Source organism: Cupressus sempervirens, chromosome 4, assembly GCF_028749045.1.
Source record: "Cupressus sempervirens isolate cs-2001-9-10 chromosome 4, ASM2874904v1, whole genome shotgun sequence".
NCBI classification, from domain to species: Eukaryota; Viridiplantae; Streptophyta; class Pinopsida; order Cupressales; family Cupressaceae; genus Cupressus; species Cupressus sempervirens.
In genome coordinates, this window is record NC_143121.1 from 561,171,226 (window position 1) to 561,459,583 (window position 288,358).

The window sequence follows — 288,358 nt, forward strand, 5'->3', positions numbered from 1 at the left end:
AAAGGTTGCCTATCTTTTAGTTTTTCTTGTGAAGAAGATAAATGAGAGATTACATGCAATAATCCCTAGGTTGTCAATAAACATGCCTTGATTTTGCAACAATGGGCACTAAATATGAACTCTCATGATGAATCTAGGATTCAAGCACCAGTATGGATTATACTAATAGGGTTACCTCTAGAGTTTTGGGTGGAGGATGTGTTTCAAGGTATTGCTAATACTTTTGGTGAATTTCTTTCTAATACTTTTGGTGAATTTCTTTCTATAGACCCAATTACTATGTCTAGAAGAAGATTGATATATGCCAAAATTTGTGTGGAAGTTCTTCAAGGTATGGACATGGTAGAGGTTATTTATCTCAAATCTAAACTAGGAACTTGGAAACAGAAAATAGAGTATGAATCAATCCCCTTTGCCTGCTTTACTTGCAAAAGATCTAGTCATTAGGCAAAAAAATGCCCATCTTTGAATGGAGTTCCCAAAAAATTAAAAAAAAATTGGGTTCATAAAGGATTGATTGATCAAGTTGAAGCTAGGAAAAGTAGTTGTAAGGAAGGGAATACTCAAGAGGTGAGTGGTATTGAGAAGGGAATAGTGGGGGTTAAAGATTCTAAACAGGTGGAATCAAATCAGCTAAAGGAGAATCTTGAAGTGGAGAACCAAGAATGGGTACCTTTGGCACAGGAAAGAGGTGTGAGTAGTCCAAATCAAGGGGATGAAGAAGTCGATGGGGAGATTCATATTAAAGATATTAATGAATACATTTATGAATCTCATGATGAATAGGACTCTATCACTATTAGAAAGGAAACTCAAAGTCTGGTTAGACCTCTTTCTGATGTTACAACCATAGAGAGTAATCAAAAGTGGGGGATGCTAAGGAAATCTCTAAAGCTTTGCAGGGAGAGGATGATGACTCTGGTGCTAACTAGAAGAAAGTGGGGGCTAAAAAAACCACTAAATCAAAAAAGAAAATAGAGGTTTTATCTTTTAAAAGGAATAAAGAGAATGCTCTATTAAAAACTAGGAGTAATAAGAATAGAGAAATCCCCAGCACACCATCTAGAAAAGGCTTTAAAAAAGATGACTTTAAGAGAAATAAGGCTAGGGATTGTTGTTTACCTTCTACACCATCTAGTAGAGATATTAAAGCTAGAGATGTTGGTCTTTCTTCTTCTTCTACAAGAAGACCCTCCAATCTATAGAGAAGAATAGTGGAGACTAATAGGAGTATAGTAGCTGGTAGTTAGAGGACTATCTTAGATTCAAAATCTTTTCATAAGAAATGAAGTTTATATCATGAAATATTAGATGATTAAATAATCCTCACAAGAAAGATATAATGAAAAATATGATTAGGAATAACAAATTGGATATTGTTCTTATTCAAGAAACAAAAATGGCAAAGGATAAAGTTGAAGACCTTTTAGTTTTTTAGGGAGGTAAGATTATTGGGAATGATTCTGATGGAGCCTCAAGTGTTATGTCAATTTACTAGAATGACAAATGTATTAATAGGGAACTTATCTCTCAAAATAGAAATAGTGGAATGACAAATGTATTAATGGGGAACTTATCTCTCGGAATAGAAATATGATGAACATTAGATTTACCAATTTTAAGGATGGCTTTGCTTGGGTACTCACTAATGTTTATGCTCCCAATTCCAAATGGGGCAGAAAGGCACTATGGGAAACTATTACCAATCAGAGAAATAATTTTGAGGGTGAAAATTAGGTTATTACAAGGGACTTTAATACTCCATTGAAAGAAAATGAGAAGATGGGAGGAAGTCAGACTAACTTGGATAACAGATTTTGTTGATAATCATCTCTTGCATGTTTTGGATTTGCATGGGGTTGATTATAATTGGACCAATATAGGATCTATGAAAGACCTCATCTAAGTCAAATTAGATCGGGCCCTTATTAGTAGTGACTAGTTTTTAAAGTATAAATGTTCTCTTTCTGCTCAAGTTCAAGTTGGATCAGATCACTACCCCATTTTCCTTGTCGCTAATTTTTTAAATTTTCAAAAGAATTATCCCTTTAGGTTTGAAAAAATATAAACCCATCATCTGGGACTAGAAAACCTTGTTAAGGAATGGTGGAGCATTCAAGTGGAGGGTATTGCCATTTTAAAAGTTGCAAATAAGTTGAAAAATGTTAAAAGGAACATCAAAATATGGAATAAGGATACTTTTGGAAACATTTTTGACATTAATAGGAAGGTTATTGAGGAACTTAAAGAGATCTAGGATAGTATTCAGGTTGATGGTTATGGGACTATATCTAGGGAAGAGGATGTTAGAAATAGATAATACTGAGAGGCGGGGCGTGAATCAATATCTTCAATCCTTTTATCCACAACTGAATATTATTAGTTACTTTAACATGTGCATAAGAAAATAAACCAATAATATTGAACAATGTAAACAAACATACATAAAGAGAGATCATAACACCATATTTTGTTAACTAGGGAAACCTTGGCCAAGGGAAAACACTGGTAGGGATGGAACCCACTAGATGATTCACTATATAAAGAATCTAGTTAAGGATATTGACCCTGTTAGGAGTCCATAAAGCATGTATAGTGTCTCGAGTCCCTATTAGGAGACTGGGCCTTGTTAGAAACCTCAACCCTATTAAGAGCTACTTCAACCTTATTAGGAGTTGGTGAACCATATAAAAATGTGTGCAAGAAGAGCCCATTGCCCTAACATGAAACTTTACAATAAGTTCTTCAAGAAATAAGTATACATACAATACTAACTTGTTTGTTGTACTTCAAAAATCTTCTGATTGATGATTCTTCACACAAGAGTGACTGTACACATATCAAACTGCATCATATCTTCGCATAACAATGCTTTGCATCATATATCACAATTTCGCATTCACCTGTTACTCTCATTTCACAAGATCATATCAACTTAGCAATCATTGATTACTCATCATTATCATTATATACCTTGTTCACTTAACTTTTCAAATGAAGTTCTTACTTATACAAAACATTTTAGTAAATTATTCCTTAGTCAGCTCATATGACATCGTCAGATTTATCTCAACAAGAAATTATAACTCAAAACAATAAATCAAATTGTTAAACACATTCTGTTGATATACTCTATTCTGCGCTATGTCATTATTGCATTACTAATTCCTTTGTAATTTAAACTTGGTTGACTATACGGACATGTGCACTGGTATACGTGACATCATGCATCTATGTTCAACTATGAAAGAGAATATTTCAAGGCAATTTTTTTTATCATCAAAGTTGTCCTGATCCTATAACACTGTCTGATACTTAGACAATTTTCTTCTACAACTGAATAAAGATAATCTACAAAAAAAATATGTTGCCATAAATGACAACCATAACTTACCTTATCTGATTGCTTAGACATTTTTCCAATAGAGGAAAATGTGAAATTGACTGAGGTGCATGATATTATCACTAAGGAGGAGATGTATCAGAGATAGGGGTCTAGAAATTTCTTTTTGAAGGAAGGGGATTGGAATACTAAGTACTTTTACATGACTACCTTGAAACATAGAATGGCCAATAAAATTTCTAGACTTATTGCTAATGGGGTTCCCACTGAGGATGAGGAGATCATAAAATGGGAAGCCAAGGTTTTTTTCAATAATCTACTGAAAGGTGATCCCAATTTGGATAAGAATAAGAAAAAAATGTTTTTGTATTGCATCCCAAAATGTATTTCATAGGATCAAAATAAATTCCTTATTGTTATTCTATCTAATGATTAAATTACCAAGGTTGTTTTCTCCTTTGATGGAGACAAGGCACCAGGGCCAGATGGGTTCCCTCTCCTTTTTTTCCACAAATATTGGTGTATCATCTAGGATGATGTTTGTAATGGGGTTAAGGATTTTTTTGGATCTAGAAAAAGTCTCAAGGAGCTGAATGGTACTTTCCTTTCTTTGATTTCTCAAAATCTTGGTGTTGATTGTATGGATCAATTTAGACAAATCAATCTTTGTAACTCTTTTTATAAAGTTATATCTGAAGTTCTAACTACCAAAATCTTATCTTTTCTTCCTAATCTGATTTCCAAACAACAAAATGGTTTTGTACATGGCAAGTAGATTTTGGATTCTATTATCTTGGTGCAATAGAATATTCATTCCCTTGCCATGTCCAAGAAAGAGGGGCTCCTTCTTAAACTTGATTTATCTAAAGCTTATGACAGGGTGGATTGGGTTTTTTTACAAAGAGGGTTGGAAGTTTTTGGGTTTAATAAGAGATTTAGGGAGTTAGTCCTTATGTTGGTTTCTTCTACCACCTTTTTTGTTCTAGTTAATGGTTCTCCAAATCCTTTTTTTCTGGGCTTCAAGTGGTTTGAGGCAAGGGGATTCACCTTTACCTATCCTATTCATCCTCATGGCTGAATGCTTAGGCATATTTGTGGAGAAAATGGTGTCTGTTCAGGATTTTTTTGGGCTCAAACCTTCATCTAAAGAACTAACTTGTTCTCATTAGCAATTTGAGGATGATTCTATAGTGATGGGAGAAGCTTTGGTTAGGAATATGGGAAATATCAAGGAAGCTCTTGAGGATTATGGGCAAGCTTCTGGTCAAATTATCAATTGGAATAAAAGTGTAATATATTTCATTAATGTTAATGATAATAGGTAGAATAAAATTAAAATAATTATTGGTTGTGAGATTGGTACTTTACCAGGCTCTTATCTAGGTTTACCCCTTTGTTTGGAACCACCTAAGATATTTTGGAGTTTGTTGAGTGATAAAATCCATTCAAAATTAGTTAGATATAAAGGGTCCCTCCTCAGTTAGGTTGGTAAGGTTATTGTTCTCAAATCCACCTTACAGAATGTATTATTGTACTCTTTGAGTTTTTTTAAGATCCCTAGAAATTTTTCTTTGGCGATTGAAAAAATTTAGAAGCTTTTCCTATGGATGGGTATGGAAAAAAATAAAAGATTGCCTTTGATTGCATGGGATGAGGTTTTCATGCCTTTTAATAAAGGTGGCCTTGGGCTTAGAAGAGTTGCTTCTATGAATGATTCTTTTCTTGCCAAGTTGATATGGAGATGTCATAAAGAGGAAGGAGAATGGAAAGATATTTGGAATGAAAAATATAATAGGGAGAATCAGGATATTGATCCCTTCCTTAACAATGAGACTTTATAAGGGGTTTCAATGATTTGGAAACATGCTCAAAAGAATAAGCAGATTATTAATAAAGGGGTCAAATGGAAGGTGGGGAATGGGAGGATTGTTCTTTTTTGGGATGATATTTGCATTCTTGATCACCCCCTGAGTTCTAATCAAAGATGGAATGGATTTATGGAGCAGTGCAAGAATCTCTTTGGGATTTTTGTTTAAAACTATTGGGAGGAGAATAATTGGGTTAATGTCAATCAAGTGGATAAAAATCTTAATGATCTCAATAAGATTTAGAATGTTGTATTTTTAAGCCAAGAGGAGGATACTCTGATATGGAAATATAATCCTAATGGATTATTTTATGTGTCTTTGGTGTATGCTAATGCTTTTGAAGAACAACAAGAGCATTGTTGGGCCAAAGCTTGGTATAAAGTTATGACTCCTAAAGTTAACATGTTTTTTTGGATTCTTTTGTAGGATAAAATTCTAACTACTAACAATTTGTTGAAGACAGAGTTTAACATTGTCAACAGATGTTAGCTCTATAAGGAAGCTAATGAACTGGTTAATCATTTTACTATTCATTGTTCTTATACTAAAAGATTATGAGAAAAGGTTTGTGGATTGCTAAATATTACTTGGGTTTTCCCCCTAACAATTCAAAAAAAATTCAATGGGTGGAAGTCTCCCTTTACTAATACTTTAGTTATGAGTTTGTGGGATTTTTCACTCTCATTCCTTTATTGGGGCATTTGGAAGGAACAAAATGATAGGGTGTTTAGGGGTAAGGAAACTAATCCAAGTCAATTGTTCTACAAGATAAAGAATATGGTGTCTGAGTGTATCAGATCTTGTGGAAAAGGGCACCAAACTCAAAATGCTTGGGAAGAATTAGTGGTTTAGAATTGGAATTTTAATGGTCTTAGTCTAATGCAAAATTGTCCTAGCCTTAGGGATCTAGCAAGATGGGATTGTCCTTCAAAGGATTTGTATAAGATTAAATTTGATGGGGCCTCAACGGGCAACCCAAGAATTGTAGGTTGTGGTATCATCATTAGGAATATGAATGGGGATAGAGTGGGTGGAATGGCCATTCCTATTGGGGTTTAAACTAACCATGTGGCAAAAGAAAGTGTGTCCCTCTATGGTCTTAACCATGCAAAAAAATTGAATTTGAAGAATATCTGGATCGAGGGGGGTTCCCTGAATATAATTAATTATCTTAATAAAGTTACTAATCCTTTTTGGACTATTAATAATATTATAGGCAAGGCCTTTGATCTTATCAATTCCTTTGAAAATTGTGTTGTCACTTACAACTATAGAGAAACCAATCAAGTTGTTAATTAGGCGGCTAATGTGGCATGCAAGAGTGATGAAAAGCTAATTTGGAATCAAAATGATATTATCCCTATCAAGGGGCTTTTATTGATTAAGCATGACAAAGCTAGAAGAAAACACAATTATCTTATTAATGATGAATATGCCACCAAGGAGTAATAATGATTTGGGTAGGATTGAGAAGCGATGGGTTATTATGAGAAGGACAATGTATTATCATTCAATACCACACGAATTGTGGGTCTTTTTTCCGACTAAAATCCTTGGCTATGATTTTGACTCCAGTCTTCTTTTGTAGAGCATTTTTTGAGAAGTGAGAGCCATCATTTTAGTGTGAAGAAGATGGGAGGAAGGAGAAAGAGAATTGAACCAACAAGTTATAAAGAGTGGAAGAAGAAGAGTGAGATTGGGACATATTGGAGCAAGGGACTTCTATAGGCTATATGGAGAAATTGAAAGGAAATAACTATGCCATTACTCAAAATTTTATCAAAACATGGAAAGACAAGAGTATCCTAGTGGAGAATTAGAGGGTGGAGGTTTCTGAAGATATCATTGTTGAGGTTATAGGGCTTGACATGGAGGGTATTAACTTCTACCAGGATAGGAAGCTTTCAGATCAGGTGGTTGAAGAGTTTGCAGACTCAACCAAGGAATGCAATAGGCTAGTAAAATTGGTAATTCTTACTTTAGCCCTGGCTCTATTTATCTCCCCTAGAAATTTGTTATGTTTGTGGTGATAGAGAATCTCCACTATACTAAGATATATGGTCACCATACTAAGATATATGGTCACCATTTCATGTTGGTTAATTATTTTAGGCATAGAGTTAGGATAATTTTACCATTTTACCTCAAACAATCTTTGGGTAATTCTATTCTAGCCATTCAAAATGATACTGAGGGTGATCACGCTTGTCATGAGGGGTTAATGATTTTAATAATGAACCTTCTAAAATCCAAAAGGGTGGATAGGCCTCAATAGAGTAATAAATCATTGGATTGTGAAACGGAGGGAAGTGAAATTAAAGAGGAATTTGATGAGGATACAGAGGATGAAATGGCTGAGATTGAAATGAAGAAGAGAAAGAAAGATGATCTTGGGAGCTCATCTAGGAAGAAAAAGAAGGAAAAGGAGATGGAATCCAAACAAGATAGTAATTCTAAGGAGGAATGGGAAAAGGGTATTGAGAAGAAAGGAACTCTAAGAAAGGCTATGAGAAACAAGGGGAACAATGTTGAAAGAGATTATGTCCCCTCTAATTATGAACTCTTAATTAAGAGGGTGGAAAGAAAAAGGAAAAAAGTGTTTTCTCAAGATGTGGATGTCAAGAGAGATCTCAAGGAGATGGAGCTAGATAGAAACAAACAGGGGGAGCATGAAGACTTCCTTGGGAGTAATAGAGATGAGGATGATCAAGGGTTTCTAAAGGGAATCGTTGGGAACCCAAGGATAATGATGAAGGATATTGGCACCCTAAAGTAGAAAATGTAAGAAATATCAAGGGATTTGGATTAGATCAACAAGATGGCAGGGGGGAGAGAACACTGGGTCAGTACATAGACAAACTTTTTGAATTTATAGGTAATGTAGAAGAGGTAAAAAAATTGATTAAGCATGTGCCACCACTTGAAGCCAAGAACAAGAATTTAGATTAGCTAGGAAAAGGCCTTCAAAAAAGGATGGATGGGCTGGATAATAGAGTGGGTAACCTAGAAAAAAAATGTTAAGAAATTGGCAGATCACAACTATAAGATATTGAAGACTATAGCTAACAACTTTAACATTCTATTGAACAAGATGGAGCAAAGCAAAAGCCAAGACTCTAATGCCATGAAAGAGGACCAGGGCCTGAGCAAGTGCACAAGGGTTGATTCCAAGAAGAATGAAGGTGAGGAATCTAAAAAGTTGGATGACATGAAAGCATCTACAAAAGGTATGAACATCTTGGTAGACCAAGTAGCAAACCTTCTAAAGACTATGTAGTTGTCCTAGGATTGTCCTTTTGCTTTTCTTTTGTTGTCTTTTCATGCATAGTTGTGTTCTAACCTCTTATTTTTGGCTTGTTTTGTCTATTCTCTTTTGGCTATGAAGCCTTTTGTTGTCTAAGATTCTATGCTCTTGTTTCTCTAATACTTTGTACAAGGTTTTGAGTCCTTTAAAACCTATTTTTACATAATCAAATCATATCACTAACTAGTGCAAGTTGTATACATTTCCATAATATTAACTAGGTTTGGCATATCCTTCAAATGATATTCATTCATTTTCAGTGCTCTTGAAGTACTTAAGACTAAACTTTCTCAATTAGAGATTAATCTTATATGAAGTATATAATATCGAACATTTAGGATTTTTTCCAATAAATATATGTTCCTCTAATGTAGTTGTTCCTTCAGACATCCAATTTACAATAATCATGAAACAATTTATAAAATTTGAGAAATTGTGCTCCAAAGTTGACTCTACTTCATGTACTTGGGTAAGAAAAAATTGTATTGTCAATTTTATTTTTCTCCAACTCTTGCTTTAATAGAGTAATTTGTTAATCCAAGTCTAATTTTGAACTCTTGCTCCCTCTTAATATCATTTGTGTTTGTTTAAGTTTAGTATCACACTCTTGAACTCATTATTTTCACATTATTAGTATTTTGAAGCTAACTTAAAGAACAAATCTCATACCACAAAGGATTTAGACTAGCAGTTGCATGCTTTTGTGCTTGCAACAATAAGTCGATTGGTGTTAGATAATAAAATTATTTTTTAAAATATAACCTTATGTGTACAAATTAGATTATTTAAATTCAATTTATCAAATAAGTAAAAAAAAAAAATTTAAAATCTATCAAAAAATCTCTTATAAAAAATTAATAAGAGAAATACGAAAAAATAGCAATGTCTCTAACAAATATTTATTAACTAAATGAATTATAGAAAGTAAAAAATAATATTTAAAGAAAAAACTAAGCAAATTTTTTAAAATTTAAAAAAATTTAAAAACTAAAACCTAAATCAATTTTAAAAATCAAAAGTTAAATAAATAGAGATCACAAATGAGCTAATGTGGAGATCACAAGTAATTATATTTTAAATAAATAGGAAAAGAAAAACAATACTTAAAAGTGGAGATTTAAAATATAATCTTATGTGAACAAATTAGATTATTAATAATTTTTAATTTAAATAATATAATATATATTAAAATAGTTTAAATAGATTAATAAATATTATTTATTTAAATTCAGTTTATCAAATATGAAAAAAATAATCATTTAAAAGAACTCCATCAAAAAATCTATTAGAGAAATAAGAAAAACAAAAAAAGCAACGTCTCTAACAAAATTTATATTGACTAAATAAATTATAGAAAGAAAAAATATATATATATTTAAAGAAAAAATAATAATATAAAAAATAATTTTAAATAATTTTAAAATTAAAATCTAAATCAATTTTAAAAACCAAAAGTTAAATAAATAGAGATCAAACATGAGCTAATGTGGAGATCATAATTAATTTTATTTATTTTTAAATAGAAAAAGAAAAACAATAGTTAAAAGTGGAGATAACAACTAATAAATATCAAAACAAGAGTTAAAAATAAAGAGATAAAAACTAGTCAGTAAATAATTAACGGAAAGGATTTACAATTTTCTCTCGACAACTTTTAGACCAACTCAAAGATTGTAATTCAATTCATTAAAGATGTAATCCACCCATTTTTATGTTTCTCTTCTACTTTGAATTTCTTTGACAATTTAAACCACTATATTATTACTATTATAATTATTTGTAATCAAAACATTTTAAAACTAAACAATTCTTTGCAATTTTTGTCTAGATGCACAAGTTGAGAAATGAACTATTTATTATAACACAAGCAATCGTCGGTGGAAAAATAAAGTAGCTAAAATCAATATCTTATGAACTATTTTTTATTTAATGAAACCAAAAGCATTCTAGTCTATTTTTTATAGATACAAATTTATATTATTGTTTTTTTAATTGTTTATCTAAAATCTTGTCTTTAATGATGTGATCTTCACTAAGTTTTAATTATATTTTATAGTAAAAATATTTATATAAGTATGATCATGTGACATCAAATTTTTAAAAATAAAAGGCAGACATAATCAAGAGTTAAATTTAATATAACAATTTTTTGACTTCATTTATAATTAGGGTTGATAATTCTCACTTTTTTTTTAAATTTTTTATATTGCAAAGTTTATAGTAACATATGTATTTATTTTGTGTTATAATGTAAGTCAAAACTTAAATTATATAACAACTAATATTGAATTCTCTTGATAAATGAATTATAAAATTGTTACATTTTAAACTTAAATACACTTATATTTGTCATTTTTCCCTTAATACGAAAAAGATTACTTAGTTAATTCTTTTTTTATATGGTATATAAGATTATGCTATAAAAATTGTGATAATTTATGAAAAAAATAATGTAATTTATTCTTAAACTATTAAAAATTAAACAATTAAAATAAAAAATTTAATTTAAAATTATAAAGAATAATTCTGTTACCATATTAGACTATGAATTGAATTATAATGCTTCTAATAGATATGTTAAATGACATGTACTACAATTAAATAATATACACTATCTTTAAATTGTAGTTATAGTTAAGGTCAAGGTTAGAAAATTGTAATTAAGGTTAAGATCAAGATTAGTTTAATATTATAGTCAAGTGTTGACTAAAATTAAGGACTCCTCAAGCTTAAGTACATTTTAAATTTTATTAGAATTAGGTAGGACTTAGAAGTTTACATATATCTCATAATAGTAATGTAACACACATTAACTCTTAACACTAATATATGATGTCAATTTTTATTATAAAACATTGTAGATACAGTTTTCTATAAATTACAATTAATAAATATAATATTTAAACTTTTAATATATAATCTTATAATTTAATTTTGTATTTAAATAAAATTTTAACTTTATTATTTTTTATATTCTTTTTATAAATTATATTTTTTAACTTCATCTTTAAAAATAATAATAATATATATTCCTTCAAAATTAACTTAATATAATAAATATTCAATATAATTTTATCTTAGTATAGTAAATATTAAATATAATTAAAATTGAATAAACATTTAAAATATTTATATTTATATTTAAATTGATCGCATATTTTTTTAAGATGGATTTTCTTATGCACGACAATTTTTATAAATTTTAGACTTCCAAATTGCACAAAAAAATTCAATGGCATTCAAAGCAAAAACTAAAGGTGCAAAATATGTGAAATATTATAACGAATGAAAAAATCAATTAAACACAAGGGCTCGGATAAAATCTAACCTACAGTTGGCTTTGCACCCATACCAAAACCCTAGCAAAAGAAAGGAAAAATAGGTAAGAATTTGCGGTGATCCTCCTTCTTGCAAATACTATCATCCCACAATATTCATTAATGCTATCAAAACAATGAATTCATTCTCTATCTTAGATAAGACAAATAGCCTGATAGAGTTAGTCAGGAAGTGACTAAATGTCCTAAAAACATGGGTCATTCAAGAAGAGAAGTTGGCAAGAGGTACAAAGAAGACAAAGCCTCAGATTCTGTCAAAATCCAAGGAAAATAGCAATGCCCAAGTAATTCTAGAGTCAAAGCAAGGTTTTTTCAGCTCTTGGCCAATCATTTTCTCGACTTTGAATCTTAAGAAACAAATATGTTTCTTTAACCTTAACAAATATGTAGATAAAAATAAAAAGACTCTAATCTCCCAACAGACATGATTCCTTCTCGGAGCTCCTGTATCTACTTAAAAGTCACCCTCCCTTGCCTTCTCCTAAAATCTATATCCCGCCTCATCGCAGGAGTCCTGCCTCAAAACATCCTGCTTTGCCTAAGAAACAACCACCCATGGTTCCTAAACACATCTCACCCAAATCTAAAGAAATGATCATTATTATTAGTAATCAAAATAGAGAAGATAGATGGTAGGAATGCCAAAATGTTGGTATCTTCGCATTCTGGAATGGGCCTAAATTAGAAATGTTCAATCTAATAAACTAATTAGAGGAATTCTGCCAAAATCAAGTAAGTATCTCTCACCATTCTAATAGATTAGTGTATATTCATTGCATTAATGAATATGTTAAAAAAGATTTTCTTTATGTTTTTGATTGTTACTTTAAAGGATTTGTTAAATTCCTTGAGTGGATTCCAAATTGTAAGGAAGAAAGGCTAGATTTTTTGATTCCAACTTGGATAACCCTTTAATCTCTTCCTTCAGAATCAATGTATATAGAAAATATTAGGAAGATAGGTTTTTCTATGGGTGATTTGATTGGTATAGATGCATCTTTTAAATATTGTGATAATGTCAGACTCTTGATAAACTCTAGAGTAAATACCATAGAATTCAAACCTATTAAAGTAATAACAAACATAGCTATCTATAACTTAAATTACCTCAGAACTTAGGGTAAAATTTCAAAAATAATTATATTGAATGATGAGAGGAAAGTCATTTTTAAAAATATTCAACTTACTGCAAATTTTGAAGACACCTTTCCTATGATAAACATTAGACATCATAGAGAGCACCAGAGGAATGCCATTAATGAGAAAAACCTCCTAAAGACAAATTTGGATTCAGTAGGGATAGTAGAACCAGATATTGAAGATGGTACAACAAGAAAATGTTGAAAATACATTGAAAAAGATCATTGTTGAAAGAGATTGTTGAAACCAAATTGAAAGAGGGAGATTTTTGAAGAAGACTATTTATTTCAATCATTATTTTGTCAGTGATGTCAAACTTTCTATTTGTTGGTAAGACAACTGCTTATAAGATTCAAGTACTATCACTTATTTGATTGATTAAGAGGATTTGATCAAAAGCTATAACAATAGCACCTAGAGAAAAGGTTGAGTTATGATTATGTAATGAAGTACAAGGATCAATTAAGACAGTGATGACATGATGTATTGATAATCTACTTAAGGTTACAAAGGCTAGTTAAACTAAGAAAGTTTAGAAGAACAAGTTACACAAATTTTGGCTGCCAAGCTTAACCAAGTGGATAGTAGGTACCGAGCAAAGACAAAGCAAGCCGAGAAAAAAATTAGTTGGAGCTAAGTAAATGATTATTCTAGTGTCTGTCAAGTAGAACAGTGGATGCTAAGTAAAGTTTAGTTGATGTCAAGTACAAGTTAACTTTAGTTCATGCTGAGCAATTTCATAGTGGATGTCGAGCAACACAGTATGTGTCGAGCATCAAAAGATTGATAATGTCGAGCTACTCCATTATTTAAAAGATCATGGATTCAATGAATCTGAGCTGACAAGTTTATTTTCTTGGATTGTATGAACTAGGTGGAAGATAAGGTTGATGAGCTAGTGGCAATGAATTCAAAGTAAAATATTTTTAGGTGAATTCAAAGTGGATTCTAGGAAAAGTTTCTTGAAGAGATATGAGATATGGGGTATATACATTGTATCCTACCTAATTCATCCAAACCCTAAATTGGACGATGGAGAATGTGTAGAAAAATATCTTAATTTCCTATTTATAGGAATGGTTGGTCATAAAGCAAGGTTGTCATGTTTGAAAACCTAAGGGAGACAAGGAGTCAAGGGTTTTGCTTCATCAAGTGACCTAAGAGAAGAGTTTGCAATGGTGTGTTAAGCAAGAAGAGTTAAGGAGATGAATGCTTGAAGGGTGAACAAGCTATCAAAGCTACAAAGTATGAAGGCCAAGTAGAATTGAGGACTGAATAGTGGTCTGTAATTTGTAAATAAAGTTGTAAGTTGTATCAGATCAAAGCCTTACTGTTACTCTCTAGCAATTGTATTAGTCTAGAGTAAACATTTTGGATTAAGGTTGACCTAACAATGATTTTCAAATCCTTTAACCAAATGACATTCCAAGTGAATAGTCTAAAGTCCTCTAACAAGGCTCACTCCTAACATAGTAATTGAAATCCTTTAATTTGGTCATATTTAAGAGTGTGTATTGAAACTTTTAATAAGGTTGGCCTTTCACAGGGAATCACTTCAGAAGAGTGAAAAGAGTAGCATATTACTGGTGGTTTTTCCTAAATTGGGTTTCCATGTAAATCATTGTATCAAGTGTGTTGATAAATTTGTTATGTTTCATGCTTTACATTTCTACAAGTTGATTTGACAATAACCTACAAGTTTTAAGTGATTGCATAATCTTATGGATGCATGCATGAGTATAAATGTTTTATGGGTTCACTAAGATGTCAAAAAATTTATTTATACATCTGAACCTTGCATAATTGATCCAACCCTCCTCCCCCCCCTCCACCCACTAGTTATTGTAAAGTATTCCAACAATTGGTATCAAAGCCATCTACTTAAGATGACTAGTTTAAAGGTACTAGAAGCATAAAGATTAAAATGTTAATAAGAGAAGTACCCAAGCTCAATAGAGATAAATTTCTTGCATGGAAAAGATTGATAACCCACACCTTGGAGGACTTGGAGATCTTGCACAATCTACCATTTATGTGGAGCATGTTGATCCTGTTAGTGCCCCGACTGCTAAGGATATGAAGAAGAAGAAAGAACATAGACAGGAAATGTTGGAGATTGCCTCTACCCTAAGTTATGCCAAATTTGATGATATCAAAGGCCTTGATAGTGCAAAGAAAATGTGGAATGTCCTAACCACTATCTATGGAGGAGATGCAAATTTCCTAAGAGCCAAAGCCAAAAGTATCAATGGTAAGTTTGATGATACGAGAATGGAAGAAGGTGAGAATATTGCTCAATATGTTGAAAGGATAAAAGAAGTTGTCAATGCAATAAGAGGAGCTACTAGTAATATAGATGATGATATTATAGTACAAGTAAAGTTTTAAGGACATTATTGCCTATATATGCTATTAGAGTTTTTGTAATTCAAGAATTGAGATGTATTGTAGGGAATAAGCTATCACTTGAAGGTCTGGTAGGTAGACTCACTACTTTTGAGCTATCTAACTTTGATAATTACAGACCTAAAAAGATTGAATCTACTTTCAAAGCTAAGGTATCATTAAAGGAACCTGATGAGAAGAAGAAGGGAAAAAAAAGTATGTGTCCAGTGATAGTGATACAGATGAGGAGGATGTCAAACAACTTGAAGCACTACTAGCAAGAAGAATCCACAAAGGTAAAGGCAAGTTACCCATTATTTTTTCAATTGTAATGAGGTTGGTCATATTTTTGTTAGATGTCTAGAGAAGAAGAACTATAGAGGTGGTGACAAGTACAAAGGTAGAAGAGATGGCGACAGCAAAGATTACAAAGACAAAGGCAAGAAGTCTTACTACATTGCTAAAGAGGAAGCCAAGGATGAATCTGATAAACATGACGATGAGGTGGTGTATGTTGCAATGAAGGATGAATCTGATGAAGATGAGGCAACTGCACTTGTGATTTGTGTGAACAAGAATGATAGATGGATCATTAACAGTGGATGTTCACATCACATGACTAGAGACAAAAGTAAGTTCATTACCCTGAATTGTTATGATGGAAATAGTGTAAGATTTGGTACTAATACACCGTGTTTGATAAAAGGAAAAGGTTCTATCAAACTCACAGATAAAATTTTATGTGACAATGTTTACTATGTTGAAGGACTTAACTATATTTTGTTGAGTGTGTCACAACTGAATAATTTGAGATGTAAGGTTGAGTTTGAAAACAAGATTGCTAAGATATATGACACATATGGGAAACTAATTGGAAAAGGTGATCAAACTAGAAATAATCTATTCTATCTTGATATAGAGGATGCTACGTGTCTTGTAAAATTTATGTCATGTTAACTTTGATAACATGGTTAGTATTAGTAACATGAAAAAAGTTTAAGGTTTTCCTAACTTGAAGAAGCCTAATAATGTAATGTGCAAACAATGTCAATTAGGCAAAGTGATAAAGTTAAGTTTTAAGAGTAAAACTTATACCTCTAAAGGAATACTAGAGATTGTTCATACTAATTTGTGTGGACCAATTGATGTGCAAAGCTACAAAGGAGATAAGTACATTATGCTATTTTTTGATGATTATTCTAGGATGATGATAGTTATGTTTCTAAAATAGAAATATGATGCTTTCCAAATGTTTAAGTGGTACTTAGCAAGAGTTGAAAAGGAAATAGGTAAAAGTCTGAAGTGTTTGAGATTTGACAAAGGAGGAGAATTCACATCAAATAAGTTTGAGATGTTATGTAATGACAGAAGAATCAAAAGACAGACATCTACCCCTAGAACACCTCCACAAAATTGAATAGCTAAAAGGAGGAATAGATCTATAATGGACTATGCTAGAACACTCATGATGGAGAAGAATGTTGCTTTGAAATATTGGAGAGAAGCTATAAGTATAGCTATCTATACCATGAACTGTGTGCAAATCAAGAAAGGTACTCATTCAACACCTTGTGAACTTTGGTATAGATACTCACCCAAAGTAAAATACTTTAAGGTATTTGGAAGTAAATGTTACATTCTTAAAGACATGAGGAATGGTAAACTTGATACAAATAGTGAAAAAGGTATATTTGTTGGTGTAAATAAGTACTTTACTATTTACACTTATTGAAGTTTACTTAGGTTAATGCATTATTTAATTATTTTTCATTATTTTATTATTTTTATTTGTGAGACACTTAGGAGTTTGCACACCTCTTTAGTTTTCATGTTGACAACATAGAAGTATGCAACTCTATTTGAGCACATGGTGTCTACAACATTGATTTGCATGTCCCACCCCTATAGGCTTATCTTCTCATCACCGCACTTACTTTCGTGCTTAATGGAGGATAATCCATATCTGGTGGACATGTGCTTGGTTGTATGACACATCATGATGCTAACTTCTATGCATTCTAGAAGCTCTCTTGAGGCCTTTATATTTAGGCACTCCTAGTGTACTCTTATGAGTATCAAGTTATTGAATACATTGTTATTCTGATCATACTCTCTCTCTCCTTGGTCTACTGTGTGCTTGTGTTTGAGTTCTTAGTTATTGGGTGAATTTTTCCCTTAAGAAAATTCTTACAATATTCTTAAGATATTTCATAAGAAGTAAAGCCTATAAGTGTTTAAATACTAACACTAACAAAATTATGGAAAATACAAATGCAAACTTTGATGAATATACAGAAGTGTATGAGGTTGAATCTATGAAAGAACCAAAAGAATACAAATCCTTTGTATACTTTTATGAATGTATGCCCACTGAAGAAGATACTACAAATCAAGTTACAAATCAACAACAAGTTTCAGTGACTGCCAAGTCACCACCTATGAATGTTGAGTTGCATTTAGGAACCGAGATACATTCAAATGTTGAGTTACAAAATGAAGTGGATGCACATTCTAATTTTGAGATACCTAACAAAGATATACATAGTGATATTGAAGTTGAAAGACAAAATGAAGAAACTAGAGTTGAACCAAGATTGTCTAAGTATGTCAAAAGACATCATCCTGTTGCTCAAATCATTAAAGATAACGATGCTAGACCAATGACAAGAAATAGATTGAGAAGTGATACATGTTTGTTGAGAATGAAGGAACCAAAATCATTGATAGATACTTTAGAAGATGATGACTGGAGTAAAGTCATGGAAGAAAAGATTGAACAAATTGAGAAGAACAAAACATGGAGTCTAGTTCCTAGACCAAAAGACAAAAATGTGTTTGGTACCAAGTGAGTATTTAGAAACAAGCTAGATAAAAATGGTGAAGTCATAAGGAACAAAGAAAGGTTAGTTTGCAATGGACATGCATAAGAAGAAAGAATTGACTATGCAGAGACATTTTCCCCTATTGCTAGATTGGAAGGAGTAAGAACTCTACTTGCTTATTTTGCATACAAAGGTTTCAAAGTTTATCAAATGGATATTAAATCTACATTTTTTAATGGTATATTAGAGGAAGAAGTTTACATAGAACATCCAAAAGGTTTTTTTGATGTTAACAATGAGAACATGGTATGTAGGCTACACAAGGCTCTATATGGTTTGAAATAAGCACCAAGAGCATGGTATGAGAGACTTCAACTTGTCTTGTGAAGATTGGATTTTAAAGGACTAATAATAACAACAATCTGTACATGACGATAGAAAAAGGAAAAGCTATTTTGTTACCTAAAATTTTTGTTGATGATATTATATTTGGAGGTCAAGATGCTTTATGTAAGGATTTTGTAAATCAAATGAAGCAAGAATTTGAAATGTCTATGTTTAGAGAGATCAATTTTTTTATGGGTTTGCAAGTATATAAGATGAAATATGGTATATACATCACTCAGTCAAAATATGTCAAAGAAATATTGAAATTTTTTGGATTGGAGGATTCCAAACCAATAAGTATACCTATGGTGACAGGACACAAGTTGCCAAAGAATGATGATTCAGCTGAGGTGAATCAAACATTGTACAGGTCTATGATTAGAAAATTACAATATGTAGTACATATTAGACTTGATATTGCATTATCTATAGGGATAGTTGCAAGATTCTTTGCTAATCCCAAGGAGAATCATTTAATGGTTGTGAAGAGAATAATGAGATATCTAAAAGGAATACAAAAATTTGGTTTGTACTATAAGAAGAATGAAAATTTTGAATTGAGAGTCTACAGTGATGTTGATTGGGTTGGAAACATTGACGATAGAAAAAGCACCAGTGGAGGAGCATTTTTCTTGGGAAAGAAACTATGTACTAGCAAGAAACAAAATTGCACTTCACAATCTACTACTGAAATTGGATATGTCGCTCCTACTATAAATTGCACAAACATTTTATGGATCAAACAACTACTCAAAGGTATGAACAAAGAGATCACAGAACCAGTGATACTTTATTGTGATAATACTAGTGTTATCAATATATCAAAGAATCCAGTGATGCACACAAAGAAAAAGAACATTGCAATCAAGTATCATTACTTGAGAGAGTTAGTTCAAGATAAAGAGGTGAAGATGGAATATGTCAAAACAAAGGAACAAATTGTTCATATCTTCACAAAAGCATTACCTAAGGATGCTCATGAGTATCTAAGAGGAAAACTAGGGGTGATACCCCTATCAAAGGCTATCTAAGTAATAAGAGGAGTGCCCTGCATCAAACAAATTGATGTTTATATGATACTTATTGATACAGAGGATCTTACTTTAGGAGCTTTCTAAAGTAATCAAGGAGTTGAAACTCCAAATCAGTCACAAGCAAGGTGATAGAGGGAGAAACTAAAGAAACTGAAAAAGTTTATATTTGTCATGTTAAAGATGACAAATCTTTGGCATTGTTGTCAAAGAGGGAGATAATTTTTTGATCAAGCAAGTATACATGTTGAGGGAGAATTTTACTAATCAAGAGAAAGATTATATCAAAAGATTATTGTTAGAGAGGAAGAGTCTATTGATCCTTAGAGGGAGATAATTGCTAAAGGACATAGTTGTTGATAAGGAGAGCAAAGAAAGAGAAATTCAAACATCTACCTAGTCAAAGGGAGATATAGTAAGAGGAAGTTATAAGAAAGAATTTTGTAACCTAATCAGAAGATGGAAGTTGCTAATAGAAGCAACGATTCAATACAAGGAACTATTTTCGATTTGGTATTGTCTTACTATTTTAACCTAGTTAATTTGGTTGATTTGGTTGATTAGTTTAGTTTTCCATCAATGCCAAAGAGGGAGATTTTTAAAAATAGATTGAAAAGGTCATTGTTGAGAGAGATTGTTGAAACCAGATTGAAAGAGGGAGACTGTTGAAGAAGACTATGTGTTTCAATTATTATTTTTTCATTGATGTCCAACCTACTATTTGCTAGTACAAAAATTTCTTATAAGATTCAAGTACTATCACTTATTTGATTGATGAAGAGGATTTGATCAAAATATGTAACAATAGCACTTAGAGGAAAGGTTGAGTTATGATTATGTAATGAAGTACAAGGATCAGTTAAGATAATGATGACATGATGTATTGATAATCGACTTAAGGTTACAAAGGTTGGTTACACTAAGAAAGTTTAGAAGAACAAGTTACACAGTTTATCTGCCAAGCTTGACCAAGTGGATAGTAGGTGCTAAGAAAAGATAGAGCAAGTCGAGCAAAAAATTAGTTGAAGCTGAGTAAATGCTTATTCTAGTGTATGCCAAGCAGAAAAGTGGATGTCGAGTAAAGTTTAGTTGATGTCAAGTACCACTAAACTTTACTTCGTGTCGAGTAATTTCATAGTGGATGTTGAGCAATGTAGTATGTGTTGAGCATCAAAAGATTGATAATGCTAAGCTGCTACATTATTTAAAAGATCATGGATTTGATGAATCTGAGCTGACAAGTTTGTTTTCTTGGACTTTGTAAACCAAGTGGAAGATAAGGTTGATGAGTTGGTGGCACTTTAAGGTAAACCATTTTTAGGTGAATTCAAAGTGGATTCGAGGAGAAGTTTCTAGAAGAGATATGAGATACGGGGTAGATACATTGTATCCTACCTAATCCATACAAACCCTAAATTTGACAATAGAGAATGAGTGGCAAAATATCTTAATTTCCTATGTATAGGAATGACTGGTCATGAAGCAAGATTATCATGTACAAGAACCTAAGGGAGAGAAGTAGTCAAGGGTTTTTCTTCATCAAGTGACCTAAGAGAAGAGTCTGTAATGGCATGTTAAGAAAGAAGGCTTAAGGAGATGAATTCTTGAAGGGTGAACAAGCTACAAAGTATGAAGGCCAAGCATAATTGAGGACTGAACAATTATCTATAATTTACAAATGAAGTTGTAAGATGTATCAGATCAAATCCTTACTATTACTCTCTAACAATTGTATCAATCTAAGGTAAATCCTTTGGACTAAGGTTGACCTGATGGTCATTTGTAAATCCTTTAACCAAGTGACATTCCAAGTGAATGGTCTAAAATCCTCTAACAAGGCTCACTACTAATAGGGTGATTGAAAACCTTTAATAGGGTCACATTTAATAGTGTGTATTGTAACCTTTAATAGGGTTGGCCTTTCACAAGGCATCACTTCAGAAGAGTGAAAATAGTAGCATGTTACTAGTGGCTTTTCCCAAATTGGGTTTCTACATAAATCATTTTCTGAAGTGTGTTGATGAATCTATTATGTTTCATGCTTTACATTTCTACAAGTTGATTTGATAGTAACCTACAAGTTTTAAGTGATTACGTAATGTTATGGATGCAAAGAGTATAAATATTTGATGGGTTCACTAAGATGTGAAATTTTTTATTTATACATTTGGACCTTGGATAACTAATTCACCCCCCCCCCCCCCCTCTCAATTATTCTAAAGTATTACAACAAAAAAGATAGTCTTCTCGATCAAGCTCTCCCACTAATACTAATAACAACTCACTTCGTATTCCTAAGAAAGATTTAGAAAAAGTGGTAGAGCTAACACATGAGGGTCTATAGAAGACAGAAACTAGGATCTAATAAAATGTTAATTGTAGAGCTTAGTAAAGGAATCAACCCTAATGAAAAAATTACTAGTGAGCATCATAGACCCAAAGATCACTCCAGAATTAAAGAAATTCATATACAAGATATGGATAGCATAATGTTGTAGAGTACAGGGATCAACAATAAAGAGGTTAAAATAAGAACAAAGAAAGTAAAGAAGGGCAAAAGCATCAAATTAATCTATGAAGAAGGTAAATCATTAGGTAAAAAATCAAAGGCCTTGGATAACTCAAGTAGTAGTATTGAAGAATTAGAAATAACTTATTGTTCTCTGATGAAGGCTCTGAATTAGTAAAGCCCATATATACAGAAGGAAAATTGGAGACTCCACAACAAAAAAAAGAACATTTGTGAGAGAATAGAATCCCCAATAAAAAGGAAATAAATAGATTCACAAAGTTTTGGCAAACTCCACCTACTAGTGAAGAGTCCCCCAAGCATGACACTAGTGAGCAAAAGGTAAAGGAAAGTGTCTAGAGCAAGATTACTGGAACTATACCACAGTATTTTCATGACTTTTTGAACAATGATATGATCAAGGATGCAGACTTGGAAAAGGAAATTTGAGATGAGATTGAGAAATAAAACTTGGAACTATTAACTAATGAACTAATCCAAGTATTCAACTTTGAGAATATAGACAAGAGCGATGAATCACAAAAAAAGAGATTATTGGAGAGAGTTTTAAAACTTGGTGGAGATGATTATACTTTTGAAGAATTAAAAAGAGATCTATTAAGCATAGAAGAGGAAGACAAGAATAATAAATACATATAGAATTTTAAGTATAAATCAATGATAGAACAAGGCAATAGGACCAAGGAAGGAAAAGTCAAAAGGATTCTAGATAAAGATAATAAATCTGTAGAGGATCAAATGGCCATTGTAGAACAATTATTGCAAGAGCTGGAAAATGAAGAAAAAAATGAGATAGAAGGAAAACAATCTAAAATCATCTTAAATGCACAGGAGAACATAGAGCAGTTAGGTATTTTAATGAACCAAGAACAGATAAATTTTCCTAGATATGGTAAATTGAAAGCTAAAAGAGGTAGGAAATCTTTTAAGAAACTCATAGAAATGGATGGGTAGGCAAAAGAGCCACAATAGATCAGTCAATTATTTAATCTAGGGAAGGGGAAGATCCTTCTGATGTCAACATAAAGATCTCTACTTGGAATGGTAGGGGTTTAAATGCTCCTTGCAAGAAACTACTACTAATACAAAACCTAAAACAATTTGAATCTAAAATTATTATGTTACAAGAAACTAAATTGAATAAGGAAGGAGTCAAGATAGATAAGAAATTAAGCATCTAGAATGTTAACCTACAAGAATCCAGAGGAGCTTTAGGAGGTTTAGGCATGATATGGAATCCTAGGAAAGTTACCCTTAATATATTAAATTCAAATAATACCTAGATGAGCAGCAAAGTAAAAAGGTTAAAAACTAACATACAGTTCATCTTAGTAAATGTATATGGTCCAATCTACAACATAGATAAAATATCCTATGGGAAGAAATTAGTACATTTATTAATGAATGCAGTAATGAAATCATTCTTTTAGGTGGTGATTTCAATACTATCTTAAACATAGACGAAATTTGGAGGCTTATAGAAAACCACCCAAGCAACTAAGGATTTTAAAAATTGTGTTGAAGGTAATAATCTAACCAATGTTCCTGTGAATAATGGGAAACACACTTGGAACAATAAAAGGAAATATTTCTCCTATATAGCTGAGAAATTGGATAGATTTTTTTATGAAAGGAGAACTCAGTGATTTTAATTTCAACATTCAATCCTCAATTCTACCAATAGCAGGATCAAATAACTACCCTATTCAAATTGTTTTATCTGAACCAAATAAACCTATTAGGAATCCTTTTAGGTACGAAAAAATGTGGATTTTAGAAAGAAAAAAAAACATTATGGAACTTATTAGAGATTGGTGGAAGCAAGGCAATTTTAAAGGTTCTAAAATGTATATCTTTGTTTCCAAAATGAAAATGATCAAAGAAAATATACTTAAATGGAATACAGAACATTTCAATAACATATTTAGAGAAAAATTAGATATTGAGGAAAGATTAAAAGAACTAAATATCAAAGTAATTAAAAAGGGGATGAATAATAATAGCTTTTATTTAGAAAAAGAATTACTTGTTAAGCAAGAAAATATATTGGCAAAAGAAGAAATCTTTTGGAGATAAAAATCAAGAGAAAAATGGTTAGAAGAAGGAGATTGAAGCACTTTTTTTTTTCATAATAGTACACTTCATAACAGAGCAATTAACAAAATAATAAAAGCCAAAGATCCTTTGGGCATAACCACAGAAAATCCTGATAAAATAGCCAAGATTTTCGTGAGTCACTTTCAAAATATTTTAAATAACTTTGATAGCTCGAATATGGTAGCTCAAGAAAAAATGCTTGAAGCTATACCTAAAGTGGTCTTGCTAGAAGAAAATAGAATGTTAAACAAATCCATCACTATAGAAGAAGTTAGATCAGTGTTATTCAACATGAATCCTGAAAAATCTCCAAGACCTAATGAATTCCAAGCTTTCTTCTACCAAAAATGTTGGGATATTATCAGTCTAGATCTCTAGAAAGCCATTGAAGCTTCAAGAAATGGTGTATCATTATTATCTGAAATCAATTTTACTTTTCTTACCCTAATACCTAAAAAAGGGGATCCTAAAAATCTAGGGGACTTCAGACCTATTGCTTTATGTAATACTATATATAAAATCTTGTCTAAGATCTTAGCTAATCGGCTTAAATCAATTCTTTCTATGCTTATATTCAAAGAACAAATAGGTTTTTTCCTAGGTAGATCAATCCTAGATGGATTACTAATTATTTAAGAAATAATTCATTTAGCCAATAAGAATAAAGTGGCAAGCATGTTCATGAAACTGGATTTTTAGAAAGCATATGACATGGTTGATTGGAGGTTTTATGTAAAACCTTAGAAGCCTTTGGATTCTCGCATCAATGGATTAATCTTATCTACTAATGTATTTCTACAACTAAAATTTCAATCCTCATGAGTGGAACACCTAAAGGCTTTTTTGAAACATCAAGAAGTTTAATACAAGGAGATCCTTTATCTCTATTTCTATATATTATTAAGGTAGAAGCCTTTAGGAGAGCAATAACCAAAGCTCATACGGAGGGGAAAATAAATGGTATCACTATAACTAAAAATGTTCCCAATATTACCCACTAGCAATATGTAGATGGCACTATTCTACCAAGAAAAAGTACAATAAAAGAGGCCCTAAATATCAAGTCTATCATCCAACTGTATATGGAAGCATCTGATCAAAAAGTTAATGTAGCCAAATCTGAAATTTATTTTATTAACACCAAACCTAATATTGAAAAATAGATTTGTAACATTATGGGGTATAAAAGAGGCACATTTCCATGCAAATATTTAGGAATAGAGTCAGAGAAAGGAAGTAAATATAAAAAGGAGTGGAACATGATTCTTATAAAATTGGATGCAAGGATAGGAGGTTGGGAAGACAAATGGCCGACAAAAGCTAGGAAAGTCACTAAGATTAGAGCAGTTTTGTCCACACTTCCAACATATCCATTATCCTATCTTCCTCTATCTAAGCACATCAATAAGAAGTTCAAGACAAAGCTTAGAAATTTTCTTTGGAATGACTGATGATTCAAAAAAATTATCTCTCATAAAATGGGATAATATATGTAAGTTGAAGGAGCTAGGAGGCCTAGGGGTAAAAAATTAAAGCTGGCAAAATGAAGCGTTAGGGGCTAAGCTAACTTGGCACCTTTTTGAAGAAAGGGATCATAAATGGGCTAAAATCATGTATAAAAAATACCTCAATGCTAATGATCCCTACTCAATCTTTAGAATGAGGTCCCTTCCAAAAGAATTCAAAAGCTAGAACTTGATAGCTAAAAGTCAAGCCACTATTAGTAAATTTCTCACATGGGATGTGGGTAAGGGTGATGAAGCTTTATTTTGGGAAGATTCGTGGGATGGTTATCCCCCAATAGATAGTATGGGATTCCCAAAGAGTAGTAAAGAGAAATTCATCAAACTTTGGGGGAGCAAGGTTAGTGATTACAAAACAAGAAAAACTATTAATGGAGTCTCTAATTGGGAATAGAAATCCATGGAAAATTTGGATAATGATCTAGCAGTTAAAAAGGCATTTGAAAAGATAATCCAAAAAAAAAAGTAAAGCAAGTAGATAGAAAAGATAATCTTATTTGGGTAGCATAGAAGGATGGCAAGTATAGTGTCAAAAAAGGATATAGAGCTATCACTAATTTCCAAAGATGGGAAGAAGTGAATATTCCACTTAAACTCTATTGGGATTCATCCTATCTACCAAAAGTAGGATTCTTTTTATAGCTAGCATTTCAAAAAAGGATCCTAACTACTGATAGACTCTAAAAGCTAGGTATTGAGGGTCCATAAAGATGTGTATTGTGTAACCAAGATAGTGAAGATTATGATCACATCTTATACAGTTGCACATATTCACAATATTGTTGGGATTGGCTTAAACATATGATGAGCTGGACTGCTCCCATGCCGAAATCCTTAGTGGATTTCCTTAAGGGATGGCCAACAGCGTGTAGTAATGGTATTTATAGTAAATTATGGAATATTTTCCCATCTATCCTTATGTGGGAAGTGTGGAAAGAAAGGAATAGAAGAATTTTCCTCGATCAAGATATGTAGCCAGAAGAGATTATTTAAAAAATTGAGGCTTGTATAGTTGAGACTTTAAATTCTCATCTTAGGAAATCCTAGATAAAGGAAGGATCATTTTCAAGCTAGGATGGATTAATGAAAAAGAAGTGGGTAAATCTAATTAATCCTTCACTTGTATATAAAAAGAAGAATAAAGAGACTAGAAAAAATTGTAGATGGACCCCTCCACCGACTGGTGGGCCAAGTGAAAATTTAATGGAGCCTCAAGAGGTAATCCTAGTTCTACAGGAATTGGATGTATCATTAATAATGAGTCAGGTATGTGGATTGCTAAAAGGGCTAAATCTATAAAACCCACTATTTATAATTTAGCAGAATTAGAAGCCCTACAAGAAGGTCTTCAAATATGCTTAGATATAGATTTACCTAAGATTCTTAGTGAATCAGATTCACAGATTGTCCTAAATGCCATTAGGAAGAGAAAGATGCCTAATTGGGTTTTAAAATTGAAAGAAGTTCTTAATATTCTAGATCATTTTACACATTTTTAGATCCTCCACATTTTTAGGGAAGGCAACAAAAAGACAAATCAGTTAGCAAATAATGGTGTGGATGGTGAAAATATTTTAATATATAATGATCAAATAAGTAGTCCTACATAATGTAAGATAAATAATCAGAATCCAAGTTATTGTTCTAATTATGACTAAATAAATCTTCCAAATGAGGCCTAAGGATAACTCATAAAATAAGAATTAAATAATATAACATCTATAGTATTAGTAAATCCACAGTATTAGTAAATCCACTTAACATTGTATTGGAATTTTGCAATAATTATTATTAGACTTTAGATGCCTTTTAGAATATATATGTATTATACTGATCATGTAGAGAAGATATAAAGAAACAATTAATAGGAAGGCTAGATTCAAGCAATCATGTGTTATTTAGTTAAACTTAGATTTTTATTATCTTCAGTCCAGAAATTCAGGGATTTTATTTATTAACTTTATCACTAACTAAACTAATGTGTGTGTTAAGTGTTAGTTCTGATCAACAGATTAATAAGAGGAAATCATTTCTTTAGAAGTGGATCCTACCTAAGATACTAGATTTGGTCAAAAAAAATTAATTCTCATTTTGATCAAAGAAGTTTGATTGATCAATTTAAGTTTGATTGATCAATTTTATATTGTGTATCTTCTTGTACTCAAAATAAAAGATTGAAATAGTCAACTAGGGTATGCCCCTTTTAATTATGTAATAATATAGGACTATGGTCCCAAGCAAGACTGGAGATTTTCTTCTCCATTCTTTCCTACCAGTGCCGGTTTGAATGGAGTTACTTTAATATATTATTATTAATAATAATATAATCAAGGCCTTGGCCGTTTACCGATAAAAAAATCAAAAAAATTATAAATTTCTAAAAAGAAGCTTTAATCTTGTCATAGAAACTTTCTAATTTTTAACAGACTTTCAACAAATGACAAAGAACATAGAAAGTGTTAGTTGCATATAAGTTCACAGAAATTGTTGCTCTTATTTAAGAAAACATTCACATTTGACCAAAAATATTTCCCTACATTAATTCATCTCCATTAAAACTAGTGCTTCTAAATTGATGGTTAATGCATGCAATGCGGTTAGGGTAGCTCTTACGCTTTATGCTAAAGAAGGCCAAAAGCCCTTTCTAAGCACCAATCCACTTTCTTTTGGGTTGCATTGTTCTTAGTTCACCATTGAATGCAATTTTGAATTTGAAATTATTGTCTTTCTATTTGATTGGAGTAAGTTTTCATTTTTAATTGTTACTTTGTTGTTGGTTGCAATTCAGAATTAGCAATTACTAATAGATGCATTTTAATGGCAGGTTTAAACTGTAAGGACAAAATTAAAAAGATTTGGGTTCTTACAATTTCTTCATATGTCCTCTATCCATAGAAATTTATTCAAAGAGTATTTTGAGCTCCCAGAAGAGTAATGTTACCTGCAGTTCATATATGTTGATTTTTTCATCAAGAGGGACCCTTTGTGCGGATTGTTAATGGACTGCTTTCTCTCACTATCATTATTGTTGATAAATTTATCAAATAAATTTAAATGATTAAACCTTGTTAAATTTTGAGTTCAAGGAAAAAAAAAATTGATTTCTATTGAAATAACACAAACGAATACAATTTGTAATGTAAACTAAATTTTAATAGTATTTGTGACAATGATGCAAATTTATTTCCATGTTTGTTCATTAGGAAAAATTAAATCCCCCACCTTCCATTCTTTTGTATATACTTTAATTAATTATTTAACTATATTGTAAACAAGTTTTGTTTCTCCTTACAACGTAAACAAATTGAAAATGAAACTAAGAAAATGTGTTTGTAGAATTTTCATGCCCATTAAATATGATTCAAATTTTTTTTGAGCTAATAGCTATTAGTTTTTAATTCAAATGCTTTTTGATTACTTATGACATATTTTAAATAAAGGTTGAATGTGTGCTTAAGATTATGGGAATATGTATTCAAAATTAGAAAGCACCTAATTATTAGAAATAAATCTAAGATGAAATTTTTTTTTTCTATCTTAATTGTTTGTATTTCTTTATCACTTTATGCCTATATTTCCAATTCATAGAATAGTAGGGAACTCAATAGCCCCTAGAATTTTATGGGCAACAACCAACCCCCCAAGATTATATAGTAGTTGCGCAATAGCAGATATAACTAGCCAGCTTATAGTTGAATCACTAGCTCTAGAACTTCCACTAGAACTAGCCGCCTAAGATAGATCCCCTCTATACTCTTCTTTATTTTTTAGCCATTACAAATAAATGTTGAATGTGTTTTAAGATTAATTTAGGAAACATTTATATTAAATTAGAAAGAACGTGATTATTAGAAAATTCTAAATAAAATATTTTTAAAAATAAATATATCAAAAAAAAATTTAAGAAATATTAAAAAAGTGAAAGTGATTCAAAAAAAGAAAAGTATATTTTTAAAAAAATTATAATAGAAATAGACCTTTAAAATAAAACTAACTTTTAGAGAAAATCTAGTGGCAAAAGTTTCAATTTTTTTGCAATTGAAAATACAAATAATGTATCATTCATTATTATTAGTAGACTCCTAACCTTTTATCATATTTTTCTTATACTCTCAAAATAATATAATTATTGAACCTTGTGAACTATAGATATTAATTTGTAAAGTTGATATTTTTAGTGACCTTGGTTTTTCACTTATTTATCATATTTTTGTTTTCTAAATAAAAAATTTAATAATTTATTTATATTTATGAAAGTTAGATATCTTGAAATTTCACTGTCCTCTACTTATTTTATCAACAAGAAAGTTAAGATAGACTTTTGTTTATTTCTGATCTTCTCACTTGAACTTGAAAAGACTCGCTAATAGTCAATTTTTTGAAAAATACAACAATAGACCCCTTTCTACAAATCTAAACACTATCGTCTTATCATTGCACATACAAAATCATGCAACTACTAGTTTTCTTTTTTAATATATATATTTTTTTAATTATTGTAACTCTCAAAATGTATCTTGTTAAGCTGATAGGCTTAAACGTGGGAGCTTTGCTCCCAGATTTTACAAATTTTTCATGATAAATTGTTAGCCCCTACTATAAAAATATATTTCTGATTATTTTAATTTGCTCTCATTTTTCTTTATCTTTTAAAATTGGCAAGTTTCTAATTGTGACAACCACTTTATAAGATTCTAATTTAATCTTAGAATATGCATGTTTCTAATTGTGACAGGTTTTCAATTCTCTTAAGATCTTTGTTTATAAAATAAAAATCTATGAGTAGAATTCATTGAAGGTATTTTTTCTCAAACAACTTGAAGAATCATTATTTTTCACTTTTATCCTTGAAATACATTTGTTGTGGTAGTGAATCTTTTATTTTTTTTTGCATTTCCATTTGTCTTTGTATTTCTCTATGTAGACATTTCTTGATATGTATGTCTTCTTTCTCTTCTCATTTTCATCATTAAAATATTCTCTATATAATAAAAAAAAATCCATTAAATTATTTATACGTGCGAAAGCTTGATAAAAATGTGGGCCAAGTGAAGGATTTGCAGTGAAGTGGTGGTTGAAGAAAAGGAGAGGGAATCAAGTATAGTAAGAGTAATGTTTTTCAACATTGTAATCAATTTTAAAATATTTTAAGAAAATTAGGTTAGTGTATATGAAATATGTAAAGGATAAAATTGTACTGGTAATCATAATCAAATGGCGCTTTGGGACTGAAAAAGAATGGTGATTTTGCTTTTGTAACTTTCCAATCTAAACTATACTCTTATTTAAAATGTGTTGCTTTCCTATGAAAGAGTTGCTCGAAATCTCATGGAATATGCATGCAATATCAAGAAAGTAGGAATGCCAAAGTTTAAAGTTCATCAATGTTGAATATTTTTAGTATTTTATATGTTTGATTTAAGTTAAATTGGAATAAAATTGTGAAATTAAATCTTAATTATTTAGTTTTAGCGTAGTCTAGAATAATTTTATCTTAGATTGATGAAAAATATTATAAAAAATTTCTATTTTGAACTTGAAAATGTTTAAATTACTTTTCAAGAAAAAATAACAAAAAGATTTGATAGAGAGCACCAATACAAACAAATAATAGTATAAAATAAAATAAAATGAAAAAATCTCAAGAAAGATGTACATGTAAGAAATATCTCAACAAAGATGTACATGTAAAGAAATATTATATTTTTGTAAAGGCAGACTTCTTTACTAGAAGAAAGCATTGTGAATAATGTATTAGAACAAAGAAATCTTTATAGAAAATAAGAATGAAAATAAGTTTCCTTCTATTTTGTTGCAAAAATACATTCTAATCTTTTACAAAATTGATTCTCTATGAAATGTTTCTATATTTTAATAGGATGAAGATTGTATTTTATCAATTGCATGTCCACATGCAATGGACCCTTATTACTTGTCACTAAAGTGAAGGAGAGCAAGAAATCTATATAAACATTTTTTAAGTTTAATTCAACTAATTTAACAAATATGAATTAATGTAGATTACAAATAATAATTTTTATATCAATAGTTAACAAAATGAAATGTTATAGACATCATGGTGCCCAGTAAGGGAGTGGGAGTCAGAGCAGGAATTGAAGAGATAGAAAATTTGAATTTAGCATCTGGTGGTTATGTCTAGGATGGAGCAGAGAAAGGACCTGGGGCCTACCAAGAGGAGGAAGATCAGAGGAATATTGTTCCCTCAAGGAACAAGGGCCCACGGGAATCATGACAAGCCCTAGGGAAGAAGGATTTGAAATCTAGTTAGACAATGTTGAGCCCACAAAATGCTCGGAAGCTCCCTGACTCGGGTTTGCGAAGTCAATGGTCTTCTCTCTTTGGGATAAAACCTACAGGTAAGTCTTCCTTCTTGGAGATAAAAGATACCTTAGAAAAAGAAAAGGGTATATTCGCTATTGAAATCCCTAATGAACTTGAAAATCATAACATTGCTTCTATAGTGTCATCTCTAGTTGGGAAGTTCATTGACCTTAGGCTAAATATAGACATTGTGACGACCTAAGTGAGAAACAAATGGCACTTGAAGGGGCATGTGGAGATAGCAGCTATGGCTAAGGGCTTCCTCTCCTTTGATTTCTCATGTATGGAGGATCTCACAAGGCTTTTGTGCATTGGATCTTGGTCCTCTAGATGTTCGATGCTAGCCTTGCAAAAATGGACTTCAAAGCTGGATCTCAATGATTCTTTCTTTGTTCAAGTGCTTGTCTGGATCTATTTGCCTAAACTTCTAATGGAATTTTGGTATGAGGATGTTTTAGATGGCATAGATAAATCCTTTTGGGAGCTCTTATCCATAGATCTTGTCACAGTGTTGAGGAGCCAGTGAACTTATGCAAGAATATGCATTGGAGTCAATGAGGGAAGAGATATGTCTAAGGTGGTGTACCTCCACTCTAAGCTAGGCACCCATATTCAAAAGTTGGATTTTGAAAGTGTCCCCTTTTCTTGTTTTCATTCCAAGAAGGAAGGCCATGTGGCTAAGCTTTTCCCTAGGGTCTTGGAGGAAAAAGCTAGGAAACAGAATCAAAACAAAAGCAAGGCCAAGGGAATAACAAAGGACAAAATTGATAGCTCTAAAGAGGGAGAGAAAGTGTGGAAACTAAAAGTAATAACTAACAAGGAATTAGCTCCAGAGCAACAACAAGAGAAAAAAGAGGTTGCTCCTCCTTTGGCAGATGAGGAAGTCCTAGGGGTAGAACCTGCAGGTACCAAAAAATTTTGTGAGGAATCACAAAGACCAATGTTTGAGAAGCAGAGGATGGCAACTGATCCAGATGATCTAGAAAACTTGAAGTAGTCATTCCCTATAGGGGAATTAATCAAAAAGGATCTGTCTAGGAAAGAAGGACCTTACCTAGAAATAAGTAGGGATATATCTAATATCCCTATGACTCAAGCTAGAGGTGAGAGGGGGGAGGAAACTCTCTCAGGTGGTTTAATCCTCAAGGGAGGTTGTAATCTCAGTATGGGGATTGGCTCTCTCAGGAAGATCTCAAGAGTAGTGGAAATGGTTAGATTCTCTTTGCCAGGGCAACCTACTTGTATAGAGGCTCTGTTTACAACTTGTATTCATGAATGCCAGAGGAAATGGAAAAATGTAACAAAGAAAAAGAAGAGTTGGGAGCGGTCCCCAATTTTCCCATCTGTAACAAGAAGTAGAGTGAATGCTAATGTAGGAGAAAAAGCTAAGACTCCTAGAAGAAATAGTAATAGTCAGAATAGGAAAGAGGAGACTAGAAGGAACCTAGCAAATGGGAGCCAAAGGACCATCCAAGAGACCTACCTATCAAAGAAGAAATGAAGGTCATATCCTAGAACATTAGGGGGCTAAATCGAGCCCACAAACAAAAGGTAACAAGAAATATGATAAGGGATCATAAGCTAGATTTCATCCTCATACAAGAAACCAAAATGAGAAAGGAGGTGGTCGAAAAAATCTCTTATAGTAGTAGTTTGGAGGGCTTTGCTATGAACTCAAAAGGGGCTTCAGAAGGTTTTCTTACTCTTTATAGCTCATATCTTTTCAAGTCTCAAGTTTTATACTGTGAAAGTAATATTCTCTCATTCAAGTTGAAAATATTAAAAATAAAGAATCCTGGTTTATTTTGAATGTGTATGATCCTAACACTAAAAATGGTAAGAGGAACTATTGGGTTAAAATTAAGAATGTTTTATCTAGATTTCAAGTGGGAATGTGTATTATCTTGGGGGACTTCAACACCCCTTTAAGGGAGGATGAAAAATAGGGAGGTCTGCCTCCTGATCTAGACAAAAAGCTAGACCTTTCCAACTTTATCATTGATTTGGCTTTTTTGGATGTAGACCTTCAAGGAGGTCTCTTCACTTGGTCTAATCAAAGAGTGGGAAAAGACTGCATTCAGGTTTTTTTGGATAGGGCTCTCATATTGTTAGACTGGATGTCTTCATATAATTGCAATCTTTGTTTAATGGCTAGGACTAGATTGGATCACTCACCCATTTCTCTCACTTTAGACCTTATTGATATCAAACATAACTTCCCCTTTAGATTTGAGAAAATTTGGACCTCCCACCCAGATATTTCTCTCCATATCTTGGAATGGTGGAATATCCATATAGAGGGGTCTACTATGTTCAAGGTGGCTAAGAAACTAAAAAATGTTAAGTTGAACATTAGAAACTGGAAGAAGTCTGATTTTGGTAATATCTTTCACTCCAAAGCTTGGATCTCAAAGGACCTTGGCATCTTTAGGATGCTATTCAAAAGGAGGGGTATAATGAAGAGAGGTTGGAGGTGGAAAATTCTATCCTTTCTAAGGTTCAGAATGTTATTAGTCAAGAGGAGGCCTATTGGAAACAAAGATTGAGGGTTATCTAGTTGAAAGAGAGGGACAAGAATACTAGGTTCTTCCACACCTCTACTTTGAAACACAGAGTTGATAACAAAATTAGCAACATCAAGAAGGGGGAAGTTGTTATGGAAGAAGAAAATGAAATAGTTGCTGAGGCTATTTCCTTCTTCACTAATTTTCTTTTGAAAGACCCAAATCTAGAGGAATAAGATTAGTTGGAAATCTTATCCAATATTCCAGCTCCAATCCAACTTGAGGAGAATGTGGTCATGATTAGGGCTATTCTCTCCCCTCAAGAAGTTGAGCAAGTTGTCTTTTCTCTTGCAGCTAACATGTCCCTAGGTCTGGATGGGTTCCTGTCTTTTTTCTTTCAAATGTTTTGAAATGTGGTTCAACAGGATGTCACTAAAGGAGTACAAGAAGTCTTTTCAAGGAGGTCAATGCCACTTTTCTAGTGTTTATCTCAAAGGTGGAAAGGAAAAAATCTATGGACCAATTCAGACCTATCAGCCTATGTAACTCTTTTTATAAGATTATCTCTAAAGTGTTGGCTTCAAGGATCATCAATGATGCAGTGCAAATCTAGATGTACCCCAAAATTGAGGTGATCTAGAATCTAGCAAACCAACACATAGAGGAAACACAACAAAAAGAAACAGCAATGCAAGATCAAACACCAAACACAACTCTTTATTCATATAATAATTGATTACATGCAATATGCCCAGTTGTAAGGCCTTCTGAGTTAGGGCCAAATACAAACAACAATTACAAAACTAGTTCTACAAGATCTCACAAGATCCAATTACCACACGCCAATTCGAACTAGTCTAGATCCACAACTGGATAAAAACACCAAGAAGAATCCACACTTGTACCTTCAGGTCCACCAAGAAATCCTCTAGTTCCTATGCTGCAACCCTAGCTCTTCAAAATTAAGATCTACACATCATCCCCTTCTCCAAGCTAGAATGAATCATCCTCCTCCTCCTCCTACCAAAAGACTCTACAAGACCCCTTATTTATACCCAACTAATCCACAAGTCAGCCTAGCTCATTACAAACTAAATTAAATCCCTTACATTAAATATACGTTAGCCATAAGTTGGCTACAACACTAAATTAAATACTCATACATAAATTAAATGCCAAAAGTCGGCTCACAGACAACTCGACATCAACAAAATCTAAGACCAAACGAAGTGTCAACAAAACCAAGCTGAGAACCAATAGATTCCCAAGCATTATCGAGCTCCAAAGGCCATGCCAAGTTTTAGAGACCATGCTGATTTCCCAAACCATGTTGAGTTCCCAGACCATGTCAAGATCCAAAGACCATGTTGAGTTCCCAAACCATGTCGAGCTCCAAGACCATGCTGAGTTCCCAGACCATGCCAAGTTCCATAGACCATGTCAAGTTCCCAAACCATGCCGAGCTCACAGACCATGAACCCTCCAAAGCAAATACTGAGCTTCCTCCCATGAACTCCAAAGTAGTCACTAAGAAAACCCAAGATGCTCTTGCATCAGACTTCCCAAGTAAATAGAAGTGTGTCCCACACTTTGATGCCTAAAGAAATATCAACAACCATCTTCATCTTCACTAAAGGCTTCCAGTCCAACAATGACAAGAAAAACAATTTGCACATCATTCACATCTGCATCATTCTGTCAAACACCAAAATCTCAACCATCCAATCAACATACTCACTCCTAGGAATAAACTAAAGCAAATCCACATCCACATCAGCAACTAGTGAATCCACAAAAATAACAACAAACTCCACATCAACAACAATATGTTTATCTCCATCAACACATGCCAAACTCACAACACCAACAAACTCATTGCTCACAATAAGATGCTTTGCAACATACAACTCATCACCAATAACAACTGGATCATCCATGACCAAGTACTCTACAATCTCCATGTCAAGCCCAATTGACTGATAATGAAAACCAATCTCCATCCTAGCATCAACAAGGTTAGGAATATCCTCAACAAAAATCTCCATTTTCTCTATAGATTCTATATCGGACTCCACAAATTGATCAACAAAACCAAAATCTTCCACCTCAACCTTGTTATGTTATCTCCTCTCTTGAACAAGTCTTCTAACTAGTCAAACAACTCTCTTCTGGATCAGTAGACTCTAACTCCATAAATATCTATAAAATTTCTTCCTTATCCCATCCTTAACTCGATTAGCCAAACTAGCTTCAAATTGAGCAGACATCTTAGAAAACCTCCTCTCAACCACATCACAGAGATTCACAATCACCACAGGGTCCAATCCTCTTAGAGTCATCTCCCAAGATCTTCGCAAACCCTCTGCAAAAAATCCTTCCCACACTCCTTGTGACAAACTTGAATTGTTTGCAAGTCATATCACTACCTACCACCTTGCACGAACAATCAAAAATGAAATCACAAGTCCAGGACCACAGATCTACAATCCACAAACTCTCTACGATCATGCCTCAACAAGATTAGTCTTTCATCTTTGCCTCCATTGATCCATCTGCAAGTCCTCCCAAGGTCCCGGTGTAAACTGCCTCAACTTTGGCGATCTGTCAACACACTCAGGAACAACCTTCGCTCATATACCATCTGATGTAGTGCAAATCTAGATTTACCCAAAAATTGAGGTGATCCAAAATTTAGCAAACCAACACACAACAAAAAATAACAATAGTGCAAGATCGAATACTAAACACAACTCTTTATTCATATAATAACTTATTACATGCAATATGCCCAGTTGTAAGCCTTCTAGGTTAGGGCCAAATACAAACTAAAATTACAAAACTAGTTCTACAAGATCCTGCAAGATCCAGTTACCACACACCAATTCTAGCTAGTCCAAATCCACAACTAGATAAGAACACTAACAAGAATCCACACTTGTACTCTTAGGTCCACCAAGCAATCCTTTGGTTCCTATGTTACAGCCCTAGCTCTTCAAAATTTGGATCTATACTTCATCCCCTTCTCCAAGTTGGACTGAATCATCCTCCTCCTCCTCCTACCAAAAGACTCTACAAGAGCCCTTATTTATACCCAACTATGCCACTAGTTGGCCTAGCTCATTACAAACTAAATTAAATCCCTTACATTAAATATAGGTTGAGACACAAGTCGGCTACAAGACTAAATTAAATACCCATACATAAATTAAATGCCAAAATTCGGCTCATAGACAACTCAGCATCAACAGAACCCAAGACCAAATAGAATTAGCAACACCAAGCTGAGTACTAGTAAATTCCCAAGCATTGTCGAGCTCTAAAGACCATATAGAGTTCCAGAGACCATATTGAGTTCTCAGACCATGTCAAGCTCCACAGACCATGTCGAGTTCCCAGACCATGCCGAGCTCCCAAACCATGTTGAGTTCCAAGACCATGCCAAGTTCCAAAAACCATGCCAAGTTCCCAGACCATGCCAAGTTCTAAGACCATGAACCCTCCAAAGCAACTATTGAGCCTCTTCCCATTAACTCCAAAGTAGTCACCAAGAAAACCCAAGATTCTCTTGCATCAATCAAGGTTCTCCCTTCCATTATAGTGCCTCAACAATTTGGTTTTGTCCGGAGGTGATAAATCCTGGATTCTATTATGACTGTCCTTGAAGTTATCCACTCTTTGGAAGAAGGTAAGAGAGAAGGTTTGCTCCTCAAGCTTGAAATGTCTAAGGCTTATGATCGTGTGGACTGGGCCTTTCTCTTCAAAATTCTTAGGGCCTTTAGGTTTAATTCAAGGGTCATCAAACTTATTGGCCAATTGGTGACAACAACCTCCTTGGCTGTGATGGTTAATGGCTCCCACTCGACTTTTTTCAAACCTTCCAGAGGTCTTAGGCAAGGAGATCTAATCTCTCCCATTCTTTTCAATATTTTGGTTGAGTGTCTTGGAAGGATAGTTTCTACAAATAGGATTTCGGGTGCTCTATCTAGAATTAAACCTTCTTCTGCCCCCCTGGTTTTCTCCCACCAACAATTTTTTGATGATATAATGGGAGGGAAATCCATAATTGGTGAAGCCAAGGTGGTGAAAAATATCTTGAGCTCATAATTTAGGGGTTTGAGGCAGCTTATCAACTGGAACAAGGGCTCTATTTTCTTCATGAATACTCCAATTGAGTGTCAGAGGAAGATTGCTACTATTCTAGGCTATAAGATGGGAAGCCTACCTTCTATTTATTTTAGTCTCCCCATGGGTCTAAGACCTCCTGACTCTTTCTAGAATAACATAATAGATAGGTTTAATAAAAAACTAGCAGGCTGGAAAGGAGTCACTCTTAGCCAAGCTGGCAAGATTCAATTGGTCAAATCTACCCTTTAGAATCTTCCAACCTATGTGCTAAGTCTCTTTAGGACTCCAAGAAAGTATGTAGATCTCTTGGAGAGGATCTAGTGGAACTTTCTAAGCACCAGACAAGTTGCTAACAGTAAGGCAAAATGGAGTGTTGAGAATGGAAAGGATACCCTTTTCTAGCAAGAAAATTGGCTGATTCAGGGGCCTCTTATCATCATTCCTAATTTTGAAAGATGGGCCTGCATTTTCATCCAGAGGATTGCAAGATTTGTTACTGATTACAGACAAGGCTAGGGTTGGAGGGATCTTGTTGCCATATCAGAGGACCTAAAACCTCTAATGACTATTATTCACTCAATGGTTGTGAATGACAATCAGGACCAGCTTGTTTGGGAGAACACTTCAGATGGTACCTATTTAGTGGACTTGGGTACCAAGCTATTATGAGGCAAGATTCAAGACTGGACTGGGCTAAGGTCTGGTTCCCTAATCTTATTCCTAAAATCAATATTTTTTTCTAACTTTTACTCCAAAATAGGATACTAACTATAGAAAACTTGAGTAAAAGGGCTCTTCCTATTCCTAATAGATGTGTCCTTTGCAAAAAATAGGTTGAGATGGTGGATCACCTATTTATACATTGCTCCTTCACTAGAGAGGTTTGGTCTTTTTTTAGTCAAGCTTTTGGGTTGAGCTAGTATGCTCCTAACTCGACTATTGAATTCTTCAGGTAATAGGATAATTCTTGGTAGGGATCTGGGCTTCAAACTATAAGTAAATGGGCCTTGCCTCATTTTGGATGGGGTATATGGAAGGAGCACAATAACCATATCTTTAGGGCCGCTAGCCTTCCTGCTAGAATTGTGTCTCGTAAAATTCAAAATGCCCTTATGGAAAACTATATGTTTAGTAAAGGATCTAACCCTTTCACAAGTGATAATGGTAGCAGTATTGATACTCAGACAAGAAGAAAGGAGTGTCACTAGTCTTTACCCTCGTAAGGTTTGCATAAAGCCAACTTTGATGGTGCCGCCAAAGGCAACCCAGGAGCGGTAGATGCGGAGGGGTGATTAAAAATAGTCATGGGTATGGTGTTGCAATGGTTACTTTCCCCCTGGGATAGAAAAAAAATCATTATGTAGAGGCTTGTGCCGCCCTTCAAATAACTAAATTGGCTAAAGAGGTAGGGGTCAAATACCTTTGGTTGGAGGGGAATTCAAATAATATTATTAAATGTCTAAGGGGAGAACACCCTCCATCATGGAGTATTAAGAATATGATGAAGGAAACAAAAAACATTTTTCTTTTCTTTGAAAAGGTCTTTGTCTCACATGTTTATCGTGAGGAAAATGTGGTTGCTGATTGGATGGATAATGAGGTAGTAAGGAGGGACATGTCACACAGATGGCCTAGTGAATTGAGCTGGAGAAAATCTAGGGGAGAACGAGCAACATAAAGTGTAATTATAGTAGTTAATGTTGTCAATCAAACTTGTAAAATGATGAAAGCTTGGCACGAGTCGATTCAGAGGCATCATAATTGGGGGGTTTTCTGGCACATTTTATGGGCGATCTTATGGGCAACTAGTAATTACTATTTCTATTTCTTTACTAAGGTTGGAAGCAAGTACAAGTTTTGTGAGATAAACCAAAGTTCAGCTCACCGTGCTTAGAGAACAACGTCTTTGTTTTTCTTTTTGCAACATAATGGTTGGGGAGAGGCATCGTAGAGAGCTGGAAGGAGAAGTTGAGGAGTGGAAAAGGCGTTCGAAGGTGTGGGAGAAGTTGAGGGAATGCAACATCTCATCCTTCATTGAAAAACTTCATGGCTGGGATTCAAAGATAACTGACCTTATGGTGAAGACATGGAGAGATGGGAAGGTAAAGATTGATGGGGTCGACTTCCAGGTCAATGAAGGGGTTATCGCCAAGGTCATTAACTCCCCCAATCAAGGCATAAAATTCTATAAGGATACGAAAATATCCTTGAATGCGGTGAAAGAATTTGCAAAGGACATGAAGGAGATGAAAGATCTTATGAAGACCGGTTCCTACTATGAGCACGCATTTATTAAAAAAATGTGGAGGTTTGTCTTAAGGGCTATTATTTCCTATATCATGCTCGACACAAGGTTTGAAAGGATTCAAACCCACCATTTCGTTATCCTAAACCATTTCAGGTATGTAACTAAAATTTGCATCCCCTTATACTTGTTTTTCTCTACAAATAAGAGTATTATGGATTATAAGAAGAAAGTGTGCACTAATCTAGCCTTCCATGAGGAATTTTTTATTACTCATATATGAGCATTTTAAAGCTCAAACTTATGGAAGGGTTGTTACCCAAAAGGCAGATTCTTCAGAGGAGACAGAGAGCTCCTACCTCCCGTCGCATATAGAGGATAGTTTTGGTCAGCACTCGGAAGACAAAGTGGAGGTGGCTAAAATCATGAAGGATATGAGTAGGAAGAAGAAAAAGAAGTTAGGGAAAGGAATGTAGAGAAGGATAAAGCAAGAGGAAAACTTGGAGGAGGATTATAATGATAAGGAGGTGGGGATCGACACAGATAAGGAGGGCAATGTGAGAAAGGAGGGCACTAGTATGGCATAAGTAAGCGGGAAGGTGGACAGCTTGGTCAAAAGGAAAAGAGGAGGGGAGAAGGAAGTTGAGAAGGCCCATAGTAAGGGTAAGGAGAGAACTACTAAAGCTCTGGAAGAGAGAAAAGAAGAAGAGGGCTTCGCTAATACTACTATTAATTTGGATGCAAAGGGAAGGAAAACTGCATGGAGGATTTTTCATGTCAGTGCTACAAAAATGGGTCTAGTTAGAGAACATATCCACTGAAGGTTCTAGAGTGAAGGGATGGAAAAATTCAGCTGGAAGAGCTCATTGACCCAGTTTTGGTGGATTCTTAACGACAACGCTTGGGAAATGGGGATGAACCTCCTAAACAATGCCCACAACAGTTTGGTGGACAATTTTCATTTCATTAAATGGATCTTCCATGAAATTGAAGAGTTAAGTTTAGGATGCAAAGGTAGGAAAGGCCGAGGGGGACATGAATGTCAAAATTAGCAAGCTAGATGCAAGGGTTTCTAGGATTGAAAAAAGAGTGGAAAGGATGGAGAGCTCTCTCCATAGCTCGGCTAACCAGAGCCTTAACATAATTAAAGGTCTTAATGATAACATCATTCAGCTGCATGTGATGATGGAGGAAAGCAAAAAGGGGGAGGAGGAAAAGGAAAAAGAGGAAACTAGGGTGACTGATGAGGATGCTTCTTTGAAGGGTGAACATGGAGGAAACTTCGTAGTTAAGCGCGCTTAGTCTGGAGTAGTACTAGGATGGGTGACCTCTCGGGAAGTCCCGGTGCTTCACCCCTATGAGCATCACCTAGATCCAATGAGTGCTAAGTGTTCCATTTATTCTCATGAGAGATGGATTCATATTGAATCACTACTCATGAAACATGGGCCAATGAGTTTGACTCAAAATCACATAGTTAAATCTTGATAGCAATATCACTATAAGTAAATCTACTTCTTGGAAAATTAACATTAACCACCAAAAGTGTGATCATTTTATTTGACTCTCAATAATTGCATCATTTTGCATATATTTTCTAGGAAAATATTACTTTTTCTTTTGATTGTATTTTTTATCATAATTTAATAGCTTGGTAAAATTGTTTAATCTAGCAATCATTTGTATGTTATATTATATGTTACAGCTAATTCATTATGATTCATAACGTAATTGAAGTTGATTTTAAAAAATCTCTTTAATGATTTACAATTTTTAAAAGAATATAAAACTCTCTTTTATTAAATAAAAACTTAAGATATTTAATAAATTATAGTATTGTAATTTTTTATATGCTTATATGAAATATGTATATCTAAGGTAATAATTAGTATTTGAATTCTATAAATATGAAAATTTACTATTTCAATTATGAAGAAATTAGAAAAGTTGATTAATTTAATTAGTGAATGTGAATTAAAGAAATAATATTTAAATTATAAAAATATTTAAAAACTAAATCATAAAAATATTTGTTTAAGAAAATATATTCATAAAGAAGTATGTTAATTAATTGGTACTTAAAAAGCCAACTCAATCCACTTATTTATTATTAATAATGATATTTAATTTTTTTCATTTTAAAATAAAAAAATTATAAAAACTTACAAACATATAATCTAATATTTATAAAACAATACTTTCTAAACTAGAAACGAAGCTTGGAACATATTTATTAATATTATTCAATTAAATAACAAAAACTAACTCTGTGTCATCTGCAATCTTGCCACCCTTTTACATTTTGAATTTTGAATGATGGCAGACCCTAAGCCTCTGGATCCACCACCATGCCCGAACCTACAACTTGTGCTTGCGGTGTGCAGAGACTTGGTCGACCCACTAAATGGTTGTGGGTCCATTGGTGTTGATGGGTTGTCTTGTGTTGACAATTCTACTTTGGAGGGTGGACTGTCATGTGATGACATTGTTGCTTTGGGGGATGGAATGTTTGCTTGTTGTCAACTGGGGGGAGCCCAAAACTCAGATTCTGGTTCTCTGTCAGGGTGGAAGAGTGCGATTGTGGGTACCCCGATGATTAGTCTCAATACAGAGAAGTTCAAGATAACTCGTGGTCAAGACGGCCCAATGATTGCACTTCCTGATAGTATTATGGACAATGTGACTTCTGGCCTCAAACTTTGTGTTGTTGGCAGATTTATTGCTTTCTGTCCTACTATTGAAATGGTACGGAAATGGGTGGATCAAAAGTGGAAGGTCAAAGGCAGTGTAAGTGTTTCTACTATGCCTAGTGGACTATTTTGTTTCAAATTTACAACGGAAGAGGATTTCAATATTGTTCTCTCTGGGACTTGGTATTTTGGGAAGCATTGTCTAGCTTTGACTAGATGGCATCTGGGCTTTAATGCTAGCTTGGAGCTAAACAAACTTGCCCATGTCTGGGTAAGATTACCGGGTCTCCCCCTGGAATTTTGGGATGAAAAGATATTAAGGTGGGTGGGGAATTATTTTGGTCATTTTGTCACTGTTGATAAAGTGACAATGCAAAAATTGAGGCTGGTCTATGCTAGATTATGTGTGAATGTAACGTTGAATAGAACACTACCTACTGTTGTTACATTGAAGACTAAATGGGGTGAGAGAGTTCGGCCCATAGAGTATGAGAATGCAGGTTTGTACTACCAAAGATGTGGGTGATTTGGCCACCTTATAGTGGATTACAAAGCTAAAATACAGAAAGATAAACAGAAGGAGGGCTCACCAGGGATTGTTATTGAAACCTTGGGGGAACCTTATGAAGTGTCCGAGAAGGCAATAAAGACACCCTCTAAGGCTTTCTCTACTATGCTCCCTGCTTAGGAAAATAGTTTGATTCCTGGGGGGGAGGGTTGCTATGGAGGATAAGAAGGACTAGGATGAATACCCTTTCAAAAGAGATCTAGAGGATCTTATGTGCTCACCAAAGGTGAGGTCTTTAGAGGAGGCGTTATTGGAAGAAGGGGAAATTGAGGTATCCCACTCTCTCCTAGGTTCCTCAACAACTCAAAAAGGGGATGGCCAGCAGGATACTTCTTCCAAGGAAATGGGGGTATCCCACTTTCTATCGAGCTCCTCAACAACACAAATTGGGGATTGCCAGCTGATAACGCCTTCCGAGGGATGTGAAAATAGGGAGATGGTTTGCACCCCTTTGAGGATGGTTAAAGCTTCTCAAGCCGAGATAGCTATGAAAGTACTAGCAAGTATTGATAAGATGGATAAGGAGATGAGCCCTTATTCGCCTCAGGATGAAGATAATGGAGAATGGGAAGTGCAGAAGAAGAAGAGGAGGGGGGGGGAAGAAAATCAGATATAGGTGCCTCAAGGACAGTTGGAAGACCATTGAGTAGAGTAACCAGGACAAAGCAAACTGCTAGGGATGTGGCCAGTGGTAAGCAACTTACGCTGGAGATAGTAACAAAAGGTAAAAAATGAAATTCCTTTCCTGGAATATGAGGGGATTAAATAATCCCCAAAAGCAATATGCTCTCAAACAAATTATTTCTCAAGAAAAAATTGACTATGTGCTAATACAAGAAACACAAATGTCTAGTGTAAGTTTTGTTAAAATAGCAAGTTATATCTGGCCAGGGGCTGGGTACTTACATATGGATGCGGATGGAGCCTTGGGGGTTATTGCCACCATGTGGAACCTAAACTCTGTGAAGGGGTATGAGGTCTGGAAGGAAAAAAATTTCATTATCAACTATTTCCAATCTAATAGTCATTGTTGGAGGCTGATCAATATCTATGCCTCTAATAGAAGAATTGGGAGGAAGGAAACATATGATAAGCTGACTAGGATTACTGAAACTATGAAGGAAGAGCAATGGATGTGTATGGGTGATTTCAATACTCCCCTTTACCATTCGAAAAAGCTGGGTGGTAACAAAGAATGTTCGGAGAGCTTGCAAGACCTTAATGAATTCATGAGGAAGTTGGATTTGATGGATGTGGAGTTGTGAGGAAACCCATATACTTGGACTAACAATAGGAAAGGAGAGGATCTTATCTAGGTTAAGCTAGATAGACTATTAGTCTCAGGGAATTGGAGCAGAATGGGTAATTCCTATCTTGAGAACCTCACTAGAACGGTTTCAGACCACTCCCCCATTTTATTCCATTGGGAGGATGGTTTTAAAGGGGGACAGAAACCTTTCAGATATTAAATAATGTGGGAGTCTCACCCAAAATTCAAAGAAAGAATTCAGAATGGTGGAACATAAGGATAGATGGTACTGTGATGTATAGGCTTACTCAGAAACTTGATAATATTCGAAGGAATGTCAGAGCCTGGGCTAAAAGTTCATTTGGTGACTTATTCAAAATTAAAGGTGAACTGGAGGAAAAGCTCAAAAAACTCCAAGGTGTCATTGCAGAAGGGAATAATTCAGAGGAGAATATTCAGGAAGAAGGGAGGTATAGAAAGAAGTGGAAAGAGATCCTTCAAAGGGAGGAAATCTTCTAGAAACAAAGATCTAGAATCCAATGGCTAAAGGAAGGGGATAAAAATACTACTTTTTTTCACAAGTCAACATCCAACCACAAAAGAAGAAACACTATATAAAGATTGAATGATGTAGGGGGAAGGGTTTTGAAAGAGCAAGAGGAGATGGGTAAACATGTGGTAGAACACTTTAGTAAAGCGCTTGAGAAAGACAACTTTACTGGGAACCCAGTTATCAGGAAAAGTTTGATTAATTCAATCCCAAAGATTCTTGGAGAAGAGGAAAATAGTTTGATCCTTGGTAATATCACATAAGAGGAAGTGAAAAGGGTTGTGTTCTCTATGAAAGCCTTTAAGGCCCCGGGATCAAATGGATTCCCTCCAGCTTTTTTTCAACATTTATGGGAGGTGGTTAAATCAGATGTGATTTGGGCCACTAGGGATTTTTTCAGAATGGGTAAACTACTAAGGAGAATAAATAAGACCTTTATTGCCTTAGTTCCAAAAAATTCAAATCCTCTGAACTTGCTTGACTTTAGACCTATAAGTTTATGTAATGCCATTTATAAGATCTCTGCCAAGGTTTTAGTGAATAGATTAAAGCCTTTCTTGGAAAGAATCATTGGAAGTCCCCAGAAGGGATTTGTGCCAGGAAGATAGATGCAGCTATAACCACCCATGAGGTTATCCATTCAATGGAAAAGAATAGGCACCTGGGATGGCATTCAAGTTGGACATTTCCAAAGTGTATGATAAGGTCAATTGGGAGTTCCTTCATGATATGCTAAAAAGAATAGGATTTAGTAATAGGATCATTAACCTGATCATGATGATGGTGGGCTCAGTACAGTATTTTGTCCTGCTAAATGGTTCCCCCTGGGGTAACTTGAATGTAGAGAAAGGCTTAAGACAGGGCAATCAACTTTCTCCTTATCTTTTTATTATGATAGTTGAAGTTTTAGGAAGGTCTTTCTTGAAATTAGTTAATACGGGTTGTGTTAAAGGTGTTAAACCAATTACTAATGCTATAATTGAGGTTATACAACAATTTGTGGATGATACCTTCCTATTTGGGGAATCTTCACTTATGGAGGCAGAAGCTTGGAAGATGATTTTACACAATTATAAAGAAAGCTTAGGGCAGCGAGTGAATTACCATAAGAGTAAGATTTATTTCTTTAACACTGAAGCCTCGCTTCAAAGAAGGATTAGGAAAATCTTGAATTGCCAATCCGCTTGCCTCCTAGACACTTATCTAGGTCTTCCCCTTACTACTAAGGAAGTAACTAATGAATTCTGGAACACGATTGTGGAGAGAATTCAGAGGAAGCTTGCAGGTTGGAAAGGGAAGATATTAAGTAATGTTGGAAAATTACAACTGCTCACTGCTGCTCTTCAGGGAATCCCTATCTACTTCTTATCCATTTTCAAAATCAACCAAAACATGGCAGAGAAAATTGAGAGAATTCAAAGGAATTTCCTGTGGTTAGGGATAGAGGAGAAAAATAAATTGAGTCTAGTCAACTGGGAGGAGGTGTGTAAACCAATATCTAAGGGGGGGTTAGGCGTTAGAAGGCTGAAGGATCTTAATAAAGCTCTCCTCACAAATATTGGTTGGAGACTAGCAGAAGGAAACATGGGATGGGGAAATATCATGAAGGCTAAATATTTGTCTAATACCTCCTTTAGGTGGAACCTATATAATAATGACCTCCCTAGAGGTTCAAAGATTTGGCAAAATATTGTTAGGAATAGAGGTTTGTTGAGAGAAGGATTGAGGTGGATTATGGGGAATGGCTTCAATATCGGATTTTGGGAAGACAGGTGGATCGATGGGAAACCGTTGGCCTTGAGTAAATATAGTGCTTTAATGGAACTTCTCAAAGAGGATATAGGGGGAAAATTTGGGGACTATATTGATCAGGGGAGGAGGTGGAAGAAGCTTCATAAGGAGGGCTACTCACATGAGGATGTTGTTCTCTTAAAGGAACTAGAAGAATTGATAAAAGAACAGAGACTCCCCTTACTGCCTCATGAGGATATTATGGCTTGGAACTTAACCCCAAATGGGAACTTCACTGTAAAATCTACATATACTTTCATGTTCAGTAAGGATCCTAGCCCAATTCTATGGTGTAAGGTATGGATTACTAACCTTATTCCTAAAATCGATTTCTTTTGGTGGATGACACAGCATGGCAAAATTTTAACACTTGACAATTTGAAAAAAAGGGGGTTCTATATAAAAAAATTGTTGCTGTCTGTGTAAGGAAAAGGAAAAAAGTATTTCCCACCTTTTCATAGAATGTTAGTTTGCTTTAGGGATCTAGACTAAGGTTTGGGAAAGATTTGGTGTGGCTTGGGTTATGAAGGATAACTTGGGCCAGTTTGTGGAGTGTTGGGATTGCCCCTTTTACCACCCAAGATTAGTTTTTTTATGGAATATTATTCCACCATATGTTTGCTGGTACATATGGAAAGAAAGAAATAACAGGATATTTAGGGAGGAAAGTAAGATAGTGGAAGTGGTTTTTGGAATAATGAATAAATTGTTAAAGGAAAATTTAAGAGTGGCTAAATGTAAAATGCCAAAGGAGGAGCCAAGTAGACTTGAAGGCCTGGTGGCTAAAAATTGGGGTTGTCAAGAGGATCTCTTCCTTTTTGATAACTTAGCTAGGAGGAGGAGACAATAGGCAAAATGGAGACCTCCCACCATAACACAGTATAAACTGAACTTTGATGGTGCTGCAAAAGGAGGATTTGGAGCGGCTGGAGGTGTGCTGCGGGATAGGAATGGTGATTGTAAGAACCCCAAATAGGCTCTACGCTGATCACTGTTTGTTTCCCTGGGTGTAATGATTGTTTTTGGTTTGTTTTTGAATGTTTTAAGCTATTTTTGGGTTTTGAGTTGATGAAAAGAAAATACAAATATTGAAAACTAATCTTACCTAAAATTATAACTCAAATATGGTTATAATGCTAATCAAATTCATTTATTCGGATGGCTCCTAATGTATGTAAAATACTTATTGCTGGAAGAATACATTAAAAACATCATCATTAATAGTTGAAAAAAAACTGATTTTTTTCTCCAATATGCAACCACGCTGCTGGTTGCTTCCTCCTTGGGCAGCACCTATCAAAAATCGCAATATTAAATCTCTAATTTTTAATTCACTGTAGTGTTGTACTGTTCACAGCACTGTAGCTGCTGTTATAACCCCTTCCAACCTGAAAACAGATTCATCCACTTTTTCCCTACTGAAACACAATATTGACTCCAGAATGAAGTCAACTCATAGGCAAAATTCAAGTGATATTTCACGCCCTCAAATTGCATCAACTCTGAAGATACTGCGTTCTCCACAGTCTGAATTCTTCTCAAACTTGTAGAAACCCTTGTTGCCACAACTTCAAGAAATTTCACAAGGCAAAGTTTTTAAGCAACTCTCATAACTTGGTCTTGAAGGAAGACAAGGTTTGTTTATAAGGACTCCTCAACTCCAGAATGAGTCTCCACACTCAATGTGGGATAAAAGATATAATAATAACATAAAAAATGTTATTACATTAAAACTTAGAAAATCCCTTCTAATTTTTCCATAAGCTTGGACCCACAATTAATTGAAACAATGGCCCCTTTTATGATATCATGACCCTCACTTAAGTTATATATTATAACTTAACAATATAGGCTCAAAACCAATAATGTTTATTTTTAACTAAATAAACATTAATATCTCCATACTCAACATTTTTTAATGTTGTTTGGACTGGGAGCTAACATGATAGAACTGCATATGACCATACCCCTTTTCTAAAAATAGCAGGGGTCTATCTTTATAACTCAAAACTGCTAAAAATAGCCTGACCAAGCCAAACTCAAAGGAAAACTCATCATAAACAAACTCTGGCAACCCAGAAGAGTACTCTGCTCTGGTCCTTGGAGGATCTCCACACCAAGGTGACCCTCTATCCAATCTTATTAGCCTACGAGGGTCTCTGATAGGCTAATCACCAGCTAAAGTGATGTCTCTAGCTAGAAGGGGACATCACAGTGATGTGTTGTTGGTTTATATGGGTAAGGTGGGGAATGGTAGTAATAATGTGGCAGAGGCTATGGCATTATTATGGGGTCTTCAACTCTCTAGGGAAAGACAAATTATGGAGTTAACAATAGAAGGGGACTCCAAATTAGTGATTGATTTGGTTAAGGGGGAGGCTAGATCGGGATGGAAAATTAGAAATATCATCTTGGATATTAAGAAAATCTTGAATGAAATGAAAATGACCCACCTGCAGCACATCTACAGGGAGGGCAATCAAGTGGCAGACGCAGCGGCTGCCATGGGGTTTAATGCAATGGCAATCATGTTTTGGGAGAATTTACCTGATCTCAATGAATATTTAAGGGTGTTGATATCTAAGGAAAAAGGTAGGATAAATTCAAGATGAAGCCTATAAACTTTAAAAGTAAGGCCAAATTTGGCAAGACGACGATTTTAGTCACTAAATTAAACTATTGCATTTTGGAAGTAAAGGTCAGACGTGGTCATACAAACGGCAAGTGGAATGATTACGAATTAAGAAAAGTGTCTTTTCGTAATTATGGAAACCAATTGCGATTTTCAAATTGCTCTCCAAAGGGAAGTACGAAAGATATTATTAATCAGGGTGTCAGAAATCGTCGGGGTGAGAAAATTATGATTTTTCACATCCACGAATCCCATAATAACTCGGTATGGGATTTTGGAGCTCATCAAACACGGGTTTGCACTTTTTATTTTCATCTTTTCAAAAGAGTTAAGAAGGAGAATAGTCGCAAAAAGATCGAAGTCGAAAAAGTTCAAATGCATATTTCTGAAGAAGGGGAGTCAAAAATTGGTGAAATTGAAATGGGGGGGGACCTAAATCGGTTGGAGCCAATGAAAATTGAGAACTTTAAGGACATAATGGCTACCTGGTTTTTACTGAAGGAAGTGGGTTTGTTGCCCTACATGATGTCGATGGTTGGATATGATGAGAATTGCACGCACCAGTTTGTGAATAGCTAGAATGATAGGAAGGTTACCATCAATGATATCACCTTCCAAGTCACAAAGGAAGTAAGTGCCATGGCGACTAGCCTCTCCATGAAGGGCAAAAAATGGAGGAAAGTTACCAAAATTACTGATGAGGCCAGCATGAAGAGCTTTTTCGCGGAGCATGAGAAGTCGATTAGTTACAGAGGTGGGTTTAAAAGAGATAAGTTATCCGCTCCCTAGGATGATATGTGCCTGGTCCTTATGAGGTATCTGACACTGGAGGGCAGGTTTAGTGTATGCTATTACTACCATTTTCCTCTACTGAAGACATGGTTGTTGATGTTAGGGAAAAAAAGAGTAAAGGTTTAAATTTTACCATAATTCATCAAGGCTTAATTTTCTACCTTTATCAATTTCACCTCGCCTTATGTCCCCCCAAAGAGGTGGTTGTGGAAAACCCATGCCATGGTCAGAACTCCCCCTCAAGCTCAAGTACGGGGATGAAAATGCACACCCCCAAGCCATCCCCTAGTAAGGAAACTAAGAAAAAGAAAAAATCTGACATAGCCTTAGAACAAAAGGGAAACAAGAATATTAAAATTGAAAAATTAGTGGAGGTTGTTGGAGAGGATTTGGGGGAGGATAATGGGGGTAAACCTAGAAGGAGTTCTAGTAGGCTTGCCCAATCCTAGGCTAGGTGCAAACAAAATTCCCTTAGATACCCAGTGGAGGAGGTTGAAGAAGATAGCTCTGGCAACAACAGTGATAGAAGGGAGGAGGAAGATATTCCCAACTCCGAGAAGGATGATGGTAATGAGGAGGGGGAGAAAAGTTTTAACTCTGGGAACAATTCGGTGGATGATACTCAAACCTAGTTGTCTGATGGAAAAGCGGGGAAAACTGAGACCGCCCATGTGTCTACCAGCTTCTCTCTCAAACCTAATGCCTTTTGTGAAGAGAACAACAAGAAGGATAATTCCCTCATAACCATTTCATCCCCTGTTAAGGAGAATTTTAAGGTTTCCTCTAACCCACGGGTTTCGCAAGATAAATCACAGGTGCAAAAAATGAAGGAGGTTGCTACAAAGGGAGACGTGGGGCCTAAAGATAGAACCAAGGTGATGGACGAGCGATACATGCTTCTGGAAAGAAGGGTCAAAGCTTTGGAGGAGGGGTTCTTCAACTTCTCCAAATTCAGCCTTAAAGTTACCCATGTTGCAGCAACAACCCTTCAATTGCTAGCACAAGAAAAGGAGGACACGAGCTTGGACATGGAGGACCATAAGTTGCTCTTCAAGTTTCTTGCTGATGACTAGGCCCAGATCCTACTACATGCAAACAGGAAGGGGAAAAAGGAAAACTAAGTTTTTTTATGTTCTTATCAGTTACTGGGATCTTTGGATCCAAAGGCTTTTAATACTTTACTATCAGTATTGGTTTTGTTGGTTATCAACTGTAATTAAGACTTGGGTTGGCTTGGGTACCTTTTTGGACAGTGTGAAAATCTAGTAGTTAGTTTGTCTCCTTTTTGGTTTTAGCTTAGTTGCTGGTCTTTGTTCGTGGTTGCAGTCTTTTGGATCTTTGCTTAGTTAATTTTTTGACTACTAGTGTTTCTGGTTGGTAATGTGCTGGTTACACTAGTACATTTGACTCGAATTTTTGACCAAAACTTTTGACCATCTGATAGTTTGGGGTAATTTTGGTTGAATTATGATGGCTTTAGTTAAAGATGAGCCCGTGTTGGTCAAAGTTTTGACCAACACGGGCTCACACTAAGCAAAAATTGAAAAAACGTTATGTTTGCCACCCTAATCTTATTGTTACGCGACCCACAAGACTCGTGCACTGAACCATTTTCTACCACTGCAATTTGTGGCCAGGAGTACGCGGCAAAAGGGTTTAATAGCGTCACATTAAAAGAGATTTCAGAAAGAAGGCGGAGTGAAAGGATCAAATAACAGCTGGAAATGTTGAAGAGTCTCCTTCCCGGCATTACAAAGGCGAGTTGAAGTTTTCTTTTATAGATTGACATTTCTTGCCTTGTTTTGAATATATTTATATGCACCCTATACAATGTTTGCCTTTTTTTGTACTAGACATTTCTCATTTGCTTGAACCTTGAATCATGGAGTTCTTCCTTCAAGTGATCTTTATGCTCAATACCCTAACAAAGTGGTGAGGGAGTTTTATAGTGGTCATCTACTAAACTGTTTTAGCTAGGGATATGATGAAATTTGCGAGGGCAAAAATACCATAAAACATTAAAGTGACACATCATGCATTTAAATTTTTAAAAATTTTTAAGTTCATAAAGATTTTAGTCAATATTTTATAATGTTTGATTTGTAGATTTTCATTTGAGATATATAGTACCACAAACATAGCCCACTTGTGCCAAGTGTTGCAGTAAAAAACATATAACAAAATCCCAAATGAAGAGAAGAGATATTTCTTCTGATTTGTCTCCTTTCCCTCTCGCTTGTCTAACAATAGCTACAACCAATCATCAGCTAAGAACATATATATAGAACTAGTGATGTCCACCCCCACTGTAGTAGTGAGGCCTTATTTTTCAGCATGAAGCAGGTGAAGATTCCCAGTTATCGAGTGCATAACCCTACCACAAACTTGGCCACATCATCAAATCTTTGTTCAATAATCTCTTGCCTCTCCTGTAGTTTCTTAAAGCTTCTCTAGGGTGAGATAGTTCTCTTCTTGTTTCTGGTTTTCACCTTCAGGAGTCACTTGGGTGTCCTTGACCTAACACTGCTTGTCTTTCTCCTGCTGACATGGAGGCGAAGTGAAGGTCTCTCCCTTTTCTCCCACCCATTTGTAATTATCAAGATTATTTGTAAGTTTTATGAAGACCCACAATAATAGAAAAAATGCACCGACACTTACTTGGAATCCAAGCATTCGACATCGAGTGGAAGATGGACCAGACTTCTTTTGCAAGAAAATGATCAACACTATATAATTAGAGAAAGGGAGAGTCCTTGCATGTTTTCAATAGGTACTCTGTGTCAGGTGCTCTATCTACCATTGTATTAGACATGGAAATCAAGGTGTGCCTTAAAGAAAAAACAAATCTTTTCCCTTCTCAGAAATAGACCAGATTGAACTCTCCATTAATCTCAAGTACTGAGAATAATACTTAATTGTCCGTGAGATATCTATTAGACTGGTGCCTAGACAACAAAATTTTAAAAAGTACTCTCATTCAGCTGGTCCATTAATCAGTGTAATATGTAGTGTGCCAACCACATTTTTCCCAGTTGGAACATGGCAATACAACAACGCACACTTCCCATAATTTCTGTGCACTTATCAATCATTCACAGGTTCGTATCAAAAACGTTATATTCTTGTTTGGCATTCAAGCATTCATTACAGACAGAAAGATAGAGCAGACTTATCTTGCAAAAAGCAATTAAAAATTACATGATAAGCACAGTAACTTTTTTGACCAGAAAGCATTGAGATCAGTTATGAGTTACTTTATAGAGCAAAAAATCATCACACCACCAAGCATTGCAAACCATCAGAAATAAGTTGGATAAGGGAAAGCAGAAATGTACAATCTTTGATAACATCTTAATGGTTTTAGGAAATCAGAAGCAAAAAATATTTTGAGCCATAAGGAAATGCAAATGAATACACAAATTAAATACTTTGGCCCCTATAATTTGATTATAAGATTGCACAAATAAAAGCAATGTATTTTTTTAATATTTGTAAGTAGTGCAACTACTTATGTGCTTCCTTTTAATTTACTTTTTATACATAAAACTAATTACATTTTAAACATTCTGTGATGTTTATCTAATAGAATGTACAATATGTTCAAGCATATATTTTCCTATCTCTTAATAACAAGAAATTAGACTATTAATATGATTGTAACAAATTTGGAACATTATTTGAAGAGGATTATATTCTATGAGAGTTTTGGAAGGATGATATGATGGACTAGGGGAAGAAAGCGATTTATTATTTTATTTAGGATTTTATTATTTGGATGAAAAATCAGAGGATGATTCGAAGTATTGACACAGAAAATACAATACAATTGAAACATTGATGCAAAAAGTTCTCATTCGCAACCCCTGTAATATCCTAGTTATATAATAGGGCTTTAGATAGTTATTAAAAAACATATCTTCTTTTCAAGCTCTCTATTATTCTGATGATGGATTCTCAATTTATGCTAGTGCAATACAAGCATTTGATTTGAAATGTCAATGCAAAAAAATTCTTCTCCCTTAACTCTCTGTTATACTAGAAATGTTTATCTCTGACTCTATATTATACTAATGACAAAATGGGATTTGAAATGTTGATGTAAAGAAATTCTTCTATTCTAACTCTGTATCTTGATGATAGAATCTAACACAACGAATTCCACATTACTTCATTTTATGTTGCATGAAAGTTGGCCCTACATAAGTGCATTTAGAACTTTTCTGTGATACTGTTCAAAATCTGCAATACAGTTACTCCTCTATTTGAGAAGTATTTTCAGAAATCAAAGATGTTGTTGATGTGGTGACTATGATGAGGGTGCAATAATAATGTGTGGAGCTTGACCAAAGACCAATTTTGCATATAATAATATGAACCATCATCTTCTATTATTTAAGCAGCGCCGAAGGCCAAGCTTAGAGGGATTTATGTTGCTTCACTAATGTTAGAGTAGAATGAGAGTTCTAAAGAAGTATTAGCCACAGATCAAGTTGATAGTGCTAACAGATTTACAACAGTTATTCCAGAAAACAAAATTTTGGAAGCTACAGTTAGTTCATATTTAAATCTCCAGATCTCCCCAAGCTCATCAAGCTCATTAAAAATAAGAGTATTTGGATATCGTGTCTGACCACTACAAACCATTATAATTTTGTCGTTGTACATTAAAATTCCCAAGATCTGATGTAGTTTACCTTGCATCCTCGGTAGAACCCAGAGATACTTGATATTGCCATCTCTATTCAAATCACAGACAAAGACATATGTCCCATCTTTAGAAACCCAATAGATTTTCTGGTTTTGCATGAAAATACTTGTAAAAAGCCAATTGGCATATAGTCATAAGACCTTCTTTTCTCGAAGGGAGCATCTCTTATTTCCCTTCTCTTATTCACAGATTTATAAATCAGAACAACAAATTTCTTACTTCTGACAAGGTAAAGATTTCCAATTATAAGGGTTACCTGATAGGTTTTTGTCTTGGGATCACAGTTGAGATGAATAGCCACATCATCATTATAATCTTTTATGCAATATGAAAGTTTGGTTTCTCTGTTCAGTCTTACATCTTCAATATAATGGGACTGCATAGTTAGTGGATTGACCACTTGAAGGTTCCCATTTCTCTTACAGCTATACGCCAAGAGGCCTCCATCTCCAGCTCTTAGACACCACTGCAAGTCACTACATCTCCAGTCTTCATTAAATATCTACTTGTACCTTCGTCTTCTATTGACATCATAGAAAACAAGACCTTTGGAAGATCTAATGGTTTCGTCATAAAGTTCCATCACCAGCCACCTTTGTGCATTGCCCTGCTCCCATAGATTGTGAAAGTAAGCAGATCCAAAAATAGTACGTTGCTATGAAGTAGAAACTATTTGCATTTGGAACAGTGTGGAGAGGAAGTTTGTAAAATATCAAGGTCAAGATTTCCTCTGGAATATGACATGGAAAAAAAAATTCTTCCCTTCCTTCTACTCTTTTGTTTGATCCATCATCACTGCTTGATGAAGCCTCCCCTCTATTTTCTATAGCATTGGCCTCATCTATGAAATTTGTATGCTTACTGGTTCCATCTTCAATGTATGAGCCTTCTTCAAGGGTAAGCCAATTGGCATAAGGTTCAGTTGATCCAAAGTCACCTTCATTTGGTGCAACCATTGCCTTACCTTTGCTGTATGGAGACTTGCTTAAGCCTTCGCCACTCCCCTCATTCTCTTAACTCGAAATGTTATCCAAGCAGATTTTCTTCTTCTTAATATTTTGGATGAACCTTGAATCATCAAGTTCTTCCTTTGAAGCCATCTTTGCACTCAATACCCTAACAAAGTGGTAAATGGACTTTATGAGGCATTTATGTTACACAACAACCCAGCAACCCAATTTTACACAGCAACCCACAACTCCACTGAACCCTACGATTCCAAAGGGTGAAACAGTCCTTGTAGGGGTTGAGAAGCAATAGATTTTCAAGATTTTAAGGTTCTACCCTTTACACAACACATTTGCCACCAAACCCTTGGTTTTGGGGTCACTAATCTAGGGCCTATTCAACAGGACCTCTAACCATATCACCAGAACAAAATAATTGCATAAACACTTCATAACTGATCCCCCCATACGCATTTGATCACCAAACATCTTCAATCTCGAAGTAAATTACTTTTAATATGACTAGTGTCTATATTGGTATGTACGGAATAGTATAGAAATTGTACGGACAACCAAGAAGTGAATAAAATTTCAAAGTTTTCTTGCACATTTGAAGCATATTTTGGTGGTGTAATCTTTCATTCATGTTGGGAAAGTGTTATTAAGAGACTTTGAATCAGATTTAATACATTTATTAACAGGTTAAAATCTTTATTGCTGCTGTCACGCTGAAAGTCACAGTTTTGCCTAGTTTAACATGAAGAAATGAGGGTTCCATCCAATGTGTACTCTTAACTGCTTCTTGGGATGGAATCCATAGCACTAACATGCCCAACTAACCTCTAATATGCAAGAAAAGTGAAGATTTGCAGGTTATTGTGAAAGAAATGCAAAGTTGAGTGTTGGAAGGACTAATTTGGGTACCCAAATGAGTGCTAGGTGTTATGCAACCGTACATCTGGCTTAACAAGGTATACTTTTTATTTGATATTCTTTGAATACATGATGATTGGATGGTGAATCCTAAGTTTTAGATCCTAGAAGTGTGTGCTTGACCTAGATTGGTGATACCCTTGATTTTGAGGGTTTTAAGGCTTGAATTTGGGGGTTTCATATCAAAAGTCCTCGTAGGATGAAATTGATGATGGATTTGTCTAATTAGGCACAAAATATGATGAATCTATGAATTTGGTGGAGTTGGGATAAGTATATTGCATAGTTTCTTTGTAAAACCTCATGTTTTACCCTTGAAAAACAATGACAGTCATGATTTTTGGCATATTTTTCCAAAGGAGTCCATATTAATTTTTGAGTATGCTATAGAACTCCCAAAAGGGTATCTGAAAAGCCTATTTATTTTCTTGGTGTTTTGGAAAGTTTCAGAGAAAAATCAAGAAAACAGGGTTTGCTGATCCAAAGAAGAGAATAGCCTAGTAAAGGGGAAAACTGTTCTTTTTTGTATCTACCGAAGATTTGTGGGTTTGGAAACCTTAGAAACATGTTGGTTGAAGTTGTTTAAGGTGTGTAGAGGTGGAGGAAACACTTGGTGAAGGTAAATCCAAGTTTGGAGTCTTTGGTGGCATTGTGTGCTTTTGGGAACACCATTGAAACATAGGGGTTTGGGTCCATATTGTGTTTGAGTTTGCAAGTTTGTGGGTAGATCCTTCATCCTCTGCACCATGTGACTAGTGTCTATATTGCATTCCTGAAGCAAGATTTTAAAATTGCAAACTTCTGAACCCATCTGCTTGTATTCAATTTGCTTCACTCTTTCCACCTATTGAAAAGGCATCAAAATGACTTAATCATGATTTTTATGATTTAAAACAATTATCCCAATACTCCTAGACCCTAAACACCCATATTTGTATCATTTGGTCATTTTGACCATTTTTACATTATTCTTGACAATTGGGTCCTTTGACACCAATGTTGAGCTTATTATATATTAATGTCTTTAAAGGCTTCATTACATCAGTTTAGGTCCATATGACCTTTGAGCACATATATCATGCCTTCTAGGCCCCTTGTATCTCTAGGGCTCATCAATAGGTCTTGCAGTAGGGTACAATCTAAAAAATATGGTGCAGCTATACAATTTGACAGTGCATTTTGGTTGCAGTGCTAAGAGCACCTAGGAGGAGAATGTATAGTTTAATATTCTCAAAAGGACTTCCCATAGTGGGGCAATGAGGTTGGGTACATGATTAGGGATCAGTAGGACTATTCCACATTGTAAGATGCCACTTGCACTAGTTATTGCATAAAGAACAACCAACCAAACGAAGTCCATAATGAAGAAGAAAGTGTGGGTATGAAAAATTTCCCATTAGAACCAAAAATGCTTTTGTTATGATAGCACTATTTTTTAACAAATATGTGGTTTCTACATAGTTGTTAGTTCAAGTCATTAATTTTTTAGAGAAAAATGATTGACCCAGGATAGCTTCAAACAAATAGGAAAAAGCTTCAAGATGAAATCAAAGTAACACCAAGATTTGTGATGCTCCATGAAGGCCAGAAAGATGCATAAACCTACAGGTGGCTATTTAATTGTTGCTTCTATTATTTCTCTATTGCTCTATTCGATTGCATTGTCAACTCTTCTATTTCTATCTATCTAGTTTCTCTTTTTCTTCCTTCTATAATTGCAGTCCAACATAAATCAGCTTATTTTTATGAAAATCACGAGAAGATTCTCCCTTGATTTGACTCTTCTTTTTAGGCCATCACAAAGTAACTCCTACCAATTAGATCCATCAGAATTGGTGATATAGATCAGTCATTGAGATCTGATAGCTACAATAATTATGATTTGGTTAAGGTGTTGCCGTAGAAATACTTAGGAAGAGAAAACATCATTCATGTTTCACAATTGTCTACTAAAGATCCATAACATTGTTTAGTTCTTTGCCTGGACCTCATCATATTGTAATTTAAGGAACCATTAGTGTGAGCTTTAATCAATGTTGCTTCTCAAAGTTGTATCGTTCTTTGTTGATTTGGAGTTTACCCATGCATGGGTAATTTTCAGAAACGGATGTCTGTCCACTGTTCGATTTATCTAAAGCACACAGTCACTTTATGGTTATTCATGAGGGCAAGCATCATTTTAAGAAGGCCCGCTGCATTGATTGTTGGAGTAAGATGAGAATCTTAGAGAAGCCTGAGAAATAGAGATGTCAAGAAATGAACATACATGAACAGACATGAACATACTTTGCCACACATCATCATACTGTACCTTTTAATCAACTTTGTCATGATACTGTTATTACTGCTAGGCAGACTTAACTGGTAAACAGTAACATCCAACATTGTAGTTTGTAGAAATTATAAGTAATAAAGAAGCTCAAGGTAATTGAAATTGTAACCCAAAGTTTGCAAGAAAAACATGCCATCAGAAAACTAGCAAAAAGACAAGCTAGACGACTAAAATTATTAAGATCAAAAAGACTAGAAGCAACTACAAGCAGGAGATGCAGCAGAGGTACCAAAAGCCTTAGCACTAAATATCCACAGAAATGAAGTGCGACATCAAGATGACTGAACAACAAAAGGAAGTTATGCAGTATTTAATCTCTGTTACTATAAGTCTGTTTAGCTTGCTTCGTGGGTACACAATGGAAGCTTCAACACCTTTGTAAATTGTGGATTTATAGTGATATTTACTATGCATTTTCTTATTCTTATTCTTGTTTTCATGACAAATATTTGACCATGGAGCATTTATAAATATATAAAAAATAGGTATGTCCTGTTACTGTTGCTTTGATAAAGATATTTCAAACTAGAGGTTGAGGAAGTTTCAAACAAGCATATGCTTTTCTAGTCCAGTTGCATCACAAGATAATGATGATGCGCCTGGGCATTGAAATTAGGGGCTGACATTTCCTGGCTTTGCAAAAGCTTTTGGTCCTCATTAATGATGGCAACAAAAGTCTTAGATGGAGAATGAGAATATGAGGTTAGCAAACTTGATTAATGCAGATCCCACATACATGACTCAATTTCGCTGCAACTGAATAATTGTTATCACCAGTTTCTCTTTCAATATAGCTTCCAAGCCAGTGCATTGATATTTTGTTTATAGGTGCAATGGTCTTCACAATGAATTTGTCTTTCTATAATGTTTCTCAATTAGCTCAATATTAAAAACTTAATAGGCAACAAAGAGCATAATGCAATTTTTGATGGGCAACAAGGTAAGAGCATTTATGTTATTATAATTTTCTTTCCTTGAAGTTATCTATGCATTTCTTTAAGCAGTACAAATCTATTATAATTAAATATTTTTCATAAGATTCAAATATGTTATAATTAAGTACTCTCAATGAGACGTTGGTGACAAGTTCAAAATTTTAGAAGAACTGCAGATTTTGGAGGGGACTTCAATGTCCACAGCCATGTTTAGCAATATTTTTGGAGATGAGCTCTTTGAGAACATGAATGAACAAAGAAGCAAGCTCAGGCATATAATAGATTTGTGGAACAAGTTCTAGAAGATCCGTCTGGTCCCTCACCAAATTCTTAGGAGTTGTAAATGGTAACCAGGCCTCTGGTGTAGTTGATATCTCAACCGGATGAACATGGTCTAGAATTGTGAGAATGACATGGAACTTAGTGAAAATCTCTCTAATGGTGGCCACCCGAACAAGCCCACCAACCTTTTATACAATTTAGAAAAACTAACAAATATTACATAGGCGAAGAGAATCCCTAATACCGTTTATGATCAATATGAACTCACTATTGTCCTTGAGATTTTCACATGGGAATATACCCCCAATCAGAGCCGAGCCTGACGATATGTCATAATTTTGCAAGAAGAACATAAGTTGTTCCTCTGTCAAGTAACCGTATTTGAATGCTTTGTAAACATCATCTTTGAACTTGACCGATATTTGAAGAAATTAGTAATATATGACAGGAAAATGGAGACTAGTTGAGAGGGAAAGATGAACTTGTTCTCCCTTAGAGAGGTGATTTCGTCTCCTAGTATAGAGCTCATGCTTCACGTGCAATGAGAACATGCCATATTGAATGTAGTACCTAGAACATGCCACTTTGAATTACGGCCTTGAGTGATGTCTTGCAGTCTTTTGATCTGATCAGGAGAAAATAGATTTCATTGAAGTTTATAAAATAAGCATATGTTTGCATGTTATTCATTGCCAGTCTTTTCATCAGAGTGATGGATGCATCATGTCTTCGCTCTTGCTTGCTGTTGAAATGCATCCTCAACCATGCCTCCTTTTGAATCTATTCTCAAACCAGCAAGTGTCGTCAATGCCACAAACCTATAGACTCGATTCACTATGTTGTTGATCACTCTTCTACCACATTCAAATTTGTTGAGTGATTTGTATTTTGTTTAGTAGATGTATTCCTGTTTTAAGCTGTAGACAACGAATCAGAAATATGCAAGTATTATGTCAGTGCTTAACAATTCAGTTAATTGTCCTAGGGCAAGTTTTCCTAGTTTGCTTGTATTATATCTTATGTACGTTCCAGCCTATTGACTTATTCTTGGTCATTCATGGTTATGATCCATTGGAAGTAAATCCTGAGGATATGGTCTGCTTTGCAATGGAAGAGCCACAGGTCAGTCATAATGATACACTTGAATATTGATGCCGATTTCTTGATTCACTCATTTTGTATTTCACTGGTAGGAGTAAAAGATAATATTGCATTGCTATTTACATTGCTTGTTTAAATTATTTGTCAGTGTACTGGTTTCATTGTTCTCCATTTCTGAGTGCCATGATATGTTCTTTTGATACTTATTTTGTGCAGACAATGGCTTCCTATTTAGTATTTGATGCAATTGCAACATATTACCTTTACATGACATATGTACACCCTTTTATCTTTTCTTTAGCAACAATAATCCCTATGCCCCCTGATGAAGTTTTACACAAAGGCAGTGGAACTCTTTGTGAAATGTTGCTTATGGTTCAAGTGACTAATCTTTCAATGGCTTGAAATCTTTTATAAATTGTTCCAATCTAATTTAGGGTCACTTAAATCTATCAAGGTTTTGGAATATTCACACATTTAGAAAACTGAAATTCAATAATGTATACTTTTAAAGATTTTTTGTAAATGAAATGGCAATTGAAATAATTACATTCCTGGTTGTTCCCTACTATTTTGGTACAACATTGGTTAAATCCAAGCTAGATCTTAGTAAGTGTTATAATGCTTAAATGCTTTCTTCAAGTCTTGGATTATCATTCTAGAAAAATCTGTTTATTTTCTTTAGCGATTTCATCCTTTTTGTTCACAGGTTTTTTGAAAGGTGCTTTGAGGCTTAAACATGATTATTAGTGCTTTGGTGATTATAATATAGGGTTTTGATGATATTATTGTTGGATTTTTATTAATGTATGAACCTTTGCAAGCATTCAAGGCAAACATCATTTGTTCCAACAAGCATCAATCTGAACCAGAAAAGTTTTACAATGGGCATCTACTTGAGAGTGAAACATATATTGGAGGCCATGTTGAATGTCTTGAAAGTGGTGTCTTCCGCTCTGATCTTCCTACAAAATTTTGTCTTGAACCTTCAGCTTATCAGGTGCCTTTCTGGTCAAAATTTCTTCTGAAAGTATATATTTTGCAGGAATTTTTCATTGAGTACTATGTTATCAAATTCTTCATTGGCAAGCCCAAAGTCTGGTCCCATTCTTGCAAAAGTCTGGTCCTTATCATATTCTTGCTAAAGTCTTTCCGAATTCGGTTAAACAAACCCAACACAAATTTTGTAGATAATGCTTTGTCATATAAGACTTAGCTTTGCAATGTGTTTGTAACATCTGGCTCTGAATTTGCTGGTTCTTTGGTGTCTGCTGATTGGTGTAGGTATTGTTAAACGAGCATTGTGGAAGCAAGTACAGTATTTCAGGGAATATACATCTCGAATAACAACCGTTGTTGGGGCAGAGCGTGCTTGGAGTATTGTTGAGGCAGAGCATGCTTCGAGTACTTGAACAGTAGACTTGGTGAGCTGACTGAAAGAGTCAACTCATTGAGGTGACTGGGTGGGAGTGACTTGGCGAGCTGAACTGGAGAGTTGACCTAGGGGATGAGCTTGGTGAGAAAACTTAAAGAGTCAACTTGGTGAGTGCACTTGAATTGTCGGCTTGGTGAGCAGACTTGGGGACTTGGTGGGACATGTGGGCGAGCCGACTTGGTGAGGCGACTTGGTGACATGAATTGGTAGGCTAGATTGGCGAGCCGACCTTAAAGAGTCAACTTTGTGAGTGTACTCGAACAATCAACTTGGTGACATGACTTGGTGGGCTTGGCGAGCCGACCTGGCGTGCATACTTGAACAGTAGACTTGGTGAGCTGACTTAAAGAGTCAACTCGTTGAGGTGACTCGGTGGGGGTGACTTGGTGGGCTGACCTGGAGAGTTGACCTAGGGGGTGGACTTGGTGAGCGAACTTAAAGAGTTGACTTGGTGAGCATACTTGAATTGTCAGCTTGGCGAGTCGACTTAAAGTGGCAACTTGGTGGTGCAAGTTGGTGAGTTGACTTATCGAGGCCACTTGGTGAGGCGACTTCGCGAAGCGACTTGGTGAGCTGACCTACTAAGTGCACTTAAAGACTAACCTTGATGAGGTGCTTTGGTGGGGTGACTTGATGAGAAAACTTAAAGTGCCAACTTGGCGTGCCGACCAAGTGAGTTTACATGGTGAGCGAGCTTAGAGAAGCAACTGTATGGGGCAACTTCGTAAGCACACTGAGTGAGCCCACTTGCTGGGGCGAGGTGGTAAAACCATTGGGTGAGTTGACTTCGTGAGCTGACTTAATGAGTCAACTCGTTGAGGTGACTGGGTGGGGGTGACTTGGTGAGCTGACCTGGAGAGTTGGCCTAGGGGCGGACTTGGTGAGCGAACTTAGAGAGTTGACTTGGTGAGCGTACTTCAATTGTTAGCTTGGCAAGCTGACTTGGCCAAGAGCCGACCTTGCAATCTAACATGGTGAGTGGGCTTAAAGTGGCAACTTGGTGGGGCAAGTTGGTGAGCTGACTTAGCGAGGCTACTTAAAGACGTGACATGGCGAGCTGACTTGGTGAGCAAGCTCGATGAGCGGACCTAAAGATTGACCTTGTTGAGGCACTTTGGTGAGGTGACTTGATGACCGAACTCAAAGAGTCAACTTGGCGAGCATAATAGTGCATTTGAGTTCATTTTTTGACCTTCATTGATCAAATTTTCGACCAAATTTGACCAACCCATTGGTCAAAATTTATCTAGTCGAAATTTTGACCAACTCACTGGTACATGATTTGTCTCAATCATATAACTAATTATATATTTTTCATATTAGTTACTGTCAGTGTTTTTCAGGCATTCTATAAAATAGTTCACATGCCTTGCGTATGATATGACATTTTGCATGTATCCTGCACTCTCTCTCATCCGGCTAATGATGGATTACGTAGAGTGATTTGAAACCATGATGCTAAAAAACACACAATCAAATCCAAAATGAACTTGCACTACAAATGGATTGTGGAAATCTGATATTGGTAAAATTGCATGCATGTCTACCAGGACAATCACAACTTAAACATATATTTGTCCTGGTAGACATGCATGCAAAATTAACAATATCAGATTTCCACAATCCATTTGTAATGCAAGTTCGTTTTGGATTTGATTGTGTGTGTTTTTTAGCATCATGGTTTCAGATCACTCTCCGTAATCCATCATTAGCCGGATGAGAGAGTGCAGGATGCATGCAAAATGTCATATCATATGGAAGACATGTGACTGTTTTATAGAATGCCTAAAAAAAAATTTACACCTATCTGTTGGTAGAAATTTCTACCTTCGTTGGTCGAAATTTTTGACCTTCATTGGTCGAAATTTCTACCTTATTTGGTCAAATTTTTTGACCTTCGTTGGTCGAAATTTCTACCTTCATTGGTCGAAATTTTTGACCTTCAGTGGTCGAAATTTTTGACCTTCATTGGTTGAAATTTTTACCTTAATCCACGAAATTTTTTAACCCTCGTTGGTCGAAATTTCTACCTTGCTTGGTCGAAATTTTTACCTTTTTTGGTCGAAATTTTTTCTTTCATTGGTCGAAATTTCTACCTTTATTGGTCAAAATTTCAACCAATTCCTGCTAGAACTTGCACATGGCTATTGAGATTTTTCAACCAGAAAAATTTCGACCAATGGGTTGGTCGAAGTTGGTCGAAGTTTGGTCGAAAATTGGATCGAAATTTCGACCAATAATGGTCGAAAAATGGTCTCAAATGTACTAGTGTTACCAGCTTTTTTATTGTAATTGGGCCGACCCCCTTGCTTTTGGTCGCTTTTAATTTCAAAAACAAAAAATAACTCAAAACTAATATTAAGTTTTTTAACTCTATTAATCTATTGATTTTTAATATTGCTAAACTTAAGAATCTTGTTTTTAAAATTATTAAAGAAATTGATATTATATTTGTTCCAATCTAAAATCTAAGTATAAAGAATTTTTAGTTTAAATTTTTTCGAGGAATATTTTGAAGAAGTTGTATAAACCAAAGAGATTCAAAACACTAATTTCTATAAGTTAATACTATAACCCCCAAAAATGTCTATCTAATTACGAAGCACTGTAGGTAGACTTTCTTGTTTTTAACTTTTGTATTTTTTTCCCTTGTTGTTCTATGCGTGATTATGCTTCCAAATATAATAAGCGATCCGCCTACGATGTTTGTCAATCCTGAGATGAGATTAGAATGGTGTCTAGCATTCCCACGTGTCACGACATATTTGATTGAGTTTTTAACAGTTAAAAGGGCGCAGTCACGATAAAATTTTCAGCATTATAGCCCCCCAAAAAAAAGCACCGTAACAATCAAAGTTGTTAATGTTACTGCTATAAATGACTGACAAATAATGCAATTCAGTAATGTTAATGTTTTTTAAATTGAAAAAATAGTTTAAACTCCTAACAAAATAAATAGGAACCAATAGAAATTTAAAAATAAATTAATTAAAAAATAAAGTCTTCTCATTTTTAAAAAATTGCAGGGACTAGTTGAGTGATGACACATCATTCTACCTAGCTAATTAGAATGTAGAAAATGATGAGTTGTTCTAGTTAAATAAAAACTTTTTAAAAAAAAATAAAAATAAAAATAATCTTAGATTTTACATAAAGTTATAACAGTGTTTTAATTTTTAATAAATATTTATGCAACTATATTATAAAATTGAAATAAATTTTTTTTCTTTGAAAAGAGAAATGAGTTGTATATATTCTTTTGGAAAAAAAGATATAATACTTATAGTTAGCATGTATCAATTATAAGAGCTATACTTAAATTAAACTTTATATTCACATGATAATAAATATGCATAGATGCAATTCATATTTTTAAACTAATTTTAAATAAATATTTACAATTATATTAAATTTTTGTAGTTAGCATGTCTACAACTACATCTTAAAGTTGAGTAGAATTTTGAAACAAAAGTTAACTATAATTATTAGAACATTAGAAGGAGAAAATTGTCCTAGTTACGAAAAATAAAAATTATTGCATGTTATTAAATTGCCATAAGTTATTGTCCTCGTAAGGGAGTGTTATTAAATTACCATAGGTTAAATTGATATAGATTTTATATACAGGAGAAGTGAAACAAATCAAAGTTATTGAGAGAATTGTGAAGAAAATGGCTATTATGAAATCGATTTTGGTTGGATTGGTTTTTCTACTATCAATTGCAAGAGTTAATGCATCTTGTTTTTCAACAATTTATAGTTTTGGTGATTCACTCACAGATACAGGAAATGCTATCATTTCGAATCCTTTGGTTTATCATCAATTCAACACCCGTCCATATGGAGAGACATATTTTGGAGAACCAACAGGTCGTTGTTCTGATGGACGTCTTGTAATTGATTTTTTAGGTGAGTAGAATTGATAGTATATTTTTATCATTTATAATGATTGATTTTCATCTTTATTTCTAATATTTATATTTATTGAAAGTGATATTTACATTTTTATTAATTTAATGACAATTGAATCTATTTTTTGTGTGTGATTTTATAGCTACTTCATTGGGTCTGCCTTTCGTCCCACCTTTTCTTAAGGTGGGAAGGATGCCATTCTCCTCAAGGTTGTCTGGAGTAAATTTTGCAGTAGCAGGTTGTACTGCATTAGAATCTTTTTTCTTACATAGGAGAGGTGTTATCAGTGCAACACCTATATCTTTAAGTTCTCAAATAAATTGGTTCAGACACTTGAAAGCAATCTCTTGCAGACAAGATTCCGGTATTATATTACTTTTATTTATTTATTTGATTTGAGTTCAATATTTGTTTTATGTATTAAATTTATTTATTCTTTTTAAAAAGTTATAATTGATATTTGTTTAATCTATTTTATCTTGCAGAATGTCAAGATCATTTTTCAAAAGCTCTCTACTTTTTTGGTGAGATAGGAGCCAATGACTACATTGATGCTACTCTACTTTTAAGACCAATGCAAGAAATACAAAGCTTTACTAATCCCATCATTGCTAGGATTCAAGCATCATTAGAGGTAATTGTTCATACACTTTATTGTGAAATTAACTATAATTTTTCATAAGCTTAACTATAATCTATTATAAAGACAAATTATAATTGTAATTTGGAACAAAATAATTTTAAGAGAACATTGTTCAATACTATTAATTTATTAAATTTAATTTATACATAATATAACTTCTTCCCTTTTGAAATAATTATTTTTACATTTAAATAACATGCATATGTAGAAAGAAACAAAGAAAAAGAAGTTTGTAATGCAAATAGAGATAATTGACAAAAGTGTAAATAGAATGTAAGATTTTATTTTTCAAAATATCCATGCATCAATTTTTTTAATTATAATCCTAATACTTAAAATTGATCAAAATTAGAATTTAGATTAATTATTTATCATTATTTTAAAATGGTATGCAATTAAATAGATTAAAAAGGACCCTTTTTAAGATTTATATTGTAAAAAATATATATTATATATTATAAAATTATAAAATATAACTATTTTATTTGTTAATTATAGCATATATTAACAAGAATTATTTTAGCTTTATTGGATTTCTTAGGGCTAATTTTTGTGTGATTTGCATTGATATGATCTCATAATTAGTTTACATTGTTGTTTATTGAAGGATATGTGGACATAATTTTCTCATTCTCCTCCTTACTTATATAAGGTTTCCAAAATTGTGGCCCTTCAACAGTAAAACAAGAGCTATGATACAAGAGCAGGAGTCCCACCTATTGTTAAAAAAAATGAGTTAATGAAAAAAAATTGAATAACACGTCATACTTGTAAATAAAACTTAATAATAATATCACAATCTATACAATAAGTTCTTTAAAACTTTGAATAAAATATTTTAAAAATATGATTTATATATATAGAATAATCTTAATACTTATATTTTGGGGAGTTTTTTTTTTAAAGATAGAATTTATATGAAATATATTTGTTGAAATATAATATTAATCTTTATCTAAAAGGAAAAAAACACTAGCAAAAATATAAAATTAAAATAAGATAACTCAAGAACATTACAAACATAATAATATCATAAATTATATTAATTTTTAAAAGAAAAAAAGAAAAAAATCACTATCAAAAATACCACCGGCCAATTAGAAAAAAGAAAAAGCTTTTAAAAAAATAAAAATAAAAATAATATAACTCAAAAACATTATAAATATAATTTAAAAATGAGGTGAAAACATAAGTCTCACGCGGTCCTAATAAAAATGACTTAGTTTGAAAAAGGATAAGGTAAGGCATGGTAGATTTTTTCGGTTTTACAACTTTTATTTGGAAGGAAACCCAATCGTCCCCGGTCAGGGCAGGTTAAAAAATATGGTGGCAAGGCGTTAACTGCGAGTAAATAGTGGAGGCTTTTACAAATTGTAATAACGAGGTGAATTTGTCAGCTAAAGTAGTGAATTGCTACTGCACTTCGCCTGCAACGATTTGTTTTGTGCAGTGAGAAGGGACGAATATCCTCTGCATGTTGAAATATCATGTCACACTATATTTGTGCCTTAATACAATCCGAGGGTTTTCTAAGGGTTCAAGACTATCAGAATACAAAATAAAGTCTCTGTAAAATTTAAGCTCTGTTGACCGAAAATGTTGAAATCAACGACGACGATGACGCGTTAGTAACCCTTGTAGGAGGTGCTGTAATGTGTGACAATGCAACCGACTAGGCTACCAGAGCTGATTCATTTGGCTGGCACAATGAACCTTGAATTTCGTTGCGGTCAATGAAATTCATATGCAAATTATGTCGTTGCCCAAAAATAGGGGTTTCTAGCAAGAATTTGTACAAATTTTATTAACAGGGGAATGCTAATAGTTTTTTCCAATAGAATAAAAGAATTCTTGAGAAATCTGTTAACAAAACTGCATACATAAAATATATAATTGAAGATAACCTTACAATTGTAGAGGTCGTAGGTTGCAGGTTGCTTCGTGAATTTGTGAACCCAATAATGAATGATGGAAGTGTTAAATAGATATACAAAAAGTGGAGAATAAGGAGCAGCATGGAAGACAACACAGCTGTAAAAGGAATGGGCAGCAGAGAAGTATTTCCGTTACCCTCTAAAATGCCAATTAAAAACTGAGTAAAAATATTGGGACAGGGGAGCTTATGAAAAAATCATGTATATTGGGACAGGGGGCATCTGAAAAAAGCGTGTATAAGACCCCAAAGTTATTATTTTGCAATCATTGCCAGGGTATTTGCCTCTTTGCAAGTCCTAATAATATAAAAAAATATACTCTAAAAGAATTCCAAAATTATAAAATACAAAATATTAAAACTATAAATAACAATAAATAATAAACAAATAAAAATATCCATGTTTAATAATTTAAATGAAGAGTTCATGCAATTTAATACCTAATTAAATAGAAAAATGCTAATTAAACAGAAAAATGGAAACATGCAAATGCATTTTCCTTGTGAAAAAAGTGAACCAGCAAACTATAGTTATCAAATACACAGGGTCTTTGAATGGGGGTGCAAGATTATGAACAGCAAAGCAACCGTTAGCCTATTTTGAAGGAATATTAATGCATTTCTGCATTTAGTTTTTTTCTTATTTGTTATACAAAACTGTGCATTCCTAGGAGCTTCACCTAAACAAGAGCTACAGGGAAGTGCGGGCAAGGCAGGTTGATTTAATAGGAATAATGTATGAGGTTGGGAAGGACAACATTATCAATCACGGAAAACATTTACATACAAAGCAGATTTCAAAATAAAGAGAAGTTAATGCAGTGTGGGGAGCCAGACAACATTTACATACAAAGCAGATTTCAAAATAAAGAGAAGTTAATGCAGTGTGGGGTGCCTGACTAGGAGCAGCCCAGACTCAAGTATCGCCTGAGGGGTTTTTGGAAGAACAGGTTTCACTTCAAATTACTGTTACCACACTTGTGGCACTTCGGAGGCTTTTTTAGAAGAACAATTTACTCATCTAGTTTTAACTTCAGGTGGCACAGAGACTAATAAATCAGTTGTAGAAGATCAGGGAAGTATTGAAAAAACAATGAATTATCTAGGATTTGAATACATTGTTATTTTTCAGTGGTATACTGTTCTGCGCTCCAGGTCAGTAAAAAAAGGAGTAGGTAAGTTATAGAGCATCCAGGAGGAAATGGAAGATCAGTGTATGCTCGATTCTGTTAAAGGCATGCAGCTTAGTTCAAGAGCACCTTGGCCTTGGAGGGATTGAAAGAACATTAGACACTCTATGCTACAGAGCACCCTAAAGAAAGTAGAAGTACAATCTACACTTCGGGCTTTATAGGCACTGGCATCTTAGATTTGCTCTCCTTGGGCTAAAGGAAATAGCAGCTTAGTTGTATAGGGAAACATAGGAAGAAATGAAAGAATAATCTATACTCCATGCTGTAGAGCACCTACTGGAATTAGAAGCACCAGTATCTTGGAGGAAGAGGAATCTACACTCCAGGAAGCCAAAAAATGAGTAAAGCAGTTGTTGATCATCCTAGAGGAATTGGAAGGGCCATAAAAGGAACAATAGCTTAATGGAAGAGCATCCTGGTGAAAAATGTCATTTCCTAGGTTTTGGCCCTAGCCGGTAAACTGAAATCAATGTTACCTTTTTCTTTGAACTTGTACATTTTATCTAAATAGTTTCAGGGGCTACTTGTCTCAAACTAAATTTCTTGTTGTCACTGCTGAAATTTGGTTCCAACTGCATGATTAGAGTCATGTACCCATTCATGTTATTCCTACCCTTTAATGTGCTTGATTTTATATAAATATTGAAGAGGTCATTGTCTGAAGAATTATTTTAGCTTTATTGGATATCTTAGGGTAAACCTAATTTTTGTGCATTTTGCAGTAATATGATCTCATATTTAGTTTAATTGTTGCTTGTTGAATGATATGTAGACATAATTTTCTCCTGCTGATTAAATCAGTGTATCATGTTAATTGCTTGGAAATTTATTTTTCCATTTGTCACAGTTTGATCAAACTACAGTATAATTGAAGGAGCCACACCTCTGTTGCTGCCGACATTAACACGACATCTAATTTCCCTGGTCCTGCAACTCATATCTGCACATTGAAAACTAGTTCTCATAGTACAGAACAAATGTACCTTTACTTAGAATAAAAGAAATTGCATGCAGTCTCATAGCTATCTGATATCTCAGTATACAGTAAGGAAAGGATGTAGAGAAAATATGTTTGCAAAGGAACATGCAGCTTGGAATATTAAAACTCAAAAACCAGCACCCAATTTTCAGCCAACTGTTTCTGTGAGAAAGGTTTCCAAAATTTCTAAAAATTCAGCCAAATTTCAGCCAAAGCTACTTCCTTGGTTTCTTTGTAGAATTTTTTATAGCTCCTTGATAAAAGTGACAAGCTGGACATTTAGATGTCTCTTTTACATTCCATGGTTTTGAGCAGTGTTAGAAGTTATACCCAAAGTATGGAAGAAGAAAAAGACCAACAAGAGTATCACAAATGCTTTTTATCGTGCTTAGAGGAGCAGAAAATATATAGATAAGCTATGTAATCTCTGATTAAGCCCCAACGAAATTTTAGTCTCTGCCATTCTGAAAACAGAGCACCCTCTATTTTTTAAGAGAGCATTCTTACGATTCCTTTTTTATTTTTATGATTGATTTATTAGTTGTTGTTATTGTCTGTCTTTTTCCTTTGCTGTTATAAAGGGATGTTAGTCACAGATTTCACATTTTAGTTGGTTAAAGGAAGGAGTAGATAGAACTGAAACTAAGCAATGTAAGCTTCTATTCAGACCTAACCTAATTTAGTTTGAAAGAGTACAGGCCTTTGTCAGTACTTTGTTTACTACAACCCTTTCTGCCCTTTGAAACAGTCACTTCCTTATTTACATCCCATTTCTTTCTTATTGCATTAATCCTTCCTTGATTCACAGAAAGCCAGCATGTTATATCATACATAATGATTGTCTACTGGTACCCATTTCAAGATCTCTTCTTGGTCACTAAGCCGCTACCTCTATGCTGAGAAGACAGGATGATGTGTTTTCACCCTATATGACAACTGACCTGTCACAGAAGATACACATGGCCAAGAGATACGACACACCAGTAGACACAAAATCCTAGTGGGTCCAACTGAGGAATAAAATATTGGTTACAACCATAACCCCTACCATGAGAAAGCAACTCTTTTGACTCAAACTAAAACTACAATGAAGTTCGTAACCCTACCCTAGACATTTGGGTGTGAAATTAAATGAGTAGTGCCTTTGTTGCAAATCATCTACCATCAAGTGGATTAAGGGTGGAGGAACAAAACCGGAACATGTTTTTACTTCCACTTTAGCTTTTATGGGTATGAAATTCAAAAATAAGGGCATTCCTTACATAATCATCTACCATCTAAAGCGTCATCCACAGTATAAAAAACAGTTTTATAAAGTCAGAAACTCCTGTTAAACAGCACCAGTCTTCTAGCATTGATTCTTCTGTATTTAATTTTGTTTGTATTTTTAAGTGTTAGGCCTCTTATGACAAGTAAATCGTCCTTTTACATACTATTATGTAGCTAATGTTTAAGAATAAGCATTCAACTAGTCAGGTTGAGTACGATCTGTTCATGGCATCTATGATTACCTTAATGCAATTCAGATCAATGAAAGTTCAAAGATGTACACTGTACTACGAAGTGACAAATTTGCCCTTCTAGAACTTCCAGTAATACCGTAGTGATACTACGCACAAAAACAATCAAGGTTTCTATGCCTTAGCTTGGAGATGTCAAACACAAAGCTTTCATGATTCTTGTTAAGAACTGCAAATTGGTTCAGACTGAACCTGCTTGGATAAGTTTCTGTTGGATTGAGGGATGCTTGAACAAAATCCATTAATTAATGTTCCAAGGGCATAAATCTTACTATCAGCCACATGGCTATATAATTGGATATAACAGCCGAAGCAGATCCTACATACCTGAAGCTTGTTTGGTTACTGTTCAAGTGGGACTGTTCAGTTTACAGTTTTCTCTTGCTTCATGTCCAATTGGATTATGAAAAATTAATTGTCATTTTTATTTTCTTTTTTTGTGCTTTTGAGGGTTGCTACTGTGTATGTTCATTAGATGGCTGCTATGTAGCTGTAGTAGTTATGGCTATTGTTTGCTCATAGCCATGTTTATCCCTAGTTTGCTTTTATATATATATATATATATATATATATAATAACAATTTTACAACATAAATCCATTTAGTCATTGCTGCAGCAGCCCAAACCTGATATCAAGTTGCCCTTCCATCAGAGAATTTCCCAAGAAGTAGTGCCCTTAATTAAAACCACAGCTTCAAATAGTCTCTACCAGATTATCCCATCCATATCACAAGGAACTCGTTTATGCAAAATGATTAACACGAGGATGTCGTATCACAAAGACAAATGGGACTTATATTTCAGGGATTTGTTTTGTCAGACTGTGGAAAGATTATTTTACTAGCACATAAAATAGGATCATAAAAAGGAATCATTAGCATGTAGCAGAATTGAATAGTCAATATTTATTCTAGTTTATACACTTGTGTATGCACATATCGGCTATGTATATTAAGTTGAAGCTGAGAAATACCTGTAGATTAATCCTAGTTTGAGCTAAGCATGTCTTTAAATTGGAACTCCAAATCTACTCACCTGAGACTAGTTCCTGCAATCATTTTGCATTTGATATACATGCATGGCACAAAGAGAAAATGAGAATATCATGAAAAACAAAGTAAGACCTGATAAAGCGGCATATTTATTTCAAAAGACTGAAAATCTCATCATAATGTAAGAAATGAATCAGAATGCTGAAGAAAATCTTACATGTTCATAATTTTGGTTGAAAACATCTACCCTTCTATAAAAATACTGAAGACAATCTTGAAATCTATAGGGGGTGTGGGTTGCTTCCCAATCCCCAGCCCATAAAGCTGCAGAACTATCACAAAAAACTAATACTACTAATTGTGTCAATCTAATGCAAGCAATTTAAAAAAACAAGGAAAACAGTTTTCCAATCCTACATGATCTCTATGGGTTACCTTGCAGTCTGCAATCCCCAAAACAAAAGGAAAATGCAATAAAATGAAAAATGTTAAAAATTGCAAAACAGAATGTTGCAATATAATAGAGACTATAAATAACTATCAAAGTTGGAATATGAGCCATAATATTTCTTGCTCGGTTGTTACGAAGTAACTTTGACTAGCTCTTCAACTCCTCAAGGATAAATGTTATCGCTCATATTCTCAAATTTCTTGATCCCTTGAATCTCCTCCATCATTGGAAATTTTCCTCATTGCCTGACTTGAATTGGCAAGCTTGAATCCTCTAATCCTCATCTTCAAACTTGAACTTTTGTTTGAAATTGTAGATTTGATTGAACTTGATTACATTTGTAAAGTTGAATTGGATTATACTTTATCCATAGCTTCAAAATTTCTCAGTGATGTCTTTATGTGGTCAAACTTACTTTGAGTCCTCAAGGTTGAATTCCTCATCATCATCTTGCTATCATTTCCATCTATTCAAGTCTTTTCACCTTGCAAGACAAAGAAAAGCAAGGAATTAAGTTTTGTGGGATAAGTGACAACTTGCAAGAAATGAAAGAAAATAATATTTCATGACAAGAAACTGCATCAACGTCCAATAAGAATGGATCTAATCATGGAGTATTTCTGACTTTGAAGCCACATTTCTCCATTTCTTGTAAGTCCACCCTTGGTAAAATAATCATGTTTGTAATTTGGGATGACATGCTTCAAAAGAATCTAGTTTCTAAAGGATCTTGGCAATATGTTAAACCTTGATTTTCATTATTTCTCACAATCCTTCTTTCAGTTTTGACCTACTACAAGAGAATTATCGAACTTTCTCAGGTTTGCAGCCTTGGCACTCTCTTAATTGGACCTGTCATCCCTTTATGGGACAGTTTGCTGCCTCTAAAAGTGACTTCGCTGCTGGAGACGAGAGATAATTTGTAATTGGTGGAAAAGACACAAATACCCCTCTGCTGATATCAAATTGCTGACAGCCTGTCTTTTTGGATAATAAAATTTAATTGTTTGATTGCTTTTGAGGGCTCTACAGGCCGATATGTCAAAGGAGATCAAATTGTTTTAAATGTTTTGTCTTTCCCATAGTAAAATTGCTATCTAGAAGACTAGCCAATTTTGAGGGAGAAAATTTGAATTTTAAATTTGGGCTGCCCATTTGGTGGGGGAAGATGTTGGGTGCAAATTCCTTAGTCACAGGATTTTCCGCCAAGGCTTAACTAAGCTTTTCGGATTTCTTCCTCAATTTGAATTGTGCGCCTCCTTTCAAAGTCATATTGCACTTCAAACCCTCATAGCTGATCCATTTGGTGTGGTCAAGACCCCATTTAAGTCCGCAGGAATTTCAATTCTAGAGGAATTTTAAGGGCGGAAATCCTCTAATCAAAGGATTTTTGCCATCTTTTGGCTCTCGTCTTTGACACTTAAACGGAAAAACTACTCAATTAGCCTCTCTCAATTGCCATTTTGTCTCATTTCTTTCCTGCAGCCCATTTGATTTTTCATTTGAAACCAATTTGGTCATTATGAAGAGCGCGAAAATTTTCATGTAAGAGGATTCCAGAGACAGAATTCCTCTAGCAATCTAAACTTGCCTCATAGTTACTACTCAGCTCAGGACTTCATTGATTTGAATGTTACTCTTCATCCACCTCTTCATGATCTTCAAATCACAAAATAAAGAATCAAGGCAAGCTGGAGATTCCTCTGATAGAAGAAATTCCATGGTGGAAATCCTCTAATCAAATGAATTCTTCCAGCATTATTGGCGCTCAAAATCCCTCCATTTACCTCCTCAACATCTGCTTCCTAAACTTGTCATTTCAACACTTTGAACTCCAATCTCATCCCCTCACACTAAGGGATTTTAGTCTCTCCCCCCCCCAAAAAAAAAAAATTTGATCTGTAATGGGCCGAACCCTAGATTACTTATTAATTATTATTTGTTGTAATTAATTATTATTATGCGTTTAATTGGAGTAGATTTGAACACCACATAACAGTCTCACAAACTACCCTTGTGTTGTAGGCTCTTTCCTATTAATCTTCCCCAATACTAAGGCCTTGTGGAGGTGGGATTTTTTATAAGGATTACCCAAGAGCAAAATTTTTCTAATCAGAGGATTTCGGCCACCTTATGACATGCTTGCTCTTGGTTGAACTTCTCCATTTCCCTCAAATTTTCAACAATATTCTCCATCCACTCTTCCTCAATGCGATCAAGTTGTGCATCAAGATCACTTCCCTTCATAAAGGCAGAAACTGTAAAGTTTAAGGAGTGACTATGGTTTGCAGAGTCCTCTAATCAGAAGATTCCGTGATGTTACTTTATATGCTTCAAAACCTTCAAACTTCCTCACTTAAAACTTTGACTTCAAACCCAAACTCCCTAATTCCACTTTGCCTCTAACTAGACACTAAAACCACCAAGCCTAGTGCTGAAACGAAAAGAGGGGTCCCCATTCCAATGAGGCAATGGTGTGGAAACTACATAAGACTCACCAATAAGCTTTGAGCAACTCATAGAGCTCATACATTGAAGGCCTTTGCTTAGGCCCAGATAATACACATGGACATGTGACCCTCGAGAATTGTAGAAGCACATAATCATGCCCATCGCCCACTAGAGATTTGTGAACAGATTCCCTAACATGCCCATCGTTTGAAAGATGAGTAATCCAATCCACCAGGTTACCCTTAAAGATTTTGTCTCTAGTTACTACATCTATACATTTTTGCAATTGAAATTAGGAAGAGTCAATGAACAACTTAGGGTTTGAACATAATAACAATTACGTCTGGAGAGATGGGAGCAACAACCGTATGAAACAAAAGAAGGGTTGCCAAGTGGAGAATACACAGGACACTATAGTATCACCATGTCATCCACCAAACAAAGCTACCAACTAGGTATGCAAGATGACAAAATTCTGCTAGAAAGGAGGGTTTAATAATTATTAAAACTGACGGTTCCCTTTTCTTGTCTGCTACACACTGCTAACCCTACAACTTACTGACAATTACATTATTTCCTGTGTGTTCTCTTGTGTTGAGGTCTGTGAATACCTCTGCCCACCATCTGCAGCAGCAATAGGTCGCAAAATATTTTACATAAAAGTTTTGTTTAAAACAATTGCAACTTCTTAACATCACATAAAAGAAAATAGATATATGCATTAGTTTGTTGCAATTTGATTGGGTGAAGGAACAAAGTTTAATAACTGTTTAAACACAATGCCTCTGCTATAGTTCCTCAACAGGATTAAAGTATCTTCTAACCCCATGGGTATTAACAAGTCAAGGTAACTGTATTATTCTTAGAAATATTTTAGTGTACCTGATCTCTTCAATAGTAAGCAACATGTCATTAAAAATATATGCCCTTGGGGGTTCCCTGCATAAAGATACTGTCTTTAGGCCCAACAATATATCCACATGAACACCCCTGTGCCATAGAATAGTAGGGGAGCCACTCCTGGGGCTGGGTCTGCACCATCAGTCACTGCCCTTCGGTTGAGTGTAGGTATAGCCAAAGTTGCCGGAGAAACGCCATAGAATAGTAAGTGTTAAAAAGAAATATAAAAAATCAAAAATAAATATATCTAATATAATCAATATAAGTTAATCATTTTTGTGTAGTGTAAAAATATTTCTATTAAAACAATTTTGTAGAACTCATAGCTTTAAATTGATTTGCATTATTTCATGTTTAGTTGTTTTACATTTTAAAATCAACATTTATAGATTAAATATTAATTAATAACAAATGAAGTTGGATAAGGATAACCTAGCTGGAGTTCCCACAAATATACAAGACACTGAAAACTCATAATAACCCAAGAATGAATGCCACTTGTAGCGAATGAGGAAGAAGAGGAGTGTGATTCTTTAGAGAAGAATTATCAGTTGAAATGGAAACAAGAGGTCTACAAATATAACCAAAAGTTGGAACCTCCCGCTAGCTCTAAATTATATGTTAGCAATCTACTTTCTAGTTGTGATCGCATTGAATTAGCTGGATTAATAAATGAGTGTGAGTGTAGAAATTATAGATCTAATTTATAATTAGAGTACTAAGAGAAATTGAGGATTCACTTTTGTTACAATAAGTAGTCTTAAGGATGTTAACGTAGTCATTGAAAATCTCAATGGAACTTTGGAATAGCTCTACAATATTATAGTCTAAAATGCTCAGGTAGACAAGTACAGAAAATGCGGTGGATAGTCAGGTGAATTGTTTATCAAATACCCCAAAGGGATGTAATCTCATGAAATACCATGAGCATGAGCATGTCAAATTTTCCATGCCCTTAACAAAACATATTATGATTGTAGGGTTTGCACAAAGTTTATTTGTTGGAAAGTCTCTAGAAGCTTCCAAGCAATGTAAATCATATGTGCAAGGCCAAGTTTCATAATCTAGCAGTGTCCTAACTCCTAACCTATGCAAAAATAGAGGCCAAATATCAAGTCATTTGTCTCATCAAAATCAATAGTAATCATCCTCACTTTTCTCATTGAAGGAAGTATGATAAAGGAATCCCAATAAGATAAAATTGATTCTAAGAAAAATAAATTGTCTTGACGTTCCATTCCTTGTTGAACAAATGAAACCACAACATAATAATTTTTAGAAGCTTGGTTAGAATTTGTCGACATGGATAGTCCAAGATCTTTATAGTGTTGCTCGAGTTAATTGTCTTCATCTTATAACATAACAACACAATTTCACTATCCTTGAAGCTATTAAAGTGGAGAAATCAGACATTGTTCTTACTGATGCTCAATGTCAAGGTTTTGTAATTGCAGAAATATGCATATGAGTCTATGACATCTCAAAGTATTTTAAAAGATGCAAAAGTAGAATGTTCTCATGAACAATGATGATTGCAGGATATGCTTTATATGGCTGTCCCAGTGAGGCCATGAAGCTAATATAAGAAATGAAATGCTTTAGGATTAGTCTAGAACATTTTACTTAAGTTTGTGTTTTGTTTTCCTGTACAATGCAGGTCTGCTTCAAGACGGTTACATAATATTTAAAGTTAAGCATTATGGTTACATGTTTGACCTTCTTGACTGAGCTAGTGTTGATGTCAGTTTTGTACCACTGCATAACATATAGCGATTGAATACTTGACATGGAATGTCGAACACTCAATCCCTCTCTTGAAAAGTTAATACTCATGAAGACATGAGAAAATCTCCAATGTTCCTTACACTTGTGGATACTAACTCAATTATATCGATGTGATTTTCTAGTAATCATGTAGGCAGCCTTACATTATTCATTCAAGGATGACTTGGATTTTGGAATGATGGTGATGGTGATGGGTTTGTAAAATATATGAGTGCCAGATAATGTTGATGGTGAGGATGATGGAGGGTGTGTTCAGATGACTTATGTCTTCCTAACTTTCTTAGAATGAAATCCAACTACTCAACTACTTGCTATTTTACTCTTACTCCTATGAATGGGAAGATTAGCAAATGGATGGGGATTGAATCTGATGAAAGCTAACCAGCGGCTCTACCTCTATAGATGCAATGATTCAAGGGAAAAGACTAGTTTACCATGCAAGGCTTCCTAACCAACTGCTAGGATGATAGTGGCCTAGTTTATAGATCCCTATCAAACATCCAGTAATATCACCATGCAATTATCCATCTACTCTTACTCTTACTCTTACTTAGCAACTTTCTCAAAATAAAATCTACTTTAACAGCTTCAAAGGAAATCTAATTCTAACTATTGGAAGTAGAAACCATGCAATAATACCAAGTGTTCTTAATCACCATGCAAGTCACAACAATGATAAAGAAGCAATTTTGGTATTATCTTAGCAACAATTTTCTTCAACCCTTTACAAATGAGAGCAAATGGCCTTATATAGAGGTCCAAAATTACAACCAACGGTAGAGATAAAGAGGCAAAACCAACGATCTAGATTGGATCTTAGAAACCCTAATTAGGGTTGCCACCCCATCGGTCGATGAGAAGACCCCACCTCATCAATAGACCAACGAAAAAAAAGGAAAAGTGGCAACCAATGAGAAGGCACCAAAATGGTAGCCAATCAAAATTAGACACCTATCCTACCCAAGAAAAGGAGAATTTTCCACTTGGGCTTACATCAAATGATCTTCTAATATAGTTCTACCCCTTTCTTTCATCTTTTTAGCCCAAAGTGATGAACTTGGCTAGCTTGTCGTTGAATTCCTTCATGGGAGGGCAAGATGTATGTTTCATCTTAAGCTCAGCTGAATTCATCATGTTGCTCACTGCTTGCAGTGTTTTCTCATGATCCTTCTCATATTCCTTAACGTATCCGATAAAGGCATTGAGGGAGGCAAGGGTGCCCAAATGTCTTTTTCTTGATGGCAACCTTCCCCAACTCATCCAATCTTGATCCACATTTTGTCTTACTGACGTTCTCCTCTTTGATATCCTCAAAATCACGCGCAGCCCCAACATCACTCATCATGGTTGAAATGGAAGTGTCAACACCTAGCCCATGCCGTGTGATCTCGTTCTGTACCTCTTCAAGTATTCCCAATCTAATAGTCAAGGTAACAAACCAAGACTCCCTCGTACTCAATTCTCCTTCCTCTCAACTTGGCTCTTTCCAAATATATCTCTGGTAGCTCAATGAATGCCTGTAGCCTAGGAATCTCAATGAATGCCTGTAGCCTAAGAATGGCTAAGTCCTTGACTGGAAGGAAATCCTTCCATTCACCTTCAAATATTCTGAATTTGTCTCTAATAGCCACTAATGACCTGAATGTCGAGACAAAGGAAGGCAAAAAAATTCGCCCATCTTGGATTGTATCATGGATCCAATCTCTGACTTCACACAGCTGAGCCAATATCTCTTCTATGTTGCACCAGCTATCTTGAGGAAGGGCTTCCTGGTGCAATTGTTGGATAGGCTGACAATCTCTCCAATACTTGTTCTCAGCTTCCAACCTCACAATCTTTTCGTTTTCCTTTCTCAACCTTTCTCTGATTGAAACCATGCCTTCCTGGATCTCCTCACATTCCAGGTCATCTGTGATCCTTCCCAAGTTATGTTTAACTATCTCATATTCCTAAGCTACAATCTCATCCAATGCCTTGTTAACCATTGGTATAGCAATCTTAACTTTTCGATGACCATCATTGTCACTCCTGATTACCTTTGCCACCATTTTTGCAATTTGTTTCTGATTCTCGTTATCAACCTTTTCCATTAATCCTTGGATATCTTCAACTATTCAGGCAGTCACTACCTCGCCTCTTGGCATAAGCATTTTCCTTAACCATAGTGGTGCAGTGCATCTCCCCAAATCTAGATTTGGTTCGATTAGCAAAGCATCGCCTACAACCTTGGGCGCTTGGCTCATTTCCTCAATGTCAATTGGCCTATCCTCTTCTTCACTAGTGACTGCCATGTCATCTACATGTTGATTCTCTGAGAGAGGAGAGTACTCGGTGCTGTCACTGTAGCCACTTGATTCTGAATCAGAGCTCACCTCTACTGCAGCCCTTTGTCCACTTGTATTATCCTCTTGGCTTCTATCCTCAATTATGCTCTCCCTTGATGGTGTTGCATTTTTTTCTTTGCTAGAGGTTCTTGATGTTCTTTACTTTTCTCAACCTCCAAACCTCTCTTTTTTCTCTTAACTGTTCTTTGTTGCTGGCTACTACCTTCACCTTTCTGTCGAACTAATTCTGTTGGACTTCTTTTGGTTTCATCTTCTCATAAGTAAGGTGTACCCTTTGACTTTTTAATTTCTTTAACTTCCCATTGTACCACGACTCGGTGTGCAGATCAATTGTCCTTGTAACTACTTCTAGGCAAGGATCCTGGTGATCATCTCAATCCACTGGATTCAATTCTGTTCCATCCACTGTATCATAATCTTCTCTTAGCACATTTTCATCATCTTCTAGTTGATCGAGAATATCAAGGCCTCTCCATCTAATTGCCCTCATCATGTTCACTAACAATCTTGAGAAAGCTAGCTTTCTCACATGAAAGTCATCCTAGGCATTGGGCCAAAAATCTTCTATAGTGGGAACATATTTAAATGTATTTCCATGAGATGCCTTGATAAGACCATTAGGATCAAATCATTGCCTTGCTCTATGCCATGCCAGATGATACCATTCTAATTCTTTCTCCACAGCTGCAAAGGCAATGGGATTGGGGCAACTATCATTGCCAATTCCAAATGATAAGGTAATCCCTGTCTCACTTTTAAGTTTCATCATTTTGTCATAATGCTCCAGTTGCCTAGCCAATTCCATCAAAACTACCTTGTCGGGTGGGTACTTTGCAAGTCTCTTGGGACATACTGTACTTCCTGCCACTCTAATATAAGTGAATTGCAGAAATTGGATGAACCAACTCCCATACCTCTTAATTTTTACTTCTGCTTCTGATGAGAGCCTCTTAGCAAGTGTCCCTTGTCATATCCTTACCATTTTCATGGCAAAGGCATCACAAAACATCTTATAATCTTTGATGTTGTGCAAATGACGCTGTGAATAGCACTCATGCACCAAACACTGTTTCAGCCCATTGCCAACTACCCCTAAGGCCTTAAGTCTAGGATTTTCATATAATCTTGCAATCAGATAGAAAAGATAGGACCCCATGTAGAATTGCTTCTGATTTTGTACGGTCCTAAGTTGCAATTCTAAATTTTTGCTTATAATCCTAGCTTAATCAAATTTTCTTTTTCTATTTTCAATTTCATCAATAAAATAATACATCCAGTTTTTGAATTGCATACCTTGAGCTAAGCCCATGATCCGGCTAAGATGCACAATGAGATCGCCATACTCTAATTTGAAATCTGACACGGTGAACCTTGATGATCTAGTAACTCCCTTCTTGCCTTTGTGTAGCCAATTTTGCTTTAGGTGAATGAAGAAAGCCTCCTAATTATCCTGAAATGACTTGGCCGCCTGATCCATCATTACCACTGTCATGCCTTTGTACTGGAGGATATTAAATGCTTCTTCGACCACTTGTCTACCAATGATGGCCAACACTCTCTTCCCTTCATCAAAAATGGACTTAGTAACAATATCAAACTGGGATGCACACTCCATTACCAACTTTGGACAAGGCAAGATAGGAGGGAAGGCTACCGCGTGTACAATTCCGCTTTTGCAGATTTTCTTTGCCATGGGGGATTGTCCTTGCTTCAATATGTCCTTTAATTGGATTATGTTCACTGTATTGATATTGATCTCACTTATTCGCCTCACTATCGAGAAAAAGGTGGTTTTAGGCATCATGTCTTCCTTGTCTTTTTTGGTATTCGTTCCTTTTGGGTTCTTGCTTGCACTAACATCTACCATCCTAAACACTTATTTTTGCCCCTTCGTTCTAAATGATATAGATTACACTTATCAATCTCCAACCTTCTTTCTATAGATGCAATCTATCTTATTTTTGCCTCGCCAAGTCCTATCTCTACACTTATCAATCTCCAACCTTCAACGTAGGGATGGGACTATCACTTATTTTTACCTCTTTGTTACCTTAGGATTGACTACACTTATATCTCCCAACTTCAATTTAAGGGTGGTCTAGCTTATTTCTGCCTCGCCAAGTGGCCTATCATGAAATCTACACTTATCTCTCCAAACTTCAACCTATCAATGGGATGATGAAGTGGTGGATGATGAATGCAAGAAGAACATAAGGGAAACGAACCAAGTAAGAACAAGGAATAGAATCCGCCTTTAAACCAATCTTCACCTCTAAAAGTGAGTAGAATTTTACCTTAATTTTGTCTTTACTAATAAACAGTCTTTTTGAATTCAGATCAGATCTCGAAAATTTCAGGCCTCCTTGTAAATAATGATGCCCTAGCAAAAATCAAAACTTTGACCTCCTTGAAATTGCCCACATTTGCCAAAAATAAACCCTTGGATCATGTATCTCCTTTACCAAATAAAATCGCCCAAATCTAGGGCAGAAATTCACAGCCTTTGGAAAGAAAATCAGACTTCAAAAAAATCGCCCAAGTTAGAGAAAAATCAAATCTGCTCCAAAATTGCCTAGGGTAGAAATTTGCTCAAGATGGAAGGAAAAAAAAATGACACCAAGCAAGGAAAAATCTGCCCAAGAAAATCGCCCAACTCTGCAAGCTGCCCTTCTAGAGAAAAATTGCTTAACACATGAGGAAGATGGAATGAGGAGATAGAGAGAGGGGAGCCCCTCTTATACCAAAATTTCCTTGTCCCTCCAAGCTGGCCGACTTGCCCTGGAGGAAAGAAAAATTAAATCAGTCCTTTATTAATGGCCCATATCTAAATGCCATGCTAAAATTACTTAGCTCAAAGTGAAATTAGCCCATTTAATTGCCAGGTGTGATCAAAAATTGCAAAATAAAACAAAGAAAGCCTAGGAGATGCCAAAATTTTCATTTAACAACATTTTGGCATATAAAATATCATTAAAATCGAATTTAACAAGCTAAAATCGATTTTCAATTTTAATTTACCAAATTCTTTTGAACATTTAAAAATCTCGTAAGCAATATTTCAACCAATTTAATGAGATTTTGCAATTTAATCCACTTTCAATTTTGTAATGCAATTTTAATTTTTAACCAAAATAAATCATTTCTCTGGCATTCAAAATTGATTTTCCAATTTTAATTTCACTATCAAAATTTTCTCTTTTCACCAAAAAATTCAAGATTTTCCGAAATAACTAAATCTCACAAATTCATTTTGAAAATGTTCAAGCTTAGACAATTATTTCAAATTTTCAAAAATCCGTCTATGTCCAAAAATTTGCAGATTTTTCCTGCCGAATACTGTTCTCTAACCATCGAAAAATGTTGTTTTTTGAAATTTGTTTAGCCTAAGGATAAAATTACATGTTCTAGAAAATCAAGTTTCGCACCCGGTGAAAAAATAAATCCAACCACATCCCTCCTGGCCCGAAGGCGTCCAAGGTGTAAAAATTTCAAATTGAAAACCTTTGGACAACTTCAAAAAATTTGCTAAGGCAACCGAAAAAATTCCAAAAATCTGCGAAAATTGCCAAGGCTTGCCCCAAAAAGGGGGTCCCCAAAAATTTTGGGGCAATGGTGTGAAAACCTCACAACAGCTAGGCATCGAGAAAGCATAAAATTTTATAAGAAAACTGTCATTGCTACCTGTAAAATATAGAACAATATGGAGCTAGGAGAACAAGTGGAAAAAATATCTTTGAGTTGGATCCTATAAACCCCCCACCTTATATTCTACTCTCAAACATCTATTCTATAGAATTGGAAGGTGGGTTGACCTTGAAGAGGTTTGAAAAATGATGAATTACATAAGCATAAACATGATGCTTGGATTAAGCTAGATTGATGTTTGTTTTTACATGCTTGATTAGAGAGTGAATATACCATAAAAGCCTCAAAGTGTTGAAGATGGTAGCTGCGATAGAGATCTTTATCTCTTGAAATATGAACGTTATTACCGTTATTGTTATGTTCAACTGAAAAGGACACTTATGTTTAAATTGTAATATTAAATGTAATGACGTGTCATTTGACGTGCATTTAAGCATGGAAACTCAAAGAGTTGTTATTATATTTGTAATAAAGAGTCTTGTTTTGAGAATATGGAAAGACCTTTGGTTGGAATGTGAAGAGTCTCTCTTTAAGTTATTTATATCGCATTAAGCGATAGGTATTGTACACTTGAATTTTATTCTCAATAAAATGATCTTTTGTTATGTAGCTGGGTCTTTCCCTTCAGTCTCGAAGGATTTTCCTAGGATATTTCTAGTGTTTGTTGTTTCTGTTTTGGGCTCTTTTCTTGTTGTTGTTGATCATCACTGATTTATGGGCTTATGTTTTAACATGGTATCAGAGCTTGGTTGATAACATCAATAAGGATATTATATGATTTTTTGCATGTGAGATCTTTCTTGTTAGTGGATCTATTTTTAAAGAAGATCATGTTTTTGCCTTCTCTCATGATGATTCTAGAAACAGACAATACTAGTTATCCATCTAAGTGAATTTTGATGGGTTTGTGGCATAAGATTGGCTCATCTAGACAACTTCTCATGCTCTATTATTCCTAGTCTTGATAATATCGTGGCATCTCTCCTTCAACTAGTGGAGTCATGTGTCTCAAAGTAGAGGTTTCTTTATTTTCCAACGACAATCATCCCATTAAAAGGATTCACGGAAACTTGGATGCTGTCATTCTTTCTATGTTCTTTGCATATGGTAATGTGGTAGCGGCGATTGGTTTTAAATTATGACTTGGCATCCATTATTCACCATTTCTTTTCTTCTCGAGCTTCCTTTATTATTTATGCTCATATATTTATTATATACATCAGTTTCGCATCCGAAGGAACATTTCTTTCATCATTGTTGAGTTGTGCAAATATGAGTAACAATTCATATTTGTTATTTGCCAGTAATTTATTGAAGAGTATGTCGGTAACATCTTCACAGAAAGTTTTTTTTTATAGAATGAGTTTACACAAAAAATTATATGTATCTTTTTGAAAGTCGAGGTTGAGTCAGAAGGCCACTCTACTCCAACGATGCTTATCAAGCTTGTGTCGGCATCATTTCTCTTGTTTGGAATTTTATAACGTGGCTCATTGTCTATCTATTGAGGATTGTCATGGTCTCTTTTGCTTGATAGTGGCATATTTATAGTCATTTTTTTGTTACTTCATAACAGCTTCTCCTTCATAACTGACGCCCCTTTATTTTTTTTTCGTGTTAAGACTCTTGGAGGTCTTCGAGTGATCTTTCTCCATGTTTGATTGGGAGTTGTATGGCGTCTCCACAGAAGGGAAATTGGATCATATTCTTGCATGGTCACTGCGTGTCCCTTTAGTTTGGAGTTTCTTTTGGTTCTTTTAGAATGTTTCGTGCATTTGAACCTGAATATAGCCAAGGTGTCATGCTGATAGAAATTATATGGCATGCTCTTCTTTTGATCGTGCTATGCGTGTATGGTCTTTCATTTATTGCTCTCAAGTTTTACCAGCTGAGAAGCATATTGAAAATACTTAAGAGTGGCAATTACTATATATATTCTTTTCCTAGAATTCTTTCCTCTTCATCCATCAGGGCTATTCAAAGAATTAAGTTATTCAATTCTGATATAGAGGATAATTTCACATGTGATAGAGAATCTGGAGAGTTTAAAGGTTCTAGGTGGAATTGGCATCGAACTTGCTAGAGGTATGGCAAAGATCGTCAAAAAATATTTTGGCTATATAGGAACCCGAGAGGTCATTGCTGCCATTGATTGGTATTCTGGCAACGTATTTACCTTTGTCATTCCTCTTTTTATTTATTTTATTTTGACGGGCAAGTAATTTGGTGTGAGCTTTTGGAAGATGAAATGATTCATTCCCTCTTTGGCTTTGTGTTGTTCATCAGAATTCCTCTATGGAGTATAGAGCACTTAGTTTATTTTGTTGTAAGATATTAATTTTGTGTTTGGATTAATACATTTTGGTTTGTATAATCTGTCATATTGTATGAGATTCATTATGTTCTGTTGAATAAACAATATTGCTCTGTATATTCCGGATATGTTTTCTTATCATAACAGTAAAGGAAAGGAAAAGCATCTACAACATTACCATGGTGGAATGATAGAATTGCATGAGGTTGCAAAGATAAGTATTGCATGGAATTGAAGAGATAAGTATTCTTATAATGCTATGAGATTTACATTAGCTGTAGAGGCATTATTCTGAATCTCTTTGTGTATGTATGAAATTAGACCACAAAGAGATAAGTATTTATGATTATATTGCTTGAAAGAGATTGTTTTTAGCATTGATAGTCGATTTTAATAATCTCTTGGTTGTACGATGCAACAAGATAAGGATTATAGTTCCAGAGGGAGATGTTGAGCTTTAGAGGGAGATTTTAGCTTTAGAGGGAGGCTTCATAATTAAGAGGGAGTGCTTAAGAAATCCCCTTCATTCTCATTCATGATTGTGACGCTTGTAGTATCCGTAAAATTTGAGACTTAAATGGAACCAAGTCTTGCTTTTATTTTGCCTATTTCTATTCTTGTGTGAATAAATGAAATTGTAAGATCAGCTATGATAATTCTTTCACTATGTGATAGTGAACATCATGTTGAGAGAGACCATGATGTCATCACATTGAGAGATTCTGTGATGGGAGTTGGATGTCATGTTGAGAGATTCCATGACAGTTCACGTTGAGAGAGTCAGTGAATAAAGACTTAGTTGTGAGTCTTGCAAACCTTTTCATGTTGAGTGATTTCATGAACATGATTAATTGTTATAGGTTTTCATGTTGAGTGATTCCATGAATGAGTAATGTGTTATAGGTTTTCATGTTGAGTGATTCCATGAATATGAGTAATTGTTACAAGGTTTCATGTTGAGTGATTCCATGAATGTGATTGATTGTTACAGGTTTTCATGAATCTTATAGGATATATGGGATGAGATTTTATCATTAACATTTTGGTTGCAGTCCTGTGTGATTGTTCACCTAAAGATCTCTCTGTGGCTAAGAGGGAGTGTTGAAGATGGTAGCTACGATAGAGATCTTTATCTCTAGAAATATAAACGTTATTACCATTATTGTTATGTTCGGCTGAAAAGAATACTTATGTTTAAATTTTAATATTAAATATAATGACATGTGTCATTCGACATGCATTGAGGCATGAAAACTCAAAGAGTTGTTATTATATTTGTAATAAAGAGTCTTGTTTTGGGAATATGGAGAGACCTTCGGCTGGAATGTGAAGAGTCTGTACTTAAGTTATTTATATCGCATTAAGTGATAGGCATTGTACACTTGAATTTTATTCTCAATAAAATGATCTTTTGTTGTGTGGCTGGGTTTTTCCCTTCAATCTCTAAGGGTTTTCCCCAGATATTTCTGGTGTTCTTTGTTTTTGTTTTGGGCTCTTTTCTTGTTGCTGTTGATCATCACTGATTTATGGGCTTAAGTTTTAACACAAAGGGCATTGTCAACAGTGGCAGTAGAATGGTTATTGTTAGAAGAGGCGACAATTTAGCTTTGTAGACACCAACATACATTTGATGAATCAATGGTCATTAGAATTCGAGAATTTGAGAGGGCTTTTACAGGAGAAATTATAAGTTGTGTTTTGGTTGTGCTGAAAAGAGAGAATCCACAGTCCGGGCAAGGTGTGAGAAAGTTTGAAACAAACATTGAGCTCTTGATTTTTCTCACCTTGTTGAACCCATAGAAAGTCGAAGAATTGAATGTAAAAATATTAATATACAATAATATCGATAATAAAACTTCATAAATAAATAAAAAATGAATATAAACAATAAAACAACCATATAACAATAGCTTATTAGTTTATTTTTCAGTTTATTTAAAGGCACCATGCTCAGAATATAGATTTATTTTACTTTTTGTTTTATGCGCTTTAAATATAGCTGCAGGATAGTCACGTAGAAGATACTTTAAAGGATTACTGATATGCAGCATCTCTTCTCATATATTAACATAAAAAAAATAAAAATAAGAATCAACAGGATAGACAGGAAAAGAGTGATTAGGAGGAGGAACAAATCCAAATCATTACTTAATGACACCTATTATGGAGCTTTATATTCCTGTGAAGCTGCAAAATTATTGCAAGCATTCAGAGATGAATCCGCATCATGCATTTTTGTCTCAGATGTACAACCAAGATTGTAAACTAATTCCAATTTACTCTGTAAATGTTGTGGAATACATACATAGAAGTAATATGACATTTTCATTCTGTATAATTTCCATAGACTGGGTTATCTAGCAGTTGAACATAATACTTACTACAAAGCTTCTTGCCATTACAAAATAGTTTTAGACTTGCTAGGAGTTAAAAACACTTTCCACCAAGCAACTTTGTACTCTACTGTTCAATATTCTAAGCGCCAGATTAGTTAAGAATCCAACATAGCGCCTACCAGGCTACCACTAAGCTTTTTGCTGTTCAAACTGTGAATTCTTCCTCATAATAACTAAATTGTCTGATTCTTGTTAGGAACCAATCTTAGCACCTTCCATTCAGCTGCTTCTTTTTTTTAAAGTGGTCAAATGGAACTTGCCAGGAAGTCAACTTTTGCCCCTAACCTGTAAGTTTCAAGTCATTCAAAGTATTGATTTTTCTTCTTAACAAAAAAATGATTTCAGATTTCTAAGTTTCGACCTTTATCTATTTTTTGTTCTCCCCATTTCTTTACCCCTCTCTCTTCCTTTCACTACCCTTATCTCTCCTATTGACAGCATGTAAAATATTAATGTATTCAAAAAATAGATCAATTTTTTTCCTAATTGACCTTTCACACCTCTTCTGTGTATCTATTGTACAGCAAGATGTGATTGCTAATTTAATTTAATTTGAGATTTTTATATGTTAATAATAGAGTTTAGAATATAATATGTACAATTTTGTCTTATGTGATATTACTAATCAAATTCTTTTATTAAACTTGCAGGTTCTTATACAACAAGGAGCTAGAAATATTCTTGTTCAAGGTATTCCACCTTTAGGATGTTCTCCAGCAATCCTAACATTACGCCAATTCGACTCTGAAGACTTTGATGAAAATGGGTGCCTGATATCATACAATCAGATTTCTCAAAAACAAAATTCATTATTGCAACAAACAATTCAACAATTAAACAACCAATATTCAGGAGTCAAGCTTGTATATGCAGACTACTACAACATTGCTTTAAATATTCTCACGAATGCAACCCAAAATGGTAATATGTCATGATTTCTTTCAGTTAACTAAAACATTGCTTGAAATATTCTCACAAATGCTACCAAAATGGTAATGCGTCATGATTTCTTTCACTTTATAAAAAGATACAACATGATATTCATTGATTTCACCAGGCTTTTATATGGTTATACAAATTAATATGAAACTCATGAATTTAAAATGTTTTTAATATAGGTTTTGAAGAAACTTTTGAAACTTGTTGCGGAAGTGGGGGAGGACAATACAATTTTAGCCCTCTCATGATGTGTGGTACCAATCGTCAAGTGAGAGCCTGCCCATATCCATCAAGATTTATCAATTGGGATGGAATACATCTCACTGAAGCCGCTTATAAAATCAGTGCTGATTCTATTTCAAGTTTAGTTCAAGAAATGTGCTCATGAGAAATAGAAAGATTAGAATAGAATACATAATCAGATTATACTTTAGGCATGATATCATTTTGAAATCAATTGACAATTTTGTAAGACTACTAAATATTTTTTTCTGGTCAAATTGGTTTTAATACCACTATATGCATTGAAATATTAATTTAATTAAATATTTTTATATTAGATCTGGATGGAATTAATATATTCTCACTTTTATTAGGAGCACTGCAATTTTGATTACAGGTTCAATTCTTTCTTTTACAACAAGATGCATGATTTTATTGGAATTTTTTCTTTGGTTACATGATTTTAGATTTATGGAATGAACATGTTTGTCTATTTTTATATGTTCTTTTTATTGAATGGAATTTATATGTGCCTTTGTTAAATGTGCACTTAATTTTTGTATTTACAACCAAATCCATGTTTTTATAGATTTATGGCTAGGTTGCATGGGTGCACGTACCCACACCCTTGGGATGCGTACCCACATACCCAAGTACTGGGTACATGTACCCCAAGTATCGGGTACTCAGTGGAGAGCATCATAGCTAACAACCTTGATTAAGATTTCTGAATTGGTTTCTGTTTTTTGTTTGCATATCAGATTATTGTTTATTAAGCTGAATTCAATACGGTATTATAGACTGATTAACAGTAAAGTTTATCACTGTTCAAGTCAGAAGTTTATGATCTTCTTGTTTGTGTTAATAAGTATGCCTTCTCTGTTATGCATCTAAACATTTATCATATATTATCATTGCAAACATATTTTTAAACTGAAACTGAAAACAATACATTATATTTGCAAACTTTATCACTTGTTCTGAAAAACATTGTCATGACTCATATTTTTAGATTTTCTATAAATATTAATTTATATATATATATATTTTAAAGTTTAATGTGCTGTACCCCCAAGTCGTACCCGTACCCGTACCAGTACCCAAGTACACCCGTCCCCTTGCAACCTTGATTTATGGAACTAACATAATTATACTTATATAGATTTATAAAATTAATATATTTATGTTTCATAAACATTAATGTAATATTAAATGTAAGTTTGAATTTTGCTTTTATAACAAAATGCATTAAAATCATGATATGTATTTATTAGCTTGTGCTGTTGCATATAGTTTATGAATGCTTTTACAAAACCAAATGTATAATTTTATTGATTTCATTGAATTATAAATGATTATGACATTTTATAATATAAGAGTTTGGTTTTTACTTCTATTAGTGGATGCGTGATCGTATATGCTTTTATTAGCTTGTGCCATTGCGTGTATTCAGCATATATATGTTTTTATTAAATCAAATAAATGATTTTATTAAATTAAAAATGATTTAGATGTTTTGTAATTTGAATATGTAAATAATATTTATAGCGAACAGGTTTCTTCCTGGTTATGTTGGACAATTTTTTATCTTTTAAAACTTGTTAGGCTATTTGTTAGTGTAGTTGTCACTTTGAACATTGTTCATGATTGGTATTTTGTGGCTCCGTATTTGTATCGAAGGTGGCTGCAGGTGGCTGCAGTGGTACACTACAAATACAGTGAAACAAAACAAGAATACTAAATTGACCAAATTTGCACTCTTGCAAAAACAAAGTTTGCAAAGTGCTTTATGGACCCCAAAGCAGCAATCTAAATTTCTCCTAGCTTCATTGCAAAACTCCAGGTGACAATTATGGAACAAACCTAGCCAAATACTCCAGTGTTACCCTTAGTTTCTGGGATGGGGATGGCAGGGGATGTGGGGACGAGTTTCTGGGACAGGAATTTTTTTGGCCAAGGTTGGGGATGACAAGGTGCGATGACCCTTACTAAGATAACTCTGAATTGCAAGATGCTTACTTCAATTTCTTACTATTGCACTATATCTTTCCAGCTGGAAGTACTTAATGGTGAATATGATGAATATTACTTGTATGATGTGCTGCAAGTAAGATATACTATTGTATCTAATTAAACAATATGTATATATGAGAGCTACTTCCTTCTTTTGATGACTACCAGATAAATGTATGTGTATATATGCTATTATACACACACACACACACCCCTTATGAAGAATGCAAAAATGATCTGCTCCAACAAGATGTTTTCTGATTGTTCTGATAATATGGTCTGATGTTGATCTGAAATGGTTAGGAGATAAACTTTCCAGTCGATTATATAACCCCCATCTCATGCAATTCACTGCCTGAAAGATATAAGGTTGATCTGATGGACTGTGATGACCTTTCTCCACATGGTGCTGGGTGTAGCAAAGTGTTGGTTTGGATGATTCATGGTATTCCTAATATGCTTGGCATTAATACTCTTGCTGTCTATTGTTGTACTTGCTTCTAGTCGTACTTTATTCTTATTTGCTAGAAGTGAATCTTGATTGCTGACTTATGAATTCGACGCTTTCATATTGTTAAAACCATGTGTAGCTATCTTGTATGTCTTGGTTGTTGGTGTATGTGTTTGCTAAGTCAGTGATGAGTCAATCTGAATTCTTTCTTAAATCCCCCTTCTATCGACTTCATCTAAACTCCATCTTATATTTGACACGATGGGAAAGGTTCCATTCTAAGGGACACATCTTATCTAATTATGTCTCTCCATAATCATATTTGCATATAGGTTTATTATCCTATTTGTTTGTTTAGTTCTTAGACGCTGCATAGTTATTTATCAATGTTTCATGGTGATTCGCATGTGCCCTTACTCAAAAATATTCATGCTTCCAAGGATTTTCATAATGTTGTTATAATGGCAGTAACTTCTAACCCATCACTTCCACAAGAAAGTTGGTCTATCTCCCCTGGGTACCTACGTAAGGGTGAAAAATCCATCCAATATGATTTTCATGAATCATGTTTCCCAAGAGATCAGAATTTTGTAATTTAAAAGTAGGCTTCGTGGGATATTGTTCTTCATGTCGTCGGCTATGCACAATCTTAATGAACTTAAATAAACTAATCTCGTCCCTCTATTTGATTGTTACTTCACACTGCTACATGTCACTCCATGCCTAGCTAGCTTCTCTTGGGTCGCCCCTTATTTCAATATAAATATTAGTTAAATTATTATTATTAAGCCATTTAAGACTATTAATATTACTTGTATGGTAAGAATAATTATGAAATATTCTCATTCATTTATTAAAATCTTATTTAATTATTATCTACTTATTTGATATTATAAGCCTATAATATATTAATTAAATATGAAGTCTGGTACATAATAGTTTTAATCAAAAGGCTCTCAAAAGCTAGAGAACAAAACTATGTACTATATAAGAGAAAGCTTGACTAACTAAGAAACCTAAGTGCTAGAACCTTTCAAAAAGGAAATCACCCTGAAACAAAATAGGTCATATAACCATAAGCTAGAGAAACTATTCGACTATCATATTCTTTGCATTTTCATCTTCCAAATCTTCATTTTCTTGGCCATCAACATTATCATCTTGCTGCAAATTCTGACCATGAGGAACACTAGGATAAAGGGGTTTGGATTCAATAGAAGATGATCATGTTTGAGAAGGATGAGAATCACATTTTCTCTAGCACGATTAGAATTCACCAAATCTGGACCCAAGCCTCTACGAAACCAAAGCAATGATGCATGAAGGAAATTGAAACTCTTGGTCTGAAGAGAAAATTGGTGTTGTCATACACAATGGAAAAAGGAGGACCCTCCGTCAAGTGGTGTCGAGAAAATAAGCCGCCCACATGTGCATGACTCTCCCATAAGTCCTAGTTTTGAAAACCAATTTGGAGTGTGCCCTCTAAAACAATTCCTTGCCCAAAAACTTTCCCACAAATACTCATAATAGTTATATTTATTAATATATTAAATATCAATATAATCTTTATATTTTCTTTTTACGGCAAAAGGCTATAAGCCTATAATATACTACTACTAGCAGTCGCATGCTTTTGTACATGGCTACATGCAACGAGTGTGCCAATAGGAGATGAGATTTAAGAGAAAAATACATAATTAACAATAAATAATGTAAATATATGTTTATTTAAAATGAAAATACAAAAACAAAAAAGTTGGAAGATTAAAACATAGATATAAAATTTACAATATTTAGGAAATTTGAATATTGCTTAAGAAACGTGTTCAATAATTTCAATATTTTACAATTAAATTCAATTTATCAAATATGAAAAAAATAATCATTTAAAAAAACTCATCAAAAAATTTATTACGAAAAATTAAAAAGAGAAATACAAAAAAAATGATATGAAAAATATTGACATCTCTAACAGATATTCTATTGACTAAATAACTTATAGAAACTGAAAAAACAATATTTAAAGAAAAAACTAAACTAATATAAAAAAATAATTTAAAGTAATTTAAAAACTAAAACCTAAATCAATTTAAAAAATCAAAAGTTTAAAAAATAGAGATCACAACAATAGTTAAAAGTGGAGATAACAACTAATAAATATCAAAACAAGAGTTAAAAGTGGAGGGAGATAAAAAAAAATGGCTGGGTAAATAATTACCGGGAAGGATTTTCAATTATCTAACAAAACTGACAACTTTCCTAACCAACTTGCAAATTTTCCGTCAAAAATTTAATTTCCGGGAACAAAGTTCCCACAAATAGCCTATCGGCTAAAAATATAAAGTACGGTACAAAATGGTTTTAATCAAAAGGCTCTCAGAAGCCAAAGAACAAAACTATGCATTATATAAGAGAAAGCTTGACTGACTAAGAAACCTAAGTACTAGAACCTTGCAATAAGGAAATCACCTTGAAAATTAATAGGTCATATAACTATATGCTAGAGAAACTATTCGACTATCATATTCTCTGCATTTTCATCTTCCAAATCTTCATTTTCTTGGCCATCAACATTATCATCTTGCACGAATTCTGATCGTGAGGGACACCAAGAGCAAGAGGTTTCGGATTCAATAGCAAATGATCATGTTTGAGAATGATGAAAATCGCATTTTCTCTAGTACGATTAGAATCCACCAAATCTAGACCCAAGGCAATATGAAACCAAAGCAATTAAGCATGAAGGAAATTGAAACTCCTGGTTTGAAGAGCAAATTGATGTTGTCATATATAGTGGAGAAAGGAGGATCCTCTGTCAAGTGGTACCGAGAAAATAAGCCTCCCACATGCCCATGATCCTCCCATAAGTCATAATTTTGAAAATCAATTTGGAGTGTGTCCTCTGAAACAAGTCCTTGCTTGAAAACTTTTGTGCAAATACTTGTAATATCATTCACAAACTACAATAGATCAAATGCATTAGAAAGAAACATTGAAACAATTTAACTATGATAAAGCACACATCTTGCATTAAGTGAAAGAATATCTTCCCCAATTACTCAACACATATTCCTCCTATACTGGTAGCACTCTGTAACAAATATCACCCCCATGTCCTCATCTATCCCAATGGAATTGTTGAGTTTTTGCAATCTGCTACAAATGTAATAGCACTGTCATTGTATTTGGTATATACTTTCCAAATGGCAGCCATCTTCTCTAATATAGGTTGAAGTATGAATAGACATGTTTCTTCATAGGGCATGTCTAGTCATTAGAATGTAATTAATAAAATGACAAATAAATATATCATATATTTAGTATTAATATATATATTATATCTCACACTTGTATATATATAATATATTTGCACTATAGTTTATCCAACTAAAGCTACCAATTATTAACACTCCCTCTTAGCTAGAGTGGATAAAAAAGATTTGTACACAATATGAATAACATATCACCTCAACGTAAATAATGGTTTCTAGAATGTCAACTCATTTGACTTCCTAGTTTATTGAATGCCAACTCATTTGGAAAATGTCACTCATTTGACATCTTATTGATGCTACAAACATCAACACTTCCTCTTAGCTAGAGAAGATAAATGATATAATCATATTACATATCTTGTGATCACATGACACATGATATGAAGTATCATCTAACATATAATACCTAGCCTTACATATCACCTAACATGTGATACGTAGTTTTACATATCACCTAACACGCGATTCCCAATTTTAGATATCATCTCAATATGATATCAGAGATATGGTCTGATCAAGAATATCAAGTCTCATGATATTCACCATAACTCAAAACTATTCAAAGGTAATGTGTACTTACCATAGGAACATTCATAATCTATTGTGATCGGTTTCAACCTTCACACAATGTCTATCACAATCTAGGTCATGGTCTGTTTAAGGAACTGAATCCACCATGCTAGAAATCATCTATCCTGATTTGTTCCAGCTATCACACTATGTCTATCATGATAGAAGATTAAGTTATTGTAAGATTGTCATCTTCCAATAATATCAACAAATACAAGTGATAATCATTTGGAAGTTGTCACTTCCTCATGATTTACACAGGGCCCATAAGGCATTAAATGATTTCAATAGTATAATAATCAATTAATTCAAGTTTACCTCATAAGTGTTTCACCTTCAACAATGAAACTCCCTCTCAATCACTATGATTGATATTGTCACAAGTTGATTGAACGCATCTGCTCCCTCTGAAACTCGAGTTCATCAACATTTTGACCTCTTTGAAGATGCCATACTCTCTCTGAATCTGAATTCAATATGCTTTCGTCCTTGTTTCCAAATGTTTCCTTTCATAAGGTGAGCCCATATAGGAAATATAACGCATGAATCAATTTTCATCCTTCATGAATATTTATCGTTTTGATTCTACGATCCGCTAACTAGATATAAGGTCTGCGTTTCTTAATGTATCTCCAACCCATAAGGTTGTTGACTATAGAGATCTGTTGCAAATGTTTATTCCCCATCGAGTCATGGAATAATATAGGAAGATTGCTACTATCCATTAATTTTATCAAATATGTGTAGGAATGTCTCATTCATATACTTGGCATTACATGTTTGTCCTCCATGTATCACCCATTCAGCTTTTAATTCCAACAATGTTCCGTGGTGTCAGTATTTACAAATAACTTTATTCAAAACTCATTAGTTGCACAAATCCACCTTTATAGTCACAAATGTAAAGAGATACTTAAACTTCCTCTGCATGTCACTATAATGGGGTATGTGTTGATCCACATGTATGCCACTTGGAAATATGCCCTGTATGTGCTTCCCTATGTGGATCTACTTTTCCTTGACTTTCTCAGCATTTTCTCCAAGTTGCATTAGATTTCAATTATTCTCTCTATTATGCCTTGTGTCATTAACCTATGGCTAGCAGTCGTATCAAGATGAATTTCAAAAATGTTAAACTTTCGACCATTGTTGACCAAACTCCCTCCACAAAATCTAGTGGTGTCACTTTGTCAACAACTATCGAGGGAATGGTAATTGGTCCCACTTGGGCAATAACAGTTGCAATTGATCTAACTAGAGCCGCTCCACCTATAATGGGTTATTTAATTTATTTATTTATCAACACATATGGACGCAGTCCATCAACGACTGTAATCCTTGAATTATATGTTGGCTGTATCTCTTAACATACCTTACTAGCACATTCACCTCCTAATCCATGGGGGCATCCTTTCGATGCAAGGTGGATAGATTACAATTTGGTTTCTCTTTTTGACGGAAATATACATCTGGCGGCAAAGTTAGCTATGAACCAACTTCCTTTCAACAACTCACTCCAATCCATTCATCCCCTATAGTTTCTTTAGGCATTCCATTAAGATCACAAACATATCTCTTACCCTTGTAAAGGAAGTTGGGATTAAAATATAGGTTAGAACTATTTCCCATTTAATCACATTAATATGACCTTAGGGGCGATGACCATATCAGTTTTCTTCAATTGTTTCTTGTCTTACCTGATGGCAATAGCCATAGTAATCTTTCCTAGTGGTGAGTCCCTGGCAATATGCTTAACCTTTCTTTTACCATCGCACTTCGTATTTACGATATTTGAAAGCCGTTATCACTACAAGGACTTACCATCGGTGCCTTTTCTATCTCAGTTGAATAATGTGATTGTGATTGAAGACACCTTAACAGAAGGGCTTGAGTATTTTATTTATCTAGCATAGTCACAGTTATCTCCCTTAGGATCTTGAAAGGAGAGGGATATCATTATCACTTGCCCAACCCTGCAAGAGAGGAAGATCGCAATATAATGTTGCTCGCTTTCACAACCAAATTTGAAGCCTCTAAATACAAAGGCAGCAACATTGAATTCATAGGCAAAGATAACACGACATTACCAAAGAGGGAGATCGCAGTGGTGGAGGCAGCAACTTGTTCAAGAGTGCTCAAGACCACGCTCTAATTAAGACTATTTCCCACAATCGATGAAACAATGTTGAAATTCATGGCTACTCTTACCTATGAATGAAGTCATCCTCGTGTTCTCTATTTTAAAAATAGACTCGGGTTGTCCCCTTCATAACAATGATGATGTGACTAATATTCTAGACGCCTGCTTGGAGGTACCCACATGGAGATACTCTGCAAGACAAAATTTATTCTTCTATGTTTCCCTTGACATTATACGTAAAGTCTGAAAGTATCCTCCATTTGTAAGCCACCATCAGATATTTTCTTCTTCTATGTTATCTATATTCATTCCCTCATACACTATTCATCTATCTTTTATTATATATGCAGTTTGGCTCCGATACCATGTTAGGTTTTCCAGATTTGCTGCAAATGTAATAGCACTGCCATTGTATTTGGTATGTACTTTCCAAATGGCAGCCATCTTCTCTAATATAGGTTGAAGTATGAATAGACATGTCTCTTCACAAGACATGTCTAGTCATTAGAATGTAATTAATATAATGACAAATAAATATCTCATATATTTAATATATTAATGTATATATTATATCTCACACATATATATAATTTATATATATAATATATATTTGCACTATAGTTTATCCAACTAAAGCTGCCAATTATTAATAGGAATCAACAGGACTTTCTCTTGCCAAAGGACTAAACACCTTGAAATTTTGAGGATTGTACTCCATGAAGCGCTTCAAACAATTCCAGCAAATCACCCATGTTTCACTATCTAGCACACTTTTGTCAAGCTCAACTACAAAACCACTGCTGCTCATTGTGGCAAAAAATTGGAAATGGAAGTTAAATTGGAAAAGAAAGACCTTGATGACATGGAGGTTATTTTGGGCATAGAGTGGATGGGAACACTTGATGAATACAATCGGAGTTTCAAACGGATGGATTTCACTTTTGTTGTCAATGGAAAGAAGGTTGTTCTCTGCGGAATGGCAAATGAGGGTTCGAAGGAAGTTTTCGTGCATCGGATGGTAGCAATTTTTTGGCATGATCGCGTTACTTGGGCTGCACATTGTTTTGTTTCAGCAGAACCTATAAAAGGGCAATGGACACCTCCCTAGGATGATGATCTCCAAAATATTTTAAGTAAACATGACAAAGTTTTTATAGACATTCCTCCTGGCATACTACCTCATCGAGGATTTGAACACACTATTGAGTTGGAAGCAGGAGCCAAGCCAGTCATAACCACACCCTACTGCCATCCTCAAAAATTCAAAGATGAGATCGAGAAGATGATTCAAGAACTGCTAGAAAAAGGATGGATTCATCTTATCGCCATCCTAAGAAATTCAAAGATGAGATCGAGAAGATGATTCAAGAACTGCTAGAAAAAGGATGGATCCATCCTAGCTCCAACCCCTTTGCGCCATCAGTGGTTTTGGTAAAAAAGGACGAGACAATGCACATGTGTGTGGACTACCATACGTTGAACAAAAAAAAATAAAGAATAGATATCCCATTCCGAGGATAGATGAGTTGTTGGATGAATTGCATGGCGCAGTCTATTTTTCGAAAATAGATCTTTGTTCCGGATACCATCAGATCCGCACGAGGGAGGAAGACATGGAAAAGACGGCTTTTCGTTGTCCCTACAAGCATTATGAGTTCTTGGTCATGCTGATCGGTTTGACAAATGCACTTGCTACATTCCAATCATGCATGAATCACATCTTCAACAAACAATTGCGTAAGTACTTATTGGTATTTTTTGATGATCTTATTTATAGCAAGACATGGAAGGAGCACCTAAAACATCTGGATGAAGTCCTACGGATCATGAAGGAGTAGTCTTTGTTTGCCAAGAAATCCAAGTGTGACAAAAATATTGCACCTATGGCATGTTGTTAGTAGATATGGAGTTCAAGTTCATCAGGAGAAGATTTAGGCTATCCTTGATTGGCCTCCCCCAAAATCACTCACAGATTTGCGAGGGTTTTTCAAACTATGCAATTATTACCGAAGGCTCGTTAAAGGATTCTCTCAACTCAGCGCACCCTTAATAAATCTGACAAGGAAAGGGTCTTTCCAGTGGAATGAAAGGCACAACTCACTTTTGATAAGCTAAAAAAGGCAATGAGTACTTGTCCCATATTTGCATTACCTGATTTCACTCGACCGTTCATTTTGGATTGCGACGCGTCCGAAAAAGTCATTGGTATAGTACCGATGCAAGATAGACACCCCATAGCTTATGAGAGCAGGAAGCTTATGTGGATAGAATGCCTATATTCCATTTACGACAAAGAGATGTTGGCCATCGTACATGTACTAACCAAGTTCCGACAGTATCTAGTAGGTGCCAAGTTTGTCGTCTGCACGGATCACAATAATTTGAGATATTTTCTGGAGCAACGAGATTTGAACGAGAGGCAATAGAAATGGGTAAACAAAGTTCAAGCCTTTGATTTTGACACTAAATATGTAAAAGGAAAGAACAATGTGGCTCAGATGCTTTGTCCAAGAAACCCGCTGTTTGCTTACTAACCCAAATTTCAGCTGACTGGAAAGCACATTTGTTGGTAGAATATTCCAAAAACATATTTGTGTATGAGCTAATGGATGGCAACACCAAGGATGATCGGTACAAAGTGGTGGATGACATCATTTACTATAAGAGTCAGATATTTCTAGTGCCGGAATCCAAATTGAAGTAGAAAATCTTGAAGGAGGTACACGACTCACCCTTGGCAAGACACCAGGGCTTCCTCAAAACGTACATAAGTCTCTAGGAGAGGTTTTCATGTTAAGGACTTAAAGGTGATGTATTGCAGTATGTAAGAGAGTGTGCGGTCTGCCAGCAAAACATATCTAAACATACTCTACCTGTCAGGTTACAACAACCTCTGCCGATTCCAGAACATAAGTGGGAATGTATCTCAATGGATTTCATAATAGGGCTTCCCAAGGTAAACAAAAAGGATTGTATTTTCGTGGTTGACAAATTGACAAAGTACACAAATTTCTTCGCCATCCCCTCAAATTTTCAAGCCGCACAAGTTGTCAATCTGTTTTTTAGAGAAGTCTTTCGTCTGCACAGGTTACCTTGAGACATTGTCAGTGATCAGGATGGGCGATTCATCAGTATCTTCTGGACAGAACTATTCCGATTGGCAAGGACAGAATTGTCACCAAGTACTAGTTACCACCCTCAAACAGATGGACAAAGAAAGATTGTGAACAAGTGGCTTGAAGTTTACCTTCAAAACTATGTTTTGGCACAACAACTGGCATGGGTCAAGTGGATGCACCTAGGAGAATATTGTTACAATACCACATATCACATGTCCATTGGGATGGCACCATTCAAAGCTCTGTACGAGTACGAACCCCTCTCCTTTATCGACACAATGTTGGGAGATAGTCATGCACTAAGGGCAAGGGATTCGCTTCAGGAGGGATAGAACATCCTACGATACCTGAAGGAGAACTTACAATGGGCACAAAATCAACAAAAGATGTACATCTACAAACATCGAATGGAGAGGAGTTTCGAAGTAGGGGACTTGGTTTATCTCAAGCTCCAGCCATATCAACAATCCTCATTGAAAGAAAAGGGAAAAGAAAAATTAAAGCCACGATTTTATGGCCCCTATCGCATAGTTCGTCACATTGGCGAAGTTGTTTATGAGCTAGAACTTCCAAAGGGAAGTCATAGTCATAACGTCTTTCATGTTTCATGCCTGAAGAAGGCCGTGGGGTAGAACGTCACGGTGGCCACAACCCTTCCACCGCTGAATGAAGAAGGAAAACTCATATTGGAACTAGCCGAGATCATCGAAGTACATGAGAAGACCCTACGGAACCACATGGTGAAGGAATATTTGGTGTGGTGGAAACACTTGCCATTGGACGACACAATGTGGGAGGGCGAGCACATTCTCCAGCACCCGGCATTGCATTTTCTTTAGGACAAGCAAAATTTGGGACAAGAGGACTGTAATGTTCTCATTATAAAATAAATCATTAATCAAACTATTGTTAATGGGCGATTGATTTAATATATCTCGGGCCCATTTTTATTTTGTTTCCATAGTTTGTGTCACTATTGGCTATCTTTGTACACCATTGGAAAGTTTTCCCCGATGAGTATTTAAGCATGGCTTTAGGTAGTCATTAGGTATGCAATTTGGATTATTTTCTCTGCACTACGAATTCCTGTTGGAGTTCTCTGTTGTTCGCCATTTCGGAAGTGAAAGACCTTTCCTTATTTGGTTTATCCGGTTTCGATGGGATTTAACCCTCACCCTATTCAGTCGCGTATAACACTTTGCTCGGATCTCACAAATCGGAGCACCATCTTTTCGCATATATTGAAGGATTATTCGTATTCAAGTTTCTAATATTGCATCTGATCTACTTGTGTTTTTGTATGAACGAGTTTGCATTCATTTTTGTGGCTCAAACACCTAACCGTGTGGCATTTGGACATCCCCGTACGGCTCCCTCATTGCTCGTACGACCTTCATTCTTCCACAAATCTTCCACCACACCCCCATACCTCCCTTGCTTCCTCCATCCACTCACTGTATAGCCTACCTGGTCATCACCCTGTACGCCACCTCTCCATCTCCCCTTGACCACCGTACGACCATTTCTGTTCACCATATGGTCCTCCCTAAATGTCGTACGGCCAACATTGCACCCATACAACCAACTTCATAACATCATACAAACATCCCATTGTACCATACGACCCCCGTCTCCTTTGCTAACCGTCCGTACTGCTACCTAGCAGTTCGTATGGCCTTTGCCAAAACCCCTTCTGGTGATTTTGCCAGCTTAGTTGGAAGAAGTTTGTTCCCAGGAAAAATCGTAGGGGACAAGAACATTACAATGTAGCCCCTCGTGCCAGCAGACAATGGACGCAAACCCATTTTCTGTGGAGACGTCACTTTAGGTGTCTCGTATGCGCTTACAGGTTCTTCTCTTAGTGTTCCAATTTAACTGTAAAACTATGTTTAAGATTGGATTTTGAATGCTGGTTATTGTATTGCTGTTGTATAATGCAATAACGTTGTTTTAAAGAGTTTTATGAGTTTACGGATTTCATTATATTGGTTTGTAATGCATTTCCATATGCTTGAATCCTGAATCTTATTTTAAGAAAGAACGGGTTAATATCTATTGGTAAATCTTCTGGCTTCTATTGTGTTTCATAATACATCTACCTATGTTTAAGTTTTGAATATATTGTTGAAAAAGAAATAGAGTAAATATCTGGTTTGGAATATTTCAGTGGTATTAGAGCCAATTTTTCTACTAGCCTGTGAGGTTTTACAAAATATAAAGGGTGAAATTGCTTTGATCAAAGATTTTTAGAAAGGGTTTATCAGAATTTTCCTCAGTCCTTTCTCTTATTAGATGGTGAGATTTCTGGAACAATAGAAGTACAGAATGCTAATAGAGCATTCCCTTATGTTGTAGCTAATGAGGTTGATGATATCATACAAAAGAAAACACCTGTTCTTTTCCAGTTGGTACATTCCAAGGATTTCAATATCAGGGAGCAAGCTTTGATGCTTTTATATCAACTTCTAGCAAAATCAAACTGTTAGTGACCGGTTCTATCATGCTCTATAGTCAACATTGTTGACACCTGCTTTAATGAAGTCGTCAAGATAGAAATGTTGCATGACTTTATGTTTAAAGCTTGAAGAATGATATAAACATAAAGAGAATTGCGACATTTTCAAAGCATTGTTGCAGTTCTTTAGCCTGAAGACGATGATAAAGACTATGAACACTTTGTAGATTTAAAGGAAGAAGTTTCTTAGGAGCTGAATCGGTAGAAGCTCTGGAATCGGTTTGCCACTAACAAGGAGCCATATGGAGTGTCATTATATTATGATCCCCTGAAGATTTCTGGTAAGAGCACGTCTTATGGCATTCAATTGTTTTCCTCACCTATGGCATAGAAATCATTGGCCCAATAATATTTTGGTGATTTTCGGAATTAATCAATCACCAGTAAATTGTTATACCACCAAAAACAATTCAATCCCATCGTGTGTGCAATTAGACTTGCAACGGTAGCTAAGGAAGTTTTTCCATTCAAGTTATAATGGAGGACGATTTAGTTGTCAAACACAAATAGAAGGTTACCACATTCAGAGTCGAGAAGCACACCAGCTGTAACGCGGAAGGAGAATAAGAAATCGTTACCGTGGGGGTCATGAAAGAATATGCTTGCTGTTACAAATTCGCAGAAGCATACTTCAGGTCTGTATACGTGGCATTGAGTTCTCATTTTGTGAGAAGCACAAATAAGGATAAATAGGTGTTTGGGAAAATCACTACTTTTACTATGGTGTTAAAAACAAAACTAAAACCTTGGAATATTCTGGTAGAGGGAGAGACCTAAAATGAAGTGCTATGACTATTGTTCTAAGTCAGAACCAACACTTTAGAAACTATAAAGTCTAGGTCGAATAACACGCAAACACATTGTTCCAGCTATCAATCCTTATAATTGGAAAAAGACAAATAGCCTGTCGTAAGAAAATTACACTATGTTAATATTATTCTTCTATGAGTCAGAATTGCCGCAGGGACTCTGTTATACTCCCCATTGTAAGAGCTTGTGACTAATGGAGTTTTGTTGTATTCTAGTCGGTTCATCTTGGATGACATCCTCAAAACTGTGCACATATCCAAACGACGCCACTACCAATGTATCTATTGGACCTTCATGTGATTTATTTTTTAAACAATCAAATCATCATTCACATTATGACTACTACATCTGACGATTCCCATTAGCACTCAAATTCCTAACGTTACATGAAGAGGTTCGAGTTGCAGTTTGAAAATGGGATGATAATAGGAAATGATGAAGACGTTTTGTATTGCCATTGCACTATTGAATCATGACAAGTCCAAGTATTCCAAGATAAGGAAAGTGGGAACAATTGTGTTTTGATGTAACGTCCCCATTTTGGGACATTAGAAAAGTTAGACATATTTCTATAATATTAAAATTGACTTGGAGATCGTGGACTCATATTATAAAAGGTCAATTTAATATTATAAAGTGGGCTAAAAAGGACAGAGAGATAAGATGAAAGGCCAGGAAGGGAGTCAAAGAGTCACAACTGTGAAGATCAAAGGAGATGAGATTCATTCTTTTGGCATGCTTGATTTATTATTTAGATTTCAGTTTCTCTCTTGGGAGAATAATCGGAAAGCTTCAGACTTTCAGCTAGTGTAAGGATGTAACCCCTCATGCTGGCAAACAATGGACACAAACCCATTGTCCATGGAGATGTCATTTCAAGTGTCTCGTATGCGCTTACAAGTTCTTCTCTAAGTGTTCCAATCTAACTGTAAATTTTGTGTTTAAGATTGGATTTCAAGTACTAGTTATTGTATTGCTGTTGTATAATGCAATAACATTGTTTTAAGGAGTTTTATGATAGTTTTTTGGTTGTATATTGTGGGTCTGTAAAGCATTTTTATATGCTTGAATCATAAGTATCATTTTGAGAAAGAACGACTTAATATCTGTTGGAGTTTTTGTTGGTTTCTATTGTGTTTTGTAATACTTCTGCATATGTTCAATTCTGAATATATTTCAAGAAAAAATTGAGTAAATATCTGGTTTGGGATATTTCAGTGGTATCAGAGCTATTGAACTTGCCATCCTAGTGGGTATATTCAAAGTTTTGAATCAAAGCTTAGTTGCAAATATCCAGATAGAGTAATGGATAATTGATAATTATCAAGGTGTGATTTATTCTAGAGCCCATTTTTAGTAAAGAGCAGCCCTTTAAAACTCTGAGATTATAAATTTTTGTGGTCAAAGGAAATGAAATGAAAACATTAGATAACCCTGACTCCCTGCCGTGAGACTATGGTCGAAAAGCTTACAGATTGCAGAACCCATCTAGAAGAACAGAAGTAAAAGGAGTCCCTGCATCATCTATTATCCACTTTATGTGGTGAATCTTTAATATTATCTTTACCATTATCGAGTCATTTTTGGTAGCCGAATAGCTATTGGGTTCCTTCAATTTGCTTGCAGTAATACATATATTGCCAATGAAATTTCAAGTCTTTTCTAGCACCTTCAGTAGTTTGTAAAATGATTGTCCAATGCCAAAATGTTTGTGGGGCCAGAGTTATTAATCTTGAGAAACCAATTTCATTAGCGGAAGGATAATACCGTGGATTCACGAATATTATGAAATTGCAAGAGCCTTAAAGTCTTCATGGATATTATGATGTTTATGCCACTTGATGGTTACATATCTCAAGGAAACGATAGAAGGGATTTTCATCTTGAAGCGAAAGTCAAGTCTCTGTCATGTTGTTTCAGCTTCACCTAGTAGAGTCTATCAAGGGTGAGACAATTGGTGTTATGTGTTATGTAGGAACTAAGTTGTGGAACCTATTAGTTTTAGTGATCTTTGATAGACAAAACTGTTATAATAGATATGAACAATAATGAATATCCTTACTTTAATCGCTGAAACAGAGATGCAGAATTTGGTCTTCGAATGGTAATCATTGAGTCTTTATCTTTAGTCTACAATGAAGATAGAATATCCTTCAATGAAGATCGCTGAGAATTATCTTGTAGAAGAAATATGCAGATTGTTGGGACATGTAATGCCATGTATTTATTATTGTCTCCAACGATCTGCACTGACATATATATATTTGTGAAGAGCCATGCCTCCATAGAGTCATGACTGTAGGGTCATGCCTCTATAAAAGCATAACTAACCATTAGTTAGTTTATATAAACAACATATTTTCGGCAGCCTTTATGCAATTGGCACCAGACCATAAGGCCCCCGATAATAATAACAGCTTTCACAATGTCTGCCGATAACAATACAAACTGTTATGATAATAATCCAAATGCATATATGTATGTATGTATGTATGTATACATCTGAAGAACAAGATTCACACAAAACATCACAATTGATCATTACTTTTATTGATGCTATAGATCAACACTCCATCTTAGCAAGGGAGAAGTAATACACCTTTTAATAGATTTCAGAATAGAATATCTGAGCACATTATCTGATCTTAACACTCTTAATTAGTGACTAGTCAAATAATTAAAATCACCATGCTATGAACACTATCATAACATATATTATGATCTCTAATTGTCCGAAACAATATCTAAAGTAATCATAATGCATTTGTTATCAATGATCTCTAATTGTCCGAAACAATATTTAGAATTTTCATGATAATAGGCCTATCATTTGCAAGATCGTCACCTTACAAACAATTACCTTCTAAATATATATGACTATGAAAGATCATCACCTTTCATTACATATTTGATGCAACTAAACAATAATAGAAGCATAAATCATATAAATTGAAAATTATAATTCAATATTCAATATTACAATTTAATCATACCAAGTTTTTCTCTGAAGTATTCCGGCTTCACTTTAGCAAGAGGCTTAGTAAAGATATATGTTGTTTGCTCATTAGTACTGATGTACTCCAGTTAAATGACTCTACGATCCACCATATCTCTAATGTAGTGATAAGGAATTTCGATATGCTTGGAACAATTGTGGAAAACTGGATTAGTTGAAAGCTTGATACAACTTTGATTATCGCAATGAATCACAATGGGCTTCAAAAGTCTTTTGAACAAATCAACTAGCAACTTTCGTAGCCATACAGCTTCTCTAGCTCCCAAGGAAGAGGCAATGTATTCTGCTTTGGTAGAACTTAATGCAACTGAAGACTGTTTTCTGCTGAACCAAGAAACCATTCCAGATCCTAGACTGAAGCAACATCTAGAAGTACTCTTTTGTTCAGTAGGGTTGCCTACCCAATCAGAATCAGAATATCCATGAAGGTTGATGTTTACTTGATCATATCTGACTCCCATGCCAATAGTGCCTTTTAGATATCTCAAAATATACTTAGCTGCATACAGATGCATGTTCTTTGGTGCACACATAAATTGACTCAAGGTGTTAGTTGCATAACATATGTCAGGATGAGTATTCACTAAATACATTAAAGATCCAATAATCTACCTGTAGTAAGTAGGATTTGTAGATTTTGATTTGATCATATCAACTTTCAACTTGTGTAGATTGACTTTCATAGGAGTAGAAGCTGGTTTACATTCCATCATTTCAAATTTTATTAAAATATCAACTGTATATTTTCCTTGATTCAGAAAAGTGTAGTTACTCTTTTGCCAGACTTCCAATCCGAGAAAGTAGTGTAGAAGACCTAAATCTTTCATATCAAACTCTGCTGTGAGTTTTTGTTTGCATTTATTTATGAGATGTTCTTCACTTGTTATCAACAAATCATCAACATATAACACAAGAATAATCATATCATCACCATCTATTTTGAAGTATAAGTTAGAATCAACTTCGTTTTTAGAATATACTAACTTCATTAAATAGTTGTCGATCCTTTCATACCATGCTCTGGGAGCCTGTTTGAGACCATATAGTGCTTTCTTTAATTTACAAATGTGAGTTTTGTTGTCATGAGTGTAGAATCCTTCTGGTTGCTCGATATAAACTTCTTCAATTTTACCATTTAGGAATGTTGTTTTGACATCCATTTGATGAACTTTCCATCCTTTGGATGCTGTGATAGCCAAGATGGTTCTAACTGAAGTGTATCCAGCAACTGGAGCAAATGTTTCTTCGTAATAGATGCCTTCTTTCTGTGAGAAACCTCATGCTACAAATCTAGCATTGTACTTTTCAATGCTGTCATCAAATGCATGCTTAATTTTAAGCAACCATTTAGAAGAAACAACTAATTTATTTTTAAGGTCTGGATACAACATCCCATACATCATTTTTTAGTATGGAATTATATTCTTCAACCATTGCTTCTTTCCAAGGTTGACTTGATAGTGCTTCTTTAACATTTGAAGGTTTTGTTTTTATAAGTTCAGTTAATAATGCAACATAGCATGACTGATTTCTAGTTCTTTTACTTTCTTGAATCACTTCATTAGGTTCAACTTGATTTTCTTCTATCATTTTCCTAGCCCAAAGCGGCCTCTTTTTATTGTTAACATTTTTAGAATCTTCAGGATTAGATGTAGTGGTAGAAGATGGTTCAATATCATTCTCCCTCTCAATTTCTGCTGGGTGATTTTCATCTACTTCAGGAATAGGTTCAGTAAAAGATTCATCATTGTTTCTAAAAATATTAAAGGCGATATCTTCTTCAAATTTCACATCTCTACTAATCTCAATTGTTCTTTGACCCGGAACAAAAACCTGTAGCAATTGGTTGTTTCACTATATCCAATGAGTATCCCCTTCTTTCCGGATGGTTCTAGTTTTGTTATTTTCTCTTTAAGAATGTGGATACAAACAGGACATCCAAATATTCTTAGGTGACTTAGATCTGGTTTAATACCCGTAAATACTTCTTCAAGACTGGTGTTCTCTAATACTGAGTGTGGACATCTATTTTGAATGTAGACTGCAGTGTTAGATGCTTTAGCCCAGAAGGAAGTATGAAGATTTTAATCGTGCATCATTGCTCTGACTAATTCAACAATTGATCTATTTTTACGTTCTGCAACTCCACTCTATTGAGGATTATATGGTACAGAAAACTCCCTCTTAATCCCAACAGTAATGCAAAATTTTTTGAAAATTTCGGAGATGTATTCACCTCCATTGTCTGACCTTAGTATTTTTATTTTCTGTGCTGACTGATTTTCAACTAGAGCTTTGAATTTTTTGAATTTTGATAATACTTCAGCTAATTCTTTTTGTTTTAGAAAGTACATCCAAGTTCTTCTAGAGTAGTCATTAATAAAAATTACATAAAAGAGACACCCGTTAAGAGAAGGTACAGACATAGGACCACAAAAGTCAATGTGAATCAGTTCAAGAATGGATTTTGATTTGTGAATACTTTTAGGAAATGATTGCTTTGTGTTTTTGCCTAGGGCACATCCTTTGCAAATGCTTAAGTAATCAGTTTTGAGACTAGGTAAACCTTTTACAATTTTTCCTATAGATGATAATGCACGATAGTGAAGGTGACCTCGCCTCCTATGCCAAATTTCGGTAGAATTTCAGGTTTCATGACTTAGATCTAAGTTTTGATTGTTACAAAGTTTATATAGACTTCCGTCTCTAAATCCAATAGAAATGGCTTTCTTGATATTAGTGTTCTTTGGCCAAGATAGAACTTTGTCCTCTTGAAAAGTGATTCTGAATCCTTGATCAGCATGATCAAAAATAGAGACCAAATTTCTTTTTATTCTAGGAACATATAAAACATTTTTGAGTTGGAGAGTAATTCTTGAATTTGGGTAAATTGAGCAAAAGTCAATACCTTTGATAGGATGAGTGAAGTTATCTCCAACAGTGACTTCTTCTAAGAAGTTTTCAAATTTGTCTCTAAAACCGGCTATGTGCTGAGATGATAGGATGAGTGAAGTTATCTCCAACAGTGACTTCTTCTAAGAAGTTTTCAAATTTGTCTCTTAAACCGGCTATGTGCTGAGATGCTCCACTCTCTATAATCCAAGTGTTGTTGTTTGAGTTTAATTCACTTGAAAGAGCTAAATAAAATGCAGAGTTTTCTTTTTCTTCTTTCTCTACTTCCTCTTCTTTGATTTCTGCTAGGGCTGCTTGAATTCTCTTCCATTCAGGGCAGAAGTTATGAGAGTGACCAATTTTATCACATTTAAAACATCTAACTTTGCACCAATCACGTTTCTTATATGATTTATCAGTTTCCCTTCTATTATGTTTGAATTTTATTCTCTTGTTTGAATTTGCATGAAGAGCTTGAACGTCTCCCTCTTGATTTATACTTAGTCCTCTTGAGACTAATCTTGATTCTTCTTGTGTGCATTCATTTTTTAGTAATTCAAATTTAGAAAGCTCAGGTCAGGAGCTTAGACCTCGTATAAATGTTTTCCAAAATAGAGGAAGTCCTCTTAATGCTATCATGCTGAGTTTGTTGTCATCAACTCAATTTTCCATTGTTGCAAGTTGATCTTTTAATTCAGAAATCCTTAGAAAATAGGATGTAATAGATTCTCCATTTTTCATCTTTATATATAGTAGATCTTGTTTTATTTAACAATCTACTAGTATTGTTGATTTTAAATGTGTCTCTGATAGTAGAGAACATCTCAAATGCAGTCTTGAGACTGGATATGGATGGAAGAATATGATTTTTATAGAATCTATTATAATTTTCATTGCCTTGTTATTGTGTCTTTTCCATGTCATTTTATTTGAATCATTTTCAAGCATGAATTTGTTTGTTTCTATATACTCCTCTAATTCCATTTCTCTTAATATTATCATGACTCAAATTTTCCATGATGAAAAATTTGATGCTCCCTCAAGTCTATCCTCTAGCCTTACATGATTCACCATTTTGATTTAAGGATATAATTTAAATTTTATAAATCTGAGACTTTAGATTTTAATTCTGAGTAATAGAGTTTCTTATCAGAATGGCTCTGATACCATGTTAGTTTTAGTGATCTCTGATAGACAAAACTATTACAACAGATATGAACAATAATGAATATCCTTTCTTGAATAATCTCTAAAACAGAGATGCAGAATTTGTTCTTCGAATAGTAATCACTGAGTCTTTATCTTTAGTCTACAATGAAGATAGAATATCCTTCAATGAAGATCGTTGAGAATTATCCTACAAAGGAAATATGCAAATTGTTGGGACTTGTAATGCCATGTATTGATTATTGTCTCCAACGATCTGCATTGACACGTATATATTTGTGAAGACTCTACTTGGCCTTTGGCCACGTAGGGCCATGCCTCTACGAAAACATAGCTAACCATTAGTTAGTTTATATTAGCAACATATTTTCAGCAGCCTTTATGCAATCGGCCCCAGACCATAAGGCCCCCAATAATAATAACTTTCACAATGTCTGCCGATAACAATACAGATTGTTATGATAATAATCCAAATGCATTATATATATCTACACACACACACACACACACACACACACACACACACATCTGAAGAACAAGAATCACATAAGACATCACAATTGATCATTACTTCTACTAATGCTATACATCAACAAAACCGACTGAGAATGGTTTGGCAGGGATGGTGATCCAATAGTAACCAGCACATCTTACTTCTAGCTACAGCCTACTCCTAACAATCTGCATTATACCAATTAATATCGTCGTATCATCTTATGCAACTGAGTGTTTAGCGGGAGTCTCCAGTGAAGGGAAACAATTATCAAGACGAAGATATCGTGAAGACCACAAGGCAAATTCTAGGCACAAATTTGCTAGGCCAATTCATGCAGGGGCAAGTGATTGAAGTCGAGATGTAGTCCAGACAGAGCTGTAGCAGTCGGGAATGAAGTAGAGATTGTCACGGCACATCCCAGGTTGCGTGGGAGTATTAGTCAGTGTTGTAGATCTTGTGGTTGCTATTAGCAAGCAAAGACGAGATTAGGATATCTCTCCACCGTAGGTTACCACTATGGGAAGTGCTCAGATCACGAGCTCATGAAATATATACTCCAGTCGGATTGAGCGAGTATCTGCAAAGGTTATAAAGTTGGAGAAGAGACTAAGGACCAGTCATTTCTACAGACATCCATTTCACTCCAGTTGCTACAGTCACAAAAAAAATTAAAGACGTTGAGAATCACTTAGAATTTCATAATGTATGCGCTTGATGATTGGAATATCAAATCTCTAATGATTGATTATTATTTCTAATGCTTTGGGGCCAATTTAATTCATAAGAGCTATTTCAAACGATGAGGAAGTTAAGTCTAACATCTTTCATATGCTCAGAAATCTGAAATGTCATTTTAATGACCAAAGCAAGGATTTTGATCACTTTTTGACAGGTGTGGGTTGTTATGAGCGGAGACAGTTATCTCTAATTTTAGTAACGTATTTGTAAGATTGTAACTACTGAGGGACCCGTATTATGTGGTATTGCCCTGGATGATTGAGCATCAAGGAAGCGACAGTTTGTAAGCATCACCATGAACTAACGTGTATGCCATTACATATCAATACATATAGCAAAAGAGATTATCGTGGATTTACCATAAAACTCCATTAATGGTTTGGGTTCAAGACTCGTAACCAATCATATCTCACCATTGCGGGAGATTTAGAAAATAGACCGACATCTGTGGTCCAAAATACCAACCGTCGTTACAAGGAAAAGAAATTCCCTGACAGCTATATACATCGTCCGAGTTTTTGGCCGGAGAAGAGAAACGTTAGAATAAATTCTCAACGGTAGTGGGTTGCCAACTCATACAAAATATTAATTCTATCTAACTTGTTTTTTAGTTTGGGATTACGACTATGAAGTGGACCGACAAGTGATTGCAGAAGCAGGTGGATTCACAAAGTTTCTTACATGGTAGCAATATAAGAATCATCACCTACAGCAGCACGGATACACTCCTCTCAGCAGTACAGGTTTTCTCATCTCCAACTAACAGCGTTACCCATTGTTAAAATTCATTCTAAATGTTATCTATCCATGGATTTCATAATGCCTAAGTTTGCTTATGTATGATTTCCTTAGCATGTAGAAATTCGACTATATTTCAAACACTGAAGAGAATTTTGCATCATTACATTTTCGTAACTCAGTCTTGCCATTTTATGTATATCGACATACCAATGTTGTGAACTCTTGCAAACAATAAATCAAATATGCTGAATAATTAACTGTTAGACTAGCTTATGACCATTAATCAAAGTTGCAGTGATTCATTAATTAACAGCAGTCATGAGTATGCCAACCAAGGATAAAATCCTATCAAAGTTTGATTCTATAAACAATGGAATCCGCTCTTCTATCTCAATGCAAAATCCAAGAGAAAGTGTTTTACTACAAACAAAGAATCAAAATGAGGATGATGCTCGGATGGATTCTATGTGGGCAACAAGTAAGACTGCAAAGTCATTAGCCAAACACGAGCCAAAATTGCAGAGTGCACAGGGATCGCTAGCAAGAGAAAATTTGTCAAATATTTTAATTTCATTGGCAACCACAAACATCACAGATGTATTTACTCACAAAGATGGCAAAAGTTTGCAGCAGAGTGATGTTAGTGATAAAGTAGGGAAGGTAGGAAAAGAAAAGCATCAACTATCAGAATTTCTTGAGCATTCGAGGATAAAGGAATCAGTTTCTTTTCAGCCACTAGTGTCAGATTATTCGAATGAATTTCTCTTGCAAAATGTCTCTGAGTAATTACAAAAGGGATGAAAGGCAAGTCAATAGGCAACCCTTCATGGATTATAGCAATTCTGAGGAAAGAGTTGAATATTCTGGACCATGGGTGCCCCAATCAGCAGATATAAGAACAGAAAAACTAACATTTACAAAGAGTATTAAAAACTTCCTACCAGAGTTCAGACTGACTTACCGTTCAATGATTATATGGATTTTCACCTAGAGCAACAAAATAAGACTGATATGGCAAAAAGAAAGTATTTGGAATTGGTTCAGGATCTCCTTGCAAAAGGCCAGTGCAAAAATGTGTATGAAGAATTTCCAGTAGACCAAAATCATTGAATAGAGGGTTTTGAAAAAGAAGAATAGTCAACTACCATTGATTTGCAGCATTCTCGCAATCACGCAGAAGATGTTACACGGGGTGCAAGTTTCTACATTGGTGATTTGGAGGTTAGCTTTGACAAGCAGGTTGATGAGGTCAGTTGCACACGAGGTAATAGCAGATTGGAATCTTTCTATAATGAACCATATATTTCTAATGCCCATGACATGAATTTTAAGGAACAGTCTGAGATGACATTGCAAGACGATGAACCGCTTCAACTGACAATAATGAAATGCACATCTTAAGGAACTAGCTGAAGGTTAATGAAGACATGATTGTGGCATGTTTGGTACATTATGACAGCACTCACAAGATGGTTGAAGATCTCTACAAGAAGACTCAAAAGAAAGTGGAAGGACTTTGGCCTATTGCTGATTTGCAAGTGGTCAAAACAGCTCTCAAAGCTATGAAATCAGATTATTTATATTTGCTGTTCGACAGGGATTATATTCTTAAGGTTGCTGAAATACATGCTAATTAGTCACATCGAGAAAAGGATGAGATCAAGGAGCTCAACAGGGATCTTAAGTATGCCCGTGAGGCATTGGATGATATTCAATTTTCTCTTCAAGAAGCGGAAAATCAGATCGGGGTAATGAATCTCTCGGGAACATGAGGGTGAAATGAGGTAGGAGTTTTTTCAAGAAGTCATTGATGAACTTGATAGCATTCAAAAAACGTATGACTAGGATAGCTGCCCTAAACGATCAAGTATAAAAACTTCAAATCACATTCAGCTTGTAGACAACCCTTTGTTTGAAGTTGCTTCTGATTGGACTTCTGATAATCCCCTTTTTGTGATAAACAAGGGAACTACTTTTGATTGTCATGAAGAGGATGATTTTGATTTCAGAATATTGGATCCTGATACAATTCCTAGCAATGAAACTTGGTCACAGGATGAGAGTAGTGATTTGACTACTATCGCTTGTCATTAGATTAGTCTGAATATGGTTTCCTATTTCACCCCTTACAGGAGTTGGATGGATTTCCTACATCAGCCCATTGGGTAGACCTTGGTGGACTATTGATGAGAGTTATGTTTCAATCGCAAGGAACCATTTTTCAACTTCATTCTTATTCATAGTACCTATGTACCCAGAGGTTCTCCAGATTGATGACAATAGTATGGTATTTGATGTGACCAGGGTGTTGTTTCCATCTTTTGAGCAGCTTGGTTCTTACATCATCTATTTAAGTCGGGTTGTCACCATCTACTAGGTTATGCATAGTTCATTGATACATTTCTACCTAATCATAATGGCAGGTTATGACAACAGGGTTTGGGACCCAGGTGTTGATCGTATGTACCTATGGCTTGTTGAGGACTTGGTTGTAGTTCTATTCATCTTGAGGATGGATGCAGTGATGATTAGAGTCGTACGGTCTACAAGTGCAATGATATTTCATAGATTTATATGGAATCTAAGGATCCGATTGACGAATGGTTGGCAGAGTGACACCTTACTTCGTAGTATGGCCAGATTGGTTTTCAATTTGGGCTACAAAGCTACCTGTAGATTCATATGGGATCCTAGTACTTATTGCTTGAGGACAAGCAATTTCAAGAAGGGGAGATTTGTAATGTCCCCTTTTTGGGACATTAGAAAAGTTAGACATATTTGTATAATTTAAAAATTGACTTGGAGAGCGTGGACTCAAATCATAAAAGGTCAATTTAATATTATAAAGTGGGCTAAAAAGGACAAAGAGAGATAAGACGAAAGGCCAGGAAGGGAGTCAAAGAGTCACAACAATGAAGATAAAAAGAGATGAGAGTCAAGACTCATTCTTTCGGCATGTTTGATTTATATTCAGATTTCAGTTTCTCTCTTGAGAGAGTAATTAGAAAGCTTCAGCTTTCAACCAGAGTGAGGACGTAGCCCCTCGTGCCGGTAGATAGCGGACGCAAACCCATTGTTCGTGGAGACGTCATTTCAAGTGTCTTGTATGTCCTTACAAGTTCTCCTCTGAGTGTTCCAATCTAACTGTAAATTTTGTGTTTAAGATTGAATTTCAAGTACTGGTTATTGTATTGTTGTTGTATAATGCAATAACATTGTTTTAAGGAGTTTTATGAGAGTTTTTTGGTTTATATTGTGGGTCTGTAATGCATTTTTATATGCTTGAATCCTGAGTATCATTTTGATAAAGAACGACTTAATATCTGTTGGAGTTTTTGCTGGTTTCTATTGTGTTTTGTAATACTTCTACATATGTTTAGTTCTGAACATATTTTGAGAAAAAATCAAGTAAATATCCGGTTTGGGATATTTCATTTGAGTGTATCATAATGCACACAGTCATGTTTTAACTTTGTTGAATACTTACACTTTATATGTGTTGGTATACAGGCAAGAAAAAACATAGGAGAGTGTGAATTTGATTCTTATTAACGTTGAATCTTGGTGCATGATAGTAAAGATATCATAGGATCTAGAGCAACGAGTCAAGCCAAGGGTATCACAGTTAGTAGATGAAGACAGAACTGTTCTATGACACCTAGAGTCAGGCAAGATAGATTATTGAGGAAGCCAACACTGTTCTGAAGGTTTTAAGGATGAAGTTCTAAGTTAGAACTTTTGAAATATTATCGCAAGACATAGCAGTTATTGTCATTAGTGGTGTGTACAAAGATTCTATTGGCAACCCTTCAAATCTGAGATTAAGTAGTGGTGGTGACGAATGTTTCAATCAAGTTTGCGACTAGCATTCAGACTGAGATAGTTGTACAGGAGGTTGTCACAAATTCTAATATCCAGCATGGAGACGTAGACATCTATTAATAATTGTCAAAGATTTATACTGTTGTGTAATAAACAGTGTGTCACAGTGTGACTGTTACTTCAGAATATTCTAGTTTAGTCTATAAATAGGGCAATACTGGATTACTTAAGTTGTGTTTCCAACCTTGTTGCAATTGTTAGTTGCATATATACAGGTACTTCATCATTAAAGCTTGAAAGTGTGTTATAACTATTTGCAATCGAGACTAGAGCCATCTACCAATAGGCTTAGTGTTTGACAAAACTACAACAGGCATTTGGTAACAACAATCAACAAGACTACTCTTTCAAAAAATAATGCATCAGGAAATTTTGGGAAATATGTTGTCCTAACTGAAAGGAAAGAGAAGATTTTATTATCGATTTTCAAGATTTTTGTGTATATACGCCTTGAGCAAAGTCAATTTGAGGAATAATAAATCCTGTTGATATTATCAATCGATAAAGAAATCAAGATAGTTTGACTATTTGAAGAAGGCAGTTATTGGGCAGAATGTAACCGTTTGTCAGACTTACAGTATCATGATAACAACATTCAACAATGGGAAAAGATTTGGATAAAATCAGGCAAGGTACTATGAAGCCACAAGAGCAGTTAGCCCAAAATTCTAAATACGAAATAAGAGTAGAAATACTCGACATTTATAGAGAGTATAAAAAACTCTCTACCCAAATTCAGAATGATTTATCATTCAATGATTACATAGATTTTCATCTAGAGTAGCAAAATAAAATTGATATGGCAAAAAGAATGTATTTGGAATTGGTTTAGGATCTCTTTGCAAAAGACCAGCGCAAAGGTGTGTATGAAGAATTTTTGGTAGACCAAAATCATCGAATAGAGGGTTTTGAAAAAGAAGAACAGTCCACTACCATTGATTTGCAGTCGTCTCGCGATCACGTAGATGTTACACAGGGTGCAAGTTTCTACGTTGGTGATTTGAAGGTTAGCTTTGACAAACAGGTTGATGAGGTCTGTTGCACATGAGGTAATAGCAGATTGGAATCTTTGTATGATGAACCATATATTTCTGATACCCATGACATGAACTTAAAGGAATAATCTACGATGACACTGCAAGACGATGAACCACTTCAGCAAGGCAATGATTAAATACAAACCTTAAAGAATCAGCTAAAGGTTAGTAAAGGCATGGTTGTGGCGTCTTTGGTGCATTATGACAGCACTCACAAGTTGGTTGAGGATCTCTACAAGAAGGCTCCAAAGAAAGTGGAAGGAGATTGGCCTATTGCTGATTTGTAGGTGGTCAAAACAACTCCTTAAACTATGAAATCAGATTATTTATATTTGTTGTCCGACAAGGATTATATTCTTAAGGTGGCTGAAATATATGTTGATCAGTCAAATAGAGAAAAAAATGACATTAAGGAACTCAATAGCGAGCTTAAGTAAGCTCGTGAGGCATTGGATGAAACTCAATTTTCTCTTCGGCAAGCAGAAAATCAGATCGGGGTCACGAATCACTCTCAGGAACATGAGGGTAAAGTGAGGCAGGAGTTTTTTCAAGAAGTCATTGATGAACTTGATAGCATTCAGTAGACGTATGACTTGGATAGCTGCCCCAAACGATCAAGTATCAAAACTTCAGATCACATTCAGCTTGTAGACAAACCTTTGTTTGAAGTTGTTGCTGATTAGACTTTCGATAATCCCCTTTTTGTGATAAACGAGGGAACTCCTTTTGATTGCCATGAAGAGGATGATTTTGATTTCAGGATATTGGATTTTGGTACAGTTCCTAGTAGTGAATCTGGGCCATAGGGTGGGAGTTGTTAGTTGACTATTGTTGCTTGTCATTGGATCAGTCCAAACATAGTTTCCGATTTCACCCCATACAGGAGTTGGATGGATTTCCTACATCAGCCATTGAATAGATCTTGGTGGAGTATTGATGTGAGCAATGTTTCAATCATAGTGATTAGCTTTTCAGTTTCATACTTACTCATAACACCTATGCACTTGGGGGTTCTCAAGATTTATGACAATGGTAAGGGTTTTGATGTACTTGTGGTGTTAGTTTCAGTTTTTGAGCAGCTCGTTTCTCACATCATGTATTTAGGTCGGATTGTCACCATCTACTGGGTTATACATAGCCCCTTGATACATTTCTACCTCAACATAGTAGTTGGTTAGGACAACAGGATTTCGGATCTAAGTGTTGACAGTATGTATCTATGGCTGGTTGAGGATTTTGTTGTAGTTCTACTCAATTTGAGGATGGATGCGATGATGATCAGAGTTGTACAGTTTACAAGTGCAGTGTTTCTTCATAGAGTTATATGGGATCTAGGGATCCAGTTGACGAATAAATTGTAGAGTAACACCTTGTTTCGTAGTGTGGCCGAATTTGTTTTTAGATTGAGCTACAGGGCTACCTACAGATTCATACGAGATACCGGTACTGATTGCTTAAGGGCAAGCAATCCTGAGAAAGGAAGATTTGTAATGTCCCAAAAGTTAAAAGACATTCATACAATACTAAAATTGACTTTGAGAGCGTGGACTCAAATTATAAAAGGTCAATTTAATATTATAAAGTGGGCTAAAAATGACAAGGAGTGATAAGACAAAAAGCCAGGAAGGGAGTCGAAGAGTCACTGCTGTGAGAATAAAAGGAGCAGAGAATCATTCATTTGGAATGCTTGACTATGATTCAGATTTCAATTCTCTCTTGCGAGAATTATTTGGAAAGCTTCAGCTTTCAGCTAGTGTGAGGATATAGCCCCTCATGCCAGTAGACAGTGGACACAAACCCATTGTCCATGGAGATGTCACTTCAGGTGTCTCGTATGCATTTACAGGTTCTTCTCTTAGTGTTCCAATCTAACTGTAAAATTGTTTTTAAGATTGGATTTTGATGTTGGCTATTGTATTGCTGATGTATTATGCAATAACATTGTTTTAAGGAGTTTTATGAGAGTTTATGAGTTTCATTGTGTTGGTTTGTAACGCATTTCCATATGCTTGAAACCTAAATCTTATTTTGAAAAACAACGGGTTAATATCCATTGGTAAATCTACTGGTTTCTATTGTGTTTTGTAATACATTTGCCTGTGTTTAAGTCCTGAATATATTGTTGAAAAAGAAATCAAGGAAATATCCGGTTTGGGATATTTTAGTGGAATAGAAACATCTTAGTTCCTTTTAGCGTTGGAGCAGAGTACCACCAATATAATAATAGACATAGGAATAAAGGATCTGTGAACCACATCCTCTCAAATGTGAAAGAAGGGTTTCCATTGGGTACTTGATTACCCTTAGTGATATTCAAAGGTATTGCAAAATGATTAGATCCAGCAAGAGTAAGAATATCAAATTGGACAAGAAAATTGTGAAGGAACCATGAAGGTGAAATTTTGAACTGATCCAATCTGACAACAATTTGTAAAAAGTCTTTCCTATTATTCGTCCTAGTGAAGTTAATTTTTGTTGGATAAACATCATGTATATTATTATTCAAAATGAAGTCCTTGAAATCATGAATTATCCTTAACGGAGGATTAATACCACCCTTTTTCTCTACTTCTGACAATATTGAATTGAAATCACTTGCTATCACAGTGTGGTCTACCTAAATTTGTTGGATACCTTATGTTAATGTATCCCATAATTGTTTCTTCTCACAAGTAGAAGTAGGACCATATAAATTAATAATAGTAAATTTGAGGTCATAATTTTGAATATGTATTGCTTGCTAATTATCCACCAATTTGTGTGCCTGAATCTTAACTATTTCTAGATTCCAAATAATTGTGAGACCCCCGACACTCCATGAGCTGGTATATGCACTGAATTCCATTTAACCAATTTGGAAATAGTACTTTCAGCAGATTGTAATAAAAGCTTCATTTCCTGTATTAAAACCATGTCTACACGTAAATATTCAATTTGCCCTTTAATATGGACTCTCTTGTTAGAGGCATTTAAGCCTCTAACATTCCATGATACTATCTTCATTGGGCTCAAGAAGAGCAGCATGCTCTTCTTGGTCATATAGATATTGTAAAGTGTCAGCTTTGCCTTTTTTATTTTCCCACCCCCTTTTTTGGAGATGGCCTAGAAGGAGTATATGAAGAAATTGTTTGAAAATTTGATAAGGATTGAGAAAAGTCAAAATCGTGTTCCTGCTCATCCATACTTGGTTGTTCCTCTTGTACTGCATATGGCATGAAAACCTTTGATTCATTTTGTAAACCCAATTCTAAATCCTAGAAAATACTTGTGTCATAAGGGACCGCTGAGAAAAGACCATCTTCCTCATCACAAACATCTTTTGCAAGTTGACCCATCATACCTAATCCCACTTTGATAGATATATTATCTGCTAATTTTGAAAGAAAAGAAAGGGCAACCTAATCAAAGGAATTAGTTGGTACTAGGCAAACGGATCAAGAAGAGTCACCATCTATATCTATTGATCCATAAGGGAATTCCAAAAGAGATTATTCGTGGATTATGACCCATCTAGAGGTAGATTTGTATATGGTAAGGTTTCTTAGTCAGTAGTTGCATGATAGTTGTGACCAAATGACAAGCTTGTCCTTCAAATATGAAAATCAGCTGCGCCAAATCAACTAATTGCCTCCATCCCCTTGGTGCAGAGGTTGAGACTATACCAGTTTGGTAGATTTTCAAGGTGGGAAGAATCTTCAAAGGAAATTTTCTAGCTTTACCCAAATCTGCCTTTGTACTAATCTCATTGAGATGAGATCTTTTATGAGAGGATGCTAACTAAATCTCTAGACCACAATAATGCTCTATTTGAGGATGGATATGATGGCAACAGTGACATGTATTATTTTGTGACTCTATAAGTATAGGTTGACTTCAAGTCCCATTTATGGATTTGATGTCTAGCACAGAGAATAGGGGCTTTAAAGTATCCAATAATAAATAGAATCTCACAAGCTCAGATGGGTTATAGAAGAATTGATTATTGTTCTTTAAACATATCCCCAGACAATCGCCCATCGTACATAATCTAAATCCTTCATAAACCCAAGCCTTAGTTCTATAAATCTTATCTCTGTGCATATCAAATGAGAATAAAACAATAAAAATCCCTTTGACTCATTACGAAAAAAACTTGATTTACACCCTCTCATTCTTCAAAGAACAAATCTTATAGGGTTTTTTAGATTAAAGTATTCTGCCAGAACTTATAGATCAGGGATTTGCGATGAAGATGAAGACTCCATTGAGCAAGCAGGTATGAGGGAAACATGATATCCACAACTCTTGATTGAAGATCACCCACATAGGGTAATATTGCAATTTGAGGAGATTCTCTATGTGGTTCTACTCTAGGGGTGAGTGGAATTGGAGTGACACAAAATTTAGGAACCCATTGTAATTTGAATTAGAGTTTCTTATTTTGCTTCTATTGCTTGGTCTTTGGTACATTCATTTTTCACTTCTGCCATTAAGAATCTTTAACAAGAGATGAAGTTGGGAGTATACATTTATCTTTCGGATTGAGGGGAGCAAGTGGCTAGTGGAGGATTGAGAACAGTGTTTCCCCACTCAAAATTCTTGAATCTAGTATAACGATCCAAGTTCTCAGCATAGTTGTCCTTATTGAACCCTTCCTGTAAAGGATTGTTGACTATTTTCCATTTTTGCATTGGTTGAATGATCACTCTTCCCCTAAAGATGTTTCTAAGGGATAGTTGTGATAGTTGTTCAAGTGTGCACGAGTGGGAGAGATAGTGTTGAGGTTGTTGCATATCATTCAAATTTTTAGATTGCCCAATAACGTGTGAAAGGACTTTTGGCAGGGAAACCCTATTTTTTGTTGATTTTGAGGTTCCCCCATGCTCACTAATTTTGATACAATCCTCAATTCCAACTAAAATGCTACTTACTTTGGAGAGACCTCTTTGTGGAGCAATTGGAGGATGATGATGATTCACTTTTGTAGATCTATAATCTAGCACATCCCTATAAGCCTTATCAAGTAGCCTAATGTGACATGACGAAACCCTATCCTCAAAGAAAATATTGAAAGGAGGTTGTTTATCTTTTACTAAACGTTTGGTCTTAGCGAAACGCTTCACTAGTTGAACAATAGCCTTTCCATGAAAAATATCCGTAGTCAAATTTGATCCATGTAGGCGGTCATGGACAAATTCAGTTGGAAGCAAGTTTTCAAATTCCCTACCTGCCCAAACCCTCCCACCAAACGCGGAGCTCATACCTTGGGTAGAGTCAACATTTAGACCCAAAGAGTCCATTATTTTTATAGGCATCAAAGTGTTTGAAGCTCCAAGATGTATTAATATCATATTATATTATTATTTCAAATATATTAATATATTCATTTATTGTATTATATATTATTATTTATTTATTTGTATTACAAGGTTTTATTCGGGAAGGGACATGACAGTCTGTCCTTCCCCAAGATTGCTTGTCCTCAAGCTATTGATGTGCATGAGTTCCATTGTGTGACCTTGATATATTCATAGCTTAAGTTCACTCTCTTACATGCACATGGACAGTCACTCAGAGATACAAAATACACAAGTGAATGTAAGATGAAATAAAACATTCAAGAAGCGTATATTTGAATGCATGAAGACACAAGGCACACACAAAGTATACACATTAATACATAAAGACAAAATGCCAACATGAAGCAAACACGATTTCAAATCTTTGTTAGATTCCTTTCTATAATTACAATTTAAAATAAGCCAAGGTTAGGGAGATGTTTTGCAAAATTTATTTCATTGCAATATTCTTGACCATACACTCTGCAACCAAGTGAGCATAAGTTAGCACAAGTTAGACTATTATTATTCTTAAACAAATATGATACATAGGGAGTGAGCTCTGATAATTTTGACTAAGACCATCTCATACTAAAGCCAAGAGCAAGGTAATGCCCCCTTGGTTTTAGTAACAACTAATAAATTACATCCACATGAGAGGGTTTAGTTAGTACAATGCTTGTCTCGCTTCCTTATCCAATGCTCATTTCCCTTGTCTAGAAATCAAAAAGGCTCTTGCAAATGTGCCTTAGCCACTTTCTCTTAACTAATAGCACAATAGGGTGCCCTAGCAATTCTCCCTTTATTGCAAAGCAATAGTGCACCTTCATAGTTGTTCTCCCTTAATCATTGTTGTAATAGAGTGCCCTCACAAGTCTCCCTTAATTGCAAACTCCATAGCAAAGGTTTTTAAAATAGGGTGCCCTAGCAGTTCTCCCTTAACTGCAAAGTAGTAGGGTGCCCTCATTGTGGTTCTCCCTCAACTGTTACTACAAAAGGGTGGCCTAGCGGTTCTCCCTCAATTGCAGTCTCAAATTCAATAGAAAAGGTATTTGCAATAGGGTGCCCTAGCAGTCCTCCCTTAATCACAGAGCAATAGGGTGCCCTCATAGCGATTCTCCCTTAACTGTTATTGCAATAGGGTGTCCTAGCGATTCTCCCTTGATTGCAGACATTTTTCCTCTTTAATTAATTCATTTCTCCATTATTTTAATCAAAACTACATTGAAGAGTACATAATTAGGTTAGTTATTATTAAATTACCAATTAAGGCAAATTTTCAAATTGTTGTTACAACTAGGGTTGAACTTCCTTGAAGCTCCATTTGTTTTCTCCTTCATTTACTGATTGAAATTTGTTGAGGTTTCCCTAATCATATTCCATTTGCTTAGGTGGTCTTCCTTATGTTTCTATGTCACATGTTGCTTCTATTCAATTGACTTGACTCATTCCTACACATATGCATTGGTTCCCATGATTCTTTGCATCTGAAACATAACTTCTTCATTCCTAAGTCTTCTCATTGTCTTTGAGCTTCTTCATCTTGGCATATGTGCCCGAGTTCAAAGTTCTCATTACAGTGGAAGCATTTTCTTTTTGGAAATTCTTGTTTATGCTTTTCATCCTTGCCATGGAATTGTTTGGAATGGTTGCTTGAGGGTCTACTATTTGCAAATGAGGTTTCTAAATTTAGAGTTGTTTCAAAGGCATCTTTGAGAGATGGTGGTTTTAGAGCACTCCCCAACCTCTTTAGTGGGTCTTTTAATCCTTCTATGAAAGGATAAGTATGTTAATCTTCATCTATTCTTGTCATTCGTACCAAGATTCTTTAGAACTCATTAATATAACTTTCAACTCTCCCTTGTTGCTTAATAATAAATATGAGTCCACCTTTTAAAATCTTCTTGGGGGTGTCTCCTATTAAATCTTTCAATAAGCCTGTACGCAAATTCCTCATAGGAGGTGACATTTTGATGCCCTCAGGTATAGATTCCATGGTACCATCATTCATGTGCTATGCCTTCTAAGTGGAGCATAGCAAATTAGAGTGCATATTCTTCTATCATTGGACTAAGGGTAAGGTAAGTGTTTAATGTCTGCAACCAATCATACATTGTGATTTTTCCGTATCCACATAGATTTGGGAGGTTTACTTTGTTTACTTTGTGTTTAAGATCCTTGCTTGGGTTAAACCTCGCCCTTTTTTGTGATTCATGTTTTCGGTCTTCACAAAATTTGCTAAATGTTATAAGTTCTCTAATTTTGGATTCTAAACTAACATAGGCTCTAGCAATTTTCCACAACACTATTCATAGGTTGTTCAATTCCTCCCTTCCGCAATGTATTTTTACTAGGTAAAAGGGGGGCTTTGGCACCCTAGTGGAGGAAGATCCCTTATTGTTTTCTAAGTGATTAGAACTTACATTTCTCCCATTAGTAGAATTATTATTTTTACGACTATTGATGGAGTTCCCATATTGTGTAATGCTTTGAAGAGTGCTTGGTTTGTTTGATTTTCTTGTTCCATTAATGTCCTCATTTCATTGGAAAATTGGGCATTCCCCTAATAAGTTTGCATACATGTTCCTTGCAGGATGGCAGGATTGTGCTCTGATACCACTTGTGATGACCCTTACTAAGATAACTCTAAATCATAAGGTAATTACTTACAATTGCACTAGATCTTTCCAAGTGGAGCTACTTAATGATGAATATGATAAATATTACTTTATGATGTGCTGCAAGTAAGATATACTATTGTATCTGATTAAACAATATGAAAATCTGAGAGCTACTTCCTTCTTGTGATGACTAATAGATACATGTGTGTGTGTGTGTGTGTGTGTGTATACACCTTATGAATGAATGCAACAATGATATGCTCTAACAAGAAGTTTTTCTGATAGTTCTGATAATGTGGTCTGATGTTGATTTGAAATGGTCAAAAGATAAACTTTCTAGTTGATTATATAACCTTCGTCTCATGCAATTCACTACCTGGAAGATATAATGCTGATTTGATGGATTGTGCTGACCTTTCTCCACATAGTGTTGGTTTTGATGATTCACAATATTCCTAACATGCTTGACGTTAATAGACTTGCTGTCTATTATTGTAATTGCTTCTAATCATACTTTCTTCTTATTTGCTAGAAGTGAATATTGATTGCTGACTTATGAATTCGATGCCTTCACATTGTTAAAAATGTGCGTATCTAACTTGCATGTCTTGGTTGTTGGCGTATGTGTTCTCTAAGTCGGTAATGAGTCAGTCCTCCTAAATCCTTTCTTACATCCTCCTTCTATCGACTTCATCCAAACTCCATCTTATATTTAGCTCGATGGGAAAGGTTCCATTCTAAGGTACATGTCTTATCTGATTATTTCTCCCTATAATCATATTTGCGTATAGGTTTATGATCATATTTGTTTGTTTAGTTATTAACCACCGCATAGTTATTTATCAATGTTTCATGGCAATTTGCATGTGCCCTTAAACATCTATTTGTGCTTCCAAGGATATTAACATTGCTATAATGCTGGCAACTTCTTAACCGATTGCTTTTGCAATAAAGTTGGTTTATCTCCCCATGGTACATGCATAATGGTGAAACATGTTGTTTTTCTAGGATCCTTTCTGCAAATGTACTAACATTGCCAATGTGATTGATGCTTTTCAAATGCAGATTTGGATCTCATATAAATATGAGAAGAGGAGACATGTCTCTTCAAGAGACATGTTCCTATAGTTAATCATCTTTAGTTAACTATATGTATAAGTTACCTTTAAGCATATATTTAATATTAATATATTAACCATATATGTAATATATTATTATATAATATATAATTTATAACATATATTATATATATTATTCTTATCAATAATATAAGACATAAAACAATGTTCATATAAATCATGAATACAAATACTCAATGTAATGAACATATCACTTTGACTGATGCTATACTTCAACACTCCCTCTTAGCAAGGGAGAAGTGACAAAAAACATTTTATGAGATATTAGTATCAAGAATATCTATACACAACATATTATCCGACTTTAACACTCTAAAATGGTGACTTGTCAAATAACTACAATAACAATGTTATGACCACTGTCATGTTATGATCTCTAATTGTCCGAAACAATATCTAGAGTAATCATAATGCTTTCATTATCAATGACTTCCGGCATATCCGGAACAAAAACTATCATAATAACAAGCCTATCATTTGCAAGATCGTCATCTTACAAAGATTACCTTCTATCTATTCGTTATCATGGTGTTTGACAAAATTTGGCCCAAAGAACCATGATAACAAGTCTACCATTTATAAGATCGTCATCTTATAATGGTTACCTTCTATTTATATATGGAAATGAAAGATCGTCACCTTTCATTACATATCATATGTGAAATAGTAACTACCATGAACCCAGTCAAAGGGTGGTACAAAGGGTTTTTCACCTCATACTTCTCTCCCATAGAGGAGAGCGCATTATAAAGAATTTCTCTTAGAACTTCTCCTCAAAGAGAAAATATCATCCACAAAGGATTGTATCTCAAAATTTCTCCCTCTGAACATCAATCCTAGGAAGTCAAGTCCACTAGTTACTTCCTCAAAAACTCTCTTTACCCAAAGATGCCTATCGAACTAAGCACTCCCTCATGATACATGTAGGAGTAGGCCCATAAACGTCATGCAGTCGTCCACATGTATTTCTAGACTCCCTTTGAGTATCAAACTTCTAAGCTCCTGCATTGCCTTCGAAGAAGTGTCATACTCCCTCTTAATGTAGAAGAATCTCATAATCTTAATCATCAAAGATGTTTTCTTCAAGAGCCTCACTTTATCCATCTTAATCATCAGGGTCTTTGGAACTACTATCATTAGATTTAGTCTACACAATATTTGGTAGCATATGTAAAGTACCAACTTTCTTTTCCTATAAGAATATCCTCAAACATAAAGGAAAAGGTCAAAGCAAATAACCCTTATAGTATGTATAGAATTACAAATAAACGAGTAGATAATGTAAAAGATAGAAGTACTTATCTACCCATGAGGGTCATGGCATATCTCCTTTTCTTAGGATGGTTTATGTGGGAATGAAACATTTCCTATTATTCCCCACCACAATGTAAAATTCTCACTCTTATATCATTGAACACTTTTACATCACATCAAATTTGACGATTTCTTTCTAAGTTCCAACTTAGTCTTTTCATCCATTGAAGCTCCAAACATTCATTAAGCTTAATAGTGGAAGTTAACACAAACTCATCCACAGTACACCAATATCTTGATTGAGTATGATTGTGCCACTTGAATGACTCTACAACTCATAAGTCCAGTTTCATTTATCAAAGAGAGACTTGCAGATAGTTAAAGTCACAACTGTCTTATGATGTACACAAGGGGTAGGCCCATTCACATAGTTGCATGAATTACAATCTCTTGACTATTACAATTTATCGATCACTAAAGATTCTATAACATCATTAGTTTACTCCCTCTGAATCAATATGATCGATATCACTGGTGGTTGACGAAACCATATCCTCTATCAGCTCCCTCTCTTTCAAGTTTGCAGCTGATGAAATGTCAAATGTTTGATTCCCTCTTAATCTCAATCTCCCTCTTCCTGTAATAACATTCTCGGAGAGAAGATCAAGGCAAATAGCTCTTATAAAAATATCTTTATGAGAGAGAGACTACAATAATATTCAAGGATTATAATTTGTTCTACATAATAAGATCATTCCAATAAAAAATTATGGATTAAATATATTTTGAACATACATATATTCAAGCTTCTATATAATATTTTAATCTATATATTAACATATCATTTCCTTAAAAATACCACATAAAAAACTAAGGTAACCAATTTCACTTATATTCATAAAATTAATAATCAACATATTTTTCAATTATCTCATATAATATAACTGTAAATAATTATTACAAATTCATATATATATATATATATAAACATTTAACAATAATAGTCATATTTATAATAGTAATAAAAATAAATACAACCTTTACAATTAATAAACACTTATCTTAACCTTACATACCTCTCCTATTTGTTTCCCTATAATTTCGGGTTTCATCTTTATCACTTTATATCCCGCCTTCTTTTCTTTTCTTTTTCTTTTTTTTCTTTTTTTTTTAACAAATCCGGAGTCAAGGTATGACTATAATATGAAATGAGACTTCCTTAATTAATTTCATTGATTACTCAAAAAAAAACATGTTATCCTCTGCAAATTGATGTCATTTCTTATTGTTAGTAGTCCACCAAATCACTTGGATCAACAAGTTGAAAAAAATTCTTGAAGACGAACTTGGTGTTCTCTGCCAACTTTGTATTCACGCCTGCAAGTGTTGAGTTCTTATCCACTTTGCAACAAACTTCCGCTCTAGTGTGTCGACTGACCTGTCCTTCAAAGGAATGATCGATTGTATCACACCCCCAAAATATTTGTTAATTTCCTCTACACCCGATGGTAATTGACCAAAATTTGTAATCCAAACAGAAAATTTTAATGTCAAGGGAATGATTTAAAAAACTTAATCAATGGAAAATACAACATGAGAAGTGTATGTTATTCTATTTTATCCATTGTCGAAGCCTTTTCTACTTTTCTTGGCCCACGTAAGAATGATATTATGTTGGTGGTAGAATATGTATTACATGTGTTGGACATTTCTATTCTCTCGGTGATTGTCTAATGTGCATCTCGTTCCTTAAATTTCCCAACAAAAGAATCATTTTGATTCAAACATATGCATTCAACCTTCATCTTCAATACAGTTGCAGTTGGATAGTTTTCTTTTTAATCTTTCACTTGGTAGTGGACCCATCAACACCACATGGAAATAACCATTATAATGTATAATGGGTGCCGAATATCTCCTTCAATGTATTCACTACGAATAGTGAGAGTTGGATGGTTTGTGTATCTTGGTTTATGTAATTTGTGAGTCTGTCACTGAATACCGTCCTTGTTTCCTCCCACTTAGCACCTTCTTTCCCTTTATTTGTCTAGCTTGGCATTGACAATTTTTACCAACTATGCAATGAGCATCATGTTCTCTGCCCGATCTATCCCAGTCAAATTTCCAGTTCTCTTTTTCGATTGTTCTCCTTATGTCTGTCTAAAATCTCTTGTTCGACCATCGGAACTAATGCATGTGAACAATAGTCATAGAAGATCATTCAGAATATCATTACTATCAATTTTAAAATCTATAACAATATAACTTGATTGTATTTGTTACGATGGCACAATGACTCTACTCATTGACTTGTAGACGGAAATTGATTCTTCACCGTTGTCAGATTGTCTACAAATCTTCATGAAGTGTAGGCTTCAATTATATTTGGTGATTAAACTCTTCAGAGTTATGTCTACTGATGGTTGATTTCTGAATAGAGTGATAGGGAAGCTGAAGTAGTGTTCGCAAGATAATTCTCCAGACATTCTGAATGAAGAATTGTGAGATCATTGAGTATTCATTCAATCTATGTGAGGACTTGCACATAATCTCTCATTAATACATTAAAATTGGAAACAAGCATTAATTCTGTAAATATGGTTTCTCCAACATATGTCAAATCGTAGTATTTTGTCTTTTGCTTTTACAGTAGACTTATTTGCAGGCTTGCTCTGATACGTGTTATTTTTCTAGGATCGTTTCTGCAAATGTAGTAACGTTGCCAATGTGATTGATGCTTTTCAAATGCAGATTTGGACCTCATATAAATACGAGAAGAGGAGACATGTCTCTTCAAGAGACATGTTCCTCTAGTTAATCATCTTTAGTTAACTTACTTTTAAGCATATATGTAATATTAATATATTAACCATATATGTAATATATAATATATATAATATTACATATATAATATTATATATATATATATATATATTCTTATCAATAATATAAGACATAAAACAATGTTCATATAAATCATGAATACAAATACTCAATGTAATGAGTATATCACTTCGATTGATGCTATACTTCAACAAAACATCCATTGCATATGGTTGTCATGAATCATGTTTCCCACAAAATAATATTTTTGCAATTTACAATAGACTTCATGGGACATTGCTCTTCATGAAGCCGACTGTGCACAATGTTAATTAACTTTCTTAAACTAATCGCGTACCTCTATTCGAATGTTAGTGCATGTTGCTACATGTCATTCAATTAATTCAATATAACTATTAGTTTGTTTTCTAGATAGATAATTGGCTGAAGCCTAGATTATTTATTATTTGTTTATTATTATTGCTAAGATTAATTATTATTATTATGTATTAATCTTGAGTAGATTCGAACCCAAGTCCTCCCCAATGAGAGGCTCACAATTTACCGTTGTGTTGTAGGCTCTTGCCTATAACTATTAGTTGTTATTATGAAGATGTTTAAAATTATATTGTTATTACTTATTTGTATGGTAAGAATAATTATAAAATCTTATTAAATTTTTATGTATTTATTTAATATTATTCTTTTATTTATCCATCAAGATAATATTTATATTATTATTTCAAATAGATTAATATATTCCTTATTGTATTATATATAGGTATATTAAGAATAGATTATCTTATGAGATCATATTTTAGGGAAATGGATTAGCAAAGAAGAGGTTTTTGCAAAGAAACAATAGTAGGGATTCTCAAAACAATGGCTAAGCTTTTCCAATGGCATGCAAGCCAAACCTATGGAAATATATCAGAGCCATGGTGGCCCTATTATAGGAGACAAGATGGAAATAAGGGCTATCAATGGAAGGAGAAAATAGACTAGCACCAAACAAATAACAAGTCTGAGAGAGACAACGAAAAATGGGTATGGAAGCTACTGCAGGCGAAACACCTGAGGCATCGTTTTGTGTCAACAAAATTGGGCGGATTGGTGGACCTTGGAACCCTAGATGAGAAGTTTTGGAGACTAAAGATAGTCCAAGAACAGGTAAAGATGATAAAGGTAAGTCCCTCTCTAATACAGAGTAATGTGGTATCTCTATTGGTTGATGGTAGAGAACGGTTAGATTATGTTAGTTTTTTGCGAAGTCATCCGTTATTTTTGAAATGGGGTGGAGAGTGGCCGAATTTTAGGAAAATAAAAGAGTGGAGTGATAAACAATGGGGAAAGATATGCACTCTGAAAACCCTTGAAAATGGTTTCTATTAGAAGTAGCGAGTGAACTTGATAGAGATTTCATCCTAGACAATGGCCCATATATGCTAGAGGGAAAGGGTTTTTATATGAAGAAATGAGAACTAAATTTTGACACAACAAAGGAAGAAATTAAGGAATTCCCAATTTCGATTGATCTAAGAAATTTTCCATAGGAGTATTGGAACGAGGAGTCCCTTAGATTGATGGGGAATAAGTTGGGCAAAATTGTGAACTAAATGGAAACGATGGATAGGATTTCCTTCCAAATGTTTTCTAGAATATGTGTTTTATGGTAGGCATGCCATCCTCTCTCTGATATGATAGAGTTGAATACGGATGAAGGGATATGGAGACAAGCCCTTTTGATTGAAGAGGATCTTATAGTGTGCACCATAGTTATGGGACTCAGACTCGCCTCTAACTCGGAAAGTCAAAATTGGGCTTGGACTTGGACTCGGCAATCAAATTCAAAAAATTGAAAAACCCATGAAATTCTAAAAATTTTAAGGATTTAAGGATTTTTTTCATGCATCTTTTAGTCAATTAACATCAAATATACAATAATTGAGATGAACAGAAGCTACTTAATACACATAATATAAAGTTATAAACATTTAACATAATAGCTATAAAAGTGAATTTAAAAATGATTTACATAATATAAAGTTATAAACTAGTGTCATTGCAGTGTCAAATGTCTACAATACTCATGGATTTCAATCAAAAGTTCAAAACATACATGAAAATAACACCTAGAGTTTAGAAAACTAAGGCTCATAGTAGCTCATGTCCTCCTACAAGTACGCCTAAGATAAGTCATGCTCGACTCTAGAGCTATCATCTCTCCCTGTGTCTGAGACTGAACCTCAAGGGCATCCTCATCCTCATCCTCATCCTCATCTTCACCCACATAATTCTCATCATCAGACTCAGATCCATCACTCTTAGCCATTGCTACTACCTCTGTCTCCTAATCCACCTGATCAACCCACTCCACGTCTTCATCACTGAAGACAAGATCAGCAATCTCTTTGTTCCACTCTACATGTGAATCAACGCTCTCTAATACAATCGATGATGTATCGAAGCCCTAGATCTATCTATGGCGAGGGTGAAGGTTGTAGGGAACAAAGACAAGATCATACAATTTTTGCACTGCCAACCTATTGCACTTCTTCGATTGTATATGCTCGAATAGACTCCAATTGCATTTGCATCCTGATGCACTAGATGGCTGTCTCAAGATATGAATTGTAATCCTCTATAAATTTGGCACCTTACTACCAAACATCTCCCACCATGCATCTGAAACAAGAAAATTTTAAATCAATTCAATAACTTTGACTTTATCAATTTAACATGGTAATAGAATTAAAAATTAGGATACAGAATCATAGATTTTTACTAGGCATCAGTTTTGTCCTATTTTTCTTGCACAACTCGTGCAAATATGTAATGTCCCCAGATCGGGTCCATTATAAATGATGTATTTAAATCAATTCTAATATTTATAATAGTCTTTTCAATTAACAATGATGTTATTGTTTAGGTTTACGATCAAAGGATACATATGTTATCCATGTTTCCTAGATACCATCAATGGATTCCCTCAAAGTTTACAGGTCCAATCCCATTTTATAACTATTTACAAGATGCTGACCCCTACCCTCTATCAGGAAAAGAGCCACTAGATTGGATTTATAAAGGCTCCTCCTTGATAACAATATATACTTCTTATCATAGTCAAATATAATAGTATAAAAATTTATTATATTTCAATAATAGTTTATAAGATTAAATATATATGTAAGATCTCCATGTTAATCCCACCCAAAACATATATTATAATAATTAATTATGTTTAATCATTTGTAATGATATTAGTCATAGTTATCAATTGTATTTAGTTACCAATTAAATAATAATCATTCCAAGTGTGGATTCTCATACAATGTATTGGTAATGTATCAAGACATGTGACGTGGTCCACTGACTTTATAGTCTTCACATGTTATTGTCCTAAGTATTTCAGCGTTATTTTCGTAGTCTTATATATGTGGTCACCTTTAATCGATAACATGTTCATTGTTCGTATATATCACCCACAGTATATTTTGTTATTATATAGTTCTTTTGCACTCCACACTATTACTGATGTAAGAAAGTCTTCGCATTTAATGTTATAATCATACTCTTTTCCTCCAGTTTTATTGGGAGGTCGGCACATTGTGCGGAGGTCATTTTCTTCGGCAACGTGGTGTTTTACTGCTCTGAACGAAATGTGTTGAGCGCCTTAGTATGTGTATTGAGTTATCCGCCCTTGTTTTTAAGCATATTTCATTTATAATTATTTCCTTCTGCTCCGTTAGTAATCTTGGAGCCAAGTAAAATTATGTCATTGAGAGCTTATTCCCTTATTTTTGTGTCCTAGTAAACACCCGCTGGATGGGTCCACGTGAAATACATTTACAGGGTGGTTATGTATAGACCATATTCAGTCAAGTACCATATGGATTTTTCATCTTTTTATATCTTGTTTTCTCAATGCAAGTTCTCGGTTTCTTTTCCTCTTACAATGTTAGGTTACAAAATTTCTGAGTTGATTTTTTTTGTTTTCTTCTCTTTGTTCAAGTGGTACTTATAAGTACCTATCTTACTTTATTGGTCGCATCTCAACACTTTAGTCTTATGGTGACTGGCCATTAGATTAAGCTTATTCATAGATTATATTTGTTATTTTAATTATATTTATTAACCAATTTTAACTAATGTATTTAATTGAATTAAATATAATCTATAATGTACTTAATAATTATAGATGATAAATATTATAATTGACTAAATAATATAATAATCATCATATTATTTAATCAATTATAGAGTTGACAACTATTTAATATTTAATTCAACTATTATAGGGTGTATTACAAAATAAGTCCCCTTGTTCCTAAACATCTCAATCTCACGGACTACAACTGTTCCAACTCTCGAATCATGTGGCATTCTCTCTACAACATCATCGAGGCCACTCCACACCTCATCATCAACCTTGAAATGTGGGTTGAATTGATATGTTGGATTAAGGAAGTAGGCAGCTGCATTTATAGGCCTATGAAGTAGATTGTGCCATCGCCTATCAATGACATCCCATATAGGCCCATATCTATCACGATTCTTGACAAAAAAAGAGCAAATGGCCTCCTTCACCCTATCCATGCCCTCATAAATGTAGCCCATTGAGAGCTTCTCTCCATCAGCAATTCATAGAACAACAAGCCGCTCTATGAACTACATTCATTATGAAAGTTGAATGAGAAACGATCGGCTTTAAGTTTTGCTTTTAAAAATGAACAATTAATTATAACATAATTTCATAAACAAAAATGTTGAAATGACGAACAAAAGGAAAATTACCTTCACAATCTCAACGACTAGTGTCCAAAAGGAAGCCTCATCAAAAATGTGATCAATTGTATCAGTCAATGTAGTGGTCTTTGCATATGATGATGAGACCCACTCCTCACAAACAAACATGCGTCTCAAACCCCCCTTTGAGTAAAGCAAGGATTACAACGTGAGAAAATTAGTTGCAAATCTAGTGACCCCAAGACAAGAAAACTCCTTTTGATTTGTGTGTTTCCTCATGAGGTTTAGGACCCATGTATTATTATATATGAATTTACATACACTCCTTCCTTTCTCTACAATTGTTCTTATCCAAGGGAGTTTACCACGATCCTCTAAAATGAGGTCAATGCAATGAACAACACAAAGGACCCAAAACAAGTGAGGGTGTCTCTCCATAAGAAGCTTACCTACAACAACATAATTCATTGCATTATCCATAACTATCTGTGCATTATCCATAACTATCTGCACCACACTCTCCTCACCCACGTCCTTTATCACTTCATCCATTACCTCACAAAGATATTCAGCCTTCTTTGTTTTTCCCGAGGCGTCAATTGATTTCAAAACAACCGTGGCACCTGAGGAAAAAGAAACAAATTAGTATAATGATAAATGATCAATCATAAATTCATAATTTAAAACCTTAATCACTTAATCAAGATTCTAAATTTCTAAGTACATGTTCTACTTCTAAATTTCTAATGTCTACAATTACTTGATGAGGAGACAAGAAAGTTGAGGAGTGTTCTACTCCTATTAGTCTAACCATCAGTCATGATGGTGCAGCCCTTCGTCTTCCACACTTCATGATATTCCTGAATTGCAACTTCTACATCAGCCACCCTTTGGGTCAAAATAGGGCCTCCTAGCTAGTCAACATCAAGGGCTTTGAACCCCAAACCAAAAATAGTAACAACATCTATTGCAATTTGCCAATAAGGGGACCTAAAACAGTTTAAATAAAATTTAAACAAATTAGTATATTACTATTAAATTTTAAAACAAATTAAAATAAACAAAATAAGCATATTATTATCTCTTGAAAGCAATAGAAGTAAGACATATAAATTAAATAAATAAGTACCTTGCTGCATTGAATGAAATGTTGTTATAGATCGAGAAGTTTCCATGTGGCAATTTTGCATTATCATGGTTCTCTTTGTTCCAACCCATACTCTCAAGTGATGGTTGTGCACCTATAGTCGTGCGTGGAACAAAGATGGAATCAAGTTTTGACCTTTTCTTATAAATGTGAGGCCCAATGATCACACTCCTAGAAGCAGTAGCAGTAGTAGGTGGAGTAGGAAATAATGGAGAGTGAAAACTAGAAGATCCCTCTTGAGCTAGTTGTTCCATCTCTTCTTGTTGCTTCTTTTTCAATTCATTTTTCTCCAATTTTTTTCCTTTAGAAGAGCTTGCATGTCTCGCATAACATCCCAGGGTACTTTCCATTTTTTAGCATCATTCTACATATATGTGCTAGGTGATACTTCAATCTATTTATGCGTCCCCTGTTATATCTTACAACCCAATGCCAACATGTAACAACTCCTTTTTTTGTGGCCCAGGATGGCATGTTCCCAACCCCTATCCCTTGTTACTACAATTGGATCTGCACCAAGGTTATATGGAGCCCTAGTTCCACTTTCACAAGGCTCACCCCAAGGCATGATATCAATGAAATGTGGTTGCTGCTGCAATGTGACTATTATAAATAGAAAAAAATTAGCATCAAATCAGATTTTTAAACTTTAGGACCTTCTTACTTCTTACTCATCAAGTTTGTCATCAAGATAAATTTGAATAAATCTAAATAGTAGAGACTAAAACAAATGTAAACAAAATGGAAAGTAAAAAAATATAAATGTAAAACAATTTACAAAATGACACAAAGAAATACAATTTGTTATTTACCTCTTCAAATTTGCACAAACAATGGAAATGCAAGTAAGTTTGTAGAAGTCTCCTCCAAATGCTTCCTTTAGTTCCTCTCAATGCTTAAGTGCAAGCTACAAAGTTGCACAAACAATCAACAATCGATATGGGAGAGCCAACCAGTTTATTAATTTCTCTCTCAAAACCCCAATACTTTTCTCTAACTCTTTTCTCTCATTTACAAGCATTAGAATAGGATGGAATGACCTTTTTAGGTCAAAACGATGTTATATAAAGCAAAAAAAAATCCCAAAACCTTTTATTTTATTTTTGCACTTTATGTCTGCTGCCACCGGTGAGAATCCAGAGCTCAAGACTCTTGCGTGTCAAGAGAATCTTTGGACTCAGCAAGTCCATGTGGACTTTGCCAAGTCCAAGGCCAAAGGCAATCTGCCTTGTTTGGTAGACTCTGGCTTGGACTCAGCAAGTCCTACTCTGACTCACAGAGTCCCAAAACTATGGTGTGCACACAATGCCTCAGTGAGGACCATGAATCAAGTAGTTGTGAAAGTGAAGGCAAAAGAAAAGATTTGGTTAAAGATTGATTGAAGGAGCAAGTTTTACATCTGACCAAGGAGAATATAAGATCTAAAGATCAAATTTGCAGAGAAAGATTGGCAGCAACACCAACATGGGAATGCTTTATGTGGAAAATGCTCAACAATTTCAGTCACACTTTTTCGAAGGAAGGTATGACATTTGGTCAGATGCAAGCATGGGAGGTTAAACCTCTTAAGGAAAGGGATTGTATGCTACAACTGCAGGAGATGGATAAGCCAAGCGAGATGCAGAAAGAGGCTAACAAGAATGGATTAGAGCAAGAAATAGATGATTTCTTATTGGGGAAGGAACCAAGGGAACAAGGAATGGAAGAGAAGGATGAGCATAACTAGGTAAATCGACAACGGAAGGCGGGGGAGGATTTCTCAAGCCCCTTAGTTGAAGTTGTTGAATACATAATTGAAAACAAGGATGATAAGAAATGGTCTAACAGGATGGAAAAGCCAAATGATGAGAAAGAAGCTATGGAAAGGATAGTCTTTGACAAAAGGAGACACCTTACAGGGTGAGTGCATAGCTGATACAGGGAGAGTAGAGGATATTAAAATATCACCAATTAGAAATTTGGAAAATTCCTTTGAAAATGTAGAGACTAGTGGGAACTTGGTTGAAACGAATTTAGACTATAAAATAGAGGAAGATTTAGAAGATGACTTTTTGGGACTAGCTGATGAAGTTGTAATATGTGATAAACGATTTTGGGATAGACAAAAGAAAAGAAAAGAAAGGTGAAAGTAGGTGAAAAGAAGCAGGGAATAAAGTTTAACCAAGCTCTACTACTACAAGATGGGAGTGTTGTAGGGCAAAGAAAATTGCGATCACGAAAAGGCTATGCCTTTTCATAAGGACAATGAAGTTGCTTTTATAGAATGTCACAGGCTGCAATGGCCTTGTGTGCACTTACAGGAAACAAAAACTAAAACTCAAGATTTTAGGTGGATGGAAAAAGTTTTTAGTAGACAAAAATGCCTAATGTTGGAAGCCCAAGGAGCATCCAGTGGCCTTGAGATTCTTTGGAAAAAGGAAACTTTAAATGTGATTTTGATTCAGCAGGTAGGCAATTGGCATGGGTAAAGGTTCAATCAAAACAACTAGGAGTGAGTTCTAACTTTATCAATGTGTATGGCCCAACTAATAGCAAATTAAAGAGGGAACTTTGGCTGGAAATTACTGGACTGCTAAATGTAATGGATGGGGAGATTTTTGTTTTAGGAGATTTTAATGTAATACTAAACGCTCAAGAAAAGGCGGAAGGTAAAGGATGGATGAGAAAAGTCAGTAGGATCTCAATAACTTTGTGATGGAGAATGGACTAGTTGATATTCCCTTCAAAAAGGTGAATTTACATGGACAAATAGGAGAGCAAGCTTCCTAAATATTGCTGAAAAATTGGACCATTTTCTTCTTGTTGGTGATTGGGTGGATAATTATTACATGTGTATGAGAGATCTTGCCAATTCATGGTTCGGATCATAGTTCAAAAAATTAGTCATTTATTGAAAAAATTGTGATATATCATACATCACAACCCATGTCGATTTAAACGCCCTTGATGCCGAAATTCTACTAAAACTTGTGGCGATATCTGCCAAAAAATCGCCAAAACCGCGCAATGAAGAAGGGAATAAATCATGGGCCTAACATACCATTTGGGCATTTAGGTATTGACTGGTGACGAGTTTCTGTTGTTTTGAGTATTGACGAGTGACAGGTTTGTTTTATTTACTACGAACCCGACATGACTACAAATAGATTGTAGTGCTCAATCAAGTGTCGACTCTTATTTGCTCTTTCAGTGTCGGCTTCTTCTCGCAGCTCGATCCAGGTTATCCAAGTTTTGTTTTGTTTTATTTATCTTCTCTTTATGCATCGGCTTTGTTTGCTCGACCCAAGCTTTAAACTTTAAGTTTACACAATATAATGATCCATGTTTTGTAATTTTTTATGAGTATGTTAGGCTTTTTTTTGCAAACCATTGTTTATATTTTTTAACCGTTAATAAAAATACAGATTTGTAAATATAAAAATTATAGTTATACAGTAGTGTTATTGTATTATACAATGGTTTTATTTTTTAATATATAACTATACAGTATTATACGATTAGACAATATTATATAATTATATATAATGATTTTATTTTACACTAGTATTGTATAGTAACCAGTTACACAGTTACCAATAATTTTATCTATTTTATAATTTTTTTTATCTATTTACTCGTAACTATATAACTATAAAAAATTATAAATAAAGTTTGATATATAATATATTATATATTATATAATTATTAATATAATATTTACAGACTTTACATTTCATGAATATATATTAGATATCTATTATGAACTATCAATGAATATAGATTCAATTCATTCATTTTTATAAATTTATGACTGTACTAAATTGTTACTTATTCTGAGCATTCTAATTATAAAATTGTTGTTTTTTTGCTAAGTTCTCAAAGCCCAACTCTACCTATTTCTTCACAAGATCACTAGTGGCATAGAGGACTCTTTATGGAAATATGGAATCCAAAGAGCAAACAAAGGACAAGTCCAATGTATCTTTTTCCATAAGCATATGGCTTCAGGCGTAAGCCAATTGAAATACCATCTTGCAAAGATTTCATGCAATGATATTACATCGTGTGATAAATGTTTGAAAGAGGCTACAAAAGAGATGTTGACAAGCCTTCAAAAATTTGCACAAAATAAGGCAGCAAAAAAGAGGACATTTGAAGCCGTGGTAGCCCCAATGGGAACTTTTAGTTCTACAGGATCACAAAGAGGTGGAGAGGCTTCTTATGTTGGGCTTTGGATAAGGAGATCGAGAAGTAGGGGTGGGCCTTTATCAGACTTTTAGGTTCCACATAACACTCCTAGTGTTCAACTCGGCTTGCTAGGCACTGCATGGAACAAAGAGATGCATGAGAAGACAAGGGTGGCAATTGCAAGATTTTGGATCCACAATGATATTCCCTTCAATGCTTTATGTAGTCCATATTGGGATCAAGTAGTAACTTTGATTTCTTCATTTGGTAAGGGGTTCAAGCCCCCAACTCCTTATGAGGTGACTGGACCATTGTTAGATAGTGGGGTAAAAACTATTCATCAGCTTGTGGAAGAGAAACAAAAATTTTGGGAACTGAAAGGCTGCATCATTATATCCGATGGGTGGACAGATGGCAAGAATAAGACGCTCATCAACTTTATAGTTGCTTCAGGGGAATAGTTGGTATTTCTAAAATCACTTGACACCTCTAACCAAGTAAAAAATGCAGAAAATTTGTACAACATGTTGGATGAGGTGGTAATAGAAGTGGGAGTGGCTAATGTCATCCAGATTGCGACTGATAATGCAATTTTGTATGTCGCATCCCTTAGATCTATGATGGAGAGGCATCCAACATTATTTTGGAGCCCTTGTGTTGCCCATTGTCTTGTCTTGCTCCTTGAGAACCTAGGGAAACTAAGCTAGCTGGAGAAGCTAGTTGAAGATGAAAGGAATATTGCTAAATACATTTAAGATCATACATGGGGCTTGAGTCTTATGAGAGAGAACACTAGTGGTAAGGATCTTGTATGACAAGGGGTCACACAATTTCCTACTAATTTTCTAAACTTGCAAAGTATATTTGAGACATTGTTAGACTTGACGCGCATGTTTCTAGCTAAGAAATGGTGAGAGAGTCCTTATGCCAAGAACCTTGAAGCAGAGAAGGTTGTGAAGATTTCTTTTGATGCTAGCTTTGAAAAGCTAATGGAGGAGATCCTCAAAGTAAGTTTTCAAGTCTTTATTGATTTATTATTTAATTTTAAAATATTTCCTTTTGCTGATTTTTGTATAATTTTTAATATTTGGGTATCAAAATCGCTAGTGAAGGTTTTACAAATTATGGATGGAGATACAAACCCCATGGGGTTTCTATACGAGGCCATGCATAGGGCCAAAGAGGCCATTCAACACTTGTGTAGGTCAAATGAAGCCAAATATAGACCTATATAGAACATAATTGATCGTAGGTGGAACCAACAACTCCACCAACATATTCATGCAGTCGCCTACTACTTGACCCCAAGTTCTATTTCTCCAACACTTTTAGAGCACAAGCAGAGGTGCAAATTGGTTTGGACACCTGTATTCCAAGGTTGGTTGTTGATTTGGACATCTAAGACCTCATACTTGATGAGTAGCAAAGCTACAAGAGGGAAGAGGGTGTTAGCATAAATGTTGATGATACTACTTTGGGAGAGTATCCTGAGCATTAGAGAGTATTGACAAGTTGGATGCATGACTTTGTTTGTCATTGATGTCAACATATCATGGTTTCTATAAAGACTAGTTGAGTAGCAGACAGAGATCTTGATGGTACAGACAATGGTTTGATTGTCTGGTGATGCACAATTATGGACATGTTCGGCACAATGTCTTGATGATGTGGTCAAAAGCGCATTGCCTGAGTCGAAGACATATGAAAGATGTACCTGATTTATAGAGAGCAGTTTAGAGACAGAGTATTGGGAAAGCAGTTCCTAATGCTTGTTAGCGATCTTACATCTGAGATGTAATGAAGAGATGCACAGTCAAGCAGTGATAAAGGGCAGTCAACTGATGACATTAGTGAGTACGCAAGCCCTAGTATCACACACGTGAAGTTTTGTATAGACTGTGAGCCAACGGTGCTATTGTAATTGTAATTAATTATCTTGTTATAATTAATTGGGAAAGCCTCAAGGTTGACTAAAGGAATTATTATGAAGATATGGTATAAAGAAAAGATGTTTTCCTTGTTTGTAAATGGTATTCAAGTATTGTGATCATTATTGAAATGCAAAGTGTGAAAAGGAGCAAAGTGTTTATTGAATGCGTATAAGCGATCCAGGGGATTATTGGATGCGAGATTTGTGATCTAGTTACAAGATCAGGAGGAGCAGAGGTTCAGTTGATAGGACAGAGAAAGAGGAAGGAACAGTACAATATCATTCTATTATTCTGCAAAGAATAATACAGACATCATTTGGACAGTGGATTCATTGGTCTTGCCCTTGAAGTTGTTTGGGTAGTGGGTCCAACTGTCTTCCACAACTCCTAACAGGGTTGGAATCTCCTAACAAGGATTCAAAGTCTCCTAACAGAGACTCATATGTACTGAATGTATTCATAGACTCCTAACAGGGTCCATCCTCTAACAAGGAATATTTATATTAGTACATCATCTTGTGGGTACCATCCCCACCAGGGTTTTCCCTTTGTCAAGGGTTTCCATAGTTAACATATCTGGTGTTATTGTGTATGGGTATCTTGTTGTGGTTTCAGTTTATATTACTCATATGGTTAAGTTTGTTCAAGGTTGATATTTGTGATATTAGTTGGATAACTGATTCACCCTTTCCTCTCAGTTATATCAGTGGACTATATATTCTAACAATTAGTATCAGAGCATCAAGTCCTTCAAGGATAAGCTTAACATCTTTGGAAGATCGATGGCAGATCTTTTCAGAAAGGATAGTCTTAGATTTGAGGGGGCCAACTATGACATTTGGAAGGAGAAGATGAAGACTCATCTGTTGTGTATGGCTCTAAGATATTGGATCTTGACAAAGGGAAAGAAGACAATCGTTGAAGAAGAAAAGCTTGAAGGATGCAGTGAAGAAGAGAGATCTATTCATGTATAACATGAGAGCAAGAGAAGCTCTACTAACAGCTCTTCCAAAGAATGAATACAGTTAGGTAAAGTCACTTGTAACATCTTATGAAATTTGGAAAGCATTAGAATCTACTTTTATAGGTGATGATCATGCAAAAAGAATGAGATGACAGAATTGGCTATGAGCATTTTAAGATGCTAAAGTGATGGAAGATGAATCTGTAAGACATTATGTTGGCAGAATATCATAAATTGTTGCAAGAATTCAATCTCATGGTGGAAACAAGGAAGATGATGAAGTTATATGGAAGATCCTGAAAAGCTTGACACCACCATTCAAGCCAATAGCTCAGATATTTGATCTAGTAATGCCCTGCACTAAGGATTTCACAAAGGAAATGTTGCTTGGAAGATTGGAACTAGTAGAAGCAGATATGAGATAGTCTAGAAAACTTGCAAGAGTCGAAATAGCTTTCGGTGCCCTGAACGTTCAACCTAATTCAAGGAGTGCAAGCACTCGTGGAGATTTTGCTGGTAGAAGTAGATCTAATGAAGACAAGAAGATTGAGGAAAGAATAGCCCTTCTTGTGAGAAGAGAAAAAGATGGTAAGAAAATCTTTAAATGTTGGACTTGTAATGAGTTTGGTCATTATGCATCTAAAAATATCCTAAAAGAGAGAAAAAGTATAAAGGAAAGTTTAACACTAAAAGAGATAGAGATAGAAATTGTTTGTATACAAATGAAGATGAAGAATCTAATGAGAAAGGTCAAAGTGAAAGTGATGGTGAATTAGGATTTGTGGCTATCATGGAAGATGATCTTGATAGAAAAATTAGAGAAGAAAGACCTCTAGTTTTCCAAGTGGAAAAAAAATCTGATTGGATAATTAACAGTAGTTGTTCACATCACATGACTGGTGATATGAATAAGTTTGTTAAGTTCAAGAATCGTGATGGAGGTATTGTTAGAGTTGGTAACAATGCAGCCTGTCATCTAACAAAAATTGGATCCATTACTCTTGATGGTAAAACCGACACTGATGATGTTTATTTTGTTGATGGATTGAAGCATAAGTTGTTGAGTGTTGGACAGTTGCTAGACAAGGGTTATTTGTTGCAGTTCACTAAGAAAACCTACATTATCAAAGATAGAGATGGTAAGATGATTGGAACTAGCACTAGATCCAAAGGTAATGTATTTCAGTTGAATCCTACTAAAATGACATGTTTGGTAGCTAAAGTGGATAACAGTTGGTTGTGGCATAGAAGATTCTGTCCCATAAACTTTCATAATATTGTGAAGGTTAGTAGCACTTTTGTAGTCAGAGACTTGCCTAAGATTACAAAGCCTACTAATGTTGTGTGTAAGGAATGTATTTTGGCTAAGCAGAAGAAAGTATCATTTCCTAGCAAGAAGTTCACTACCACAGAGAAGCTGGAGATCATTCACATAGATCTGAGTGGTCCTTCTAGAATAAGAAGATTCTATGGTGAAAGGTATTTTATGATTTTTGTTGATAATTTCACTAGAATGATGTGGGTAGCATTTCTTAAAGAGAAATTTCAAGCTTTTGAGGAGTTGAAGATATTTAATAATAAAGTTGAGAATGAATCTGGTGTTAAGATAAAGTGTTTGAGATCTGATATAGGAGAATTCACCTCTAGAGAGTTTAACATAATTTGTGAAGAGAATGGTATCAAAAAACAGCTATCTACACCTAGAACTCTTGACAAAATGGGATTGCTGAAAAAAGAAATAAATTAGTAGAAGAAGCAGCAAAAGCGATGTTGTTTGAGAATGATGTTTCTAAGACACTTTGGAGAGAAGCAGTCAATACAATAGCAATGTAATGGGACTTGGCGAGTCTGACTAGGACTCTACGAGTCTGAGCCAGAGTCGCCATTTTCGAGGCAATCTGCCTCTAGCCACTTAGACTCACCGAGTCCCAAGCCCAAGACTCTCGTCGGCTACCAACACAAAAAGTTAAAAAAATTAAAAAATCATTATTTTATGTTGCCTTTTTTGGTTGTTATAACATCTAATTGACCTAAAAAGGTCATTCCACAATTTTCTTATGCTCACAAGAGAGAGGAAAGAGTTAGAGAAGAATATTAGGGTTTTAAGAGAGAAATTAGCAAACCAGTTGGATCTTCCGTATCGATTGTTGATGGTTTGTGCAACTTTGTAGCTTGCACTAAAGCATTGAGCGGAGCTTAAGGGAGCATTTGGATGAGGTTTCTACAAACTTGCATTTCCATTGTTTGACTTTATACAAATTTGAAGAGGTAAGCTACAAGTTGCATTTCTTTGTGTTGTTTTGTAATATGTTTTAAACTTTTACATTCATATTTTTTACTTCTCATTTTGTTTACATTTGTTTGGTCTCTACTACTGCTATCTACTATTTAGAATCTAAATTTATTCTAATTTATATTGATGACAAAGTAAGAATGCCCTAAAGTTTAAAAATCTAATTTGATGCTAACTTTTTTCTATATATAATATATTCATATTGCAGCAGGCTAGCAGCAAACACATTGAAATTTGACATAATGTCTCAGGGTGAGAGAAGTGGAACTAGGCCTCCATTCAACCCTAATGCAGACCCAAGTGCAATAGTAAGGGATAGGGCTTGGAAACATGCCATCCCGGAGCACAAAAAGGGAGTGGTTACATGTTGGCATTGCGGTGTAGTATATAATGGGGCAGGAATAAATAGATTGAAGTATCACTTAACAAGTATACCTAGACGTGATGCTAAAAAATTCAAAGATGTACCCCAAGATGTTATGCGAGACATGTAAACTCTTCTAGAGAAAAAAATGGAGAAAAAAGAATTGACAAAGAAGCAACAAGAATAAATGGCACAACTAGCCCAACAGGGATCTAATTTTTGCTCTCCATTATCCCCTACTCCACCTACGGATGTTGCTGCTTCTACGAGTGTGACCATTAGGCCTCGCATTCGTAAGCAAAGATCGATACTTGATTCCATGTTTGCTCCATGCATGGCTCCAAGTGCACAACCATCACTTGAGAGCGTGGGTTGGAACAAGGAGAAACATGATTATGCAAAATTGGCCTTGGAGACTTCTTCATCTACAACAACATTTCATTCAATGCAGCAAGGTACTTATTTATTTAAATTTAAATTTGTCTTCTCTTGCTTTCAAAATTTCAACTTTCAACTTTCAAAAGACAATAATATGCTTATTTTGTTTATTTTAATTTGTATTTTGTTTTCAAATTTATTTATAATATACTAATTTGTTTAACTTTAAATTTTATTTAATTTGTTTTAGGTCCTTTTATTGGCAAATTGGAATCGATGTTGTTGCTGTTTGTGGTCTGGGGTTCAAAGCCCCTAGTGTTGAAGAGCTAGGAGGCCTTATTTTGAACCAAAGGGTGGCTGATGTAGAAGTTGCAATCAAGGAGCAGCGTGAGGTGTGGAAGATGAAGGGTTGCACCATCATGACTGATGGTTGGACTGATAGAAGGAGTAGAACACTCCTCTCAACTTTCTTGTCTCCTCATCAGGTAAACCGTAATTGTACTTAGAGTCTTAGACATTAAAAATTTAGAAGTAGAACTTGTATTCAAGTGATTAAGTTTATAAATTATGATTCATCATTAATCATTATACTAATTTGTTTCTTCTTCTTCGGGTGCCACAGTTTTTTTGAAATCAATTGATGCCTCAGGAAAAACAAAGAATGTTGAATATCTTTGTGAGGTAATGGATGAAGTGATAAAGGATGTGGGTGAAGAGAGTGTGGTGTAGATAGTTATAGATAATTCAACAAATTATGTTGCTACAGGAAAGCTTCTTATAGAGAGACACCCTCACATATTTTGGACCCCTTGTGCTGCTCACTGCATTGACCTCTTGGATAAAAACAATTATAGAGCAAAGAAGAAGCGTATGCCAATTCATATATAATCATACATGGGTCCTCAACCTCATGAGGAAACACACTGGGCAAAAGAAATTGTCTTGTCCAGGGGTCACTAGATTTGCAACCAATTTTCTCACATTGAAATCTTTGCTTAATTCAAAGGAAGGTTTGAGACGTATTTGTTAGTGAGGAGTGGATTGCATCATCATAGGCAGGGATTGATGCAGCTGATCATGTTTTTGATGAGGCTTCTTTTGGACACCGATTGCTGATATTGTGACAGTAATTTTCCTTTTTGTCCTCATTTCAACTTTATTTTGTTTATGAAATTATGTTATAAATTATTGTTCATTTTTTAAAGAAAAACCTTAAAGCTGATTATTTATCTTCCAACTTTCATAATGATTGCAGTTTGTAAAGCCGCTTGTTGTTCTCCTACGAACTATTGATGGAGAGAAGCCCTCAATGGGCTACATTTATGAGGGCATGGATAGGGTGAAGAAAGTTATTCGCTCTTTTTTTGCAAGGAATCAAGATAGGTATGGACCTATATGGGATGTTATTGATAAACGTTCGCACAATCTACTTCACGGGCCTATACATGCAGCGGCCTACTTCCTTAATCCAGCATACCAATTCAGCCCACATTTCAAGGCTCATAATGAGGTGTGGAGTGGCCTCTAGGATGTTGTAGAGAGAATGTCACCTAATTCAACAGTTGGAACAATTGTAGTACGTGAGATTGGGTTGTTTAAAAAAGCTCAAGGGAACTTATTTTCACGGGAGTTGTGAAAAATAGGATAGGATTAATACCTGGTAAAAATCATTGATTCTACATCCTAATTTCTAATTCTATTACCATTTTAATTTGATAAATTCAATGTTATTGATATGATTCAAAATTTTCTTGTTTCAGATGCATGGTGGGAGATGTTTGGCACAAAGGTGCCAAATTTACAGAGGATTGTGATTCGCATCTTGAGCCAGCCATCTAGTGCATCAAGATGCGAACATAATTGGAATCTATTTGAGCACATACACTTGAATAAGCGCAATAGGTTGGCAATGAAAAAATTGAATGATCTTGTCTTTGTTCACTACAACCTTCGTCTTTTTCATAGGCAGATCCTTAGCACCGATACATCAGCAATTGTATGAGAGAATGTTGATCCTCATGCAGAGTGGAACACAGAGATGGTTGATCTTGTCTTCAATGATGAAGATGTGGAGTGGGTAGATCAGGTGGATCGGGAGGCTGAGGCAGTAGCGATGGCAATTGAGGAGGCTAGAGCGCGAGGAGATAGAGTGCAAGACCCTAAGGCTAGGAGTGATGGATCCCAATTTGATGACGAGGATTATGTGGGTGAGGAGGAGGATGAGGTTCAGCCTCAACCTCAGACATAGGGAGAGAGGATGGCTCTAGAGTCTTCCATGACTTATCTTAGGCGCACTCGTAGGAGGACATAGACTACTATGAGCCTTAGTCTTCTAGTTGTTATTTTAATATATGTTTTGAACTTTTGAATTTGATACCATGGATTTAGTAATCCATGAATATTGTAGACATTTGAGTCTTTGACACTAGAGTGACACTATGTTTATTACTTTAAGTTTAAGTTTATACTTTATAGTTTATAACTTTATATTGTGTTATTCAATTTTTTTCCTTCAGAAATTCGCTTTTATACTTGTGATCTATGCAAAATTGTGTGTGTCAAGTAACTTCTATTTATCTCAATTATTGTGTATTTGATGTTAATTAACTAAAAGATGCATGAAACAATCTTAAAATCCTTTAAAATCTTTGAATTTCATGGGTTTTTCAATTTTCCAAGTCCTTGCCGAGTCTAGTCGCCAAATCCAAGTCCGAGTCGGATTTTGACTTTTCGAGTTAGAGGCGAGTCCGAGTCCAGTAACTATGGTATATACTTTGAATAGAATATATATCAGAAAAGGTATGAGCAAGACACCTTATGAACTACGGTTTGGTCATTCACCGTCAGTTAAGTATTTCAAAATATTTGGGAGCAAATGTTACATTAAGAGAGATGACGACATTGGTAAGTTTGATCCAAGAAGTGATGAAGGTATGTTTCTTGGTTATACATTGAAAAGCAAAGCTTACAAATGTTTCAACTATAGAACTAAGACAATAGTTGAATACGCAAATCTAAGGATTGATTAAAAGTTTGGAACTAGAGTAAAGATGGTAGATTATAATTCAAATGAAGAAGAAGATAATTCTAGAATTGTTAGACAGAATGCTGAAATTTTCTTTGAGACTAATAATCATTTGCAGAATGATGTGCTAACTGTTGAGCAAAGAGAAGAGTAGAGATCTGAAACGAGAGAAAAGATAAGAATTGAAATGTCAACTCCTACCCCTAACAGGAATCTGACAAAGAATCACCCTCTTGAGTAGATAATTGGAAGCAAAGACAAAGGTGTGATGACAAGGAATAGAGTAAATGAGGAGATATGTCTAATATCTCAAGTTGAGCCTAAAAGCGCAGATGAAGCAATTAAAGATGATCATTGGATTCAAGCGATGAAGGAAGAATCGAATCAGATAGTGAAGAACGATACATGGGAGTTAGTTCCTAGACCTAAAGACAAGAATGTGATAGGAACCAAATGGGCATTCAGAAACAAGATGAATGAGCAAGGCGAAGTTGTGAGGAACAAGGCTAGACTTGTATGCAAGGGATATTCACAGCAAGAAGGCATAGACTATGAGGAAACATATGCACCTATAGCCAGAATGGAAGCAATAAGGATTTTCCTGGCTTATACAACAAATAAGAAGTTAAAGGTTTATCAGATGGATGTTAAATCAACCTTTCTAAATGGAGAATTTGAAGAAAAGGTATATATTGAGCAGCCTAAAGGTTTTCCTTTATCAGAAGACAAAGACATGGTATGCAGATTAAAGAAAGCCTTATATGGTCTGAAGCAAGCACCTAGAACCTAGTATGCAAGGTTGAACAATTATTTGGCAAAGCTTGGATTTGCTAAAGGTACGACAAACAGTAACTTGTATTTGAAAGAAGTTGAAAATGGTTTGTTGATTATTGTATATAGTTGTGATTGTCCTGGTAGACATGCATGCAAAATTAACAATATCAGATTTCCACAATCCATTTGTAATGCAAGTTCATTTTGGATTTGATTGTGTGTGTTTTTTAGCATCATCGTTTCAGATCACTCTCTGTAATCCATCATCAGCCGAATGAAAGGGTGCAGGATGCACGCAAAATGTCAAATCATAGGCAAGGCATGTGAACTGTTTTATAGAATGCCTCAAAGAAGCTAAGAATATTGAAATACTTACAAGGGTGTGAGGCACTTCATATTTGTTGATCGCACAATATGGTTTAAGAACTCCTCCTCACTCATTAACTTGCACCACAGACCGACAATCTTCATCTTTGTTGTGGGCTCCTATCCCCTGTGTGAGTGCTGATGTAGAAGCCAAAGCAGAAAAAATAAGTGAAAGCGTGTTGAATAAGGTTTCTAATCTCAACTTGGTCAACATTTTTTATTTAAGGGCTATGGACTAGGCAATTCTTCAATGTCCGGCAATTAGGGGTAGCATTGCATGATTTCTTAAAGAAAATAAATGCTGAAGAAAGATCAACAATGGATTAGAGACACAAATTGATGCTTTTAAAATAAGTCGGCCACTGGATTTGACAAAAGATATGAAATACATTGCACTTCAGGACCAAAATTATATTAAAGATGCATCATTTCTTTGATTCTGGTCATTTTATTATTAGGATATATTCTTGAACTGTCTTGATTAGTAAGTTCACAATGCTTTAGAAACGAGTAGGAGTTTTAGTGATATATTTGCAATACAGACTATAAAATAGACGATCAAATCAATTATACAGCAAAGATCATTATGTATCAATAAAAATTTCATTTACAGAAAATAGATTTATAGAAAACATCAGAAGATGATCATGGAAATGATTCAATTACATAGAAATACTTATCCAAGGTCTTTTGAAGAAGCTACAGACAAATATGCATATAATTTGTACTACCTTTCTTTAAGAGAAATGTCTATCTACAGGCAATTTTATAATTTATAATCACACATCGCGAATTTCAGGCTTCTCCTCTAGACTGATTTCTGAGGTCCTAATGGGTCCAATAAAAATGGCCAGATTTCAAACATTAAATATAGGCAGATCCTGAAGCTCCTAGAAATCAGTGTTGAGTGATGCGACGCGCTCCCCTGCCCACAGGTGGTTAATTATGTGGTGTTCCATGTTCACTAACAGTCATGGCTTTTGGTGCAACGGCAAATGGGCCCTACAATTGGTATCAGAGCCTGATTTTGGCCTGGTCATGGGTTCAAATCTCCCCGGTGCCTTCTCGACCTGTGTAAGCACCTGGTATGCGCGTCGAGGGGGAGATTGTTGGGTGATGCGACGCGCTCCCCTGCCCACAGGTGGTTAATTATGTGGTGTTCCATGTTCACTAACAGTCATGGCTTTTGGTGCAACGGCAAGTGGGCCCTACAATCAGCACTTCAATTAGATCATTGTGGTCTGTTGATTTTTCTTTAAGGATGCATATACATTTCAGTAAGGTAAATTAACTAAAGCAACCATTTAACTCACACTGTTATCTATAATGTATTCAACACACTATTTATGATTGCATACTAGCCATATATAACAAAATATATAGTTTATGCTTCTATGACTCTTCTATAATCTTCACTATGATCAAATTATTCATACCTGTCGAATCATTTCATCAATCTTCCATTGTGCATCAATATCAAAAGGATTGGCATTAAGAAGTGACTACCACATACAAAGCCCTTATTGAATTAGAAAAGAAAAAAGAGGCAGTACCTTAAACAAGCAAAACTCTGTATGTCTCAAGCTGAAGGTTAGAATTAATATAAGTACTGATTACAGATTGCTACACATTCTAAGTAAATATCAAAATCAAAAAAGGAATTTTCATGATAAAACAAATTCTTCAACAAACAGAGAAACAAACAATCAGTATCCTATTTAAGCAACAACATCACTTATTTAATTCATCTACAAGAATACATGAAAAATTGAAATGAATTCATTAAGCACAATAAGCACTACCATGGAAAATCTAAATGCCAAAGCAAGCAAAGAATTAATTATTCTACTGGGAAAACCTTCATTCAAACAAGCACAGCCTAGAAGTTCAAAACCATAAGTAGAATGTGCAAGGTCAATAAAGAATAAAAATTCACTTACTAATTCTTCCTATTGTATACATTGCTGCTGCAACCTTTCTTGATGGCGTCTTCTAAGAATGTTTTGAAAAGCATCTAAGTTATCCCCGAGAATAGCCTCTGTGAATTTTGGATCTTTCTGCAAGATTTTAAAATTAAATGGGAACTGAAAAGATAAAATTTCTTTCGAAATGCAATGCAAGGAAGGCTCTGGGACTTAACTTCTCACTTCATAGCTGCTTCCAACTATAAATTAGAGATCAATAACATTTTCCTTAACAAAATACCATACACAAACCAAAGAATACAAAATCTCTATGCAGCTCATGCAGTATGTGCATAGCCTCTTGGGATTTAACCGTCAAATGGTAAGATTTTAGAAATGGCATTATAGGCTGAATGAAAATGCCTCCAAACTGACCCAGACGAGAACACTTATCTCAATTCTCTGTGATAAGTCCAACACTAGAAACAACATTTAAAAAGTGCTGAATTCAACAAGAAGAAGAAACCAAGTGTAGCTTTACATTATTTGACTGGCATGAAATATAAGATTCCAGTACTGTCTCCTATAGATGATAACGACAAGTTTACTGAAGAAACTAGGCAGTTTGCTGGTGAAACTAGGCAGTTTGCTGGTTTGGATGTCTTGGGTGATGGAAATGTGGCAATTGTCAAGAGCTTAGATGAACATTCATGTCTTATCATGGAAGAAGCGTACAAATAATAAAGTGACTCTATTATTTGTCAACTATGAAATATAACATAAAGTTTCCTTATGAGAAATGAAGTCTTTTAAGTGAAACGTGTAACCAATAAGCTACATGGCATTTGTTGTGAAGAATAAGCTCTGGCTCTAAAATGTTATAAAAGTGTTGATTCTAAGGGACCTTCCTACACATTCGTAAAGAAAACACTAAATGGACCTTCCTACACATTATGTGGTGTGTGTTCAATGGTACGCATGTAAAATGACCTTCAAAAACACATTTACCTTCAAATAAGCACTAATCTTGACCTTCGTAACAGAAGAGCAAGTCATTGCACACAATTCAGATCTGAAAATCAATATCAGGCATAACACATATTTAAAGATTTCCATATATGCATGTTCCATATAATAAAGCATCCAATTACCACATAGAAGGCTCAAGTCCATAATGCCAAATGAACCAATGAAAAGTTTGAATGAACCATCGCCATCATAAAATATTACAGCAACAGTCTAAAAGACCAGAGTTTTAAACATACCTCAATAGCGATCAAATATAACTGAATAGCCAGATCAATGTTGCCTTTCTCCTGGGTCAGAGACAACAAGAGTGTTGACATTAACTTTTCATGTACATATAGTCACTATATTTATATAGAAGCATATCTGTTAACAGAAATGGCAAATAATCCTTGAGCCATCCAACTTGGTAGAGCAGAAAATTATACCTTCCATGCATTGGCCATATTCCCAAAACACTCTGCAAATTTGGAATCAATTCTAATTGCCTCCTCATTTTTGGCAATGCACATATCAAAATCATGCAGCTGCCCAGATATTAAAATAAACAGATTTAGTAGCTGTACAGATAACAAAAGCAGATACAGATTGGGCACTGGTATTTCACTATTTGTAAGACAAATCATCAATAAGAAATGAGCATACCTGATAATATATTGGCCCAAGAAGCAGAAGATTGTCTGTACGTTGAGGGTTCTTCTCATAAATAGCATTGGAATGTTCCAATGCCTGTGCGTAACTGCCAGCTTTGTATTTTTGATGAGCAAGAGCCAACAACATGTCTTCATCTACTGTAGCAAATGCAGAGACTCAATTCTTTATTATTCTTGAAATGTACACACATCGCTAACAATAAAAATTAATTACAATGTAATTTCAAAATTATGGTTGATTACACTAGGACATTGTATCAGTAAAAGCAGCAAACTTTCCTCCAGACCTTGGATATCTTTTTAAAAAAAGTGGTAACAATAGTTAACACAAAATAAACAAAGAATTTGATCTACTCTACTAAGAGAAGAAATTACTTCTTGAATGAGACCCACAACTGTAGCAAGTCACGATTGGAAATATTGCATAATAACTGAAGACATGAGAAATCATGAGTTTTGGAATTGGATTTGCACCTACTATGGTGGCTGCAACTTCTGTACAAGAACTTCAGTCAAACATAGACTATACCAAAATGAAAAAAAGGCGTCAAAGAGTTGACAACTGTATGTGCAAATTGAGTAAATTTCCACATCTATATCTGTGGAAATTAGGTAAGTTATCAATTTATCGCATTTAATTGTGTATTTTTGTGTAAATCAACAAACAATACTGGATACAAGCCCAATATGAATTTGTGGCATCTAAATCAAGGTCAGTCCACAGTGCAAATCTCCCACAAACCTGAAAATATCTAAAGAAAGAATTGCCTTCTTGTTAATTCAAAGTTATCAGAAGAATTAGCTCAATATTCTCTGCTATAATGCTTAATGTTTTGAAGTTTAGAGGCATGATATTTAATCAGCACATTTCTTATTTGGATGCACATACACGCAACTTAAAAATTGCAAATGTGAACTTACTTCAAGTATTGTCGGCCATCAAAGCCACCAAGAGCATACAAAGCTCCACCCAAAACTGCTCCTGCTAAAGCAAATCGCTGCCAAAGTAGAGATCCAAACAAACAAAACACAAAACATTTATATTAGCAATAAATACAAACAGATTTAGTAAACAGGAAAAAACTACAATCAAGGGCAAACAAAATTGAAGTATACCATGACAGAATTACAGGAACCCTGCTCCTCTATTTGACTGAAAAGGGTTAAATGTTTTCTCAAAAAATCAAATTCAAGAAAGACAGGCGATATGCTTATTCAAAAGATGCTCTAAAGAATATAATTAATTTAATTACAGCTTCTAGTTTGTATAATGTAAATTTAAAATCAACTTATGATTATTTATGCACCAGTTATGTTTCTACATTCTCTTTAAACCTTAAAGTAAAAAAGAATCTCCTCTAGTAACTCAGAAAATTGGGTCACGCATGCATGTGTGCGTGTATGTTCTACAAATATTGTATCTAGAATAGATGTTTCTTTACTTATAACATGAAGTCAAATAAGATCAATTATTCATAAACCTAAGATTCCAAACTCTCAACACTAGTAAATTACTAAACATTTTAGAATACTTATCTCTAGAAATAAGTAATCAAGAAATAATATTGTTAAAGATATTGAGAAAAAATGTTATACTTGATAAAAATATATTGTACAATATTATGTATAAACATTACATATCCTAATTTAATAAGATTTTTAAGAACGTTATCTTTGGTTGGTAATTAGTGGCTAGTGCAAGGTCCAAAGAAAAAATCATGAATGCAGTCAAGAAGGAAAAAGAAACCCATCGAAGGTCCAAGTAAGATACCAAATGGTATACCATTAAACTTATCTGCATGATGAATCTGTAGTGACATCAACACAAATTTGTTATATTTCTTTTCTGCCCAAATATATACATTTTGACTTATGAATGAACTGAAGATTTTAAAACGGCACGCACAAAACTAAACTATCTATGAGAAGAGGGTTTATAACACAAACCTAATGTGTCGCTACTACTTTTCGAAGGTATGGAATATCACCAAGTGGCGCAACAGGAAAATGTCTATCAATAAGGCTGTCGTGGACTAGTATATACGCAACCCCACCAATGGTGATTCCTATGCCCTGGAAAAAGTTTTCAGACCCATTAAACCCCTTCAAATGTAAACATAAGAATTAAGTAAATTTTCAACAATGTCTTGTTCATCATTTATCCAGATGATGGATTATACAATGACCCAAATCATTATTGCACCGTTTTCCAAGATTGAATTCATAAAAATATAGAAGACAAGGTAAGGGGCAGTCCATACAGCACCAAAACAAAGACTTGGCACAAGGCCTTTGTAGTAGAGTCTGTATGTTAGTAAGACATTGACAGGGATGGAATTGAGGATGGTAAATATATCATTCATTTCAAAAGGTCCATCTCTAGGCCTATGATGAGACTGCAAAACCAAGTGAATGTTTGATTAGAATAGAGTATGGAAACCTTCTTTTTTTTTGTTACAGTGGAATTTTAGGGTTGAAGATCATTTTTTCATGCACTTTAGCTCAAACTACAATAGCATTAATCTCATACCTCGTGGATATTCCAGAGAGCACCATGCCAGAATTTTCGGTGAACCCAGTGAACCCAATGTTCCATTCCAACCTATATACACAAAAATGAACTTAACAAAAATCATGTCAAAGCCAACCACTATCGTGAGAAGAGATTTTAGGATTCATATTAGATAATCTTGTTGGAAAATGGGGTCATATTTAAATCAAAGGTTAAGTGGTGGAGTTCTTGTAATTGTATTCAATAAAAACTAAGGTATATAGGACTAGGAATGACAAAACCAGTCTTTGTTTGAAGCCTTGAAAGCATTTTGCCTAATTTGCCATATTTGGCCTAGTTGAGAGCTAGTGTCCCTAAAGCCTTAATTTGACCCAAGTTTGCTAAGAGCCCTAGAGAGGGGGTAAGACCTTCCAAATACAAGTGGTAGAAAAGATGACTTATTGGGATGAGAAGATGAGAGGTAGATGGATTTGGATTTTGTGATTCCTTGTTATGTTAGTTTGAGCTTCACTTGGTTTCAAGAATACTATAATATTCTCTACTTAACAAGGCCAACCACGTGAAGGTGGAAGCTCATCTGGCCTCACCCCCCTCCCCCTAACATCAATCTAAATTACCCATTATCATCTAATTACATACTCCATTCATTCATTCATCCATTTATGAATTATAACATTCAATCAATACAATCACATAACATTCATTAATATGATATAAAATTCATTAATACACAATACTAATCAAGATTGCATAACAATATTCATTAACATAAAATAAAAATCAATATTAATAGCATCAGTCATAGATAATTACTTAAAAGAAAGTTCTTTCATGATCCAACAAGGTTTATCAAAGAGCATTTTTAAAACATCATTTCTTCTTTTTGTTTTTCTTAGCTCTCTTAAGAAAAACGCTCATAGGAGCATCCATATCTTCCTCATTGTCCTCCTCTTTTGGCACGTGTAATGTCAAATTACGATGGCTCCTTCTCTTTGGAGGAGCAGGAGGCTGCTGCACTAAAGGGGGCTCTATTGCAAGAACAAATAAACATGATAAATTGGCATACTCTTTTTCTTTTTTTAACTGTTACAAATTTGTAATTAAGTACTAGTACAACATAACATGCATTTTTCTTACCTGACAATGCCACATCATGTACATTAACATTTTCATCCGCTACCACGTCAACATGTTGAACACTTCGAACATGCTCCACTCCTTCACCATGATGTTCAACATGCTCTGAAATATTCAAAAAAAGGATACACATCAAATTGCAATTGAAGATGTTAAATTGTATTCATAATTGCATAATTAATTTCCAATAGCAAATTAATACCTCCACCACTATAATGCACATCATGGCCTTCCTCATGAGCAGGTTCTATGATAGGATGTGAAAGCTGCAGTAAAATGTTATGCACATTGTTATGCAGTCAATTTCCATTCAAAACTAACACCAAAAAAGAATCTTCTCAACTATTCAATTTCATTTAGTTTTCATCTGACCAATTTACCTGTGAGATATCATTTGGTGCACTAGATTCTTGGGCAAGGCTTTTAGATTCTTTGCGTAGGCGTGCAGCCACGACTTTATAGCCTTCCTTCAAGGCAATTTTTCTATCTTCATCTGTGAGCTCCATATTGAATTCTGATGGGGACACAACCCACACACAATGGACACAACAGAAAAGGGGAAATTATATTAACTGAGAAAATAAGCTAGTACAAACAGTACAGAGAAAATAAAATTCAAAACATGCCCCAAGGGCTTACAATAGCATAAATCTGGAGATCATTTCTCCTTTCAGTACCTCCTCTCAAACTCCACCCCGAACTGCCTTTACAATGCCAAAAATCTCCTTAAATAGACTCCGAAGGGTTAAGGACTAGGAGTACATTCTAGAAAGTTCTAGTAGGCATCCACCGACCAAATAGAAGGCTCCAAAAGCTGCGTTAGAAGTCGGCGTCAATCTAGAAGAATCCAGAAACGGTAACTGAACTTCCAAGAGGCATAACTTTTGAACTGTAGCTCCGATTGACAAACCGTTTACATTTTCGGAAAGCTCTCGAAGCGCTCTATAGCCCTATGAACCAGCTTCGCTCGTCCCCCATTTTTCAGCCCTTTTTGAGGTCATTTAATGCCCCTAACCTGACTTTGAAGCATTCTTAGGAGGTCTCCAAAACTCGAAAAACTGCAATAACTTTCAAACCATGGGGCCTTTTGATCTGATTCTTTTTCTGGAATGCTCTAAATCACAATTACATTCATCTAGCCAATTTACACCTCCTAGTTTACCAAAATGATGGCCCAATTACATACTCCTATTTTTTCGGGATTTTCTAGCACACTGATAGTGGAACTGTGAGAGTTGGAACCTTTATTTGACCCAAATGGGTGTCCAAAAATGAAAACACATGAAACAGAAACTAAGTCTAAGTACCTTTTTTTGGGTGACACAGGATTGCCCTTATACCTCTGGATGCTCCTGCATCAAATTCTGTGCCCTGTATTTTTTGCTTAATATCATCAATTTTCCATGTATGGTTTCATTAAACTATCTTCATCTGTGAGCTCCATATTGAATTCTGTGCCATGTATTTTTTGCTTAATATCATCAGTTTTCCATGTATGGTTTCATTAAACAAAATTGTTTGCAACATTATATTAAAAAATAAATATGAAATTTCATTGCTCCTACTTACAAGTCGAGACTGAAGATTCGTATAGCCACCAGAGCCAAGTTTGTGTTGGCCAACCTTTTGTAGTCTCGCTTTTGTAGCCACGGATGTGTCCTGCAATCTATGAACAATTTCAAACATCTTAGATTATATATTTACAAATATCACTAATTAGTGCATGATTACAACAATGTACTTAATACTATCATGAGACACCTTTTTTTGCCCTGTGCTGCTTCATTTACTCTATTTTCACATAGCCTTTTCTCCTTTGCATCTTCTATTATTTCATTCCACTCCATCGATGGGATCATAGGAGGACGGTCGTACTTTGGGTTCTCCATAAGACCCCTTCTATATTGATCCCTCACGGTCTTTAAATGCTTTGATGCTCTTTTCAGAAGTAGGCCAATGTCAAAAACGTTTTTTCCAAATTTCTCCTCAAAAGATGTAATCAGCTGATTTTTTAATTCTATAGCTTGTAAATTCCACCTTTTTAAAAAAAATTAGATTGTTAGATCAATAACTTTACTATAGTACAATAAATGGAAGAAAAGAAAAATTATGTAGCAATGATATAAAACTACGTACTTTTTACGTATGGTGGGTCCAAATAGTCTCAATGTTATATCAATAAGATGATCAAAGAAAACATTATTACCTACAAAATCATGAAGGGATTATCGGTCCAAAATGAGTAATGTAAAAGTAAACTAAATTTACACTTTAAATAATAACAATTTTAAAGCACCTGGAAGCTTTTGTTCTTTTAACGGAAACATAGTTTTCTTGTTCAGTAACAATGTCCTGGAATATGAACCAGTACTAACCACACATACTGCTCCAGGAAATGGATCGGCTTCAGTAGTACTGCTCTCTGTTGCTCTATCAACTGAAGGTATATCTATTAGTGCACAAAATAGGACTGCAGTAAAATCTATCTGGCATAACTTTTATCACTAGTTACATCCGTTGATGAATTAGGGCAAACATTTACAGACCATACTATTCTTTTACTACCATTGCTCATGACGAGTTTGAAGATTTAAAATATTTTACTTCATTGACATCCAATGACCATCTTCAGGCTTTTGTTGCTTTGCATTCTAAGTCAAACAAATTCTTCTAGTGGTGAATGTGTAGCATGTTAATATACGCCTCAATCTTCAAAGAGATGTTGGTTGTTCTTATCTAAGTGGCAGTTCAACATAAAGCTTTCCGCACATGCAATGCCCCTAAGAATTTCTTCTTCTACACATTCCAACTACAAAAGATAGACAAACAGAGGATCCCAAGGCATACCAGCAATACAAAATTTTAGGCATACCAGCAATACAAAATTTTACTAAGTTTTGAATCTTCTGCTCCGGTCCCGTTCCAAGGTAAACAATTCGACCATTATCTGATCTATTTCAAACAAGCCTTCACAGACTCCAATTTACTTTAAAATATACATCAAGGTAAAAGTTGAGTAGTTATTCAACATCATGGCAAATCAGTTTAGTAGTTTCCATAACTCGTCTTTAATTAAACATTTATTTTATTTTTTTATATTGAACAAAGCTGAATGATTACAATGTAAGAAGCAATCCTAGATAGGACTGCACAGAAAGGAAAAGAATAAAAAAGGTACAGCAAAGTTAAATCATAAAATTAACCAGTGGCTGATCCAACCAGCCCACCAGACATAACAGCAAATACAGACAAGCTTGAAATTTACAAATATTTTGTATTCTCTATCACATCTAATCCCATGATTGCAATAAAGTTAAAGCTACAAGATAGTGAAGAGGACATCTGATCTGATCTCATGATTGCAATAAAACTACATAGGCTACAAGGTAGCAAAGAGGATATATGACCAGCTGATCCAACCAGCTCACTAGACATGGCTGCAAATACATATTAGGCTTGAAATTTAGAAAGAATTTGTATTTGTCTGACACCTTTAATTTAGTTGATTGGAACTAACAGCTTATGAGTTGAGACCTGATTGGAGTAAAGCTTTTCTAACTTACCTGTAATGTTGGCAGTTGATTTTCCTAGTCATTGCTTGTTCTAGCTGGGTGCAGACATTAACGTCAGTATTTTTTGCTCTCTAATGTTCATTAATCCTAATTGTCACGGGGGAAAAATAAATCAATACGTACTTTCACACATTGACATTGACCTAGAATAACAATAGGTGAAAATGTGCACACTAGATAACAACTCAAAAGATCAAACATTTAATGTAGTTGGTTTAATCTTCCCTGATATTACAGTAATGGCACAACACTAAATAAAACCCTTTATAACTCAGGTCCTTTATATGCTTTTCAGTGTTTGCCTGATGCCTAACTCTCACATAGACAACAATACATCAGCTTTTGTTCAATGCAAGCCTAAATAACAAGGCAAACTATCAATCAAAGTAACATTTATAGGTTGCAAAACAGAACTCGATTCAAGAGAAAAATGATTGCTGAGAGCTTAATCAACACAATTTTAAGAAAGTGTCATCCAAACCAGCCATGTTTTTATTCAATAGCTACCCTTTCAAAAAAACACAATACTAATATGAAGTCATATCTCTTGAAATTATAAGCTATATATATTTCAATCTACGCTCATTCAAAGTTTACCTTAAGGCATTGCTGAGAATAGAAAATTACCACTCTCATTCTTTTCAAATCTGAGATTAAATGGAATAATATAGGAAACCACAAAATCGTTGTTTAACTTAGTGGAAATCTAGGAAGTTAACAGCTGGGGAGTTGGATACAACTGAATCAAATAAATGGTATGTATAAGTAAACAAATTTGATAGGTAATAGAATTACTAGGATGCTAATATTTATTAGAAATATTACACTTTTGTGAGATTAATCTTAAAACCACTTTTACACATCCAGTTGGGGTGGGCATCATTTGTCTCTAGCACCAAACAGATGAATTCAGTGGAGCATCTGATTACCAAACCCATGGCTTCCAAAACTTACCATGTCGGAAATGTTTTTGTTCTTCTTGGTTAGGAAATTGGGCCACTATTAACCCCTGACACAAATCAGAACATGTTCTTGATGTAAGTGGACTTTAACACAAAACTTTAAGAACAATCAGTCGTTTAAAAACACATAGGTAAATGGGATTTTGACCAGTCGAAAAGAAACTGATGGAAAGACAAAATAAGGAATGTTAATTGAAATGACTTGGAATGGATTAAAAAACTCGTTTCTTTTTTTTTTTTCCTTCTCTATCAATTTATAGATGCTTTTCTGGGAACCCTCTTAAACTCGCTTAGAATTGCATGGAAAGTTTTAGGAGAATGTTAGGAAAACTAGGGCCTTTGGATAACTTATTCCAGTCTTAAGCTGGGGGTTTCACTAATAACAATATTACTTGTGTTGTGTTGAATCATTTGCATTGGTTACATTGTGAAACAGAAAATGAAGTAAGAGCTTAAAGAGCTCGGTTAGGAAGCACTGGCTGGTTCTTTAAAAAAATATAGTTAAATAGGAGGACACTGAATCGGAGAATGATGTTTGGTCATTGGGTGTAAACAGTATACTCTTCTCTGTAACCCCAAATTGTACACTTAGCCTTGTGGAAACTAATCAAACAGTGAACACCTCGCATTTTGGTACAGGTTGAGATGCATGTAGTTGGATTAATTTTACAAGATTCATTTCTTCTAAGAGATTATACCTATCTTTAAGTAAGCATTCAGAATTTATTAAAAACCTTCTAAACCATGTAAGCTTAAACTGAATGGATGGTTACTCTCCCGGAAATTGAATTGCTTAAGTAAATGCAGATGACTACATTAGCTGAATGCATACCGGGCAAACAAAAATCATTATAGCCAAAATATACCTTGGAGGAATGAAAGAACTGAGCCAAAAAAATGCCATTCTGAAACAGAACAGGAAGAACTGCAATAATTTAATCTACGAGGAGATCAGAGCAACTTGATGAATTAGCTTGAGTCTATGTTTTATTAGCAGTCTAGGTGAGTGGAAGTTATGAGACCAGCTAAATATGGATGTAGGCTGAAGATGGGCTGTCCAATGAGTATGTTGTTTGCAAATTCATTTTTATGGTGGCAATGATTCAGAAATCACTGCTTTGTGGTTTTTAAAAACTGACTTTTTTGATATTAATACATAATTATGATTATTTATGATGTAATATGTGGCTTCTCTAAGTTTTATTGTTCTATTAGAGTGGTCAGCATTGAGCTGCACATCGTGGTAGCATAGCATGTAGTTTCCTCTAGAAAGCCCTTGGTCAAGAGCTTTTATGTTAGTTGTCAGTTGAACTTTGGAGCGATCAGTTAAGTTGTGTTTTGATTTGCAACAATACAGTAGAATTGAATATTTTAGCATGAGTGGTCAGAGCAGTGATATAGGCAGAGCTAGAGTTGATCCATCATCAGGAAGGGAAAAGTTGAGTAAATTGTTGGAGTGGAGTAGTAGAGATGACAAAGCCAAGGCTATCATTGGCCTTTGTCTTGCAGACTCTAAGCTTCATCATGTAGATTTAGATAAATTGTCTCAAATATTTGCGATTGTTTAAACAAGTTATTTGGAGAAAAAGTTGTTAACACAAAGTTTTCCTTAAAACTTCAATTGTTTAGCTTCAAAATGCCGAATGGTATTATAGTGTCAACCTAAGGTCTCTCATTGGACAACTTGCAAAAAGTTAAGGCTCCTGTTGGTGATGATGAAGCTAAGGGCATTATGTTAAATAGTGTATTTTCCCAATATAGTAATGTTGTGGATGGTGCTTATCTCAAGTCAGCTTCTCGCTTTGGAATGGTGCTTTCCACGAGAATCATTTTTGACATTTTTGATTCGCTGATTTGATTTTCTTTTTGATGCTGACAAATGTGAATAAGATATGTTTTGTGAAGTTTCATTTAGGAGACAAGTTTGGGACTTGATATTGAGCTCAATATGGATTGTTGTCAAGTGAGGTTGAAAGTATGTGATTGAGAATTATACCCTTCGTAGTCATTAGACAATTATAGAGATCTGTCGCATCTCTTAGGAATCATTGTTGAATAATTTGAATTTGTGATTTAAGAACGCAGCTCAAAGCTACACCTTACTGAGGGTCACAAGACAACTTGATGGATCTTGGTTGGTTCGTGGAATGCTACTTTAGAAGAACATTTTCTGAAAATATGCATTCAAATTATGTCATCAGCATATTTTATGTAACCATTAAAAGAGGGTCCCTACGTGGGAAATTAATGTTTTTAGGATCAATGTAATAGGGGGGGGAATGTTGGTGTGTTTTTATTACATTGTTTGGTAATACTACCGTTTGGTAACTGTTAACTACCTGCAAATAATTTGCACTTGTAACTGCCTTTGGCCTATAAATTTTCCCTATAACGTATCAATAGAATCATCGAACACTTATCTGCTCTCTGTCAGGATCACATATTTATCTATGGAGAGAACTGCAAAAATGTGTCCCAAAGGTGATACAATGCAGTTCTAAAATGCATTAGTTCAGTCAGGTAAAATTAATGAACCTTCTAGTTAAGACTGCCTAACTATGTTATCTTGGAAACACATTTAATCCTTCCAAGAAAACACACACACAAACATTGATGCAGAAGGATCAAACTATGAAGTTTAATAAATGTAAATGAAACATCATGACCATTAAAGCACACACCAAATGAAATGAAAGACAGAGAGACACCACCAGTCACACTTTCTTCATTGGTAAAAGCGTACATAAAAACATACGAAAGTACTGCCACCAATCACAGTATTGAAATTGTTGCCATATGAATTGTTTTACTTCAAACTAGAGTGCAGATCTGTCAAACAGGACCTTAAATAAAGAGCTCAAAAAACAAATACTAGAATACATCTCTTCCCAAACATATGCATTTCAGAGTTTCCAAAGCTTGTAAGCCAACATATACGCCTAAATGATTACAAGTGTTTTGCTAGTCATCTTGTCTCTGAATAATGACAATTTGGATGAAGCATAAATGAGCAAAGGGACACATGGTGGCTTCTTTCCCAATAAGAGTTACAAATATCTGAAACCCACCACACTCTTTGGCATGATTTATGATTTATGAAAATGCAAACTTCACCCAAACTTGTACAAAAGCTGTGAAGGTTTATCAATATAAACACTGTAGGCATCATAGACACTTCTATCAAAATTACAATCTCTCCCAGCAAACAAATAAGAAAAAACCAAGATCCAATAAACAAACAAGTTGATAATCAGCTTCAAGAATGAAGATGAATCACTTAATAGAGCCTTTCTTAAGCAACCAGAGCTGCTAAAATGTCCTGCCCTAAATAAATGGTAAACACAAAATAAATTCACAGTAACCAGTTTTATTAAAAAACTGCTGCTAGCTAAACCATAGTTGATGATTGAACAAAAAAATCAAATTGGTCAGAAAGAACCTACATAATATATATTAGAGATGACTTGAAAAAATACCAAAAACAATTCATCAAGCCACTAAGAGCTATTGTATCAATAAAAGAAAAAGATGAAGATAAACTCATAAAAATTTGGGAACTCAGGTTCAGTGACTTCCCTTCCACAGAGGAAAAATAGAACAATAAAGATAGTTCTCTCATACTGACAATTGTTTTAAAAGAAAAAAACAATTACTAAAATCAACTATCGAGTCATCAGCAAAAGTGTTCATATTAACACCAAAACAAATACATTATACCTACAGCTTATATATGCAATACCAAAGATCATATATCAGACGTATAAGCTCGAGACAGAGATAACAAAATAGAATAATAACATCTTGAAGATTAAAAGGTTAATTAGGGCATTCTTTTGCAGCCTTTAAAGCAAACATAAGTAAGAACTTACATTTGGTAGTGGGGTTATTTAATTGGTAAAAAAACTTCTAAATCTTCCAAGGCGATCTTAGGATATGCTTTTCTTTAATATGGTTTACTCAGATTTTTTATTGTCATTTTTTATTGATCTTAAGAAATATGGTATAAAATATTATAGACTACAGAAAATGCTCCCCCCCTGTGGAATGCCCCTGAAACTAGGGTTCCTGCTTGAGCATATGGGAAAGGCTGGGGGAATTCTTATCCATACTGATTTGCTGCTTCTGGACAGACTTCTCCCACTATCACGCACAATGGAGGTTTCAAAGCAATGCCCACACAGCTGGTATTCAGTGCAGAAATGAATGCAATTGGCACTAGAGTCGGGCAGAATATACCATTTCCTTCTGAAAATGAGCACAGTTTGAGTGGAGTAGACCCTCGAGATCACAGAGTGGCAAGGAGCACAAGATCTTAGCACGTAAAACCCCTGTGAAACCCCAAAAACTGTTTCACATAATTTGAGTTTTATACGTCAAGCATGTCAATATAGGAGACAACATATTTAATGTTTCATTTAATATGACTTTTTAGCGATTGAAACAGTTGATTTACACTGCATCTAGAGTACTTGGGTTCTCGAGAAACATCCTTTAAGCATCATTGTTCTCTCTAGTTTGTAACTAGAGTGCAAGGATAACACACAACTTATGATGAATTTCATTGTATCTCAATGTTTTTGAGTGTAGTTTCTTTTGTCAGCATCCAATATTGTTGGGAGGAACCTACTCTAGTACGTATGTTTTTTTTCCAGTAGATAGATTTGACTAATAGCGTGCATGTGAAAGAAAGTAATTTAATATGTGTTGATATCGATACTATCAAGCAATGGAAAGCATCAATGATCTATAGGCTTACAAAAGTTCAATAGGATTTTAAACGCATAAACAAAAGCTGCCATTAAAGATACAAATGAAAAGCCAAAGAAGTATGTTTTGCATGCAAGGCTTAATAGCTCAGGTTTGCAAATCCCAATGTCTTAAATACAATTTGCCCCAAGCTCTTATCTATAGTTATACATAGCAATATAGACATAAGGCTGAAAATGACAGTGATGAGGAATGCTTTATTGGTGGTGGAACTAAAGTATTAATCACACGGACTACTCCAGGAAATGGATCAGTCACACGTACCAGAGTACTAATCACCAAATTTTGCACTCTAGTACATATGATAGGTACATGAGTACAAAATCCACCCAATAAGAAAAATGCATGATTAGCACATTACAAAATATAGCAAAACAAGGTTTTACCAGTTGTAGTGAGCATAGACGAGGATGTTTGCATGGACCTTGTTGCCGACAATGCACAAGGCAATACTGGACCGCCGACCGAAGGAGGCGTCCGCACTTCATCATGAGCTGAAGAATACAATATTGTTAGCAAAGACATTTGCAATGGAGAAAGATCAAATGGGATACTAGCTAGAAGCGTCCACAAAAAAAAAAGCAAGTGTTATAATGTTGATGAAAACAAACAAAGAAAGAGTTACTTACACGAAGGTTGTGCACTACAACCCTCACCATGTGATGTCACAACTGTCACATATTTCTATACAAGAACACATAAAATTAGAGATCGTGATCCATAAGATACTAAAAAATATTAACATCTATTGAACTTCTATTATTTCTTTAGTCAAATTATTGCTTACCTTCAAACATTAGACCCTACGGTCCAATTCTTTTCTCAATGCCTCTTTCTCCTCGCTTGTGTCACCCTTGATGATAATGTTAAGAATTTCATCAATGTATCTTTGTTTGAGTTGTTGGGCCATGAACATAGGGTCAGCACTAAGGGTGATGTCATGTAGAAATGACGCCCGTATTTCAGATCGCATTTGATCAGCTGTCATTCTAGCTTTTTCCTATCATTTGTGACATCAAATATCAGTAAAATTTCATCAAAATAACTCCAAAGCCATAAAGAAAAGAACATAATAATACGACATTTGTTTCTATATTAACATTAAAAATTACAATAATTAATGTTTACCTCCGCTGAAAGTGTGTCAGGTGGTGCATCCATGTCGCCCTGTAGGAAATCCACATTCAGCAATGGACGAAAATCGTGGCCCCCTTCAACGTGACCATGTTGCCTACAATGACTCTGGGCTGTTGTGATTAGAATTCTTCGATTCTTTAAGCCCTTACACTTTTTGCAAGGACAATAACATTTATCAGGTTTTCTTCGGAACTGAGACCACAATGCAGCCATTGTCTCATTATTTTGTTCTGGGTTCATATTGTCAGGCGTGGTCTTTCTTCACAGGAAAACATATCTGCAAATAAATTGGGCATGTTGTAGTTAATGTTTATATCTGCACATATGAAAATTGTTGATTAATGTTTTCAAATGTAACTAAAATGATCCTATAATTTCTAGAAGGCCTAGATGTTTGCAAAATGTGGAGTTATAGACAAAGTATCTTAATTATTTGCTAAATGCCTCAAAGAGATGTCACAAGGTGAAAGTTACTTAGGTGCTATTAGCAGCATGCCTTGACTAATCTTGATAGCAATGACTAATGCGATTAATGCATCAACTAATGAAGATGACTAAAAGATCGAAACATATTAATGTATAGCAATTTTTTTCTCGAAGAAATATATGCTCTTCAATAAGATATAAAAGGAAATATGAATTAGATGTGATCTATGTGTGCTCTAGGCAAATGGACATTACCTTTTGAAAATCGTTCAACAGGGGCATCATATTTTCATCAATTTATTAAGAGGTTTGTACAGTTTGAGACTAGAGTAAGAGACAGCTATCATTATCCTAAGGACTGCAGACTAAATGTAATCAGACATTTCATTGTCTATGGTTTTACTAATTTCTCATAAAAATAAATAGATTCTTGAAAGATGGGTTCTTGAAATAGGTTCCTATTTCAAGAACCCATCTCATTTCAAGAACACATCTCTTAAGAATCTATTCATTCTTTCCATTTCAAGAGTCCCTTCATTCTTTCCATTTCAAGAATCCATTCATTTTTTTCATTTCAAGAACTCATCTCTCAAGAATCCATTCATTTTCATGACAAATAGCTTTTTGAGACTACTGCTCATGAAACATGGGTTTTTGAATTTTTGAATTTTGATTTGAAGGACAACACAGTTGAACCCTAAAAACAAATCCCAATAATGGAAGTTTTCAGTTACTCGAATGGAAGCTCATGATTTCTTTATATAAGAAACTAATGGAGTGTTCCTTTTCACTTTGTGTATTTAAGAATCTAATTGGAGTGTTTCTTTTCACTTTGTAGCAATCAATATATAGCACCTAAGAATTATTTATCCATCCTAGGAGGAGTGCAGGCATATGCTGACCTATCTAGTCCATCACAGGTCCAGACATTAGCTCAAGCTGGCGGACCATCTTCGTTGTCAACTTATTCAAACCAGAATGTGGGTGGTGTTGGACCCACATCAAATTCAAACCAAAATAGAAATGGCTATGGGTCATCGGACAACATTTACCATAGTATATTCTATAAGTGATTTCAACATTTTAATTTCGTTTATGTCAATGATAATTGATTGGCAGATTTAATTTCATTATAAGATAATTACTGCAATCCCTAAACTTAGAATATTTGAGTTCGCAATTAAACTATGTAATGGATGTTATGAATATAATTGTGTGGAAAATAACAATGAACAATTTCACTTGCTATCTCTGATATATACATTTATATATATGCTAAAAAGAATTGATACTTCTTGCACTTAGTGGAATGATCCTTGCTACGTCAATTATGTCAATATAAACTATATGCAATGGAGATGTAATGGTATTGCTTCTACCAATGCAAATTGCTGTCACTAGTATGACTTTGATAACATGCAATATCTAATCCTTATTTATTGCTAATGGCGATACAATTGTATTAATGTTGTTTCTAATATAATCCTTCAATGCTTGCAATCAAATCTAATTATTGCTTAAAGTGAGATTTGATGTTTCCGATTTGCTGATAGGCTTATGAAATTTTGGAAATACTGCTATGTCTGATATGATCGAATAATTATTGCAAAAGGGGTGCTATGTCTGATCTTTCTTTAAATGTGTACAACCAATAATGCCAAAGGCAGTCATTCAACATAACATGTTTATTTCAAATTGATGTTGAAATAAATGATAATGAATGTCCTTTTATACCATGCGCTTGGTGTGAGAAGTCATGTAGGATAAAGAATGCTCTCTGTCTAATTTTAACTGTCAATGTGCTATTGGTGTCAAGGACTGCCACTCCTTGTCCACAAAAGTACTTTATTGTCTAGATGTTATTAGTCTGATAATGGGTACACCACAGCAGAGTAGGTATGTCAATGTCTCTGGTTCCTTTGGTATATGGCTAGGCACAGAATCTGGTAGTTTTCAGTTTGGTTACGCATAACTCAATATTGTTATATATTATAAACTGTAGGTCTTATTTTGTCACAAATAAACTTCAAAAATGTTGATTGTATTTGTCAAAAGCAGAATTTGAGTTAAAAAAACATTATATGCTATGACCAGGGTTTGAGAGACAAATTTTAGTTTCTTTTTGCCTGTCATAGTGAAGGAGTGTGTCTTTTTATACATGGATTATATCTATGAATCAGTGGACAGGATACTTCAACAGAGAGACCCAGTCTATATTGAAATATCTAAAAAGTAATCAACTTGAAACTGCCTAACACACAAACAATAATAGTCTAAGAGCACCAATTAGAAAAAGTTCCTGTAGCAGAGTATAAGTCAAAAGTTAAACCCTCTTGAACCATTGTGCCCCCATATTCCATAACATGTAAGCAAGATAAAAGAGATACCATAGGCTTAACTAATTTGAGTAGCATAGAACTTACAAGAGCGCTCAAATCATCTGCAATGAGCTCATAAGAAGGCTAGATCTTTGGGGGCAAAAAACAATATCATCCACAACATCAGAAAATGTGTCAAAACTTAGCTACTTTAAATCATATAATTGATAAGGCTTATCTCAGAGGAATATCTGGCTGTTGTGCCTATGTCATAAGTTTCACTCTATGATGTGTGTATTTATGAAAGATATCAGTGATTAATCATGGATATGGGACTCTGATTTGAGGTCATTAAAACTTTTTAAGTAAATGATATTTTAGGATGGAGGAGATTAATCACAAATTCTTTGTTACTCCCATGACAACTTCTTGTAAATTTTGACTGATTGCCAGCCCTCTTATTATCTTCTTCTCAGTTATATGCTCGCTAAATTTTTATTGTGTCTTTCTTGAGATAATGTTCTCCTTCAGCCAATAAGGAAACTAGCAAATGGAACACCTTTACTACTAATTGTCTTACAGAGGTTCCCAATAACAGATATTCTCAATATTCAAATAGGACAATATTGTCCAATACTTAGATGGACTAATCACATTATCTATAGGCTGCAATACAAGTTTAGATTTAATACAATTTAAGCAGGGAATATATAGGTTGTCTAATGCCCAAAAATTCATGAAGAGTAGTTATGTTTGAAATAGATACATTAAGTTAGGAATCTAGATGGAGTTTTACAATAATCAACATGTTCAACTCATATCTGGAATTTGATTTTGCTGTAGGTATGAAGCAATACTTTAACTAGCAAACTAGGGTTCCAATGATGGTTCAAATCCTTCCAAATCTGCTCTTCTCCCCGCAGCTGATATCCATGTATTTTCCAAACCTAGGTGCTGTCAATTATGGAAAGAAACCACCCAAACCCTAGTTGCTTGGCCCTCAAACTCCCATGTCTCTCCTGAAAGTGGGACAGACAGTTGAGGAAAAGGTATGGCCAATTGATGGTGGATAATCTGCAACTTGCACTTCCAAATCTGTTTTTTTTGCTGTTGTAATATTAACAATAAACCCCCCTTCAAAATGAAGGGGGATTGGTGCCGGAGCACCTCACACAACCAATTTGGAAAAGGAGACTATTCAGACTTTCAAGACCTTCAAAGCAAATCCAGAGGATGGAATGCACAATCAAGGTCAATAGATTAATTGGAGGATCCTAGCACCTATGATGACTTTCAAATAGTACAATACATTAGCATATTTACAATGTCCTCAAAGACCACTTTTCATTTTGTAATGTCCTCTTATGGACTAAGAACTTGATTGTTATGGACTAATGATGTCCAAGTCTTAAATTGTGTTTAAGAAGTCTAGGAGGGGTATTAGGAAACTTGGTGAAAGGCTTTAATAATGAGAAAGGCTCTAATGTTTAATAAAGCCATTTTATGCTTTAATTCAAATTTTTAAATCATAACGGCTACTTTAGGAAGTTAGAGGGAATTTTTAACTTGTTATTGTTTTAAGACTGAACTATTCAACTCAACGATGAGAGTTGGTTGAAGCAGTTTGGAGAAGTTATTTTGAAGGTTTTTATATATTCTTGTGAAGTCTCTGTTACGGAACAGACTAGTATGAGAAGACTGGTGTATTGAATTGGAGAACAAAGCAATAAAACTACTCTGTTTTCAGCAAATTGTATGATTCCTAGAATCTCAATTGGATTGGTTTGAATTCCTTATGCACTAACAGGGTTTTCTTGATCATTTGACTTTCTATTTGACCAATTTCACAATTTATTTTAAGTTTGCTGTTGTGCAACTGTTACCAGTCGGGTTTTTGTTTAAGTTTATTATTGCAGTAGGGTTCTCGGAGTAATGAATAACATTCCATGAGTATGAAAGCCTGATATTTATGGAATAAATTAATTTAACTTGTATTATAAATGACTAACTGAGCATATGCAGAGTTGGATTGAATAGAGGTGATCACAGTCGGGATAGTGGGAAAAGTTATTGAAGTTGAACACCAAGGTGTAGCAGTGGATGATCTGTCCACTTGAGGCATACATTTTATGCTTTGGAACATTTGAGTATGGAGAATGAAAGGTGATTCAATCACCAATTTGGCTCAAAAGTGTGAAGAATCGGAAGATTGAGGAAGCCCTAGATTACAAGGGTTTGAGGGCACAATTTGGGGATTTCTAGGTTGCAGAGTGCTGGAGTCTAATTCCTTTTGGAATTAAGCATTTGAAGACATAAGAAGACACTGTCCAGGAGTTGGGGTTGATAGGAGATCATCGGGGGGTACTTCCTTTGTAAATTGGGTCATTTTTATGAATTAAAAACAGGGCATCAGTGCTGAACAGGTGTGTTGGTCCAAAGTAACTGTATGAAATTCATTGATATGTTTTAGAAAATTGAAAAGGGTATCCATAAATACCATTACCTTGTCAGGTATCTTGGAAGAAGTCTGAGTTATTTAGTTTTTTGTTCTGCTGCCAGTCTACTAAACAACCTACTAGGCTTTTTGGATAGTTTGATGAAGAGTTGTGTGGATTGGGGGTCTTTGAATTGAATTGGAACCTTAGAACCCTTCAGTCCAAGTGTTTTAAAGTTTACAAAACCAAATCCTTCATTTAGGAGTCTTGAAGATAGTCTTGACAAATCAGATCCTTGAAGCATTTGATACGACATTAGTGAACAGATTTTTCTTTTCACAAACTTAACCAAATTACCCTCTAGTGCTTAAAACATAAGACAAGATCTATAACCAACAGTTGAGACATTTGCAATGGTTACATGCAAATGTTCTCTGAATTTTGATGTGAAGGTATATGTCCCTTCTTCTGATAAATATAAATTTTGGGAATGCTCTAAACTTGAAAGCAATAAAGACTTACACACATCTACCTGTAAACATAGAATATATATGAAAGAAGCTTAAATATAAAAAAAGTGAACACAAGGAACTGGTACACAGCTCGCTCCCTCACATTCACCAATGAAGATTAAATAGAAGATACAAGAAAGTATTACCTTTCAATGAATAACTTTATCTGAAAACAAAAATCCAAACCAAGCTACATATTTGCATTATCAATGGTACTGAAAAATGATTACAATAAGACACAACTCAACATCATCCAAAGAATCAGTAATAAATTCACGGACTCAATAATGCTTCCCCCTTTTATCCAATCTCAAATAATGAACCCACATTTTCAGAATCTATACAATATATGACATTAAAAAAATGAGTATCTCTATTACAAGAAAAACAATAACAAAAAGACTCCCTCCTTGAAGTACAAAAACCCCTGAAAGAACCATGGCACATCCCCTCCAATTACAATAAATATTGTTCTTGATAATTTGTTGGTTATGTAACCGATTCTTGAAATTACTTTACCTTTGTATTGATAGGATAATATTTTATTCTTATAAAAGAATAAAACATTATTATTAAATGATATGTATTGATTGGTTATTGGCAAGAAGATGACTTTGGACATATAAATAATAGAGACTTTATGTTGTATGATATGAGACACCTAAACTCATCACATCAGATTTTGAAATAGCAGGCTGTGAATCTTCTCCCCTTTGACGACTTTTAATGGCTCACAATGTAGTTACTCAATCTATCATTGATTAGAATAAGCCAAAGAGTTGACCTCTACCGGGAAGCATGAGAATGTATCCATTACATTATTCAGGTGATTATTGTGAAACGTGGAAAATCCCAAATTCATGTGGCAATCATGCTTCTATCTTTGATATAATGTGTGTGTTCTTTATCGCATCATCTCATAGAAGGTTGTGACTAGATATCTCATATTGTTACCAATTGAGGTCCATTTTTTATATGTGAGCTCCTCCAGGGGTTTATTCTTTGAATTTGATCAATCAAACATTAATATCTTAGATGCCCAATGGTGCAATTATGGTGATATGATTTGCCAAGGCAAATGAACTTAGAATTTTCTTGTTTGATGGTGTTGATATTCTATCAAACATGTCCCATCGACTTCCCATTGACTAACCCGAACCTCAATCAGGCAATCATAGTAATTGTTGCACCTTAAGAGACAACCACATATCTTGATTGCTAAAACAATTGTCTTTGACCAAACAAGTGCCTTCGTAATGTGCATTCAGACTTACAAACTCCTTGACGAATTGAAGGGTGAAAGAACATGACACATTCGTTCAAGGACTGATGAAAGTCTTCAATCAAAACCCCACCATCTCGCAACACTATAAGTTTTGAAGTTTTGTGATGCAGCTATCATCTCCTCGATAACCAGAAATCTTTGTTTTGGCAATTTATTTCTTCCACTAAGCTTTGGAGATATACCAACAAAAGACAACCAGCTACAACATCAAGGCTTTCTAATTTGAAATGTGAAGAATTCATGTGAATACTATATCATTGTGTCTTCATGAAAAGTATTCTTAATAGGATCAAGTGTCTCCTATTAATGGTTAGCCCTATAGACCGGTCTTAATATGGACTCAATTTTCTTGCTTACTTGAATTTTATTGCCCAGAATAGTATTGGTCAAACATCAAGCCCTGAACAAAGAGTATATCTAGAGTAGTCAGGGGCAATAAAAAGTATATATTTCTATATGTGGACGTTTATGACCAAGTTTCAAATTTATTGATTGGTGCAAAGTATTGTAATAGTGATTTACCCCCCTCATAGTATTGCTTGATCCTAACAGGGATGTTGTCTTGGAGGTTTTTATAATGTGGAATATTCTAGTTGATTTATTGAGGGAATGTTTAATAAGTTTTTGGTCAAAACAGGTTGGAAATTTAATTGTTGTATGATCAAGCCAATTTGGTGGAGATTTAAAATAGAAGAATTGAAGGTTTCAAGTTAATTTCTCATTCACATGAATTAATAGAAGACAAAAAGGTATTATAAAAGGTAATAAAAAGACATGAAGTGCCCAATTTTCAATTCATTCTACATTCTACCAAGTCCTAAAATTTATCCGAAGCTATCCATTTTATTGAGGTGGTGTTTCTAAGAAAAATTCAGTGCAAGATTAAGCAAAAAAGTTGTAAGTAGGATTTTCTCTTAGAGTTTGTTTGTATAATTCTTGGGCAAATTTATATTGAATTTTGATGGAGGATTGTGGTTTTTTGGTTAGTAAACTATTGTAGTGAGGTGAATTTTTCTAATTGGGGTACATTGTTTACTGGATTGAAATTATGAGGTTAGAAATCCTTACTTTATAGAGTTTAAACTATTTCTATACAAGCCCTAGTTTATATAGTTTAAATTATTTTTGTAGAAGCTCTAGAATTCATCAATCCTCCACCAAGATGAATTACATAAAAGGAACATATTTTATGATTTCTTGTACCAGTTAAATCCATTGATCAATGATAAATATGATGGTCCAAAACTAGCTCAAGGTTGGAAGGTTGATGGTGGATTGTTTGATAAATATGGTTTTATCTCAGATGCCCCTATACCATCCAAGGGTTTACAACTATTTATACAATTTTAGGGTAGGGAAACCTTGAAAACTCAGAGTATAATGCATGGAGGTATGACTTGGAAAAATTTGTGGTGTCAACAATATTTTTAGATGTAGAATTTTTGTTGCTTGTTTCTCATACATGTGACCCAAACACAAGAATTGTGAGGGATAATAGTGGTGAGGAATTTTTGAGAATTGCTAGATAAGACACTCAGGAATTTTTTGATACCAACAATCCAACAATCTTCATAGAAGAAAGTGAGCTTGAGGGTTTTGTAGCCAGATATAAAAAACTACAGAAATGATTAGGGAAAGGCTATTGCTTGCACATTTGGCTAAGGTTGGATAGTCTAGAAGGGTCCATCATGTTGATTGAGTATATTTATATGGTTATTCAGATCTAGCACCCTCACTTCATCACAAACTATAAATTTTCCCCATCTATTGCAAACCAATTTAATGAGGCTTTAATGGATTTGGAAAAAGGAGAATGCAAACATTTCTACCAATATTCTTTTCTAATTCACGTGTTTTTATTCAAGAATACATATTAAGTCACTTACAGGTATTCTCTTCTATAGGTAAGTGCCAAGCCTCGCTAACACTGTGGATCTTTTGTGCCAAAAGCAACCCTTTAGACAGAGCTTCACAAATGGCCCATCCAACTCTACAAGCTCTACCACACCTAAAAAACTTATGAATGGTTAAAACAATTTTATAAATCCAAAACCATCTACATAAAATAAACCCTAAAATGGGGAAACAAAGAAAAAAGGAAAAAGAAATAACCTACAGTCTCTAATTTTGCCTCGGCGAGTACTTGATTAACATTCTCTTCCGTTAAATCCACTGGTTGTAGCTGCCCTATTGTAGCTGAAATTATATGTTGACAACCTCCAACTCTACAAAAACCATGTGAAAACATAGAAAACCCGTGTGCACGAAAAACATAAAGTAAGAAATGTTTCTTGTTTTTAGATGTATAAGCCCCGTGTGCCTTGTTCATTAACAAAACTTGAATCAATTCAACATATGCAGAAGTGTAACCATTCAACTAAAAATAACCACGAATGATGTTCAACTTACAAATCTAATCACCGATGTGTACGATTGAAGATAACATGAAATAGAAAGTTCGTGCAATTTCAGAAGCAAAGAGATCATCTCACATGCATAGGTTCACAGACTAATCATAACATGAAACAACATTTGGTCCAATCACATTCTCTTCAAAAACCATGTGAAAACACAGAAAACCCGCATGCGCGAAAGACAAAGTAAGAAATGTTTCTTTTTTTTAGATGTATAAGCCCCGTGTTGGTCAAAATTTTGACCACCATCCCCATGTTGGTCGAAATTTTGACCAACATAGGGCTTACATGTAAAAAAAAAGAACTTTTTTGCCTTAACATTCCGACCAACCTAAACTTATTTAATTAATGGTCGAAAAATTTTGTAGAAAAATGAGGTTAAATGTAGTAGTGTATTTCCCAGAGTACTGTTGAGGCAAAGTATGTTGTAGTAGCAAATAATTATAATCAAGTTATGTGGATGAAGCGGATGTTGAAGGATATCATAATTGAGTTTGAAGAACCTATTATCATTTACTGTGATGACACAAGTACAGTATGTCTAAGAATCTTGTATTGCATTCTAAGACTAAACATATATCTATTAAGTATCATGTGCTGAGAGAGAAAGCAACAAAAAAGGAGATTAGATTGGAGTATGTGAGTACTAAAGATCAAATTGCAAATATCTTTACGAAGCCTTTACCTAAAGATACATTTGAGTACTTGAGAGGTATGCTTGGGGTTATGCCCCTGCCTACTTCTAAGTAGATGATGCAGAGAGTGCATCAGTCCAGTGGTACAAAGCACTATTGTTTGCCTAGACTAAATGTTGATGCTTCTTCTATGGAGGAGTATCTGTGATGATCTAAGTCACTAAGGACTCTTGGTATTTGGTATTGAATAGTGTCTTTGGACACTCGAGCTGGTTGATGACTTGGTGTAGCATATTGGCAATTGGTATTTCACAATTGGTATGTTGTAACATTGAGATTGAGGTCCTTGATATTGATGTTAATGGGGGAGAATATGATGCATGAAAAAAAACACATCTCCTAAGTATGGGGGAGAGATATCTCTTTAGAAAGATTTAGAAAGATTCATGTTAGAAAGAAGGAATATGCATCTGATGTATTGTGAATTGTTTAGTGTGATGTAAACAATTGATGTCTAAGAAGGAGTATGCACCTATGTGCATCTATTGTGTTTGAGATTCTTTTTAGTATGTGGACAACTGATGCTGGTTAGCAGCAGCAACTAAACACTGTTTGGTATTCTTGGAACTTAGATGTTTTTTCATCTATGTTGTCATCAATGCCAAAGGGGGAGATCGTTAGCATAAATGCTGATGATACTACTTTGGGGGAGTATCTTAAGCATTGGAGAGTATTGAAATGTTGCATTCATGACTGTGTTTGTCATTGATGTCAACATAGCACGGTTTCTGTAAAGACTAGCTGAGTAACAGACAAAGATCTTGATGGTACAGACAATGGTTTGATTGGCTGGTGATGCACAGTTACGAACATGTTCAGCACAATGTCCTAATAATGTGGTCAAGTGCGTAGTGCCCGAGTCGAAGATGTAGGGAAGATGTACCTGAATTACAGAGAGTAGTTCAGAGACAGAGTATTGGGAAAGTAGTTCCTGATGTTTGTTGGCTATCTTATATCTAAGATGTAATGAAGAGATGTGCAGTCAGGCAGTGACAAAGGACAGTCAGTTGATGATGTCAGCGAGTGCACAAGCTCTAGTATCACACGTGAAGTTTTGTATAGACTGTGAGCCAACAATGCTATTGTAATTGTAATTAATTAATTATCTTATTGTAATTAATTGGGAAAGCCTTAAGGCCAACTCAAGGAATTATTATGAAGATATGGTATAAAGGAAAGATGTTTTCCTTGTTTGTAAATGGTATTCAAGTATTGTGATCATTATTGAAATGCGAAGCACGAAAAGGAGCAGAGTGCTTACTGAATGCGTGTAAGCAATCTAAGGGATTATTAGATACGAGATTTATGATCTGGTTACAAGATCAGAAGGAGCAGGTGTCTAGTTAACAAGACAAAGAAAGAGGAGGGAACAGTATAGTACCATTCTATTATTCTGCAAGGAAAAATACAGCTATCATCTGGACAGTGGATTCATTGGTCTTCCCCTTGATGTTGTTTGGGCAGTGGGTCCAACTGTCTTCCACAACTGCTAATAGAGTTGGAATCTCCTAACAGAGATTCAAAGTCTCCTAATAGGGACTCATATGTATTCATAGACTCCTAACAAGGTCCATCCTCTAACAAGGAATATTTATATTAGTACATCATCTTGTGGGTACCATCCCCACCGAGGTTTTCCCTCTAATCAAGGGTTTCCCTAGTTAACATATCTGGTGTTATTGTGTATGAGTATCTTGTTGTGGTTTCAGTTCATATTACTCATATGGTTAAGTCCATTTAAGGTTGATAATTGTGATATTAGTTGGATAAAGATTCACCCCTTCCCCCCTCTTAGTTATATCAGTGGACTATATATTCTAACAGAAGGGCCATTGTTTTCTTCTCCTGATTGCAAACATAGGAGATACACCTTGCAGCGAGGTAAAAAAGAACGTGTTTAGTTTTATCATACCATTTATTTTTCTCATGAAGTTTATTGGAAGCTTTACGGTTTTGCACATCATATATGGTTGTTTTCATCCTTCCGGATCTATAGTGGGAAGATTATGGTGCCACAACGCCTAATCTTCAAAAGCTTGCCATCTGAATTTTATTGCAGCCTCGTAGTGCTTCTAGTTGTGAGAGAAACTAAAGAACTTTTCAAAACATACACACAAAGAAACACAATAGGTTGACTCAAAAGCGTTTGAATGACTTGGTTTATGTAAGGTTGCATGAAATGAAGGTGGAAGGGCAAGCTTCATGTGAAGCACTTGACTTGGATGGCATTGATCCATATTCAGCAGATTGGATTGCTCCTCTTGACGGTAAGGATGCAGATGCGCATGTGGGTGATCCTTTATTGACTGATGAGCAACTAGCTGAGTTTGAGTTAGAGGCAAATGACTGAGATGCGAAAGTGGCAACACGTGAGGAGGAACATGAGCTTGGTCATCCATCTGAAGCTTCTATTGAGCTTGAGGCACCTATTCAGACACCTGCTGAAGATGTTGCCACAACATCTAATTCAACACCACCCACCCAGTAGCAATGATCTCTTTTGAGATTTACTCGTAGACGCAATTTATGATTGCTACTTTTAGTTTTTATTGATACTGAAACTTGAACTTAATATGTATTCAAAAGTTGTAGTTTCATGGAATTTGACTTCTATATGCATTGAGCTTATTTATATTCAGATGTTGTACTTGTTTTTTGGTATATGATTCTATCACTATGTTAATCTACTAAGTTTTAGTTCCTACGAATTACTGTTTAACTCAAAACTTTACTTTAAAATATGGTGGATATCTCAAATCATTATATGTAATACAAATTTGGTGCGTATGTGTACAATTTTTAGAATATTTTAAGAAATTGATTATTTTCAAATGTTACATAAAAGTGTGGATTTATTGCCAAATTTTTTGCCAAGTTTTTGCCAATTCTGAGATTTTCAAAAATTTTGAGTCGGCCGACATATTGCTGAAACCGGATTTTTAAACTATGGTTTGGATCATAACCCAATAGGTCTAAGAACTCAAGATGATTCTTCCCCAAACCAGTGCCCTTTTAAGTTCGAAGCAATGTGGCTTAAGAGCAAAAGGTTTTAAAGATTTGGTGAAAAAATGGTGGCTTTTTGCTCCAAAGAAGGAAGGTAATAAGGCTTTTATTTTTTTCTAAAAATTGCCTTCTTAAAAGAGAATTTGAAATACTGGAATAGAGAACCTTTTCAGAAGATTTCAACAAGAAGTTAAAGCTAGAAGAATCTTTAAAAACTTTAAATGAGAAAGTAATTGAGCATGGAATGCAAGAAGATGATTTTGAGATGAAAAAAAGTTGAGTTGGGAGTATGTTGAAGTTTCAGTAAGGGAGTGGATCTTTTGGAAACACAAGTCTCGAGAGACATGGCTGAATGAGGGAGATAGAAACACAAAGTTCTTCCATAAATTCGGTGAAAATAAGAAGAGTACATGATAAAATCTTTTCTATTCAAGATGAGGCAGGGAGATAGCTGAATGAGATAGAGGATATCAATAAAGAGGCAGTGGTTTTTTTCAAACGGAGGGGGAAAAAGCCAGACTTGAAAAGAGCAGAGATCGAAACTATGTTATGCAGGATTCATCAATGCATCTCTCTAGAACAAAACAAGATGTTAACTAAGGCTGTAACTTTGGAGGTTAAGGAGGCCCTTTTTGGCCTAGGGAGAGAGAAGGCCCAAGGTCTGGATGGATAGCCAGCCCTCTTTTTTCAAACATTTTGAGATGTAATTGGAACTGAACTATGGGAGGTGGCTAAGTCCCGCATGGATGATTTTGTCCCAAGGATCTTAACAATACTTTTATTGCCCTTATTCTGAAGAAAGTTGAAGTGGTTATCTTTGAGGACTTTTGACTTAATGCTTTATGCAACACAGTGTATGAAATTATTTCCAAAATTATGCAAACTGACTGAAAATGGTACTAGACTCACTAATATCCACTGAACAAAGTGGTTACTCCCTAGGCAGATCAATTTATGTAGGTATTATTGCTGTTCATGAAATGATTCATACTATTAGGACATCAAAAGATGAAAAAATGATGATCAAACATGATATCAAATGAGCTTATGATGAGGTGGACCGTTCCTTTTTGTTATAAGTCCTTAAGAGATTTGGTTTTGATGAGAAGTGAGTAGAATGAATTATAAGATGTATTTTGACTCCCCACTTTTCAGTCCTCGTTAACGGAAGCCCAAAGGGATTTTTCAAGCTAGAGAAAAGTATCTGCCAAGGGGATCCTCTTTCTCCCTTTCTGCTATCATGATGGCATAGGTTTTGGATAGAATAATTGAAGGGAAGAGGGATGCGAGGCTATTGAAAGGTGTTTGAGTAGCGGAAAGTATTGAACTAGTGTCTCATTTACAATTTGTGGATGACACTTTTTGGCTGGAGAAGCATCAAAGAGAGAAGCTAGAGTTATGCGAGATCCTTTGGAGATGTATGCCAAGGTCTTGAGATAGTGTATAAACAGGAGTAAGTCTGAAATCTTCTTTATCAACACCCGTTAAGGAAATAAAGAGAGATTTGTAGAACTTTAACTATCAGGAAGGGGGTGTTGCCAAGTAAATATTTAGGGATTCCCCTGTTTCAAAGAAGGAATAAAGCAGACCTACGGAAGGAATTAGTGGAGAAATGTATGTGTAAAATGGAAGGATGGAAAGGGAGGTGGTTAACATCTGCAAGGTGAATTCTTATGCTGACAATAGTGATTCAGCTATTCCAATATTTGTAATGATGTGCATGAGGATTCCTAAAAAAGTGATTAAAGTAATTGAACAAAAAATGAAGAAATTCTTTTGGAATAGGACTAGTGAGGAGAAAATATCTCTTAACATGGGAAAAGATTTGCAAATCTAAAGACGATGGTGGTGTGGACCTGAGAGACTGGAATCTAAGGAATGAAGCTTTGGTAGATAAGTTGGTATAGAGCATGTATAATAGTCCAAACTAGTTGTGGGTACGACTCTTGAAAGCAAAGTATCTATATTCGGGGGAGATAGAGAGGATTTTTACAATTAGGAACCCACCTAGAGGATCTGCTATATGGAACTTTATGTTGTCATGCAAGCCTCTAATCATAAATCATATATCGTGGAGGATCGGGAATGGGCAGAGAGAAAAGTTTTGGGATGAATCATGGAACGACTACCCCAGTTTGGGCAGCGAATCAACCTTTCATTGCATTAAAAAAGTGTATTGTGTGTGAAGTGGGGAGAAAGAGTGGTGGATTATGTAGAGGAAGTAGACGGTCCCTTAGGAAGAATATGGAGGTGGAGAGAATTTAGATAAGAATTTCTTTTGCAGCAGCAGAAGGATATTTTAGCAAACATTTTTCAGCATTGTGAGATATGCATTTTGGATATAGATGATAGAATCATATGGTGTGCTTCGTCTTCAGGGCAACAATTTAGTAGCGTTGGGATATAGATTGCTTCGTTTAAAGGAGGGTGGGGACTTTTGCATGGCTGGCTACTCGTGGAAGAATCCTTACTGGTGAAACAAGGAAGCGATTGGGTTTTTGTGGTCCCACAAAATGTGTAATGTGTGGGGAACAAGAAGAAAATGTAGACCATCTTCTTCTTATTGGTAAGATGGAAATAGAGTGCTGGAATGATTTGCGGTATAAATTGGGATGGCAAGGGATGTGGCAGAATACACATAAGGATTTTTTTAGAAGTTGGCCAAGGTTTAACTACAGATCCACTTTATCATGTATATGGTGTTAGATTTTAGCCTAGAAATCAGATAAACAATAATAACAAATAACCATAAAAGATGCAAGAGACACGCAGAAATATCCTGGGAAAACCCTTCGAGAATAAAGGGAAAAACTCAGCCACACACAACAAAAGATCATTTTATTGATAATGAAATTTAAGTATACAATGTCTTTCGCTTGAAGCGATATATATAACCTAAGGAGAGACCTTCCACATACCAACTAAAGGTCTCTTCAATTTCCAAAACATAACCCTTTATTACAAATACAACTCTTCGTATTTCCATGCCTTAACACATGTATTTATATTTAATATTACAATTTATCATAAATGTCCTTTTCAGCTGAAGGTGACCATAACGGAATTAACGCCTAGAGATTAAGATTTCTATCACAGCTATAAACCTCTTAGTGAGAGAAATCTTTAGCCGATCAGTCACACAAGGTTGCAACCAAAATGTCAATGATAAAATCTAATCACATAGATCTTATAAAATTCATGGAATCACTCAACATGAAACCCCTGCAAGAAGCACAACCAACTTTCATCACAGACTTTCTCATGAAATCTCTCAACATGAAAGTAAGAGGATCAATTTACTCATTGTTAATAATCATGGAATCACTCAACATGGTAGATCTGTAACAATTACTCATAATCATGGAATCACTCAACATGATAGACTTGTAAGAATCACAGCTAAGCCTTTAATCACAGACTCTCTCAATGTGAATTGTCGTGGAATCTCTCAACATAACATCCAACTCTCATCACAGAATCTCTAAACGTGATGTCATCATGGACTCCCTCAACATGATTTCCACTTCCCCGAGTGACAAAGTTATCATAGTTGATTCCTACAATCTTATTTATTCACACATGATTCGAAATAGGCAGTTAAAAAACAAGACTTAGTTCCATTTAAGTCTCAAATTTTACAAATACCACAAGTATTACAAACATATATCTGAATGATGGGGATTTAATAAGCACTCCCTCTTCATTATGAAGCCTCCCTCTGAAGCTAAAACATCTCCCTCTTAATAATTGCTTTTCTTGTTGCATTCTACAACGAAGAGAGATTAGTAAACCAATCTATCATATATGGAGATGAACAGTGAAAAGAAAACATTATTACCAGCTATATAAAACTTATCTTTGTGTAGTTTAGTCTTCTTGAAATTGCATATTCATAGCATGCAAGACAATACTCATCCCCTGAGAAGATAAGCAATGCATGTACAAGGTTTAGAGAAAACTCCTCACAATTAGAGTCGAGAGATCCATAAGCATGCAAATAACGTGACACGTCCACCAGTGCTTTTCGATATATAGCTTTTGGAAGAACCCAACGTATCTTTCACCAATAAAATCCTTTATTGAATCTTCAACTAAATACAAATCTTCACAAGCTTATTTTGATACCCAGCAAATCTAATGAACTTAACCGATTCTCAATATAAGAAGTATCGACATTCAAAATGTATACACAATATAAAGACAATGTCTAAACCAGATAAAACAAGAATGTCTTATACAGATACACACCATAAAGATTGCTAAAATCCACTGACGTATCACTCAATATAGAGGTGGATACAATGCAACTCCTCGTTCCCTGCAATAATAATATAGCTCTATGTATATCATCGTTTACCTCTCCATTCTATAGAATAATACATGAAATATCATCCCAACAAAAACTCACGCAGAGCACGTACATTTGGATGTAGAAGGACCACCATTACTACTAACACTCTTTAATGAATTGTTGGCACTTAATAGATATAAATCGTTATCAATCTTCAGAACTCTTGTGGATATCAAAACTGACAGGTACGACACGTGGACACGCTCAACACAAATGGTAGAGATGAAGCGGCACATGAAATGTCCAGCCAATATAAGAAAATGCCAAGTCATCGAGAGGATGAGCAATGTCATCACATGCTCCAGCCGAACAAATGAAGAGAAAAGGTAATGGGCAATAATGGTAGGCAGCTAGAGGACATCAATAAATGCAATCACTATGCTGAAAGAACACATGAAGGAACCAAATAGATACGATGCCATCACGATAATCTCACTAAATTTGGAACAAAACGATACATAGAGAATTCTTGAACAGGAGATGAACATATAATATGAAATCTACAGAAGCTTTGATGGAAGAGAAAGAACTTAGAACCACATTGCAAACCGACACAGGTACGAAGGAGTTTTCTCGCCGCTACTTCAACTTTTCAACACAGTCATTTTTCCAATCTCTAATCTCACGCTACCCAAAATAGCTAGAGTCCTTGATTGCTATTATCTAACCTGGTTTTGATTCCATCTTAGAATTTTCTTGGCTTTGACAAGTTTTCTTAGAAAAGTAGGAACCTTTGGACAGGTTGATATGGCGAATTCACCATTCGATGAAAAGGTTTTAAGTGTTGTAGCCTTTAGAAGTAGCTCTCTAACTATCCCTTTTACTTTTACAAAGGAGGGCAGCAGGATTAAAAAGCAATGGCCAAGAATCAAAATTAGAAATGCAAATGACAACATCAAAAAACAGAGGCAAGTTGTGGACAGAGAGAAAGTGAAATGGATTGCACCTGAAATGGATTGGATAAAGATTAATTTTGATGGAGTTGTGAGAGGCAATCCAGAGACATCAAGTGCAGGAGTGATTGCTTGAAATCATAATGGGAAGATAGCACCTTTTGGAGCAAAAAGAATGGATAATGGTACAAATAATGTGGCCGAAGTGAAAGCACCTTTGATAGTCATAGAATGTGCATAGAAATTGGGAGTTGGTAAACTACATCTAGAAGGGGAAGCAATTAAACAACATATGATAAATGCATGGCACTTAGAGAACATGTTTGGAAGGTTAGGAAAATGCTGGAGGGAATGATGGATTATAAGGTAGCTCCTATTAGGCGAGAAGGGAAAATAGAAGCAGACGTTTTATCGAAATGGGGGATTGGGTTTGTTGAGGTAGGTGAAGTCAAATTTGAAATTCTATAGATGTTCGCGAGGGTGGGATTTAAGATTGGGAAGGGGTTTGTAATTTAAGTGGCACCTTTATTGTTAAGCAGGGCAGAAATAACAATAAGATAGATCGGGAGCTTTAATTCCTGATCAAATCATGATTTGATATGAATGTGAATGGCAACAGGGCACATTTATTACTTTGTAAAGAGGAGGACATGTGAAATGATGTCAATTTCCAGCTCGCCTCGAGTGTTTTAAGGCAAGGGTAGGTGGTAAACACAACAGTAGTGTCTTGTTTTGGTGTAGAAATTGGAAGGTGAATTGAGAAGGTTAGTAGAGAAATTTCGATTGCAGTAGTATCATGGAAGCAACTTTCACCTTTCAGACAAAGTGCCAACAGAAAGCCCTGTATGCACTAGTGGCCAATCATCGTTTGAAGTTGTTGCTGAAATGTCCTTCGCAAGGTGTAGTGAGAGTGGTGCAACAAACATGGGGGAGCCTTTTTCAAGAGGCGACACACCACTAAAAGATAAATGTGGACATTGTTGCACAAATAATGGCTTGGGGGCTATAGCTGAATGAGGAAATCTCGATGATTCGATGGGCTATGAAATGTTTGCTTTCTAGTGACCTAATGGTGGGATTAGAGTCAAAGTTGGAATGGGCCTTTTCAGGTTACGACTTTAACTATAGTGAATGTTTTGAGGGTGAGAGATTGGGTAATGAGGTGGACCATTATTCTTTTATGCAGTGGTCGAAGCAAGTGGATCAATCTGTGTTACATCCCAATTTTTGACCTAGCTTGAAATATAGACGTTGAGGTTCACATGAAGTCAGTTGACAGTTTAATTTGATATAATCTAGCGAAATGGTAAGATAGTTATTTGTTATGATTTCAAGTGAAGATGACATATTAGTTGATCGTTAATCGTGAATTCATGGAATTAAGATGAAAAGTTAACTGATATGATTATTTATAATTTATAATTTAACTATAGAGAAATTCCTTGCAAGGAGCATGTCGAAGGGGTGGAAGCATTATCAGAAAAGAATTAAGCAGGGCATCACCATCACTGGCAGATGGGTAAAGGACCTAGCGATTTGAAAACAGGATACACCCTTGGAATTGCATGAGTTATTTAAATAAATAATTTAAGTAAAATAATTGAGTTAAATATAAAACGTATCTTAAAGGATTTTTAATCATCTTTTGTCGTAGTATTTTTAATAATTGTTTATAAATGTTCATTTAAATATAATCATGATTTGGCACCATTATCATTTAATAATTTAAAAGTTGTATTTTATAATAATTATATTATTATTTTCTAATTCTATTCTCTTCTTGATTGTTTGGCATGTTTAATAGTATTTATGTTTTAAATTCTTTTAGACTTCTTGGAGAATTCGAAATGAATCTTGTAACTGTAGGAAGACATAGAGACATGCTTATTTTATTTAATAGCTTCCTTATTTGACTGTCGGCAACCTTTAGCTATGGAGTTCCCTATCAACCAACGCTGAAGAGACCGAGCCTTGTTCAAATCATTTCCTGATTTAAATTCGAACCATTATCATCTACCACAGATTGCAGAGCAGGCTCGGGGAATCTAATTAAATGCAGGCTCATCTCAGTATTTGAGGACAGAGAGCCACATAAGATTCTTGTTAAACTCGTGCAACCATTACACTTTATTGATGTTATGAATACATATTAAAACTTGTGAGTCGACAATTCTGAACATGTTTTCCTTAGCATTAGCAAGTAGAAATAAAAACTGTATTGAACAATAGATCTGCCGTTTTTCCATTACCAAGAATGTCGTTTTCTCTTAGAGGTTATACAACAACAGTATTTAGGTGAAGTCAATCGTAGTCTATATTAAGGTTAACGAATTTCTTTATATGATAGTGTTTCACTGTTTTTATATGAGATGATGATTTCCTTTAACCTTATACATAACTGAGTATAAATTTCTCTAAATGATTTAAGATCAATGACCTGAAGGAATATCATCCAGTTGGATATTATTTTATAAGCTATTAGGTCATAAAGTATGTTCTATCGCTCATTGTCCCTTAACTATAAATGGAATCAATTTGATGAAAGGAACTGCAATAAAGTTTAGAATCTAGTTATCCCATTTATACTCAATCTGGAAAAGAATATGAAATCATGAAAAATCCAATGTACTGGAACTAGTATAAACACAGATTGAATCATGGTGGACAGTAACAGATTACTAGTTATTGAAAAACTGTTCTTATATCATAGATGTAACTTAATTCATAAGAGCATATCAATTATGCATATAAGAAAGTTGTGAGCAACTTAATTTAGCTTAGATTGTTATAATTCATTCATGCATTGCAAAGATGAAAATTTTATTATGAATCCAAACACCATGGAACTATCCAGGCATTATGGTGAAGAGATGGAATTTAATTAATCAGACATCTTTAAAGAACATAATTATGTAATCATAGTTAGTGAAATGTTAGATGTATGTAAACTTGATAGAACCGATTGAGCTGAGAATTTCTAACACCTAGATTTCACTCGGCTGTGTAGCCAAGAAAACGGGTGATGAGGTGGAAGAGAGGAATTTGTAACAATATGAATCAATATCAGTTATGTCATTTTAATATTTACCATTTAATATGAGTTAATTAACAGCTCATGCATATTCCCATTATGGTGATCTCCTGCTGCGAAGTCGTATGGCGTGTTATATATATCTTGATGCCCAGTGAATGGTAAGATGTTCCCTGTCAATTCCGGGTAGGGAGGGCCTTTCTAGTTAGAGATCGTGTGGGGATATATTGTGGTCCGAGGTTGGGTGGTAAAGCCCCTGACAATGTTTCACCTCTCTCAAGATGCCAAATATGCGTCAGACAGAGATAAGCCATGCATTCAATTGTTAACCGAAAACAGGTATTATCATTTTTATTTATGAGAAAGTAAGATTAAATTGAAGTATTTCATTGTTATCATCATTTAACTTTCATATAAATGAATATTGAATATAAGTATTTATCTAATCTTGAGAAACTATCACAGATAAGCAATCAGAAGGAAAATAAATTCGAAGCCCTAATTGATTGTGTGATAGTTGGAACCTTAAATGATACAGTGGTATTGAAAGCCCTAACTGAATCCGTGGTATCGAAAACCCTAGTTGAATCTGTGGTCGCGGAAGCCCTAAATTGAATTTGTGATTGCGGAAGCCCTAAGAGGTAAAGCGGTATCAAAAGCCCTAAATGAACCCATGGTAATTGATGCCCTAATTGATACAGTGGTATGTGATGCCCTAAATTAAGATAATAGAAGTATTTAATTTGATTTTTAAGATAGCGATTTTTAGATGATAGTTGTCATATGAAATTGTTATAGTGTATTTGTGGACTAACCTGGGTGGTTGCAGAAGCATCCTAAGATGATTTTCAATCTCAGTTTTTCCGAGGTATGTGATTTCAATTTTTGAAGTAATTTCATATAATGGTATTCAAGATTTTAGTTAAGAATTTTTGTTCAACTGATTTTAACGGTAAATCTTCTTCACATGAACATGAATGATGTAACTACCTTCCTATGAAATCGAGTTATAACTGTATTCCTTGAGTATTTTGAATGTTAAATTAGACCCAGAAAAATAGGACGTTACAATCTACATATAAGAAGCAAATTGAAGTGGAATGACAGAGGCTGAAGGAGGAGATTAAGGCTTTCCAGAATGCAAATGCAAGTGAAGTTGTTGGGTTTCTATGGAGTTTCCAAAACGGAAAAGGTCTGTAAATCCAAGAAAATGAAGGTCGGTAGTGTGGGTGCACTACCCAAATTGAAAGTTTGAAAAATGGTGTTTTTTGAATGACAAAATTTTTGGCCTTTTGTACTTCCTAGGAGACAAACGGGTCTTTGGGAAGACCTTTAAGATACGATTTGCACCAGCCAAGCACCCGAGTGGGACATGGTGCTTGGGTGCTTCCCGGGTGCTCGCAGGGTGCTTCCCGGGTGCTCGTAGGGTGCTTCCAAAGTGCTCACGAGGTGCTCCAAGAAGAGGCCCAAAAAAGTATTTTAAAAAAAAAGTGTTTTTGCATTTATTTTTTCTTGTTTTTTAGGCATGCTAACCCTAATTGGGTGTGGGTCCCATGTGGTCTATTTGAAGGTTTAATAAGACTAATAAACCTCATTTTCATTTCACCATTTCATTTCATTGTTTTGGAGCAGCAAGGAGCTAAGTGAGAAAAAGAGTTTGGAGGAGCTTGTGAGAGCTTAGTGGGTGGTTTTGCAAGGGATCGCAAGATCAAGAGGAGCAAGAGGAGCAAGGAAGATTTGATTTGGCAAGTGTCTCCTCAAGCTCAAGGTAGGGTTTTTTTAACTTTTTTTATTTTACTTTTTTTGGTTTTAGAAATCAATTTATAATTTTTATATTTAGTATTTAGTTTTACTTTCAAGTTTCAACTTAAATTTTTGAATGTTTCATTCTTGAATCTTGTTAATAATTGATAGTTGATACTAAATACGTTTCAGCATATGCCATATTGCCATATTTTTATTTTAAGAACAATGAAAAAATTAAAAATATGGCAATATGGCATATGCTGAAACGTATTTAGTATTTAGTTTTACTTTTAGTATTTACTATTTAGCTTCCTTTATTAATATTTTAAATTTTTAAATAGTAAATGCTAAAATTAAATTGTGAAGTTTTAAGTTTTAAGTTTTAACTTATTTTTACTTGGGCTGAAATGTTTCATGTATCATGATCATTTTTATAATTTTATTTTCATTTTGTGAAATTCAGTTTTATAAATAGCATCTAGATCCGGCCAAAGTGTAGAAGACATGGAAATTAATGAGCCAAGTGCATCTGATTATGAGCCTGAGCACGAGCCTGAAGGAAGTGATCATGGGGCTGATGTAGGTGGTCAATCTAAGCGTGAGGAAGAGCCTCCTTACGTTGCACCAGAGGTGCCTTCTATTGATTGCCCTTCAAAGATTTTGACAAAGTATGCAAGGGGTCCTTATGATCCAAAATCCCCTCTAAAATAGTTTGCTACAAAAGTTACACGTCCTACACCTTCAGGTGGTGGCACGCGTAAATGGAAGTGCAATATATGTGGCACAGAATGGTTTGGCAGCATTACTAGAGTTAATTCACACCTCTTTTTTTGGAGTGGCTATGGCATGAACCCATGCATATTCTTGTCAAATCCTGAGAATGTCAAATACAAAATTGAAGTGAACAAACTCTGGGGCATTCCTGATGATAGTGATGTTCCAATGCCTAGATCTTTGTCTGCTAGGCAACAGGTACAGAATATACAGCAATTACAGGGGCAGCAAGATACATCTACTCGTATCTTGCATCAGAGAGCAGGGACTATGTCACCTACACCATCATTTTCCTCACCTACACACAGTTCAACAAGGGATAGTGGTAGGGGGAAACGGAAAGCGACTACAAGTCGTAGTGGTAGTAATGTCATTGCTCATTTATTTAACATGCATGCAAGGGACCGGTTAGATGATGCTGTTGGTGATTTCTTCTTTGCTAATGGCATCTCTACACATGTGGCTCGATCTCCCTATTTTGTGAGGATGATGTCCATGGTAGTGAACGAGGGAGAGCCATCATATGTGCCACCAAGTGACCACAAGCTGAAGACCAAAGTGTTGGATAGAGCCCATGACAAGGTTGGGATCTTGATGGAGCAGATGAAAGCATGTTGGATGGATTCAGACTGCAGCATTATCATGGATGGGTGGATAGACATTAGTCATCGTCCACTCATCAACATTACGGTTACATGCACCGAGGACCCATACTTCTTGAAGGCAGTTGATTGTTCAGGGCATCATAAAGATGTTGATTTTCAATTTCATGTGCTTAGGGAAGCCATTAAGGAGGTTGGGCCACAAAATGTGGTCCAAGTTATGACAGATGCAGCACATGTGTGCAAAGCTGCAAGGAGGCTTGTTGAGGCAGCCTATAGGCATATTTGGTGGACTCCATGTTGTGTGCATGCCATGAACAATGCACTCAAAGACATGGGGAAAATAGAGTGGATTAGAAAGGTGGTTAATGATGGGAGAGAGGTGCAGATGTTTATCTACAATCACCATACATCACATGCACTTTTCAAGAGCTTCGCAAAGAAGCAATTCCTGAAATCAATTGAGACCAGGTACGCATCATATTATATTCTCTTGAAGAGAATGATTGAGTTGCAAGAGCCATTGCAACTCATGGTTAAGACACAAGAATGGAATTGAAGGCCTGAGTTCAGAATAGAGCAGGGGAAGAGGGTAAAGGAGACAGTGAAGAGTGATCAATTTTGGAGTGACGCAAAATACATAGTCTCTATCATTACTCCAGTGTTTTAGGTGATCAGATATGGAGATGCAGATCCACCTAGCCTTGGAGAGGTTTATGAGTCCATTGATTCCATGCTTGGGCAGATGAGGGTTGTTGTGCATGAGAGAGACCCCACTCTAGCATTCTATATGGAGCACATTGAGCCTATCATTCACCACAGGTGGGAGAAGTTGAACACTCCTTTGCACATGGCTGCCTATGCATTGAACCCGAAGTGGTACATGCCTAGGCCTGGTAGAGTCACACCACTTCGGGATGATGAGGTGAAGAATGGGTTCTTTTGATGCATTGCCAAAATGTATGATATTGAGACTGCTAGTGAGATTCACACCAAGTGGTCCGAATTTGCTAGTCTTTCAGGTAATCCTTAAATCTTGATTCAGTGCTCTAAACTTTTTATTATTATAAATTCTTTTAATAATTAATTGTTACTTTACTTATAGCTTTATTTAAGTTATTTATAATTATAAATTTTAATTTTAATTTTAATATTATGTTGTAAACTTTAAAACTTGTAACTTGTAGGATACTCGGATATTGCAAAGGTGGATCTCAAAATCATGGCACAAAAGAATCACATTTTGTGGTGGAAATGTCATGGGTCACAGAAGTTAAAGATCACCTCACTAGCCATCCGACTGCTTTCTCAGGTTTGTAATACTAATAACTAATTCCAGCCTTTTATAATCTTAACTTGAAGAGTTTTACTTTGCTGATTTTAATTTATGATTCATTGATTCAATAATTATGAGTCATTGATTTACCATTTATCATTTGTTACAAATTGTATGAACATTTCTTTGTAACTTGTAAGTTGTAACTTTCAACTTTGTTATCTCAGGTGTCTAGCTCCTCAGTTGCAAAGAGGAATTGGTCCACCTATAGCTTCATTCACTCTCTTAAGAGGAACAGACTTACCTCTAAGAGAGCGGAGAAGTTGGTTGCTGTACATGGTTTCTTGCGGCTCAAAGATTGCAAGACAGGAGAATACAAGGAGAGCCCTGCAGCACAATGGGATGTGGAGCCAGAGGATCCAGCTCAAATTGATGCGGATGCTGATGCAGAAACCAATGTAGGGCTAGTTGGTGTTCCTTTAGAGGATCAAGATCTTACCCACGAGGAGTCTAGTAGTTCTAGTGATGAGAACTTTGGCATAGGGGATGATTAGAGAGCACTTGAGATGATTCCATTCTCATTATTGACATTTTGTCATTTTGTTGATTATACTCACTTTGATATGGCTATGATACATTATTATTATTTCATTGTTTCATGCTATTCAGCTCATTGTGATCATGAGCATCTTTATGATATATGATATTCACAGAATCATATTTGAACAATGAATTTTCAATTTTGCATCTTGAACTAAGTTAATTTGTTAAATGGTCATTAGTAATGGTTATGAAGTTTCAAGTTTCAAGTTTCAACTTATGGTTTGTGAATCTCATTTCAATTTTCTCTATTCATTGTATTCAACTAGTCTATATTTGTCATTTGGTATGTTAATGTTATATAATATATTGAAGTATCATTTCATAATTAGCATTTTCAGTCATATATATTATATATATACTATGCAACCCCCTCCCCCCACTCCCCCTCCTTGCCCCCCCCAACCCCCCCTCCACTCCCCAGCCACCGCACCCCCGCCGTCTCCAAATTGAGGCTATTTTTTTCCGCACCCGAAACTCGTCCCAATGTCCCCCCGCACCGGGGTAACACTGATATAGAACCAACAACAGCATCAAGAAAGTAAAGGACTCAAATGTAAGATGTCATGTAATTTTTTGAATTATAAAAGTGCTTGTAATGTAACTTAATGGAATGCCTTGAGAAAGGTTGTTATGGTTAGTGATAAATGTAAGGGGGGTTAGTAGAAGTTTATGTATGCAGATACAAGTTAGGTGGGGTGTTTTGTTAAGGCCCTATAAACCTGACCTTTTGAACTTTACTATAAAATCTTTTTATGCATTAATAAAATATAAGTATCACCAACCAAAACAAAAGAATAGATTATTGTTGGTGTAAATACATATTTACTATTTACACTTACTTAAGTTTACTTAGGTTAATGCATTATTTTATTATTTATTTTGTGAGACACTTAGGAGTTTGTGTACCTTTTTGAGTTGTCATGTTGACAACACGGAAGTACACAACTCTATTTCAACACATGGTGTCTATAACACTGGAGTTTGCATCATTCACTGGGTTGTCATGTAGACAACACAGTTATTTGCACTCCCTTTTTTGCACATGTTGTCTATAACACTAATTTGTGTCTTACACGGACACCCTTGTAGGCTTATCCTCTCATCATTGCACTTACTTCCGTGCTTAATGGAGGATAACCCATATCTAGTGGACATGTGTCTGGTTGTATGACTTATCATGTAGCTGATTCTTAGGCATTCTAGATGCATCTCAAAGGCCTTTATATACAAGCACTCCTAGTGTACTCTTATATGAATATTGAATTGAATACATTGTTATTCTGATCATACTCCTTTCTGGTTTACAGTTGTGCTTGTGTTTGAGTTTTTAGTTCCTGGGTGAATTTTGCCCTAAGAAAAATTCTTGCATGGTATCAGAGCTTGGAGATTTTCTCTTCATATAGCCATTTGAGACCATTGTTGCTTTAACACCTCGGCCCGAATCCGGAGTACCGCAAAAATTGAGAGTGTCTAGAGCCAGAACGAACCTCGCCATTGCGTCCGAAACACTAATTCGGTGAAGATCAACTATAAATTTGGCTACCCTAGGCCAAAGTCGATCATGAGGCAAAAAGTTTTTGCAAATCAACACTTGGAGGCCCCAATTTGCAAGTTTGGGTATGGTCAATTTCAGATCTGCAATTTTATTTTTCAGATCTGGTATTTTGTTTTTCTTTGTATTTTTGAAAAAAAAATTGCCCGGTCGAGCCAGCAGGGAATTTTTTTTTTTTTCAAAACCAGGTAGTCACACCCTGTCCCTGCAATTTGGAGGAATATTCTTTTATTTCAGGCATATTCCATCTAAATTTTTGGCATTAATTTCTGGCACCGGACTGCATCACATAGTCACTGGCCAGACACACACAACACAATGCTTTGAGTTCAGTTCAGCGACTTGGTGTTAAAAAATAACACACTCCCTTTGCCCGATGCATGTGGGACTATACCCACTACCCCCCCCCCCTCCGCCAATGTGTGTTTTTGGCCTCCGCAAAACCTTAACTCCGGCCCGATTCTCACCCCGGCACTGATTTTAACTCTCTGGCCGCCCAGTATGCATTTCGACGACTGCACAAAACTCCCGGCCACTATTTTTCAGACCACTAGCGATTGTTTACATCTTTCCGGCACTCCATCTGTAATCACCCGCACATAACAGACAGCCACGATTTTTCGGTGGACATGCAGCAACATCATCTGTAGTCAGGATAGCGCCACGTGGCATAAGACCACTGGCCAACTCTGTCCACATTGCCCTGCATATTCAATACCACTTCAACATACTTCACTGACGCAAACACGGTGAACACATCATCACCTGTGTAGTCAGCAAATCCGGCTCAGTGCCACATAAGCCTTGACGAGTCAGCACACGCAAGCATTTCGTACGGTGACACGTGTCACATTCGTACGGTCAAGTCAGCTGCCACGCCACATTGGGAGGTTGTTTTTTCGCTAATGTCAGTCGGTCACACGATTAAATTTGACGGCCATCTGACCGTCATTCCCAAGCAATTTCTAATTGCTATGACAGTCGTTTGACCGTCAAATTTAAGCACACAGTTCTCTACCAAGACCCCACTCCAGATTGCTTTTTGATTTGGCAGCCCGACTTTGTGAGCCCATAACTCAATCATCCAAACTCCAATTCAGGTGCGATTTTTTTTGAAATTGGGTAGAATTTCTTGAACTTTTCAATGGTGGTGTTATTTTCTGGTTTTGGTGCACGGATTTTTCAAAAATTGCATTTTTGGTGACTCTACCTGTTCAATCCTGCATTTTGCAACTTCAAACGCTCCGTACGGGCTCATCTGGACATGAAAACAGGTTCCATTTTTTTTTAAAGTGCATTATTTTTCATCTACTTTCCAAATCTACAGTCAGATTCTAGAGTTGTGGACAAAAATCTCACTTTCAGAATTAGGGTTTTTTTGCATTGATTACTTTTTAGAATTGTTGTACATCTGAGCTACAGTGCTTAGTGACAGATTTGGGCCTCAAAAGGCAGTTGTAAAAAGCAAAATCAGAAGTCCACTTTGTTCATTTTGACAAGTGGCCTATTGTACACGCACTACATATAAAGTGCCAAAAGCATCTTTTTTGGGGGGTCTTTTGAGTGAGTGAAAATGGGGGCTATTACTTTGTGTTGTGTCTCTCTTTTCTGCTCTTTTCATTTATGCATCATGGGTTCACCTAAATGTCCACTTCTAACTTCACGTAATTATTCTTCATGGAAAGAGATTGCATGGAGTAGATTAATGGAAAAAGGTTATAGTCTTTATGTTGATGGTACAATTACCAAACCTATTGATGCTAAAGAACTCATTGATTGGCAAAAACAAGACCAACAGGCTTTAGGAATTATAAGGAGTTGTGTACATAGAGATCTATTCTTCCACATTTCCAATTTCAAGGAATCCAAACCTGCATGGGACAAACTTGAATCATTGTATAGTAAGGTGGATGAGGAAAAGAGATTTCAGATTGAGGACGATCTACTTCTCTTGGATCCAAAGAACTTTGACACAATTCAGGATTACATCAACAAAGCCAATGAATATAGGGCACTACTTAAAGATTGTGGAAATCCATTGAAGGATGACAAGTTGATTCATCACATCCTAAAGAGGCTACCTTCAGAGTGTGCCTCCTTTGTTTTGAGTTATAACACTCATAGGTTGACCATGGGAAGTGCTTACCAGAAGCCTACATTTGATGCATTTGCAGAGATGTTGATTGTTGAACAATCTCACTTGATAGATTTGGGACTTCTCACATCATCAAAGACCAAAGCACTGGTGGTTAGTGATGAGCACCAATCAAGTCAAAGAGGGAAAAATTCTAGCAACAACAAACAAAAAAGCAGTGGAAGCAGAAATCACAATCTAAGACACAACAATCCTCCTCACAACAAGGCAATTCTTCTTCCAACAAGAAGGGAAGTAATGAAAAGGACAAACTTTTTTGTGCATACTGCAAAAAGCCAAATCATGACGAGCATCATTGCAAGACTAAAAGAATCGATGAGTTGGAAAACCTACTCAGAAGGAACAAAATTCAAGTGCCAGGTACTTCCAAGGATTCAACTCCAACCTCTTCAAAGGGAAAAGAGCAAGCACTTATGGAAAATACAAGTTCTTCTTCAGAATGGATACTTGACTCAAGTGCCTCCTATCATATGGTTTCTTCAAAGGGAGACTTTTCTTCATTGAAGCAGTCACAGGTACCATACATCTTCGTTGGAGATGATACTAAAATGGAAGTTGAAGGGAAAGGACATGTGGAAATGGATAATGGGGAATTCAAAGATGTTCTCTAGGTTTTGAACCTTAGCCCCAATCTCCTCTCAGTTTACCAAATCACTCACCTTTGAGATGGTCACAAAGTTGAGTTCCTTCCAAATTCAGTGATGGTGCGAAGTCTAAAAGATGATTCTTTGGTTGCAGTGGGGAAAGTCAATCATGACAAGAGGCTTTATTCCTTCTCCCACTTTGTGCCTAAGTCTCCTTCTCAAGCCTTGTTGATTCACTCTACTTCACAAATCACTTTATGGCATGAGCGGTTTGGTCACCTTGCCTTCCGCCATCTTCAGCAACTTTGCTTCAAACACATGGTCAAAGGTCTACCTAACATCAACTTTTCTAAGGGAGACTGTTCATCATGTTCAGTAGATATTCATCTCGAGGAGAAGTATGATAAAGGGAAGTCTTCTAGAGCTCCATTTGTTCTCCGGTTGGTTCACATGGTTTTAGCAGGTCCTTTTGCAATGACTTCAGTCAGCCAAGGCCGCTACATCCTTACTTTTGTTGATGACTTCACGAGTCACATAGGTCTACTTCCTTCATCATAAGAATGAAGTGGTTCATAAGCTTCAAGCCTTCAAGAGTCATGTTGAACAAAAATCAAGGAAAGCCATCAAGGTTCTACGAATGGACAATGAAAGCAAATATATGAACGGAAGACTTAAAGACTTTTGCAAACTTGAGGGGATTGATATTCAGAACCCACCAACATTCAGTCCGCACGAGACAGATGTTGCAGCTATGAGGATTAGGACTCTCAAGACCATGGCAAGTTGCATGATTAAAGCCAAGTTTCTTGATCCAACACTTGAAGTTGAAGCCATAAGCAGTGCCACTCACATACTTAATAGGTCCCCTTATAATGCCCTAGATGGGAAGACTCCTTTTGAGGCATGGTGCAGCAGAAAACCAGTTGTGAGTCACTTCAAAGTCTTTGGTTATCTAGCATAGGAAAACCTATCTTCTAGGGGATGCAAGGCATCGGCACCTAGGCCTTGTACTTTCATAGGATATGAAGACAATGTGAAGGCTTACAGACTTATGGATCTAGAGACTCATGAGATCTTTGTGGAGAAGGATGTTCACTTTGAGGAAAGTTCACCCAGCTTATCCTCTAATCCTCTCCGCACTTCATATACTGTGGAAACTGATAGTGACACCAATGATAGTGCTTCAACAGATTCAGACACGTGGGCTTCTATCGACAATTGTAGCGAGAGGTCACATCATCAGTATAGATCCACATGCTTATATTGCCACAATGATAGGTCCAACATAGCAGGGTACACATTATCTTCCAACTTCAATTGATGACTACATGGCAGACATTGCAGGTTTGTTCGTGGAGTCACACACCGCAAATTTGGGAGACAACCTTGATGATTTACATCTTCTCTTTGATGAAGATGATCCTTCTACAGTTGTTGCGAGGACTCCCTCTGACCCTCATGTCCATTCTCTACATGATCGATCTTCACAAGTTGACGTGATTGTGGATCCTTATGAACAACAGTTGTCGGAGGTCTCTTTATCAGTTGAGGAGACAAATGGTTCACTAGAACAGGTTCAACAGACACCCTTGCCAGATCTGCATTCATTCTTTTCAGCACAGTTCGAAAGGGCGACCACCAGCATCGACACAAGGGCATTTGAGCAAGTTTCAGGGCCACCATACATCTTCAGGATTGCACCTTTGTCATTGTTTCTTCCAAAGGGGTGGAACATCATTCTGCACTCATGGACCAGCTTCTTCCTTGGAGCAACAATCACTAGTCAACATTCTTCATTTGGGGGGGAATACCTTGTCTCTCTTCCTCTTCTTTCTTATGGGGGGGACTTTTTCCTCTTATGAGGTCTTGTTCTTCTCATTCTTCACTATTGTATATACTCGATGTATGTCGTAATGGGGGGGTCTTGATTACTCCATCCCTCCATGCATCCCTTTTCATCTCTTATTGAGAGAGGGTTTTTCCCATGAAGTTTTCCCTCTTTCTCCACTTATGAGAGATTTTATTTCATTATGTAAATGGGTACCTAACATGACCTAGTAGCTGGGACCCATCTTGCATTTCATCCTAGTTTTCGTAAGCTTAAGGACATTCCCCTAAGTTGCACTTAAGGGGGGGTGTTGGTGTAAATACGTATTTACTATTTACACTTAAGTTTACTCAGGTTAATGCATTATTTTGTTATTTTGCATTATTTTATTATTTATTTTGTGAGACACTTAGGAGTTTGTGTACCTCTTTGAATTGTCATGTTGACAACACAGAAGTACACAACTCTATTTCAGCACATGGTGTCTACAACATTGGAGTTTGCATCATTCACTGAGTTGTCATGTAGATAACACAGTTATTCGCACTCCCTTTTCTGCACATGTTGTCTACAACACTGATTTGCATGTTACACCCTTGTAGGCTTATTCTCTCATCATCGCACTTAATTCTGTGCTTAATGGAGGATAACCCATATCTGGTGGACATGTGCCTGGTTGTATGACTTATCATGTAGCTGATTCTTAGGCATTTAGATGCATCTCAAAGGCCTTTATGTACAAGCACTCCTAGTGTACTCTTATATGAATATTGAATTGAATACATTGTTATTTTGATCATACTCCTTTCTGGTCTACAGTTGTGCTTGTGTTTGAGTTCTTAGTTCCTGGGTGAATTTTGCCCTAAGGCAAATTCTTACAATTATCTTATTTAGTTTATTATTATTATATTTATTTATTTTTATTACAAGGGTTTATTTGGGAAGGGACATGACACAAGAGGACGCCACAAGGGACAGCTATATAAAATATAAGGAAATTTTAAAAATATATAGGGAAATTGGAAAATATACTTGACATTCATATGAAAATATTGATAAAGCATGCACATTTAAATATCATAGAATCTTAACATACAAGTTTACAACATTTCATTGTTTCAACACACAGTTAGCATTCAAAATTCAGAATTCATTGTTCATTGGTAATATCATATATGCATGTGATAACGAAAAAATTTGTAAGTTTAACACACAAAACCAAAATGCCCAAAGGCTAAGTGCTGCCATAAAGTTTCATGTTCAATATAAAAATCAAAAAACATAAAAGCAAAGCACACTGCTGTTCCTATACCAATTCAGCCAACTCTGCATCAGAATCAGATTCATCTGAAGGCAGAGAGTGACAGAAAAAATTAGAATACTTATGTTTGAAGCAGCAAGTATTGAACGGGCAGGTTTCAAAAGAATCTATTCTGGCCCATGAGCACCTGCGATGACCAATATCTTGGTCTGCTAATTTTATGTGATTGAAAAGCCAGATCTATTATTGCATAAAGAGATTAATGTTCTGATTGCCATTTGTTTTTTCGTGTTTTAATTGATTGTCATTTGTAATTCTTGTCACATCTCCAAATCTACTATCAAGAAATTTTTTTTTGCATTTGTATTTTAACCTTCTTGTATTTATTTTAACCTTGCTGCTGTTGTCACTGAGAAAGTAGAAGTTAAAAAGCTTGAAAATTTTATGCATGTAAAATAAATGGAGAAGATGCAAGTATAAGCTATGTTTTCAGAATTTTAGGGCATGTAAGAAGGTGAGGCCCACAAACCAAGCACCCATAAGGCAAAACAAATTGACTTTTTTTTTTTGTGTGTGTAAAACATTGGGGACAGACGGCTGTCCCCAATACAATTGGGGGATAGCTACGGTGTCCCTGGCCGTCCCCAGGACTTTTAGTAGTCCCCCATTTTTGGAGGTGACGTCCCCATGTTTCCAAGATGTCCCCGTCAAATTTTTAAATATCAAGGGGGAGGGGGAAGGGGAATGCCATTGCCAAGTCCCTGAAACGTCCCCAGTACTGGGACAGGGGAAATTAGGCCAGGGATGGGTCCTCAGGTAACCTTGAAATACTCTAATAAAGTTGATAAGAATAAAATGTATCTCAAAAAGTCTCATCTAACATGAAGACTCTTGTATTCTACAACTTGATGCACATGTTTTGGCCTAGCCAGTGTATAGACCTTCTAAATAAATATGTTACTGGCTTAAAGGTCTCCTAGAATCCCCATATATGTTGCTCCATTGGATGATTCTCTTGATTATTAGCTGTATTGGTTTGCCTGTGTTCAAATAATTTGTAGTGATATGTTTTGCATGTCTGCTTAAGTCCGATCCAACTTTGAGAAAGCTTAAGAACGCTTCATTTAGACAAATCAAAGTTCACATGATACATAAATGAGGTAAGAAACTTCAATTTATTTATGAATACAAACACTGTGATTTGAAAATTAGAATGACAAGTTAGCTACAAAAGAAAAAATGTCAAACCGAATCTCATCTAGAAATACATATAATGCAAAACTATGTTTAAACCCTTGCCCTGCCTCTAAAATAACTACAAAATAGAGAGCCCAATTATACCAACTAATAATTACCCATTACTACATAGATTATAAGTGTTTGAGCCTACCCAATTCAGAATGAAGAAGTATTTTAGGCAACCAGCATTTCAATTCCAGTACACTTGGCGAAAATATAAAATTTTATTCATTTGGTAGAAGATATATATGATTATATCTATCAAACATAATCAGTTTGAAAAATTTTCAAGGGAGATGAGTCTTAGAGTTAGGAACAAATTTGATGCAATTTGTCCAGAAAAATTAGATATGAAGTAAAATCATGACAGAAGAAATCATTAAGGAACTAACTGTTTGCTGAAAATGAGAAGGATGAAACTGTGGAGGTGGAGAGGATAGCTATAAAAGACCTGTTCTGCCAGCCAATGCAACTGCAGGGCAATATCCGCCTCCAAATACTCCGTCCCACAGTCCACTACCTATAATCACAACAATCTGAAGAAGTGATACAATAAATAGAATGCATAGTGATGTCACAGTGAATTTGAGGTGAAAAGAAAAGAATGATGTTTTCACAAAAAATTAAGCATTTACGTGTGGAAGGAAATTGAAAGATTAAAAACTCCCATTGATGGGAATACTTTTTTAAAAAATAGTTTCTTTAAAAATTGCAATAACCATAATCATTTTTGGTCAATGTTTATCCAACAACAGTATGTAACAGTCATCTCTATAGTAACAACCTCAAAGAAGGATTAGTTAATGAATGAAGTGATTAGTAACATCTTTCTCTTTAACTAAAAAAATGAGAGATATCATGCAATCAATGTCTCCTTGCAATGATTTTGTAAAATATCATTGAATGCTCATTCAAAAGCCAGGACAAACTTTTGGACTGGTATGATCCTATTGACTTTTTTTTTTAAAGCATTACAAATATTGAAGAGATAAAATAGTGTGTCATTCTATTTTTGGAATAGATAAATGACATATTGCTTGTGGCTTCCTCAATGTTTTTCAAGAAATAATATGGCCATCTTGAATATCCATTGTTTCTTCTCTTCAAACCCATGATTTACAAATATTGATCTCAATAAAACTAAATGAAGAATTGCAATCCGATTTCAGCAAGCAATCTCAAATGTCCAACATACAAATCCCATCTCTAGTGCTTTCAAAGTAACAAAAGAGTAATAGCCTGGGACCACCCTTCAAGAGTTTGAACGAAGTAGTTAACCATTTAGAATCTTAAGGGAAAAAGGCATTTTTTTAAATTTTATTAATATTTGTGGTATTTGATTAAGATCTGAAATGAAACAATTTTAGTGCATAGAAAAATAATCAGTGACCTATTTTGACACCCTATACATCTATTTAGTTTATAGCCAAAACCCTGGTGCTTCAGCTTCAATAGTGGGCAGCTATTGTGAGATGATTTGAATCTAGTATTTAATTAGAGGTTGAAAGTTTTAGAAGGAACAAGTGTTTAAATCATTGAAGCATTCCATTTAAATAACAAGTGGAATCAATTACCTGGGCTTTAACATTAAAATAGAAAAAAAAATGACAAACTAATAATGATGAAATGTTGTGAAAATAGGAAGAAAGAAACTGTTATCATGGCAGAGATGCAGTGCATGGAACTGGTAACAAACATAAGATATGAAATCTTACAAGTTGTAACCTCTTCCTCAAGCCCTAAACTTACAAGAAATATTGGAAGCTAGAAATAGCAAAATTGATATGTGCCACGGTCTGCTCTAATGAACAACAAAAATGCACAGTTGCAATAGAAGAACTGACAACCCAACTGGATCTGAAATTAAATAATGTAAATAAAATAATAACAGACAAAACATAGCTGTGTTTGTCAATTTCCAGTACAGCATGGCTGCTAGCAACATAACCAGTTATTTCACACCTTTTTTAATCAACAGATGATCACCCTCTCAACCTAAGTCACAAGGTTCAAATTCGAATTCGAGTTCGTCAATCATAAAACAAGAACTTATATAAATTTATCTATTTTCAAATATAAGTAATATATCTAAAAAATTGTCAAAATAGTTTGACACAGTTAAATAATTAAACTAAATAACTTAATATTATTTTAAAATTAAAAAAATTATTACAAATGACAATGTTATATTAAATATCATAAAATTCGGATGAAGTTTGGAAAGGGTAAAACTTAGCGAACTTCATGGATAAAATTTGGCATATCCTATGACTTAGCTCTCAACTACAACGACCACTTTGAGAGAGCCCATGTGATTGAGGAGGAGGTCTGAAATTTTTATAGTGTCTAGCATAATTTGAATGGTAGTGTGCATAGCATTAGCCTCCTAATTGAATGGAATAGAAATAAGGAAAGAAGAATGAAGAGTGGCATAAGTAATGGATCCATGCAGGATGAACAAGTTTAGAAATTTAGGGGAAAAATGTGTTGGGAATTTCATCTGGTGTGCTTGATACCTTATCAACTTTTCTTTACTCTCTTCTCTTAAAACTATTAAAGGGATTAGTGAACATTAATAGCATTCCTTCAACAACTATCTTCTCTCTCACACACAACAATCCATTGTTCTCCAATCATCATCCTTCCTCAACAGACCTAACCTGTACAATAAGTAACAGTCTCTGATTCCACAATGCAAACATTTCACTATGTATTTGATTGTAATTGTTGTAATTAAACTCTTAAAAATGTACATTCTTGGCTGCAAGGTTCTTCTAGGAATATGAAGGAACTAGTCTATATGCTTCTTTTGGCAATAGCTCTATTTTTTAGACGAAAATAGCTATTCACTATGGCCTTTCCTAACATGGTCATTTAAAATTTCTGCATTCAAAATGTCATCGTTGACCTTAGGTAGATGAGAAAACTACTCTTCCCTATCAATTGTCGCACATTTTAGCCTTCCATCTAGGTTTTCTATTTATTTGTTATAAATTTAATTCAAAATTGCTTATTTCTAATATGTTTATAAGGATGCAAGTCTCCTATGAAGAAATCTTTCTAAACTTCAATGAAGCGGTTCTTTCAGTTGAATGCATTTGTTTTGATTTTTCTTATCCATGCCATCTAAGAGTAATCAATTGAGTGGTGATTCTGCAGAAAATAGTATAGCAAGTCCAACGATGATTTGATCCATCTTTCTATGTCTTTGCAATGACAGGCCGCATATTTTGTGTACTTTACAAATAAAAAAGGTCATCTCGCCAGCTTGATATGAATCTATTTGCAAATGGGAAGTTTGTTAAATGATAAATTCCCGCATCATACAATACTGACTGTAAATTCCAAGGTGATGAACATAGTAAGGAGTGAAATTCCCCTGCATATAATTATCTTGAGAGACAAATTCTCGGTTAGCTATTAATATGTTAAAAGCATCAAATGGTTTAACAAGTTGTACAAAGACATATTTTGGCAGAAAAGCAGATACAGATTGGGTATGTGGAAGTTACATGCTTAAAAAAAACCCAAGAGCTTCTTGCAATGCACTAGATATACTTACCTCCAAGCTTTTTAGTTTTACTGGTCATTGATGCTTCCAAAACTCCACAATTGCTATTCCACATGTGCTGTCTGAGCAGGGAAAGAAAGTCGTTTGTGTTACGGCAAGTAAACAAAGAAATTATACTTGTCCATGAATTAAAGGACATAGGACAGTTAGTGCTATTTAAAATTAGAACAAATGCCAGAAACGAGACTAACATTATTGTTTCTGAATTCCATAAACGTTGCCCACAGTGTCTGTATGTGTCGTAGTATGAGACTTCGAATACGTGTGATGGAGTGACCATTGAAGATTCAAAGAGAGAAAAAGGGAGCTCTGTTAGGATTATGGATACTTGCGAAACATGTATGATAAAGGATTGCACGCAAGGAGACGGGGAAAATGAAGAGAAGGTTAGATTAAAGTGATTTCGGAGTTAAACAGGTGAAGTAAACGAAATTATACAAAACCCCGTTAAAGCATGAGTATAAAGGGAAGAATGGAGAGGCACAGAAAGATTTAGGAACACGGCGCGGGCGTAGCGGGGACAGATGTCAACATATGCCTACCTTTTTATTATCAATGATAATAGAATTAACCAAAATCTATACGGCCCGTTTGGTTGGGGAAGATGAATTTCTCTCATAACTAGGTTATCATCTGATAACCAGGTTTTCGAAAACTTGGTTATGTATTTTAGGAAAATAGTTGGACCGTTTGGTTGACACGGAAGATGAATTTTCAAATCCATATTCTGCGTTTGGTTGCCAATTTAGAAATTGGAATTGGAACAGAATATGACTGGGAATATCTTTTTGTTGCGTTTGGTTGCTCATTTTCTAATTGGAATTGGAATTTGATGTAAATTTTTTTAATCTTATTTAATTAGTGAAACACAAGGATTATAATGAGTAAAGTATTAATATTTATGATTTAATTTATTTATAATTAGACTACATTATTATTATTTTTTATTCTTGAATATTCACAGTTTTATTTTGTTAGTCAATAATAAATAAAATGATTATTATTTTTTATTTTAATTCAGTTTATTAGCAAAGAAAAGTAAAAAATAATCATACATGCAATCATTTGTACGAAGTTATTTTTTGTCCCATTGTTGGAAATTGTGATCATATATATTATATATTTTTGAAAAATTATGTAAGACAAATTTATCGTCGAATTGAATTTATTGTCAAGTTCATCCGAACTTCATAATTGTCGAACTCGAACTGAAACTTGAACCTTGTGACTTAGCCGCTAAATATGTGTGTTTGTGTCCTCCCTCTATCCCTCCCTGTGTTTGTGTTCATCCACGTGATTTAGCAGAAGGATTGGACACAATAAATGTTGTTTATGCAGATGAATTATTGCCTACACTATATGAGAATTCTCGCATCTCTTAAGACTAGTTGCCGACACAGAGAGGGATTGTGAGGCGTGTTGTGGCTCTTGGTCGGTATCTTCAAAATCCATTGGCCATGGTTGCAACATTATATAGTCTTGGCAAAGAAATATTATCATTGAAGCTTCATTCACTAGAACATTTCCTTACTCCAAATGAAAAGTATGAAGTTGTTGAGCAGGTAATAGTTACAGCAACCAACTGTAGAGGCTATGAAGCGACTTGTCTTTATAAATGCTATTGGTTTTTTAAGGGTTAGAGGGAATGGACAAGCAGCATCCGAAAACCATGTTATGGATCCATTGGATGATACTAGAATTCATCCAAAGTCATATGAATTTGCCAAGAAAATGGCTAAGGACATATATTGTGAAGAAGCTGGACATGATATAGATGATATGGATGAGGAAACACAAGAAATGGCTGTTGAGCATGTCAAAAAATATCTTGATCTGTTAAATGCCCTTGATATTGATGAATATGCTAGAAGTGTGGAGCAACGGACATCCAATAAAAAGCAAGAAACCCTTGCTGACATAAAGAGTGAATTATTACATGGATTTCAGGATTTGAGATCGTCATATAAAGAGCCATCCCAAGATGAGGAATTTTATCTACTGACTGGAGAAAATGAAGAGACCCTGTTAATGGGAAAAATTGTCCTAGAGTCCAAAATCATCATATAATTTGTGATCTGCAATCAAGCTTGACATGAATAATATTGAAAGAGGAGCTTTCTGATGATCTAGATATAGATCCTGTAGAAAAAATTGTAGAAGGCAGCATCCTTACCCGTTGGGTGAAAACTATGACAAAAGTGAAGTACCTAGTTGAGTTAACTTGCAAAGAGAGTTCACTAAAGAATGATAACTATCAGGGTGAACAGGATAAGGATAAGGAGGTTAAGGATCCATATTTTGCGGAAGAGGATTCCATTTCACGAAGTGAAGAAGAGAATGAAACCATTAAGTCCCTAACAAATAAAGAGCCAGGGGAGAGTATTATCCGTCCAAGCTTGAAAGGGCCTACTCACTTGATTCTAACACTGAACATTTTCAATGGAGTTTATGCACACAAGGATATTGTGGAGGGAGGAAAAGACCAAAAGGATTTTGCTAGCTATCTTCGACTTGGAAAATACTTTCAATTGGGGAGGAGACATTTGAAGATCTTGATGAGGTCATAGACAGATATATATTCAAGAGAGGATAAGATATTTCAGTATTTTGTTCTACTGTTTGGTGAGTCATAAAACACACATCAATAGACACCTTTCTACAGATGTAGGAACACACAAGCTTCTCTCTCTCTCTCTCCCTATGTCCCTCCGTCCCCCCTTCTTATCCCGCACTCTCTGCCCCTCTATGTATCTCTCCCTTTTAATAAATTTATTAAGTTAGTTAATTATTCAACAAAATATGCAACTAAAATTTTACGTGAAATATTATATAGGAAAAAATGTACCATTTTACATTCACATACATTAAACATTTGATGATAACTTTAACAAGAAAAATGATGCTTTGTCAATAATTGCTCTTAAAAAATGTGGAATTTTGGCAACATAGATTTTACATGCAATTTTTAAAAAAAGATCATGAAAATCATTAATCATATAAATCATATTTTAACATCATGAAATTCTGATAATGAATTTCACATAATTACTACAATATGAAAACTTGCTAACTTGATAGAACAATATCCATGATTTGATGGTGGTGTGAAAACACACTGTTAAACACGAAAACACTGAGAAATCCACAATGTATGCCTTTATGCCCCACATTCGACGACACACCGTTACATACGAAAATACTGAGAAATCCACGATGTATGCCCTTATGCCCCACATTCGATGGCAACCCTCTCATGCTTCTCAATCTTCCCATTACTGTTTGTATTGTTAGATGGTCAATCCTGCATATATGCACTAAACATGCTTGAAAAATTAAAACTTGATTTTTTTTTTAATGGAATACACCAAGGAGTGGCATCAGAAATATTGATCGTTTACAAACACAGTAAACAATCATCAAATAGCTCATTTTTTATTAGCATGTGTGGTCTTGCAATATTAGCAAATCAAGAGCAATAAAAAAATACAAGAGAAAGACACTTTATCAATACCATTGACAATCTTGTCAAGAAGCACGTACATAGGAAACCAAATTGTGAAAAAAAAAAATTAAAAATTAAAAAAATATCCAAGCAAATTAGGAATATACATATAACATGGGACAGAATCATGACTGTACAATCATCTACCAGAAATCCTCAATACTTTTGATAATCTTGTCAACGAGAACATACATAGGAAATCAAATAGGGACAAAAAGACAAAAAAATAAAAACATATGCAAGCAAATTAGGACTATAGATATAACATAGGACAGAATCATGAACTATACAATCATCTAGCAAATCACATTTCTATATGCTTTCAAGTTCTACAATTGAGCATTCATCATTTGCCACTCCTTGTGTATTCCACGTATGTATGGTTCAAATATAACTCTAATTAACAATGCAATGAACAACTATACCAAACGTTTACGAGATCATAAACTACGTGTTGTGAGAGATCAATGCAATACCATTAAACAAAGCCAACTAACCCTCTGGAATTATTTCACATGCCAATCGTGTGAATGCCAATGAAATGAACAACTAAACTATGTATTGACCAATGCCAATCATGTCAATGAAATGAATGACTAAACTATGCATATATCAAGTATGTATACATACGTACATACATGTGTGAACATACATATGCACAGACATACATACATACGCACATACATACATACATACATGTGTACATACATACACACGTACATACATACATATGCACATACATACACACATACATACATACATGCTTAGCAAAATAGAAAAAATGTGCTCAGTAATGATTTCCAATATAGTGTTGTGACAGATCAATGCAATACCATTACACAAAGCTAATTAACCATCTGGAATGACTTCACATGCCAATCGTGCGAATGCCAATGAAATGAACAACTATCCTACGTATTGACCAATGCCAATCATGTCAATAAAATGGATGACTAAACTATGCATAGATCAAGTTTGTATACATACGTACATACATGTGTGTACATACATATGCACATACATACATACGTACGTACATACATACATGCATATGTACATACATGTGTGTACATACATACATACATACGCATATACATACATACATGCTTAGCAAAATAGTAAAAATGTGCTCAGTAATGAGTTCTAGTATAGTGTTGTGAGAGATCAATGCAATGCATAGATCAAGTATGTATACATGCGTACATACATGTGTGTACATACATACGCACATAATACATACATACGTACGTACATACATACATGTGTGTACATACATACTGTTTGTTTCAAATCTGTTTAGCAAAATAGTCAATATGTGCTCACTAATGAATTCCAATATAGTGTTGTGATAGATCAATACCACTGAAATGAACAACTAAACTTTGTAACAGTTTCTTGCCAGTAATGAGTTCTAGTATAGTGTTGTGAGAGATGAATGCAATACCATATAAATAGAGCCAAGTCATAAACTATGTATAGATCAATGGCAATCATGGCTTTTATCTAGACATAATCAATATGTGCTCAATATGTGCTCAATAACGAAATTTACAAGTATATCACTAGCTTTTATCTATGCATAGCTGACCTATACATAGTTTATCATGGTTCTATTTCTATCTGCTATCTGCTTAGCATAGTCAATAGATGTGGTAACTATTTGTTTCAAATCTATTTAGCAAAATAGTCAATATGTGCTCACTAATAAATTCTAGTATGGTGTTGTGAGAGATCAATACTAGTGAAATGAACAACTAAACTTTGTAACAGTGTCTGGCTGTTTGTGTCAAATATGTTTAGCAAAATAGTCAATATGTGCTCAATAATGAATTCCAGTATGTGCTCATGTGATTACTTGTATATATCATAATGCCAATCATAATAGCAAAACATGGCAATCATGTTTTTATCTATACATAGTTGACCTATACATAGTTTATCATGGTTCAAATCTGTTTAGCAAAACAGTCCAATACATGTTGTAACAGTTTGTTTAGAATCTGTTTAACAAAATAGTAAATATATGCTCACTAATGACTTCCAGTACAGTGTTGTGAGAGATCAATGCAATACCATTAATCAAAGTGAATCATGCCAATGAAATGAACAACTAAACTATGGATATATCAAGTATGTATAGATCCATGTAAAATCATTCAACATACTTATGACGTCATAAACTATGTACAGATCAATGTAATACCATTAAATGTAGCCAACTCATAAACTATGTATGGATACATGGAAGATCAATGACAATCATGGCTTTTATCTATACATAGTTGACATATACATAGTTTATCATGGTTCAAATCTATTTAGCAAAACATTCCAATACATGCTGCAACAGTTTGTTTAGAATCTGTTTAACAAAATAGTAAATATATGCTCACTAATGACTTCCAGTATAGTGTTGTGAGAGATCAATGCAATACCACTAATCAAAGTGAATCATGCCAATGAAATGAACAACTAAACTATGGATATATCAAGTATGTATAGATCCATGCAAAATCATTCAACATACTTATGACGTCATAAACTATGTACAAATCAATGCAATACCATTAAACGCAGCCAACTCATAAACTATGTATGGATACATGGAAGATCAATGACAATCATGGCTTTTATCTATACATATTTGACATATACATAATTTATCATAGTTCAAATCTGTTTAACAAAACAGTCCAATACATGTTGTAACAGTTTGTTTAGAATTTGTTTAACAAAATAGTATATATATGCTCACTAATGAGTTCCAGTATAGTGTTGTGAGAGATCAATGCAATACCATTAATCAAAGTGAATCATGCTAATGAAATGAACAACTAAACTATGGATATATCAAGTATGTATAGATCCATGCAAAATCATTCAACATACTTATGACGTCATAAACTATGTACAAATCAATGCAATACCATTAAACGCAGCCAACACATAAACTATGTATGGATACATGGAAGATCAATGACAATCATGGCTTTTATCTATACATAGTTGACATATACATAATTTATCATGGTTCAAATCTGTTTAGCAAAACAGTCCAATACATGCTGTAACAGTTTGTTTAGAATCTGTTTAACAAAATAGTAAATATATGCTCACTAATGACTTCCAGTATAGTGCTGTGAGAGATTACTAATTAAATAGTCAAAATGTGCTCAATAATGAGTTCCAATATAGTGATGTGAGATCAATATAGTTTCAGTTTAGTGCTATTAGAGATTAATGCAAAACCATTGAATAGAGTAATCATGCAGCATAAGTCATTGCAATCCAGTCAGTAGCTGAAATAGCCAAATGGTACCAAATGTCATTGCAATCCACTCCACTCTCTCCACCTCATCCATCATCAAGAACCCTTTGGCTCTTTCACGTTGAAGCACGAAGGTATCATGTGCTTTCACAAAAATTGCTCGACTCAGTTCAGGGACAACTTTGAGAGCAGTATATGCAGCAATCAAAATATTATCATCTTCAGATTTATCCACTTTTACAATCTGAGGCTTAATGAGGCCATCTTTCAGTTCCTTCATAGTTTCGCATATCACATCCAATGATGCAGCCAAAGATGTCTTCTTCCTCTTTCCCCTCCTTGATGATGATGGTGGAGGAGTCCCTCTAGCACTTGCACTCGACTAATTGGAATGATATAACTCTTCATCAATATATGGTTGGCTGTCAAGAGGTGTACCACAATTGGTATCATCCTCATCAAGCACATTAAATGCATTGTTCATAGGGTGCCCTTCTTCAGCATCAAGGGGCGTTGTAGATGCGAACCCTTCAGCAATGTCATTACCGACAATTACAGCCAACTCATTGAAATATTGGAAAGGTGACCTCTTATACATTTTTGCATTTTTGAATTCTCTCCTCTACATATAAGCATTAATAGATGGATTAGGTTGTAAGTTTTTCATTATTAAAATAAGAAGGGAAAATTTCTTCAATGAAAAGAGTACAAAGATCATCCTACCTTCAAAAGGTCATCCCACACTGAATCCTCAGCATCCACAGTTTGGGTTTCTTCATTCCAAGCTAACCCACTTGTATTTTTCAAGTCCTTCATTACTTTATATCCTACTTTCCATGTTTTTAGCTTATTCTTAAAATGATCTCGTGACAGATTCGAGTTCATCACTGCATTGAATGTCCTCTCTATTGCAGTCCATGCCTCTTTTTTAAACCCACCTTCACCTTTCCATCCGAGATGGACTTGTTCAAGGAGCAAGTCTAGAAACTTGCGTTCCATCGATTTTGTCCACATTTTCTTCTTTGAAGAAGAAGATTTGTTGCTCACGGCGAGGGATCCATCTATATCACTCAAAGTAATGGGAGAACACATCTGGTTCACATGATCAGATCCGTCCATGCTCATCATGAGCTCGGTATATGTCATTGTGTACTCCTTCCTGTATTTCATTTAAATTTGAAGTAGAAAATCTTTAACTATCAATTTGTAATACATCATAATGGAACGGGGCTAACATATTGAATAGGTAAACGTATTACGATTTAAAGTAATCATACGACTGAAATTGAAAGTTATTGCTCTTTAAATTTAAATGGAATGTAGCAAGCAGTAACATCAGAAAAATAGGATTTTCAACAAATTCGTTGTTCTCTTCTTACTAGTGGGCTTATGATCTTCATCATTTGGTACTCCTTGCTGTATTTCATTTAAAATTGAAGATGATAAACTTTAAATATCATTTTTTAATACATCCTAATGCAATGAGGCTAACATTTAATAAACTTGAAAGCATTTAACTGAAGATGATACACATTTTAAGCAATAATTGATGATAACACATCAACATAAAAAAAACTACCAGTAAGACAAAATGGTGATATCAATGGCAAGTAAATAGTCATGAGCCCCATTATGAAGCATGTTATTGTACTTTCTCAATGCAAAGATGTATAACAATTGTGCTTTCTTGCATTTAAACAATGTAATCTATATTTCAAGTTGAATTATGTATTGCAGATATGATCAACAATTTTTGTACATAATGTAGGTGTGAAATTGAAAGTTAATGTTCTTTTTATTTAATTAGAATGTAGCAAAGACTGATATCAGAATAATGAAATCACACACCATTATTGTATATGCATACATCAATTTAATCATATAAAGCACATTGCCTTCTAATAAATTATTTATTCTCGAGATCTATAATCTTCCCACATCCTATTTGCTATATCTTCTTGAAATTGGGCCCACTCATTTTTATCCTCCTGAGACAACCCATATGTCTCAAGCAGTGGCACCTCTATCCCATCATGATCATCTTCCTCTTCAATAGCTTCTTCCGATGGAAGGCCATCCTTTATCGTAATGAAATTGTGAAGTATGCAACATGCTAAAACAATATAGGATTGTGTCATGATATCATAAGACGTTGCATGTCTTAAGATTGGAAAACGTTGCTTCAGAATACCAAATGTACGTTCTACTGCATTTCTAAGAGAGGAGTGTCGATGGTTGAACAACTCATATGCAGAGTTTATTGGGTTTTCTCTTGATCACTCTTTCAAGTGGTAGCGTGTACACTGATAAGGAGAGAGAAATCCAGGTGCATTTGGATATCCAGCATCCACGAGATAATATTTTCCTATATAAAGAAAGTATATTGTCAATACTTGAACCATTTAGCATAACCTTGAGTATATTAAAATGTGATTTGGCTTACCAGGGGGAACTACAAGTGGATCTAATCTGGATAGAGCTGAGGCTAGAACATGGCTATCTGCAGCAGAGCCTTCTCAACCAACAAGGCAATACTGAAACTTACAATCAAAGGAGCAGACACCCATAACATTTTGCAATAGGTTCCCTTTTCTATCACGATATTTACCCTGTATGTTGACATCAACTCGCACTGGAATATGGATTTCGTCGATGGCTCCAATGCAATCCTGTGGGATATGATACACTGATCAAATGTATGCTCAAGTAATAATAAGATAAGGACAAAATTCTAGACAATAAACTTGTAACAATGTGTGATTTACCTTGAAGAATGGTTCAAAACGATCCTTCCCACTAATTTCAGGAGGAGTGCCTGGACTAGGTGGTATGAAGTAATCTCTGTGAAGGGCTAAGATAGCCATCAAAACCTTGTGGAAGTACCGACTGACTGTCTCTCCTGAGTACCCAAAGTTATGGGCAATCTTGTGGTTCCTTAGATTGTGCCCAAGGGTGTGGAGGAACATCACTAGTTGTTCCTCTAACTTCAAGTGGATCGTATCTCTCAAGCTTCCTTTCAGCCTCAGAATACGAGCTAGAGAAAAGAAGGCTGCCCTACTCATCCGAATCTGATCATGACAATCCACCTCATTCGAATGAATAATGTCTCTACAAAAGGAATTTCCTTTTCTTATTTGTTTACCCATTTGACTGCCTTCTCGGGCTACCAGTACTTTGGCTATGCCAGCAAAAGCAAAAAGAATTGTGAGAATGCGGGTGTATGTGGTCTTCCTAACTATGCTTCCTTGGACCTCTATACTCTCCATAGGATCCATTAGTGACTTGAAAGGTGGACAATTTAAACACTATCAGTTGTGAGATATCAACTATCACCTATCCAGATACAACATGATTATTTGCTAGCCTCATTGCATTAAGAAGTCAATTATTTATTCAAATACAGCAAGGAGTACCAACTACCGAGGATCATAAGCCCATAAAGAACAAATTAAAATGTGTCATTATACTCCATGTAATCTATCTATACCAATGAAAGCATAATATCAATTCCATTTGTCTATATGTATACACACATGTATGTATATATGTATGTGCACACACATGTACGTATACACACACACATGTATGCATGTATGTATGTACACACACACACATGTATGTATGCATGTACGTACATACACACACATGTATGTATGTGTGTATGTACATACACACACATGAATGTATGTATGTATGTATGCATGTATGTACGTACACACACATGTATGTATGTGTGTACGTACGTACACACACATGTATGTATGCATGTACACACATGTATAAATGTACAGACACATGTATGTATGTACACATACACATGTACAAACTATAACTTGAATTTGGGCTTTTATGAATGTGTTTTAATAAATCGTCAGGTCCGCTGAAACTGAGGCTCGTCTTTTAGAAGATGAAAAGTAGCATTGTTGGCAATGGGAATAGAGTTCCTTTTTGCATTGATCTATACATAGTTTGAAATCATGGCTTTTATCTATACATAGTTTATGACCTCATAAGTATGTCGAATGATTTTGCATGGATCAATACATACTTGATATATCCATAGTTTAGTTGTTCATTTCATTGGCATGATTCACTTTGATTAATGGTATTGCATTGATCTCTCACATCACTATACTAGAACTCATTGGACTATTTTGCTAACTAGATTTGAACCATGATAAAATATGTATAGGTCAACTATGTATAGATAAAAGCATGATTGCCATGTTTTACTATTATGATTGGCACTATAATATATACAGGTAATCACATGATCACATACTAGAATTCATTATTGAGCACATATTGATTATGTATAGATAAAAGCCATGATTGCCATTGATCTATACATAGTTGATCCATACATAGTTTATGATTTGGCTCTATTTAATGGTATTGCATTCATCTCTCACAGCATTATACTAAAACTCATTACTGGCAAGAAACTGTTACAAAGTTTAGTTGTTCATTTCACTGGTATTGATCTCTCACAACACTATACTGAAAGTCATTAGTGAGTATATATTGACTATTTTGTCAAACAGATTCTAAAAAACCTGTTACAGCATATATTGGATTGTTTTGCTAAACAGATTTGAACCATGATAAACTATGTATAGATAAAAGCCATGATTTCCATGTTTTGCTTGATTGGCACTATGATATATACAGGTAATCACATGAGCACACACTGGAACTCATTATTAAGCACATATTGAGCACATATTGATTATGTATAGATAAAAGCCATGATTGACATTGATCTATACATAGTTGATCCATACATAGTTTATGACTTGACTCTATTTAATGGTATTGCATTCATCTCTCACAGCAGTATAGTAGAACTTGTTACTGGCAAGAAACAGTTAGAAAGTTTAGTTATTCATTTCACTGGTATTGATCTCTCACAGCACTATACTGGAATTTATTAGTAAGCACAAGTTTATGACTTGGCTCTATTTAATGGTATTTCATTCATCTCTCACAACAACATACTAGAACTCATTACTGGCAAGAAATTGTTACAAAGTTTGGTTGTTCATTTCACTGGTATTGACCTCTCACAGCACTATAGTGGAATTTATTAGTGAGCACATATTGACTATTTTGCTAAACAGATTTAAAACAAATAGCTAGAAATTGTTACAAAGTTTAATTTTTCATTTCACTGGTATTGATCTCTCACAGCACTATACTCGAATTTATTAGTGAGCACATATTGACTATTTTAAAAACAGATTTGAAACAAACAGTTACCACATATATTGACTATTTTAAAAATAGATTTGAAACAAACAGTTATGTTTGAATGAACCAAAAAAACTTAAAAAAATCCAATATGCAAAGGTGGGTGTGAGAAGAGAATCGTTTACCGCCGCTGCTGTTCAAAGTGGAGAAGAGAAATCGCAGAAAATGCCACGGCCACACGCCACGGCCACAAGAAACCACGGCCACAGAAAACCCACAAACCAGAAACCCTCGCAAACCACGGCCACAGAAAACCCACAAGCCCAACAAACACAACAAACTAGAAACCCTCGCCTTCACACAACAGAGCACAAAAACAATACAATCGTCGTCTTCCAAAAAACCCAATTTGTTCTTCCAAAAACGTAAGGCGGATTCGGCGGACCTGACGATTTATTCAAACGCATTCATAAAAACCCAAAACCTGGTTTTCATTTCAACTTCCACCTATTTCTTGCAAGAAATTTCTTCCAATTTTTGAGCAAAATTGGCAGACGAAACCCAAAACCGGGTTATGCGTTTGATGAACCAAATGCCACCATTTTCTTCCATAACCTGGTTTTGGCGCTAAAAAGCCTATTCTGCGCCTGGTATTCCCGTAACCAAACAGGGCCTACATGAAAAGTGGTTTAGGGGAGAGGGTCTGGTAGTCGTACACCCTAACTTTGAACTTCTTAAAGTCGGCCATAACAATCATAAAAATGTCTAATTTTTTTATAACATCTTCTTCTACTAATCAAGTGCTTATAACTAATGTTTGAGCTCATCATCATTAAAATTAATATATATTTTAAGGACCATGGTAAAATGTGTTCAATTTGTCTTTTTTTATAAGCCCTACCCATCGTAGTCAATTACCACCCTTGATTGTCACTTGACCATGTCCCAATACTTGCGCATTTTATCACATTAAATTTTTAAATATATTATTAATATGAATGCTTCATTTCTATTACCTAAACAATTCAACATTTATATTTACATAATTATGCACTAACCTTATTTACTATTACACTAATTATTCTACTAATATTATCATATAATAAATCATATTAAGCCTTTTATTGTTTATCTTTTTACATTGACCTAACCCTAGCTTCTCGTATTTACAAAACGAATGTCCTATTTTTCTTTGCATCTTGTTGGCTGCTTGCTACTAGGTTAATGTCTCTGCTTGTTGCCAGGTGCCACTACTTGTTGGTTATGTGGTCGTTTGTTGCATCCTTAAACAATTGCATGGCAAAGAAAAAGGATCACATGCGTTCGCAGTTTGGAGTTATAGCTTGAAAGGAGGTGTGAAGTCGAGCCGAGTACAAGTATGTCTCGATGGATGGTAAAAGTAGGTGGCTCGTTGGACTGTGCATCTCGCCACTTCCCCATGTCACCCCAACCCCACTCCACTATATCTCTGCACCACAATAATCTATTTGGCGGGAGGCTGTATAGTTCTAGAAGCAACATACAGTTCTCATGGGCGACCCCATCTGTAGGATTTGCCATCCTTCGGCTTATACAATGCTGGTTGGTTTTCTTTAAGTTTTTCATTAGTCTTATGTGTGGTTGGAGATACCCACTACCACAAAAACAACCACAGTTCATATGAACGCTTAGTTACAAGTTCACAATTTGGAGATACCATGCGCAGGAACTTTGAGCAATTTGGACAAATTTTAGATTGAGGTGGGTATTTGACCATTTATTTTAAATTTTATGAAAAGTAGAAAAATTCTAAATTCTAAATTGGGTTTTTAGCTTTCACTAAAAATTATTGATAACAAAATTGCAGGGAATAGGGGACTTTGACCCAAACAGCACCATCCATACAAATTCGTGAACAATGGCGCAGGTTTGGGGAAGGAGGGGTTTTTTATTTGTTTACTGTGTCTATTGACACAATCATATTGAAGAATTTGAGCCTATTTGAGCAGGTAAGGTCTTTTTAGACCTTACTGGGCAATGACCCATCAATCCATTTTTCTTTTTTTTAGCATTCTTAATTTTTTTTTGCAGTGGATTTACTTTGCATCTACCAAAATTAGATGTACTGCTGTCATACTTTTATTCGGGAGCATCTTCTGAAAATATTGTGAATATCTTCTCTACATGCAAGGTTAACCATACCCATTTTGATTTGAGCTTATTTCCAATAACTCTGATGTGTAAAGCTTAACCCAATGCATTCCTTCCTACATCACGTTGTATACGATAACATCAAGTTTGTCATCTTCAGGATATGTGGCCTATAAAACACCTCAACTCCTCCTCCTTTTCACAGCTTCATCTTCTTCTTGTGAAGATTTCAATTTGCATAACATATTTTTCCTTTTCAGCACAACGAAGGCAGTTTCCTTCTTTAGTTTAATGGCTCTTAATTTGCAGCTTTTAGTGGGAATTATGGGTATGTACAAATTTTGCTATCATTTTCTTTCTGATTTGTATGTACATCTGTAGGATTTGTTGTTCATTTTTATTATAATGTAAATTTAAGAAGATATACATTTATAATATGATTGTGTCTGCAGAAACTAATATGTTGTGTTTATAAAATGCATCAATTTTTCTGAGGTTGGATTATACATCTCATCATGAATATCATATATTGACATAGGCAAACCTTCAAAGTAAGATTGACAAACAATAGTGATAGTCAATAGTCACAGTCAATAGAACATTACAGTAAATGAATATCATATATTGCTATAACTATAGTGACAGTCAATAGAACATTACAAAATGACAAACATGTCACTGGAATATTAGCGTGGCCTGCCCAACAAAATGACCGGCTTTTATAGAAGAGGTATTATAAAAGGACCAATCTATAGGTAACAAAATGATTAGCTTGTGAAAATGAAAGCACCAGTCTATAGGATATAACAAAATGACCAGTTGGAAACAAATATTTTGTGCAAATATTCCTCTGAACCATCAAAAGGATGAAGTCTTCATTGCATTGTTTTTCTATTTTAAAATATCAAGTCTTCATTGTGGCATCAGTCTACATTGCAACATCTTTAGTTCACCATGAAGCCAGGGAAGGGTTCTGGCTCATCTTTAGTACTGTTTGCTGTAGCATTTTTTGGAGTAACTAAATCAACTTGTGGGCTAATGGGCATCATTTGCCCAAACATATTTTCATCCAACAACCTACCAATTTGGAATTGTTTGATTGGAGAACGAGGGGGGCTTTGGCTACAAGTAGCATGCATGTTGCGTAAGGCAACATAGCTAGGGGATAGAATGTTGTACATGTCCCTTAAAATTTGATGATGCTTAGGTAAGGGGGTTGTTGGAGTACTATGTTGGCCTTCTCCATTTTCATTTGGCTCAAGAGAAATTGCTAAAGAGCTCCTCTCTCCAATATTTGTAAGTCCCTTGTTGAATTTCTCTTTTGATAGCTTACCCCTTCTACAATCCATCTTTTCTTTCTTTTTCAATTCCCTTTCCTTTCGTTGTTGCACCTTCTCCTCAAGCTTCCTTTGTTTTATTATTTGTCTTTCAAGTTTCTGTTGATCTTTCCTTTTTCTCAACTTAGTTAGATGAATTTTCTTTTCCTCCAACTATTTTTTCTTCCTTTCTTTCAATTGTATAAGTTCAACCTTCCTTGCTTCTTGCTGCTCTTGCAAGATTATGTAGTCATTAGATGTAAGTATTTGAGATTTTCTTCCCAATCTAAGAGTAGCATTTTCAGATGGTTTGAATCTCCTTGAAACTCTTTCAATTGGTAGCTTCAGAAAACTTCTTAATGATCCCTGACTACATAACACCTGTTCACCTTCTGTTTCAAAAGCTACAGATGTCTTCAATGCATCTACATCATGTTTAGCTTGTCCATCTTCATCTACAGATGTCTTCAATCCAGCTAGATTATAATTAAACTATACATCTTCATCTTCAGTATATTCTAGATTTGAACCATCTAGATTACATTCATTGTGACCATCTTCATCTTCATTACATTCCAAATCTGATGTCTCCCAATTTTTTGTTTCAGCATAATAATGAATCACCTCTTCTCTTGGCATTGGAGGTGGAGAAGGAATAGATAATGATACGTCTTCATCTTGAAACTCAATCTGTACTCCCAATTCTTTTGCTCCTTCTTTAACCCAATCAGGTGGATCAAACTGTGTTGGCATACTCATTACATCATGCAAGTCATCTTCAAATTGACTCTGGCTAATATGTGTTGGTGAGGACACAACATCTGTTTGTGAACTTTCATTTACATTTGCATCATCTTTCTGTTGTGAACTTGTTTTTTCAGTTGCTTCATCTTTCTTTTGTTCCCTTCTTTCAGCCACACAATTTGCAATGGCATCATCATCATAACCAGCCAGTCTTAACATGCTTACAATTCCAGCAGCATCATTTTCATCTTCAACATTGAATGCATTACTTGGCATCATGTCATTATGAAGAGCATCTTTATTCAATGGCCAAATTCCAGTCCTTTGAAAGCCAGCTGTAATATTGTTATGCACAAGGGCAAGTTTGAAAGCTTTGCTTGCAAGTTCAACCAATTCTGTTCTCCTTATTTCTATGTGTGGATGTTTGGCCATCCATTTTGACCTTTGAGATTTGAAATATGCCTTAAATGGAGAAAGCACACTTACATCTAAAGGTTGTAGTCTATGACTAGTGTGAGCAGGCAATGTAAGAAGATCTATGCCCAGAGATCTTGCTTCTTGAATTGTGGCAAAGGCAACATGGCTTCCATGTCCATCAAAAATGAGCAGATGCCTATTTTGGGATGAAGCACCACCTGGAACAGATCTAGCAAAGTGATGCAGCCAATTTAAGAACAATTATTTTGTCATCCAAGCATGTGGTTGTGCTGCCATGCAAGCTCCTACTTCACAGTTAGCAATGTAATTTTGAAGCCTTCTTTTTGCTTTGAAAAGATAGAAGCCTGGTATACTCTGACCCGCTGCATTGATACAACATAATATTGTGATCCATTCTCTGCTTTTAGATAATATTTGAGGTACACTTTTACTTCCCAACTTTGCAATTACTCGCATCCCACAATTTCTCCCTGCCTGCACACCTGTTTCATCACAATTCCATATGTGTGTTGGTTCATAATGATTAGAATCATACAATGTTTTCAAATTATTATAAAAATCTGCCACAATACTTGGTCGTAGCATCAATGCTCTATCCCTATCTAGACCCTCTGCAGTTCGTATTATCAAATTTGGATGGCGTTTGCAGAATCCAACCCACCATGATCTACCTGGTAAGCCATTTTTGAATGGATTTGGCCTTGTTTGGCAGATGTGAGCCACATGTGACTTAAGCTGAATTACCTCCAATCCACGACCAAGCTGAGCTAAATCTTTATACTATTGAACAACTTCTAGCTCTTCTTCCAAGGAGAGAATTGTTGGCGGTCCCCTGGTTTTTGTTGTTGTGAGTCCTCCTAGCCAATAGGATAAGCTGCTAACTGGTATTCCCCACTTCTTTGTTGCTCCTCTTATTGAAAAACAATTATCTTCAACATCTTCAATGGCATGTTCCATATCATCTACTGTCCATTGATTGCCTTGGAGACTTTTTTTTTTTTTTTGACAATTAGAAGATTTGGAAACTCCATTTGGACTATCTATATTATTGGAAACCAGAGCCTGATTTTTGTTATCAGGAGTTGGCTTGGTTGAATTATCCCTGTCATCAGAGTCAATAACATGTAATTTAACACCTTGTGATCCACAAGGTGTCAACTTTCGGGTAGTTCTTTTGCTTCTTCTTTTTCCTGCTGTCATAATGCCTAAACATAAAACATCATATTAACAGCCATATAACATATTATGGAGAAATTATATTATATCCTAAATAGAAAAAAGGATATATTAATAGTCATTTAAATAATTAATGGAGAGATTATGTTATAGTAACAGAAGTGATTATGGAGAAATTGTATTATAACAAGAAAAGTGACAAAAAGATTTGTACAGAAAAACCATTCCAAAGAGAATGACTGAACAATCTTGACTTAATACTGTATGCTAGTTTATTTTTTAGTCACTCCTAGAAATAAAACTATTGTCACAATATTTCCACAAATAACTTCATATTGTACAATGGATTAGGACAGAAATATCTATTATATTCCATCATATAATATGTTGTTATTTTTGGGAATGAATTAACAATTGCTGATAGAAAAATCTCCATAATGCATAATATTTCTACAAATAACTTCATACCGTATGATGGATTATGATAGAAATATTTGTTGTATTCCATCGTATAATATGTTGTATTTTTGGGAATGAATCAACTATTAGTCTACAAAAAATCTCCAAAATACACAGATCTGTCATTTTCCATCACATAATATGCTATTATCTTTTTCAGAATTTTTGTGCTTTCTCCCACAAATAACTTCATATTGTATGGTGGTTTATCGTGCACTTACTCTCTTAGAACTAAAATTTCTGTCACACTATTTCCACAAATAACTTAGATCTGTTATATCCCATCATATGATATGCTATTATTTTTTGGATTGAATTCACAGTTAGTCTATAAATAAATTACCAAGGGGAACTAGAAGATTTGATTCATAGTTAGTCTACAAGTAACATCATACATTATATGATGAACTAATTCACAGTTAGCCTGTAAATAATAGCATACATCATATGATGGAGTAACAAAATCTAATATATGATGGACTAACAACATGTGTGATGGATTATAACGTCTAAAAATAACATCATACATAATATGATGGACTATAATAGATTTAAGTAACAACATACATAATATGGTGGACTATAACAGATTTATGGACAATAACAGATTTAAATACTGTTTTATGACAGAAATTATAAGAACTGTTGTTATTTTCTTGGGAGAAAACTCAATAATTCTGATTAATAACAGCATGTTATATTATCCATTGTTTGGAGAAAATTGAATCATTCATACAAATAGCATCATTGTATTATATTGGTGGTAAAAATACCTGAATAGTTTACTGGCTGATATCTTGAAGATTACTGGGCTCTCTGGTATCCTGAGCAATAGATGTTATATGTTGTCCCTCTGAGTGCTTACAAAGAAGTTTGATATTCTAGAATGTTAGCACATAGAATACATAGAAAGTTAATACATTCAAGTTAAAATGTTCTTTTACTAATTTTCAAAAAATAACATTCAGATTTAAATAGTTCTTTTACTAATTAACATGTTTATTAGTAAGTTTTACATATCAATGGTAAAATACCTGGTTTACTAGGCCTTTGATATCCTAAGCTACTAATGTTGCAGCCAATCCCTCTGAGTGCTCACAAAGAACTCTAATATTCTAGAATGTAGCACAAAGAATATAGAGAATATCGATAGATTCTCTACCCAGAGACAATTTAATTTCAAGTATTCTAAGCATAGCGAATACAGAGAATGTTGATAGATTTTATGCCCAAATAGTATTCTAAGCTCATAGAGAATGTATATTCATTTCTAAAATAAATTCTTCCATGAATGTATCTATTAATAGACATTTCTTCCCTCCAACAATTTGAATTTGAAATTGACAATTTGCTGTCATTTATGGCTTTTCTTTCAAATCCAGAGTTTTGGTTTTAGAATTTGCATATTAGTTGATCCGTGGCTTTTAGAATTCTCCAATTTGATTGGTTGGCAATTGATTTTGTGGTTTTCAAGAGAAGATGTGCTGCATTAATTCTTTGATTTGGCAAGAGCAGATTTTGGATTTGTGTTGCATTAATTGTCTGCTTTTTGATGGATTGGGGAGCTCATACACCTCCATGTTTATGATGCAGGAACTCAAAGTTGCTTGTGAAAGACTCAAACATGCTTGTCAAGTGCTGCATTAATTGTCTATTTTTTTATGGATTGGGGATCTCATACACCTCCATGTTTATGATGCAGGGACTCAAAGTTGAGTGTGAAAGACTCAAACACATTTGTCAAAGACTCAAACTTCAGCATTTGGACTGACAAATTGTCAGAGATGGGATGTATTTTTGAAATTTTGTTTGTTTATTTATATCTATAGATGCACTGGCTGTTGGACAATTGTACAGTTGTAATTAATTGGAAAGCAAGTAAGGAGTTGATGTCTTGTCCATGGGTTTGGACAATTTTGTTTAAAAATTGTACAATTTGAAATACAATATTTTATACATGTTTCTTTATATTGTGTAAAAAAGTAGATTGAATAATGAAACTCAAATTTTATGTTGGTTGTTATGCAACATACAATGAATGTCCTTTATCTAGAAGTGGTGTCAATTTTAATAAATCATTGATATATACAAGATATAAAATATATGGTTTAATTTTAAATAATTATTAATAAAAAAAACATAAAAATCTGTATATTATTGTTCAATCAATAGGCTATAGTGATATTATAATTGCATCAGACAATCTTAACTACCCTCACAACAATTGGTACGTGTTCAACTACCGGGCCCTCTGCCCTATATATAGTTTGACGAATTTGAATATATTATGATATATCACTAAAATTCATATTGATTTGGCAATGGTAAGACATACAATTCAACATTAAATTTTAGGACAGAATGCTAACATAATTGACAAAAGAGTCAAGATATGAGACCGGTAGAGCTTATTGGTAACACAAGTAATAGAGAGTTTTAGTTTGTTTGTTTTTGACAAAAAGTGATGGAGCACTTTCGTTATGCTCCTCATAGAAAGAACTAGTAAGAAAACTCTGAGTCACCACCAAGAAACAAGAGAAGAGGAAAGGAAAAGGACAAAGACAAGCAAACTCAAATCAACTTCCCAACCCAGAAAACAACCAAGAATCACATTACAGAAAAGGCAAGTAGAAGTAATTTGACAAAAGAGAGGAATGATATAGAACTTATCCAATATCCCACACAGTTGGTAATCCTCTCTGTCGATCGTGATCAATCAATTTGCTAAAATTTGAATGATTGATGATACAATTAGAAGGGGATAATGTATCAGTAAAAACTCCATCACAACCCCAATTAGCAAGAAAGTCTGTCACACAATTGCCTTCACAAAAAATGTGAGAAATGTGGACATCCAAGAAAGAATCTAATAATTTCCAGATCGGATCCAAAATATATTTTAAGCTCCAATTATGAATACTTATGTTAATGCATGCATTGATAATAACCATAAAATCACCTTCAATGTAAATCTTGTGATATCCCCCTTATTTGGCCAAGCCTAAACCATGTAATAGTGTAGTAGCTTCAACAATATTATTGGTACCTGGTAAGATAGAGAGAGCTTTGAGGCCACAAGCATTACCCACATGATCATGAATACAAACACCAATCCTTGACAATCTCGATTGCCGCAAGAAACACCATCAAAAATAATTTTGACAAATTCCTTAGTTAGAAAACACCATTTTATTTTATCCCTATCCCCACAAGCAACAATATTCCAATTTGAAATTGAGCCAAAGGGAACAAGTAATAGGGTGTTGTCATTGATGTCAATGAAGAATTGAAGTGTCAGTAGGTGTGGGAAATGAAGCCACTAAGACAAGGAATGACAATAATGCATGGCAATTAGAAGAAGACTAAAGTAAGGTGAAGATAGGACCGGTGAGATTAGGTAGGACACTAGTGCATCCTAGTCAGCGGAGGACGAGACTGGAGTATGGTGATAACAAAAAGTTGAAGACAAATGGTCACAATCATACTTGGACAAATTGGGCTAAGTACAGTTGACATCAAGCAAGGAGCCAAGGCAAGCATACAAGAAGCAACAACTAGTAGTCGCATAGATAGGATGAAAAGAAGCCATCAAGGTCAGAGAATAAAGACAAGAAACCCTTGACTGGACGCAACAATGTGTGGATCAACAATATACAAAAATGGATATCATGTCAACATGTTAAAAGACATGCCATCTAATTAGTAGGATAAATCAAATTCATTAGAGATCATTGATGTCCTAATCAAAATATATTTTTATATAAAAGTTAATACCATATGTCAACTGCTAAACTCAATTGCCCAACTACTAATCACTTCCACATGCATTCAACACATGAAAGTCGTAAGGGCACCATTGAATCCATAAAATGATAAGACATAGTATAAACATACAAGCATTTGACCAAACTAATTAAGTTTGCAATTTATAACAATGTTGAAATCTATTAAATCAAATTTAGAAACACAATAAAAAGAGCAAGGTACAAATTCATTTTTCTAATTCAAACAAGCATTTTAGAAATATTTAGTACAACCAATTCAAATACTCATGACATTCATTCACAGGATTCATTTTTCTTTTCTCAAATCATCACCAAGTTCATGAATTTTTCAACATTATAATGATGGCAACAACATACGAGGTAGAGGTAGACTGTTAGTAGAAGTAATTAAGCATATTATTTCATGTATTCTCTCCACAACCTATAGAGATGCATGCACATGAAACACGTGTGTATCTTGTATCTATTGCTTTCACTGGCACGATAAGTTGCCTCTGCCCCCACCTTTTCCAACATAGTATCATCATGCCTAATTATATGTATTCTTTTTCTATGATTTATAATTTGTTTATCAACAATTTTGAGTTATATTATTTATGCATGGGAATAACAAGGTATTGATAGGATGTAAATGTTTGAGTTTGTTGTAAGTTCATATTTGTTGTTTACTTTATATAGTTTATTCTTGTCAATGCATATTCATGGGGTTTCAAGTTATAATGTTTATGTATGTGGATGTATTTCTATAAGATTTCTAACTTTAACTATGCAATATGGGTCTTGGCAAAACTCAATGCAGAGGTATGTATTTCAAAACTAAATGAGGGTTTCATTTTCATTGAATGTCTAAATCAGAACACTAAAAAGAAAATTCTTCATGGCCCAACTTTAAAAGTTAAAGGATTTTCAATCTCCTTTTGGGAATGGAGAACCAATATAGATTTAACAAATCTTTCCATTAAATCAATTAGTAGATGGATATAATTCTCAAATTTCTTGGTAGAATTAATGAATTTATCAGTTTTGGAAAGAGTTGGCATTAAATTAGGAGGCTTCAGATGATTAAATACATTTTTTCTCTCTTCTAACACAAATAATATTTTAGTAGACTTCCCAAAAAATGTATCCCTAAAACCAGTCAAAAGTATAACTAATAACTCTTTACAATCTATCCCCCTCCTTTTGCAGTAATTGTATCAAATCCAAAATTGTGTTTACTAATTCTAATTTAATGGAAAAATTCTATGAAACTAACTTACTTCAAGAAAATTTGATGAGTGATTTTCATTTCCTAGATCAAGGGGGATTTGAATTTGTTAAACCTTGGTTCTTGAAAATTCATAGGCTACAATAATCACATTCGGAATGAATCCCCAAGAAATAACGGCTTTAGATAGATCCACTATTCCTTGTCAATCTACTTTTGAGAATTATCGTGAATCAAATAAGGGGCTGAACAATTCTCAATCCTTAGCCCTTGAACAGAGTCTAGATAACAATCATAAAACTTATTAATGTAAATTCTAAAACAAGGAACAAATAGATAATTTTATAGAAAATGTAGAAAACAATATGTATATTTTAAATAATCTAATGAAGGATTTTATGGACATTCATAATGAAGTAAGCAAAGAGATTGGCTTATGTCATATCTTTTGATCCCAAATAGTGAGTAAGGAAGCATTGCCCACCAACATAGGCCAAAAGGAAACCTTATGTGTTCCTCATAATGATGTAAACATCTGGACTAAGAAATTAGGTGTTGACCCACAATTGGGGATTTTTATGCTAGAGGGAAATATCCAAATACTTCACTAATTGAATTCAATAACATAATGTTGGTTAATAGCAAGAAAATGCATGAATCAGAGGAGGACTCAATTAAATAATTTGAAGCTACTATTACAAAAAATATTTCCAAAGAAATTGAATCTAATCAAATCCAATTCTCAAACAAATTTAAAACTAGGAGAATAGTTGGGAATAGAAAAAACTATAGAAGGTCTCGACCAACCTAAGATTTAACAAAGAAATGTAAAAAGAAGTGAGGAAACAAATATTTAACCAAATTAAGAATGAGAGATGGATTGGCAGGCAATCAATCTAAAATTAAAAATATGTTTAATGTTGGAATTAGGAGGGTCCCTTCCACCCCCAAATGAAGATAATTACATGGAATGTTGGGGGACTAAACACCCCTTACAAACAGAGACTCCTAAAAAGAAGCTTGAAATTCTTTGACTCATTCTTAATTTTACTATAAGAAACTAAATTAAATAAAGACGAATGCATTAAATTGAGTAATAGGGAAAGCATGTGGAACTCCACCTGAGTAGAATCCATTGGGGTGTTCGGAGGTTTAGCTCTAGTGTCCATTTATTTTTCTCACTCTTTTATTCTTGGACATATGAGGATATCATGTCATTAGCATTTCGAAAATTGAGTGTATATTCAAAGTCATGCAAAAAACATAATAAAAGGACTACAATCTTCCATAGATCACATGCATAATGGTTGAAAAAGTTAAGGTAATGTTGGAGATACACATTAATTATTTATTTCTTATGAATATAAGTGAATATAGATTGAGGAAATTGGTCACCTTAGATTATTATATTTGGCAGTAATAAGAAAACAATATGTTGGCAATATAGATTAAAGTATATATGTAAATTATATATTTGTCATATATTATATTGGAATGATCTTATTTTTTATTTTTATGATTTCAAAACGTGTTATAAGAGCTACTTGCCTTGATATTTTCCTTTCTCTCTGGGGATGTTCTTTTAGGAAAAGGAAGATTGATATCTAAACCAAAGGGAGCTTGCCACTTCATCAAAAGCTCAATATTAGATGAAGAGCTCAGAGGATTGATATTCAAAAGGAGTTTGAAAATTCATGTGTAATTGTATGATGGACCTACTCCTTGTGTACATCATGAGGAAGTGATGACTTCCAAATGATTATCACTTGTACTTGTAAAAGTTATTGGAAGTTGACAATCTTTCAATACCTTAATCTTCTATTGAGATGGACATCTTATGATGTCTAAGAAGATCATGATAGATTATAACTCGCATGGTAGATTAAGTTCCTTAATTAGACCATAAAATTTTGTTGTGATGGACATCTTATGATGTCTAAGAAGATCACAATAGATTATAGCTTGCATGGTGGATTAAGTTCCATAAATAGATCATGGTCTTCTATTGTGATGGGCATGTTATGATGTCTAAGTAGATCATGATAGATGATAATTGGGTAAAAGCACAGATCTGTGTCACCGTTTCAAATCTCATTTCTCTATCAAAACTCAATTTTTTTCAAAAACTAAAAATACCCTTTTATAGAACTCAGTTTCAATACCATAATTATATAAATTTTTGAGTGTTTTGATTAGCTATAATATGTTATAATCTCAAAATATTATAAGTCGATATTACAACATTTCAGAAGATACTCCCTCAAAAAAGGAAAAAATAAGTAAATCATATCAAAAAATTCAAAAACTAGATTTATCTCTAGAGGAGAGAATCCTCTTCACGAACATGTAATTTTTTTTCAAGAAAGTATAGATTTGATAGGGAAGTTTTGATGGAAGCAAAAAACTGTTGGATTCTAATAAGGTCAAACTTGAGTACTTATAACAAAGAAAATATACATAAAAAATAATTATTTCTTTTTTTGTTCCCTAGCTATACATGTCATCTATAAGATATTTTCAAATCTGAACATAAAAAGATGATTTGCATATACTTGTTTGACGGGAACTACACCCTATATTTTTTACAGTTAAAAAAGGGACTTCAAAATAAAATAAAATGAATAAATTCTCAGTCAAAAAAATTATAAAAATTATAGGCATAAAATTCATCCAATTCTACACATTTCATCAATTTACATCATCTTCATATTCTAAACACAAATACCATTTTTTTTTATCATTAATGTTGAACTGTCACATTTTGATAGCCCATTTCTTTATAAAAGGTGACACAAGTTTGTGCTTTTACCCAACTTGCATGGTGGCTTAAGTTCCTTAAATAGACCATGTCCTTCTCTTGTGATGGAAATCTTATGATGTATAAGAAGATCATGATAAATGATAACTCGCATGGTGGATTAAGTTCCTTAAATAAACCATGGTCATTTATAGTGATGGACATCTTATGATATCTAAGCAAACCATGATAGATGATAGCTTGTATGGTGGATTAATTTTCTTAAATAAACCATGAACTTATACTATGATGAAAAGCTTATGATTTCTAAGAAGATCATGATAGATGATGACTTGCATAGTGTATTAAGTTCCTTAAATAGACCATGGCCATTCCTGATATTACATCTTGAGGTAATATCTTTTCATGCATGTATTAGTCAATCTAAACTAAGAGGAAGTGCTAATGTTAAAGTTCCCTTAGATAAACATTTATTACAATAATATTGTAGATACACTCACAAACAAACAAACATACACACATATTTATATATATACATATATACATATATAAATGTTATTATATTAAGCAATAAGAGTATATATGTTAATGAATAGACATGTTCCACATGAAGGGACATGCATATCTATCTCTCATTCACAATTTAAATAAGAGAGAGATTGTCATTTAAAAAAAACATATACCAAACATGTAGTGCAAATACATATTCAACAAATCCTCCTTCTTTAGTTCACTTTTATACATCGTACACATATTATGTTCTTCATGTTCTATTGTTTGTAAATGTGCCTTTCTATTTCTTGTTGGGTATGACACAAAGTGGTAGTTACCATTATTTTTTGTCTTTGCAATGCTAACCCAAAAAATATTCTTATTTGTTTCTCTTATGTGATCTTCTATTGTGCTAGTTGTTTCATTACCTTTGGGGGTATTTTAATTTTTTTAAATATAATTCTTAATACTCATGAGTTTTTATACGAACACGATGACCCCAAAGTTAGTAGATCCCTTTTTTGTTTTCTTTATCATGTATATGATTTTCCTTGGTTTATCCTTCCTTGTGGACATCTCATAGTGTAAAGATATCTTGTAGGTGCATGTATGGCTCATTAAAGTCACTTCCCCCATTAAGGAATTTGCAATCACTTTAACATAGGGATATACACCCCGCTCCTTATTTCACATTACACACACACACACACACACACACAATGATTGAATGCAACCTTTTGAGTTAATAGATAAGGTGACAATGTTTTTTGGGGATTATCCTCTCATTAAGCAACCAATATTTACATGCTTTATTTAGTGGGGCCTTATATCGATTCTCCCTTTTTAGATCCCTTTGAAGACTAAGTTATTTTCTTAAGACTGATCTCCTTTAGTAGATCCCTTAATAGAGATAATGCTTTCCTTAAGGACTAATCCTTTCTTGGTGAATTTTCTAGTGAACTGAAATTTACTTGGTTATTATTTTGTTGTTGGGTTGACTAGCATCTCATAACTTTATATACTATCAATTACACCTTTTTAGAATCTTTGTATGACCCATAGTAAGTTTAATCTTACTAGGTTAGTTGGTCCTATCCCTCTACCCCCTCCACCCTCTCTCTAGTATGACCTATTTTATCTTGGCTTTGGATTTGATAAGGACACAAGTCACTTAGGGGCTTGGTGTTTCATTGTCTTCTTGATCTCAACATTTTTACCCCTATGCATTGGTCTACTTTACCACAAGCATGAGCTTGTCTTATACTTCCACTTAAGTGGGGGATAAATGTATCATCCTAGAAAATTAGCGTCTATAATTAGATGCTCCATTACGCCCTATTTTTAAGATACTATGTTTTTTTAATTGATGCAACAACTTGACACATTCCTTCTAACATATTCTCTTTATTCATGCCTTGCTTAAAGTTTGGTCCCATTTTCCTAGGCATAAGATACCTACGAAGCCTAATTTCGGGCCCAAATTGAACAAGTTCCTTATTATATTATTTTAATAGTCCATTTATATATTTTTAGTTGATCTATCCCAGTTTTAACTCCCAAAATTTTGTGAGAGGCATACATGTAGCATATCTCTCCTTATTTGGGTAACCACAAGCAAGAATTGAAAAAAGGTGTGGTCAAGTTTTTAAGTGTTCTCCTACAATTTTATATATATCTGTGTTCAAGCCTCAATAATTCTGAGGTATTTCTAAGGAACACACTCTCCATTGTAGCAAGCTTCTCTTCCACGATGGACAAGTAGATGAGTTCTCAATCAAGCAAGAAGTTTCTTTGGTCTATCTACATGCACTTCATTCATCCATTCTTCAAGGCACAAATTATCACACATAAAAATGTTGAAAATATTAGAGTAAACTTTATAGATCAATACATCTGTGAAAGACATCATTGATTCCTTCCTACTTTCCAGGATTCAACAACTATGACCAAGTGACAAATAAACATCTTCTCAAATATATGCAATCTCAATATATGTTCATGAAGGTATATATATGTACAAAGTAGATCTAATATTTACATTTATAGTTATATTCTTTCCTTTATACAATTCTATTTTATTTTCAAGGTTGATTCCTAAATGGAGCTGTTTGATCAAGACATACCCCTTTCAACCCATACCTGTTCCATTTTGCGCATGCAAGATTAGGTGCTAAAGTTGTTGTTGCAAATCTAGAAAGTACATAATCTAAAATATAATCTTTAAATGTTTTGGGAAAGAATATAGGGTGCAGGGTGACAACGAAACATATAGCCCCCATAATAGCTTCAAATTAAAATCTCGAGCCAGTGTTGCAGTGTATTTTTGGTTTCCGTTCATTATAGGTTTCTGTCCAACTATTTTCATCAAAAATTGTCATTTAGCTTATTTAGCCTCCTATCTTACTTTAATTAGCCATATTCCCTCAAACCCATTTTATCTTGATCATAATCACAAAGGCTTATTGCACCCACTTAGCAAGTGCTTAAGTCTTACTTGAGCCAATAGGGTCATTTTCCTTTCAATTGTGACATTAAGAAAAGGTGGATCTTACCCACACCTCTACCTACCTAACCATTCAATCCCTTTTTTTCATATTAGATTTATTCTCGAACTAAAGCTACAAGCAACCCTTTTATAGATGATCACAAACAATTTAGTCTTTGAAAGATCATTGTTGGGAGCTTCCCATGTGATTGTTGGAGTATGAAACTGTAGATTAATCTTGAGTAAAACTCATTAATTCATTTAAGGTTAATGAAAAAGAGAATACATGTCAATGAATGTTGATTGATCAATCACTATATTGAATATAAGATAATTCTAAAGAAAACTATATTTCATGGCAACCAAATTTGGAAGATGACTTGACGAAGATGCAACAAATGCTACTTTGTTGATCATCGAATTTAGTCACACTAGCAACCAATTCTTGTGAAATAAGATGGATGTAAATATGTTTTTGAATGGTACAGATGACTACACAACCTTATACACACAACATGAACTATTTGGTATTTATATCAATTGTTAATAAATCATCGAATTTAGTCACACTAGCAACCAATTCTTGTGAAATAAGATGGATGTAAATATGTTTTTGAATGGTACAGATGAGTACACAACCTTATACACACAACATGAACTATTTGGCATTTATATCAACTGTTAATAACCATATGTGAGTCGTCAGCCTTTATTAGTGGAAAAATAGAGTTTTGAAAAGGAGGAAAACACAATAATAAATTTTGATATAAGGATTTATTTCAGGCGTTCAATTTAGAAGACAAAATTTTAATTTAATAAATTTTTATATACGAACAACATTTCAGGTGTGATCCAATTTGACAGATAAAATTATAATTACTAGCAAATCTGAAAAGACAAAATCATAGATACTACGAACAACAACACGAGATAAAACAAATAAGATCTAATTCAAAAGATAAAACCACAAACTTTAACTGAATTAAAAAAATTGATATAATAATAATCAAATAAATAAATCATATCAAAATTCTGGCTTCAAAACTGAAATTATAAAATCATTTTCAAAACCTAAAATTTTATATTAGAGTCATATGTAAAAACACCCTACAAAACGACTTCTATGCAAATTCTCTACATATAAAACACTTCAAATCTGACCGCTTGATATTTAAATGCCTGTAAACTGATGCCTGGGCTCATCTATGAATTTGTTGACTTGATTTTACGTCAGCCGCTCTACAAATATTAAAGAAAACACCAACCCGATTCAGCATTAAAGAACAAGATGTCTGGTCTGCCATTACAATGTAGTGACTTGTTGATCGTTGGGCAGCTTCAGAAATTCAACTCTGCACCGTAACAACTTTCAAGAATATATTACACAGATGGCTTTGGTGGATTGCACACCGAAACCGGCAATGGATTTCCCGAGGCCACAAGGTAGTTGATCGCATTCAATGGGATTCAGGGGGTTTCAAAATGGAATTCCTGTGTATCAGCTTGGGAAGTTCAAAGATTAATTTGGATTCTTCTCGTACACTGCTGCTTAATAACTTCAGGTCTGAGAATTATTTTAGAGCTGAAAGAAATGAGTGCTGCAGCCATATTTTTTACATACTTCTTTCTAGTGGTTGTAATACATGGGGAAGAAGAACCTCAAGTACCTGCTATGTTTATTTTTGGAGACTCAATAACAGACAATGGCAATAACAATTACATAACAACTCTTGCCAAAGCCAACTATTTCCCATACGGTATAGATTTTGAAGGAGGCCGCTCGACAGGAAGGTTCTGTAATGGCATGACCACCGTTGATGTTTTAGGTTTGTACTTTTACCATAATTTTTCTTCTTCTATTAGCCACTGCTGTGATTTTTAGGGTTTTGCAGGTCAAAATTTAACCATATAGATTTTTTATTTCAGATTTTGTGTAACAGTCTTTTACTATCAACCTTTAGGATCATATTATTGATCTATCAGCAGAATGTAAGAGAACCAAGGAAAACAAATTCATTCTAATGATAGATAATGTAGTGTAATCTGAAACGTTGATAGGCAAAAACTGTTAAAAAACAGTTATACAATCGAACCCAGAAATGGTGTTTTAGATTTCACTGTGTATCACAATGTTACATGCAGCTAAATTGCTAGGGTTACCCTTCATTCCTCCCTATGCTGATGCATCTACAACAGGCGTAGCAGTAATGAATGGAGTAAATTATGCTTCAGGAGCAGCAGGCATTTTGGATGAAACTGGAAGACATCTTGTAAGTTCGTTTTGCCATTAAGCCAAGCGTAAGGGTTTAGTTTCGTTTAGTTTCTTCTTTTCTCTGACATGGGTTTGATTTACAGCTTGGACGAGTAACATTCAATGAGCAGATTGCCAATTTCGAGAACACACTGAATGACATAGCGTCACAGTTGGGCAGTGCAGAAATGGTGGAAGAATATTTGTCAAAATCAATCTTTCATATCACATTCGGTAGTAATGATTATATAAATAACTATCTTGTTCCTGGCTTCTATTCAACCAGCACACAATATACTTCGGAGACCTACAGTGACCTCCTTATTTCTCATTATTCACAACAATTAATGGTGGGTTTCTCAACTCATATTTGGTGGCTTCCATGAATGTACATTGTACGGTGATGTATTTTTTAATTATAGTTGTAGATATGGGATTCCAGAGTCTAACGTTTTTGTGTCTAGTATCTTGTGGTAATATTGGATCAAACTATATGATCTATTACCAAGAAGACTATATGATGTATTATTAAGAAGAGAGCTATAATCTATTAACAAGAAGAGCAAAATGAGGATGAAGTGTTGGATAGGACTGATCTAGCTTGTCTTGCACTCTTCTTCTCCTTAATAGATCATATTGTTTGATTATTCTGTTGTTTTCTCTTATTTTTTCACCTTGCTCTCTTCTTGCTGATAATACATCATACGGGCTGATTCAAAATATCAAAATATATGTTCACACAACTTTTACGAGAAGCTATGCTCTTCAACTATATTTATTAGAATATAATTATTAGAATATGAAATTGATTAAGAGATGGGTTATGTATGTGCAGAAGCTATACAATTTGGGAGCACGCAAATTTGCTGTGGCAGCAGTTGGTCCACTGGGATGCCTTCCAAGCCAAATAACATTGGGTTTGGGAAACAATCTTAATGCGAGTTCTACTTGTGTTGACAGAGTAAACCAAGAAGTTTCACTCTTCAACTCAAAACTTAAGCATCTTTTGAGGACCATGGAGATCAATCTTCCAGGGGCACATTTTGTTTATGGGGATGCTTACAGTTCAGTTACAGACATGATCAACAATCCCACTGCTTATGGTAAGTAACTGCTCTACTTAATCATTTAATAGTTCAATGACCAAACAGGTAATGAGACTAGGTATAATTTTCTCCTATTGTAGATGTATGCTAACTTTTGGTTTAAAATGTGTATTTTTCAATCAATATTCTGGATCTTCAATGAATCATTAGTTCATTTGGGATTCTAATTTCTTACCTAGCCGTTAAGGTTCTCCATGTCCCTATAGACCCCTTATTTGTATACTTCTGCCTACTAATGAAAACAAGATTTACAACCCTCTACCATTAATCAGCCTAAAAGCAAGATATACAACTCTTTGCATTAATTAGCCTGGCTCTGCCAAAAAAATCTGTACCATTGCACAATATATAATCATTTATTTGTTATAAGTTAGAGTTGTTTTTATATAAAAAAATGATCTGTCAATATCTGATACAACTTTTAGACTATAGAATATATGAAGGACTGTGACCAAGTTTTGATACCACTTATTACAACTACTACACTTCTAGAATACAGGAGGTGACCGTTAAACTATGTCAGAAATCCCATCAATGCCCGATACAGCAAATGGGTTTAATAGTCCATTAAAAGCAAATGTTTTAGCAAGAGTGACAGATTGCAATTTGTTGTGTAATGTGGGTGCAGGTTTTAGTGTGACAAATGGAGGTTGCTGTGGAATGGGGAGAAACGATGGGCCGATAGGTTGTGTGCCAGGGGTGTCTCCCTGTCCAAAGAGAAGCCAATATGTGTTCTGGGATTCCTACCATCCAACAGAAGCAGTGAACGTTATTCTGGGCACCCGGGCATATAATGGCTCTCTCTCTGACGCCTCTCCTACCAATATCAGGGAGCTTGCTCGATTATAAATTTTAAGATACTCTAGTTCAGGGTAGTTAATTTAGAGCTCGTTTTGACGAGTAAGATATTTGTTTAGATGTTTAGTACAAGACGGCTTCACTGTTTGATTTTGTTCTTAAAATTTGACTTGGGCCTTCCTCTGCTGTTATTTCTGCTATTTAGCTCTCTGGGCAGTGCTCCTCTCACTTCAAGAAGTGATCTTGTATTGTCTTACATTTATTTTTATTAATCTATAGAAGCAACAAAATTAGACTTATAAACAACAGAATCACAAGCACTTATTCAACAAAAATAGGAAAGCCTTATTCGCATTGAAGGTGTCCCGAACAAGTGCCTATCCTATACTAGGTTTTGTTTTTTTTCGAGATCAAAGAGAGTATTTACTTGAGGTGGTACTGAATAGTATTGTAATACTCTTTCGTATGTTTCATTTTTGTGGTTTTGTTTCTATAATTAGGACTTCTTAGGATGTATTGATTGTTGTTATGAACTATTTATCATGTTTTCATGGTCTAAGACTTGATGACGATGACATAAAATAGATATTATAGATGTTTGACTGAGGATTTTATTATGATGTCTTTATTGATGGTGCTAGGTGTTTTAAATTGATGTATTTATATATACATGTGTTAAGGGGTATACTAAATTAATGCATTTATATTTACATATCTTAAGACAATGTATTAATTGATGTATTTACATTTTGATATCTAAAAGAGATTTATTAAATTGATGTATTTAAGTTTGGATGTCTTAAGGAAATGTATTTTTTGATGTCTTAAAGGGATGTATTATTTGACATAAAGTATGCGAAATTAGCTAAATATTGTTGCATTGATTATAATCTAGATATTTAGCATAAGAATAATTATAAATGCATTTAAAACATCTAATTAAATGTCATACATATAAACTTAAACAGATAAAATATCACTAATTTATGTATTATTTACACATCTCAAAAATCATAAATGCATCTAAAACATCTAAATAAATATAAAATGTTCGCATAAACATATTAAAATATCTAGATAAACACTATATTAAAAAAATTAAACACATGTAAAATATCACTATTTGATGTATTAATTACACATTCCAAACATCATAAACACATTTATTTCTTGATCTCATTGTAAACATGTGTAAAATATCTAGATAAACATCATATATACAAATAAACACATGTAAATAAGCATCATACCATGAATTAAACAACATATTTAAATAATAATGTATCTAGAGATGTCAAGAATAAACAGATAAATCATCCATATTCATGTCTAGAAAATATAAATTTATATTGTGATATTGCTATCAAGATTTAACTATGTGATTTTGAGTCAAACTCATTGACCCATATCAATAAACTTATTTGTTAAATTATAAACAACACATACATAAGCATGTATCTAGATGTCAAGCATAAAGACATAAATCATCTATGTCTAGGTCTAGAGTATACAAAATATACATATTATCAAACATATAAAAATGAAATGTATAGGTATAGTAGCGTCATAGATGAAACATCTTAGGGATTCATCATGATGCATGCAACCTAAGTGACCCTATAATTCATTCACTTTTAAAAGAAGATGTGTTGCAACCAACCACTACAAATTTAGTAAAAAAATGGTTACACACATGTTAAAAAATTTAAGACTCACATGCACATTAGAAAGTATCATATCGATTGAATCTCTCTTACATACATGCTATGATCCTGTGCTGCAAGTAATGTGAGATAATTATGCCTACCAAAAATATATATACTCGTAAGTACACGTGACTAAAAATAATTGAACTATATAATATTTAAAATAAATACAAACCAAATTAAATCCATGGGTGGGTAAGTGCACAAAGTTGTGGTGCCAAAAGGGGGGTATAAGTGGACACCTTTTTCTTGAAATTTGCAAATTTTGAACTTCAACAAGAATTTGAAGATAGTTACGCTCAAAATTTTCAATTATGACAAAAAAAAAAGTCGTAGTCCTTTGAATCTAGTTTCTAAACTACTAATTTTTTTCCAAAATGGTTCAGTTTTAGGTCCTCAAAAAAGGGGGCCACAAAAAGTGGTACTGTTTATTCCAAAAAAAATAACACAGTACAAAGTGTGGCCCCCCTAAAATTTTAACTTTTTTTTTGAAATTCTTTAATCACTATGGTCAAAAGTTATTTAACACTATGTAGTTTATCCCAGATTTTTCGAGTAATTTTATAATGTGTATTTTTTTTAATGAATTTTTTAACTAGACACATCCCAAAAACGTGAAATATCTGTGTGCTCCCCCTAGAAATAATTGAAAACTAATCTAAAATCAAAACTTTTTTTTTTCAAAGTGTGTAGAATGGAGTCTAGTTTCTAAAAAACTAAGTTGTTACAAAATTCGATGAACGAGCTAAAATCTATAGCCCAATTAGTATGTGGTGGTTTTTGACACAAAATGAACATACATTCAAAAGAAATTATAGATGAAAGGCTTGAAATAGTTCAAATTAAAAATAAATTATATGGTTAGATAGCTAACACAGAGACCTATAATGCTATATAACCTGATCTTATCGATACCCAACCACGAGAAATCTTGAAGGGGAGCACAGAAGAAAAAATAATCATTTTTTGTATGTTTGCTAGAAAACACATTTCAGGCCTGTTCATCAAATCCCAACCTTTGGGTTGGATCTCCAAGGAAAAACCAAGCCTTAGGCTTGGGTTTAATTAAGGTTTAAATAGCGCATGCGCCCTATAGAGCGCACGCTATAGCGCGCACGCGCTATTTAAACCTTAGTTCTAAATAGTGCGTGTGCACTATAGTGCGCACACACTATTAAGATCTAAGTTCCAAAAGAGAACTAGGTGGGGGGGGGGATAGGGGAATGGCTATGTGTGTGCGTGAAAGAGATAGAGAGAAAGTAGGGGATAGGAGAGGGGAGAGAGTACAAGATGGGAGAGAGAAAGTGAGAAAGAGTAGGGGTGGCAAAGAGAGTATAGGATGTGAGAGAGAGAGAGAGAGAGAGAGTAGGGGTGGCAAAGAGAGTATAGGATGAGAGAGAGAGTAGGGGTGGCAAAGAGAGGAAGTGTGAGAGAGAGTAGGGGTCGAAAAGAGAGAGTGCGGGATGGGGGAAAGAGATTTAAAGTAGGGGATGAGAGAGAGAGGAAGTGTGAGAGAGAGTACAGGTTGGGAGAGAGAGATTAAGAGTAGGGGATGGGGGAGAGAGAGAGAGAGTAGGCGACAAGAGACGGAGTGGGAGAGGAAGAACTTGAGAGAGAGGAGGATGGGAGTGCATGTGTGTGAAAGAGAGAGAGTATGGAATGGGAGAGGGGGAAGACAAAGTAGCTCAAGAGAGAGTAGGGGATGGAAGAGAGAGTAGGTGATGGGAGAGGGAGTGGGAGAGGGGGAGAGAGGGGGGAATAGAAATGTGTGTAAGAGAGAGAGAGAGAGAGAGAGAGAGAGGGAGAGTAGGGGATAGGAGAAAGTGTGAAAATTTAAGAGAGACTAGAGGGTAGTAGAGAGAGAGAGAGTGGAGAGGGAGAGAGTGAGAGTGAGAGAGAGAGTAGGTAGTGGGAGAGGGAGTGGGAGAGGGAGAGAAAGTGAGAGAAAAAGTAGGGGATGGAAGAGGAGAGAGGGGGGATGGGTGTGTGTGTGTGAAAGAGAGAGAGTCAAGAATGAGAGAGGGGAGTGAGAAATAGAGAGAGATAGAGAGAATAGGAAATGGTAGAGGGATGAGAGAGAGAGAGAGAGAGAGAGAGAGAGAGAGTAGGTGGTGGAAGAGGGAGTGGGAGGGAGAGAGAGGTGGAATGGAAGCATTTAAGAGAGATAGAGTAGGGGATGGGAGAGAGTAGGCAGTGGGACAAGGACTGCGAGAGAGAGAGAGAGAGAGAGAGAGAGAGAGAGAGAGGGGGGAATGGGAATGTGTATTTATTTATAAGAGAGATAGAGTAAAGGATGGGAGAGAGTGTGAGAGTTTGAGAGAAAGTAGTAGGGGATGGGAGAGAGAGTGAGAGTAAGGGATGGGAGAGAGAGAGAGAGAGAGAGAGAGAGAGAGAGAGAGAGAGAGAGAGAGAGAGAGAGATAGATAGTAGGCAATAGGAGAGGGAGTGGGAGAGGGAGAGGGAGAGGGAGAGGGAGAGAAATAGGGGGGATGGGAGTGTGTGTGATAGATGTAGAGAGTAGGGGATGGGAGAGAAGAAGAAGATTGGGGGGATAAGAGTGTGTGTATCTATGAAAGTGAGAGAGTAGGGGATGGGAGAGAGTGTAAAAGTGTGAAAGTAGGGGGTGGCAGAGAGAGTACGACGATGGGGGAGAGAAAGTAGGTGGTGGGAGAGGAAAAGAGAGAGGGGGGATGGGAGTGTGTGTGTAAGAGAGACAGAGCAAGGGATGGGAGAGAGTGTGAGAGTGTGAGAGTAGGGGCTAGCAGAGAGAGAGAGAGAGTATGACGACGGGGGAGAGAAAGTAGGCAGTGGGAGAGGGAAAGAGAGAGGGGGGATGGGGGTGTATGTGTAAGAGAGATAGAGTAGGGGATGGGAGAGAGTGAGAGTGTGAGAGAGTAGGGGATGGGAGAGGAGAGAGAGAGAGAGTAGGGGATGGGGGAGAGTGTGAGAGTGTGAGAGAGTAGGGGATGGGAGACGAGAGAGAGAGCAAGGGATGGGGGAGAGAAAGTAGGCAGTGGGAGAGAGAGTGGGAGAGGCAGAGAGAGCTTGTACAAGATGGGAGAGAGAGAGAGAGAGAGTAGAGAGGAAGAGAGAGAACCTAAGAGAGAGAGAGAGAGATAGTAGGTAGTAGTAGTGTGAGTGTGAGAGAGAGTAGGGGGTGGTAGAGAGAGTACGACGATGGGGGAGAGAAAGTAGGTAGTGGGAGAGGGAGAGAGAGGGGGAATGAGAATGTGTGTAAGAGAGACAAAGTAGGGGATGGGAGAGAAGAGAGAGAGTAGGGGATGGGGGAGAGAAATTAGGTGGTAGGAGAGGGAGAGGGAGAGAGATAGGGGGGATAAGAGTGTGTGTGAGAGATCTAAAGAGCCAAGGATGGGAGAGGAGAGGGGGTGAGAGAGGTAGAGAGAGTAGGTGGTGGGAGAGGGAGAGTGAGAGAGAGTAAAAGATGGGAGAGAGTAGGAAGAGAGAGAGGGGGGGGGATGGGAGACAGAGTAGGGAGGATAGAGAGTAGGGAGGATGGGGAGTGATGTGTTTTGAGATAGTGCGTATGCGCTTTATAGTGCATACGTGCTATAGTGTGTAGGCACTATCTCAAATCACCAAAAAATGGTCAAAAACCAACCTTGGGGCCCATTTCATCCATTTTTAACTTTTGGTCTGTTATGCTCTCTATTATTTCGACAGAAAACACAGGTTTCAACATAGCAAACACTATTTCAACACTTTTGAAAGCTAGCAAACACCAAATTCAATCATTGGATACGTGATTTGAAGAATTTTTGAATATTCCTTTAATAGAAAAGGTTAGTGCAATCCAATTTAAATATTGCTTGTCGATATATAGATACAAATTTGATTATAATTTGATATGTTATGTAATATATAGTGAATTCATTGAAAATTGTATGTTTGAATGAAATGTTATTTCGAAATGGTTAGAAATTTGACAAGTTGTTTGATATATATTGTGTATTCGTTCAAATAATTATAATTTTTATATGTAATTGAATAATTTGTAATTTACACATTTTAAGTAATTCAGATGTTTGAATAATTTGACATGTAGAAATCATCATCATGCCAAGGAAGAAACCAAAGATTCAAACAAATGTAGATAGGGAGAGAGATTTGACAATTAAAAGAGATAAAATGAAATTACTACGTGAACAAAGAAAATTACAAAGCAATGATGAAGAATTGACTTTCGAAGAGGATCAAGAACCACCAGTACAAAGAAACAAGGAGGAAGAATTAGAAAGACAAAGAGAATGAATGTGATTGTTACGCTCAAGAAGACAATTGAATTGTGAAGCTACACCATCCTCCAATGTTGGAGTCATATCGTCTGCTACACCATCTTCGAATGTTGGAGTTATATCATCCGCTATACCATCTTCCAATGTTGAAGTCATATCATCCTCTCATGTTGAAGAGATAGTGATTTATAGATCCGACGATATACACACTCCATCATGTCATGTTGAAAGCACAATATCAACACATCAAGTAGGTGATATTCCATCTTTTACATCTTATTGCCAAGGCACATCATCTTCGATTCAAGGTATGCAATACACTCAACCTTATATTGATGTTCAAAATGTTGAGAGAATTGAAGAGATTAGAACACCTTCTAGAATTCATTTTAAAAAACCAAAATATTTAATTGATATTGATACTAACATTTTGAAATCAATGCCTAACAAGATTAGCAAGCATACTTGTCAAAGAAAAGTTAATCATATGTGGAGATTATTTTTTGAAGAATTAAATATTACAGGTCAATGCCAATTATTTGTTGAAATGATGAGGAATTTGAAATTTAGGCCTATCATGAAGATTCTTGGGCTAAGAATGATGAATGATTCAAATGAAAGAAATATTCTAAAGAATCTAATGAGTGATTGTGACAAAGTGGGTTCTAAATCACGCACCAAAGATAGTAATATTACAAGACAAGTACTCACATCGACAATAGTAAGCAGCCAAATGAAGAAAGCTCGACTCATGAGAAAGACAAGCAAAACATTAAAAATTGGTAGAGGTACCTTAAGGAGAGCCATGCTAAGGCGTGAGAGATTAGAAGATCCAACAAAAAATGAGTTATGGACATTTAGCAGTAGACTACAGCGAAAGGATAAAAAAATTAGTGAAGCCTTGAAATCATTGATTGAAGATTTTTGGAAAAATAACACATGTGTTTCTCCTAATCAAAGAGATGTTGTAAGAAGGAGGATTGGTAGTCGAAATCGCGAGCCACATGCGAAACATTTTTTGGACTCAACTCAGACACAATTTTTTGCAAAATTTATTGGTATGTATCCTCAAATTCGAATAAGTCAAATATTTTTTGAGATGGGTAAACCTTTTTATGTGAAAATAAATCACACACCCACAACTTGTTGTTGTAGGATACATATTGAATTTTCTAACCATTTTGATGTTTTTAGGCACATATGCGTAGTTTTGCATTCTTAGTTTGTTTTGCAGGATTGTGACATAAAAGAGCCACCAAGATCTTCAAGAGAATTCATATCCAACATTTTATGTGAAATAAGGGACAACCAACAATTTTACAAGACATCATGCTTGGATGGTACGTGCTTATTTTGTGATTCTTTGCAACTTTTATCAACTTGTCAACATATGGATAGTACACATGCAATTGGAAATGAAATAGTAGATTATGGAAAATTCAAGATAGTGACATATGCTCTAAAAGATGGGAAACATGGTAAAATATGTGATCTAGTTATTGAAAAGATTCTAGTGTATGAGTTCATGAAGATTTTTCATGAAAAGATTATTTATGAGTATGCAAGGCATACCCATATAGCTCGATGGTTGGATTGGCAATTCAAGTTGTGCAAGGATACGTTTCCATTGGATACCATTGTTTCGGTTGTAGATTTTGCAGAGAACTACACACTACAGCCGCAAAATGAGGTGCAAGCAAAGTATTATACATCTCAACAGGTTTCCATATTTGTTCACATAACACTCATGCATTCACCTACAAGTACAGAGGATGACAGGAAGATTTTGAGGGAGTACCATTTTTACATCAGTGATGATCGATCACATTATATGAAGTTTGTACATGGTTGTTTTCAACTATTTTATGGAGATTTGGCTAATAGGGGCATATCATATCGTCCACACATTATTTGGTTAGACAATTGTGCATCTCAATTCAAGAATGCATGGATGTTCTATTGGTTGAGTAGGATGCACAGGTTGTGTAGAATTCAGTATATGTGGAATTTCACAGAGGCTGGTCATGGTAAGGGAGAGCACGATGGTGCAGGCACATGCATTAAAAGAGCCTTGGCTCGTGAAGAACTAAAGTACAAAGATGGAGCAATATCGATAGATGCAAAATCCATCATCCAATGGTGTAACACTACAATGGGTCTAGGTAAGGAAGGTGAGTCTACAGTTTGTAGATTTTTTTGGTTGATAGATAATACTAACATTGCACCATATCAGGATTGTTGCACACTAACAGGATCTAGTGAGTTACACTCTTTTAGAAGCTCTGATGCAGGTTCATGGAGTATCCACACACGAAAAATGGTATGCTATTGTCGATCATGTGTAGAGGAAAATTGGGATGACTGTGAGTCAATTGAATGGGTGGACAAATGGGATATACGAGTTTTGGACCCAATTGACACCTATCGTCCCCCACAAGCACTAGAAATGGTAGAGATGGATTCATCTATTGACTTTGACCACTTGTCAGATCTAGTACAACCTGGTAATATATATATATATATATATATATATATATATATATATATATATATATATATATATATATATATATATATATATATATATATATATATATATTTGTAATTTCAATATGTAACTTTATAACTTTTACCCAAGTATTTTCTGAATTAATGACCACATTTTGTACATTTGTCACTGCAGGCCATGTTTTTGCTGTTATTGGACCTGAAGACAATGAAGAAAAGAAAGATTATTATTTGTGTCATTGTGTTGAAGCCAAACAAAAATTGGATCACTCGGTTATAGATGGTGAAGGTTTAGAGTACCATGTCGGTGCGGTGGTTGCAACAGGCACATGGCTTAGACGATTCCTATGAAGAATCCTAACTTGTGGTTATTCGAGGATTGGCAAACAAAGAGGAAGATTCTTCATTATTCAAACCTTGTTGTCACATCAAATGTCCACTTGATAAAATATGGTGGAAAACCACATAATAAGATTCTTTGGAAAGTTCGCGAGTCAAACCATGAGGCAATACTTGAGATATTGAAATGTCGATCAGATCCAGTTGGCTCATTAGATTGAATTGGGAGAGAGAGAAAAAGTGATCAATTAGATCCAAATACAATGTTACAACCTCTTCCCCAAGACTATCACATGACTAAGGTGGACCGTATTGTTATGATGTGTAAGTGATGAGATTTAGTTTTGATTTGTTTAGAACCTAGATACATTATTTGAATTTATATTAGATTCTTTAATAGGACCCATTTTTTTAATCTTATCTTAGATTTTTTACTGTGCTAATTCTTCATTTGTAGGTCACCAAAGAAGAGGGCTAATAAAGTTGACGCACAAGTGATAAAAGGTGAGATGCCAAAATCATTTGCGAAATGGTATTATCAATTCACATCCTCAATATTTATTAGTGTTCTTTGTTCAAGTACCATTGTATGCTAATCATCTTATGCCTGGAATTGCAGAGGTTAAATTATGTCAATACTAAGGTTTGTAGCATCAATACTAAGGTTTTTAGCATCAATTAGTCACACTAAGTATAGTAGTTGTATCATGAATCCTTCTGAACCAATATGACTAAGATTCTCAGAAGAAGACTAAACCATATCATCTGTCTACTCCCTCTTTATATAAGAGTTTGTCAAACAATGAGAATGAAACATTGATTATTACTCCCCGCTCAATGTAAATTTCTCATTGATTGCATTTTGTAAAGTTTTAAGTCACTATCAACCTCTATATCACTGTATTCTTCTTATCATCAAATTACACAACAATGAGAATATGAATGATGACTTCTTCACATGAACCTGACAATTATAAATGCTACACCTTAATAAATGTTTGGGCTTGGTCTTTACCATTCGAGCTTATAATACAATACATTGGCTTCATTTGTGTTTGGAAGTATTTATTATGTTTGTTCCAAAAGTCATTCTTCATTTGCCAATATGAAAATGCGACTATCATCAAAGGCGTAGTCTTATAATTTGTAATTTGTATAATGGTATAAAAGCTTGGTTGTGGGTTTGAATCCATAAAACCTATGATGAGTGAATAGTGTCATGCAAAACACCCTTCATTTCTTTTTCTATTTCAAACACATTCAACCATAATTACCACCATTACCACTACCAAGGGATGAAGTCTTGTAGGCTTATAGGTAAAATTCTAATTGGTAGTGATCTCCTTAACAAGGTCATCACCAACATTGGTGATCTTGCTACGAGGCGGACTAGTATCAGTGTCTAATGCAATACTCTCCTTCTAGTTGAGAAGCATATTTGACCCATTCTCCTAATTGCTTCCCCCCCCAAATTTTTCATTGCCCCCATGACCCTCCTTCTCATGCATTTATTCTTCTACCTCCTCCTCTGCTTGGCCATTTTGCAACACCATCTGGATGGAACTCTAGCCTTCCTCAAAACCATTATACATGACGTCTCCTTCTTCAAGATATTCTATAAAAAGTTCCTCAACCCTTGAACCTTTAAAAACCCCAATCTCAATGGAAGGCTTCTAGACCAAAGGAAATAGTAGATCCGGTTCTTTAAGAGAAAGAGACAACAAATCCAATTTCCTAGTGACTAGATGGAAAATTGGGGAAATCATTTCAATTAGTTGTAAATCAAAAGGAATTATAAGTAAACTATATCAATATAATAAGTAACTTAGTAATTATATCAATATAATTTAATTAATAAGAAAATGAATTTATTACTCTAACATATAGTACATTATTTTGCACACAAAGGTGTTGAATTTGATGCTTAACAGATTTACATACATGTGTAATAAATAATAAGTGTTGTAGCTTTGGGATCAACACTATAAAATGAAGGATGTCATACTACATTCACAGAGGTACCAAAATATTTTATTTGATACGGAGACAAAAGAAAATGTGTATTCTTCATAACTGCATTTGAGTCTCATGTATTATCATTTTCAGCTATTGACATCAGAGATTCCTTTACATCTTCATCATTGTATTGATCAACGAGTCCTTATTGTACTCACTAGTTCTAAGCCAATGACTAAGGTATGAAAGAGTTTACATTAAAATTTCATTAGTACTAAAATTCATAGGCACAATCGAGTGATAACTTTGATGGTTTTTGTAGGGTCTTATTACTCTTGACAATCAGTGTATCCGTGAGGTGTATATACAGAGGAATTATCAGCTAGCTGTAAGAAAATATTAAGTTTTATGTGTAAATATATATATATTTACACACACACACACACACACACACACACAAACACACACACACACACACACACACACACACACACACACACACACACACACACACACATATATTTACACACATATATATATTTATATAAAATAGTTATTTATTCACATATAATTTTGATTGTAACATGTTGAGTTACAGAAGATTCTAGACTAATGGACTAGTGATCATGTTAGGAAGACCTCGTTATATACACCATCTCCCACTTGTTGGAAATTAAAGACAATTAGGGATTTATTTTGTTCCCCTAGTTGGAAAGAGTATATATATCTAATGATGTACATTTTACACCTATATGGCATTATTGGGCATATGTTTTGTATAATTTTTTCTATGTATGTCATTTTTTACATATATTTCATGTATGACATTATTAGACATATGCTTATGATGTTTCAAATTATTGATAAATGAATTATATGATATTGTTAGACCTTATGGAATCAACTTTGATTTTTTGTTATCACATTGGTTTGATGCTTGTATTACTGGATTAGTTGATTGGATGCTAAGATTTGATGATTGTGAATTTTAAGATATAATATTTTGGAAAATCAAGAAATTTCATAATGCATATTACCTTAGACCCATAAAAATGTGTTTATATTTAAAGATCAATAGTTATCCATAGCTTACAAAGTTTAGCACCTTTATGTTGGTTGAATTCTTTGTTGAAATTTGTGACTATGGCTACATGAATGGTTTGAACGTATGATTTTATCACATGTTCTAGATGTTTTTGCATGTGAATGGTTTTATGCCACTTTAATTTTATGCCTATAAAACACTATATACAATGATGCTTCTTGTTAGCTTCAATAAGACCCTATCTTGCCCAACATGCTAAAACCTCAATAATGATGTTTTTTTTGTTCATAGCTTGAATACCCATGTTTGTAGAGTTTGATTCTATTAGATTGATTTTATTAATAGCCCCATGATATATTTTTAAATATTCCACATGTTTGGTTTTATATTCAATCAATCAACATATTTTCCTTTTAATTCTTCCACATTTGGCATATCCATCTAACAATGAACTTATGATACTCCCATCAAGAAGTGCATGATTGCATGGTTTTATGGTGGATGTCCCTCTCTTTTTTAAATTCCAATTTTATTCATCTACATGAGTAAGGGAGATCAATTCCATTTCTTTCAATTGTATTTAAAGGTCATTAAAGTTTTTTCAAACAATGTGATTAAATAAATATTATTCAACATTTACCTCTATCATCAAGGTTGATTCATTCCTCCTCTTATTTTACCAAATAATTTGGATGAATCACCCACGGCTCCTTACATTTCTTGAAGAAAATTTTCAAAGACTTTGCAACATGTCTTCTCTTCTTCCATATAGTTCATGTTCATTGAAGACATTTGGTCAAACAATATATATGCTTTGTATATTCTCACAACACCAATAGTCATGGTATAGTGCTTACAAGATCCATAGTTGAAGAGAAGCTATGTGAAGCTTCTAGAACCATGGACCTATACTTAATTTAGTATTATTGCATCCATGTTACTTATGAAAGTGGAACTTTCACATAGATAAGTAGAGAAACCAAAATTGAAAGCCAAACTTAACATAGAAAAGTAAAGCAAGTCTCAACTATATTCTCATTAAACACTATGAATTCAAATATCTTTGACGGGGCATATCTCAGAGCTCGTGCAAGATATGGATGAGGTTCTAGTTCCTACAGGACTGTGTTGTAGAGACCTACAATAATCTCACTCACTTTTTGGAGATCACATTCCATTTTCATTCTACAACGCCATCTCGGGTGATGCTGAAACTTGTAGTGTTGGCCAGTACAAAGTTGCCAACTGCCAAATCTCTTTCATCTTTCATCATGGGATCAAACTGTCTGCTCCATTAGCTCCAGTGGCTGGGTAAACCCTATCCCCAACCTCGTCCTGTCCCCTTCAATGCTCGAACGTTATCCGACACGCCAAACCAGAATGTCCCTAAGGGTCACTAAATGCCATAGGGCTACAATCTTTGACGGGGCATATCTTGGAGCTCATGCAAAGTATGGATGCAATTCTAGCTCCTACAGAACCGTGTTGTAGAGACCTACAATAACCTCTCTCACTTTTTGGAGATCACACATTGTTTTCATTTTACGACACCATCTCGGGTGATGTAGAAACTTGCAGTGTTGGCCAGTACAAAGTTGCCAACTGCCAAATCTCTCTCATCTTTCATTGTGGGATCAAACTGTCTGCTCCATTAGCTTTGGGTGGCTAGATAAACCCTATCCCCAACCTTTTCCTATCCCCTTCAATGCTCGAACGTTATTCGACACGCTGAACCAGAATGTCCCTAAGGGTCACTAAATGCCATAGGGCTGCAATCTTTGACGAGGCGTATCTTGGAGCTCATACAAAGTATGGATGCGATTATAGCTCCTACAAAATTTTGTTGCGGAGACTTACAATAACCTCTCTCACTTTTTGGAGATCACACACTATTTTCATTTTACGACACCATCTTGGGTGATGCTAAAACTTGTAGTGTTAGCTAGTACAAAGTTGCCAACTGCCAAATCTCTCTCATCTTTCATCGTGGGATCAAACTGTCTACTCCATTAACTCCAGATGGCTGGGTAAACCCTATCCCCAACCTCATCTTGTCCCCTTCAGTGCTCGAACGTTCTCAGGCACGCTGAACCAGAATGTCCCTAAGGGTCACTAAATGCCACATGACTGCAATCTTTGACGGGGCATATCTCGGAGCTCGTGCGAGATATGGATGAGATTCTAATTCCTACAGGACCGTGTTGCAGATACCTACAATAAGCTCTCTCACTTTTTGTAGACCACATTCCATTTTCATTCTACAATGCCATCTCGGGTGATGCTGAAACTTGTAGTGTTGGCTAGTACAAAGTTGCCAACTGCCAAATCTCTCTCATCTTTCTTCGTGGGATCAAACTATCTACTCCATTAGCTCCGAGTGGCTGGGTAAACCCTATCCCCAACCTCGTCTTGTCCCCTTCAATGCTCGAACGTTCTCAGGCACGCTGAACCAGAATGTCCCTAAGGGTCACTAAATGCCATAGGGCTACAATCTTTGACGGGGCATATCTCGAAGCTTGTGTGAGATATGGATGAGATTCAAATTCCTACAGGACCGTGTTGCAGAGACCTACAATAACCTCTCTCGCTTTTTGGAGATCACATTTTGTTTTCATTCTACAATGCCATCTCTGGTGATGCTGAAACTTGTAGTGTTGGCCAGTATTGCCAACTGCCAAATCTCTCTCATCTTTCATCATGGGATCAAACTATTTGCTCCATTAGCTTCGGGTGGCCAGGTAAACCCTATCCCCAACCTTGTCTTGTCCCCTTCAGTGCTCGAACGTTCTCAAGCACGCTGAACCAGAATGTCCCTAAGGGTCACTAAATGCCACAGGGCTGCGATCTTTGATGCGGCATATCTTGGAGCTCGTGCGAGATATGGATGAGATTCTAATTCCTAGAGGACCGTGTTGTAGAGACCTACAATAACCTCTCTCTCTCTCTCTTTTTGGAGATCACATTCTATTTTCATTCTACAACGCCATCTCGGGTGATGCTAAAACTTGTAGTGTTGGCCAGTACAAAGTTGCCAACTGCCAAATCTCTGTCATCTTTCATCGTGGGATCAAACTGTTTACTCCATTAGCTCCGGGTGGCTAGGTAAACCCTATCTCCAACCTCGTCTTGTCCCCTTCAGTGCTCAACCATTCTCAGGCACCTTGAACCAGAATGTCCCTAAGGGTCACTAAATGCCATAGGGCTGCAATCTTTGATGGGGCATATCTCGGAGCTCGTGTGAGATATGGATGAGATTCCAATTCTTACAGGACCGTATTGCAAAGACTTACAATAACCTCTCTCACTTTTTGGAGATCACATTCTATTTTCATTCTACAATGCCATCTCGGGTGATGCTAAAACTTGCAGTGTTGGCCAATACAAAGTTGCCAACTGCCAAATCTCTCTCATCTTTCGTCGTGGGATCAAACTATCTGCTCCATTAGCTCTGGGTGGCTGGGTAAACCCTATCCCCAACCTTGTCTTATCCCCTTTAGTGCTTGAACGTTCTCAGGCACGTTGAACCAGAATGTCCCTAAGGGTCACTAAATGTCACAGGGCTGCAATCTTTGACGAGGCATATCTCGGAGTTCGTGTGAGATATGGATGAGATTCCAATTCCTACATGACCGTGTTGCAGAGACCTACAATTACCTCTCTCTCTTTTTGGAGATCACATTTCATTTTCATTCTACAATGCCATCTCGGGTGATGCTGAAACTTGTAGTGTGTGATGGAAGGATCTTAATTATATTGTTGGAAAGCATATCTAGCATGTCATTTTTGGAAAGACAAATCATGGAACTTGGTTAATGTTTCATAAGTTAATGAAATGTGTTACTACCAGATTATGTAAACTTAGGATTATATGACCTCCAAGAGTTTGGTTATGTTCTTTAGCGCACCTTGGACGCAAGGTAGTGTGTAGCTTCTACTCCCTCTTTGTGAGTAATGTTAGTCACTTTGTATATGTAAATTAGTTTTCAATTGGGTATGTTATTTTCAACCTTAATGGTGATGAAGGATTAGCTTGAATCAGCTTGTAACTATCTAGCCACCATATTTTCTATGATTCCATCAAATGTGGGTTTTGTTCGTATTTATTTATTTATTTTTATTTGTTGTGCTCTTGAACTTTGAGGCTTTGAATTTAAATTTTTGCACTTAGGTTTTTGAAATTTTATGTTCTTGAGGTGGCTAGGAGGTATGTTCTATGTTGCTAGTTATGTTTTGTGATGTTCTCTATCAAGTTCAATGTGGAACATTGATAGAATGTATAAGGGAGTAGATTGCGAAGAACATACCATTCTCCTTTTTGTAATACACTATTTATTATGTTTTAATTAAACTCACTTCTAAATCCTATCTTCCACTTGGACCCATTACTCTTTTGGCAATCCCTGAGATTGCCAATTCTTATTAATTCGAGTAGAGACAAGATGAACCAGATTAATACAATGACCTATAGATCGAAGGAGGATGGTTAAGAAATGGTCTACTAGAGATCAGCCAAGGATAAGGATAGCATGGTAAGAAAATGATTATTTATCTGGTGGATATAAGTCTTTTATATAACAAACCATTTATATGCACAGTAAAAGAACTGAATATAGATTTGAGACATATTGATCACCTGCAGTCTGATCATCTTCACAAGTATGCAACTTTTGTTTCACTGTTTCATGCGGGTTTATTGAACTTTCTTTATGAGGTCATTTATAGATGGGATGTTCAAAGGTTGAGTTCCTCTGGGCTGTCAATACTTCGACTATACTTTAAGTCAACGATTATCAATATGAGAAAAAATGGAACTCGTTGTATTTTGAAGTACTGAGAAGATGGCCTTGCCCTTCCCTAGGAGTTTCAGAAATGGGAGACATTAGGTAAGAGAGTGAAAATGTTACTATCGCTTCAATACACATGACACAATTGGAAATGCAAAATTTGATGGTAATCGTTTTGTGATAAGGGAGAGACTAGGGATGATAATTGTTACTATCTCTTTAGTAGTGGATTTTTGATTTCTCTTGAATTTGGTGGTGGGGGATTAGTGGTAAGTCTCCTTGGATATTCCTTCTTATGATGTTAGTGACAAGTGTTGCTCTTTGAAAACACTTGTACAATCTTTTTTAAATTATTAGATAAAAATAAAGAATTGTAAGTATTAAACATGATTAACCTTTAGTTCCTAGAAGATCTTTATTTCCCCATCAATGCATTTAGAAAGTTAAGTTTTAAGAAGATCATAAATAGAAAAAATTAGAGAAGCAATTTAAACATTTATATTGATTGGAAACATGCGAGTCTTGAGTTTCCTCTACCTTTTAAAGAACGTTCCTTAGCTAGCAGACCTAATTCCACATTCCATAAGAGTGTCATTGCGCTAAAGATTTAGGAAACCAACTGCTCTAAGATAAAGCTTCCTGGTCAATAATAATATAGCCTATTGAGGTACATAATACTTCTCAATTAAACTTGTGTTAATTTAGTATTAATTTTGTAATTAACTACAATTTCAGTATCTGTGTATAGGGGGTGACTGAGAAAACTATTTGAGGTCCAATTTGAAAATATATTTGTAAGGATCTCGACCAAGGTTCACAACTTCAATGATTATTACATTCATTCAGGCCAAAACCTCACTATAAAAAAATAATATATAAAAAAGGTAGTGAATAACGTCATGTCTAGACCCAAATCAACCAATGAAAGTCAAATCAGCATAATGTGGAACAATAATATATGCATCGAGTGGGTTGTCATAAAAAAGCTTCAGAATAAAATTCATGTCTAGAATTAAAAGACCTTAAAGAACATTTATGCTTGTAACACAAATGGCCATTCAAAACTGAATATGATTACAATATGTGAAATAGCATTACAAGAACTTGTAATGCTCTTGTGAACATTGTGTTAATTCTTGTAAGAATCCCTAAGATGCTTGTTATACTCAAAATTTTGTTGAAATTGAATTAATTTTTATCCTGTCGGTTAATTGGCTTAGGGTGATATATGCTTCTTGGATGGAATAATGAGTTTGTGATTAACTATGTATTAAGATTCATAACATCTTCTAGTTATTTCCAAAGGAAATTTATAAATTAAGCTAATGTCATATGGCTTGCTTGAGAAAGATGTCCATGTTCTTATTGATGGGTACTAATGACTGTCCACATTTAGTTCTTCAATATCCTATTTGACAAGCTTTCCATAGACATTTCTTTGCCATACTAAGTATTTTTGAAAACATATTTGAGTAGAAGCACTATAGTAGATACTACATGATGTTTTAACAAATAAAGTAATGGGTTAAAGACTATTATTTCCAAGGTATTATGTCATAGTATTCTAATTGTAATGATCTTAGACTAATGATATTCTTGAAGGTAACTTCGACATGCAGCAAGAAAGACAACCTATAGCCAAGGCTATATTGTGCCTACAACCAAAGCCATAAATGCTCACAGCCAAAGCCACTAGTGCACATAGCCAAAGCCATGGATGCTTATAGCCAAAGTTACGAGTGTTCGCAGCCAAAGCCATGAGTACATGAAGTCGATGATCACAATTGTTTACAACTATTCACCAGAAACAACTTCTTTGCAGTTTTTGAGAAATACTAATAAAGCAAAAAAGAACATCGAATAGTTGGTAGACATAATGGCAACTCTCTAGCAATTGAATTTAATTTCATACATGCACATATCTAATTTAATGTCATACATAAACATATCTAATTTAAGGTCATACATGAACAAACATATAATATAAAATGATAACCAATAATGTCATATACATTAACTAACACATAATATATTATGATAACCAATAATGTCGTATATGAACAAACATATCATATATTAACCAATAATGTCATACATAAAATAAATGTCATACATCAAATATAGAATGTCATATGTACATCAAATGTGTATCGAATATGTCTCTTTGATGCCTATATATATACATGGGGAAGGAAACAAGTCTCTCTATATATATGTATCGAATATCTCAACTACATCTTTTCCTTCCCACGAGGGGAAGGAAACAAGTCTCTCAATGTCCTCTACCATCGTGTGGAGGGAGACAGTGGAGATGACGGGGCCCTCCTGACATGCTCACTTGACCTCTTGTTGAGGCTCTTCTCCAAGTCCAACTGATACAAAGAAAGTAGATATGAATCAATATTTATTATACATTGAAATAAAACATATGTACACAAAAAATCAATTACTTTCTTACCGCCAACAAATAGTCACTATATAAGTACACCTCAAATGCTTGTGGACGATCAGGCGTGACAAGAACCTACAACAATTCAATAAATATAATCACTTATAAATAACATTAGAAATTTTGAGATTAACTATTATAAACAACAACTAAAACAAAGAAAATTCTTTCATACCTCCGTTAGTGGCTGTGAGCTAGCCACAGCTGCGGCCACTCCACTATCAACAGACTGTCGCAGATGAGGAGGTGTGTCTGACATCATGAGCTGCATGTCATACAATACACGTTATATCTAACATGAAACATGGAATAAATATAATCAAATGAATTAAATTAACATGAAGCAACTGTACCTGTGTGAAGCTCGTATGATGTCTCTGCTCTGCGTCTGTGGTAAAGGTTGAGGGTCCTGTAGAGAACTGATGCACATGCATAATTTTTTTTGTCAATCCTTAATATGATTACGTAATAAATATATGTATTAATTAAAATGATTAAATTGATACATACCTCAAGACTCGTCGAAGGGACGAAAAATGGGCTTGGAGGATTGCTGCTAGGCCTAGCAACACTTTGACCTTGAATTTTGAACAATGTCAATAAATGATAATTAATTAATCATTCACTATACATATGAAATGTGATCAAATTAGTAATTTACCTGTGTGTCAATGCCAAATGTCTCGTTCAGGAACCAATCAGTGACAAGCCCATCATCCGTACCATCTCTGACATGAGTACCAAATGTGCATAGGGATCCGCATGAAGTGCACATGTGACCACGACGCATAGAAGGTTCCCCCTCAACTAATGGGCTTGTGGAATGGATGAGGGTCTGTGTCAAAGCATTAATGGTCCCTAGAGTGCTTGCCTTTACATGTTCCTTCACAACTGAAGGAATAATCACATGCTCGCGTTGTGGATGGACCACAGGTGCCCTAACTACATTAGGGTCACGACGTGCTCCTGGCCTCTCAAATGATGACCCCCCACCTCTACCCTGGGAGTCTAACATATTAAAATAATTAGGGATCTCCCCAAGGACAAACTTACAATATAATTTCTTCAAAAAATACATGGGGACCTCGTGATTGTTGCAAGGAGGGGCATCAAAAACCATCCATCATCTATCCCAAAAATTATTTCTAATAGCATCGGGTATGCACCAATGGATGGGGAATCGTTTAGTACCCTCTCTAACAGTATTTTGCTCACCGGGTTTTCTAAATAATGCACATATACTACCTTTTGGTATTTCTTTTTTTTTAACATCTTCATATGACAATTTATTTGCATAAAATATTTTTTTTCCATCCCTCTTAGGCCGCCAAATATCTAACTAACCACTAACTGAGGCTATCTAAGTGTTAATGGATTCGAGGGATGATGCCAATTGAGCGCTAATTGGATTGGTTTGTCTGGATTCTTTGAACCGAGCAATGAGTCTTTCTAATTCAGTTTTGCCTCTCTCTATTTCATTTATTATATTTTCTTGTGTGCTTGGTGGAGGTCTTGCAATTGGTTCGGGTTGTGGAATTTGTTCTTCTTCTTGAGGAGGGTTTTGATTTTGAGGTTCTTGAGGGTTTTGTGAATGTTCCAGTTGATTATGGACATTTCCTGATAAAAAATCAATTGAAATCCAAATAAATAAACAAATCTAAATGAAATTTGTAAAAACCCTACAAAACAATATCAAAAACCAATAAAACAATATGGAAAACATATTAAACAATGCAAAGTTAAGTTTATATCACTTACCTCATCGTCGTGGGTGTGCTCGTTGTCTTGGATTTCGTCGGTGAGGAGGCATTTTGGCAAATGGTGGTGAAATTTTGATGTCAAACCCGCATGCACACTGTTGGAGAGCCAAAAAACAAGATGAAAATGATGGGTTGCGGGTCTGCACCCAACATGTACCTTTTTTGTCATCAGAATAGCGCGTATGCGCTATTGAAAATTAGAAAAAAAAAAACCTTGTCATCTTTTTGGCACCACAACTTGGTGCATATGCTCGGGTGTCAAATTCAGGAGACTTGTATGCTACCATCATATCCTCCACAAAAGATGCATTATTCTCACCATCTCTAATCCCTACCCTCTCTAGTAATGATGAGTGTAGGTGGTTGTGTATGTGAGAGGGGAACAATACATAGTTGAACTATAGTAGTGTTAAAAATTTGCCTATGAGGTGATTATGGAAATGCATTGAGGTTGTCATTTATGTCAACATATCATCCCTATTAAGTCAACATAGCATAGAGACATAGTTTTTCCTTGAAGACTTAGAACATTTTCTAAGTATCACAAAAAAAACTGTTAGCACATACACCTTTTTGGTTTGGAAATATCATAAACAATGAATTGGCATTGTGCACTCGAGGGAAGAAAAAAACATGGTATGATGATCCTACATGCAAGAGCGCAATTCATTATGAGTAGAACATGCAGAGTTATTAATGTTTTATCAGTTGTAGTATTGTACAGGTACAATAGGATAGAGTTAAGGAAAGTGGTAATTTCTATTAAGGAATTATTTTGTTTATCAAAATAATTGCTTGACTATTTAGGGATGACATCCTAGATGTTAACCCTAAGTGGTCAAGAGTTAGTTTTAATTTTTGGGATGTGTGTGAAGACATGACATAATTAATTAGTATAAGGAACTAAGTTTTGGATGTGATGTTGTGTAATGTTTTTGTGATAAAATGCTATTGTATTATGATGGGAACTTGATGCTAGAGAAGAAAAAGATCAATATATGAAAATTTGTGTACAAAGGGCTATAAAGGACAAATTTGATATTTGAGATATCAACATTGTCAAAAGGTTTAGGTATATATTCCTTTTATGTATAACATATATCATTGTAAGTGCATGTTTGGGAAATAGACTCATATTGTATACATTTTATCATCAAGTAGTAACAACTCCTAACAGGGTTGAGCCTTCTAACAAGGAATAGGGCACTAGATGGATGTAATAGACTTCTAACAAGGTCAATATCTTTCACAAGATACTTTTGATTAGTGGATCATTTTGTGGGTACCTCCCCACCAGATTTTTACCTTGGCTAGGGTTTTCCTAGTTAACAAATAATGGTGTTATTAGTTGCATTGTATTATTTCTATGTTTAATTTTTAGTATATTCACATGTTCATATTATAAGGTTGTTAACGATATCCATAGTTGGGAAAATGTTGTGGGCACCTCCCCACTAGGGTTTTCCCTTGGCTAGGGTTTCCCTAATTAATAAATAATGGTGTTATGTCTTACATTGTATTATTTCTGTGCCTACTTTTTAGTATATTAATATGTAATGGAATATTGATTCACCCACCCCCCTTAGTATTTCCCATTTCTAACAATTGGTATCAAAGCTCAATTACTCAGAGGAAAGCCTAATAGCTTGAGTGAGATCAGTATGGATGTGGATTAGTTATAGAAGGACCTAGATGAAGCCTTTGAAGAACTTGATTTGATTGTTGAAGAAAGAGATAGTCTAAAGAAGAAATAAAAATAGGCTAAATATATTATTCAGAAGTTAAAAGAGCAGATTGAATATGCTAATGTCAAGAAGAGCGAGTCAAATAACCAAATCAAGGACAATGGTACAATTTCCCATTTCTAACAATTGGTATCAAAGATCAATTACTTAGAGGAAAGCCTAATATCTTGAGTGAGATCACTATGGATGTGGATTAGTTATAGAAGGACCCAGATGAAGCCTTTGAAGAACTTGATTTGATTGTTGAAGAAAGAGATAGTCTAAAGAAGAAATAAAAATAGGCTAAAGATATTATTCAGAAGTTAAAAGAGTAGATTGAATCCGCTAATGTCAAGAAGAGTGAGTCAAATAACTAGATCAAGGACAATGGTACAATTTCTAAACTTAAGAAGGAGAATGAGATCTCGAAGCATGAACTTGAGATTACAAACCTTAAGATGAGCATGATGCAAGATGAAAAGAAAAGTCAATTAGATTTGAGAACACACAAAGAACCATCTTGAGAAATTGTAATTGTTGAAAATATTGATGAGAATATCATTACACAAAGACTTGGTTATTATAACGCTAGTATTGGTTACTATGAAGGAGAATAATCTAAGAGATGTGAAGCTACTAAAGAACCAGATCATATGATCCAACAACTTGAACAACCACAAGGAGATATGAAAAAAGAAGAACCTAAGAAATTACAAACACATTTATTTCTTGGTCTAATCATAGACACGTGTAAAATATCTAGATAAAAATCATATATACAAATAAAAACATGCAAAATATTTCTAGGTACAAACACATACAAATAAGAATCATATCAAGAATTAAACAACATATTTTTAAATAAGCATGTATCTAGAGATGTCAAGCATAAAAAAAAATCATCTATATATATGTATATGTCTAAAGTATATAATTAAAAACCACTTACATAAAAATGTATCTAGATGTCAAGCATAAACACATAAATCATCTATGTCTAGGTCTAGAGTATATAAATATATGTCAAACCATAAACAAATATATCAAACATATAATAATGAAATGTATAGGTATTGTAACATTAGAGATGCAACATCTTAAGGATTCATCATGATGCATGCAACCTAAGTGACCCTCTGATTGATTCACTTGCTTTAAAAGATGTGTTGCAACCAACCACTATAAATTTAGTAGAACAAGTTCTAGTTATAGATAAATATATAATCATGCAAATATTGACAAGTAAAAAAGAACATGTGCATACAACATGTATGTAAACATATAAATTTACATGTACACACATGTTTACAAATTTAAAACTCAAATTCCCATTAGAAAGTATCATATCAATTGAATCTCTCCTACATAGATGCTTTGACCCTAGGCTGCAAGTACTATGAGATAATTATCCCTACAAAAAACATATATATTCGTAAGTACATTTGACTGAAAATAATTGAACTATGTAATATTTAAACTAAATATAAATCAAATTAAATTCATGGGTGTCAAGTGTAGGAGGATCATATGCTACCATCATATCCTCCACAAAAGATGCATTATTCTCACCATCTCTAGTCCCAATCCTCTCTAGTAATGATGAGTGTAGGTGGTTGTGTATCTAAGAGGGGAGTGGTGTAGAGTTGGACTATAGTAATGTTAAAAATTTGGCTAAAAGGTGATTATGGAAATGCATTGAGGTTGTCATTTATGTCGACATATCATCCCTACTAAGTCAACTTAGCATGGAGACAAAGTTTTTCCTTGAAGACTTAGAAAATTGTCTAAGTACCATAGAGTTTAATTCTCAACATTGAAATTTTTGTTTTTTGTTTTGTGAAGATCATAGACAATGAATTGGCACATGCACACTTAAGAGAGCAAAGAACACGGTATGATGATCCTACATGCAAGCTTGCAAGTCATTATGAACAATACTGATAGAGTTATTAATATTTTATCAGTTACAGTAGCATATAGGCATAACAAGACATAGTTAAGGAAAGTGGTAATTTAGGAATTCTTTTGGTTATCGAAATAATTGCTTGACTATTTAGGGTCAACATCCTAGATGTTAAACCTAAGTGGACAAGATTCATTTTTTATTTTTGGGACACATGCCATGACATGAAAGCCAACATGACAAATTAATTGGCTAAAGGAACATAGTTTTGGATGAGAAGTTGTGTAATGCTTTTTTGATGAAATACTATTGTATTATGAAGCAAACTTGATGCTAGAGAAGAGAAATATTAGTACATGCAAAGTTGTGTATAGAGAGCTAAAAAGGACAAATCAAATATTGTAGATACTAGCATTGTCAAAAGGTTTATGTATCCATTTTGTTTGTGTACAACATATGTAACATTGTAATTGCATGTTTGGGAAGTGAGCTCATGTTGCATAAATTTTCTAATTCTAATAACAAATCTTAACAGGTTTGAAGCTTCTAACAAGGCCTAGTCCTCTAACAATGACCGAGATACTATATGGATGTAATGGACTCCTAACAAGGTCAATATATTTCACAATATACTTTCAATTAGGGGATCATTTTGTGGGTACCATCCCCACCGAGGTTTTCCCTTGGCCAATATTTCCCCAGTTAACAAATAATGGTGCTATGAGTTGCATTGTGTTATTCTTATGTTTACTTTTTAGTATATTCACATGTGTATGTTATAATGTTGTTTAAAAAATCCATAGTTGGGAAAAAGTATGTGGAATACTGATTCACCCCCCGCCTCACATTATTTCCTATTTCTAAAAATTGGTATCGGAGCTTAGTTACTTAGAGGAGGCCTAACAACTTGAGAAAGATCACTATGGATGTGAATCGGTTACAAAAGGACCTATATGAAGAACTTGATGTGATCACTGAAGACAAAGATAGTCTAGAGAAGAAATACAAAAAGGCTAAAGCTACTATTCAGAAGTCAAAAGAGCACATTAAATCTTCTAATATCAAGAAGAATGAGTCAAATGATCAGATAAAGGATAGTGATACAATTTCTAAGATTAAGAAGGAGAATGAGATCTTGGAGCATGAACTTGAGATTACTAATCTTAAGATCAACTTGATGGAAGATGAAAAGAAAAGTCAATCAGATTTGAGCTTTGATAATGCAGATCTGAAATCCAAACTTACTAAGGTGACATCTAAGCTTGAGACTTCAAAATTTCAATATACAAAACTTAAAAAGTGCAATGTTATTTTGAAAGGAGAGCTTACACAGACAATGCAACATCTTGAGAATTTGTATCCGAGTACTGAAAAGCTCGATGAGAAGACCATGGCACAAAGACCTAGTTATCATAAGACTGGTATTAGTTACTATGAAGGAGAATCATCTAAGAGATCTAAAGTTACTGAAGAACTAGATCTAGTGATCCAATAGCCTGAACAACCATAAGGAATCTAGACAAAGAAGAGCCTAAGAAATAAAAGGAAGTACCTAATCAATGTTAACCACCCATAGAAGTAAGAAAGAATTTTACTGGAAAATGTTTTACATGCAAAAAAATTGGTCACATGAAGAAGGACTATACAAGTAAATATACTAATTGTATTTTTGGTTATGTTTATAATTGGTATACTTATGGACATAGAGCTAGTAAATGTAGGAAACCTAGATTTAACAATAATATATATCAAGGTACTAACCCTACAGCTAGTAGACCTTATTGGTACAAATGATGTTGTAAGAAATAGAATTATGTGTTAGAAATGCAACAACTTTGGACATATTACTAGAGATTACACATTACACATTAATTAGTCATGACCTAGATATGGAAGGAATGCGATAGCATGTCATATTTGTAACAACATGGGGCATACAACAAGATTATGTAGGATGAACAACATTATAATTCCTAACAACATAAGGAATAACACGAGGACACCTTACTTTAGAAGGACTATAAATAATGTTAGAAGGAATGAGAATTTCAATGATAGAAAAAAGGAGAATGTGAAAAAGTATGTAGAAAACTTCAATGAGACATTTGCTAAAGCTAAAAAACCAACAAGCACACAAATTTGGGTAGAAAAGAAAGAAAATGACATATTTGGAAATAAGTTGAGGTCAGTGATAGTAGCTAACAAACTCTTATCAATTTGAACAATTTATTTCATATACATTAAAGGGCATTTAACATCATAACTATTTAACCCCTATATTAGGGCTTGTGCAGTTAAGAACATGTAGAGATGGATGTAAGGAAGCTACATCTAAGTGGGCATATGATTCAAAGTTCATATATGAGTGCGCAAACAAAAAAAGTTCTCTAGTTAATGAAAACAACTTTTTGAAGCCCACATACTTGTGTATTTAATGTAGAAGTAAATTGAAGTGGATTTAAAGATTAGAATTGATTAATTGACTACCATTTGATCGTATAAATAATTAAGGATCCATTAGATGAAAATTTGAGAGAAAAATTGAAGTAAATTAAAGTAAATTGGAAGTGAATTCAATAAGTCCTAGTTTCATGATTTTAAAGGTATTTATCACTTGTGTAGTTGTATTTTTAAGAGAAGTAAAGGTTTAAGTTTGAAAGAATGGATACACCAACTGTTTGTGACATAAGTGAGAGACTTAGGTATGATTTCAAGAAAAACCCATACATTTATCTTGAGGATGATCCATTTGGTGTATTTTTGTAAGTTCCTAGTAGTGTTTTGCACATAGAAGAAATTTGTGCTTATACTCACTACAAGTTTGAATCAATTGGAAATAACGATATTCATAAGGATATAAACCTAGTTTAAAACAATGAACTAACCTTCAAAAAAGGGTTCAAGCACTTAGAGAACCTAAACATCACCAACCATATGTTTTTTGAGGAGTTTAATCAACATGAGTGTTTATGTGCAGGATCATTGTGAGCCAAACTATGCACTTAAGTGGCAATGAAAAACTAGCAATTCAGGGTTATGTCAACATGATGCATAATTTTAAATTAGTTATGGACTTTATATCAAAAAGTTGTAAGAAATTTTTTATGGGAAATTGAATGTAGTTTCTAACTACTAGGCCTTACCTAAAGAAAAATAAATTTGTTTCATCAAAATTATGGATTTTAATGCAGTAGTACAAAAGTTTTAGGACAAAAATAAGAAGTAGGTGTATGTTTGACCACCTTAATCAAAATCAAATGATACTATTTTTTAATAAGATTCTAGATATAAGAAGTACACTCATTCCCATATGTGACACATATTTTTGGATATTTTATTCAAAATAAATAATTAATTATGAATTTTCTACTATACCATTTTTAGAATAAAGAAACTCCCATGTTTGACCACCTTAACTAATTTAAAAAAAAATCATTTATTTTTTCTTTTTTCCTTAATCAAAATCAAATGATACTATTTTTAAATAAGATTCTAGATATAAGAAGTACACTCATTCCCATATGTGACACATATTTTTGGATATTTTTATTCAAAATAAATAATTAATTATGAATTTTCTACTATACCATTTTCAGAATAAAGAAATTCCCATGTTTGACCACCTTAACTAATTTTTTAAAAAAATCATTTTTCTTTTCTTTTTTCCTTATAGTAGTCAAAGCATGTGACACATTTTTTTGATTTCAAAAATATTATACGGTTTGAAATTTATAGTTATTTTTCAATCAATATGTCACTCAACACTTTGGATCTAACTCCATTAGAAAATAAAAAATAATTACTTACTAAACTCATTATTTAATAGAAATTATATTGATGGAAATCTGAGAATGTTCTCAAGAAACCTTTTTTGTTTCATCAAATTTGGATGAAAAAAAGTTGTCAACTACATGGTCGAAGTAAAAAACATACAATAATAGGCCAAAGACACATTTTTGGGACATTTTTGGTGTTGACCATGAAGGGTTGGCATCCAAAGCAAAATCAAGCCTAATCAGGTACTTGATAACATAGGTACACATTCCCAAATCAGATACCCGATTTTACCATTTTAATTTTTTTAAATTTAAAAATAAAATAAAATAGTATGACCCCTTTTTAGGATCCTTGGTATGTTTTTTTTAAGGCTTTATGACCCTTAACCATACATATAATGGTTCCAAAGGGTCAAAAGGGGTCATAGGGTACCCTTTACCACTCTTTGACCCATTCAATCACAATATGTATGCTTATGGGTCCTAGGATCCCTAACCACATAAATGATGTGATTTAATGGCTCAAAAGGGGTTCTAGAATACCCTGTGACCCCTTTTAACTCATTCAATGACATTGAGTGTGCTTAGGTGTAGTGCCTCTCATGTTTGCAATTTGTACCTTATCTATTTTTTATTTGAGAGATAATTGATACTTTTATTATATGTACTTTGAGGATGATTTGAGGGTCAAATGTTATACTTTGATTTAGTACCATAGATGCTTTGCCACTATACTGTTCAGTTTATCATATTTGCATGTTGATGCCATTTTGAGATGATAGTAGATCTATGATGATATTTGATTATTTGGTATTTGGACATACTTTCTGATTATGTTATGTGATGGATTTTAGGCTATGGTTATTTATTTCATTCTTGTATCTTTATGCTTTATGCGAACGTGAGTGATGTAAATGGATTAATTAGGTATTTAATGCATTTTGCTTTGGCAATGATATGATTATGCAATTACACTTGATCATGTGTTTTAGTGTGCAAGAATTATATCCCTGGAAGTGGCACATGGAGTTAGTGATTCAACAATTCATATTTTACCAATGTCATCCCTATATGGTCGATGTATCCTTATTTTAATTATTTAAATTAAAAACTTTCAGTGATTATTAAATCTGAACTCATTTGCATTATGTGATTAGACTAGTAAGCGTGTCTGTGCATTTAGAGGTTCACATTCTCACGAAAGTTGTTTAGTGATTTTCTATGATTTTGGGTTTTTAGGCTTTAAATCTTCTTCAATTTAATTTATGGTAGCTTTGCCTTAGGTGAATTCTTGTTAAGGAGAATAACCTATTTTCATTTGGGTCGATTTGGAGTCTAGCTAGCTTGATTGGCTATGTGCCTCAATCGACTATTCACTCAAAAAGTGAATACGTATTGAAAACAAGTTTTTATTATTCACTTCTCACTTTTCAGAAATAGAAATTTGAGAGCTCTTTTGAGAATCCTCTTCTAAAGGATTCAATTTTTGTTCAGTTTGGGAGTTGTGAGCATGAGTTTCTCATGAGATCAGACACGTTGGATTTGGCTTGGGGAGTTCTTGCTTTGCCGTCACTTCTAGTAGTTTTGGTGAGATATTTATTTTATTTTGGAAGTTTCAGTTTCTACCCTTTTTTTGTTAGGTAGGGCCTTCCTATTTTATTGTTTCTACTCCTTTTTAGTTTTTTTTTTTTTCTTGTAGTAGTATGTTAGGAGGCTGAGAACTAGTGTTCCCCTCTATTTTTGTTTGTTGGTTCTGCCCGATTGGTCGGGTATGAAAGTTTTTCCTATTTTCGAGATGAGGGTTTGGGGTTTTGAGCCATTATGTTGGTCATTTTTGCATACAGTATTTGAACTCATTAATCTTTGGATTTTTGGGGTTTCTATACCCAAAGGCCAAATGGGTTTTAATATTGAAGTTTTCTATTTTTTAGCATTTTTGCCTTGTTTTGTGTGCTGCCCTATTTTCTTAGGTTTTCTTGGCACAATGTTGCTCATGGACTTGGATGATCCATTTGGATGGCAGTCTGATCACTATTGCACTTTTATTGTTGCATTGGGATGCATGTCCCATCTGTCCTCCCGAGCCTATTTTTAGTTGAGTGAATTTCTACTTTGTTTTCTCATCCAATCCTTGTGTTATGATCTTCATGATGGTGGTGCACCACACATGAGTACATGCATGTACATTTGTCAAGTGACTTGTGAGTCTCGATATTCTGTGGTACTTCCAAAAGTTATGATCATTGGGGTTGGGTTGGGAATTTGCATGCCTATGGGTGCTCATCGTTGGATGAGCATGGGTAGGGTAGGGTAGCATATGGAGGGGGCTTCTATCTTGCAGCTTGGTGACCATTTCCTAGTTGGTAGAGGAAGTTTTACATAAGTGATAACTAAATAAAACACTAGGTGGTAATAAGATATAAGATAATTAAAAAGTGGGATTGTGCACCTTCCATTGGGAAGTTGATGCTACTTGGATTGTGCACCTTCCATCAGGAAGTTGATGCTGCCAATACTAGCTTAGGCTTTTCAATGCCAAGCAACTCTCCATGATGTTAGCCCCTACTTAGTAGCCCATTGAGTGTCTAACCAGGACCTGTATTTTATGCATTGTTTATGTCTTGGATTTAGTCATCATACTGCCTGGTGTGTGTGTTAGCCATGGACATTTGTTTTGTGTGTGGTTGTGGTTGGATCTTTATCTCCATCAACACAGTGGGTGTGGACCTATGGGTGCCATGTGGTTGGGAGGCATAGCTACCCATGTTGCTGCTAGGGACTGGTGTACAGAGATAGTCTTTTGTCCTAGTGTGACCATTGTTGGATGTTTTCACTTGGTGCTTTAGGTTTTGGAGTATGCTTTCTTGTGATTTATGCTTTCATTGGGATGCTTGTATATCATGCTTAGATGATGTTAGTTATTGTCACATTTCCTTATTATGATGATTAGCATATGATAGATGATGTTATCTGGATTTGTAGGATTTTCTTATGCTTTCCTTGTAGCATGCTAAATTTTCTTATGCTTATGTTGTAGCATGTTTTAGTAGTGACATCCCTATATGATAGTACCAATGATTCGATCAGTAGCTTGGGATGTTACACGTGGGGGACGGCCAGGGTCCATGATGGCCTTATGATTCTATTATGGTTGGGAGGAACTACATATTTAATTTGTTTGTACTGCTCATTGCGATGTTATTTTTGTTCATTACGATGTGATTTCTATTTACTATGATGTTGCTTTTAGTACTCTGCGATGTTTCCCTTTTGTTCTTTTCCTTCGCTGTATGATTAGATGGTTAAAAGTTGTTTCTAGTTTTTTATCTTCAGTATTGTATTCAAGTGTTTATGCCTTGAATTGTCGATCTAGTAGTCCCTGGTGTGGAGAAATTTTTTTCTTAGCTTTCTTCTCTATTTTTTTGTTCTCATTGTCTAGTGTGCTGACTTGAGACCTCACACGAAATTGTACTTTATTGCACGAGATTGCAAGTCCTCGCATGGTGTAGTGCATTTCTTTACGTGGAGTGGCACTTTCTCATGCGAAACCCTACACCAGTCTTGAGGTGTTTTGGTTGTATAAACAAATACTTCTTCATGCCATTGTGCACATCTTTATGCAAAAAGGTATTTCTTCACATGGCATGATGCATTTCTTCACACAAAAATATGGTAGAGGTAAGTTCTCACATAGAAAATAAGAGGTGTTTCCCTCAGTTTTTGGGGTTTAATTTTCAGAGTTTCTAGTACCTTTTGGGTTTCCTTAAATTACCTTGGTTGGGTAGTTTTGAGATTCCTAGTGCTAGTTGTCATTTTCAGGTTTCCATTCTTGTAGTGTTGTGTCAATTCTGGTAGTGGTGTTAGGAGGTTTGTTGGTTGTCGGGATGGTGGTTAAGCCTTCCATTACGATCTTTGTGATTCATGTATGTTGTTGTCTCGTGTACTTACGCTTAAAATAAATAAATCTTGGCTTGTATTTCATCCTTGTTCCAAGGATCTCTGGGAGGGGCATTACATTAAGAGTCATAGGGTACTCTATTACACCTTTTGACTCACTCGAACACATGATATATGTTCCTAGGGCCCCTAGGAATATATTTTCTTGTTTAATGGGTCAAAAGGGGTCATAGGGAACTTTATGACCCTATTTGACCCATTCAAACACATAATGTATGATCCTAGGGGTCTTACGACCTCTAGGGACTTATGTTGTTATATAATGCATCGAAAGGTGTCATAGGGCACTCTATGACCCCTTTTCACTCATTTGAACACATGATATATGTTTAGAGGGGTCCTAAGACCCCTAAGAACATATGTTCTCATTGAATGGGTTAGAAAAGGTCATAGGGCACCATATGACCCCATTAGACCAATTTAGATACAATATATATGTGACTAGGGGCCCTAGTACCCCTAAGAATATATGTTGATACATAATGAATTGAAAGGGGTCATAGGCTATTCTACGATCCCTTTTGACTCATTTGAACACATGATAAATGTTCCTAGGGGTCCTAGGACCCTGAGGAATATGTGATATCATTTAATCATTTGAAAGGGGTCATAGGGCACCCTATGACCGCATTCAACCCATTCAAAGACATGATGTATGTTTGTAGAAGCATATATTATCATATAATGGGTTGAGAGGGGTCACAATATACCCTATGATCCATTTTGATTCATTCAAACACATGATGTACATCCCTAGGGGTCCTAGTACCCATAGGAACATACGTTTTCATATAATGGGTCGAAAGGGATCATATGGTACCTTATGACCCCTTTGAATCGATTCAAGCATATGATGTATGTCCCTAGTCCTAGTATACCTATGAACATATTTTATCATATAATGGGTTGAACAGGGTTATACGGTACTCTCTAACCCCTTTTGACTCATTCAAACACATGATATATGTTCCTTGGCATCCTAGGACCCTTAGGAACATATGTTATCATTTAATTGGTAAAAAGGGGTCATAGCGTACCATATGAGCCCTTTTGACCCATTCAAATACATAATGTATGTCCCTGGTGTTGGAACTAATAATGGGAAGTAAACTTTAAGAGGGGGTGGGGGGTGAATTAGTACTTCAAAACTCCACCAATTAAAACATTCACCACACATCCATCTCACAATTTGCATGTAAACTAAAATACCAAACTAAACATATTAATCCATAGCATGAAAAAATTAACAGATATGACACAAAATATTTGGTTACCCAGAAACCCTCCAATGAGAAGGTAAAATTGGGGTGGGGATGATACCCACAAATCTTCACTACTGTAATTGTAAAGTGTAGCCAATTAAGGTTACAATAAGTTAGATCATAGTTTATGATCTACCCTATGAATAGTTTTCCCTATTAAAGGCTTACAAAGACTATTAAATCTTACCCTGTTAAAGGATTTCAACACCATGCTAAAAGTGTACTTGGTTAAAGGACTTTAACTTACAATAAAGTAAGCACCATGTTAAAGGATTTACAAAAGCCTGCTAGGACTACCCAGTTAAGAGATTTTTACTAATTCACCTCTTAGAATGTCTCAACCTTGATCCTTCGGTTAGCACCTCTTTGCTAGATATAGATGTCCTCTTTCCTAATGTATACTTGATCCTCCTAATCAAATGCATCTCTTCTATCCTCTTTCTGCTTTCTTCTATTCTCTCTAACTAATTCTACAATTCATATCTCTGTCACATCTTCTTAGTCACCATGAATTCTCTGTTAGCACATGCAAACCTCTCCCTTCACACATGAACTCTTTTAGGGTTTTCCCTCTTTAAGAAGACTTAGGTGACCTAAGGTTAGGTAGGAATCAATGACTGTGATTCACCCATTTTGCCACTTAATTCATCCCTTTATCTAATTGGTTGGATGTACTGCATAAGGATCCCCAATGTAGATTCATTCTTATCTTGTAGAATCGTAAAACAATCCTTAAGTCAGCGCCAAAATGGTTTACATAGGAGTTTGTGCCATTACAAACAACTATTTCCAAAATTGTTTACTCACCACTTGAAGCCTTTGATGCTTGACATCCATTACATCTTCAATGTTGTAACTCGCCCTCTAAATGACTTGACATCCATTGTTCACTCGGAATCTGAATCACTTAACATGTATTAGCTTTCTTGTCACTAAAGTGACTTGACACTAATTATTTTCTCAATACATACTAGTTCTCAACACATACTATATATTTGGCTTGACATGTATTATATGACATCTTATGCTCGGCATACACTACTTTCTTGACATGCACTAAGTACTGTTAAGTAATGACTTAAGTGTATTGTCACTCATATGTCAAAACCACAATGAGATCAACAATCTTCCCCTTTGATATGAGTGGCAAAAACACTTTGTCATGCATATATATCCTTAACTTATGAGCATAACTCAGATAATCTATATTCTTTAATCAGCTCGCATACAAAATTTCAAAATGTCAAAATTTTATAAAAAAAAATAAAACCTAAAAAACTGATGACTTATTAGTCATACCTCAAAACTTCATAACTCCCCCTGAGATGATTGGTCTTTGTTGTATCTGAATCTGATACTCTTGTTGAGTAAATTTTTTGAACTGATGTTTTCCTTTGTTTCTACATTTACTCCCCCTTTGTGTATGCTCTCCCTTTTTGTCTTATACAAAATTTCAAAATGTCAAAATTTTGCAAAAAATAAAATAAAAATTGATGACTTATCAATCATACCTCAAAAATTCATAACTCCCCCTGAGTTGATTGTTCTTTGCTATATTTGAATTTGATACCCCTGTTGAGTAAATTTGTTGAACTGTTGTCTTCCTGTATTTCTACATTTACTTCCCCTTTGTGTATGCTATCCCTTTTTGTCTCAATCCCCTTTTTGTAATATTCTCCTTTTTTGACACTTATGTCATGGGTGGTACACTAATAGTGTGTTTGTCCAAAAATGTTTTATGGATCTCCATTATAATCTTGAGTGTTACATCCCAATTGTTGCACGCTACCTCTAGAGATTGAAATTGAATATCTAGCTTAGCAACAAGGTCTACTAAGCGATCATGTGTGGAAAGATAATAATATTTCTTCATCAAAGTTTGAGTGAAGGCTAGTTCCTTGTGAAACACCTCGATGTGCAAGGTCAACATGGATTGAATACTTATCAAGGTAGCTTGAACTTTTGCATCTTGTGCATGTAATGCAGCTAGCTAACCTTGAGTGGATAACAATATTTGAAAATGAGCTTGGCTCTGACTAGGAGACATCTAAAGAATGTTACTTGTTGTTTGTAGGTCTCCTTGTAGGTGGTCAGTGGTCCTCTGAACTCTTTGTGAATAAATTTACATGAAAAAGTTTTGTATATATTCTCTAACACCTTCTTTACACTCTCCATCTTGGTTGCTAACTCAACCTATCGTAGTGTAATGGCACTAGAAATCTTTTCATTGACCTCTATTTGAAAATTTTCTTCGACCATTCTAGAAGTTTAGTATTTGTATCCAGGTTTGCATCACTAATCTTATCAACTATATTCACCAATTGCTCAATAATAGGTTTTTCCTCATTAGGTACTAGGAGGCTAAATGCATCAAGAAATATTTATTTCATGTCATATAGAACTTGTCTTTGCTTATGCTCCCTTCTAAGTAACTTGTGGTGCTTCTTTCTTGCTAGAGCTTCCTGCAATATGCTCATTTCTTCTATGGTGATTGTTGCAAGATCAAACTTTGGAAGTTCAATCACGTCATCTAAGTTGACATCTCCATAAGACATGCCTTCTCCAAGATTAGATGTATCAGGGACTAGGCCTTGATGATTGTAATGGTGTAGCATCTACACACAACCTATGAAGAGTTTGACTAGGAATAAGAGATGCAGAGATTGGTAGGGTAACCAATGTCTGAATTGTTATTTGTTCCTATGGTTTCGTAGTCAAAATTGACTCTTGGGTCCTATTAGCTTCCTTCTCTTCTATCAAAACTTCACCTTGTATCTGTGATATAGGTGCAAGATTGACTTCCTGACCTATATGGACTTGTGTCCCATCCTACTCAACTATTAAAACTACTTACATTGAAGCATTCAACACTAATGTGCTAACATCTGATGTCACTATGTCCTTTACTTGATATACCACAATGGGCATTGAAACATGCATGTCAGTAGTGACACCCTGATAGTCCTTTTGTACCTTTTGTCTTTGTAGATGTAGGGGGCACACTAGATGTGCCGATTTTCTTTTCCCCTACTAATGCTTTATCAATCTCAGCTATGCTTACTAATATAGGATTAGTGCATAATTTTGCAGCTAAAGTAGAATCCTATCGTATCTTTTTCAAGTCTTCCTCTATCAAAGGATTGATGTTATGAACTATGTTATCTGAAACATCCTTTATATTTATTGTATCCTGCTAACTTGCTTGGTCCACATGAGGGGGACTAGCACTCGACATTTGTATCTCAGGTACATTCTGTTCATCCTACTACTCAACTTCAACTGTAGCCTCTTCACCTACTTTCTTCTCCATGTCTCCCTCATGTCCATATTTGATAGATACATCCTTAGTAGTCTCTACTACCTCTTGATCATCTTTTTCTTCACCAACCTCCTTAGGTGCTTGTTTATTTTCCTTGTCAACCCATAGATGACTTTCCATATTTGGGTGCTCTATTTGAGAACCTCCTCAATATTATTCTGTAAAATATTGAAAGCTCTGTATTTTGGAGAAAATATCCCCTTATATTTGTTTATGGCCTTAGTCATTGTTAACTTATCCAAATCTAGCATAACTCTGGCTAGAGTAGTCTCCCTTATCTATCTTTCAGTTGTTAAACTATATTGCCACTTTTTCTCAACTTTGTCACATACACTTTTGGGTAATGAGTTGGCAATCTCAATAGGAGTGGTCTTAAATGTGGCCATCATCTTATATATAGCCTCTTCCACCTTATTCATATCTAATTTTCCTAGCTTATCAAATTCAACATGTGTGAACCTTGATTAATCTGCATTATTCTTGATATTGTCACACAAGTTGTCTAAATTGGAACATGGACTATGGCTTACCATTTGGAATTGATTGTTGTCATCTGATTCTTTCCTCTCCTCATTTGACTCAGCTAGAGCTATATACTTTCTCCTCTTTGGTATATCTTGATGGCTCTTCTCTGCAATAGCAAGAGTTCTTTTACCTTTGGGTATGTTAGTTGTCTTGATTTGTTTAGTAGTTGCCCTTGTTCTAGCCTTGATAATAGGTACTACTAGCTTATGTTGTGTAGATTTCACAACTTTATTTGGTTTACTTAGTGTTGGATCCTTAGCTTTCCTCTTCTTCTTTTCTATTGGTTTAGGTTCTTCCTTGGCTTCTTCTTCCTCGAAACCTTCACCATGTTCTACTTCTTCTTGGTCCTCCCCTTGACCTTGTGTAAGTGCAAGTGAGGCTTGGGCTGGTTGATTTTCTTCATTATCCTCCTCCTCCTCCTCCTCATCTTCTTCTTCTTCTTCCTATCCCCCTTCATTAAATCTTTCCTTAAGCATCTTCAAAAGCTTTTTTTTTCCCTTACCATAGAAGCTATCTTCAAGTCTATTGTGATTCTTGACTTGGCTTCCTCACAATTTCCAAATGAGGTTGCACTCTTGTCTATTTTTTCTTCCAATAATATTGTGATGGTTGTTGATGCCTCACCCACATTGATTTCATAGGGCAATGGCCTGAGCCATCCGACCCTTGGAATAACTGCTTGAGCATATGTATGATCAACATCAACTAAGAATAAAACATCATTATAATGTTTCTACACTAGTGACACTAGAATCCATAGTCTTTGCTTCATAGACTTCTTGAAATCTTCAAAGTAGCTAGTCATACCTATTTCAAAATTTTCTCCATGTTGTTCTATCAACTTTGAACTCTGCACTATTACTGGCCTATTTTCTTTCCACACCACCTTACCAAATGTGGGAAATGTGTTCTGCACATAGAAATATATGCAAACAAGTAATGAGCCAAATTTACACTGTGCACTCTTTGTCTTCCTTATAGCCGCCAAGTTTTTTGATAACTGTTGAAGTTGTAACTTGCAATGTCATAAGTGTGGTACTTCTTCACTATCTTGTAGCCTAAATCCATAGCCATGCAAGACACACTATTCAATGTACTAGATTGAAAGAACTTGTGAGAAATCACTCTCACTACAAATGAAATTAGGGGATCAACAGTTTTGTCTATAGTCATTCCTCTTTTATTCCATACAACCCATATATTCTTCTTAATTATCTCCTTACCATCACAATGCATGGTCTTGGGTCTTTCTAGGGTAGGATAACCTATTACTTAGTGGATGATCCTTTTTGTGATCTTGATAGGGCCATTTTCCAACCATACAGAGTGATCATGTATTCTGCTAAGTACAATCTTAATCCATTCTATTTTGAATACATTTGGAAAATCTAGGGCACAGGTTAACTCTTTTCTCTCTACAATTTTGTTTTCCTCCTTCAATACTCTACCTACACATAATATTCCATACAAATCTCTAATTTCCGTGTCTCCAATACTTCCAACTTTACGAGTGTAGTAGCATCTAACAACTTGTATCATCAAAACCTGTGGTGACTACTACATTTGACATCATTTTTCTACCAAAATTTTTGACCATCAACTAAAACAGTTTAGGTTGGTCGGAATGTAGAAGGCAAATTTTTTATTTTTTTAAAACTAAGCCCCATGTTGGTCAAAATTTCGACCAACACACATGTTGGTCAAAATTTCAACCAACACGGGGGGGCTTAGATGTAAAAATTAAAAACATTTCGTGTTTGTTGTTTTTTGTGGGCATGGGATGTTTTGTTGGAGTTGGATACTTGCTGATGCGCCATCACCAGACAAAAAACCGCATGCCCTGGTTCTGCCCTAGCTTGCTCACAGTTGGAATTGGAAACTTGATATTCTGAAGAGGAGGTGATCGGTCTTTTGGAAGTTTAGATTTTGAAACAAAGACCGAATATGCTAAATGTAATAATCAGAGCTAAATGCTGATGCATTCATTATGGCTGATATGTATGAGATAGCAGGTCACACATCCCTTGCCCAACGCATAAAAAGAGTGTTTAAACCCTTTCCCACATCAGTTGATTTCAAACCCAAATGGGATAATTAATGGTAAATATTGCAGGGAAGAGAGAATGTATAATGTATTGTATTCATGGAGCTCAGATTTTTGTTTTGTTTTGTAGTTCCAACTTTTTATGACGATTCTTGCCAAAGAGGAAGATGACACACTTTGTAGAGTGCCTCTTGTTTGCGGGTATGTCAACTGTGCTTAAAGATGTTTTGTGTTTGAATCATATCTTAGAATTTTTTTGTGTCCAGTTAATGGAATTATTTATTTCATATCTAATGGAATAATGTGCATACTAATCAACCTTTAAATCGAGTATATGTGTAAAATATATGAGCAACGAGTTGTATCTTATAGGCACAAACGTATTACAAGATTATTAGAGCATAACCTGCCGATTGTGGTATATATGCTGAAAAATTGGGCTGGCTTAGATGGTGAGGAAGATTTTAACCTAGGTTACACTCTTATGATTTAGTCTAAGTTATTCTGCAAGACCAGCTTTTTCACACATTTATATGTTTGTAGGCATTATGAGCTATTTTATATAGTAAGGCAGATTTGAACCTCGACAGTAGTCTTATGTTTCAAGCCGCATTTTCACTAAAGCTATGTGCTGCTTTCTTGTAGTGACATTCCTTTGTAACCCAGGTTGCAATCTTACAATAGCCACACAGTTTCCTTATTATTCTGATGAACGATGTTAATGTTATTGAAACTTTAGGTAGTCAAAGTTGTTAAGTACAGTAAAGTGACTACCTTTGCACTGTCAGCATTTGTCTCTAGCTAGATTAGGTCAGTGACCTTATTACATTTGTAATTAGGGATCCTCAAGCACTGTAATTTAGCTCTGAGTATGTGTTAAATTCCTTTTCATTCCTTCTGCAAATTAAAATCTATAAGTGTTCAATTGATTCCTAGATTCAGTCTAGTCAATTATTTTTTTGAATTTGATTGTGTATTTTTTTAATTCCAACATTTTGAATCAAACTCCATGATCCATCAATCCCAGGTTCATTTTCATTTGAATGAATGCATGTTCTTAAATACAACAATCAAACACACAATCTGACTTAAAAAATGCTAAATGGGGCACAACAACTAGTGAATGGTCAGCAAGGTGGGACATCTGAATTCGAATTCAAAAAAATCAGGGATCGAGTCTTGTGATTGTGGAACACCTAGATCAAGTCTGCACCTACAGATTTGATCTAGGGAGTTGATTAAGGTATCTAGGGATCAGGGATGAAAATCTAGAATAACTAATGATAGGGATCACAATATAAGCCAAATTTACACATGAATATGCCATTTGTAAGCTAATTATTGCATTTATAACACCCTACCAAAGTGGGCTTAAAACATAATGGAAAAGGGCATGGATATGAATTTTCATTTTTAATTAGGATTTTTTACATTAAGGACAAAATCTATCAATATTTACAATGGGTTCCCATTCTAGGTCTCAACAGGCATCAGTTTCTTCTTGTGCTGAATGGGGGTCCAGAAGTAGATCCAACATTCAAGACGTAATAAGTTTGGATTTGTTCTTAAATCCAATATCCCTAGTATGTATAATGCTTATACCGTACTGAATTTTTTTAAGGATATTCATATCTGACAAGAAAGAAGTCATTTTCTAAGCACTTATGTTTTTGTCAATGAAGTATGTTTTCAATTAGAAAAACTATTCTGGTTTTAATACAATCACACACCCATGGTTTTTTTCAGAATGTTGGATAAAGAAGTCAGTTATAGCTTGTAGTTTTATCTGTTAATGAATGCAAGTTTTCCCAGAACTGTCTTATAGGAGGCAGCGACAGCAGGAGTAAAGTTGCTTAGCTTGCCAGAGAATTTCTCTTTTGTGGGTGCTAAGGATGGAGAGAGTCTTAGCATAGCTGATGCCTTAGAGGGGCCTATCTTGCAATATTACTGTTCTCTTGTAAAGTAAGCGCTTCGACCAAAGTGCTTAACTTTTTCCTGTTATGACCTTTCATATATTATATGCATTGAAAAGCCTTCTAGAATTGGCAGTTTTCAAAAAATGTACAGAGAGATGCTCCTGCCATGTGAAAAGAGAGTGGTTTTTCATATAAATAAATGTTTGACTTGTCAATGAATTGCCACATGTAATTGGTTTGATTGATTACATTGTATGCTCGCTTGGCAGCCTGTAATTTTCTACAGAAATGTCATGTAGTGTCGTGCTGCTTTTGTATGCATTTCCTTCTTGATTGAAGCAGTTATGTAATGTCCCATATTTGGCTATCTTGGAAAGCCTGGACAATTTTCTTGGAAAGCCAATTACAAGAGACTTATTTCCCTTAAAGCTTTATAATCCTAATATACTTACTGCAAAATATTGGCTACATAACTCTTAAATTCAATCACTTGGTATTGCAGGTCAATGTATGTGAATCTCTCTTGAATAGATCTTATATGTATTGAAGACCCTTTATTAAATGAATCTTGCAATATTACTGTTCTCTTGTAAAGTAAGCGCTTCGACCAAAGTGCTTAACTTTTTCCTGTTATGACCTTTCATATATTATATGCATTGAAAAGCCTTCTAGAATTGGCAGTTTTTAAAAAATGTACAGAGAGATGCTCCTGCCATGTGAAAAGAGAGTGGTTTTTCATATAAATAAATGTTTGACTTGTCAATGAATTGCCACATGTAATTGGTTTGATTGATTACATTGTATGCTCGCTTGGCAGCCTGTAATTTTCTACAGAAATGTCATGTAGTGTCGTGCTGCTTTTGTATGCATTTCCTTCTTGATTGAAGCAGTTATGTAATGTCCCATATTTGGCTATCTTGGAAAGCCTGGACAATTTTCTTGGAAAGCCAATTACAAGAGACTTATTTCCCTTAAAGCTTTATAATCCTAATATACTTACTGCAAAATATTGGCTACATAACTCTTAAATTCAATCACTTGGTATTGCAGGTCAATGTATGTGAATCTCTCTTGAATAGATCTTATATGTATTGAAGACCCTTTATTAAATGAATGAAAGGTAATGGCAGTATGTAGATGATTACGGATGTAATATAGATCTGGATATTATAAGGTATTGAGGATTTTACAATTGATCCTATGCTTGTAATATACAAGATCAAATAATGAATTATATCAACACAAGTATATGGTTTACTATTTCTGATATCTCTCTTCTATGAATGCGATATCCACTAATCTAATCATTTTTTGACTAGCAAAATTTATCCTACCAAATCGATTAGTATAAGGATGAATGTGGTCAATAGTGTAAACGATTTGCTGTTTCAGATGTTCATACTTGGTTCATACAATGTAGGAATTGCCGTTTTTGATCAACTTCACTAAGAACAATGCAACCTGACCTTGATTCTTAGGATAAACCTCCACTCAAATCTGTAGAACTGATTGAACAACAATTGATTAATGATCTGAATTGTGTTACTCTTGTCTCCCATATAATACAATGTTACTCGTGCAATGTTCAAGTCTCTATTTCTGATGTTCATCGTGTCATTATTATGATCACTATGTATCATATAATATCTGAATTATGTTCTCTATTTCTGATGTTCATCGTGTCATTATTATGATCACTATGTATCATATAATATCTGAATTATGTTTACACTAGAGATGAGATGTTGTGTTCCCTATGCAGGTATCTCTGTGATACGGGTGCATTCTAGAGATTTATAGATTATTATGCATATAGGCAGTTGTTTGTTTGTAACCACCCAATAATCTTATAGTGGTCCAAATCCAATTATTTAGCAAATACATAGGGAGTTAAAGGAAAATTATGGATTATTGTTTGATCTTTCTTAAATAAATAAATTAGTAATGGATTTTTATAGGCTCTTATTAGTTTTTTTGCATGGATAAAAAGGAGGCAATGTTTGAGTCTTAAGATGTGGAGAATTCATGTACAAGAAGAAATATAACATAATCTCTCTATTATCTCTTCGTTATTGTTCTATATTTTGGTTGTATTCTCCCCTCACCATTGTGGTATGAACATAAACCTTAGTTGCAAATTAGTAATCTTGATAGAAATTTAAGAAAACGTGTTGGCAATTAAACGAGTAGCCTTACAAAATCCCATATTTACTGTAATCGATGTTGCAAGCTCCTAAAACTCCAATATATTAGATTAATATTTCAATTCATCTCTAATGGGAAAATCAGTTAATTGTTTTTGCTTTGTAGTATGAACTTGGTTGTCTTGTCGTAATTGTGATTTTACTAGAACGACTCTACATAATTTATCAGATGAAAATGAGTACAACTAAAATGTTAAGGTCTAAAGATCATTTATTTTATTTTAAATGATTGCAGATTACAGCCGTGGATGAGGAAAAGTAGTTTTACCCTCTTTTCAGCCTGGGAGCCAACATAGCTATGATTTTCTTAGGGCGAACTGTGAAGTACTTTTCGAATCTTTGAAAGAACCTGGGACTTGGTGTGGATGGTTGGGCAATCTCCTTGAAGGGAATGATGAGTATTGTGGTGGTTTTGGGACTTGCCATTTGCGAAATTTACTGGAGGGTAAATAAATATTTAGTGGATGATCCTACACTTCCCAAGGTAGAAGCTCGTAAAAAGAAGGTATGCTTCAATTGAAATTAAGCATCCAATGAGTTTGTAGGGTTGACTCTAATGTTCTCTATGTTCTTTAATCACTTGCCATGCCTAATGACTAAAGTGGTACCAAAAAGTAAAACACAAAAAAACATTTTCAACTTTACAAAATTCTCTTTTAGCAAAGATGATGCATCTTAGTAAGATTCCTAACCATCATTAGAGATAAGACCACTACAACTTCCTTGTTACAACCCAGACAAGCAAACAATCATCTTCATATTTAACTAAGACAAGACTGATTTACTCTCTAGAGAAGACATAAAGGTTCACAAAAGAGATACTAGTGATACCATATGTGAAATTCAAGTAATGTGATTGCGTTTTTTTTTGGGGCCAA

The 288,358-nt window shown here is 34.8% G+C and overlaps 5 protein-coding genes across 9 annotated transcripts; 2 read left to right on the forward strand and 3 right to left on the reverse strand.

Annotated features, from left to right (window-relative positions):
- Window positions 1-67,519: 67,519 nt before the first annotated feature.
- LOC149562431 (GDSL esterase/lipase At5g45910-like) lies at window positions 67,520-95,066 on the forward strand. The gene is made up of 10 exons (XM_089827971.1): window positions 67,520-67,838; window positions 67,984-68,205; window positions 68,327-68,475; window positions 92,039-92,309; window positions 92,507-92,705; window positions 93,311-93,403; window positions 94,155-94,251; window positions 94,463-94,522; window positions 94,603-94,656; window positions 94,866-95,066. The coding sequence occupies exons 1-10, from the start codon at window positions 67,601-67,603 to the stop codon at window positions 95,064-95,066; spliced, it is 1,584 nt and encodes a 527-aa protein (XP_089684097.1). The 5' UTR covers window positions 67,520-67,600.
- Window positions 72,491-211,203, reverse strand: LOC149562432 (uncharacterized). Of its 5 annotated transcripts, XM_089825936.1 has the most exons (14): window positions 211,137-211,203; window positions 210,937-211,007; window positions 207,826-207,910; window positions 172,383-172,668; window positions 172,042-172,254; window positions 171,884-171,938; window positions 171,641-171,748; window positions 163,715-163,990; window positions 163,523-163,619; window positions 163,261-163,405; window positions 162,334-162,467; window positions 162,156-162,219; window positions 161,954-162,058; window positions 161,580-161,844 (listed from the first exon to the last, which is right to left on the reverse strand). In XM_089825936.1, the coding sequence occupies exons 11-14, from the start codon at window positions 162,457-162,459 to the stop codon at window positions 161,687-161,689; spliced, it is 453 nt and encodes a 150-aa protein (XP_089682062.1). In that variant the 5' UTR covers window positions 162,460-162,467; window positions 163,261-163,405; window positions 163,523-163,619; window positions 163,715-163,990; window positions 171,641-171,748; window positions 171,884-171,938; window positions 172,042-172,254; window positions 172,383-172,668; window positions 207,826-207,910; window positions 210,937-211,007; window positions 211,137-211,203; the 3' UTR covers window positions 161,580-161,686. The 5 variants fall into 5 exon arrangements, 2 of the variants coding, with proteins under 2 accessions (XP_089682062.1, XP_089682063.1); XR_016363941.1 differs by lacking the exons at window positions 161,580-161,844; window positions 161,954-162,058; window positions 162,156-162,219; ... (2 more) ...; window positions 163,523-163,619; window positions 163,715-163,990 and adding exons at window positions 72,491-72,550; window positions 75,083-75,157; XR_016363943.1 differs by lacking the exons at window positions 161,580-161,844; window positions 161,954-162,058; window positions 162,156-162,219; ... (2 more) ...; window positions 163,523-163,619; window positions 163,715-163,990 and adding an exon at window positions 91,923-92,158.
- LOC149562433 (putative UDP-N-acetylglucosamine--peptide N-acetylglucosaminyltransferase SEC) lies at window positions 75,291-159,296 on the reverse strand. Its single transcript, XM_089825938.1, has 7 exons — window positions 159,226-159,296; window positions 158,680-158,735; window positions 158,297-158,439; window positions 158,080-158,178; window positions 157,891-157,941; window positions 156,662-156,778; window positions 75,291-76,036 (listed from the first exon to the last, which is right to left on the reverse strand). The coding sequence occupies exons 3-6, from the start codon at window positions 158,429-158,431 to the stop codon at window positions 156,671-156,673; spliced, it is 393 nt and encodes a 130-aa protein (XP_089682064.1). The 5' UTR covers window positions 158,432-158,439; window positions 158,680-158,735; window positions 159,226-159,296; the 3' UTR covers window positions 75,291-76,036; window positions 156,662-156,670.
- On the reverse strand, window positions 159,226-161,387 carry LOC149562434 (beta-carotene 3-hydroxylase 1, chloroplastic-like). Its single transcript, XM_089825939.1, has 4 exons — window positions 160,835-161,387; window positions 160,566-160,700; window positions 160,252-160,377; window positions 159,226-159,302 (listed from the first exon to the last, which is right to left on the reverse strand). The coding sequence occupies exons 1-3, from the start codon at window positions 160,898-160,900 to the stop codon at window positions 160,252-160,254; spliced, it is 327 nt and encodes a 108-aa protein (XP_089682065.1). The 5' UTR covers window positions 160,901-161,387; the 3' UTR covers window positions 159,226-159,302.
- Window positions 211,204-241,389: 30,186 nt separating the features above from the next.
- LOC149562435 (GDSL esterase/lipase At1g71691-like) lies at window positions 241,390-244,101 on the forward strand. Its single transcript, XM_089823881.1, has 5 exons — window positions 241,390-241,721; window positions 242,038-242,165; window positions 242,251-242,496; window positions 242,982-243,249; window positions 243,881-244,101. The coding sequence occupies exons 1-5, from the start codon at window positions 241,487-241,489 to the stop codon at window positions 244,099-244,101; spliced, it is 1,098 nt and encodes a 365-aa protein (XP_089680007.1). The 5' UTR covers window positions 241,390-241,486.
- The last annotated feature ends 44,257 nt before the right edge of the window (window positions 244,102-288,358 follow it).

Excerpts from the sequence above, each read along its gene's own strand:
- LOC149562431 (XM_089827971.1), top strand. The coding sequence starts at position 67,601 with ATGGCTATTATGAAATCGATTTTGGTTGGATTGGTTTTTCTACTATCA. Across the intron at positions 68,476-92,038 it reads GGATTCAAGCATCATTAGAG|GTTCTTATACAACAAGGAGC; the intron begins GTAATTGTTCAT and ends TTAAACTTGCAG. Across the intron at positions 94,657-94,865 it reads ACTTGTATGATGTGCTGCAA|GAGATAAACTTTCCAGTCGA; the intron begins GTAAGATATACT and ends TGAAATGGTTAG.
- LOC149562433 (XM_089825938.1), bottom strand. The coding sequence starts at position 158,431 with ATGTTGTTGGCTCTTGCTCATCAAAAATACAAAGCTGGCAGTTACGCA. Across the intron at positions 158,179-158,296 it reads TTGGGCCAATATATTATCAG|CTGCATGATTTTGATATGTG; the intron begins GTATGCTCATTT and ends ATATCTGGGCAG. Across the intron at positions 157,942-158,079 it reads ATATGGCCAATGCATGGAAG|GAGAAAGGCAACATTGATCT; the intron begins GTATAATTTTCT and ends TCTCTGACCCAG.
- LOC149562434 (XM_089825939.1), bottom strand. The coding sequence starts at position 160,900 with ATGGAACATTGGGTTCACTGGGTTCACCGAAAATTCTGGCATGGTGCT. Across the intron at positions 160,701-160,834 it reads CTCTCTGGAATATCCACGAG|TCTCATCATAGGCCTAGAGA; the intron begins GTATGAGATTAA and ends TTGGTTTTGCAG. Across the intron at positions 160,378-160,565 it reads CAAGTCTTTGTTTTGGTGCT|GGCATAGGAATCACCATTGG; the intron begins GTATGGACTGCC and ends AACTTTTTCCAG.
- LOC149562432 (XM_089825936.1), bottom strand. The coding sequence starts at position 162,459 with ATGGAGCTCACAGATGAAGATAGAAAAATTGCCTTGAAGGAAGGCTAT. Across the intron at positions 162,059-162,155 it reads TGTGCATTATAGTGGTGGAG|AGCATGTTGAACATCATGGT; the intron begins GTATTAATTTGC and ends TGAATATTTCAG. Across the intron at positions 161,845-161,953 it reads ACATGATGTGGCATTGTCAG|AGCCCCCTTTAGTGCAGCAG; the intron begins GTAAGAAAAATG and ends TTCTTGCAATAG.
- LOC149562435 (XM_089823881.1), top strand. The coding sequence starts at position 241,487 with ATGAGTGCTGCAGCCATATTTTTTACATACTTCTTTCTAGTGGTTGTA. Across the intron at positions 242,166-242,250 it reads ATGAAACTGGAAGACATCTT|CTTGGACGAGTAACATTCAA; the intron begins GTAAGTTCGTTT and ends TTTGATTTACAG. Across the intron at positions 243,250-243,880 it reads CAACAATCCCACTGCTTATG|GTTTTAGTGTGACAAATGGA; the intron begins GTAAGTAACTGC and ends ATGTGGGTGCAG.